This window comes from Schistocerca cancellata, chromosome 1 (assembly GCF_023864275.1).
Source record: "Schistocerca cancellata isolate TAMUIC-IGC-003103 chromosome 1, iqSchCanc2.1, whole genome shotgun sequence".
NCBI classification, from domain to species: Eukaryota; Metazoa; Arthropoda; class Insecta; order Orthoptera; family Acrididae; genus Schistocerca; species Schistocerca cancellata.
In genome coordinates, this window is record NC_064626.1 from 412,134,891 (window position 1) to 412,423,248 (window position 288,358).

General features: G+C 42.2%; 1 protein-coding gene across 1 annotated transcript; it reads right to left on the reverse strand.

Moving 5' to 3' along the window:
• Positions 1-20,167: 20,167 nt before the first annotated feature.
• Positions 20,168-182,320, reverse strand: LOC126175746 (uncharacterized). The gene is made up of 7 exons (XM_049922706.1): positions 182,230-182,320; positions 86,104-86,190; positions 57,762-57,828; positions 49,133-49,204; positions 37,273-37,449; positions 27,758-27,949; positions 20,168-25,050 (listed from the first exon to the last, which is right to left on the reverse strand). The coding sequence occupies exons 3-7, from the start codon at positions 57,817-57,819 to the stop codon at positions 21,893-21,895; spliced, it is 3,657 nt and encodes a 1,218-aa protein (XP_049778663.1). The 5' UTR covers positions 57,820-57,828; positions 86,104-86,190; positions 182,230-182,320; the 3' UTR covers positions 20,168-21,892.
• Positions 182,321-288,358: the final 106,038 nt, after the last annotated feature.

Sequence of the window (288,358 nt, forward strand, 5' to 3'; positions counted from 1 at the left end):
GACATCTAAAACTATAACAGAAGATGAAAACATGAAGAAAAACTGTAAAGTGCTTTGAGGAACGCAGTGATTAAAGTGTATAAAACTGCTGGTGCCCATTATATGCCCGAATGGATAAAATGGGACTATTTAACTATGAGAATGTTTTTTCTGAGATGGGTGCCACAGTTGTTAAGTCCTGGCAAAACCCAAATGGAATAATAAGTTTCTAAGTGATGTTTGGACCACCTTAAGAAGATTCCCAAGCCCAAGGAGACAGGGGGAGGAGGGAGGGGGTGTGGGGAGCTGTGGAGGCTGGACTGGTGCAATGTACTGAAGACAGCATGCAAAGGGTTCATTTGATAGATTTATAATTTTTTTAATGTTAATTTAAGAGACATTAGTTAAATTTTTAGAAGTTCCAAATTATGGTGGGAAGAATATCATCTTTTTTGTTTGAAAGTAGTGAAAGGTGGTACTACTATTGGCTCAGCTATGGAGGACAGGCCTCCATTGTTTGCGAGTAATTTTCCCTTCCATTTTATTGAGCTTACTAGTGTACCAAGGAACAAAAAAAGGGGGAGGAGCAGCCATTATTTTGAGTCTTGTTGATTTCCTTTGTGCATTTTTCAACATACTATTGTAAAGTTTATTATCAATTATATCTCCACTGTTGAGGTAATCAGATTCTCCAGGAATGCTCCACTACTGGGGTAATGAAACTCCCCGTTACAGTCATACTAGCTAAATGCAACACTTGCTGGAGCACTGTTTAGCTTTGCAGAATACCACATGTAGTGCTGTGTGCACTGCATTATGCTCCTGTGATCACTTTCACAGTGACTTTATTCTCTTCATTATGAGCTCGTTGACATTGTGCTGATGGTATCCAAGATTATGTTAAGCCATTTTATAGTGCAAGAGTGATGTGTTAACTGCATGATCAAGTTAGATGAGCTATAAACTAAAATTACATTTATTTACCATGGAAGGTAACACATCTTCCAGGAACAAATATTCAGGCTCAGTATGAGTCTCATCTCACAAATTTCAGACTTCATTCTGCTGAATCAGGAAACAACAATCATTTTTCATGGTTGGCAAATTGGCAGGAGTCAGGAACTAATGTGTTAAATAGTCAAACAAGCAATCAGAAGTAGCTAAAAATTGGAATTAATTACCAGTTTCAGTTTATTTTACTGGTACTTAATCATTACAACATGCCAAGATGGTTCAACTGGAAGTTATTGCTTCCATTCATGCATATGCATGACTGTATTTACTTTTACTTAAGACTCTCTTGATGTATCACTATATGTTGTTTTAAAAATTATAAGACTTTGTTTTTGTGTGTTCTGTATTACAGAATTGGTAATCAGTGACTTTCCTATTTTAAAAATGATTTTCCAGCATGAATGAGGTACTTAAAATCTGAAAAGGAATGGTGACATTGCTAAGAAAGGGCATTCTGCATTTGATATCATGATTTTTGTCTTTCAAATGCTGTTAAAAATAGCGCACATGATGAAGGTAGTGGCAGTAAAAAGATTCCAACTCAGCTTGAACCAGAAGTTCACACTTCACAGGAAAATTAAGAGGATGAAAATTTCATGCTGCCAGAATGGAAAAAGCAGCAAATGATTCTTGTTACAATCACAATATTATTTCATCTGATTAGTATGAAATAGACAACATCTCTTTAGAACATAAATTCTGTGGATGTACTATATGGAAGAAATAATGTGTTGGAAATTTCAGTTTTGATATTTGTTCATTAGAGAAATTGAATCCTAAAACTGCTGAAATTAAAGATACAGTTCAACATGATGCTGTTCCTCTCATTCTCCAGATTCCTGTTGATGCTTTGGCCACACTTTTCTCTATTTCATATCTGTACCACGAGACTAGCTTGTGTGTAGTGACAAAAATAAAACACTCTTCTATTTTCTTTGTTGGTTGTTAAGTAAACTGGAGAGCACTGTCTGGTCAAGTGTGCAGGGACTACAAGATGGCATGACAAATCCGCCAGGGGCAGTGATGGGTGGCTGTGGGGGAGGGGAAGGGGGGGAGTGAGAAAGGAGAGGAGCTGAGGGGATAAAAGACTGGTGGGTGTGTTGGTAAAGAGCAGTGCACAACCATAGTGAGACGATGTGATTTTGGAGGATATGATAGAACAAAGGGAATGGAAGCTGTTGGGTGGAGGGTGGGGGAATGGTATGTTGTGGTATGTTGAGGCTGGGATAATTTCAGGAGCAGAGAATGTGTTGTATGGATAACACCCATCTGCAAATTTCAGGAAAGGTGGTGTTGGGAGAGAGGATCCAGATGGCCTGGGTCATGGAGCAACTGTTGAAGGCAAGCATGCTATAGTTGCATATTGTGCCACAAGGTGGGAGATGGTAGTTAACCTTACTACACTTTCTCCTTTCCTGAAATTATCCCAGCCTCCACATATGAATATCTGCTGTCCCCACACCCTGCACTCAGCTGTCCTATCACCTCCTCCCAGTTCATATCACCTCATCCTCATTGTGCACAGCTCTCTGGCAACACCACATCATTTTTTTCCCTGCTCTGTTCCTCTTCTTTTCCACTCTCCATTCCCTACTCCCCTTTCCCCCACAGCCTCTAGAAGCTGCACCTCACAGATATTTCCTGCCACCTTGTAGTCCCTGCATACTCCGCTAGAGAGTGCTCTCTTCTCCCTCCACCCATACTCCACTATCCCTCCACCTTCCTTGCTCCATTCCAGATTGTTGCTTTCGTTCAGTGTAATAGTTGCAGTCTGTCCACAGCAGCCAGAGATAGCGGTCATATGCATGTGATGTGTGTCTCCTAGTGTGAATGTGTGCATGATGTGTATCTCCTTTAGTTTCTGAAGAAAGCTCCAGTCTTTTCATTGTGCGTGTCTGCAGCTCAGTGTGTCATATTTGCAGTGAGTGGCAATCTATCCTTTTCGTAATTATTGGTGTTCCAACTTGGACTTTCCATTCAGTGAAATAAGTTTATCACAGAGGTGTGACAACTATTTTAAAGATTGTACAAAAAATATTAACTTTATTGTGGACCAGCCACTGTGATCTCTTCTTATAAGATAACCCGGACAAAGAAAGAGCCTCAAAGACTGTATACAGTTGACTGTAAGTGCACTACTCATTTCCTTTTGTGCAGATCATGTAAGTCATACAATTTTGAAAGAATAGGAAACAGCCAAATACTACTCAGGTATTCTTTATGCAACTGCTGACTCACCATGTATTGACCAGGCTGTTTTTATTTTATTTTTCCTGAGTCTAGTGACTGAAGACAATTAGAAATAGCAGCATACAGTTTAAAAATGATTGGCTGCATTTGTTGATTGTCCAAATATATAAGTAAATAAAATGTGGTTTAACTAGTAGCAAATCCATTATTCTCAAAAAGAAAAAGTTCCACTTAGTGACTGTAGCGTCCAGGAGTATGATGGCAGCAGTGTCATGAGTGGGGAGTAGAAAGTACAAGATTAGATAATTCTTACAAATCCCTTAGCCGCATTCTCATCTTCATGTATGTTACAACCTGAATCTGTGCAGTGTTCAAATTACTGAATGTTGTTCTCGAGCTGCTTCTTTTTTGGAATGTTTGAAAATTAATTTAATTTGTTTAGTTTTGCAATGAAGTACTTCCAAAGCAGTTGGATGCTCTGTTCAAAGCACATTACAGATTTGTTGATCTGCAAAAGTTGAATGTGTCAAAGCTTTTGCAAATAACCTTCCTAGGGTTAAAGAAATTTGAAATAATGTACACCAGTACTTAACAGCTGAAATTTGGAATAGTATAAAGAGGATTGTAGACTATCTGAATACTTTTGAATGTATACCAATGTCATCAGTATGGTAAAAAGCTCTCACTGCCATAAATTAAAGAAGCCCCTCTCTACAGGCAGGAGAAGTTATGTTGGCTATTGCAGTGTTAAACATTAACACCCACTAAATTTAACAGCATTCTGAAGAAGGTGGGTAGATTTTTGCAGTAATGTAATTTGGACATAGTTTCAAGCTTCCCAGAAGGATGCTCCATTAAAAATCACTTTGTACACAAGGCAGTGAAGTGTGATAATCATTGTTTTACAGTGGTAGCTTGTTGGGCACAGGTAGAAAGTCAATAAACTTTCTAATGGCATTGTTCCGTATTGTTTGTCATATAACCTTTGTTTATATCATACTGCTTAGAAAATACTAGAAAATAGTACACATGGTAATTATAAATTTATAATTATAGGTCTAATCCAAGAAATTTAAATTAACAGGTATTTTCAGCAAATAGTCTACTTCACTCAATTGAAAATCACTGTAAGAACCACATAACTCCAGAAAGCAGAACACTAATGAGAGATGGCCCAGATTGCTGTTTGCAACAATTCTTATTAACAGATGGCAGTAGCAGGTGGGAAGGAATGCAGTAAGGCATATGACAGCAGGATTGTACTACTGATAGATGCATGAAATAATGGAAGTGGAAATTTGATCTACAGACAGGGTTGTACTGAGGCCATGGTGAGATAGGCCCACCCAAAGTACAAGACACAGAGGGGGTATGAAAACTGACAGACAATGTAAGCTTGAATAAGAAGCTTTCCCTCAGCACAAGACTGAAAATGTCTCAACAGGTGCACTTTGTTCATAGAGCTGCTGCCTGCACAGCTAGCCCATGTTAAACAATGGTGATTTTGCTGATACTTTGCTACAGTATTGTAGGATCTCAGACGTTGACTGCCAGATCTTGAAACAAGTGATATGCTGTTTGACTAAAGGCTTTCTATTTTTGCCAATTTATGTCAACTAAGGTGCGAAGTGAAACATTAGTCTAGACTGCTTCAAAATATTTGACAGAATATAAGTGACATGGGAAACATATTTTGCATATAACATACCATTCATCTCACTTTATTTTGGTGTCAGAAAAGTGTTAAATGAAAGCTCTCTGTATCATGCAAAGAGGAAAATAACAAGTATTCTCAAATACTACATAGCTGCCTGCAGTAACTGAATGGAAAAAATATGCAAGAAACAATCTATATTATAAAAGGAAAAATCATTAATGTAATGCACTTAGCAACAGTAAGATTGAATGATTTAAAGTACAAATTGTTGGTGTATCCAAACTGTTCACATAAATTTTGCATGCTTTAATTTTCATCTATTCACACCTCTAAAGAATTTTACGGCTGTAATATGCTTTGAGTCCAATGAAGAAATTGTGACAGCTAATAGGATATTTTGCAGATCTTCCCAGTCACACCTGAGGGATGGAATTTATGGGGAAAAGTTATCCAAACTGTACTGACATAAAAGTGAACTATGTAAAGAAAAAGTAAGTGGTCTTTTGCCTGGAAAAATACAGACTTTCACTGCAAAACGTAGAAAATTGTGTGTCTGTAACAAGTGAATTATTTAATTTTTAAAACTCAAGAAGTTACGTAACACATGTAACATCACTCCAGCTGACAATCCTTGAAACTTGTGTACTAACTGATTAAGTACAAAGGAAGAACTACTGGAAAATATTCCGTCATGTTAATTATAGTAGTAAAACTCTGGAAGAATGTAAATTATTTGGGAAGTGCCATCCTGGGAATCACTTTTTGCTTGTCTCGAATGTTAGTCAATTATCTTAACCATATGCCACCTTGTTCAGTACTGGACATTTAGGAAAGTGCATACTATATTGTTTATTTTTAAGTCTCTGCTGGTATATAAGAGCACCTCTTAAATAATTTGACAATTCAGAGGCTTCCTTTACCAGGATACTGATTAGCTGGCTATTTTTCAAGGAGCTCTGTGCAGATTGGGGGAGTGGTCTTGCAAGTAAAAAACGGTATTCCATTTGAGTCCATAGATGTATCACAGCACTGCACTGAACGGATTTGAATATTGTGCAGGGGCAGTTTAATTTCGTGAAACTTAACTTCTAAATGTTGTTGTTTATAGGTCCCATAGCTCTGACTTCAGAGTATTTCTGCTCAAGCTCGAGAGGATTCTTGATTCACTTTATAGGGAGTATCAGATATTAGTTATATCTGGTGACTTCAATATTAATTTTATATATGATTATGCAAGAAAAAGGATGTTGATAGATCTCCTAAATTCATATGATCTGATGCAGACTGTATTTTTTCCAACTAGGGTGCAGGATAACAGTAGCACAGCCATAGACAATATTTTTATTCATTCTTCATTACCAGATGGGCATTCTATTAGTGAAAAGGTGAATGGTCTTTCAGACCATGATGCGCAAATTTTAACACTAAAAGGCTTTCAAACTCAAACAAATGTCACATATAATTACAAACTATGTAGGACAGCTAATGCAACAGCAATAGAGAGTTTTTCAAACCTCACCAATGAACAATAGTGGCAGGATGTTTATAGTGCCGTTAACATAGATGACAAACATAATGCTTTCCTTAACACATTTCTCATGCTCTTTGAGAATTGCTTTCCATTAGAATGTTCTACAATGGTACTAGCAGTAAAAGGCAGCCTGGGTGGCATAAGAATATCATGTAGAACAAAATGGGAATTGGAATGTAACAATATTATGAGAAGGAAAGTTGCTACTCACCATATAGCGGAGATGCTGAGTTGCATATAGGCACAACAAAAAGATTTTCACGTGTAAAGATTTCGGCCAATGGTTTTTGTCAACAATAGATTCACATACACACAAACACACACACATGCAAACGCAACTCACACACATGACTGCAGTCTCAGGCAACTGAAACAACACTGCTCTGTGGTTTAGGTTGCCTGAGACTGAAGTCATGTTTGCGCGTATGTGTGTCTATTATTGACAAAGGCCATTGGCCGGAAGCTTTAAAAGTGAAAATCTTTTTGTTGTGCCTATCTGTGACTCAGCATCTCCACTATAAGGTTCTTAAAAATGTTATTAGTAAGGCAAAGAGTATGTGGAAGGCAAATAGAGTAACTAATTTACGGGATAAAATTAAAACCATATAGTCAGTTGTGAAGGAAGTGTTTGGTCAGCAGCACAAGGTCAATGATATAAAGTCAGTTCATAGTAAAAATATTTATGTTACTTATAAATCAGATACATGTACAGTATTTAACAATCATTTTCGGAACATTGCTGGTGAATTAAACAAAAATTTAGTTTCTACAGGGAGTCATATAACCCTCTTGGCAAATGCCTTTTGAGATTGATGCCTGAAATACTCTTTTTTGATACAGACAAGGAGGAGATTGAGTCAATAATTAAATCACTGAAGACTAAGGACTCTCATGGATATGGTGGAGTGCATAGCAGAATATTAAAGTACTGTGCTGCACATGTTAGCCCTGTGCTTGGCCATATCTGTAATTTTTCCTTTAGGAATGGTGAGTTTCCTGAATGATTAAAGTACTCAGTAGTAAAGCTGCTTTATAAAAAGGGAGAAAGGGATAATGTATACAATCTTAGACCTATTTCTATGCCATCAGTGTTTGCTAAAGTTATTGAAAAGGCTGTGTATGTAAGAGTAATTGATCATTTTAAATCACGTAGTTTGCTGTCAAATGCACAGTTCAGCTTTAGAAGTCATTTAACAACTGTTAATGTTATTATTCTCTTTTCTCTGTGAGGTACTGGTTGGGTTGAACAAAATATTTTGAATGCTATGCATATTTTTTTATTTAACTAAGTTGTTTGGTTGTGTTGATCACAAAATATTGCTCCAGAAGTAGGACCATTATGGAATATGGGGAGTAGCCCACAATTGGTTCACCTCTTACTTTAAGGATACAAGGTGTTTATAAGTGGTGGAAAAATCGAAATTTTTTATGTCTTTATTAAATTCTATAGTCTTTCCTGATTACATTGATACATGCATTATAGGGTTTCCAATGAAAAATGACCTATACATACCAAATTTTAAAGTTATGCTCATGTATGCCACCACACCCCTTTTATTTCTGTTACAGAAACCAGTATTATTCTGAAAAGAACTGTGAACTTTCTGTTTCCAGCGATATCCGTATGATACATTATATATGTTGGTAACAGTGAAGGTTTCTAGTGTCTGAATGATTATCTTTGCTAGTATTTACTTTTGTTTTGCTGAAGCAGTTTGTTCACGTGTTACTGAATGTTTGTTGCCCAAGTGCTACATATATTTGTGGAATTACATATCCTTTAGTGTGCAATAAATACAAACTATACCACACATCAAGAAATTCAATAAAAGGAAATTCTGTGGTAACCAGTTCACAAACAAAGCAAGCCACACTGTTGAAAGTAACCTACGTATCAGTTCAGGGAAGAAGCTCCCACATGGCACACCTCCTGGTGATTCAAATTTTTGTGTTAACAATGATGCTGTCTGTAGTGGATTTGTTGTTGTTGATGTGGGCATCTTATCTTCTTTGATAAAGAAAGTGGCAAAATGGAAGCAATCTGATGGTGTAGGCTGTCTGGAAATAACTGAACAACAAAGTAGTATGAAGGGTTTTGCGTCCAAATTAGTTGTTCTGTGTAGATCCTGCAATAAATCTACCTCGAAAATTACTTCGAACATTGTGCATAATTCATATGATGTGAATTTGAAGTTAGTGTATGCAATGCATGCAATAGGAAAAGGTAAAAAAGGCTGCTCAAATGTTTTGTGGTTTAATGAACCTTCCTCCTCCTCCCAGTAGGTTCAGCAAGTATATAAAAATACTTAACATTAGATATACAAAGTATCTAGGTGATGGGGACACTAAAGCTTTCAATAAAATTAATGAGTTCAATGTTTATGGTGATACCTTGGTAACAAAACTGGAGTGTTGTGGACATATGCAAAAGAGGATGGGTGCTAGATTGAGGAAGCTATGAAGAGAAATGAAAGGAAAGTTGCTGTCTGATGGAAAATCTCTGTCTGGCCAAGGCAGATTGACAGAAAGTGAAATAAACCTTCTTCAGAGTTATTATGGACTGGCCATTGGATGAACTGCTCCTCTGAATGATGTTACAGCAATGAGAAAAACTGTATGGGCCACCTACTTTCATAAGTTATCCCCAGACGACCACCCTGTGCACGGACTTTGCCTTAAAGGAGCAGGAAATAAAACCAAATTTTAGAGATCTGAGTGATCCTGTTTTGCTTAGTAAATGTCTTCATGGGGGCACTCAGAATACAAATGAAAGTTTCAACCATTGCATATGGGAAAGATTACCCAAGAATGTTTTTGTGGGACTAAATACATTAAAAGTTGGTGTACTAGATGCAGTGGTATGTTTTAATGATGGGGTGATAGGAAGGTTGGAAGTCCTGAGAAATTTAGGCATAAAATGTGGCTCTAATATGGAAGATCAATTGCTTGTGCCTGACAGACAATGGTTGCTTGAAGCCGAAAGATTCGCTCTTCAAGTTACCAAAGAAGCAAGAAGTGCAAAAAGGAATGCCAAGAGGAAGCTTGAAAATGAAGAAATGCTGCAGGATGAAGACTATGCTTCAGGAATGTTCTGGTACACAGTTTAATTGGACTCATGACTTCATTCTCAATTTCCTGCAATTGTATTTTTCAGAATTCAGGTACAAATAGTCCCTAAAGTTTATAAAGCATTGCTCTAATTGTCTTTTGTAACTTGAAATAGTCTATACTTAAGCAGTAGACCTAAGCTTTACTGCAGAATCAACTAAATTATAGAAAAAATAACATTTTTATTAGGAAAGAAATTATAAAAATTAAAATGTAATGTGTAATATTTTCTTATCCATGTAATATACATAATAGGTGGAATGAAATAGGTCTAGTACTTCTTCCATCATGACATGCATACCTGGTAAAAATTTGGTCTCCTTCAAACGTATAATATTGGATTAAATGGTACCTCAATTTGAGGAAGCTTTTTGGAAAAAAAATGCATCAATTTCTTTGTAATTTGTTAACAACCCTAAGCAGGTTCAAAAATCTTCAACATTTATAGTCCTGTCCTCCTCAGTTGCGCGCAATATTATGGTATATTAATAATTTTTACTTATGGACTGTCTGACAGCAACTGAATAAAACACAATTTTAGTGCCATACGCGTTTCGCCTTTATTTTCTGCAAGGCATCATCAGTGGCCTGGAATATGTACATATGTTAGCTATTTTATTTACATTTTTGTCATTGTGCATATAGGTTATAAACAGTTCTGGTGGTTGGTATTTCCTATTAAGTAGTAATGTTTTGAACTGTACTTACAGGTTGCATGGACAATTTCCTACATATTACGCTCCTGTTGCATTTTTGGTGTTGTTCTTCTTCTTATGAACGCCAAGTTGCGGTTTTTTTCACCATTCCACAACACTATGCACAGAACGCTTGTTTTAAAGCAATGTTTTGGTTTCTGTTGACGACTGTCAAATGTTTTTGCCAAAGATCGAATGTTATTGCCAAACTTATGAGTGTAACTATTGAAGTATCTGTGGTCTGTTCGTGTACGCATTTGTGCTGTGTGTGTGTGTGTGTGTGTGTGTGTGTGTGTGTGTATTTTTTTCCCTGTGTGTGTGTGTGTGTGTGTGTGTGTCCAGATGATGTGGGGAAGAGTTCTCTTTCTTGTTTTTTTTTATTTTTTGTTTTATGTTATCATTTCCTTTACTAAGTGTAGTAGGGAGCCTGTGCTGATGTGTGTTTGTTCATTTATCACATGTTTGTTTTCTGCTATGGCTTTCTGGATGTGGAAGTTTTCTTGCATTTGTATAAGATGTTTGTCATGGTTGCTTATTCTCATTATTTTCATTTCTTGTTCCATGTTTGTAGGATGATGGTTGTAGTGTTTTAAATGCTCTGCAAATGTGGAATGGTTTGTTTCATACTTCCAACATCTGATATGTTCTTTGTATCTTGTTTGAAAATTCCTGCATGTCATGCCTATGTATACTGCATCACAAATTTGACATTCAAGTTTATATATTCCTGATTGTTGGAATTTGTCTCTCTTGGTAGCTGGCTGGCTTAGGTGTGATTGAAGGGTTTTCCCAGGCTTATATGCTATTTTGAAGCCCTGTCTCTTTAGGATGTTTGCAACTCTGTGTGTTAGTTTATGTGTGTAGGTCATGGTGTACCATCTGGTTCTTTTCTGTGTGGTGTTGTCATTGTGTGTGTTTGTTAAGTGTGTTTGTAAGTTTTCAGCTTGTGAGTTCTTTTGTATTGTGGAACTGTTGTGTTTGTTTTTTATTTGTGTTTTTATTTTTTGATTGAGCTTGTGTACCACATGTGTGTCATACCCGTTGTTCCTAGCTATTTGTATGATTGTACTCATTTCTTGTTCATAGTTTCTCTTGCTGAGTGGGATTCTGTTTAATCTATGTAACATGTGTCTTAGTGATGCAAGTTTCTGGCTGTGGGGGTGGTTGGATGTGGAATGTATTATTGTGTCTGTGGCTGTTGGTTTTCTAAAAATGTTAAATGTATGTTTACCATTTTCTTTTTTAATTGTAATGTCAAGAAAATTTATTTGATTATGCTCATCAGAACATAAAATTCACACTTGAAAAAGAAAAAGAAAATGCATGACATGCAGGAATTTTCAAACAAGATACAAAGAACATATCAGATGTTGGAAGTATGAAACAAACCATTCCACATTTGCAGAGCATTTAAAACACTACAACCATCATCCTACAAACATGGAACAAGAAATGAAAATAATGAGAATAAGCAACCATGACAAACATCTTATACAAATGCAAGAAAACTTCCACATCCAGAAAGCCATAGCAGAAAACAAACATGTGATAAATGAACAAACACACATCAGCACAGGCTCCCTACTACACTTAGTAAAGGAAATGATAACATAAAACAAAAAATAAAAAAAAGCAAGAAAGAGAACTCTTCCCCACATCGTCTGGAGACACACACACACACACACACACACACACACACCACACACACACACACACACACACACACACACACACACAGCACAAAAAATATATATCACACCAAAACACACACACACACACACACAAATGCACACACGAACAGACCACAGATACTTCAATAGTTACACTCATAAGTTTGGCAATAACATTCGATCTTTGGCAAAAACATTTGACAGTCATCAACAGAAACCAAAACATTGCTTTAAAACAAGCGTTCTGTGCATAGTGTTGTGGGATGGCAAAAAAAACCGCAACTTGGCGTTCATAAGAAGAAGAACAACACCAAAAATGCAACAGGAGCGTAATATGTAGGAAATTGTCCACGCAACCTGTAAGTACAGTTCAAAACATTACTACTTAATAGGAAATACCAACCACCAGAACTGTTTATAACCTATAGGCACAATGACAAAAATGTAAATAAAATAGCTAACATATGTACATATTCCAGGCCACTGATGATGCCTTGCAGAAAATAAAGGCGAAACGCGTATGGCACTAAAATTGTGTTTTATTCAGTTGCTGTCAGACGGTCCATAAGTAAAAATTATTAATATACCGTAAGGTTCAAAAATATTCAAAATACTTCTGATTTGTTTCGAAAGTGTGCCACATTACCTGATATCAACAAAAAATCTGTAAAACACAAACATAAACAGTGCCTGAAAGAAATATGTGTTGATTTTTACATAATATTGAGCTGGAAAAGTACCCTGTATCCTTAACAATGATAGCAAAAGGTCATTATTCACAGTGTTGAGAATGGCTGCAATGGGGGGGGGGGGGGGGGGGTCTGAGTGGGGTATGGTCAACTGGGGGGAGGGGGGGTGTCCCAAGGATCAGTGTTGGGACCACTCCCGTCCCTTATTTATATAAATGATATGCGCTCTAGTATTACAGGTAACTCTAAAATGTTTCTGTTTGCTGATGACACTAGCTTGGTAGTAAAGGATGTTGTGTGCAACATTGTCTCAGTTTCAAATAGTGCAGTTCATGGTATAAGTTCATGGCTTGCAGAAAATAAACCAACACTAAACCACAGTAAGACTCAGTTTTTACAGTTTCTAACACACAATTCAACAAAACTCAACATTTTAATTTCACAGAATGGGCATATGATTAGTGAAACTAAACATTTCAGATTTCTAGCTGTTCAGATAGATAGTAAACTGCCATGGAAAGCCCACATTCAGGATCTTGTTCAAAGACTTAATGCTGCCATTTTTACTATCTGAAAGGTATCTGAAGTAAGTGATGGTTCAACACAAAAATTAGTCTACTTAGCTTATTTTTATTTGCTTATGTCATATGGTATTATATTTTAGGGTAACTCTTCCCATTCTAAAAGGATATTTTCTGCCCAGAAATGGGTGGTTTGGGCAATAAGTGGTGTAAGTTTGTGAATCTTTTGTCAACTGCTGTTCACTAGTCTGAGTATTTTGATATTGGCCTCTCAAAATATATATTCTTTACTGTCCTTCCTTGCTAACAATATCATCTTATTCCCACGAATAAGCACCTTTCACTCAATCAATACTCTGCAGAAATCCAACCTGCATTTGGATCAGACTTCCTTAACTCTTGTGCAGAAAAAAAAAAGGTTCAAATGGCTCTGCACACTATGGGACTATCAGTCCCCTAGAAATTAGAACTACTTAAACCTAACTAAACTAAGGACATCACACACATCCACGCCCGAGGCAGGATTCGAACCTGCGACTGTAGCAGTCACGTGGTTCCAGACTGAAGCACCTAGAACCGCTCAACCACACTGGCTGGATCTTGTGCAGAAAGGTGTGCAGTATACTGCTGTATCCATTTGCAGTAAGCTACCACATGAATTCAAAAATCTTAGCAGCAATCCACGCACTTTCAAAACAAAACTGAAGATTTTCTTCATGGGTCACTCCTTCTATTCTGTGGAGGAGTTCCTTGAAAACTTAAGCTGATACTTATATTATATTATTGATTGCTTTTACTTAAACTTATGGCTTGCCTTTTTTTGGGTTCATAAACATTTTATTTCTGTTATTAATTTTATATTTTAATTTCATGACTTTGGAGATTTGCTGCTCAATTTGGTCCTAATGAAACAGAATTTCATTTCCTGTGCTATTTAAGAGTGCAGTTCATAGGAATGGAGACTTTTTAGAGATGTGTTAAAACAAATCTCAAGCTGGTTTGCTAAACAGTGGACATATCCCCCCTGCCCTAATTGTGAATGCTGGCTTCACTATCAGGTTTTGGGAAATGTTTAAACTTGTGATAGTATGAAAAAAAACAAACGGAAAAGATATGAATATTCATAGTAATTGCTGTTTGATTCAGAGTACATCAAGATTCCAAGATTTTCTTTAAAAACACAATTGTTGTGATTAAAAATCACACTACCTACAAATGAAATGGTCTTAGGAAGGGTGGAAATGGGCCCAAAAATGTGCAGTGTGGAAGTCTGGTAGCTCACTGAGATGTACTACTTCTTCCATTTCACACCATGTTTGGCCTAATGCAACAGTTCATAAAGGTCATGGCCTCAACAGGCTGTGTTTTTGCATGTCTATATGACAAATTCTCGTGGCTTTCTGCTGCAGCAGTTGTTGTTGTTTATTCCAAAGCCTGGTTTGATGGAGCTCTTCATGTCACTCTATTCTGCACAAGGCTCTTCATTGTTGAGTAACTGTGCAGTCTACTTCCTTCTGAATGTGCTTACTGTATTCATCTCAACATCTATACTCTGCAAACCACTGTGAGGCAGATGGCAGAGGGTACATCCAAATGTGCCAGTTATTAGGGTTTCTTTCTGTTCTGTTCACCTATGGAGTGTGGGAAGAATGATTGTTTGAATGCCTCTGTGTGTGCAGTAATTATTGTAATCTTATCCTCATGATCTCCATGTGAGCAATACGTCGAGGGTTGTAGAATATCCTTCGAGTAATCATTTAAAGCTGGTTCTTGAAACTTTGTTAATAGACTTTCTTGGGATACTTTAGGTTTGTCTTCAAGAGTATGCCAGTTCAGTTCCTTCAGCATCTCTGCGACACCCTCCCATGGATTAAACAAACCTTGACTATTCATGCTGCCCTTCTCTGTATATTCAATATTCCTTGTTAGTTCAATCTGGTATAGATCCCACACACTTGAGCAGTATTCTAGAACCAGTCACACAAGTGATTTGTAAGCAATCTCTTTTGTAGTATGATTGCACTTTTCCAGTATTCTACCAATAAACCAAAATCTACTACCTGATTTACCCACAACTGAACCTATGTGATCATTCCATTTCTTATCCCTATAAAGTGTTACACCCAGGTATTTGTATGAGTTGGCCAATTCCAACAGTGACTCACTAATATTATAGTCATAGGATACTACAGTTTTTTCATTTTGTGAAGTGCAAAGTTTTACATTTCTGAATATTTAGATTAAATCACCAGTCTCTGCACCATCTTATCAAAATCTGACTGAATATTTATGCAGCTTCTCTCAGATAGTACTTCATCATCGATAATGGCATCATCTGCAAAAAACCTGATTTTACTATTAATATTATCTGCAAGGCCTTTGATTTACAACATGAACAGCAAGGGCTCCAACACACTTCCCTGGGACACAACCGAACTTAGTTAGTCATCTGATGATGACTCTTCATCCAAGATAACATGCTGTGTCCTCCCTACTATATAGACCTCCCATATTATCACACTTTTGACAATAAGCATAGGTGTGGTACTGAGTCAGATGACTTTCAGAAATCAAGAAACATTGTCTCTACCTGGTTGCCTTGATCCAAAGCTTTCAGTATGTCATGTGAGAAAAATGCAAGTTGGATTTGCGTAATTGGTGTTTTCGAAATCCATACTGGTTGGCCCTGAGGAGGTAATTCTCTTCAAGATACTTCATAATATCTTCTAAGATTCTACTACAAATCGATGTCAGGGATACTGGACAGTAGTTTTGTGGATCACTTCTACTACCCTTGTTGTAGACAGCTGTAACCTGTGCTTGCTGGACACTAACTCTGGTGTCACTAACAGCCTTTACAGATCATCAGAATTTCTTTGGGTTTTGTGAAGTGTCATTTGACAATATTCTGCTATGGCAGTTACTGGAGGCATCACGCATTGCTCTCTTGATAGCCAAACATGTTTCATTCAGCATATCTCTATCTGTAGCCCTATTGCCATTTCTTTAGAAGTTTCTTTTCAGTTATAGTATACCATTATGAATTCTTGTAGTGCATACGTATCTATCTAGTGTGTGGTCAACTATTCTTTTAAACTAGTGCCAGAATTCCTCTACATGCTCCTGACCTGTGCTGAAAGTTTCAAATTCCTTATTGAGATATGACACTACTGAGTTTTTTATTTAATTTACTGAACACATATATTTCTGCTTGTTTTAGTTGTCCTTTGTACTTTGGTTATCATTGTTGCCACAACCACGTTGTGGTTACTGATACCAGTTTCGATGAGGACATCCTCAAGGAGGTCAGACCTATTTGTTGCCATTAGAGTTAATATATTTCCATCATGAGTGGGGTTCTTAACTATCTGGTCTAGGGAGTTTTCAGAGAAGGCATTTAGTAACATTTCACAAGATGTCTTATCATGCCCACCACTAACAAAACTGTAAGTTACACAATTAACTGTTGGATGATTAAAGTCTTCACCAGGGATTACAGTATGACTGAGGAACTTACATACAAGTGAACTGAGGTATTCTCTAAAGTTTTCAATCACATCAAGAGGTGAGTCTGGTGGCGATAGAAAAATCGAATCATATAATTACCTCACATGCACCTTCAGTTTCTATCTCAGTGGATTTGAGTTTATGGTGGCAGTCTCCCTCTATGATTTTTAACTCCTGCATTTCCCACCAATACTAAGTTGGTGATCCCTTGATGTCTCAGAATGTGTCCTGTAAACCAATCCCTTCTTTTGTTCAAGTTGTGCCACAAACTTCATGTCTTCCCAAATCTATTCTCCCAGTTGTATTCAGCACCTCCTCATTCATCATGTGATCTACCTATCTAATCTTCAACATTCTTCTGTAGCACCACATTTTGCAAGCTTCTATTCCCTTTTTTTCTAAAATGTTTATTGCCCATGTTTCACTTCCACACATGGCTACGCTCTAGAGAAGCACTTTCAGAAAAGACTTCCTAACACTTAAATTTATATTCAATGTGAACAAATTTCTTTTCTTCAGAAATTCTTTTTTTTTACCATTGCAAGTCTGCATTTTATATCCTTTCTACTTTGGCCATCACATTTATTTTGCTGCCCAAATAGCAAAACTCATCTACTACTTTAAGTGCCTCATTTCCTAATCTGAGTTCATTAGCGTCACCTGATTTATTTTGACTACATTTCATTATCTTTGTTTTGCATTTGTTGATGTTCATCTTATATCCTCCAAAACACAGCCCATTCTGTTCAGCTGCTCTTCCAATCCCTTTGCTGTCTCTGACAGAATTGCAATGTCATTGGCAAACAATTTCGTTTCCCTCATCTTTAATTCCTACTCAAAATTTTTCTTTGGTTTCCTTTATTGCTTGTTCAATGTACAGATTGAATAACTTTGGGCACACACTACAACCCTGCCTCACTCCATTCTCAACCACTGCTTCCCTTTCGCACTGTTCATCTCCTATGACTGATGCCTGGTTTCTGTGCAACCTGTAAATAACCTTTTGCTCCCTGCATTTTACCCCTGCTACCTTCAGAACTTCAAAGAGAGTATTCCAGCCAGCATTGTCAAAAGCTTTCTCTAAGTCTGAAAATGCTATAAATGTAGATTTTCCTTTCCTTAACATGTCATCTTAGATAAGTCATAAGGTCAGTATTGCCTCGTGTGTTCCTACACTTCTCTGGAATCCAATCTGATCTTCCCCAAGGTTGGCTTCTATCAGTTTTTCCATTCTTTTATAAAAAATTCATGTTATTATTTTGTAACTATGACTTATTAAGCTGATAGGTCAGTAATTTTCATCCCTGTCAGCACCTAATTTCTTTGGAATTGGGATTATTCTAGAAGTCTGAGGGTGTTTCACCTATCTCATACATCTTGCACACCAGATGAAAGCGTTTTGTTATGGCTGACTTTCCCAAGGCTATCAGTAGTTCTGATGGAATATCGTCCACTCCTGGGTCCTTGTTTCGAGTTAAATCTTTCAGAGCTCTGTCAGATTCTTCTCACAGTATCATATCTCACATTTCATTTTCATCTACATCCACTTCCCTTTCTATAATATTGCCTTCAAGTTAATATCCATTGTACAGACTCTCTCGATACTCCTTCCACCTTTCAGCTTTCCCCTCATTGCGTAGGACTGGTTCTCCATCTGAGCTCTTGATATTTATACAGCTGCTCCTCTTTTCCCCAAAGACCTCCCTAATTTTCCTGTAGGTGCTATCTATCTTTCCATGAATGAAATGTGCTTCTAAATCCTTACATTTGTCCTCTAGCCATTCCTGCTTATCCATTTTGCACTGACTTTTTTAAATGTTTATATTCCTTAATGCGTGCTCCTTTTTCTGTATTTTTATATTTTTTCCTTTCATCAGTTAATTCAATATATCTTCTGTTATCCAAGGATTTCTACTAGGTCTAGTCTTTTTACCTATTTGATCCCCTGCTGCCTTCACTATTTCATCTCTTAAAGCCACCCATTCATTTTCTTCTGTATTCTTTTCCCCTCTTGTAATCAATCATTGCCAAATGCTCCCTCTAAAGCTCTCAGCAACCTCTTGTTCTTTCAATATACCTGGTCCTGTCTCATCAATTTCCTACCTCTTTCCAATTTCTTCAGTTTTAATCTACAGTTCATAACCAACTTATGATCAGAGTCCACATCTACTCCTCAAAATGTTTTATAATTTAAAACATGATTCATAAATCTCTGTCTTGCCATTATATAATCAATCTGAAACCATCCATTGTCTCCAGGTCTCTTCCACAGATACAGTCTTCTTTTATGATTCTTAAACCAAGTGTTAGTGATGAATAAATTGTGCTCTGCATATAACTCTTTCATTCCTTTCCCCCAATCCATATTCACCTACTATTTTTCCTTCCCTTCCTTTTCCTACTATTGAATCCCATTTCCCCATCACTATTAAATTTTCATATCCCTTAATTGTCTGAATAATTTCTTTTATCTTGTCATACATTTATTGAGTCCGTTCATCATCTCGGACCTAGTTGGCATATAAACTTTTACTACTGTAGTAGGCGTGGGCTTCGTGTCTATCTTGGCTATGATAATGTGTTCACTATGGTGTTTGTAGTAGCTTACCCACATTCCTATTTGCTTATTAATAATTAAAGCAGATTTATTCGTGATCCCATAAATCGAGTAATGCCAGAAAGATGTACATTTCGATACAAGCTTTACAACAAAGTAAGTGATAGCATAGATATGCCTCTAAAATATCAAGGAGCAATATTATGTGAGGGATCTGCCCCCTTCCCAAATCGCTCCTGCAGTAACCATGAAGATAAGATTACAGGTATTCAAGCTATGATTTTTCTCATGCTCGATATGAGAATGTTGGTGTAGTGACACATGCTCTCTGCCACGCACTTCGTTGCAGAATATCATTGCTGATGGAGATGACCTTCTCAGAAGAAGAAGAAGAAGTACTGATTACAAAATGACACATACAAAGTGTATGAAAGTATGTGCAGCACGTCACTAGAAGTGCATTTTACAGACTCGTATATTGACTAGTTCACACATAACTGTAGTGGTGTGTTAAATGAATGTGCTGAAAAAATCCAAAAATATGTTTCTTCTATAGAAATATTGTATGAAGGGAAGTGAGTATCTTCTACATGGCCAGATTATTGTTTATGTGTAATTCAAACAAGAAAGACATTCAGCATGAGAAAAAATATGTATTCATTTATTGTGGCCCTTTTTTTCACTTTTCTATAAATGTTTAGAACTGAATGAGATTTCTGTGTCATGCACTAGTTTCTGAGCTCCCTTGATGTGGCATACTTAGCAACATCATATAAACGTGGCCAGTTTCTTCAGTTCCAATCACTGTTCCATTAACTATCTCTGAACTGTGTAGACAAATGTTATTATGCGTAAATTATCCAGACTATTTAAGAAAATAAACTGATTTGAATTCAAAAGACAATTACAACCAAAATTACAATGTATCTATCTAGGAAAAAAACAATTTTTTGTTGATAATTGTTGTCTTCCTTGGAGTATGGTTCGCATGTCTGAGTAAATATTCCTTAATTGGTTTTTTAATCAGTTGTTTGATGAAAAAGCAAACATTTATAAGTACATAAAAAACACTTTATTTAAATAATTTTTACATGATATCTATTTCCATACAGCACAGAATAATAAGCTTTATGTCACATCAACAGACATCTGTATAGAAAAATGATTATTTCCATACATTTATTAGGAGTTCTAAGGTTAAATTTCAGTCTTTTGAGAAGTCTCAGTGTTTGACACATTTTCCCTGTATTTAACATTTAATGTATTACATAATAAAATATCAATATGCGAAGTTGCAGGTCTCTATGACACACAAAGATCTGAATCTGCACCAGATTTCAATGTAACTTTCAACTGTTGATAGCACTATAATAATTCATAAAGCAACTATCACAGCTTGAAAATGCAGTTCACCTTTCAGTTTCAGTTTGCATTTCTTAAAAGTATGTCTGTATTCATTGACTTGATAATAGCACCTACACTTCACATACTGTGAGCAATTTATTTTATATCTCCATTTTTACAACAAAATTTTGTAAGATGTGGTAAATTTCCATCTGTTGAATGGGAAACTAACAATTATGTGGTGGAATGGCATTGACAACAGATTTTTAAAATCTTAATTAAAAGATAAAATTATTTCAGTGATAATAATGTTTTATTTTGTCAATGTCAGTCACCTATTGAATGGTTCATCTTTCAGCCAGATTTTGGTAATTTTCTTCTCAGAATGATTTGTCATTGTAATATCATAAACTGACAAATTTCTTTACATACACTTTATTTGGAATTCCAAGCAGTTACCTTAACTCATATTACCCGGACGGATAATCTGCAGACCTGCGACATATTGTTTGGGCAATATCAAAATCTCCAGAACAAAATGCACACAGAATGTCTCATTCCAACATAACATAAACTATGAACATGTCAACTGTAGAATAAATATCTCTGCTGGTGAGAAGAACACCACATTTTAAATCATTCCATAGACTGCAGTCAAGAGAACGCATGGAGGTAATAAAATAAATAAATTTGTACAAGGGAAGAGCCAAAACAATTGTAGAAAAGTATTTTCAAAGCTATAAAACACTTGTGTAAACAACAACTCATGTTACTTACACATGTGATGGCTCTGAAACACATTTATTTATGTTTACATGAATATCAGTAAACAGCATAAATCTACATTTAAGTTCACTGCACTTCTATCAGCTTTGTTTGTAAAATTTAAGACTAGCAATATGACACCTTATAGGTGAACTTCATGCTAATTCTGCTTCCCATATTTGTTACTTTTAACAATATTCAGTGACAAAGCTGTAAAACCTAATTGAGCCATGCAAAAAGTGTTCTGTCTTACAATTGTTTCCAGAAGCATTTCGGTGATTGAGTTTCCCCTTAATGATATCTCATTAACCCACAATAAATATTACTTTTGCTTCATGCTTACACATATTTCTTTTATAACTGTAGTCATGATGGTACTTTTGGAATAAGTACTAATATTTTACCAAGTCATACTTCCTATAATACTACAAATAACTATTGCAAAAAGATATACTAAATTAAATGCCTGAGCAACTGATGTACAATTAACATAGACAAATCAAACTAACAATGAGCAATATAATACTGTTGAAGCTATACATGAAGATGCATGTACAAGATGAATCTTAATGAGAACTGTTCATTTAAATAAGTTGTGAAAGATGAAAATGTATGAATATGCAGGCAAACTAAATGATGTTCTGTAGTGAAAAGGCCATCACATTCTAATGGTGATACAGCTTCCTAAAGAATTCTTGCAGAACAAGAAGGTCATGTTTATCAAGATTTTCACTGTCTTCACTGCGGAAATTTCTCTTTTTTATTGTCTGTCCTGGACCTTCATCCTCACTGCCTGGCATATGCTCACTGTCTTCCCCATTATCACTCCTTTCTGTGTTGTGATTTATCAGTTTCTGTGAATTTTCAGTATGAACAGAGTATTCAGCAGCTGAATTAGAAAAATCATTTGGTGTAGTGTTATCAGTGAACTCTTCTGTTGCATCGGTAACATCTGTCATACTTAAGATTGTTGTATTTTCTTCCTCAGTTATTTTTTCTGCTTTTTTTAACCAGCTTTCTGGAAGTGTAACTGTTTCAGGAGTTGTTTTTTCCTGGCGTGATTCAGACACGTTTTGCTGCAGCTCAGTTCCACTTAATGACACATTGTGTCTGAATGATACAACTTCTGGCAGTATTTTTGGTGCTTCATCAATTGAGCTGCTGTTTCCTGTTATTGCTTTTATGTGTGAATCATGACTTGCAGACTGCTGATTTATTGATGTCCCATTATAATTACTCATCATTGTAGCAGGTACATCAGTTTTTGGTTGCTCTGTAACTTTCTCTGTCGTAACTGGTTGTTCAGAAGTGGGAAAATTTTCTGCTTCCTCAGTCGTAATTTCTGTGGTGGTTTCTACATGTTCTGCATCCAGAAAACTGTCTTCAGCCACTTTTATGGCAGAAATTCTTTCCTGGGGTATACTCTTACTTTCCATTGAAATTTCTGGACTGGTATTGTCTTCTGTTGTTGTTAAATCAATATTTTCTGTAAAAGAACTTTCCTCGTGGATAACTGATTCAGTTGTAAGAACGTCACCTCCCCCTTCAGCACTCATGTTATGTTTTTTCTGAGATATTCCACTCTGATCATTTAGAAATCCAGTCATGTAACCCTTTTCCAAGAGTTTCTTTGTTTCTGCATCATTTGTTTGAGCAGTAATAGTTGGCACAGAAGGCAGTGTATCATTTGTAACATTGTCCATTTTTAAAGGTGGAATCACATCCATTACCTTTTCAGTTTGCTCTTCTTTTGCACTACTTGCTTCTTCTTCATCTTCTGCAACTACTACATCCATCTGATGAAGTGCCATTTCATCTTTAAACAGTAACACTGGTGGTTCTTCTCTTATGAATGTATCTGATGCATCTGAATCAGAGAGATGTGTTCTGCTTTGGACATCAGTGGGCTTTTGAGGCTTGACTTCAAGATTTTCTGCAGTTTCACTAGATTTGTCATAATCTGCAACTGAGCTTCCATTTTGTGGGAGACTCTCAATATCATCTGACATTTTGTAAGTTTCTTGCGAGATAAGTTTGCTGCTTTCAGAACTGTTTCCATTTATTACAGAATTATTTGCATTTCCATCAAGTATTTTCAGGAGCACCTCATCATGCCTTGTTGCATTTGTCATTGAGGAAGGATTAACAGTTTCATTGTTAACTTGAGATAGTAGGTCAGTTTCTTCTGTAACTCCTTCTAATGTAGTTAGATCAACAGTCAAAGCTAATTCCTCAAATTCTGTTGTTGGAGTAGAGTGCTGATTGTTTGACTTAAAAGCTACATTATCTTTTTGATTGATTATTATTCCTGTTGAAGTTTCATATGGAATTTCTGTTGTAGTTTGACTAGACTCCTTATCATAAGCTGTTGTTGAGACTTTTTCGTCAAATGCTGAGCCACTGTCTGTTACTCCAAAAGCTTCAATTGTAGTTGGCTTGCTGCTGTCATGTTTATCATACTTGTAAATTATTCTGTCAGTAGTAATTGGCGGTCTGTTATCATCAGTTGATTCTTCATCATCATCAGTTATTATTCCACCATCAAACTCGTCATCATCTGTGACACGTATATTTGTAATAATGGGCGAAGTTCTCTGTGTTTCAGCTTTTTCATTTTCAGTTACGGAAAATTTTTCTTCGTTGTCACTGGTACTGTCATTTTCTTCATTTGCTTTTGGTGTAACAATATTAATGTCAAACTGGTCTTTGTTTACTGACTGATTTTCTCTTGCTTCAGTCTCAAGCTCATGAGACTTAGTAATGTGATGAACTAAGCTCTCTGTCGTATAACTGTCACTGCCGATACCTTGATTGGTGTAAGAATGTTCACTGGTTTGGTCTACTTCTTCTGTAACAAAGTCATTTTGTACATTATTTAAAGCCTCAGGGAACTCTTCATTTGCTCTTGGTTCATTATCAAAACTTACGGAAACATTATCATTGTGAGGTTGAACTGTAGAAGTGATAGCACTGTGTTCTTGAAATTCAAGATTCACTGCATCCCCTTCTGTCAAATACTCCACTGTACTAGCAGTAGAAATATCCTGACCATCACTGGGATCTTCTGTCAGGTTTTCATCTGCATGAAGGGAAGTAACCGTGGGTAGATGTCCTTCATTATTTGTTTGTTGGTTGGATTTCTTTACAAATGAATTTGTTTCAGCAAGTGTATTCCTTTCAGTAGCACCCAAAACATCTAAATCATTTTGAAATTCAGTTGTATGACCACCATTATTTTCAGACATCTCAGTTCTGAATTGTTGAGTGACTTTTTCTGAGTTTGCAGCAGCTTCACTTTCTAGAAGTTTCAAGGTAGTTTTGTCTGTTACATCTTCATTGGCACTATCAGTTATAGTCTCCAGGTTTGGCTGAATGGTTACAGTTGTTGAGCCTGGTATTTCTGCAACTGTCCTACTAGTAGTACTTGGTATCTCATCTGTTATAATGTCTTTCACTGCTTCTTTGGAATAATCAGGTGTCTGTAGCATTTCAAACGAATTTGATTCAGTTGCTGCTTCTGTTACTTCATATGAAATCACCTCTTTCTGAATTATAGGTTTAATTTTGGCTGTATCTTCAGTGATCATTGGCCCGTCTTGCTCCTCAGATTTTACTGCTTCATCACTCTGTGGGAGATCAATTTCATGTGTATTTGATTTTGCTGTAGCACCTGAAACTTCTCCTAATCTCAAAACTCTTTCATCTGTATTGGTTGAATCCAGTTGCTGGTCTTCATCCAGTAGCAATGTACGATGTATGTGATTATCAGTGTCTCCTGCCATAGTTGGAACAGGAAACTGTGGACGTTTCCTATTTATGGTCTCTGTAAACATAAAAAAATCTGTTGATTTATAACTTTAGATAGTTTTACTATACATTTAAAATAAAATTTAAAAAATATTGGCCAGTGAACTCAAATAGTATCTTCTGTAATAAAATTGATGTAATAAGACAAATATTCCTTTGAAACATAGATGCTTAGGCTATTTTAGATACTAACGTATTTGATGTTCTGCACTTTCTTTTCTGCAGTTTGGATGGGTTTCAAATGAAGTGACTTTAACTGGGTTGATAAATATTTTTAAAATGTTAATTTAGTGGCACAAATGTAAGATATTTCACAGAAACGGCTGCTACAGCTCACAGTGACCATTTATTATGTTCCTGAGGAGAAGCAGGTTTATATTATGTAACTTGTGTCTGTAATTATGAAGTATTTATTCTTTGTTAGTTAAGGTCATTGATTTGGGACAGGAAATTGTAATGTGTACATGGAAAAAAGATAAATGATTGTTTAAAATGATGAAATTTTATAATATGTGTAAGTTTATAAGATAAACAATGTGTACTGGAAGCTGGTTCTTGCTTAGGGCACTTGTATTGTAAAATGTAAAAGATGTAGTGAAGTCGCTCCACAGGGAAGTGGCATGGCGCAATGTAAAAGGTGGGTTTTGGCGGTCGAACTGGGCAGCTCCTTGGTGTGAATGGTATGCAGTCAGTGGCTATTCATTGCATGGTACACATCTTCAGATGTGGATTTGGCTGTTGCTTGGTACTCTTGTCAATAAGGAATGGCTCTAATAAGTTGAATAAATGTTGCCAAGAACAAATTTTACAGAGCATTCAAACATCAAGAGCCATGAGTACAGTTACCTGCCCTGTCCCTTGCCACCACAACTTCGCCACTGTTCCACCAACTTTATGCATACAGATATGTATCAGAGCATGGACCAGTTAATTTGTGTGAGTGATTTTAATATTAATCCAAATGCTATAAATCTGTGTTTGGTGCCATATCTTCTATCCTGATCATGAACCTATGCAAGGTCCCCTCCTAAGTGTTTATAAAACCAAGTATTCTGTTTCAAATGAACTAGTGATTTATTTATGTTTTTCAAATGTGCAAGGATAAAAAAATTGAAGTTAATTAGAATTTTGCTAAAGTACTCTCAGCTTATTGCAGAGTATCGTTTTGCAAAAGTACTGTGCCAGATTGTTTTAATGTTACTGTGTAGTATCGAAATCAAGAACTCAGATGGCAGGCCAGTGTTAAGCAAAGAGGGAAGGTCAAAAAGTGGAAAGAATATTTAGGCTAGTGGAGGGGGGTAAAAATTATAGATGGAGACCAAGCCTAGGCTGCTGTAAGTAGTGTCAACTGAGTGTAGATTCCAGTAGCTATGCAGAAGTGAAGCAACATCAAACCAGTGTTTAAATTGAAATCCAGAACAGCAATTTTATCTTTAAAGCATTGTTTACATCTTTCAGTGTTGTTTTATGACACGAGCGTACTAACTGAGCATCCAACCTAAACCCAAAAGAAGAAGAACAGGTGACACCTAAAATGTCTCATCACTGTTTCACAGTCTCACAACAATTAATACTGTACAATTTTAAATAATCAAAATTATCTGCTGGTACCAGGAATGAACATTAAGGGTGACACTTGAACTGAATTAGTTTGAGTAATATTCTCTACCTGGAGTTAACACAGAGAGAAATAACTCAAGAAGCTGGCACAAATTCACTTCATACTCTTAACCATTTCCATTGTGTTTGCTATAAGGTTATATTTTGCTGTCTTTAAGAATTTTCTCCTTGGTCAACACAGTTAAGACAAGAAAAGTGTTTACTGAACAGTAGTGATCAGTAAGTTTCTTTCTTGTTTTTTGATGTACTATACTAGTCAATGCCAGGTCAGGACTGGTGTGGCTCATTTCCCATTTTTCTGAGAACAAATCATACCTGTACAGAGGTTATTATTATGATGAGGTCACCACCAGTCCCAAAGGCATTTTAAAGCTACTGCCAGTGGCTACCCATACCCTCCTCCCTCTGGGTGGACTCACTGTACCCCTTCTGACTGAGACTAGTGTAAGTGCATGGTCACATATGACATTGTTTTCCAAGGTGTGTTGCACATCATGTATCAGAGGCAGGGCATGGGAGTCGGCACAGTATTTACCTCAATGGGTATGGAAAACTGCTTAAAAACCACATCCAAGCCAGCCAGCATACTGGCACACATAAAAAATCTGCTGGACAGATTCAACCCAGGGCCAGCGCACTTCAATCTCTCAGAAGCGAGTACTTTAACATGTTCAGCTATTGAGGTGTGTCACTAAGCTTCTGCCTGACTCAAAGTAAGAAATAAATTATTCTTACAATTCCATGAATGAAATATGGATTTTAGTAGCTAGTGCAACAGTTTGTCTGATCATCAAGACTGATTTTAAATTAGCAGTAGGAGATAAACAACAGTTATTTAATGTCATTAAAAAAGCAGCAGCAATCAAGTTAATTTTGAATGCTAAAATCAACTTGAGTGAGCATAAATAGCTTTTAGCAGTTCGATTATAGTTAATTTGAATATAGCATCTAAAAGCTCCTTCAGTCACATAATCTAAATATTGATGCATTCCAAATCACTGAAAGCTCTTTTACATGACAGAAACATGGGACAGGACAATTTAAAGAAAAAAAGAATGAATGATTTTTTAATGCTTCCTGTTACTCTTTGTGGCCATACTTACCCAGAGGAGGGCAGTGGTCATACTTGGGGCAGCAGGCACCTGGTTCATATCTTGGAGCACAGTCAAGTCTGCGATAGCATTCAAGTGCAGCACAGACTACATAACCACCTCTGCAGTAGCAAACATGGCACGGACGCTCAGCAGCTTGCACCTTTTCACCATTCTGATATATCTCTCCATTGAGCTCACATTCTGTAAGGAAAGGTCAAGTGTGACAGTGAGTACTTTACTTCATTGTCCTTCAACAAAATATTGTATGACTTGAATTTAGTAAGATAGTCAACAGAATCTGTGGCAAACATTTCCAGTTGCAGGGAATCACAGAATATTTACCTACAATAAGATCTTAGCATGTAGACATACTGATACACATTCTGACTGCACTGACAATGTGCAAATAATATGATTCCAATAGCAATGAAATTATTGTTTCAGAATAGTCTGTAAACAATTTTTCTGGCTGTTATGAACCATGCATGAAAAGTTCTCGGTTTACTTGCTGCGTCAAATTATGATAAAATCCCAAGCTTTCGATGACTACCTCCGTCATCCTCATCAGGGGTAAAACTGACTGTTGTGGACTGGTGAGGCTTCCACTTTTATAAGCAGTGGATGGCTTCTCATTGGCTGGATAACATCACGGTGAAAATGGTGTGTTCGCAGATGGCGGCCTCTGTGTCCATAGATTTTGATTGCACGCTCTATCCAGCGTTGCTTGCAGCGCCATATCGCAACAGGCGGAGAACTGTGAGGAATGTAAGAAGTCTCCCTCTGCACTCTTTCTTTATCAATTGCGTGCTTACATGCATTGATGAGTGCACAACCAGAGTCTCTGTTGAAGTTATTTTCACAGAGTCTAGTTTCAACTGCTTCCCTGATGACAGAGTCCCAAAAGTTTGAAGCATGAGCGAGTAGTCTTGTTTCATCGAATAAAATCTTATGTTTATTTAACAAACTGTGCTCAGCCACCGCTGATTTTTCTAGATACCTGTATTTCAGGTGACACTGATGTTCAACACAGCGATCGGCAACAATTCTTATAGACTGGCACACATAATTTTTGCCACATCGCAAGAAATGCTGTAAATTCCCGGTACTCTCATGCCGAGATTTTCTTTCACAGGTCACAACATTTCCTTAATCTTCCTGGATGGCTGGAAGACTGGTCTGATTCCCTGCCGGCTCAGGACTCTGCCGATCTTGCTGGTCATTGCTCCACAGAATGGTAGCCACGCGATGTGTTGGTGCTCTTGATCTGTTCGAACAGCGTCCTTCCAAGGTTTCTTTGCCATAGTAGATCTGATATCACGATCAGAATATCCATTTTTTCTGAATACCGTCATCAGATGGTTAATCTCGGAGCCGAGATGACCCTTGTCCAAAATAGTCTTTGCTCTGCGTACCAAGGTATTCAGTATAGCTCTCTTCTGAGCTGGGTTGAGAAAACTATGCGCATTTAGATATAAATCTGTATGCGTCGGTTTTCTGTAAACTGAATGTCCAAGACGTCCATCTGATGATCAACAAATGCTGGGTAGAGTGCACAATCAAAATCTATGGACACAGAGACCGCCATCTGTGCACGCGCTGTTTTCACCGTGATGTCATCCAGCCAATGAGAAGCCGTCCACCGCTTATAAAAGCGGAAGCCTCATCGGTCCACGAAAGTCAGTTTTGCCCCTGACGAAGATGATGGAGGTAGTCATTGAAAGCTTGGGATTTTATCCAAATTTGACGTAGCAAGTAAACCGAGAACTTTTTATGCAAGGACTCCATTGCGAAAGACTTCATAGTCATATCATGTTATGAACCAGACTGGTAATTTGCAGACTTTTTATTACAATTTGAAATTAATGTGCCAATGGCCTTGTCACAGTGGTAAAACCGGTTCCCGTCAGGTCACTGAAGTTAAGCATTGTCGGGCTGGGCTAGCACTTGGATGGGTGACCATCCGGTCTGCTGAGCGCTGTTGGCAAGAGGGGTGCACTCAGCCCTGGTGAGGCAAATTGAGGAGCTACTTGATTGAGAAGTAGCGGCTCCGGTTTCGGAAACTGACATACGGCCTGGAGAGTGGTGTGCTGAGTACATGCCCCTCCATTATCTGCATCCAGTGACATGTGGACTGAGGGTGACACGGCGGCCGGTCAGTACTGTTCGGGAGGAGTTTTGAAATTAATGTATTTAGAACAGAAAGGAGCAGGTATTTTGGAACCTCAATAAAAATCTCTCTACTTGAACACATAATATTATGCTTAACTGGATAGAGATATGCAAAATTTATCTGAAACTTTTTTGTAGCCACTGAAGTAACAAAACTAAATTTTAATTTCAAACATCATTATTGAGTTTATGTATGGTACCAGCTTATGGCAATACAACTGGATCATCATCTTGGACAGTTTCCAGCCTCTGGCTGGGTCTGTATGGAACATAGGCCGCTCCATTGTCTTCTGTCTTGCCACCATTCCGTCTTGACCTTGGTCCGTTCTTCTCCTTTCTTCTGGATGCATTCCTCTACTCCTTTCAGCCCTCTGTCTCTTGGTCTTCCTCTTGGTCTTTTTCCTTTCAGTTTCATCTCGTGTATCCTCCTAGGTATCCTCTTCGCCTCCACTCTTGTTATGTGTCTATACCATCTCAGCTTTGATTTCTCTATCTCCTCCTGTAATGGTTCCACATACATTAACTCTCTGATCCTCTCATTTCTTAACATGTCTATCCTTGTCGCTCCAATACTGTTTCTCAAGAATTTCATCTCACTAGCTTGTAATCTGCTTTTCTCTCTTCCCAGGTTTCTGATGCAGTGTCAGGATCAGGACATAGTATGACCTATTATAAAATAGGTACAACTGGATAACTGTGCAAAATGGAGTCAATACGTAGATAAATTTATCAAGGATTTTTTATCATCTTATTTCATACCTAAAATCATCTGTCATTGTTTTAGACTGAGAGATGAGGGCATTTGCTTTTATATATATATATATTTTCAGTCCCATTTGTTGTTGAAATGGTCTACTTGAACAGTGCAACTAAACTGAATGAAGTATTTTGTGCATAGTAGACAATCACATATTGTGCATTCCATCTTCAAAGATCTTGGAATTCCTATATTCCCTTCCCTATACATCTGTTTATTAAATTTGTTTGTTTCCAATTATAAAATCATTTTCAAATGATCTTGTGACTTCCTTAACCATAAAACAGTAAATCTGTCATCAATGCATAAGTTGGTTTGAACACCACAGTGTCTTTCTAGGCAAGGTCTCAGTGGAGGTGTTATGCCCTTGCTTTTGTCTGACCTTTCAGTTGACTTATACTTTAACTTGGCCTTCAAACCACAGTGCAACTTCGCATATTTCACTTTAACGAGCCATTGCCATAGGTGAAAGAAGTAATGAAGTGACCAAAAAAATCCTAGCTCCCTAAACTTTTGGGTTTGTAGTCTGCAACTTACACACTGAGCCACAACCACAATACAAAACCTAAAAATAATTTTTATGTCGACTTCAACTCTTTGTCTAAGGTAAAGAGCATCTGTATTCTGGTGCAGAAGTCTTCAACAAACTTCTGTGTGATGCAAAGCAAGAACTGGGAATTCCAAGAAGTTCAAAAATAAATTAAAAACTCTCTTCATTAGGCATCTATTAATCTGATTGTGTTGATCCAAGGGTCATTAATTCCTGTTAGCTGAATGCCATGTAGCTATGCTAGTTGTTAACATCTTTTTACAGCATGCCTGCAATAATTGTTGTTCTTTGACAATTATCAATATTATGTATAGCATATTCCATCAGTTCTTGGAGGAACATAGACATATTAATAACATGAATACAAATTGTTAATGTTCCATAATATTATTTCTTAATTCTTTATATGCAAATAATCTAATGGAAAATGAAATATTAGTTTTGAACATCAATACTTTGTATTCAACTTATTAAAATTATCAGTATGGTCATAAAGTAAAAGTCATATGGCATGACTGGTTGGAAGACCCTGAAGGGCAGATTCAGTTACCTAATGGTAAAGATTTTTCTTGTCCTCTGCACCCACAGGCACTTTCCTTCGCAAAGTGTGAGAGCTGTGAGTGTATCTGAACATAGCTGTAATGGTGTGCACATAGTGTTGTGTCATGTTGATGTTGGGGATCATGAGAGAAGGGAGAGGGGGAAACCCAGTGCCAGCACATAGTCTAGTCCTCTCAAAGAGCAACAAGGGGCCCTCTGAGCTTAACACCATCCGATGAATTAATCACCATCAACTATGTCATATGCCCTCACTTCATGAGCCACTGCAGAGGGATTTGGAATTTAATCCAGGACATTTGCACAAAGACTGGTGATTATGGACTTCACACCACCATTCCTCCTGTCTCCACTGTCATGAAGGCAAAGGAAAAATTGTCAACAGTAGGCGACATTCCCGGATGGGCACCCAGTCAAATACTGGCCATGATAGTTGATTAACTTTGGTGATCTGATGGGAAACAGTGTATCTACTGCAGCCTAGGATAATATGGTCATGTAAATATTAATTTAGTACTTATCTTACAACTTATTCTGGTTTGATCTTGTAAACATTAACGTAGTGGTAGGTGATAAACTGTAGCATTTTAATAGAACTGTGGAATCTGCAAGGTTCTTTTTTCCTTTTTTTCCAAAGAAGCTGCTTTACCCCTAATTGTAATGTCTGTAAGTTATCTTAAATGCAAATATGATAATACTTGATTATTGTCAATGGAGTATTTAGAATTAGTTTGTAACCACTGCTTCTCTATGTTACTGTATACCCTGATTTGTCTCATATTCGTGGAGGTCCTCCTTCATAATAGGATGAACAGATAACAGTGAATGAGAATGAAAATATCAAACACTGAACACATGCCTAATTGTCATTTGATTATGTCATCATCATCACCACCACCATAATCATCATCATCAAGTCATTGTCACTAAGGCTACTGAGGGTCTACTTTAGACTTCTGCACATACTAGTCTTCAGCTTTAATTATTATATTATATCCTAGCAGTTTCCTGATTTTAACTACCCATCTTCTGTCAGTTCATATCTAGCTTGTTTCTTTTCACAAAGAATTCGACAAAAAGATATAGCCTTAGTTCATATTTCATCAGATCATTGGCTGTATGCTGTACTTATTCTTTTGATTTTGTACTGTAGCATCCTCTATGTCTCTACATTTCCAACATGGTGCTTTCCATTATGGAGCAAACAAATTTCAATTTTTGACCATCTCAGTGCTATAGTACAAAATTGTTAAAGCTTTCATGGCTGCTTGTTGACAAATTGACTGTTGTCTTTTGTCTCAGGTTCTTCAGTCAACATTTGTGTTTTTCTAATGTTTCACCAGCACGTGTGGCTGGCATAGCCAAAGCTTCACCCTCCAGTCTGCCACCAGCAATGGAGGGTGAAGCTTTGACAATGTCTGTCACTTGTGCTGCAAAACATCAGAAAAATCATGAAACAAATGTTGGCTGAAGAACCCGAGACGGAAGCCAACAGGCAGTTTGTTAATGCAATAGACTTGAACAATCGGTACATAGTAATTGCAGATTTTACATTTCAAGTGCAATGGAAATTTACTTTTATATACAAGATTCAACTTCTCAGATGATTTCATCATTATTTTTGCTGTATTATTTTTCTCTTTTCATATCCATTTGCTCATTGTTTCCTTGCTCAAAGTATGTGAACTTCTCAACTGATCGTGTAACATTGCTGTTTTAAGCTTTTTTCTATATCTTTAAGTTCACAAAGTCTTTCTTGCAATTCTTCTGCAGCTGAAGCAAACAAAACAATATTATTTGCAAATCAAAGTTGGTTCTATAATATTCATTGCTGCATACCCCATCATCCACTGTATTCATTTAAAATCTGTTTTAAAGCAGAGTAACTTAACATTATGTTGCTGAAACGAATTTTGACTGTTCCAGCATCTTTATGCAACCTGATCGAAACTTCCTCAAATACTTGCAGTGCATTACAACAAAATGATGATGCGTTCTGCAATTTTGACGAGATTTTAACACCCAACCACGTCGTCTGGCCACAGAAGCTAGCAAACATTTCTGGCATGAAAATTTTTCAGTTACTGCGTATTCGCTAGATGGGAGCTGAGAGAAAGAAATTGTTATCCAAATATGACCTAACACTAAAAGAGCACTTGCAACATATTAACGAAAAGCAACTTTGTTAGAATAATCTGAACCACGACGTACAAAATGAATTACATTAATGTCCAAATTTTTTATCAACGAAATTATAAACAGGGTCAAACAAACAAAATATTATGTCTTCATGCTCGATTGTACCAGGGATTCGAGCCGTTTGCAACAAAACTCACTAATTAAGATTTTGTAATTCCTCAACTGGGGAGATAGAGGAACATTTCGTTGGGTTTATTTTCGCAGAAACAATGGGAGAGTATTTAACAAACGCCCTTTTTAAGAGACTAGAAAATAATGGCGTAGACATCCGAAACCGTCGAGGACGGGATATGATAATGGTGCCAATATGGTTGGCATTAATAAAGGTGCTAGAACAGGAATACCGACCATTGTTGGAATTTGCTTTTGCTAGATGCCGCTAAAACTTCTACGAGAGCTAAAACATTTTTTGGCTTCATCAATAAAGTTTATGTGGCATTTACAAAATCAAGCAAGCGTTGGGATCTTATAAGAACTAAACTGAAATTGACATTGAAACCTCTGTCTGAGCCGCATGCGTTGCAGTCATGACTGCGCGGCTCGTCCCGGCGGAGGTTCGAGTCCTCCCTCGGGCATGGGTGTTTAGGATAATTTAGGTTAAGTAGTGTGTAAGCTTAGGGACTGATGACCTTAGCAGTTAAGTCCCATAAGATTTCACACACATTTGAACCTCTGTCTGAAACACGGTGGGAAAGTAGAATCGGAGTCGTAAAAGCGATATTTTTGCAATTTGATGATGTCATCGAAAGTGTGAGTGACCTAAAAAATAGAACTAATGATTCCGAAGCTCTTAGCGACTGTCAAGCAGTCTTGAAGGAAATGTTAATTTTTGACTTTATTGTTGCAATACACGTGTGGTATGAGACCTTACTACGTGTCAACAATATAAGTAAACTATGGCAATTGATTCAAGTGAACTTGAGAGTCGCTGTTGATATATTACGTTCATTTCGTGACTGGATTCAAGAATTCCGTTTTGAAACAAGCGTTGCAGAAGCTCGATTGTTTGTAGAAAAAAAGTAGTTACGAAATTGAGTCTCGGTTTAAAAAAAGAGAGTAGCACAGAAAAAACGAATGTTCTGTTACAAACAAGTGGATGAACTTATACAATCTGCTGAAATGCAATACAGAGTTATCTTTTTTAACACAATGGTAGACGCTGAATGTCGAATCAAAGCGCTCGACGAATATTTTGAACGATTTGGTTTTATTTATGGCGTGAATTATTTGAAATCGTTATCTAAGGACGACCTTCACAAACATTGTAATAATTTAGGCTCAATACGCTGAGAAGGCGAAAATAGGAACATCCGTGCTTCATCGGTATTCTAATCCGGACCCATCTCAGAGAATGATCATAAACAAACGCTTACACCATTGCGCCACCGGGTGGGGGGCTAATAAAAGTTGTAGAACTCTCAATAAAAATACAAAGAAGGAGTCGCTTATTTATTTAATTGCAGGAAAGTGGGTGCTGAAAAAGATAAGGTTTATTCCTCATTCTAAAAATATTTCAATTAAAACAGAAACGAAATAACACCACGAGCGTTTCTTGGATCAGTATAGCATAATTTCTAAATTCATTCGCACCAGAAGATAGTTCTACACATATCAGTTCATCATGAGAATAAACCTGTTGTAAACATTGCACTACGAGGTGCATTCAAGTTCTAAGGCCTCCGATTTTTTTTTCTAATTAACTACTCACCCGAAATCGATGAAACTGGCGTTACTTCTCGACATAATCGCCCTGCAGACGTACATATTTTTCACAACGCTGACGCCATGATTCCATGGCAGCGGCGAAGGCTTCTTTAGGAGTCTGTTTTGACCACTGGAAAATCGCTGAGGCAATAGCAGCACGGCTGGTGAATGTGCGGCCACGGAGAGTGTCTTTCATTGTTGTAAAAAGCCAAAAGTCACTAGGAGCCAGGTCAGGTGAGTAGGGAGCATGAGGAATCACTTCAAAGTTGTTATCACGAAGAAACTGTTGCGTAACGTTAGCTCGATGCGCGGGTGCGTTGTCTTGGTGAAACAGCACGTAGGATGCACCTGTTACCGTAGTGCCCTTCGGAACGCAATGGGTAAGGATTACGCCCTCGCTGTCCCAGGACATGGACACCATCATTTTTTCAGCACTGGCAGTTACCCGAAATTTTTTGGTGGCGACGAATCTGTGTGCTTCCAATGAGCTGACTGGCACTTTGTTTCTGGATTGAAAAATGGCACCCACGTCTCATCCATTGTCACAGCCGACAAAAATAAAGTCCCATTCACGCTGTCGTTGCGCGTCAACATTGCTTGGCAACATGCCACACGGGCAGCCATGTGGTCGTCCGTCAGCATTCGTGGCACCCACCTGGATGACACTTTTCGCATTTTCAGGTCGTCATGCAGGATTGTGTGCACAGAACCCACAGAAATGCCAACTCTGGAGGCGATCTGTTCAACAGTCATTCGGCGATCCCCCAAAACAATTCTCTCCACTTTCTCGATCATGTCGTCAGACCGGCTTGTGCGAGCGAGCCTGAGGTTGTTTCGGTTTGTTGTCACACGATGTTCTGCCTTCATTAAACTGTCGCACCCACGAACGCACGTTCAACACATCCATAACTCCATCACCACATGTCTCCTTCAACTGTCGATGAATTTCAATTGGTTTCACACCACGCAAATTCAGAAAACGAATGATTGCACGCTGTTCAAGTAAGGAAAACGTCGCCATTTTAAGTATTTAAAACAGTTCTCATTCTCGCCGCTGGCGGTAAAATTCCATCTGCCGTACGGTGCTGCCATCTCTGGGATGTATTGACAATGAACGCGGCCTAATTTTAAAACAATGCGCATGTTTCTATGTCTTTACAGTCCGGAGAAAAAAAATCGGAGGCCTTATAACTTGAATGCACCTCGTATGTCTTCTTCCGCGTTTGCTGGAACCTCATTGGATTTCCTTTTCACCTGGGACTGCAGCCAATCTGTCTCGAGTACTGTCAAGTACGATAATAAGGGTACGTTTTGTGCTGTGCGTTACGCGCACATCGACTTTGCGATAAGACGGGACAACAGCTTTACCGGGCATGTAACTTGGACAGCTCTGGCCGGTCAGCTGGTACAGATAGCGTGCAGAGACGAGCAGAGGAGCAATACAGCTTTTAATGTCATTTAATTTTTAAGCAGAATGAAATAATACACTGCAAATCTCCCACAATACGCTCCTTTGACGACTAGACGAAACGCGCAACAAATTGTCGTGTTTAGCTAACGTATTGGGAAGAAAAACGTGGGACTCACCGCAGTGGTAGTCGGGGCAGCACTGTCCAGACCGCTGTACTGCACGACAGCCAGGGCTCATGGGACAGGCCATGGGCGAGCACACGAAGTCTGGCGGCATGCACACACACCGCTCGCACGCGTTCGCCGACGCCAGCGAGTCGCCCGCGCGGTACAGCACGTCGTCCACCACGCACACTGCAACATGTGGAAGGTGCTATGTTGCTTGTGATGCAAATAGAAAAACACCTAAGTAAGTAATCAGCGCTCAAGAGGCCTCAGATCAGACAGCTCAGGTTCACATGTGACACGTACGACTTTTTTTTTGTTTTTTTTTTTTTAACTACCGTCCTAGGGAGCTCTGTTGCTGAATTAATCTGGTAGTTCACTTGCAGAAGAAGGTGGATACGGTTTATCTCCTCGTTGACATCAAAATAATTAGGGATAGTGTTCTAGCTAAGCTGGAAGAGGATGGGAGAAAATAGGGTGGATACGAACTACTTAGTTGATAAAAAGATCTAAGAAGAGTCCATAAATGTCCGAATACTGTAACATACCGAACAGGTAGAAGAGCGCGTGCATATATTTGAGGTAGATGAGTCCTCTGCACTTTGGAGAATGACAAATGTATGCGAGAGTTTTCATTTCGTTGCACTCTTTTGTTTGACTCTGCTCACCCTACAGTTTTGTTACTAACACTCTTACATAATCTGGTCCGATACCATAAAATTACAAGATAACAGTAGAAAGATAATCACTCATCCAGAACAAATTATGCAGCAGTGAAATGGACAAATTGCACTCATTGAAATGTGTTTCATGCAAACTTAAATGGTATCGCTAGATTAAAAATCTCTTTTGAATAAAAATGTTTGGAACTAATGCTCATTATTATACACATTGGCTGAGAAAAAATAGTGAAGCACCCAGAAAACACAGTCGGATGTCAATGTAACTTCGTACACGTACACTCCATCGGCGGGTGAGTACGTAATTAGAATTTCAATTCTCTGTGACAGTTAGAATTGCAACCAGAGTACATTACTGTTGTTCTTGTTTAGTGTTGTTACCAGGCCTGGTAAGTTAGATAGGGGTGTGTGAATAGTGTCAGATCTCAGTGGTCATTGTGAAGGACAAGTAGATGCCGCGTACTCGAATGAGACAGTGTTATTAGCCTATCTGCGGCTCTCCGTATGGTCGGATGGTCGAACTGTGAAATATGCAGATTTGTGGGGCATTCGGATGCGACAGTTAGATTGCACGGGAAAGTGCAGGCAGGCGTACTCGTCGTCAAGGTTCCGGTCGTCCATGCCTGACCACCAGAGAGGAGGATCACCCTACTGCCAGCAGATGTGGCCGAGCGGTTCTAGGCGCTTCAGTCTGGAACCGCGTGACCGCTACGGTCGTAGGTTCGAATCCTGCCTCGGACATGGATGTGTGTGATGTCCTTAGGCTAGTTAGATTTAAGTAGTTCTAAGTTCTGGGGGACTGATAACCTCAGATGTTAAGTCTCATGGTGCTTAGAGCCATTTGAATCATTTCATCACCCTACTGTGTACGAAGCACATCGGAAACCATTCACATCTGCGCCTGCCTTCCTGGCACAAGTAATGGTCTCTTTGCAACATTCTGTGTCAACCTGCACCATCGGTCGGAAAAATTAACAGCAGCCGGTGTACATAATTATTGTCCCATGCATGTTGTTGTAGTGGTCTTCAGTCCTGAGACTGGTTTGATGCAGCTCTCCATGCTACTCTATCCTGTGCAAGCCTCTTCATCTCCCAGTACCGACTGCAGCCTACATCCTTCTGATGATGATGATGATGATGTTTGGTTTGTGGGGCGCTCAACTGCGTGGTTATCAGCGCCCGTACAATTACCCAATCTTTGCTCAGTCCAATCTCGCCACTTTCCTGGATGATGATGAAATGATGAGGACAACACAAACACCCAGTCATCTCGAGGCAGGTGAAAATCCCTGACCCCGCCGGGAATCGAACCCGGGACCCCGTGCTCGGGAAGCGAGAACGCTACCGCGAGACCACGAGCGGCGGACCATCCTTCTGAATCTGCTTAGTGTATTCATCTCTTGGTCTCCCTCTACGATTTTTACCCTCCATGCTGCCCTCCAGTACTAAATTGATGATCCCTTGATGCCTCAGAACATGTCCTACCAACCGATCCCTTCTTCCAGTCAAGTTGTGCCACAAACTTCTCTTCTCCCCAATCCTATTCAATACTTCCTCATTAGTTATGTGATCTACCCATCTAATCTTCAGCATTCTTCTGTAGCACCACATTTCGAAAGCTTCTATTCTCTTCTTGTCCAAACTATTTACCGTCTATGTTTCACTTCCATACATGGCTACACTCCATACAAATACTTTCAGAAATGACTTCCTGACGCTTGCATCTACACTCGACGTTAACAAATTTCTCTTCTTCAGAAACGCTTTCCTTGCCATTGCCAGTCTACATTTTATATTCTCTCTACTTCGACCATCATCAGTTATTTTGCTCCCCAAATAGCAAAACTCCTTTACTACTTTAAGTGTCTCGTTTCCTAATCTAATTCCCGCAGCATCACCCAACTTAATTCGACTACATTCCATTGTCCTCGTATTGCTTTTGTTGATGTTCATCTTATACCCTTCTTTCAAGACACTGTTCATTCCGTTCAACTGCTCTTCCAAATCCTTTGCTGTCTCTGACAGAATTACAATTTCATCGGCGAACCTCAAAGTTTTTATTTCTTCTCCATGGATTTTAATGCCTACTCCAAATTTTTCTTTTGTTTCCTTTACTGCTTGCTCAATATACAAATTGAATAACATCGGGGAGAGGCTACAACCCTGTCTTACTCCCTTCCGAACCACTGCTTCCCTTTCATGTCCCTCGACTCTTATAACTGCCATCTGGTTTCTGTACAAATTGTAAATAGCCTTTCGCTCCCCGTATTTTACCCCTGCCACCATTAGAATTTGAAAGAGAGTATTCCAGTCAACATTGTCAAAAGCTTTCTCTAAGTCTACAAATGCTAGAAATGTAGGTTTGCCTTTCCTTAATCTTCCTTCTAAGATAAGTCGTAGGGTCAGTATCGCCTCACGTGTTCCAACAGTTCTACGAAATCCAAACTGATCTTCCCCGAAGTCGGCTTCTACCAGTTTTTCCATTCGTCTGTAAAGAATTCGCGTTAGTATTTTGCAGCTGTGACTTATTAAACTGATAGTTCGGTAATTTTCACATCTGTCAACACCTGCTTTCTTTGGGATTGGAATTATTATATTCTTCTTGAAGTCTGAGGGTATTTCGCCTGTCTCATACATCTTGCGCACCAGATGGTGGAGTTTTGTCATGACTGGCTCTCCCAATGCCGTCAGTAGTTCTAATGGAATGTTGTCTACTCCGGGGGCCTTGTTTCGACTCAGGTCTTTCAGTGCTCTGTCAAACTCTTCACACAGTATCGTATCTCCCATTTCATTTTCATCTACATCCTCTTCCATTTCCATAATATTGTCCTCAAGTACATCACCCTTGTATAGACCCTCTATATACTCCTTCCACCTTTCTGCTTTCCCTTCTTTGCTTGGAACTGGGTTTCCATCTGAGCCCTTGATATTCATACAAGTGGTTCTCTTTTCTCCAAAGGTCTCTTTAATTTTCCTGTAGGCAGTATCTATCTTACCCCTAGTGAGATAAGCCTCTACATCCTTACATTTGTCCTCTAGCCATCCCTGCTTAGCCATTCTGCACTTCCTGTCGATCTCATTTTTGAGACGTTTGTATTCCTTTTTGCCTGCTTCACTTGCTGCATTTTTGTATTTTCTCCTTTCATCAATTAAATTCAGTATCTCTTCTGTTACCCAAGGATTTCTACTAGCCCTCGTCTTTTTACCTACTTGATCCTCTGCTGCCTTCACTATTTCATTCCTCAAAGCTACCCATTCTTCTTCTACTGTATTTCTTTTCCCCATTCCTGTCAATTGTTCCCTTATGGTCTCCCTGAAACACTGTACAACCTCTGGTTCTTTCAGTTTATCCAGGTCCCATCTCCTTAAATTCCCACCTTTTTGCAGTTTCTTCAGTTTTAATCTACAGTTCATAACCAATAGATTGTGGTCAGAGTCCACATCTGCTCCTGGAAATGTCTTACAATTTAAAACCTGGTTCCTAAATCTCTGTCTTACCATTATATAATCTATCTGATACCTTTTAGTATCTCCAGGGTTCTTCCATGTATACAACCTTCTTTCATGGTTCTTGAACCAAGTGTTAGCTATGATTAAGTTATGCTCTGTGCAAAATTCTACCAGGCGGCTTCCTCTTTCATTTCTTAGCGCCTAGAACCGCTCGGCCACACCGGCCGGCTGACAGTATCGTGGTGCAATTTTTCAACAAGACAATGCTCAGTCACATTAGGCGCGCGTCTCTGTATAGTGAATGCGTGATCGTGAGGTACCCTATGGCCACTAAGATCCCAAGATCTCTCTCCAATACAACATGTGTGGGACCAGCTCGGACGTCAGATCCTTTCCTGTCCCAGTGCCCAGGATATCAAGGAACAATTACAAAAGTTTTGGGCGAGTTTGCCAGGAAAGAGGATACAGTAGCTTCATGGCAACCTTCCAAACCGAATTAGTGAATGCATCCAGGTGTAGCGTGTAACTGATAAGTGAGCTCACTAGCAATTTCTTTCTAAATTTTACTCGATATTGCAATCATTGAAATTGCATCAGATACCTCCTCTGTTCGTGAAGTGTTGTTTCGTCCTCCCCTTCTGCGTGCTTCACTTTTTCGTCACGCAGTGTACTTTCTTTTCTTTAAACACATTTTAGTCATCCTTGTCGCAATGTTCAAAATAGTAGTATATATTTTGTAAAGTTTCGTAATGAAAACAAAATAGTGGTCTTTAGATCAACATTGCTACAAGCCTGTTGCAGGGAGTGGCCATAAGAAAATCGCAGGTTGCTGCTTGTTGCGCAATTCAGATATTGGCGGTGAGGGCAGTTTTTGGTATACTGCGGAGTTCGAGTGGGAAGTTCCTTTGAATACATTACAAAAATTTCCCAGCCCATCCATGTCCCGTTACAGCTTGTCTCTAATGCTGTCTTCATCGACGGGACGTTAAAGCCTGATCATCCTTCCGCTCGCTACAAAATCACATTGTGAGTGTGTATCTGTATTTTTCCCACATTGATTGATATCACAGTAGTCATATGAGGTGTTGACATCGGCAAACACGTAAGTCAAGACGTTAAATTTGTGCGCTCTCTAGGAAGCAGTTTCAGTTCTATTAATAGGTTGCGAAACGTACAAAACTCATGTAAACAAATTCTCATACCAGGAACAGGTGAAACTTTGCCCGTTTCATCAATATGTAGACAAAAATTTTAGTTGGACATTTGTTTGCTATAACGCTTATCAGAACGCGTCAACATAGGGTACATAGCCCTTTCTTTATGTCCATACAAGGTGTGGAGATGATGCTTAAAGGCATTTGACATTTAATGTTATACGTAAGGGTTATCGTGGCTCGTTGTAGACGCAGTAATTTTTTACCTCACCTTCTCGGGTTCGACACTTACTTTTCCTGTTGTCGCCGTTAGGTCTTACGCCGCGCGAGTATCTAGAGGGGCCAGTGAAATTAAAACTTCCTCGAGTGTTTTCCGGGTACCCGGTGATAGAACCCCGACCAATGCCAACCGTAGGATGAACGATCTTTATACACAGTACAACCTGTAGATGTTTATACGTGGGCTCTAGACATCGTAGGACTTCCCGGTTTGGAGTCTGAGTTTTAAGCGCCCTGTGGGTCCTCGCTGTAAACCACTTGCTGAAACATGGGACATAGCATCGTATAATTTTTCAGGTTTTATACTATCCTCGACATTTGGTATGGCAGTCGTAAGACACTGACATGAACAACGAGACTAACATACTCATTATGTTCCTCATCGTCCGAGTGACAGCTTCCGTCAGTGGCCAAGGAAAATATCGCAGCTGTTTTTGCTGACTTTGTTTGCCTCTGGTAATTCGGGGAAGTCTTATCGACCCTACATAACGCGAAGGCTCCAGGGTCGTTTTGAGTCAACGGCGGCACCTGCTCGATCGATGTGTCAAGCGGCCGCCGCTCACGTAAACAACACCGCCACCGGGGACAAGCCACTTCCTCTTTTTTTCCCCGAAACATTGCAGAAACTACAGCAAACTATGGCTTAAATTTTAGTGTCCTTGAATCCCCTTCCCCTCGCTTACTTCTGTCGAAACTAACGACAACGAGATTCAAGGCACATAAAAGATTAATTTTTATAAGTTGAAGTCGTCACTAAAATAACTTGACGGTCTGGAAAGTGGCTAAAATGTAGACGAAAATCTTTCACTCTCAGGTGTCTTCTATTTATTACGGCATTTGAAACTCAGCATTTAACACCACTGTATTCCTTTGTCTTTCAGTTTTTACTTTCTCGTAATTGAGACCAACTCAAACATATTTTGAGAAGGACGAAATTCTTTCCGCCCCAGACGGTGCTTGCTATATTCTGTATTTGCTGTTGACCAATTTCAGCTCTTATGCCACTGTCAAGCGGTTAATAATGCTTGGCTGGGGAATAATTTCGCTTTTTTAAAAAGGACATTACATTCGCCACTGACTTATTTATTTCGCTATTGCAATTTCTACAGTCAACGGCGAATATGACGTCCTTTAACAAATCTACATGACTGTGAACCCAGACCACGAGAAGCTGATCAATAATTCAGTTGCTTTTCTTCTTTCAGGTAACTCAACGATATAAAGCAGCATCGTTTCGTCCAGTCACAATACTACTGACGTGAGTAATCTGTTACTTTCTATCTATGAAGAAACCTTTCTACCTTAGTGCCGCAGTCATTCGTGCTTCATTTGAGGAATGTTCTTCTTGAACATTAGTTTTTGACGGTTTTTGTAGAAAACGAGCTACGGTAAAAACTACTGACTTCCGCTGCTCACAGAGAACAAATTCTTCAAAGGGATAACCACAAATCTACTTAATTACTGAGAAAACTTATATTTCCTAGCAAATTTCGGGAAGATATGCAAAAATTCCGTGAGGAGGCAGAGCAAAAACGGTGATTCGATTGAGAAATTCCTTATAATGTAAAACCGAAACAAGAGCTCTAAGAAATTTGCGTTGTCACTAAACAAAAAGCGACTTCATGGAGTTATGTTTTTGTAAGGTAGGATGCATTACGGAGCATGCCTTCCACCCCACTTTCATAAAGCGCATTAGAGAGAATGCCGCTCGTACTGCTTAAAGTTGATTTGGATATACTTCCCAAAAATAATAACGCAAACAAAAGTAGCTTCCAAACATGCAACTAAATCACAGAATCTAAGAAACCGAGAGAAGTTTGCAGTAAAATATTAGCATACAATACGTGGCTGTTCCCACCCATGAACCATGGACCTTGCCGTTGGTGGGGAGGCTTGCGTGTCTCAGCCATACAGATAGCCGTACCGTAGGTACAACCACAACGGAGGGGTATCTGTTGAGAGGCCAGACAAACGTGTGGTTCCTGAAGAGGGGCAGCAGCCTTTTCAGTAGTTTCAAGGGCAACAGTCTGGATGATTGACTGATCTGGTCTTGTAACAATAACCAAAACGGCCTTGCTGTGCTGGTACTGCGAACGGCTGAAAGCAAGGGGAAACTACGGCCGTAATTTCTCCCGAGGGCATGCAGCTTTACTGTATGATTAAATGATGATGGCGTCCTCTTGGGTAAAATATTCCGGAGGTAAAATAGTCCCCCATTCGGATCTCCGGGCGGGGACTACTCAAGAGGATGTCGTTATCAGGAGAAAAAAAAACTGGCGTTCTACGGATCGGAGCGTGGAATGTCAGATCGCTTAATCGGGCAGGTAGGTTAGAAAATTTAAAAAGGGAAATGGACAGGTTAAAATTAGATATAGTGGGAATTAGTGAAGTTCGGTGGCAGGAGGAACAAGACTTCTGGTCAGGTGACTACAGGGTTATAAACACAAAGTCAAATAGGGGTAATGCAGGAGTAGGTTTAATAATGAATAGGAAAATAGGAATGCGGGTAAGCTACTACAAACAGCGTAATGAACGCATTATTGTGGCCAAGATAGATACGAAGCCCACACCTACTACAGTAGTACAAGTTTATATCCCAACTAGCTCTGCAGACGACGAAGAAATTGAAGAAATGTATGATGAAATAAAAGAAATTATTCAGATAGTGAAGGGAGACGAAAATTTAATAGTCATGGGTGACTGGAATTCGAGTGTAGGAAAAGGGAGAGAAGGAAACGTAGTAGGTGAATATGGATTGGGGGTAAGAAATGAAAGAGGAAGCCGCCTGGTAGAATTTTGCACAGAGCACAACTTAATCATAGCTAACACTTGGTTTAGGAATCATGATAGAAGGTTGTATACATGGAAGAACCCTGGAGATACTAAAAGGTATCAGATAGATTATATAATGGTAAGACAGAGATTGAGGAACCAGATTTTAAATTTTAAGACATTTCCAGGGGCAGATGTGGACTCTGACCACAATCTATTGGTTATAACCTGTAGATTAAAACTTAAGAAACTGCAAAAAGGTGGGAATTTAAGGAGATGGGGCCTGGATAAACTAAAAGAACCAGAGGTTGTACAGAGTTTCAGGGAGAGCATAAGGGAAAAATTGACAGGAATGGGGGAAAGAAATACAGTAGAAGAAGAATGGGTAGCTTTGAGGGATGAAGCCGGCCGCAGTGGCCGTGCGGTTCTGGCGCTGCAGTCCGGAACCGCGGGACTGCTACGGTCGCAGGTTCAAATCCTGCCTCGGGCATGGGTGTGTGTGATGTCCTTAGGTTAGTTAGGTTTAAGTAGTTCTAAGTTCTAGGGGACTTATGACCTAAGATGTTGAGTCCTATAGTGCTCAGAGCCATTTGAGGGATGAAGTAGTGAAGGCAGCAGATGATCAAGTAGGTAAAAAGACGAGGGCTAGTAGAAATCCTTGGGTAACAGAAGAAATATTGAATTTAATTGATGAAAGGAGAAAATATAAAAATGCAGTAAATGAAGCAGGCAAAAAGGAATACAAACGTCTCAAAAATGAGATCGACAGGAAGTGCAAAATGGCTAAGCATGGATGGCTAGAGGACAAATGTAAGGATGTAGGGGCTTATCTCACTAGGGGTAAGATAGATACTGCCTACAGGAAAATTAAAGAGACCTTTGGACATAAGAGAACCACTTGTATGAACATCAAGAGCTCAGATGGAAACCTAGTTCTAAGCAAAGAAGGGAAAGCAGAAAGGTGGAAGGAGTATATAGAGGGTCTATACAAGGGCGATGTACTTGAGGACAATATTATGGAAATGGAAGAGGATGTAGATGAAGATGAAATGGGAGATACGATACTGCGGGAAGAGTTTGACAGAGCACTGAAAGACCTGAGGCGAAATAAGGCCCCCGGAGTAGACAACATTCCATTGGAACTACTGATGGCCTTGGGAGAGCCAGTCCTGACAAAACTCTACCATCTGGTGAGCAAAATGTATGAAACAGGCGAAATACCCTCAGACTTCAAGAAGAATATAATAATTCCAATCCTAAAGAAAGCAGGTGTTGACAGATGTGAAAATTACCGAACAATCAGTTTAATAAGCCACAGCTGCAAAATACTAACAAGTATTCTTTACAGACGAATGGAAAATCTAGTAGAAGCCGATCTCGGGGAAGATCAGTTTGGATTCCGTAGAAATACTGGAACACGTGAGGCAATATTGACCTTACGACTTATCTTAGAAGAAAGATTAAGGAAAGGCAAACCTACGTTTCTAGCATTTGTAGACTTAGAGAAAGCTTTTGACAATGTTGACTGGAATACTCTCTTTCAAATTCTAAAGGTGGCAGGGGTAAAATACAGGGAGCGAAAGGCTATTTATAATTTGTACACCGAGCGAGGTGGCGCAGTGGTTAGCACACTGGACTCGCATTCGTCTGAAAGGGCCCGGCCGACTTCCTTCCCTAATCCGATGAGCCTGATGACCTCGCTGTTTGGTCTCTTTCCCCGAAACCAACCAACCAATTTGTACAGAAACCGGATGGCAGTTATAAGAGTCGAGGGACATGAAAGGGAAGCAGTGGTTCGGAAGGGAGTAAGACAGGGTTGTAGCCTCTCCCCGATGTTATTCAATCTGTATATTGAGCAAGCAGTGAAGGAAACAAAAGAAAAATTCAGAGTAGGTATTAAAATCCACGGAGATGAAATAAAAACTTTGAGGTTCGTCGATGACATTGTAATTCTGTCAGAGACAGCAAAGGATTTGGAAGAGCAGTTGAACGGAATGGATGGTGTCTTGAAGGGAGGATATAAGATGAACATCAACAAAAGCAAAACGAGGATAATGGAATGTAGTAGAATTAAGTCGGGTGATGTTGAGGGTATTAGATTACGAAATGAGACACTTAAAGTAGTAAAGGAGTTTTGTTATTTGGGGAGCAAAATAACTGATGATGGTCGAAGTAGAGAGGATATAAAATGTAGACTGGCAATGGCAAGGAAAGCGTTTCTGAAGAAGAGAAATTTGTTAACATCGAGTATAGATTTAAGTGTCAGGAAGCCATTTCTGAAAGTATTTGTATGGAGTGTAGCCATGTATGGAAGTGAAACATGGACGGTAAATAGTTTGGACAAGAAGAGAATAGGAGCTTTCGAAATGTGGTGCTACAGAAGTATGCTGAAGATTAGATGGGTAGATCACATAACTAATGGGGAAGTATTGAATAGGATTGGGGAGAAGAGAAGTTTGTGGCACAACTTGACCAGAAGAAGGGATCGGCTGGTAGGACATGTTCTGAGGCATCAAGGGATCACCAATTTAGTATTGGAGGGCAGCGTGGAGGGTAAAAATCGTAGAGGGAGACCAAGAGATGGATACACAAAGCAGATTCAGAAGGATGTAGGTTGCAGTAGGTACTGGGAGATGAAGGAGCTTGCACAGGATAGAGTAGCATGGAGAGCTGCATCAAACCAGTCTCAGGACTGAAGACAACAACAACAACAACAACGTGGCTTTTATTAGTATCTTGTGTTCCAGTTACAATCCTACAAAAAATAACATAGAGAAAAGGTGTCTCAGAGTAATATCAGCAAAAATTTTGTTTTTCTGTAATTACAAATACTGTTTTGATGTTAAATTCTCAGTGAAGAAAATAAAAGTTAAGGTTTAATGTACTAAATATAAAGATATAGAAATCTTAATACAGAAAGATTAATACTGCAGCAAAATAAAACGCAGCTCTAAAATTAGATGAAAAAAGCTACGTGAAGGTATAGAGGAAAGCTATGGTAGCAGCACGAAAGATAGCGAATGACTCAGCTATCTGACAATGACCTAATGAAAAAAAAAAAATAAATGTGGGCAGAAGAAGGCACAATAAATTCGTCGTAAAAATCGAAAGAGGAACTACTGTTTTAAATCATATCTTGAAAATACCGCAATGTGTAATGCCTTTCTTCTAGTTCTCAAGTGGAATGGCGAATCAGTTATGATTGACCTCGTGTCTGACAAGAGTGAAATTTGAGTTACTGTTCGATAACCTCGTCAACAAATCGCTTCTAGCGGGTGCCGAGTTGTTTTCAGCAACGTTCCTGCTTCCTTACTCTGTGTTTAACAACGAAAACCTGTGGAAGAGACAACCGGGAGATACAGTCCTAATTTCGCTATTATTGTTTATTTTAGATATTGGGGCTTGATGCATCGGTTTATTACTAGACATACGTCAGATTGATTACATCACTTTCTCTGGTAGATTGTTTAGGAATGTACACGTGCAGGATGCTAAATAACGGCAGTCATATTCTGACAGTAAGTCGTATTTACTTACCGCTTTGTTCATTGTCGTACGTTGTATTCTGTACACCGTACCCAAACGTGTTCTCATCCTTGTTGATGGGAACTGAAACATAGAAAATATGAACTATTAAGTTTCAAAATGAACTGAAAACACATAGGCTAGACTGGGAGAAAAAAAAATAAACAGTTACTAACACTATTTTTGTTACAACAAAAACAAACTTGCTAGTCCTTTCTAACAATCACAGGTGCAGATTGTTGTTGTTGCTGTTGTGTTTGGTCCTCATTCCGAAGACGAGTTTGATGGAACATTCCCCCTCCACCCCACCTTACACCCAGTAGTCTATCCTATGCAAGCTTCTTCATCTCTGAATAATTACTGCAACCTACATCCATAAGAACCTGAACCTGCTTACTGTAGTCATGCCTAGATCTCCTCTACAATTTTTATCTCCCCCCCCCCCTCCGTCAGCATCTCGTGGTCGTGCGGTAGCGTTCTCGCTTCCCACGCCCGGGTTCCCGGGTTCGATTCCCGGCGGGGTCAGGGATTTTCTCTACCTCGTGATGACTGGGTGTTGTGTGCTGTCCTTAGGTTAGTTAGATTTAAGTAGTTCTAGGGGACTGATGACCATAGATGGTAAGTCCCATAGTGCTCAGAGCCATTTGAACCATTTTGAACCCCCCCTCCCTTTCATAGACACACGTCTCTCTTTTACCAAACTGACTATTCCTTGAAGCCCCAAGGTGTGTCCTATCAAACGATTCGTTTTTTTCGCCAAGCTGTGCCATGAATTTCTTTTCTCTCCAGCTCGATTCAGTACCTACTCATTAGTTATTCGATGTACCCATCTAACTCTTATAGCACCACCATTCAGAAGCTTCTATGCTCTTCTGGTCTGAACCACTTATTTTCCACGTTTCGCTTCAGTACAAAGCTACATTCCAGAAAAATAACTTCAGAACAGACTTAGTACGACTTAAATTTATATTCGAGATTAACAGATTCCTCTTTTTCAGTAATACGTCTATACTTAGTTCATCATCAGGTATTTTGCTGCCCAAATAGCAGCATCCATCTGCTAATTTTAGTGTCTTATTTCCTAACATAATTCCCTCGGTAGCGCCTAATTTAATTCACTATATACCATTACCCTTGTTTCACTTTTGTTGATTTTCATCTATAGCCTCTTTTCAAGATACTGTATATTTCGTTCAGTTGCTGTTCCAAGTCTTTTGCTGTCTCTGACAAAATTACAATGTCATCGGTAATTTCAAAGTTTTCATTTCTTATCCCTGACTTTTTATTTCTTCTCAGAATTTCACCTTGGTTTCCGTTACTTCTTGTTCACTGTACGTGAGTCCGCCCCTGGTAGCTGAGTGGTCAGCGCGACGGAATGTCATACCTAACGATCTGTCTGCTTTCGGCAGCGGTGGGGCGAGGACGTACGCTGCGTCCCGCCGTGCGCGACCGTGAGCGCTTGCTTGTGTTTACCTGCTCGCAGCGCGAGTTGTATTTGTTCCAAGTTCAGTGCGACTATGGCACACACATGGCGCCACGATACGATCAGATTACGTTACAACCAGATCACGCGCGTCCTCGAGCCTATGAAATAGAACAGTTCATACGCGACGATCTACGTTTAGATCCGTCGACTGTCGTCGGAATACATTTTTCTATAACGGCGAGCGTCGTTTATGTTAAAATGATCAGTGCAGAGGTCTGCGCGACAGTGGCGTCTAAATAGGCGAAGTCTCTCAGATTTCGCCGGCCGCGGTGGTCTAGCGGTTCTAGGCGCGCAGTCCGGAACCGTGCGACTGCTACGGTCGCAGGTTCGAATCCTGCCTCGGGCATGGATGTGTGTGATGTCCTTAGGTTAGTTAGGTTTAAGTACTTCTAAGTTCTAGGGGACTGATGACCACAGCAGTTGAGTCCCATAGTGCTCAGAGCCATTTGAACCATCTCTCAGATTTAAACATTCTGACGGGCATATCGGTGCAGTGGCGGTGGATCATGCAGGCATGGGCCTGAAGACTTTAAGGGTTTTTGAGCTCCCCTTCGAGGCCCCGGAGGAAGTTATCAAGGACGCCTTCCGACCATGTGGCAATGACATCAGCCACGTTGCAGAAAAATGGCAAACTTTTTCGTCATATAAGGTCTATAATGGTGTGCGCCAAATTAAACTTGAGCTCAAGAAACATGTGCTGTCCTATTTGAACATCGGTGGCTGTCGGGCAATCATAATGTACGACGGTCAGCCGAGTACCTGTTCCGGATGTGGGCAGGACGGCCATGTTCGATCGGGCTGCTTACAACGTAGACTTACGCAGACACCAGTGGGAGACTCGGTTTCGCCGAAGGGGACGACAATCCAGCCCCTCACCTACGCTCAGACGACGATGCGCACCATAGATGAGGAAGAAACGGGCGGGCGGGCACATCCATCGACGTCAGAAGGATCAAGGGACGAAGAGGGAGGATCCCCGATGCCAACGCAGATGTCGCCCCCTCCACACCAACAACAGCAATAACAGTCCCACAGAATCCAGACGCAACATAACATTCAGGACGCGATGGACGTGGACGCGAACATTGTCCCGATCGCGGCTTTCCTAGCGGAAGGTGATACGACGCTGGATTACATCCCACATTCGGATACGGATGTCCACATTCGAAAAACATTCGCTTCAACGACAAGCGACGTCGGCGGACCCCTTCTGACGATTGCCTCCTACGCACGGCTGGTCAAGAAGGCCACATTTCGTCAGATGGCATGGATGCTGCGCCTGCTGAGGATCTAAGTGGTGTAGACGGTTCGTTTGCCTATACCACGAGTGCCCAGTTACTTCTTGCACCACCGATGCAGCAGGTCGCATCGATGGATGGCGCTTAAGCACTAAAAGCATTTTTTGATTTTCCTACAGGCAGCATCTATCTTTCCCCTAGCCATGCCTGTTTCCACAGCTTAGGATTTGTCCTAGTCATTCCTGCGTAGCCATTTCTCATTTCCTGTGTTTCATTTTTTAGACGTATGTACTGTCTTTCGGTTAGTTGATTTGCAAAATTTCTACATTTCCTTTTTTCATGTACATTTCTGACGTCGTCAGCGTGGAGGCGATCTGTAGAATTATGAACACTGGATAAATTTTTAGCTGCCAAGATCGCTAAAATCATTTAGTCATATAGATTACCGGTTTCAGCAGATCTCTGTTGCCAACTTCGGATCTGCAAAATATGTGACCGATACAGTAGCTAACATAATAGCATACGTAATCATATCCAAGATTTGCATTATATGGAATAACAACATACCTACGTTGACATTATTACACAATGTCTCCTTCACTACAGTAAGTGGTGCTATACGATGTATGTCCATGGTCCGTCTTTCATTCCATTTCCCCAGTCCATGTTCTCTATTTTTTCCTTCTCTTCCTTTTCCTACTATCGAATTCCGGTCCCCACCCACAATTAAAGTTACTCCTCCCTTAACTATCTGAATAATTTCGTTTATCTCATCATACATTCTTTGAATTTCTTCATCATCTGTGGTTCTAATTGGCATATAAACTTGTTCGATTATGGTAGGTGTTGGCTTCGAACCTATATTGGCTGCGATACTGTGTTCACAGTGCTGTTCATGGTAGCTTGCCCTGATTCCTATTTCCTTATTCATTATTAAGCCTACTCCTTCAGTATCCCTATTTAACTTCATGTTGATAACCTGTAGTGTCCTTCCTAGCACCACACTTAACTAATTCGCACTGTATCTAATTACAACCAATCAAATTTTCCTTTTTAAATCCTCCAACTTCCCTGCCCGATTTAAGGGATCTAACATTCAACGCTCCGACCCTTAGAATCCCAGTTTTATTTTTCCTGATGACGACATCATCCTGAATAGACGCCATTCGGAAATCCGAATGGGAAACTATTTGACCTCCGGAATGCCATCATAATTTAACCGTACAATAGAGCTGCATACTCACGGCTTTTCGCAGTACCTATGTGGCAAGGGTACATTGGCTAATGTTGTCCCTGCAACTACTGAAATGGCTGCTGCACGTCTTCAGGAGCCACGACCTAGTCTGGCCTCCCTACAGGTACTCCTCCCGCTGTAGTTGCACCTACAGTTCGGCTATCTGTATCGCTGAGGCACGCAAGCCTCTCCACCAACGGTCGTACGGGACCAAACTGCTAAGGTCATCGGTCCCTAAGCCTACACACTACTTAATCTAACTTACGCTATGGACAAAACACACACACACACACACAAAATGGTTCAAATGGCTCTGAGCACTATGGGACTTAACATCTATGGTCATCAGTCCCCTAGAACTTAGAACTGCTTAAACCTAACTAACCTAAGGACATCACACAACACCCAGTCATCACGAGGCAGAGAAAATCCCTGACCCCGCCGGGAATCGAACCCGGGAACCCGGGCGCGGGAAACACACACACACATGGCCGAGGGAGGACTCGACCCTCCGATGGGGGGGAGAGCGGGGGGGAACGGAGCCGTGCCAACCGTGACAACGCGCCAAAGACCACGCGGCTACCCCGCGTGGCGGCAAGTCAGAATGCCACCTCCAACAGGACCAAGACTGGCACTGCGATTCAGACCAACCGCCGAGCTGATTAAAATACAAGTAAAGTATTCTTTCATTTGAAAACATTTCTTGTCATAACATCGACTGCTCGTCTAGTTAAAAATTTTCGACAGCAAGATACGACCATACATAAACAGAATCCCGCGCAGAGGTCGTGTCCGCATGTTGCAAATTAGCTCGTTAGTGACTTTCGTACAGAAACTTTAGGTAGCCGGAACACTTAGTGAAAACGGTCTAGCACACAATACTCATCTGCCATTAGACAGTAAGTTTCAAAAACAGCACACACTTCGATGCGGAGTGAAAACTTCGTTGCGGAAGCTCGTTAGCGGTTTACGAGAAGACTCTTCAGTAATAGGGCCACAAGTCTGAAAGGTAATCGCATTCGTGATAGGAGGGCAAAGAAGATCTACGTACCTCTTTAACAGCTGCGATCCAGTTCGGCTGGCCAAATTTCAAGGATTTGACTTGCCAGACCAAACGAATACCTGTCGTTGAAATTTTCTCATACCGAACAGTAACAGTTTTTAGCTCATAGGACGTAGGAATTGTGATCTTACACGGGAAGATTTATAATATTGCGTTCTTGTTAAGACGACAACAAACGGCAAACTGTAGTTGGCCAACAGCTCGTTGCAGACGTTCTGAATCAGCTTACTTCTTACCTCATTCAACGAACTCATTTCCGTATTGCACAAACATCATGTAGCTCCACCTCTACCCGGCTTCAGCCATGCATGCATGTACTTATCCCGGGAGGCTTTCTGATATTCACGATGAACACGCCACGGATTATTATTCACGGTCTGCCAGAATCGTGATTTGCCATTAGTGTCTCTTCGGCAACTGTAACGGGATAACTTTCTAAGCAGGAGCCAGCTCTTCTCCAGATGTACCTACAGTGCAGTTATTTAGTTTGAACAGAGAATTGCTTTACCAGAAATGACCCTGTTGCCTTCCCTGGACCTGTGAACTGACTTACCCAGTTTCAGGAGGGACTAGAGTTTAGCGTGGACTCCGAACCACGATGGAGATTGGCGTTTTTCGCACAACCAAATCATTGTTACACTTGAAGAAAGCTATAAGTGATAGAAGAAATCTGGCTCATGGCTGAACCCAGGACCTTTTGATTTGATGGCTAACACTTATCTATTAAACTACCAACCTTCTTTCCAGCATTGCTAAGAACCCTGGCCTTTTGGCGCTATGAGCGAGTGAAAAACGATTGTCCATGCGCCTTGGCTTGCGCCCAAGTTTGTTTAATTTTTTTCTCGTGATCGCTACACAAGATGTATGATGGAGGAAGCAGGATAGTCGTACAGCATCTGTCAAATACCATTTCTTTATCCAGGAAGGGTACGCGAGAAGGGCGTCACGTTTCTTACAGCGATCCCTGTTTATGTTCTCTGAGCATCTCAGTTGCATATTCGTATGGGCTATACGAGCTGCTATGGCCATAGCAACCCGTCCCGGAATTACTAGCAAGGGAACCTCCCCATCGCACCCCCCTCAGATTTACTTATAAGTTGGCACAGTGGATAGGCCTTGAAAAACTGAACACAGATCAATCGAGCCGGCCGGTGTGGCCGTGCGGTTAAAGGCGCTTCAGTCTGGAACCGCGTGACCACTACGGTCGCAGGTTCGAATCCTGCCTCGGGCGTGGATGTGTGTGATGTCCTTAGGTTAGTTAGGTTTAATTAGTTCTAAGTTCCAGGCGACTGATGACCTCAGAAGTTGAGTCGCATAGTGCTCAGAGCTATTTGAACAGATCAATCGAGAAAACAGGAAGAAGTTTTGTGGAAATATGAAAAAATTAGCAAAATATACAAACTGGGTAGTCCATGCGCAAGATAACCAACATCAAGGCCCATGTGAGTTAAGAAGCGCCGTGGTCCCGTGGTTGGCATGAGCAACTGCGGAAATAGAGGTCCTTGGTTCAATTCTTCCCTCAGGTGAACATTTTAACTTCCTTATTTTCGCAAAGTTATGATCTGTTCGTTCGTTCATTGACGTCTCTGTTCACTGTAATAAGTTTAGTGTCTGTGTTTTGTGACCGCACCGCAAAACCGTGCGATTAGTAGACGAAATGACGTGCCTCTCCAATGGGAACCGAAAACATTTGTTCGCAAGGTCATAGGTCAACCGATTCCTCCACAGAAAAACACGTCTGATACATTCCATACGACACCGGTGACGGCATGTGCGTCACATGACAGGAATATGTTGTCGACCAACCTGACTTGTACACTTGGCGAATGCTTAAAAAGATTGCCTCTCCAATGGGAACCGAAAACATTTGATCGCAGGGTCATAGGTCAACCGATTCCTCCACAGGAAAACACGTCTGATACATTCTATACGACACTGGTGACGGCATGTGCGTCACATTACAGGAATATGTTGTCGACCGACCTGACTTGTACACTTGGTGAATGGTTAAAAAGATTCTTCTACCTTGCCCAATTTAGGTTTTCTTGTGGATGTGATAATCACTCCCAAAACAGTGATGAAAACATAAGTGTTTGTCACGGACGGACGGACAGATAATAATTGTCTGAAAATAAAAAAAATCAAACATTTCACTCGAGGGAAGACTAGAACCAAGGACCTCTCGTGCCCCATCTGCTCACGCTAACCACGGGACCACGGCGTTCCTGAGCTCACATTCTCCTTGATGTTGCTATCTTGCGCATGGACTACTCAGTTTGTATATTTTGCTTATTTTTTTCATAGTTCCACACAACTTCTTCCTGTTTTCTCGATTGATCTGTGTTCAGTTTTTTAAGGCCTATCTACTGTGCCAACTTATAACTAAATCTGAGGGGGGTGCGATGGGGAGGTTCCCTTGTAAGATGCCTCCTGTCGGGCATACTTGATAATGACTGTCAGCGCTCGAATAGTACTCTAGAACTGGTAACAATAACATCCTGTATAATATTTCTTTTACAGATGCACTGCACTTATCCAAAGCCCTTTTTTCGAAGACTGCGATTCACCTTCCAGACTACTGATTTTGTGTTCGTCCCATTTCATATCGCTTTTTAGTATTAGCCCTACGATGTGATGGGCTCGGCGTTGCAGCTCGGACGTCGGACCTTTCAAAAAACACTGAGTCAGCTGTACCTTCAAAAAACACTCAGCCAGCTGTACCTTCAAAAAACACTCAGCCAGCTGTACCTTCAAAAAACACTCAGTCAGCTGTACCTTCATCAGTACAAAATTCAGATAATGACTGTGTTCTGCGCCTGTAAATTTGTAAGCAACTGTTGGCTGAAATCAGAGGAGATGCAAACTACATTAAATATCTTTGGATGTACTGTGAAGCCATCTTTCGCTTCAGTGGTTACGTGAGCAAACAGAACTTCGGTAATTGGACCAGCGTCCACTGAAGGGTACGAAAGTTACCGTATAGTGTGCAGCACTTGTCTGGGAGTTTGCGAGGTGCTGCTGTCACTGTTTTTCTGGACCTTAGGTTAACATGTCAGAGACGCTGGTGACTCCAAGACACGATACAAGTTCACATCTCGTCATCCAGCACACCTAGTTTCACAGGAAGGAGTCATCTCGAAACCTGCCGGACAGTGTATGGCAGTAGTGAAACGTTTGTTTAGGGGTTCTGTGATTTCAAGGAATGCTAACATCACTTACCCGTCAGACTAGTCTCCAGACCTTCCAGTCCGTGACTTTTTTTTATGTGGAACCTGAAGAGGATCGTGTACCGGACTAAGAATTCTGGCTCAGTTCAAGTTACAAACTGAAGCAGAAATGGCCTACGTCCTAGATGACACAGTGCCCATCTTGCAAAACCTGCAGGAACGACTTAGTTAATGCATGTGACAAAGTGGACGGCATTGGTCTCATGTAATTTTTGAAATCTGATGCCTAATGCAGTTTTCAGTTCTGCGTGACATATTTTGAACCTAGAATAAAGTTTTGTAACGTACCTTAAATTTTTAAAAATATCTTAAATATTTCGTTTCTCTGCGTCTTAATGCACGAGATACTGATATTTGATAGTGTCAGCGTGTTTATCACGAGAGGCTATTTACCTGATGCGGCGAGAGTGACAGCGGCGAGTACGGACGCCAGAAGCTTTAGTGGCGCCATTCCTGACACCTGCAACAAGAGAGGAAGGTGTAGCTTGAATCACTGCAATCTGTCTGCTCCTGCGCACGAACTCATGCCCTCTGGCTAGGAGGGCAGCGGCAAGGCGTGACCGGTGCCGAGTGCTACGCCTGCGTAAATTGGTGTACAGTATTATGAAATCGCTAATACTAAATTATTTAACACGCTAACACTACATTATTGCAGCTTGCTAAACAAAGAAGTTCTCCGAATTATATAGTCAAATTTCTAAATCAAACGAAACTTCATTGTTCCAGAGACTTTTCAAGTCTAAAACATCTAGGATGTATACACACATACTAAAGCGACGAATGAAAATTTGTGCCAAGGCCGGGATTCGAGCCGTGGTCTGCTGCTCACTAGGTAAAGCCACCCTGGTACAGTGATTACCTTAGCATGTCTCTCAGCTCAACGGCATTTTGAATTGAGGAGAGAGGGGCGTGCTAGGATAGTCTGTGCAGTTATGCAGAGCCACTGTGCCAGGGTGCCCGTAGTTCTTAGCACATCTGTTTGGTGAGCAGGAGACGTGGGTTCAAATCCCGACCTTGGAACAAATTTCCATTCGTCGCTTCGGTCTGCATATGTACGTCAAATCTCTACATGTTTACGAAACAAAGCGGCGAATAACATGTGCTCGGCAAAAAGGAGAGTGATGGGGATCTTATAAAGAGAATGGAAAAATTATCCGACAATTTTTGTAGCTTTTGCACAGTCTGAAAAGTTGACTGTAAAACGTAGAAAAGAAGAAGACGAAACTGTGGAAATATTGGCTCAAATGGCTCTGAGCACTATGCGACTTAACTTCTGAGGTCATCAGTCGTCTAGAACTTAGAACTAATTAAACCTAACTAACCTAAGGACATCACACACATCCATGCCCGAGGCAGGATTCGAACCTGCGACCGTAGCAGTCGCTCGGTTCCAGACTGTAGCGCCTAGAACCGCACGGCCGCTCCGGCCGGCTGTGGAAATATTAGTAAGTTGCGGACATATTCTTTAAATACATTTTTTACGGCGATGTCAAATGATGATTGCCTTGCTAGTTGACGGGTCCAATGCGATTTTGTGTGTTTTGTTCATGACGTTTCTTGCCACTGAAAACAGAATGAGTAGTTTTTACACGCTTTTATTGGACGTATAAATACATGAAAACCAGATGAGGTAACATTTCCCTGTATTTCACTTTAAGTAATTTGATAATGAACACATTGTCAATCCCGCGTCCGGCCATCCTGATTTAGGTTTTCCGTGATTTCTCTAAATCGCTCCAGGCAAATGCCGGGATGGTTCCTTTGAAAGGGCACGGCCGACTTCCTTCCCCGTCCTTCCCTAATCCGATGAGACCGATGACCTGATAGCGGGAAGAAAACTGTAAGAGGAGAATGGCTAGCATATATCAGCTATCACCTGGTGCTAAAGAAATATTATTTCCTCCGTCTTAGGGTACCAGTTGTTCTCATTCGCTTTAAACTAATTATCGAATCACTTTAAAATGCGCAACTCCCAAATGTGATACCCATTAGACGCGTGTCGCATGACGTACATGTGAAGAAGGAGCAAAGAAGACTCTCAAGCTGTCTAAACGCATTTCGTTCGCAGATATCTCGGTAAAGAAAGCGATGTGTTGTGGAAGATCGCATCTATAATGTCACTGGTGCCAGAGGTGATGGTTAAATGTGAAGGGCGTTGCAACAATGCTGCGTCAGTATCAGCCAGGGTGCTGCAGCGGAGAAACTCACCATCCAAATAACGAGGAGAGAATGGAAATGGCGTCTAGTGCAGCAGTTCACCGAACCCGCCGCATATTGGTGGAAACTCACGAGCGGGATTTTAAAATACGTCCCTGGACTTTAGTTCCCATTCGTATCCTAGTTGCGTACCAATGAGACACTTCGATCGTAGTGTCAGCGGCACCCATCTTTTAAATTTTCTTTTTATTGTCTGTTGTAAGAGAATTGTTGTGGCTGGACATCCTGGATGAAGAAGTAAATGGGTACTGTTCTCTTTATTTACTCGTAAGAACTTCGTGTTCAGGGTCCATGAGCCCTTCCATGATGGTGGTTTCTACACGTTTTTGTTGCTTCTGAGGAGTTTAGATGATGGCGTGTTGCACCCAGATTCGGAGACAATGTTGTGGGGCAACAGATCCAACGTAGTCCAGATGGCGGGTGGTCGGCCAGAGGTCTTCGATGGTGTCCAGGAGCGTACGCATTGTCTTCCTGATGATGTCCTTGATGGGTTCGATGTCCATTTCTTGATGAAGGTCCCTCGTTCGTGCTTATTGAGGGCCTTTGAGAATGATCCGAAGACAGAGATTTTGCAACACCTGTATCTTTTTAATTTTTGTGTTGCTTGTGGCACCAGAGGAACAGCAGCCATGTAACGTGGAGTGCAGGACCGTTGCTTGGTACCGCCTTTCTGCTAAAAGACATATGAGAGCTGGCGACGAATGGGTGCAAGTAGTATAGTCTTCTCCGCATCACGTTTTGTACGATCTACCGTTCCTCATTTTCTGCGATGTTCAGTCTCCTCTATAGGCGCCATATTGCAGCGGTAATTGTCGACTGCTCATTAACAACGCAGTGTCGTCCGCAAATTGCGCGATAACAGCCTGCCGGAGCACCAACATGTCGTTCACCACCCTTTAAATAATGAGACAAGCGCTGCACACAGCAGGGCTCAAGGTGCCCACGAAGACCTAACCCCATCTGACAGTCGCTTCCATCGCGTTTAGCTGCTGCGTGTTGCAAACGGCTGTTGTCGAGAAACTACATCTACATCTATATTTATGCTCCGCTAGCCACCCAACGGTGTGTGGCGGAAGGCACTTTACGTGCCACTGTCATTACCTCCCTTTCCTGTTCCACTCGCGTATGGTTCGCGGGAAGAACGACTGCCGGAAAGCCTCCGTGCGCGCTCGGATCTCTCTAAGTTTACATTCGTGGTCTCCGCGGGAGGTATAAGTAGGGGGAATCAATATATTCGATACCTCATCCAGAAACGCACCCTCTCGAAACCTGGACAGCAAGCTACACCCCGATGCAGAGCGCCTCTCTTGCAGAGTCTGCCACTGGAGTATGCTAAACATCTCCGTAACGCTATCACGCTTACCAAATAACCCTGTGACGAAACGCGCCGCTCTTCTTTGGATCTTCTCTGTCAACCCGACCTGGTACGGATCCCACATTGATGAGCAATACTCAAGTATAGATCGAACGAGTGTTTTGTAAACCACCTCCTTTGTTGATGGACTACATTTTCTAAGGACTTTCCCAATGAATCTCAACCTGGTACCCGCCTTACCAACAATTAATTATATGTGATCATTCCACTTCAAATCGTTCCGCACGCATACTCCCAGATATTTTACAGAAGTAACTGCTACCAGTGTTTGTTCCGCTATCATGTAATCATACAATAAAGGATCCTTCTTTCTATGTTTTCGCAATAAATTACATTTGTCTATGTTAAGGGTCAGTTGCCACTCCCTGCACCAAGTGCATATCCGCTGCAGATCTTCCTGCATTTCGCTGCAATTTTCTAATGCTGCAACTTCTCTGTATACTACAGCATCATCCGCGAAAAGCCGCATGGAACTTCCGACAGTATCAGATAGTCAAAATGATGCGATTGTTGTTGTTGTTGTTGTGGTCTTCAGTGCTGAGACTGGCTTGATGCAGCTCTCCATGCTACTCTATCCTGTGCAAGCTTCTTCATCTCCCAGTACCTACTGCACCCTACATCCTTCTGAATCTGCGTAGTGTATTCATCTCTTGGTCTCCCTCTACGATTTTTACCCTCCACGCTGCCCTCCAGTACTAAATTGGTGATCCCTTGATGCCTCAGAACATGTCTAGCAACCGATCCCTTCTTCTAGTCAAGTTGTGACACAAACTCCTCTTCTCCCCAATTCAATTCAATTCAGTTCAATACCTCCTCATTAGTTATGTGATCTTAACCATACAGTAAAGCTGCATGGTTCATGGAGGGGGGGGGGGGTGATGCGATTGTGAAAAGAAAAGGAAAGACATCCAAAGCTCGGACTCGTCGTATGCAGCGTTACGTGTGCGGCTGAAGGTGCACGGAGGTGAGCCGGATGAGCCTTCGTGCGGCGCCGGCGTCCTTCGGCGGCGGAGGACGCGCCGGTCGGCGCGGCGCGTGGCAGCCGATCCGCGGCGCGGAGTGACCACGGCGAGGCGAGGCGAGGCGAGGCGATGCGCACCGCGCCGCCGCCGGAATCGATGGCTGGCGGCCGCGGGCCGGCGCCGCGCGGGTCACCTGCCGCCGTATCGATCACGCTCCCAACCCTCTCCCTCCCTGTGCCCACGTCCTTATGACAGCTTCGCATCCTCACTATCTTCCATCTTCTGCGTCAATATTACCAACAGCTATCCCTGGTCACGGAATCGATCGCTAGGGGTGAACCTAGCTCCGAGCCATTTAGGATTCTGATGGGCTGTCGCAAATGGGTACCACCAACACCGGTGGAAAAATGATCCTACTGGAGCAAAAAAAGGGCGAATATTCTCCTGTTTTAAAGTCTCTGACTGAAAAGTGGTCTACCAGCTGCCTCGTTCTACATTCTTCAGCACCTTCAAAGTTTTCCCAAAAATTTTGGCATGCGAACATATTCGCGCCCTTTGTGACATTCAGCTCCCCTCTAACTCCTACAAGCGCTGCTAATTGTAACTCTCTCACATCTACTAGTCCAGCGCTGTAAGACTCTCATAACCATCTGCTTCCACTTGCCCATTGTCACTCACTCATTCACCCAACTTACCATTATTATCTCTTTGTGTTTGTGCGTCACTGTCTCCTTTCCTTTCTCTCCTGGCTCCTCTTCGCTCTGTCCGACTACTATTGTCTCACTGTCACTGTCTCCCCCTTGCTCTCTCTTACTGCAACTACGCCATCCATTACTTTCCCTCCCTGCTGTCTCTTTTTCACTGTCACTATCGCTTCCTCGTTGTCATTGTCACCAACTCTGTCTCTCATTATTCTGGCTCTCACCCACTTTCACTTCTTCCTTCCCTTTATTCGTCTCCCACTGGCACTGACCTCTTCACTCTTTTCCTAGCACTGTTCTGTCATTGTCAGCTATGTTCACCGCCACTGTGTTTCTCTCGTACTCTCATACTGCCATTGTCTCCCCTTTTTCTATACTACAAAAGTCGTGTTCAGTCTTCCAGTATTTACTACTTTTCCGTCTCTTTCCCACTACCAATGTCTCCTTCTTTCTCAACATAAAAAAGGACGAATATGTTCGCAAGCCAAAATTTTTCAAGCTGTTGAAAGGTAGGATGAGGCAGCTGGTACCCCACTTTTCGGTCAGGATCTTTTTGAGGAGCGTATTCGCCCTTTTCGTGCTCCGGTGGAGCATTTTTCCGCTGGTTCCCTGTGTGTGTGTATTTTAATGGAGAATTCTACGAACAAACGGAGGGAGTCGCCATGGGTAGCCCACTCTCGTCGGTGGTAGCGAATTTGTACATGGAGAACTTCGAGGAGGAAGCCCTGGCGTCATCCGAGTGGAAACCCACTTGCTTTTTCCGTTACGTGGACGACACGTTCGTCATCTGGCCACATGGTATGGATAAACTCCTTGTCTTCCTTACACATCTAAACTCCATACACCCCAACGTTAAATTCACCATGGAGACTGAAATGGAGGGTAAATTACCTTTCCTTGACGTCTTGGTCAAGAGAAGGGCTGACGGTACCCTAGGTCATGGGGTGTATCGGAAGACAACGCACACTGATCTGTATTTGCACGCAGACAGCTGCCACCACCCTTCGCAGAGGAATGGGGTACACATAGGACGCGCACTATCTCTGACGCAGAGTCTACCCCAGGAATTGGAACATCTGAGAAATGTATTTCGAAAAAATGGGTACTCAGAGTGGCAGATTCAACGTGCTCTCCGCCCAACCACTACAGCACAACCTGTGGAGGTGGATGAAATCACGAGGGAGGCGATAGGCACTGCATTTATTCCATATACAGGCGCACTCTCAGGGAAAATCGGCCGCATTTTGAAGAAACACCGGGTCGGAACTGTGTTTTGTCCTCCGAATAAAACTCGTGCGCTGGTGGGGAACGCCAAAGATGACCTCGGTTTGAGGAAGTCCGGCGTGTACCAGATTCCGTGTCAATGAGGCAAGTCGTATATTGGTCAGACGATGCGTACCGTCGAGGATCGATGCCGTGAACACCAGAGGCACACTCGACTGATGTATCCGAGCAAGTCGGCGGTCGCTGAACATTGTTTGTCGGAAAATCACGCTATGGAGTATGAACGCACGAGGATTCTGGTACAGACGTCGAGATACTGGGACAGCGTTGTTAGAGAGGCCATCGAAATTCGCACCAATAAACCGTGACTGTGGCTATAATCTTAGCAAAGCTTGGGAACCAGCGATTGGGTTAATCAAGAGTAAATCGAGCAAACATATAGTTGCGATGACCACAGCGGACAGAGCCATCACACCGACGTCATCTCAGACGCCGTCGCAATCTGTTCCACCGCGCGACCGTGGCGCGGGGCGCGGACGGCGGAGGGAGTGCGCCGCGGGCGGAGGGTATTTAAATCGGCCGCCGCCGCGAGCGAACCCAGTCCCCCTGAGCAGCCATAGCGTACGGATCTCCGTGCCGGCACGTTCACAGGAGCTCAGTCCGTCAGTTCACCTGATGATGGCGACACGTATGATCGCCGAAATATTGTGACCGTTGGACACTGTAGACCGGCAGTACACCCGTGGATATTTTGATTATGTTAAGAAGTATCTAAAAAATGCTGTAGGCAAGTAATAAGGTAAAATAAAATGGTGAGTGATAGCTTCCATCCCTACAAAGTGCAAGTGTCCAGTTCCACGTTGATTGCTTAATCTTGTATTCATTCGCTTCATTGTTTTACGTAGTGCAAAGATGATCGGAATTTAATGAAGTACACTGGGTCCAGCCTGTCGATAACGAACTATACCACACCGCTTCCCTTCGTCTTGCTACGTAAATTAAGATGACGACAGTTTCCTCCGGTGCAGGGAGGCAGGCGCGAGGTGATAACAACAGTAGCAGTAGAAAGGGAGAGGAGTGCCCTGCGCTGTTGCTATCGGAGCAACACAGTATAATTCTTAACGTAGGAACTCTAGAGAAGGGAAACCAAGTTGTCAGCAACTTAACGATAGTGAGGGCTGGTTAATATGCCTGTCTGCGCACTTCCATGGAAGAAGAGACATGCTGTAGCTAGGAAGAAGAAAAAAGTCGTTTTATTCTATAGTCAGTTTCGGTGCTTTTTTACCAATTTCATTGTTATTTCCTGACGGTTTATTTTTCAAGTACTGTGTGATCTTTATTTTTGTCTTATTCATTGTTTTCCAGTGTTACGTTAGATATGAAAATATGTAGTATCTATCAGCTCTTTTTCTTTAAGTGACTTATCGTGTTGTGTGATTAATTTAGCCGGCCGCGGTGGCCGTGCGGTTCTAGGCACTGCAGTCCGGAACCGCGGGACTGATAGGGTCGCAGGTTCGAATCCTGCCTCGGGCATGGATGTGTGTGATGTCCTTAGGTTAGTTAGGTTTAAGTAGGTCTAAGTTCTAGGGGACTGATGACCTAAGTTAAGTCCCATAGTGCTCAGAGCTATTTGAACCATTTTTTTGTGATTAATTGTTAGAAGCAAACCAAGGAGGCCCTATGGTATTGCATCTTCGTTCTAAGGAGATTTGTGCGGAATTACTTACGTGCTTGCAACGCTGAAGCGCCATATTTGGTGGTTTTCGCATTTGTATTTGAGAACTACGAAAATATGTAGTTTAATTCAGGATCCGTATTAAAGATATCTCAAGAACGCGTCATTTTTGCACGATTTGTTTTCCATTAGATTCCGAAAATGTGACTTCGGCGAATAAAACTGTTACCAGAATGGTGTTCCTTGGGAGAAGCAACTTTCGTTTGTCACATCTAGGGCGTAAGCTGATTACACGGGAAAGGGATTGCCATTTTATGGTTATAGGCGAACTCAATGTTGAAAAATAAATCTACATCACAATCATTTTGTAAACTGCTGCCCTCAAATTTACATTTTTTCACTTGAAGAAGGTGCCAAATTATGTGTCATTTCGTAAAAACCATAGAATTCGAGTTATGCCGTTAAAAATTGCCGATTTCACGTTATATTTTGCGTTATCGCGAAATTTTCCTGTCCCTAGTTATGTTGACTGTAAAGAGCAGGACACCGTGGGGAGAATAGCCACTGCGTTTGCAGTAACGAACGCATTTGCTGACGCTGCGGAAAGGCTTGTGGTCATGCCATGGAACTGTTTCGTAGAAGACTCACCGTATAATACGCGTCGGAAAAAAAATTGAAGGTTCTTCAGGAGAAAACCATTCCATCCGATGACCAGCAGAGATGGCACGAATACAGCTTATGATTTACGGTACTTCTGTAACAATAGCGTGTTCCCCTAGCGAGAGAACCAAATGTCTGATAACTATCACCGTGGGTCTGCTGCGGAACGGTGCAATGGACAGTCCGCAGCATTCAAGCGAGGTGCCGACCGTGGAAAATCTCCGACGAGCTGCTGTCGGCGGCAGCGGGTATCGAGATGCCTCTCTGTGCGCGGAGAATGCCGACGGCCTTTTATTATCGGCGCCACGGCGGCTGACCGCTCTGCGTGGGTGGTGCGCCTCATAATTCGCTATTGTTTCGCCGAGACCCCATTACCTCTCCTAATGACCTCGCGCCCTCATAATTTGTCCGCCCACGTCATTCTCGGTTACAGCTTTCGTGGACACGTCGGCCGTCTCAAGGATCGCGTTTTTTAACGTACTGCATCTCAGCACAAAGGAAGCGTTTGATTTGAATATTCTATCCGGGAAAGAGACGTAATGGACTTGAGATTCAATTTTAATAAAGCGTTATAATCAGCAATAATATCGCGTTTGTGCTACTTAGCGCTTGTAAATGAGACGCTCGCGTGTTTGCTGACTTTTCGGTCTTTTACTTTAGTTGCGTGTATAGATGCTCGCTTTGAGCAGAAATATTGTTTCTCCATGTCACAGTCACGTAATGTATCCTTAAAAGGGGCTCTCTGATGAAAAATAGCCTATTCCTTTCAAATACGCCTTGCCAGAGAAACGTTTCAAAGACCGAACGTATTTCCATTACGAGTTATAAGGAATAATGGGAGAAGTTATTGAGATTTATCTTTCAGACATGATACATAGTTCCTAATTTAACGTATGCGTAAGAAATATTGACTATTTCCGTCTCCTGGTGTGGCGCGCGGATTAACAAACGTATTCTGTAACATCTTCAGCATCTCTCTTCAAACAGCAATCCCCTCCTCTGTCGCCTTTAACCTCCTCCTCTTGTGGCTCCCATCTCATTACTTTTGCTAGCTGCTTTCGAATGTTTTTCGCTGTTATATTGCGAGGAAGAAATATTAGTGCGACCTGTGTATATCAAAGTTTTAATATTCGTCTGGTACAGTGGACAGCTTTGACCAAGAAATAAATTAAAATGGTTCCTGGCCCTCAGTTCCGACCAAAGTCTTCGGGAGGTTTGTCTTGGTCACCTGGCTAATGCCGGGATTGTACATCCCATCCCATCCCAAACATTCCCGATTGCGATTCCCTCGGCCCCGCTATCAACCTGCTTGGATATCTGGCTGAAAGGACCAAGTCCTACAACAGTCCGCTCTGCTCTCACGAACTGGGAATTAAAGATGAAAAACAGAAACTTTTTGAGAAAGGAGCGGCGTAGGAGTACTGCACTTGTCGAGTGGATAATAGACTATATATACACAGATAAATACATTTCCGCACACACCAAGATATGAATTTGTGTGTGCGATGTACTATCGCATGATTAATAGTTCCCATCACTCGCTTCTGACCAAGATTTTAGGGAAGTTTCCTTTGGTTGAAGGCAAATACTAGAACTGGAAATCCCCTTCCAAATATTCCCAATTTCGATTCCCTGTGCCCCACTACCGCCTCGCAGAAAACTCCCTGACTATATGGTGGGCGACTATCCGAGCAGCCTGTTCTACTCACAGAATAAAAATTATATTAAAAACACTGCCGTTGTTACCGTCATGGGCGGAATATTGAAGTTAAATGTACCTCTGTCCACCGTTCAACGTTTTGTATCTTCTCATAAGTGTATAAATCCAACTGTTGGCATAAGGTTCACACTACACGACTGAAATACTGTCGTATAATTGCTAAATGACTGTAGTTGCCTCACTATTCCACCACACATTTAGAATGACGAATTTATGCATACATCTGTTCAAATGAATACGTCTCATGAAGGGCCACCAGTATGAGCTACTGTGCTCCACATCTTAGTGGCATATATTTCTTTTTATTTACTTTTTTTTTCTTCGTGGATGCGCCAACTTAGGACCACGATCCAATCTGAATTCCTTATTCGCTGTTTTTTCTTTTCTTGTCTTTCATCTGTTCGCTATGTTTTTTCTTCTTGTCTCTGACCACATCAGACCTATTTTCTTTACTCTTCTACCTTGGAATCCTTCCATACTCAATACGTTTTTCCTAGTCAGCTCCTGCAGAAAGTGTCATCACTTCTGTCTCTATGCTGTTCATTTTTGGAACACAACCTACGAGCAGCTTAGAGACAGAAGTGATGACACTTTCTGCAGGACCTGACCATCATTTTGCAGGACAGTGCTCAAGCATGTACAGTGCAAGCTGTTACTGATTTGTTTGACGGATGGGGCTGCTAAGTGCTATACCACCTACTGCACTCCCCCTTACATAAGCCCTCGTGAGTTCAACTCGATTTCTAAACTGAAGGAAACACTTCACGGCATTCGCTTCAGAACTGCTACAAATTCGTCGGGCAATAGACGGCGCCGCTCGAACTGTCAACACAACTGGCACTGCTAAGAGTATCCTACGACTTCCACATTGCTGGCAACGTGTTATACACAATGCTGGTGACTACTCTGAAGGTCAGTAAAACTTTGAAACACGTATCTATTTTGTACGAGCTGTTAATAAATAGTTGCCACTATTGAAGTGCCGACCCTCGTATACCTTTCAAAAATTCAAAAATTGGTGCTAATCACTGTTTTTCTATAAATCGTTCTGAGAGCTTTCAGGGAAGATAAAGGTTTAAGCATGATATCCTAGGGATGAAAACAATATCTTAGTGAAATAATTACCTTCGCAGCGACGCGCACAGTATAACATTAGTCTTGTTTTCCAGGAAATGTAAGAACGCACAGAGGTAGCCCATATCTCACGTGGTAGTGCGGTACGCAGAAGTATCTAGTCTCACTACACACGGTCGCTCAGTTGGCTGGCACGTTGCCCACTACATGGCGCTGCAGAACTTGAACCCGACTCTCGCACGCTTCCCACTGTGCCTTTAACACTCCGCGAGCCAGGGCGGGGAAAAAAAGGTTTTGCGGACGAACACTGCGGACGTTCCCGCGACCCTTTTCTAGTCTCAGCGAGTGAAGGCAAAAAGTACACAGAATTAAGATGCGAAATTTGCATATTATAATTTATCCTTTCACTGTCGGTAAAATGACAAATAATTATCTAAGTACCATATAGCTACTCATTAAAATCACAGTTCCGGCGTCCGAATTCCAGAACAAAAATTGAACAAAGTTATTTATCAAAATAAAGGGTGGGGACTCCTGCCAAACCACTAGATCCTCTTCACTATATAATAATAGTATTAATAATAATAATAATGTAAGAAAGGCAATAAACAAGACGTTAAAAACTACAGAAGAATTCATTTACTACAAGTTACATATTAAATATTTTCGAAAATCTTAGTAACAGAGACGAAACAGCAAATAACGTTATTTAGGTGAATATTAAGAGGGTTTTAGGAAAGGCAGGTCATGCTTTGAACAAATGTTTGATCAGAAGTGAACCATTCGACACAGATTACTGAATTCAATAGAAACTGTAGTAATATTTGTTGATCTCAAAAAGGCCTTTGATTCCGTTGAAAGACAGACTGTAGATAAAATCATCCTAGAATTTGGTGTAAAGTTTACATTATCAAATCTAATTCGTGAAAGAGTTACAGACACAGTATCTGAAGTGAAATTTTTGGGAGAAATATCTTTGTCATTCGAAATAAACGTAGATGTACGGCAAGATGATGATCTGCCCAATTCTTTTTTAATTGTGTTCTATAAAAACAGTAAGAATTTGGAATGAAAAACTGAATGAATATAAGATTTTACTTATAAAGATGGGAAGAGGAAACAAAAATATTGAAATAAACTGCCCTGCATTTGCAGATGACTTTACGATAGCCAATAGGACCGGTTAAAGAATTTCTGCAGAGAAAACAAAATTTTTTACAATTATTAAAAATGCACCGTAATTTATGAAAACAGATATTGGACAAATTGAAAAGATTAAAACATTTAAATATCTTAGGAGGTATTCCAAGAAAATGTTTCGGTAAAAGCCGTTATAGAGGAAAGGATACAGAAAATGAGAAGGCCATGAGATAAAAGCAAAGACTTTTAGAACTATAAATACCAGTCTAGAAGTGCAAAAATAAGGCATTACAGTACAGTAGTGAAACTAGAATGTCTGTATGCAAGCGGATGTCTAGCATTAAACCATAATTTAGATAAATTACAAATACTAGACAGGTGAAGCATTAGGAAAATATTAACCCCATGAAAAAGTATGGAAGGTTAAAAATTACATGGTAACGATGAAATTTATCGAAATATGGAAAACATGTCAGCAGTAATGAGAAAAAGAAGACGTATTTTATGGACATATACAGGGTGTTACAAAAAGGTACGGCCAAACTTTCAGGAAACATTCCTCACACACAGAGAAAGAAAATATGTTATGTGGACATGTGTCCGGAAACGCTTAGTTCCATGTTAGAGCTCATTTTATTAACTCTCTTTAAATCACATTAATCATGGAATGGAAACACACAGCAACAGAACGTACCAGCGTGACTTCAAACACTTTGTTACAGGAAATGTTCAAAATGTCCTCCGTTAGCGAGGATACATGCATCCACCCTCCGTCGCATGGAATCCCTGATGCGCTGATGCAGCCCTGGAGAATGGCGTATTGTATCACAGCCGTCCACAATACGAGCACGAAAAGTCTCTACATTTGGTACCGGGGTTGCGTAGACAAGAGCTTTCAAATGCCACCATAAATGAAAGTCAAGAGGGTTGAGGTCAGGAGAGCGTGGAGGCCATGTAATTAATTGGTCCACCTTTACCAATCCATCGGTCACCGAATCTGTTGTTGATAAGCGTACGAACACTTCGACTGAAATGTGCAGGAGCTCTATCGTGCGTGAACCACATGTTGTGTCGTACTTGTAAAAGCACATGTGCTAGCAGCACAGGTAGAGTATCCCGTATGAAATCATGATAACGTGCTCCACTGAGCGTAGGTGGAAGAACATGGGGCCCAATCAAGACATCACCAAAAATGCCTGCCCAAACGTTCACAGAAAATCTGTGTTGATGACGTGATTGCACAATTGTGTGCGGATTCTCCCAGCCCACAGATGTTGATTGTGAAAATTTACAATTTGATCACGTTGGAATGAAGCCTCATCCGTAAAGAGAACATTTGCACTGAAATGAGGATTGACACATTGTTGGATGAACCATTCGCAGAAGTGTACCCGTGGAGGCCAATCAGCTGCTGATAGTGCCTGCACACGCTGTACATGGTACGGAAACAACTGGTTCTCCCGTAGCACTCTCCATACAGTGACGTGGTCAACGTTACCTTGTACCGCAGCAACTTCGCTGACGCTGACATTAGGGTTATCGTCAACTGCACGAAGAATTGCCTCGTCCATTGCAGGTGTCCTCGTCGTTGTAGGTCTTCCCCAGTCGCGAGTCATAGGCTGGAATGTTCCGTGCTCCCTAAGACGTCGATCAATTGCTTCGAACGTCTTCCTGTCGGGACACCTTCGTTCTGGAAATCTGTCTCGATACAAACGTACCACGCCACGGCTATTGCCCCGTGCTAATCCATACATCAAATAGGCATCTGCCAACTCCGCATTTGTAAACATTGCACTGACTGCAAAACCACGTTCGTGATGAACACTAACCTGTTGATGCTACGTACTGATGTGCTTGATGCTAATACTGTAGAGCAATGAGTCGCATGTCAACACAAGCACCGAAGTCAACATTACCTCCTTCAGTTGGGCCAACTGGTGGTGAATCGAGGAAGTACAGTACATACTGACGAAACTAAAATGAGCTCTAACATGGAAATTAAGCGTTTCCAGACACTTGTCCACATAACATCTTTTCTTTATTTGTGTGTGAGGAATGTTTCCTGAAAGTTTGGCCGTACCTTTTTGTAACACCCTGTATACCGAATGTAAGACAAAAATTTATGGGATAAGAGGTCAAAAATATGTTGGGTCCATGAAATAAAAAAAGAATTTAGAAAAAAATAATACGAAAGATGAAGAACAAATCCTCGTATACACACAACTTGATCTCAGACAGATTCCAGTGCCGTACTACTACTCCTTAAAATTACAATGGATCGCGTATAACAGCGGCAGTAACTTAGGATTGTACACTTAGCATTGATAATAAGAAAATGTAATTTTACTGACACGACATAATCTGTTATTTGTTTCCATCTCACTCTATTCACACGAGATCACGTGATTTATTTCTACTTCCAGATCCTTTGTTTTCTCTCTCTCTCTCTCTCTCTCTCTCTCCACGTGTTTTCTTTTTTTTCACTTGAATTCAGAACATTTTTGGTATTTCTCAGTGTATGGTCACTTAATTCATTATGCATAATGATATTTTAACAAAACAGGTAAACAGGTAATACAGGTGAATAACTTCCTGTTTAAACGAATTGTGCAGACATCTGCTTCCATTAATACATTTCTATCCTTATTGTAAACTAGTTTTAAATTGTCAAATTTTGAGAATGAATCTTTCACTCTACAAGTTAGATGATGCTGCAGTGAAATTTCCGGATAGATCAAAACTGCATGTCAGACCAGGACTCCAACCTATACCTTACACGGGCAATGTTACTCGTAACTATTCGGGCAGGAAACGCGACCAGAGTTCACAGCTTCAATTTTGCCAGTATGCATGTTCTATTTTAGCAACTCTACAGGATCTCCTCATATACCTTGCTGGACTACCATTCCTAAGAGAAAATATATGTCGGTGACGACACTTAGTGGTTGTGTTTGAAATGAAATTTCCTCTTTGTGGCAATATAGTACGCGCTATTATAAAAATTTGTTATACATTCACATTAAAAAATTGATTTACAGTAGAAAAAACGATGTTTGTCTTGACTGATATTGACTGAACATTTAATGAGTTGTGGGACTTTGAAATGATTTAAGAAGTTGGTGTAAAAGGGCGCTTTAGTCACATTAGTACCAAAGTACAATAACAAAGTGAGGCGAAATTCCGTAAATAAACTTAGCCGGCCGCGGTGGCCGTGCGGTTCTGGCGCTGCAGTCCGGAACCGCGAGGCTGCTACGGTCGCAGGTTCGAATCCTGCCTCGGGCATGGGTATGTGTGATGTCCTTAGGTTAGTTAGGTTTAAGTAGTTCTAAGTTCTAGGGGACTTATGACCTAAGATGTTGAGTCCCATAGTGCTCAGAGCCATTTGAACCATTTTTGAAACTGAAATTAGATTATACTAGTTAAAAGAAGTGTCGCTGAATTTTTATGAGAAAAGTCTGTAAGCCTTTTAAATAAGACAAACGTTATTAACATTCTGAATTTTTATTCTTCATGTCTACATATTTATTTCTCGGCATAGTCACTCCGGCGACGAACATTTCTCCCAGCGAGAGACCAGTCTGTTAATATCGTCACTGAAGAAAGTTGGACGTTGTTGACGGAACCACATCATCACCTTTGCTTGTATCGCTTCTTCAGTATTAAAGTGAAGTTCTCGAAGGTGTTCATTAAGTTTTGGAGACAGACGAAAATCGGGTGGAACGAAGTCGAGACTGTACTGGAGGATGATCGATGATAGTGAATCAAGGGCGGCGGATTGTTGAAAACGTCGCAGCGCTCGTGTGTGGTCTGGTACTGTCATGCTGAAAGAGAGAGTGCTTCATGTGCGGACAAACTCTTCGAATCCGTGCTTTCAATCTTTTGAGTGTCCCACAGTACCTTGCAGACTTTACGGTGGTGACTCTAGGTAAAGACCAAATTCACCACACCACCTTGAACAACCCAGCACACTGTGGACATGACTTCGCTTGGTGATGGCATGGTCTTGAACATTTTTGACGTTGGTGATTCTTTGTGGCGGAACTCCATTGATGCTCTCTTTTTTTCGGAGCCAAAATGATGAACCCAGCTTCCATCACCTGTCAGAATCATCGGCGTAGACATATTTCATCCTTACATGCATTTCAGTTGGAAGCACTTTCCTTGCTGTTAGAAACTTGTTTACGGTACGCTGTTTCTCAGCACTGCATAGTTACCTTACACGCCGCCGTGTTACACGTTGCAGTTCGTAGCCTCTAGCGGCAGAGGATTGCAATTTGCGTCGGCGAAACGGGGATTTCTTTTTCTTTCTTGTTATTTCATCCCCCTTGCTCCATAAGGGGGAGGGTGGGCTGCTAGCGGTACAATTCTCCACGCTTCAGCCAAGTGAATTAAAAATATTTACAGTGAGAAATGCTAATTAAATTTCGGGCTGCTTTTTTTTTTTAAATTAAAAATCAAAGATGGATAGTTAAACAACGGAAACATATGTATTTTAAAAACACATCGCAGGAAGGTGAAATTCTTCCGATGTAAAACGCCGAAGCACTGCTCCTTCACTTAAAATCTGAAGGACCTGCACTAGGGTGAGAAGTTTTCTGGAGGAGAGAGTATGTGCCGTAGAGTTCAGAGGTGTGGTAGAGAGACAGAGGTCTGTTAGATAGGAAAACTATGGAGATGAGAGGTAGAAGTTGAGGTGGATAGTGGGAAATACAGTCGGTGGGAAAGACAGACGGTGAGGAGTAGTGTGTCGTGTGGATAGGGTGAGGGTGATAAGAGGAAATCGATTGGGATGGATGGAGAGTGAAAGGAGATAAGGACCCTGATGTAGAATGGCATAGGTGGGGAAGAGTTGTGGTTGGTACGAGGAATAAATATCGAGGCGGATCTCGTTGTCTGAGAGAGGGTGTTGGTTGAAGTAGGATAGGCTATGGAGTATCTGTAGGTGTAGGGACGGAGGGATGTGTTTGTGAAGGCGCAGCAGCATACCAGGGTTGGTGATCTGAGGGTAGACAATGGGGTGATTGGAATCTAGTTTGCGACAGACAGTATAGTAGATGCGGAGGTTTTCGATGTGGGTGAGGAGGGGTTGAAATTTGATGAGATGATGGAGGATCCAGGTGGGGGAAGGCAAACGGACGTGGAAAGCGAGATGGAGTGCATGGCGTTCGAGTAGTTGGAGACTTACATAACTTTGGTCGGGCGGAGATACTTGCTGCATTTGCACAGCAGAGGACTGGTCGGATCACGGTTTTGTAGGTGTGGAGCATAGAGTAGCTTTAGTCTGCTGTGGACTTTTTGTTGGTTGGTTAGTAAGTGAGGTTTCCACGTTAGTTACTGGTCGATGGTTAGTCCAAAATATTTTAATGTGTTGATTAGCTGGATGGGACGGTTATAAACGGTAACGTGGAAGTCATGGACGCGGAACGTGCGTGTGGCTCGTCATATAATTATTGCATGGGTTTCAGTGGAGTTGATCTTGAGGAACCATTGGTTACACCGTGAGGTACCCTGATTAAGGCGAAATGGGGGAGTTGAAGAAGCAATATGCATGATATGTAATACCTCAACCAAATGACTGGAAAAGACCACAAGTAGTCCCAGTCTTCAAGAAGGGTCGTCGAGCAGATGCGCAAAACTATAGAACTATATCTCTGACGTCGATCTGTTGTAGAATTTTAGAACATGTTTTTTGCTCACGTATCATGTCGTTTCTGGAAACCCAGAATCTACTCTGTAGGAATCAACACGGATTCCGGAAACAGCGATCGTGTGAGACCCAACTCGCTCTATTTTTTCATGAGACCCAGAAAATTTTAGATACAGGCTCCCAGGCAGATGCCATTTTCCTTGACTTCCGGAAGACGTTCGATACAGTTCCGCACTGTCGCCTGATAAAGTAAGAGGCTACGGAATATCAGACCAGCTGTGTGGCTGGATTGAAGAGTTTTTAGCAAACAGAACACAGCATGCTGTTCTCAATGGAGAGACGTCTACAGTCGTTAAAGTAACCTCTGGCGTGCCACAAGGGAGTGTTATGGGACCATTGCTTTTCACAATATATATAAATGACCTAGTAGATAGTGTCGGAAGTTCCACGCGGCTTTTCGCGGATGATGCTGTAGTATACAGAGAAGTTGCAGCATTAGAAAATTGTAGCGAAATGCAGGAAGATCTGCAGTGGATTGGCACTTGGTGCAGGGAGTGGCAACTGACCCTTAACATAGACAAATGTAATGTATTGCGAATACATAGAAAGAAGGATATTTTATTGTATGATTATATGATAGCGGAACAAACACTGGTAGCAGTTACTTCTGTAAAATATCTGGGAGTATGCGTGCGGAACAATTTGAAGTGGAATGATCATATAAAATTAATTGTTGGTGAGGCAGGTACCAGGTTGAGATTCATTGGGAGAGTCCTTAGAAAATGAAGTCCATCAACAAAGGAGGTGGTTTACAAAACACTCGTTCGATCTATACTTGAGTATTGCTCATCAGTGTGGGATTCGTACCAGGTCGGGTTGACGGAGGAGATAGAGAAGATCCAAAGAAGAAAGGGTTCAAATGGCTCTGAGCACTATGGGACTTAACTTCTAAGGTCATCAGTCCCCTATAACTTAGAACTACTTAAACCTAACTAACCTAAGGACATCACGCACATCCTTGCCCGAGGCAGGATTCGAACCTGCGACCGTGGCGGTCGCGCGGTTACAGGCTGTAGCGCCTAGAACCGCTCGGCCACCCCGGCCGGCTCCAAAGAAGAGCGACGCGTTTTGTCACAGGGTTATTTGGTAAGCGCGATAGCGTTACGGAGATGTTTAGCAAACTCAAGTGGCAGACTCTGCAAGAGAGGCGCTCTGCATCGCGGTGTAGCTTGCTGTCCAGGTTTCGAGAGGGTGTGTTTCTGGATGAGGTATCAAATATATTGTTCCTCCTACTTATACCTCCCGAGGAGATCACGAATGTAAAATTAGAGAGATTCGAGCGCGCACGGAGGCTTTCCGGCAGTCGTTCTTTCCGCGAACCATACGCGACTGGAACAGGAAAGGGAGGTAATGACAGTGGCAGCACGTAAAGTGCCTTCCACCACACACCGTTGGGTGGATTGCGGAGTATAAATGTAGATGTAGTAGATGTAGATATTGAGAACAGAATAAAAAATTCAGAGGCATGCTTTTGAGGATGCCCTCGTATGTGATGAATTAGGACTGTGTCCTGGACGTGGATTCCGGTTTAATGCGTTCCTTAGGCGCCCACAGCGTATCCCATTTCGCTACAGAGATCGTTTCGAATCTTCCCCCTTCGCTCGAACTCAACCTACAGTGAGTTCAGATACGAGTCGGTCCATGAGTCACGTTCAGGTAGCTCACCGAGCGATGTGGCGCATTGCTGTGACACTGAACTCTTATTCGGCAGGATTACAGTTCAATTCCTCGACCGGCCATCCAGGTTTCGGTTTGCCGCGATTTTCCTGAATAACTTAAAGTGAATGGCGGGATTGGTTGGTTGGTTGATTTGGGGGGAGGGGACCAAACAGCGTGGTCATCAGTCCCATCGGATTAGGGAAGGATGGAAAGGAAGTCGGCTGCGCCCTTTCAGAGGAACCATCCCGGCATTTGGCTGAAGCGATTTAGGGAAATTACCGAAAACCTAAATCAGGACGACCGGACGCGAGTTTGAACCGTCCGCTTCATCGTCCTTTGTGATGGTACATTGTAATAACTTGTTAGCTTTACTATTTGAAAAGGACATGATGATAACATTTATGTTTCCAGCACACTAATGCATCGATGATTTCGCAGAATCACACTGTGCTAAGCTACGATCTGAAGCCCCGTATCGTTTGTGGATCGCTTACCAAATGCCGAAGCTATCCGAAGATATGGTTCAAGTCGGTGTAGAATTGAGGATGGTTCATTACCTCTCACCACGACAGCATTTAATTTACTTCAGGGTAATCACGATATGCCGTGCAGCAAGAAGACGCTGTTAAGGAAGCTATGGACCTTTTTCTGCGAAATATCCCCTGCCAAATCCCCATTTTGTCACAGTTGTTGGCGTCAGTCAGTACCGTTCCATTGCTAAGGAAAAGAAGAAGAAGAAGCATAGCTTTGACGCCACATATGACATTCACTGTGGTTATCTTCTGGGGTGGAATTGTTCTGGATTCTTTGATCGGACGTAAGAGTCATGTTGCCGTACCATGCATATTTGCCTGATCTTTGATGCCACATGATGCATCCATGTTTCATCTCCGTTAATGGCATGATTCAGGAAAAGTGTTCCATCAGGAACCCCATGAGATGCCTGCGAGATGTAATGCTGTCTTGGCGATTTTCTGAGCGGTGAGTTGCATCCAATATGACTACGTCTCTTGATAGCTGAGTTACTCGCAGACAGTGTTTTGCTCATCACGTAGTTCTGGTCTATCATCACCGAACTGTTCGCACCGAACTCACACACATCGAGCTGAGTATGGTTTCTGTTAGTGAGATGCCATACAGATGCCTACAAAAATCTGACACTTTGCGTAAGTCTTTTAGTTCAGTTTCGATCAGCATAGCCACCTTACAAGTGACACTGCAAGGGGCCTAAGCATCGCATTGTGCCATCTAACGCTAGCGTGCAGACGTCATGGCCGTCCGCCGCGGTTCCAACAGAAAATTCTTGAGCAGTTCATGGAAGATAAGGACATGGAAGAGTCTTGTACTCGATATCATTAACAGATGCTCTTCACTTTCCTTCAGACCTCCCAAGTAATGTTAAACTTCCACACGGTTTCCCTATTACTGGTTTCGTAACTGCATGCCATTTCATATTACTTAATATTGTTACCCTTGGATTTATAAACGATGTTCCAAGCTTCACAAATTTCTCGGAAATCTGATACCTCCGAGTTGTTTCTTATTTAGATTGACCACATCAGGGTCTTAAGGTCCTCTGCTACATCAGATCAGGAACAGCACGTACCAAAGATACTACAAAACATTCCCAATAATATAACAATAATTAACAGTAATAATAATGAAGGTCATTTAGAATGACATAGATTAGCTTAGCACATTTTAAGCCATGTTTAGTACCATCAGAGCGGAATGGGTAAAGGAAGAGGAAAAGGCTGAAATTACAGTGACAGTTGCTGTTAGGAAAGAATAGGACATACATAGAGAACTCTACCGATAAGGGATTGACGATAGCGAGCTGCATGAAATGTGGGAGAGATGGCTAGTGTGACAGAAGGCGGATCATTAGCTGTCTTTTGAAGTTTGTAAGGAATTTGATTTCTCTGATATTTTGAGGAAAATTGTTCCAATGTCGGGTCCCCGCTAAAGAAAATGGTTTAGAGAACATGGCAGTTTTATGTGATGGTGCAGAGAGGATTTTACTTTGTTCAAAACGTGTATTTCTGGTTTTCCGTTCAGATAGTAATGCAAGAGTCGAACACAAATGAGGAGTATTGCAGTGATTGAGAAGATGATAGAGCAGACATTGTGATAGTCTCTACGCGGCCCGTAGTTGGATAATTGTTCGTAGGCTGGTGTGATACGGTCGAAAAACCATACGTTACAAATATATCGTATACAAGCATTTATTTCCAGTTTCAGCCTGCCTGAGCTTTCGTTTGAAAGTCCATGGAGAACGATATCTCCATAGTAAGTACGGGGAGTATTAGTATCTCTACGAGTTTCTTTTGAAGCTCGAAAGGAAATACTTTTGTGTATATCTGTAGTGAGTGAAGTGACACTGACATCTTCTTACAGACTGCTGTTGTGTGTTCAGTCCATTCTAAGTGATGGTCCAGAATTATCCCCAATTTATAGTCACTGCTTTTCCTGTACACAACAGAATCTTCAGCGAATAATGTGAAAATGCTGCTGATCCTGCCTGAAAATTGTAGGTATGTAATGAGAATAGCCTGTCGCTGTGGCCGAGCAGTTCTAGGCGCTTCAGTCCGGAACCTCGCTGCTGCTACGGTCGCAGGTTCGAATCCTGCCTCGGGCATGGATGTGTGTGTGATGTCCTTAGGTTAGCTAGGTTTAAGTAGTTCTAAGTTCTAGGGGACTGCTGACCTCAGAAGTTAAGTCCCATAGTGCTCAGAGCCATTTGAACCATTTTTTTGTAATGAGAATTTTAGCGTTCCTATTACGCATTACTGGGCGCACACGAGGTTAATTTAGTTTCTGTTGGTCATCCAGTATCCGTTACACTGTAATGTACTGAGGTGTAGCAGTAGAAGGCTGTTCATATGCTCATGTCTCGGTTGTCAATCGATCGTGTGGTAGCGTTACTTATGATCAGTAATGTTTCGATATAAACTTACAAGCATTTTTTTCGGTTATGGTGTGAACTAAGAAATGTGTACCAGTCTTAATAGAGTATTGGACCCTACTGATTCCAGAAAGCAATGACATTGTGTTCGAGCATGAAATCCTACAGGAAATTGATGTTAGGGATATTGGTGTGTAGTTCTATACCTGCGTGGCTTAATGGTTAAACGGTGTTAAAGGCAGGAAGATCCTTATGCGTAAATGGGTTTTTAAAGGCGTAATTCATTGTTTCGCAGTTCTGTCTGTTGTCTTCAGTTTCGAAATCAGTCTGATTCAGGAGAGGCAATGGAAGGTTTTGACCCTTCGTATTCATGTGTCCTCTGACAGCAGCAACTTCATGATGTGAATGATGAGTTATCAGAGTCGACTCTCATGCACTGATCACACAATTTTCCATCTTTTGATTAAATAAAATCACGCAGACAAGGACGTTTCATCATTTACTGTGCATTGGATCAATCACATTTCAGTGAGCCCTCGATTTCCAAAGAAAGTGTTGCGGATCGTATGAACCGTGAAAAGAGTTATTTAAAGAAAGATGGAAATAGTAGAAGCTAAGGAAGGTCGGAATTTTTAATCTTCCACTGCAACTGATCAGGACGGCTTCAACCTCCGTTTGCGTGAAACGAAGGCTCGCGTCTGGCCATTGCAATGTCTCTCTATCTGTGTTGCTAGTGACGTCCTTCGGGAATACTCGTGGCTTTTGATTCTTAGAAAGTGACGTTACAACTTTTTATCGTATCTCTCTTAGAATCTGGCGGGTTTGTTGAGTAATATTTCTGTACTTGAAACTTCATAAAAGTTGATTGTTCAGGTCTCTAGAAAAACGTATTATTTGGATCAAAAATTTATTTCCTTTTTTTGCGTAACAAAAAATCTGTGAACTGGCGCAGAGGTAAGACACTCGAAACAGCAGCTCAAGTCCTCGACCAGCCACCCAGATTTAGGTTTCCCGCCATTTCTCCAAATCGCTGAAGGTGAACGTCGGTACGGTTCCTCTGAAAGAGCACAACCCATTTCCTTCCCCGTCCTTCCCTTACCCGAGCTTGTGTTACGTCTCGTCGACGACGGGACTCTAAATCCAAGCATTCCTTTATTTCTTCCTTGCTTTATTCGACTGCAGTGCCGCAAATGAAGGGCACCGCGTGCTAAAAATTACTTTTTATTTATTTTTAGGAGTGGAAACTCCTGTAAATCTAAAAACTTAATCAGCGCGTGCAACAACTTTTGTCCAAATTTAACGTAATCTGCTAAGGAAGCTCCGTAATAACTGACATTACAATTATTAAAATCTTTTATAAAGGACAGTAGGACTCGCATAAGATTTTCGCCACTTTTACCGTAAAGTTAATGCGTCATATATCAGACGCATAGTAGACTCTGTTACTATTATTTTGAAAAGATTTGACCCTTCTACGAAACTTAAGAAGATGACGAAACGAGCTCTTCCGCAACCGTCCAAGAGGACGTAGGTAACAAGAAATAGTCGTAAGTATTTTTTCGTTTGTTTGTAAAACGTATAGTAATGCATTTAACACCAAGCATGAAATTCTCGGAAATGAATTCTGTTCTCATGAGTAATATGACCAATTTTCTCTCGCTGCGACAACGAATGCTTAATTTCGCGTTCAAAAGTAATAAATTGTTGAACGAATTACTATTTATTCAAAAGTAATAAATTGTCGAACGAATTACTTATGATCAGTAATGTTTCGATGTAAACTTACAAGCATTTTTTTCGGTGATGGTGTGAACTAAGAAATACGTACCAGTCTTAATAGAGTATCGGACCCTACCGATTTTCCGCTCATACTTCTATAGGCTAGTGCAGGTCGGATTATGTATTACCCGTTTTCCATGTCTTTTTATATTATATATACTTATATATATACACACGTCAGTGTGTTGATTACTTTTTCTCTGTGTCGAACAGTGTTCCCCCAGATATGTCACATAATGTACTAACTGATATTTTCTGCTCGGTCGTAACTGCACAACTGAGTGGACTGTGCCTGTCTAGAATAACCCTTTTGTGTCTACGCATCCACAATTCAACAACTGACATGCTGCGAGGTTAAACTAAGCATTAATTGCTTACTCATGCCGCCTATACTTAGAGGTACCACCCAATTTAAAAACATACATGTAATAGCTATAATTAGCAGTGTCCAAATACCGTAAATACTGGTGTAATGTTGTTCAGTACACTGCCTTCAGTCACCAATAGAAGTGTCTGCATTTATACCCATCACATATTGCTCCTACTTGACTATTATTTAATCATTTATTGAGTTTAAAACTGTGAATACCGTAAAGAAAACAATGCGCCAGCACTCAGTCTCCATACACAAATTATGAATTATTTTCATTGTTCTAGTTTACCAGACATTTAAAAAAGACCGGTTCCTAGGACGTTTTTATGTCCATGAAAATTACGTTTCCAAGGAAGAATGATTACGAAGAATTTGAGGTTTGGAATGATTGCGTAGAATCTGAGGCATGCAGATTCAGTCAGATTTTTAGACATTCCTTCTTTTTGACTGTTCGTCCTGGAATCACGCAGTTCATGAGTCTTAGGAATCAATAGCCGTTTGTTATTTTATGTTTTTGACAACACAATCTGAATAATGCTCTCTTGTCACGCTACATGAAGTAGCAAGATTTTACATCGTTAAATGACTGACATCTGCCTTGGGAGCAATCAGGTAAGAGATGAAAGATACTACCCTTGCAAAAGCCATATAAAGGAAAACAGAGGCCGAAACAGCTGTTTCTGGCACTCACCTTAAAAATAGCCCGAAGATCGCGAAACTGTCTGTGTGTGTGTGTGTGTGTGTGTGTGTGTGTGTATGTCTGTGTGTGTGTGTGAGAGAGAGAGAGAGTGTGTTATAAGGAGGGGGGGGGGGTCAGAATATAGACAAAAGATATTTGAAGCTATGCGACTGAAATTCGTTGACTTTATATGCACCTTCCAAGGAGATTCGAATATTTCGCGATTTAGCTTCACTGTCTCTGTAGTTTAGCCGCTTAGATTTCTCTCAGTATTTTCCTACAGTAGTTCACGTAGTTTTATATTTTTCAATATCTTTTTTTCTAATTTTGATTCCATGTGTCCACTGAAGATTAATAAAACATATGTATATCTTTTCTACGACGTTGAACGGTGACGTGCGTTTAACTTTGGCACACAAGCATACTTCTTTGGTTCACCGTTGCTGCGGCTTTTTCTAATGGGGAGAGGAGAGGAGGGCGTCAAGGTGTGACTCATTATTGCACTTCTTTCAAAAAATAGTTAATAACAGCATCCATGGTGAAGAATGCTCAAGAAATAGTGAACTACGTAAAAATCTGTTGAGTTTCACAATGTGAAGCATTTTAAAATTAAAAACACCATCTACAAGGAACATGCAACTGAGTATTTTCAGTTTTATTAGCGGCTTTGCCATTTCCTGCGTGATTGCTGCGGTCACCTTTTATTGCCAGAGCTACCAGTCCTCAATGCTGTAGATCATCTGTTGCCTGGTTCACTAACGGTTGGGTACTGCTAGTACATCTCATGAATCAGTTTCTTGTTCTGCTTAGATTTACGAACTGTGTCTTTAGCTATTAAAGATATATATAAGAATTTTTAATACTTCATTTTCATTTTTTCTTTTCTTTGCCATTTATTTAGATTTTTCGCAGTTCGTAAACAGAACTGTTGTTACTGCGGTGGAGAAAACCAAAGTTTTCTCTTTGGTTTACAGACAACACTGAAGGTTTGAGTAAACTTTCAGCATTAGCTCACACGACTCTTCAATGTGGGGCCGTGTGCCATTAGCGTGACGCTTCATTATTTACGGAGGCAGGCGTGCCTACACCTATATATTGTGACGGGCAGGGCGTGGCAGAGTGTCGCCCTATTCGAGAACCTGTGGCCAGACACCAGCGAGTAAGCCACCGCTGGCAGTAAGCGTAAGCACGAACGGGAACGCGACCACAATCCACAGTGTTCGTTTATGTTCTGCGAGGGTATAAAACTAGTTGTCGGACTGAAACATTTACGAAACCAAGACACACGGGCCGTTGCCCGTATGACATTGCAAAGTGCTTGCCCACAATGCAGACTGTTTGGGAAGTTTGACTGTCATAGGGCGTTTTAGTACATGAAAGACTTTTTTGTGTTGAACGAGAGAAACAATGTCCAACCAGTCTCGTGAAAAAGAGAGAAGAAGTAGCGATTACCTTTCAAAAATCGGCAGTAACGGTCGAGAAAGGAATTTGTTGACCACATGCTCCCCAAGTACTTCCGTCCAGCGTTGCGGTTAGACAGGCCGACAAATGTAATAGAGAATCGCAGTGATACGGAGTTACTTTCATGTTTTGGAGAACAGGTCAAAATACCGTAAGGTTACTAAGAGTAAACATGAGTGGTACTTCGCATTAATGTTGCCAAGAGGTGACTGATTATTAGTTTACTGTTAAACTTCGTAAATCATTACTGGTTCTATACCGATGATAGTTAATTCCGTGTTCCGTAGATCATTTGCACATTCTGTATCGAAATGACGTGGAATTAATTAGTGATGGGATGGCAACAGGAAGATACGGAATAATGGCCAGTAAAAAAAGAAGAATGAGACGAAGGTAATATGATTACGTGCATACCTCTTTAGTTGCACTTTACGTTTATATATATTTTTCTGTAGTTAGGGTGACCCTAAGGGTATTACTCTAGCTTAGTATGATTAATTGCTGAGCAAAACTACTGCAATCTCGGTACTCACGTTTACCACAGATCAGGTTCAACATTAAGGCTAATTACTCCCACTCTTTTAGTACGTAGAGAATACAAAATAATAAACAACTATGATGAGGAGGCAAGCCTTATCGGTAAATAATCAGGGCTAGGGAGGCGTGCTTGAGTGAGAAAACCAGTGGGAAGTTATCCCCTGGGTTCAGTACGGGACGTTATAACGTTTTAAACCGTGCATCGAGTATCTGAATACTGAATGCAAAGTCTTACTTTGTTGTGCTGAGATCACCTCAGGCGTGACAACACATGCTAATTTTTGTCGAGATTCCTATTACTCTTTCAACGTGCTGCATAAATTATACTGTCCGCTAAAGTAAGAACAACACACATTACAGCGTGATGGTTTTTCTTCTCTTGGTGCTAAGGGAGAAATAGACGAACACTATATTAAAGTCACGAAATATTTGACATATAATTTTAGATGAATGATGCATTTATCAATATGCACAACAGGTAATAAAGATATTAAATGAGTTCACTGCAAGAAGGCACAAACTTGAAACTAATTCGAAAGTATCGCCAATGGTTTCAGTTTATTTGGAAAGTTATGGAGAAATAATTTGTCAAAATAAATAGATAATAGAGTACTGCCATACTTTAGTGACTGGTAGATTACTTGACTAATTTGTTAGGTAATTTGGAGGATACCATAAGGAAACATTATATTTAATATATATTTCTTGTTATAGTGTTGAGTCAGTATTTGAGATAAATGATTGACATTGATATACATATGCAGAATTAAATAATTGCTGAAAAAGCCTACTTCATCCGTAATAAGAATTATTAAATGAAGAAGAGGTGGATTAAAATAGAATGTTTGGTTGTTACAGTGACTTACAACGAGATCAGCTATGCTTACCTTATATGCTCAGTGTCAACCTTAGAGGGATGAGCAGGTTTCCTATCCTTAGAAAGACGGTTTCGTGACCATTAGCTGCTATTTTGTCTGCAAAGAAAAAAAACATAATAAATCATTGGTTCACTAGTCTCAAAACAAGCACCTAATGTGTAGCACGTTATGAATCTCATGGTACAGAAATGATAACTTTTTTGTATCCCTGGTAGCATTGCATCCGGAGCCACAGGAATTAATGGCTATGAGCTACTGCTGAGCGCGCTGCTGGACAACCACGAAGCGCTAATCCTGCTACCAATATAAGATGAGTAAACTGTAATGGGTTAGATGGTTGGAAGCCTCATCCCAGTCAGATGAAACTAATTCGTATGTACAAATTTTATTGTACTCTTTGGCTGCAAATTAATAATACATTTTTAAGTCATCAGTCTTATGACTGGTCTGATGCGGCCCGCTACAAATTCCTCTCGTAAATAATGCATATGACTTAGGAAATCAACCCAAGAAGTTTGCCTTCCCAAAGTTCTATCATTCCCTGCAAATCTTTGAAGACTATGGACTCGCTTCGTTTTCTACGTCTATTCACTCTTCTCAACAGAAATACTATCCCAGCTTATCAGATCCTCCTCCCTCCTCAAACACATTGAAAACCTGATAACAATAACTTCATCGCTTCGTCCAAAATTTCCAGTCCTGTTATGCTTTCGACAACTATAACAACCCAAACCCCGAACTTCGCACTCTTTAAATCTTACTCGTATCCACGTAATCCTGCTGACATCTGTCCTTCCTAGCAGATCTAACCAACCTCTCTTTATCTTTCCCTTCAACAGAACTTTTTTCTGTACCTTTCCTTTTTTTTCAGCCAGACCTCCACCGATTTACTCCATCTATAGTTACCGTATTTTCTTTATCATAAACTCTTCATACTGTCAATTAAGCCTCAACGGAAATTACCTATTCTTTTGCTGTCCCCACACTACAGACATGCACAACATCTCTTAACATTGTCCGTCACAAAGTTTTCTTCCCCAGTGCGAATCGTTTAAGTGTAGTACACTCCTGGAAATTGAAATAAGAACACCGTGAATTCATTGTCCCAGGAAGGGGAAACTTTATTGACACATTCCTGGGGTCAGATACATCACATGATCACACTGACAGAACCACAGGCACATAGACACAGGCAACAGAGCATGCACAATGTCGGCACTAGTACAGTGTATATCCACCTTTCGCAGCAATGCAGGCTGCTATTCTCCCATGGAGACGATCGTAGAGATGCTGGATGTAGTCCTGTGGAACGGCTTGCCATGCCATTTCCACCTGGCGCCTCAGTTGGACCAGCGTTCGTGCTGGACGTGCAGACCGCGTGAGACGACGCTTCATCCAGTCCCAAACATGCTCAATGGGGGACAGATCCGGAGATCTTGCTGGCCAGGGTAGTTGACTTACACCTTCTAGAGCACGTTGGGTGGCACGGGATACATGCGGACGTGCATTGTCCTGTTGGAACAGCAAGTTCCCTTGCCGGTCTAGGAATGGTAGAACGATGGGTTCGATGACGGTTTGGATGTACCGTGCACTATTCAGTGTCCCCTCGACGATCACCAGTGGTGTGCGGCCAGTGTAGGAGATCGCTCCCCACACCGTGATGCCGGGTGTTGGCCCTGTGTGCCTCGGTCGTATGCAGTCCTGATTGTGGCGCTCACCTGCACGGCGCCAAACACGCATACGACCATCATTGGCACCAAGGCAGAAGCGACTCTCATCGCTGAAGACGACACGTCTCCATTCGTCCCTCCATTCACGCCTGTCGCGACGCCACTGGAGGCGGGCTGCACGATGTTGGGTCGTGAGCGGAAGACGGCCTAACGGTGTGCGGGACCGTAGCCCAGCTTCATGGAGACGGTTGCGAATGATCCTCGCCGATACCCCAGGAGCAACAGTGTCCCTAATTTGCTGGGAAGTGGCGGTGCGGTCCCCTACGGCACTGCGTAGGATCCTACGGTCTTGGCGTGCATCCGTGCGTCGCTGCGGTCCGGTCCCAGGTCGACGGGCACGTGCACCTTCCGCCGACCACTGGCGACAACATCGATGTACTGTGGAGACCTCACGCCCCACGTGTTGAGCAATTCGGCGGTACGTCCACCCGGCCTCCCGCATGCCCACTATACGCCCTCGCTCAAAGTCCGTCAACTGCACATACGGTTCACGTCCACGCTGTCGCGGCATGCTACCAGTGTTAAAGACTGCGATGGAGCTCCGTATGCCACGGCAAACTGGCTGACACTGACGGCGGCGGTGCACAAATGCTGCGCAGCTAGCGCCATTCGACGGCCAACACCGCGGTTCCTGGTGTGTCCGCTGTGCCGTGCGTGTGATCATTGCTTGCACAGCCCTCTCGCAGTGTCCGGAGCAAGTATGGTGGGTCTGACACACCGGTGTCAATGTGTTCTTTTTTCCATTTCCTGGAGTGTACTTTGTCTACAAATATGATATTCACTGTCATGAACTTTTTCAGAAAAAAATGCAGTTAATAACAGTATGATCCATTAGCATCTTTTTAGTCCTTGTAAACGCTTTAGTCCGCAGCTCGTGGTCGTGCGGCAGCGTTCTCGCTTCACATGCCCGGGTTCCCGGGTTCGATTCCCGGCGGGGTCAGGGATTTTCTCTGCCTTGTGATGACTCTGTGTTGTGTGATGTCCTTAGGTTAGTTAGGTTTAAGTAGTTCTAAGTTCTAGGGGACTGATGACCATAGATGTTAAGTTCCATAGTGCTCAGAGCCATTTGAACCCATTTGTAAACGCTTTAGCACTTCCGCAAATTTCCAATCAAAATAACTGTTCGTGTACAGTAATAAGCTCTACCTCTGCTTGTCAAAAATGGTTCAAATGGCTGTGAGCACTATGGGACTTAACATCTGAGGTCATCATCCCGAGGCAGGATTCGAACCTGCGACCGTAGCGGTCGCGCGGTTCCAGACTGAAGCACCTAGAACCGCTCGGCCACAACGGCCGGCTCTGCTTGTCACAAGTAATGCTTTCTCGATCTGTTCGCTAAAGAAGTATTGTACAGTTACGGTAAGCCTTAATTTCGAGGGAACTCCTTTGAAGAACAGATTCAGAATAGAGAAATACATTGGAATGGGAGCTGTGAAGGTAAGATGTACTTGTTGATGCCAGCGTTTTGCGAGGGAATCAAAAACTCCGTTACTGCCATTACAGCTTGACGCCCCGACAGTATGACAGGTGGCTTACCTGTTTTGGCGCCACTGCCGCTTCAGACTAATGTGTCAGTGACATTTGCTTACGGAAGGCAATCTCAAACTAAATCCTGCAAAATATCGGTACTGCATCGACCGACGAATTCAGATACTGTTGCTGCCGTCAGTACTGCAACTGGCTATTGCAGTCTGTAGTTTATTGAGAGCCTGATCCTGAAATATTTATTTTTTGTGATGAAACATGGTTGCATTTTCCGCTGAATAAACGACTCGGGAGTTCCGGAAATCCTCATCAGTACATCAAGTGCCTCTGCCTGACGAGGGAACAGGAAAGAGATGTGTAATTTATGCAGCACGAGTTACTGATCGATCTTTCTCCGTTTGTGCGCGTGATGCTAAATAGTGTTACGATTTTCTTGGACTTCTTTCAGAGGCTGCTTCTATTGTTTCTCTCCTCTAAAACCGCGCTGTCACGGCAGCCCGGAATGCCACGCAAACTCTGGAAGTCCGGAAAACCTATTAGATGACAAATGTCATCAACACGGTGGAACTCCGTTTGATTGGCAGGACACGTGTTACGAAAGAAACTTCTGAGTACAGTGGGGTGCGCGCTGTGGATCCGGACAGACAGTCACGTCCAGGAGTGTAGTTCAGTCCCCGGCGCCGTGCAGCGGCGGTGGGCGGCAATTGCAGGAAGCTCTCCAGACTCCGAGTGGGAGCCGCGAAGCCGGGCCGCTGGGAAACACGTACAGCCGCTTCCGTGCCGCGGAGCGCCGCCCGCCGAGCCGCGCTGTTGCCGTCACGAACCCGGGAAACGGGGCCCCTGCCGCGCCAAGTGCCCAACCATGGAAACGTCAACATGTGCGCCGTGCACAGAGAACTGTTTTAAGACCACAACTGAGCTAACGTGATTCCCAAATCGCTGCTTTCTTCCATTCGTTATTGAACTGTTGTTATTATATGACTGGTATTTCTTCGTTTTCAGACATGCGCCATTTTCTTGGAAGGAATCTTTCCTTGCACCTTAATATGTTTACTGACTCCAGTTCATCTTCTAACAATGACGACACCTATTAAGACTGTGTAACGGATCGGGACTGGAACCAGGAGCCTTGTCTTTCGCGGCAATGTTGTAACCGATCTTGTTTTTACAACTTACTCTTAATTTTTATTGTCTTTGTACAAAGTCATCTCATTTTCATACAGCTTTGTAAAAAATTAATATCATTGTTTATTAACTGAATTTTTCAATAACTGCTTAACTATGATTACATTAAGTTTGTTGTTCTTGTTATGATCTTCAGTCCAGGGACTGGTTTGATGCAGCTCTCCAGGCTACCCTATCCTGTGCAAGGTTCTCCATCCCTGAGTAACTGCTACAACCTACATCCTTCTGAATCTGCTTAGTGTATTCAACCCTTGGTCTCCCTGTACGATTTTTACCCTCCAAGCTTCTCTCCAATACTATATAGGTGTTCCCTTGATGCCTCAGAACGTGTCCTGCCAACCGATCACTTCTTCTAGTCACGTTGTGCCTCATTCTATTCAGTACCTCCTCATTAGTTACTTGATCTACCCATCTAATCTGCACCATTCTTCTGTAGACCACATTTCGAAAACTTCTATTCTCTTCTTGTCTAAACGATTTATCGTTCATGTTTCACTTCCATACATGGCTACACTCCATACAAATACTTTCAGAAACGACTTCCTGACACTTAAATCTATACTCCATGTTAACAAATTTCTCTTCTTCAGAAACGCTTTCCTTGCCATTGCCAGTCTACATTTTATATCCTCTCTGCTTCGACCTTCATCAGTTATTTTGCTGCCCAAATAACAAAACTCATCTACTACTTTAAGTTTCTCATTTCCTAATCTAATTCCCTCTGCATCACCTGACTTAATGCGACTACATTCCATTATCCTCGTTTTGTTTTTGTTGATGTTCATCTTATATCCTCCTTTCAAGACACTGTCCATTCCGTTCAAACGCTCTTGCAGGTCCTTTGCTGTCTCTGACAGAATTACAATGTTTTTATTTCTTCTCCATGGATTTTAATTCATTCTCCAAATTTTTCTTTTGTTTCCTTCACTGCTTGCTCAGTATACAGATTGAATAACACCGGGACAGGCTACAACCCTGTCTCATTCCCTTCCCAACCACTGCTTCCTTTTCATGCCCCTCGAATCTTACGACTGTCATCTGGCTTCTGTACAAATTGTAAATAGCCTTTCGCTCCCTGTATTTGATCCCTGCACCTTCAGAATTTGAAAGAGAGTATTCCAGTCAACGTTGTCAAAAGCTTTCTCTAAGTCTACAAATGCTAGACACGTAGGTTAGCCTTTTCCCTAATATGTCTTTTAAGATAAGTCGTAGGGTCAGTATTGGCTCGCGTTTTGCAACATTTCTACGAAATCCAAACTGATGTTCCCCGAAGTCGGCTTCTATCAGTTTTTCCATTCCTTTGTACAGAATTCGTGTCAGTATTTTGCAGCCGTGACTTATTAAACTGATAGTTCGGTAATTTTCACACCTGTCAGCACCTGCTTTGTTTGGGATTGGAATTATTATATTCTTCTTGGCGTCTGAGGGACCGAGATTGTAAGTAAAATTTCTACATTACACATAAAACAACAAGAACAGCATCCGTACATTCAGATCTTTTATAAAGATCTTCAGTAATTACATATGGGAAGAAAGTTTTTCAACTTTCATTTGGGAAGAAACTTCCTGCACTCTCTTAAACTGGTGGCATTCCTGTGCAGCGTTTTTCTTTTTTCGGTACTGTCATTCCTCTTCCTGAGTGTCCCAGCCCCAATTAATCATTCTGAAATTGACGGCCGGCCGGTATGGCCGAGCGGTTCTAGGCGCTACAGTCTGGAACCGCGCGACCGCTACGGTCGCAGTTTCGAATCCTGCCACGGGCATGTATGTGTGTGATGTCCTTACGTTAGTTAGGTTCAAGTAGTTCTAAGTTCTAGGGGACTGATGACCTCAGAAGTTAAGTCCCATAGTGCTCAGAGCCATTTGAACCATTTGCAATTGACGCCCTCACTTGCCTATTTTTCCCTAATCTGACAGGACCGATGACCTCGCTGTTTGGTCCCCTTCCTCGAATCAACCGACCAACCAGCTAACCAAATTTGCAGACGTGTTCGAGTTCGAAAATTCCATTCAATGTAAAACATTTTTAGTTATATTTTTGTCATATTAGTTTAAAGATCCGACATAATACCGTCGATGTTATATGAAAAAGGAAAACACATACACGCTCTGGATCTTTTGTGTACGATACCTTGTATTTAGAGAGAGGAATTGCACATTTACATAGAAGTATACATACACTCTAAAAAAAGAAAATAGCCGACTTAGAATTCAGAAGGAATTATCCGAATGGGCCGGAAATCGGCAGAAGTAATGTATATGTACAGACAAACAAATAATAACAGTTCATGCAAGAGAAGGAGCTTCACAAATTGAGCAAACCAATAATGCGTTGGTCCACTTCTGGCCCTTATGCAAGCAGTTATGCGGCTTGGCATTGATTGATAGAGTTGTCGGATGTCCACGTGAGGGATATCGTGCCAAATTCTGTCCAGTTGGCGCGTTATATAGTCGAAGTCCCGAGATGATTGGAGGACCCTGCGCAACGTTCTCGATGGGGGGATATCCGGTGACCTTACTGGCCAATGTAGGGCTTGGCAAGCACGAAAACAAGCAATAGAAACTCTCACCGTGTGCGGGCAGGCATTATCTTGCTGAAATGGGAGCCCAGGATGGTTAGCCATGAATGGCAACAAATGTTCAAATGTGTGTGAATTCCTAAGGGACCAAACTGCTGGGGTCATCGGTCCCTAGACGTAGACACTACTCAAACTAACTTATGCTAAGAACAACGCACACACCCATGCCCGAGGGAGCACTCGAACCTCCGACGGGAGGGGTCGCGCAATCCGTGACCTGGCGCCTCAAACCGCACGGCCACTCCGCGCGGCGAAGGGCGACAAAACGGGGCGTAGAATATCGTCGACGTAGCGCTGTGCTGAAAGGCAGCTGCTATGAAATGAAATGACACCACAGACCACCACTACTGGTTAGCGGACCGTATGACGGGGGGCAGTCAGGTTAGTTTCCCACCGTAGTCCAGGTGTCTCGCCGGCCGGTGTGAGCGAGCGGTTCTAGGCGCTTCAGTCTGGAGCCGCGCAACGGCTACGGTCGCAGGTTCGAATCCGGCCTCGGGCATAGATGTGTGTGATGTCCTTAGGTTAGTTAGGTTTCAGTAATTCTAAGTTCTAGGGGACCGATGACCTCAGATGTTAAGCCCCATAGTGCTCAGAGCCATTTCAACCAGGTGTCTCCAGGAAAGTCTTCTGACTGGAATCCCGTTGACTGAAGTAGAACTGTCCTCAGTGATGAGTCCCGCTTCGAACTGATCCCCGGTGATACTTATCGAGCTAGATTAATATAAGAGGTAGAGAAGATCCAACGAAGAGCGGCACGTTTCTTCACAGGATCGTTAATACGCGCGAGAGCGTTAAGGTCATACTCAAAATCTCCAGAAGAGACACCACGGTCAGGTTTTGTGCTGAAATTCCGAGAGCTTAAGTCGGTGTGGAGGCAGTGGACGGAGTGCGAAGTCGGGAGACAGCAGCAGCTGTAGTGGTGCGCTGCGGCGCGTGGGCCGAGGACGCAGAAGGCAAGCAGCGGCCGGCAGCCGGCGGCAGCTGCTGGAGCCCGGCTTAGTCACGGCGCCCACGCGTGAAGCCGCCGGCCGTCTGGCTGCACGGCGCGTCCTCACCAGACGTCGGTCACGCCTAGCCCTGCCCCTCCATTCAAGGTCGTGCACGAAAGCTGCTCGTTTACTGCACGCAGTGGTATCTCTGGAGATACAGGGGTTCAACAAGAATACGGAATACCGCGAGATGTCAGGCCTCAACATAAATGCACATGTTACCCAAGTCTACAGGTTGCGCTGTTGTGTTCGATCACTAACAGCACCTGTGCAATATCCTGAATGCACGGCTGCAGGACAATTAATCAGAAGCCCTACTGTACGAATCGAGCGCTCGCCGGTTCTTCGGCGACGTGAAACACGGTACCTAGGAATCATCATTGATGAAAGGTGGAACTTCGGTAAACACATTGGCACCGTAACCCAGAAGGCCCTTCAAACACTAAACAATCTCATCTCCATCGGACACAAAAGATTTCATCTCCCCCGTCATCTCATAAAACTATACCATAATAGTATCTTAACATCAATAGTGGGTTACGGCTCGGAAGTCTGGGCACACAGGCTCACGAGAGTTGTGCCCGCCATGACAGTGAGAAGGGTTCAGAGGAACATGATACTCAGATCTGTGGGGGCCTATAGAACATCACCAGGGGGAGCCCAGTTATTCATAATGGGGCTCTGCTTCCTGGACATCAAAATTAGAGAGCAGGCTGCGTGGTTGTGGGTTAAGAAAGGGAACGTCACGAAGACAGATGAGATATTATGCACTGGGGCTAGGGATAAAGGTGAGATTCGCAAAGGGGCGAACAATTGTGGCAAGAGCCATGGGAGGCGGATGAAACAGGGCGTAGAACTTTTGAACTTCTTCCAAACATTAGGGAACGATTTAAAATGACATACTTTGAACCCACTAGAGGACTAATCCATTTTCTCACTGGACATGGGCCATACCCGACAGACTTATGTCGGTTCGTGAAAAGGGCCACACCCGCGTGTGAATGTGGTGAACCGGAGGGTACCCCCGATCTTGTGATCTACGAGTGCCCCCTTTTCAATGATGTTGCTTCCACATTACGTGACCAATTACCTGGCTGTGACACATATCAACTAATAAGACATCAAGAAACTTTTCAAACTCTCAATAAACTAGCAGATGAGGTATCACGAAAAGTGCTAAAGGAATACCTGAGGGACATAAATTAACATAAATCAACGTAAAAAATTGAGACATACTAAATACCGAATACCCGCCCTACTCCTATACCGCCTGCGCGTGGATAGGCCGACATTCTCGTAGTCTGGAATCCGCCACGTACAGGACTAGGGGGAGTGGGTAACAATATCACCAACTAGACAAAGCACCGGATTTGACTTAGGTTAGAACTAGTTAGTAGGACTTAGATTAGGAAATTAGTTATTAGGAACCTGTAGCGAATAACATCTTGGCCTACCCAGTGTCAGGGGCACGCCCATCGGGATTAGCTCGGTGGGCAAGGCAATAAAGTAGGTTTATATATCTCTGACACAACTATGACGCTGCAGGCAGTAGAGTTTAGTCAAGATATTATACACTAAATACTAATACTTGTAGGAATTTAGCTGCCCATTGTAATTAGTTATAGCTGTAGCTGTAGCTCACAATCAATTAAATTATAATTAGCTGCATTTGATGTTAAACAGATTAGGACCCACTAATCATATAAGGAAGTGGGTTATGTTGTGTAATTATTATTGTTGTTGAAATAAAGAATTTAAAAAAATCCTCAATGCGTTGCAACTTTCAGTCGTCGCCAGAACAGTGTTCTGTGTCATCAGTGCATGATGTCGGGGTTAAGTAAATTCGAATATGGGCAAATTTTTGGTGTTCGTAACCAAGGGAACCAAATTGTTCCATATTTCAAGAGGATTGCATCGAAGATTTATACCGCGTACAGTAAAAGGGGAAAATCAACCGCTAAATCACAACGCGGGCAAAAATGTGTGGTTGAGTGATCGTGACAGACGGTCATTGAAGAGGACTGTGATGGAAAATAAGTGGGCGACAGCTGAAAAAGTCACTGCAGAGCTGAAGGTCGCACACGCGAACCCTGTCAGCACCAAAACAACACGAAGGGAGCTGCAGAAGCTGGGAATTGCAGGGCGGGCTGAAATTCCAAAACTACCCATCAGTGATGCAAGTACCCGAAACAGCAAAAAGTGGTGCCGGAGCTATAAAACCTGCGCTATGGAGCGATGGGAGAAAGTCATTTTGTCGGATGAGTCTTGTTTCACATTGTTTCCATCTTCCAGTAGAGTTTACGTCCCAAGAGAGAAACACGGCGGGGGTTCGATGACGATCCGGGCAGCCATATCGCGGCATTCCTCGGGCCGCATCATTACTGTGCTAGGGAGCATTACATCCCATGGTACAATGTGTGTTCCTCAATGGTGATGCTGTGTTCCAAGACGACAGGGCCCCTGTTCAAGCTGCTCGCATCACACGGGACTGGTTTCGTGGGCACGAGGATCACTTTCACATCTCCCCTCGCCACCACAGTGACCAGATCACAATATTATTGCGGCTTTGTAGTTTACTTTGGAGAGATGGGTGGGACGATCGTTATCCATCTCCGTCATCGTTAGCTGAACTTGCGACGACTTTACTCCCTTGAAAACCATACAGGACCTGCATTTATCCATTTTGAGACGATCAGGTTTCAAATGTGAACGGGTTTCGTGCAGCATATTAGAAATGGTAAAGTGTTTTGTTTCCCGGTGTCTAACCCCTGTAGCTTACTCGCAATCGGTAGATACTCGGTTGTCATCCCTGGCTGTTTCCCCTTAGGATGTACGTTATAATGAACTCGTGAATGAGAACATTACTTTATTAAAATCCTGATGTTCTTGGACTACGAAAATTTCCTGTATAAAAATCAATACCAATTCTGCAAACAGAGATCTTGAGAAACTTCACTCGCTCTGTTCCTTCAAGAAATGTAGAGCGCCGTAGACAAATGGGCTCCGGTTGGTACCGTGTTCTTTGATTTCGGCAAGGCATTTGACACAGTTCAGCACTGCCGCTTAGTGAACAAAATACGAGCTTACCGAGTATCAGACGGATTGTGACTTGCTACAGAACTTCCTTCCAGATAGAACGCAACAGGCCGTGGAGTGTTATAGGGCCGCTGCCATTTACGATTTGCATTAATGACGTAGTACAGTGGTCGCCGAACTTATGATGCTTCTGAGCTACCGAAAAAAATAACAGCAGAAATAACAATTTTCTTCAAAAATTTTACATTTTTTATTTCCTATAAACTTACTTTTCTAACAAAATAAGACATGAAGTTTAATTAAATTTTATCTTTGAAGCAGTGAAATAATGAATCTGCAGACTCTAAAAAATGCAGTTTTGATTAATTCTTAGTCTGTGTAATAATTTTTGAAACTCAGAATGACATTGTCTCTTGCTGCTTTATTCTTATCTAATGGTTTTTTGAAAAAGCTGGTTGTTGAGCATTAAGTTTGGATTTCATCTGCCTTACCTGCTTTTTTCTTTTTACATTTGTCCTTCCTTGGATAAAGAAATAATCGGTTTCCCATTCCGAATGAAAGTGATAAGGTTTTTGCTTTTTTCTTGAACATACCATCATTAGAAAAAACCTAACTTAATCAATCAATCAATATCAACGCTAGCAAAAGTCTTGAACACGCGAAAAATGCAACGTGCACAACATCACGCGTATACAATCAACTATAAGGCTGATAATGTATTATTCTTGACTGATAATGGTAGTTACACGAGGGAAAGAAGTTGTTGCCGTGAGTGGTCTAGCTCAGTGGAGCAGTCCACGTTCGCCAACCTGAGCATTACCGCGATCTACTGAAAATGTCCCCGCGAGCTATTAGTAGCTCACAATCGATGGTTTGACATTCACTACACTAGCGCATAACATTGGAGGCTGCGTGAGGATATTTTCGGATGTTGTTGTTATCTATAGGAAGGTTGCAACGCCAGAAGACTGGCAAAATGCGGCAAGACCTTGCAGAGGATTGATGACTGATTTAGGAACTGTCAGGTGATCCTGTTCGTAAAATAATGTTGTGTATTGCGCAGAAACAGGCGAAGAGGTTCGACAGTTCGACTTCACTGTAGGTGACAAATCAGTGGAAACAATAACTACCATAAAATATCTAAGGGTAGTCACCTGAAGCGAACTGAAATGGAAATGACCACATAAAGAAGAAGTAGGAAAAGCAATTACCAGACGGAGATTTTTTGGGGGAATCTTAAGGAAATGTAATTCATACACTAAAAATGTGGCTTACAAAACACTTGCTTGTGAGTCTGGGACCGTTATCAGGGTGGAATAATAGAAGAGTTATAAGAGATCAAACGAAGAACGGTGTGTTTCGCCACGGGACCGTTCACTCTTCAGGAGTGCATTACGGGGAAGTTCAACAAATTCCAGTGGTAGACGCTACAAGAGTGGTGTTGCTCATCACGAAGAGGTTTATAGTCAGAATTTCTAGAGCTTCCGTTCCAAAAAGAGTCGGGCAATGTATGCTTTCGCCCACATGCCTCTCGCGGAATGATTACGATGAGAAAATTAGAGAAATTAGATGTACAGAGCTTTACCGACAATCATTTTCCGCACGCGCCATTCGTGAATGGAACAGTAAAAGGGAAAAAAGAGATAGTGGTACCAGATGGAACAGTAAAGGGCGAAGTGTAGATAATGGTACCAGAAGTACTCCCGCCATACATCGTCAAATGACTTGCGGTGTATAAATGTAGACGTAAATCAGTAAATGAGTGCTTTGTTTGTTTGAGCAAATACACTGTGTGACCAAAAGTCGTGGGAGAGGGACTGCGACACGAGTCTGTCGCCTTCTGCTGCAGCCTATGCGATGGATTTGTCTCCGTACATTCCTGGCAGCGATGGGCTCCTAACGTCCACATTCAAATCGGCCGTGATCTGAAGCAAAGTAGAACATCGATCGCCCCACATGGCTCTGTGTCGGCGCCGTGTCGTCCGTTCGTCAAACACTTGCGCTCGTCCTGCGCGGCGGTTTAGGCGTGCAGAAATTTCGTCTCTGCGATATTCGAGATTCACCATAGACACTGTTCACTTCACAAAACCGAATTCGTGTGTTATCTCCGAAATGCTGTGACCCATACGTCTTGCATCGATTTTCATCCCACGTTCAGTGTCGCTTAACTCATTTCGTGGTGCCATGTTCATTACTCACATTCGTGTAGCAGACTGCCCCGATACCCGCGTTATATGCAACATCGAACCACAACACCATACGTCTCATCTACATGTTGGGATCTATCTGGCGTATCGAAGAAATTAGTCTTATTACATACAGGTTTGAAGTTTTGTTCAATTATTCACGCCCATTCGATGATTCCAGCGTCGTGGTTGTGAAGATACGAATCTACACAATACTTTTGTATTGCTGATACTTCCTGGGATTCGTTTCTTGCCTTAGTTGAAACTAACGACCCACCCCAGCTTCTCACGAGTACCATTGAGTATCTAGGCCGGACAGTTTGTCTCCCGTAGCAGTAACGGACTATACGTGTTATTCTAGGAGGAAGGGTCAATATTCAGGGATATGGCAGGAACGATCATTCGAAGCAAAAAGTCTAGTAAACATCGACTCTAAAATGCGTATCTTGAGAGCTGTGAGCAGTTCTCCGTCTTCGATACTTTGAAAAAATATCTTTTCCAAAGCTACTTGCTTTCCAAACTTCGAAAGGTGGTAGCGTGGACCAAAACAAGAAAAAAATGTCCGATAAACGTGGGCTCGAAAGTGCATACCTTAAGAACTATGAACATTGGTTCACGTTCGCTATTGTGAAACACGTCTCTCTACTCAACCCGTCCTCAGAGCTTGTAAGGCAAGCATTTTAGAGCTCATGTTTATTAGATATTTTGTTTCGAGTGATCATTCCTGTCAAATCCCTGAATACTGACCATCCCTCCTGGCACACCCTGTATATACTGACCTTCCTCGTGAACTAGTCTACTTATTAGTGAAAACCGTATCAAAATCACTACAGTATTTCCTGAGATTAGCATTCATACACAGACAGAAAAACGCGACATGGGACTTTGATTTAGCAATATGTATAGATTTATCCCCGACTGTCTTCTAGATCACCATTTGATCCCGCAACCGTATGTACACGTGATGAAATAGTAATTCTGAGATTGGCTGCATTCGAGCATTGAAATGAGTTCAAAGGCGACAAGTGAAAGTAAGTCCCGGACCGGGATCAGAACAATGATTTCCCGTTTTACGCTGTCGGTCACCTTAACGGTTTTCGCTATTGAAACGCGCTTCCCGGCCAACTCAAATTCGCGGCCGTGCGGGATTAGCCGAGCGGTCTAAGGCGCTGCAGTCATGGACTGTGCGGCTGGTCCCGGCGGAGGTTCGAGTCCTCCCTCGGGCATGGGTGTGTGTGTTTGTACTTAGGATAATTTAGGTTAAGTAGTGTGTAAGCTTAGGGACTAATGACCTTAGCAGTTAAGTCCCATAAGATTTCACACACATTTGAACATTTTTTTCAAATTCGCGACTTGTCGCAAGCTACTGATGTAGCGCCCCCTGCAGTGTCTGTTCTTTTGAACATGTTCGAAAGACCAGACACCATACACATACATATACACGCCTCTACAGCCATTAAAGATAATTTCCTCTGTCTCTCCCGAAATATTGGGGGAATCAGCGTAAGGCTGCGGTTCAGTGAGGTTGGTGGACAGTGAGGCAATACGAAGGTAGTGAGCGACAAGTTGGGACCGCTCGCATAAAGCGGGAAATCCGGGTTCAAGTCCTGGTCCGGCACAAATTTTCACTTGTCGCCATTGAATTGGTTTCAATGCCCGAATGAGGCCAACTCCAGAATTTCTATTTCATCATCTCCTGTTATTGAAACTTCCTGGCAGATTAAAACTGTGTGCCCGACCGAGACTCGAACTCGGGACCTTTGCCTTTCGCGGGCAAGGTTCGCAGGAGAGCTTCTGTAAAGTTTGGAAGGTAGGAGATGAGATACTGGCAGAAGTAAAGCTGTGAGGACCGGGCGTGAGTCGTGCTTCGGTAGCTCAGATGGTAGAGCGCTTGCCCGCGAAAGGCAAAGGTCCCGAGTTCGAGTCTCGGTCGGGCACACAGTTTTAATCTGCCAGGAAGTTTCATATCAGCGCACACTCCGCTGCAGAGTGAAAATCTCATTCTGGATCTCCTGTTATTATATCACAAACATCAAAAATTAATTTGGGACCCAAAACTCAGTTCGGCAGCCGTTTTTATGGTTTTTACATTTCTAAACAGCTATTAACACTCGTCCACAGCTAGCAATCAACCATATCAAAGCTACAAAATGTTTTTGGTGCATGCGTCTGATGACATCTGCACTATAAAGTTACGTTTTTCCATAGGTGTAACTTCCTACGTGAAACAATCTTTCAGCAACTGGCAGTGGTGGCCTGTCTCTCTTCGATATTCGGTCTGCCAGCGTAAAATCAACAGTGGCGTTTGAAATGCTCCTGGAGGGCACCAGATTGCCGTGGAGAGGGGGCGCGGGCCTTTCCGGCACTCGGACAGACGCGCCTGGACCGGCGGGGCCATGAATATGAAGCAGGCGGCGGCAGGCGGCAGGTAGGTGGAGGGGCCACCCATAAATCCCGGCGCGCCGGTCCAGCTCTCTGGGTCAGCCGCCAGCCAGTTGGCCGACGAGAGTGGCGCGCTGGGAGCACCGGCTGCGACTGCTTCTCAGTTCGGAGCCTGCTGTTCAGTTCGTTAGTGCTACGTCACGAGATTGCAGCTTAAAGGCAGAAACGTCGATCACTTGTAGAATTTTGGAACACGTATTATGTTCGAGTATAATGACTTTTCTGGAGACTAGAAATCTACTCTGTAGGAATTAGCTTGGGTTTCGAAAAAGACGATCGTGTGAAACCCAGCTCGCGCTATTCGTCCCCGAGACTCAGAGGGCCATAGACACGGGTTCCCAGGTAGATGCCGTGTTTCTCGACTTCGGCAAGGCGTTCGATACAGTTCCCCACAGTCGTTTAATGAACGAAGTAAGAGCATATGGACTATGAGACCAATTGTGTGATTGGATTGAAGAGTTCCTAGATAAAGGAACGCAGCATGCCTTTCTCAATGGAGAGAAGTCTTCCGAAGTAAGAGTGATTTCAGGTGTACCGCAGGGGAGTGTCGTAGGACCGTTGCTATTCACAATATACATAAATCACCTTGTGGATAACATCGGAAGTTCACTGAGGCTTTTTGCGAATGATGCTGTGGTATATAGAGGTTGTAACAATGGAAAATTGTACTGAAATGCAGGAGGATCTGCAGCGAATTGACGCATGGTGCAGGGAATGGCAATTGAATCTCAATGTAGACAAGTGTAATGTGCTGCGAATACATAGAAAGAAAGATCCTTTATCATTTAGCTACAATATAGCAGGTCAGCAACTGGAAGCAGTTAATTCCACAAATTATCTGGGAGAACGCATTAGGAGTGATTTAAAATGGAATGATCATATAAAGTTGATCATCGGTAAAGCACATGCCAGATTGAGATTCATTGGAAGAATCAAAAGGAAATGCAATCCGAAAACAAAGGAAGTAAGTTACAGTACACTTGTTCGCCCGCTGCTTGAATACTGCTCAGCAGTGTGGGATCCGTACCAGATAGGGTTGATAGAAGAGATAGAGAAGATCCAACGGAGAGCAGCGCGCTTCGTTACAGGATCATTTAGTAATCGCGAAAGCGTTACGGAGATGATAGATAAACTCCAGTGGAAGACTGCAGCAGAGACGCTCAGTAGCTCGGTACGGGCTTTTGTTGAAGTTTCGAGAACATACCTTCACCGAGGACTCAAGCAGTATGTCGGCCACGGTGGCCGAGCGGTTCTAGGCGCTACAGTCTGGAACCGCGCGACCGCTGCGGTCGCAGGTTCGAATCCCGCCTCGGGCATGGATGTGTGTGATGTCCTTAGGTTAGTTAGGTTTAAGTAGTTCTAAGTTCTAGGGGACTAATGACCTTAGAAGTTAAGTCCCATAGTGCTCAGAGCCATTTGAACGATTTTCAAGCAGTATATTGCTCCCTCCTACGTATATCTCGCGAAGAGACCATGAGGATAAAATCAGAGAGATTAGAGCCCACACAGAGGCATACCGACAATCCTTCTTTCCACGAACAATACGAGACTGGAATAGAAGGCAGAACCGATAGAGGTACTCAGGGTACCCTCCGCCATACGCCATCAGGTGGCTTGCGGAATACGGATGTAGATGTACATGTAGATGTTTTGCCAATGTACTTATTTAAAAAGTTCTTTGCTCAAACTGTGACACTGCACTATACGATGAATGGGCCGCTGTGCATCACGGAGAGGTTTATTCGAAAATTTACCCATTATCGTTGTTCCCACGCGCCGTTTCGAGAATGAGACAGGGAAGGTGAGAGTTGTAGCAGGAGTACCTTCCACTACACAGCGCAAAATGGCTTGCGAAACATAGAAGCTGATGTAGAATATTTTATCCACATCGTACATGGCAACCAGTCACTGCTTTTAGTATTAATTTATTTGATCAGTAACATCTTAATGGTATCGAGCTTTGCTTGGATTTTCAACGTTGGCAATACATAAATTTAGTACTGCCGCGTTCTCATAGCTCTGATTTTGTTTTTCGGTGACAAATTTGTGTGTCAAACCGTCTATTTCATCTGTGATAGTGACTGGATGAATTAAAATCCATGGAGAAGAAATAAAAACTTTGAGGTTCGCCGATGACATTGTAATTCTGTCAGAGACAGCAAAGGACCTGGAAGAGCAGTTGAATGGAATGGACAGTGTCTTGAAAGGAGGATATAAGGTGAACATCAACAAAAGCAAAACGAGGATAATAGAATGTAGTCGAATTAAATCAGGTGATGCTGAGGGAATTAGATTAGGAAATGAGACAGTTAAAGTGGTTGATGAGTTTTGCTATTTGGGCAGCAAAATAACTGATGATGGTCGAAGTGAGAGGATATAAAATGTAGACTGGCAATGGCAAGGAAAGCTTTTCTGAAGAAGAGAAATTTGTTAATGTCGAGAATAGATTTAAGTGACAGGAAGTCGTTTCTGAAAGTATTTGTATGGTGTGTAGCCATGTATGGAAGTGAAACATGGACGATAAATAGTTTAGACAAGAAGAGAATAGAAGCTTTCGAAATGTGGTATACAGAAGAATGCTGAATATTAGATGGGTAGACCACATAACTAATGAAGGGGTATTGAATAGAATTGGGGAGAAAATAAATTTGTGGCACAACTTGACTAGAAGAAGGTCTCTGGACTGAAGACCACAACAACAACAACCACAATGACTGGAAGCGACTATGGTGGTTTTTTGACACAGTAAATAGCGAATAATATTACATCATAAATGTAGACACCGCGATAATGTTAACGCTTAACCGGGTTGTGGAGCCATGTGTAGCGACTTGTCAAAATATTATGAAGTCTCGTTTCCCACTCGATCTTTTTAAATCACAGAAAATATTTATCGGCGTTTGAATTTTATTCATTATTTGATACCTATTATTTCTAACACTGCACTTTAGAAGTTTTGGGTTTGTAAAAGTCGTCCTTCTGCAAAACCTAATGTTTTCTTCTTTCCTTTTCTTATTCTTTATCCATACATGTTTCGACACCTGTCTGTCATCTTTACTGAGCCTCGTTATATTTCTGAAACTGAAATAATTTCTTGGATGAGATTGTGCAGATTGGCATGCTCCTAAGCGTTTTATGGAGTGACAACAGTTCATGTTTTTTGTAATATTATACTTCCTTGGCGTCTTTATTTGTGGGATATAACATTTTAGACAGTGTTTTTTTGCACACTTTTTCATTCCACTCTCACCTAGTATCGCAATTTTTCATACGCAGTAAAGCATAACTCCACATAGATCGAGAGATGTTGTATTATTGAACAAAAATATTAAAAATTAAGTGTTTTTTCGAATTTTGAGTTTTGTAAAACCAAATTTAATCGACAAACACAGAAAAGCTGCAAAAAAGCCTCCAACAACAGCAATATGAATATTTAACAAGGATTTATGACTGATGATACTGGGGTGTTTACGTTAACGAGATAACATAAAAATAGTTATGGGAAAGTGCAATAGAGCTACATATAGAAGTCAGTGTTTAACAATTTACGTACAAATGGATTGTTGAACAGTTACGAAAATTGCTAATTCATGTGCATATTTTACTTCATTCACAAGAATGCAGTAAAATTTAGTTAATATTACGGACATTTCAACATGATTCAATCATAGAGAGCTACAATCAAGAGCGTTTAAAAAATCTTACAGATTTTGATTGTTTGATTTGGCCATTAAGACTACCTCATAGTCCTTTACTGTTGTGAATGAAAATTGTAGCTTTTTGCCTTGGCAGCGTTGATCGGTGAAACCGTGTAGCGTGAAAAGCGCTGTACCTTTAATGCGAATTTTGAACTCCGCGGTAGGTGCGGTTAAAACAGAAAGGCTTCACGGTAAAATGAAACTCGTGCGTAGTTAATATGGGACATAAAAAGCTGATGGCTTAAAACGAAAGGAGGCGGTCGCTGCGGTAGGTAGTGCTCTTAGAGGCCGCTTCTTTGCTGCGAAATCTCAGCATTAATACGCCCGTGGAAATAGCTTGGTTCATCTTCGTACGCATGCAGTAGTCTGGAACAGGCCTATTCGTATATCGAGCAGTGGATGTTGAATGGTATATTATGACGAGTATGACTATGTGCCTTGGTATGTAAATTTTGTTCATCTGACTTGACTCTTCTACCGGTCTCTTTATCTGAGAGCGGCTCTTCACAGCCTTCGTGCTCAGTTTGTTGCTGTATGTATTCCAATTTCTACCTTCCCCCTCAGTGGAAGCCGTTTACTCTTTCTAGTAACATGAAGATTAGTCCCTGATGTCTTAGTACATACCCCATCATTCTATCCCTTATTATAGTTAGAGCTTTCTGCGTGTTACTTTCCTCCCTTCTTTTTACGTAGAATTGTCTCATTTCTTATCTGACCATAACAGTAACAATGGCTTAATCATGTTTCGGACGCATGTGTTTTTCACCTGTTTAGGCAGTTCCTGGTTGGAATAGACAAGAATGGATTAAGGAAACCGCCGTGAAGGTTTTGAAGGAATCGTCGTGATATTCGCCTCAAGTGATTTCAAGTAACGAGGCAAGCGGATATCAGTATGGAGATGTTGTTGTTGATGATGATGATGGCGGTGGTGGTGATGAAGGTAGGACTTAGTGAGATTAACTGTGGGATCTTTAAGGCCCTATGACTGGAATATAAGCTCCACCACTCTCGATTACGATTCAGTACGTGAACCACTTTGCCACCTCGGTCCCTGGCATGTAGCAGATGGATAAATAAAACACAACGATACCTGGCAGTTACAAGAGAACAGGCGAAATGATAAAAGGCCAAATTAACTCGTATGTGATGAAAGTGAAATTTGCAGACTTGTTCGCCTAACGTCTGAGCAAGAAGATATTATCTAGTATTTATATAACATCGCCATTATTATTTCAATTCATAAGGAAAGAAACAGCGTAAAAGTCAACAATTTCGAGTTCAACACACTGTTCTTGTTGGTTAACAAACTTTTTTTGTTGGAATTCTCATTAACTGCCTAAATAATACGTGAATCTGTAACAAGCGTAAAGAACAAGGTTGAGGGAGATGTAAGCATGACACAATGGGCCACCTACTGTAAGGAAAATCCACACTTACATTATAAATGCGAAAGTGGTGTTTGCCTATAGCCGTTTCATGACTAAATCGTTGAACCGATTTCGATGAAAACTGGTATGATTGAACCACGAGGAAGAACATGGCCTACTGCAAAAAATTGTGTAGTACAATATATCTATTGATTTCAAGACTTTTACGGGAATGGGGGCAACTTATTGACTGTTTGAAAAAGCTGTTTAGTCTTTGACTATTGAATTTTGTCATGTTTGAGAAATTCTTTGCGTTGGTTGATATGTTCTTTGGAATACCATTCAACGTAATAAATAAACGTGTTTAATGCATGCCTCTATACTAAGAGTATTAATTCGGAAAATAACTAGGTCTGTTATTTTTCACAACTAAATCGTTAAATCGATGTCGATGATATGTATCATGCAGAGTGCTTGGTCCCTAAGTAAGAACATAGGTTACATTAAGTAAAAAAAGAAGAAAATCAGTTTCTAAGAGGGTGAAGCTGGGAATGTAACATTTTTTTTATATTTATGAATATAAACCATGTTAAAAAATTATTAAATTAGTCCTATAAGGTATATGTTGTACCATTTGTAGCTACTTCAGTAGTGCGATCGGTAGAGAGGTGCCTCTGCCTACGACCCTCTGCCGTTGCGTTATGCGTTGACGGGGGGGGGGGGATACTTCAGTAGTTATACTTAACCAAACAGGCAGACACACGAGGGCAGCTGACGTAACTGCAAGTACGATAGCGTACTCAATATCACTCATCATAACAAGACAATAGATACTCAGCTGTTGATAACAGTTGGTGGATTGTTACACGAAATAGTGAAAATGGCTCAAATGGCTCTGAGCACTATGGGACTTAACAGCTGTGGTCATCAGTCCGCTAGAACTTAGAACTACTTAAACCTAACTAACCTAAGGATATCACACACATCCATGCCCGAGGCAGGATTCGAACCGGCGACCGTAGCAGTCGCGCGGTTCCGGACTGAGCGCCTAGAACCGCGAGACCACCGCGGCCGGCGAAATAGTGAGTATAAACTTTTGACGAAGTGTTCCGAAAAGTTTGCACTGGGAGCTCTTCGAAACATTCAATGAAATCGACATATATAAATTAATCGTGAAACAATCACAAAGTAAGTACAGCTTCCATTAAATTTCCACAGAATGGAAAATACGCAATTGAAGTCATAATCTGCCAAGTTGACTTAATTTAGTGAATTCCATTTTCTGAGAACGTGAAACTGATTTATAATTCTCCTTACAAGTCAGTAAACTGCGATGACAGACGAATACGAATCGAAACTTAATTGCGGCGCGGAGTGGCCGCGCGATTTAAGGCGCCATGTCACGGATTGTGCGGCCCCTCTCGCCGGAGGTTCGAGTCCTCCCTCGGGCTTGGGTTTGTGTGTTGTTCTTAGCATAAGTTACTTTAAGTTATTTTAAGTAGCGTGTACGTGTAGGGACCGATGACCTCTGAAGTTTGAACCCTTGTGAATTGACACACATTTGAACATTTGAAACTTAATTGGACTCAATTTATTTTATTTGCTTAGACTGCAGAAGACTTCCAACAAAAAATGCCTGATATTAGTGGCATGAGACTGTGAGTGAAATTTAACTACGTTGAGATCAGACTCATGTGTGCTGAAAGGAAGACAGTTAAGATTAGTGATGATTTCCTTATGCTTATGCATACATTTGTGTGCTTACAGCAACGTAAAGCAACGACCTTTTGACACTTGATAAACAAAATGAATAAAATTGTTGAAGTTTATTTGGGAACTGAATGCAGTATTTCAAAGTAAATTCCTGAAATCAAGCGGCAAGACTACAACTAGCTTGTAAGTTCTACCTTACAGCAGTGAGGTATGAACTTTCAGCGAATAGGGATCATCCAACGTTTGGATCCTACTTAACTGACAAAGGAAGAAAGTATTTTGGGAATAATAAAACAGGCATATGGAGATAAATAAAGGGCTAGTTAGAGAAGTTTAACATTTCGTTATGATTGTTGTGAAAGAGAAATGAGCTAAGTTCCTAACTAGACGAAATGACGGAAGATTGACTAAAAAAGTTATCTGCTGTATTCCTAGCGACAAAACGAGGCCGAGATGATGACTTAATGAAATTCGTACGGATCATAACAATGAAACGTTATAAGCACGGAACATCTCAAGAATCCTACTAAATTCCTACTTTTAAAACAATTAGACAGAGTACTCGAAGTCATGAGGAAAGGAGCATCACTGGAATACCACCCTATCTAGGTTTCCTCCGGTTGAAGTGAAGCTACCCTCATAGTGGAATCCAACAAAGTCGCAAACCAAACACAAACACCGGCTGTACGCAAAATGGAGAACATTTATTTTTTTGTAAATCGATTACATATAAGTTTATAGTGGATGTGATCATAGGACTAGAATTTTAGTCGCAAAATTAACTATCATTAATACTGATTAATTATTTGAAGAGACAGTAAATAATTTTTACCCATTCTCGTTCATTTAACTAGCTTAAATATTGTTATGCTTGGTATAATATGAGTTAAGAATCTTCTTCTTTTTCTTGTGCCTTTGTTCGGCATCGTCGCAGAGTCAAAAATGGTTCAAATGGCTCTGAGCACTATGGGACTTAACTTCTGAGGTCATCAGTCCCCTAGAACTTAGAACTACTTAAACTTAACTAACCTAAGGACATGACACACATCCATGCCCGAGCCAGACTGTAGCGCCTAGAACCGCTCGGCCACTCCGGCCGGCCTCGCAGAGTCAGCATCGTTATTTACGTTTAGGGGGTCCCCTTCCAGCGAGTACCCCGTTACCTTCCGGAATGAAATATGCAATCAGTGTACCCCAACCGTCTGCAAGTGGTGTTGTTCATGTGAAACTGAGCGGAAATTTTCGCAGGAGAGCTTCTGTAAAGTTTGGAAGGTAGGAGACGAGATACTGGCAGAAGTAAAGCTGTGAGTACCAGGCGTGAGTCGTGATTCGGTGGCTCAGATGGTAGAGCACTTGCCCGCGAAAGGCAGAGGTCCCGAGTTCGAGTCTCGGTCGGGCACACAGTTTTAATCTACCAGGAAGTTTCATATCAGCGCACACTCCGCTGCAGAGTGAAAATCTCATTCTGGAAACATCCCCCAGGCTGTGGCTAAGCCATGTCTCCGCTATATCCTTTCTTTCAGGAGTGCTAGTTCTGCAAGGTTCGCAGGAGAGCTTCTGTAAAGTTTGGAAGGTAGGAGAGGAGATACTGGCAGAAGTAAAGCTGTGAGTACCGGACGTGAGTCGTGATTCGGTAGCTCAGATGGTAGAGCACTTGCCCGCGAAAGGCAAAGGTCCCGAGTTCGAGTCTCGGTCGGGCACACAGTTTTAATCTGCCAGGAAGTTTCAATTTTTTTAATGTTTGCGAATCAAGTAACTGAGGTGGGACTTGAGTACCAGCTCAGCAATCACCTAGTGGGATGTGGGAAACCGCCTAAAAACCACATCCAGGCTGGCCGGCACACCAGTCCTCATCGTTAATTCTCTGGGCGGATTCGATCTGTGGTCGGCTCACCTCACCGTTCAGGAAGTGGCTTTAAAACATGCACAGCTATCTGGGAAAGTACAGTATGAGTTGAGAATGTTACCAGAAAATACTTTTATAGATTAATTTCCGTAATGGTATCGGGAAATACTAATTGAAAAAAATAAGTGAAGCATTCGAGTATCATACCTGCAATAATTGGAATAACAAAAATTTTCTGACTGGAGAGACAAGAGGAACTGGAGACAGGGAGCAACTAACAGGAAAATGCAGGACAAGGACGGCACAAATCCGTACACATTATAAAAATGTATGTATGAGTGTATGTTGCCGGCGGCTGTGCCCGACAGGTTCTAGGCGCTTCAGTCCGGAAAGGAGCTTCACTGGAATATTAGTGGTATGAGACTGTGAGTGAAATTTAACTACGTTGAGATCAGACGCTGCTGCAGAGATCGCAGGCTCGAAATCCTGCCTCGGGCATGGGTGTGTGTGATGTACTTAAGTTAGTTGGGTGTAAGTAGTTCTAAGCTCTAGGAGACTGATGACCTCAGATGTTAAGTCCCATAGTGCTTAGAGCCATTTTTTGTGTGTATGTTCCACCACGTCTCCTCCTTATTAACACGAGCGATTTCAACCAAACTTGGTACACTTATGCTTTACTGTCAGGTAAAAATCGCTGTGGGGGTACGAACGACCTCCCTAACACACTTCGGGAGCTACAACGCCATAAACAATGACAACGTCAAAAACTGCGGCATTCCGAAACGGCCGCATTGTGCATGATGTTTAAATATATTTCTTCTCCTCAAGTAATTCAATTTGCAACAAATTTGGCAGAAGTATCGTCGTATGCCGCTGAATGTAACTGCAACATTGTATAACTGTATAACACAGGGATCAGGAGTTACGCCGCGCGGGGTAGTCGTGGCGTGTTGTCACGGTCCGCGCGGCTGCGCCTGTTGGGAGGTTCGAGTCCTCCCTCGGGCATGGGTGCGTGTGTTGTCCTCAGCGTACGTTAGTTTCAGTTAAGTAGTGTGTAAGCTTAGGGAGTGATGACCTCAGCAGTTTGGTCCCATAGTCCTTACCACAAGTTTCCAATTTTTCAGGAGATATCTCGGCATAAACACTGAGATGCGTGAAAAACTGCTCCAACGTGGATGGAGTTTTAATAAATTTATTCTTTATTAGTAAGGCACTCGTACAGTCAAGTCAAATGAAGGAAATCCCACACACTTGGCAGCGCTTTTGACGGCTTTCAACTGCGAAGCGCTATTGGCTGTAGGCGAAAACGATAGCAGTCTCTTGAGCTATGAAGAGGCGTTGCCATAGATACGTTTACAAAATCGGTATGTACGCACTTGAAACAGCTGCGTGCAGTGTAAGGAAGCCGTCCGGGATCATGTTTCTTAATTTTGATGCTGTAGTAACATATTTGTACATTATGCATATTTCTTTGTACGACTGTTTCATAATTTCAAAGGTGTTTTCACGAATGCAGGGGGGAGAAATTTTTTCGATACTTCAATACAAATACAGTTTACTTTTTGTTTCTAATAGAAAACTGGCAAAATGAATACTTGGGAAATTATGGGTTTGTCAGCTAGTTTCGTTGTAAATCTTGTAACGTCTTCTTTTATATAGATGCAGAATAGAAAATAGTGAGTTTCTTTTCGAACTGCGACTGGGAGAATTGTAGGTTTCGTAATGCTGATATATGGTCTGTTTCCTATATATATATATATATATATATATATATATATATATATATGTATCCATTCATACTCATACTTGTTTTAGTTTGATTTGCATTTTCACTGCTTATTGAGTAGTCTATTAAAGTTTGAGAAAGCAATTGTGCATATTGCACATCTTCTCACATCTTCTATTAATACTTCATCTGCCGCTGTGGCCGAACGGTTCTAGGCGCTTCAGTCCGGAACCGCGCTGCTGCTACGGTTGCAGGTTCGAATCCTGTCTCGGGCATGGATGTGTATGATGTCCTTAGGTTAGTTGGGTTTAAGTAGTTCTAAGTTCCAGGGGACTGATGACCTCAGATGTTAAGACCCATGGTGCTCAGAGCCTTTGAACCATTTAAAATCATAAATTTTCCATACTGCAACGACGCTCGAGAAACTGATGTCTCTCGCGCCACTGAAAGTGGTTTCTGACAGAGGTGTTTAGGTTGGGAATGAAACGAAAGGGAAGGTGTCGGGCCGCCTGACCACCTGCCGGACAGGCCAGCGGCCTGTGGCTTTATGTCGAGGTCTGGCTGCGTGTGTGGCCGCCGACGCTTCCCCGCCCGCGGCGCCCTTTTCCAATTACTGGAGCTCTGTTGTTTATTAAGCGAACCCTCGGCCCCTCGTTTCCCATTAGGGACTAAGGGAATACGCGCCCGAGCTTCAAATGCACCGGAAGGGATCCCATGTCTGCAGCCGTTAGTCTATCTGAACAGGTCAGCTGTATTTACCAATTTCTGATTCGTATTATTCGACAGATAATTGCATCTCAGTTGTACATAACAGATATGCCTGCATCGTAGTGTCTCTCACATTGATGTACTCAAGAGCAGTCAATTCCGATTGTAACCTGTCACGACCAATGTTCACTTCCATTAATTTTACAGTGCAGGTGGTATTGCACAAGTGAGCAATTATACTACTGATGTGTTATTCACATAGCACTATGTAGATTATTTCCGTTTACTTTTCGTTCGTCCTACATTTTAGTCTCGCGAGGAAAATAATCGGCTGGTTGGAAACGATGCACTATCACGGAGCGGACAGTTTGATAGAAGTTTTCGACCGTGTCCTAGTCAAAGGAACACCCCAACATTCCCTCCAAGTGATTTAGGCCGACCATCAGTTCAGTCGGCCAGGAGTATGAATCTCGCGTCTTCTGTATAGGACGCTATAAGCATAACATTCCTTGCATAAGCATAACCTTCCTTGCCGTTCCAGTACTTACTATGAAAGTAATGACTGATGTCTCAGTCAATGCAGCTACTGCCAGTAGCACCTAAAATTGAGAAATTATTCTTGGGAACTTCAATCAAGATGAGCGACACATCCTTCGAAGAAGATATGGCTCTGAGCACTATGGGACTTAACATCTATGGTCATCAGTCCCCTAGAACTTAGAACTACTTAAACCTAACTAACCTAAGGACAGCACACAACACCCAGCCATCACGAGGCAGAGAAAATCCCTGACCCCGCCGGGAATCGAACCCGGGAACCCGGGTCGAAGAAGATAGTATGAAGATTTACTTACGAGGTGCATTCAAGTTCTAAGGCCTCCGATTTTTTTTCTCCGGACTGGAAAGAGATAGAAACATGCGCATTGTTTTAAAATGAGGCCGCGTTCATTGTCAATACATCCCAGAGATGGTAGCACCGTACGGCAGATGGAATTTTACCGCCAGCGGCGAGAATGAGCACTGTTTTAAATACTTAAAATGGCGACGTTTTCCTTGCTTGAACAGCGTGCAATCATTCGTTTTCTGAATTTTCGTGGTGTGAAAACAATTGAAATTCATCGACAGCTGAAGGAGACATGTGGTGATGGAGTTATGGATGTGTCGAAAGTGCGTTCGTGGGTGCGACAGTTTAATGAAGGCAGAACATCGTGTGACAACAAACCGAAACAACCTCGGGCTCGCACAAGCCGGTCTGACTACATGATCGAGAAAGTGGAGCGAATTGTTTTGGGGGATCGCCGAATGACTGTTGAACAGATCGCCTCCAGAGTTGGCATTTCTGTGGGTTCTGTGCACACAATCCTGCATGACGACCTGAAAATGCGAAAAGTGTCATCCAGGTGGGTGCCACAAATGCTGACGGACGACCACATGGCTGCCCGTGTGGCATGTTGCCAAGCAATGTTGACGCGCAACGACAGCATGAATGGGACTTTCTTTTCGTCGGTTGTGACAATGGATGAGACGTGGATGCCATTTTTCAGTCCAGAAACAAAGCGCCAGTCAGCTCAATGGAAGCACACAGATTCACCGCCACCAAAAAAATTTCGGGTAACCGCCAGTGCTGAAAAAATGATGGTGTCCATGTTCTGGGACAGCGAGGGCGTAATCCTTACCCATTGCGTTCCAAAGGGCACTACGGTAACAGGTGCATCCTACGAAAATGTTTTGAAGAACAAATTCCTTCCTGCACTGCAACAAAAACGTCCGGAAAGGGCAGCGCGTGTGCTGTTTCACCAAGACAACGCACCCGCACATCGAGCTAACGTTACGCAACAGTTTCTTCGTGATAACAACTTTGAAGTGATTCCTCATGCTCCCTACTCACCTGACCTGGCTCCTAGTGACTTTTGGCTTTTTCCAACAATGAAAGACACTCTCCGTGGCCGCATATTCACCAGCCGTGCTGCTATTGCCTCAGCGATTTTCCAGTGGTCAAAACAGACTCCTAAAGAAGCCTTCGCCGCTGCCATGGAATCATAGCGTCAGCGTTGTGAAAAATATGTACGTCTGCAGGGCGATTACGTCGAGAAGTAACGCCAGTTTCATCGATTTCGGGTGAGTAGTTAATTAGAAAAAAAAAAATCGGAGGCCTTAGAACCTGAATGCACCTCGTAAATGAGAAAAATTCTATTTTGTGCACAGTATTTGCTTGATTACAAAGTCATTACTTCCGAGTGGAATGATCCAAAGCTAACATATTTGGAAATCGAGTAAATGATCAAACTGTGTTAAGAAGGACGAGTACCAAATGTCAGAGAAGCAAATACACAGACTCTCCGAAGTACATCCTCGTATATGCAAGTGTATTGTAAACTAACGTCCTTTCCGGCCGTCGGCAGGTACGATCTGTGTCGCTGCATGGAAAAAAAGAATTTTAGATTATTCGAAAATGCAATCGATGGATCTCAAGGAAAAAATGGAACAAACGGACGAACAATGTATAGTAAAGACAGTGTCTAATACAGGGGACTGAAACTTTTACAATTGTTAGTTGGCAGCCTTGCGAAGAATACTACTCATTTTTCCATTAATAGTTAGGTAAATATAACGTCTAAGGTCTTAACTACATGGCGTGTCAACTCGAAAAAAGCGGTTTTGAAGAACAGCGTTCTGCGATACGATTTTTACTTTCGATATGTGCTCAACCGTCAGAAATATTCCCTCGAATGAACAAACAATTCGGCAGTAGTTGCACGAACCACGTTAATTTTCAAACATGAGTAGAAAAGTTTAAAAGTGGCCGCAAAAGCGGTTCTCCGGGCGTCTGGTACCATTATCGACCTTGGCTTTACAGCGCCGTATTGATTCACTTATCCAAGACAACCGACCACTTGCAGCTGTAGAAATTACTGAAAAATGTCCAGTAAGTGTTGGCACAACTCATGCCATAATTCAAAACGTATTGAACTACCGTAAGATTTGTGCAAGGCTAGTGCATAGAGCTGTTCATCACCAAGAACAGAGATTTCGGTTTTGCTTCGAGCCCAAAAAACCTTTCATTAACGAATGTGATGGATTTTTGATCATGATTTTAACCTGTTATGAAACTTAATGTACTATTTTGAGCCGTACTCCAAGAGCCAAACCATACAATGGAAACACCCTGATCCTCCTGTTAAGTATGAATTCATAACGCAACAATCGGCTGGTAAGATTACGTTTTGGAATGCCCACTAAGATTTTTTGTAAATTTTCTGCAGGAGCAATGAACTATCAATAGCCTTTACTACTTAGGTATGCTTGAGAACAACATCAAGCCCATGCTGAAAGGAAATATCTGGGACGGCAGTGGAAAGTCAAGCTTCTTCCTCAAGACAACGCTCGATCTCATACGGCACAACGGACGCTGGAAACTATGGCACAATTAGTTAGGAGCGCCTACCTCGTCCTCCTTACAGCTCCTATTCATCCCCCTTCGGAGTTTTATGTCTTCTGGTGGCAGTAGGCCAACGACAACGAAGATGGTTTGGCTTTGAAATCTAGATGAAGAATTCTTTGCTGAGTCTTGTAAATAGTTGGAACAAAAGCGGAGAAGGTGGTGGTAATAAAGTGAAAAATTAGACTAAATTGTATTTATTTAATAAACCATTTTTGCTTTATGACGTCGGAGATAAGATATTCCAGCAGTCATGTAATGCTGTATATTAATTAATTTGTATTTACTTATGTAAATTGTTGATAGTTACCTAGTCACGCATTCCACTTAGCTCAAAGTAATTAAGAATAGTGATTTATTCATCATTGGTTAAGCAAGTGCCTAGTGGAAAACAAGAGCGACGAATCGGACTAATACATTGTCATAATGGGGTTGTTAGAGGTATAAGTACTGAAATGTGTGTGTGTACCGACATATCCATTTGTACAGTTCCCTTCATCTGTTTGCTGACGGTTTATTTATCATGGTACGCTCTCTTCAGACACTCATTTTTCTTCATTAATTCACACACGTGATTACGACTATGCACGTGCGTAGCAGCAGTGTTTTCGTCTTTATGCATGAATGCTTCGTTGTTTATTTTCCTTGTCCGTCACTTTGTTGAAAAACATTACCAGCCTCGAGGACGTACACTTTCTTTGCTTGGTGCTGCATGTGTAGAACAGTTGTTGTGTTCCTGTGTTTTCCCAAGGACGGCGTGATAGCCGCACATTCACGGCGGTCGCAGTAGCCTTCGTGTAAATCAGAAGGCACGAACGTGAGTAACCAAATGCAATATTTTAATACCCAAATTGAGTAATAAATCTGAAAGTATATTGTAAACAATATTAATGTAAAATTTTGATGCCAAAAGCTTATTCAAGCTAACAGGGACGTATGGAACTACTTTATTGCTTGTGAACTGAGACATTTTATTTAAACATATTTATATTTGATGAAAATCATTTTTGACACGTAAGTGTCGGCAAAAGTTCGTTGTAATAGATTTTTTTTTTATTTATTCAAAACCTTTCGTTAGACCAATTTCGACCATTACCGGCTAGTACGTGTATAGTCAGTCATTATTATCACATATGTAGTCTCTTTTCATAGCTTGTAAATACATGAAACTGCAGTCAGTCACTTTTTTGAATAGTTATTTATTGTTCCTTGAAATGGTTTTCGAACCTTTTCAGGTTCATCTTCAGACGGTTTTCCGGAAGTTACATATCTGTTTCTAGCATATTGCTGGGTACCGTCTTGCATTACTTCACACACTTTTACACAATATGTATGCATTTAACAGAAATATATGTATACACCATGCATAGGTATTGTGTAAAAGTGTGTGAAGTGATGTAGCAACTGGCCATCCCAACGCAAGCAGAGAGATGGACACTAACAGAAGAAAGCTGCCCTTATTGTCGCAAGCCATCACCCGTCATTATGTTAGAAACAGATATGTAGCTTCCGGAAAACCGTCTGAATATGAACCTGAAAAGGTTCGAAAACCGGTTTTAGAATAATAAATAACTATTCAAAAAAAGTGACAGATTGCAGTTTTATTATTTACATTAAATGAGGATCTCCGGACTGGGTTTAGACTCCGTAATATGTTTTTGTCTGCCGTACCTCACTTGCTCGAAAACGTTGGAAACAGCATCACAAGAAAAGTACAGCTTTGCGACAACGTTTCGCAACTTATTGTCCAATAGGAATTACATTCAGTTACCACTGTTAAAACACAACAGCCCTCTTTCTGCCTGCTCACGTTAACATATCACCGCACCAGTCCCATAACGCCCTTGATGCGTCCTACAGCGACAGGGAGAGGCAGAAATAAGCACTGGTGGAAAAAAACGCAACAGCAAAAAATAATTAATGTATCGGGTGATCAAAAAGACAGTATAAATTTGAAAACTTAATAAACCACGAAATAGTGTAGATAGAGAGTCAAAAATTGACACACATGCTTGGAATGACATGGAGCTTTATTAGAACCAAAAAAAGTTCACAAAATATCCGACAGATGGCGCTGGACAGCAAAACGTCAGTGACTGCGCGTGACAATCGTGTATAAAAGCAGCTGTAATGAGAGAGAGAATCAGATGTGTCAGCAGTCGCAGCATGTTGACGTTACCTGAAAAGGCGCTTTTAGTGAAGCTGTATTACCAGAATGGGGAATGTGCTAGTTCAGTGTTACGATCCTATCGCCATAGGAAGGGGATTCGAGCGGGTAAAGGTCCGTTGACAAATGCAGCTGTAGCGAGAATGATTTCGAAGTTCGAAGCCACGGGTTGTTTAGACGTTAGACACCGTAGTGGCCGACCGAGCACAAGGCGTAATGCTGCTGAGACAGTTCAGGAAGAAATGGAGGCTGTAGCGGGTTCGTCAATGCACGGGGAAGTCAGCGCTCGTGCAGTCGCACGTCGCACCGGCATTCCATACACTACTGTTTGGTTGGCACTGAGGCGTACCCTCCGGTACTATCCGTACAAAATCCATCGGCATTATGAACTGTTACCTGGCGATTTAGTGAAGCGGAGGGCATTTGCGGTGTGGGCGTTTCAAAAGATGGCGGAAGATGACGATTGGTTGAGTAATGTGTTGTGGACCGACGAAGCTCATTTCACGCTCCGAGGATCTGTCGACGCGCACAACTGCAGAATGTGGGCTACCGAAAATCCTAGAACTGTCGTGGAAACTCCATTGCACGACGAGAAAGTCACTTATGGGTTGGATTTAACACATCTACCGTTATCGGACCTTTTTTCTTCGAGGAATTGCGTGATTCTGGTTTTGTAACTGCTACCGTGACGGGTGATAGGTACGCCGATATGTTACAGAATCGCATCATCCCCAGCCTGGCTGATAAACACCTGCTGGAACGTACGATGTTTATGCAGGATGGCGCTCCACCCCATATTGCTAGACGCGTGAAAGATTTCTTGCGCGCGTCATTTGGTGATGATGGTGTGTTCAGCCGCCACTTTCGTCATGCTTGGCCTCCCAGGTCCCCAGACCCCAGTCCGTGCGATTACTGGCTTTGGGGTTACCTAAAGTCGCAAGTGTATCGTGATCGACCGACACATCTAGGGATGCTGAAAGACAACATCCGGCGTCAATGCCTCATCATAACTCCGGACATGCTTTACAGTGCTGTTCACAACATTATTCGTCGACTACAGCTATTGTTGAGGCATGATGGTGGACATATTGAGTATTTCCTGTAAAGAACATCATCTTTGCTTTGTCTTACTTTGTTATGCTAATTATTGCTATTCTGATCATATGAAGCGCCATCTGTCGGACATTTTGTGAACTTTTTGTATTTTTTTGGTTCTAATAAAACCCCATGTCATTCCTAGCATGTGTGTCAATTTTTACCTCTCTATCTACATTATTCAGTGATTTATTCAGTTTTCAGATTTATACTGACTTTTTGATCACCCGGTAGATTAATGAAATTTCGGGAATACGTATGTCTAGGTAACATATTTAAGTGAGAAATATTGCTAGGTCACGGGTTAATAGAAGCGCGAGATTAACCATAGCAAATGTGAAATGCTGGTACATTCGCAACTGGCGTTAAGCGCCAGAACGTTGAATGCAAGCATGCATTGTGTTGTGCAGGTGCTGGATGTCAGTTGGTGGGGTAGAGTCCAATGCTTGTTACACTTGGTCGGTCAATAGGGGGACAGTCAATGCTGCTTGCGGATGACGCTGGAGTTGTCGTCCGATTATGTTCTATATGTGCCCGACTGGACACAGATCTTGTGATAGAGCCGGACAAGGCAACATGTCGATGATCTCTAACGCATGCTAGGCTACAACAGCGTTATGTGGGCGAGCGTTATCCTAATGGGAAACAACCCCTGGAATGTTGCTAGCGAATGGCAGCACAACAGATCGAATCACCAGACTAACGAAGAAATTTGCAGTCAGAGTGCGTGGTATAACCACAAGAGTGCGCCTGCTGTCTTACGAAATTGTATCAGAGACCGTGAGTGCAGGTGTAGGTCCAGTGTGTCCAGCACGCAGACAGATTGGTTGCAGGCCCTCAACTGGCCTCCTTCTAACCAGCATAAGCCATCATTTGTTGATATTCATGTTATAGCCTTAATTCAAGATACTGTCCATTCCGTTCAGTTCCTCTCCATGTCCTTTGCTGTCTCTGGCAGAATTACGATGTTGTGGGCAAACCAAAACGTTTTACTTCTTCGCCGGGCGGTATTAGCCGAGCGGTCTTGGGCGCTGCAGTCATGGACTGTGCGGCTGATCCCGGCGGAGGTTCGACTGCTACATCGGGCATGGGTGTGTGTGTTTGTCTTTAGGATAATTTAGGTTAAGTAGTGTGTAAGCTTACGGACTGATGACCTTAGCAGTTAAGCCCCATTAAATTTGACACACATTTGAACATTTTTTTTTTTAGTTCTTCTCCCTGAACTCTCGTTTCTTTTCCAAATTTCTCCTTGCTTTTCTTTACTGCTTGCTTAATTTACAGATTGAATAACATCGGGTATAGGCTACAGCCACGGTTCAAATGGCTCTGAGCACTATGGGACTTAATACCTGAAGTCATCAGTCCCCTAGAACTTAGAACTACTTAAACCTGACTAACCTAAGGACGTCACACACATCCATGCCTGAGGCAGGATTCGAACCTGCGACCATAGCAGTCGTACGGTTCCGGACTGAAGCGCCTAAAACCGCTCGGCCACTACGGCCAGCCTACAACCAAGTTTCACACTCGTCTCAACCACTGCTTTCCTTTCATGACCTTCTACTCTTACTGCAGCCTGATCTCTGTAGAAGTTGTAAATAACTTTAAGCTTCTTGTATTTGTATTTCATTCCTGCTACCTTCAAAATTTCAACGGACAGTAATCATTGTCAAAAGCTTTACCTGAACGTACAAGGCCGGCCGGTGTGGCCGAGCCGTTCTAGGCGCTTCAGTCAGGAAGCGCGCGACTGCTACGGTCGCAGATTCGAATCCTGCCTCGGGCATGGCTGTGTGTGATGTCCTTAGGTTAGTTAGGTTTAAGTAGTTCTAAGTTCTAGGGGACTGATGACTTCAGGTATTAAGTCCCATAGTGCTCAGAGCCATTTGAACCATTTTTTTGAATGTATAAATGCTACAAATGTGGGTTTGTCATTCTTTGTCCTGTCTTGTAAGATAAGTCGTAGGGCCAATATACCCTTACGTTTTTCCTCATTGCTCCGGTAACCCGGCTGATCTCCCTACCAGTTTTTCGATTCTTCTGTAAATAATTCGTGTCAATATTTTGCAAGAATGACTTATTAATCTGCTAGGTTCCCAAATATCTACTCACTACACATATTATGGTGCCTGACTTAAGGGTACCCAATATATTAACTAAGCTGTAACTGCTACAGAAGTTCACATACCAGCGCATACCAGGCTGGTCATGGCCGTCTCTCTACTGAAACTTTTTGTTCGGACAAAGGGAAGTGTAGCAGTCGATGAAGCGGTAACCAAAGCGGATGTGTCTGAGAAGTACCCCCGTCCACATAGCGCCGCGTGCGTCCTTGGGCACAAGAATGTGCTGCCATTATAAACGATCAGTGGCAATGTTAATGGCGGCAAGGAGTGTGAAATACGCGGGCGCCGCGGTTGTCGGCCGGTCCAGCCGGACCGGACGCGCCACGCCGGCGCCTCGCACAACGCGCCGTGACGGCCCCACAGCGAGCGCTTTACATAAAACGGCGCCGGCGCCGGCGCCGGCGCTCGCACACGTCGCCTCCGCTCTACATTTGGAACACTAGCCAGGGTAAGTACGTCTGCAGCTCCTTAGGGATTTCGCATCAGATTCCGCCGTGAGCCACACAGGTGTTTGGCAACCGCACAAGAACAATTGATAACGATGCTGCCACGAAATGTCGGGAATGTTTGTGTTGTGAAACAAGAGGAACTGGGTGGCATAGAAGCTTCTACCAAAGCTCTAATGTACACAGAGGTGACAAAAGCCATGGGATAGTGATATGCACGTATATACCGGGTGATCAAAAAGTCAGTATAAATCTGGAAACTGAATAAATCACGGAATAATGTAGATAGAGAAGTAAAAATTGACACACATGCTAGGAATGACATGGGGTTTTATTAGAACCAAAAAAATACAAAAAGTTCACAAAATGTCCGACTGATGGCACTTCATCTGATCAGAATAGCAATAATTCGCATAACAAAGTAAGACAAAGCAAAGACGATGTTCTTTACAGGAAATACTCAATATGTCCACCATCATTCCTTAACAATAGCTGTAGTCGACGAATAATGTTGTGAACAGCACTGTAAAGCATGTCCGGAGCTACGGTGAGGCATTGGTGTCGGGTGTTGTCTTTCAGCATCCCTAGAGATGTCGGTCGATCATGATACACTTGCGGCTTCAGGTAACCCCAAAGCCAATAATCGCACGGACTGAGGTCTGGGGACGTGCGAGGCCAAGCATGACTAAAGTGGCGGCTGAACACACCATCATCACCAAACGACGCGTGCAAGAGATCTTTCACGCGTCTAGCCATCCTGCATAAACATCGTACGTTCTAGCAGGTGTTCATCAGCCAGGCTGGGGCTGATGCGATTCTGTAACATATCGGCGAACCTCTCACCCGTCACGGTAGCGGTTACAAAACCAGAATCACGCATTTCCTCGAAGAAAAAAGGCCCGATAGCGACAGATGTGGTAAATCCAACCCATACCGTGACTTTCTCGTCGTACAATGGAGTTTCCACGACAGTTCTAGGATTTTCGGTAGCCCACATTCTGCAGTTGTGGGCGTTGACAGACCCTCGGAGCGTTAAATGAGCTTCGTCGGTCCACAACACGTTACTCAACCAATCATCATCTTCCGCCATCTTTTGAAACGCCCACACCGCAAATGTCCTCCGCTTCACTAAATCGCCAGGTAACAGTTCATAATGCCGATGGATTTTGTACGGATAGCATCGGAGGGTACGCCTCAGTGCCAACCAAACAGTAGTGTATGGAATGCCGGTGCGACTTGCGACTGCACGAGCGCTGACTTCCCCGTGCACAGACGAACCCGCTACAGTCTCCATTTCTTCCTGAACTGTCTCAGCAGCATTACACCTTGTGCTCGATCGGCCACTACGGTGTCTATCGTCTAAACAACCCGTGGCTTCGAACTTCGAAATCATTCTCGCCACAGCTGCATTTGTCAACGGACCTTTACCCGTTCGAATCCCCTTCCTATACCGATAGGATCGTAACACTGAACTAGCACATTCCCCATTCTGGTAATACAGCTTCACTAAAAGCGCCTTTTCAGGTAACGTCAACATGCTGCGACTGCTGACACATCTGATTCTCTCTCTCATTACAGCTGCTTTTATACACGATTGTCATGCGTAGTCACTGACGTTTTGCTGTCCAGCGCCATCTGTCGGACATTTTGTGAACTTTGTTAATTTTTTTGTTCTATAAAATCCCATGTCGTTCCAAGCATGTGTGTCAATTTTTACCTCTCTATCTACATTATTCCGTGGTTTATTAAGTTTTCAAATTTATACTGACTTTTTGATCACCCGATAGATGACGAAGTATCGCGTACTGTATGAAAGGGAATTGCATTGGCGGAGCTGTCATTTGTAAAATAGGTGATTAATGTGAAAAGGTTTCCGACGTGATTATCGCCGCGCGATGGGAATTAACAGACTTTGAACGCGGAATGGTATTTGGAGCTTGGCGCATGGAACATTCCATTTCGGAAATCGTTAGGAAATTCAATATTCTGAGATCCACAGTGTAAAGAGTGTGCCGAGGATACCAGATTTCAGGCATTATTTCTTACCGTGGACAACGCAGTGGCCCTAGTCCTTCACTTAAGGACCGAGCTAAGAGTATCCTACGACTTCCACAACGCTGGAAACGGGTTACACACAATGCTGGTGACTACTTTGAAGGTCAGTAAAACTTTGAAACACGTATCTATCTTGTACGAGCTGTAAAAAAATTGTTGCCACTATAAAAGTTCCAACCCTCGTATCTTCAGTTTAATTACGATTATTACCCTTGCAAGTCAAAAGGCTGTGGGCCAACCCTTTGTAGCATATTTGTAAAATTTTGCTCTAGCTGCCATTGATTATACAGCTAGCAATTCTCTTTTAATATAGTTGCCCAACAAATAGCAGTGGTAACAGATTTGACCCGAGATTGGTTTAGATTACCGGCAATACTTTGTTTTCAGTGTTTTATTTTGAGTTATACGTAAAAGCACAGAAACACTTCCACAGTACTTTTGCAATGCATTTCCAAATGTGTCATTGTAGTTCAAATTTCAAAATAAATGAGAAGAAGATCAAAACTGTTTAGAGCTGTGCATGCAAGGTACGAACGTCAAATAAGATGTATCATTTGAAGACTGGCGCTATGTGGAATGGCCTTGTGTAAACGTAAGAGTGCGCTAGTTTCCCAGCGAACGTGCGTGGCGCGGCCGCAGCTTGTGACGACAGGTGCTCCAGTGACGAAAACCGGGCCAATTACGGACTCCGCGCAGCCGCTGGCGGACTGTCTCCTCCCGAGTGGTCCTCGGCGCGCACCTCTCTGTCGGCGAGGAACTCGCAAGAGCTCTAACTCGGCTACTCTAACGGCAAAGAAGACGTCCTCGGCCCAGCTTTCAGCTGGTGTGTGAGATGTGGAAGAAGTGACACGCATTCATCTGGTTTCCCCAGTAAGAAGCAAAAATCGTAGGCTGCTCTACACAGTATATCTTATGACGAAAGCAGTATATTTTACAATTTTTTAGGCACGTTGTTAAGTGTCTCATTCTTTTTATAACAAAGGCATTACTAGGTGGTCGTTCGAATGTAAGTAAAATGAGATTTGCATCACACACGCAGGTCACATCAAAGGTGGGTGCCAGTAAGCAGCGTTGCGTTCATGGGCAAGTGAGATTTCACGGAAGCGACTTCCTCCGTATCTGAATTAAATTCTTCTAAGGAATATTCGTCAGGCATCTGCTGTCCCCAAAACTCTATAAGCAAGGTGTCCCTGGTGGAATGGCCAGTATTCACGGATTTGACAGGAATGACATTCGAAGCAAAAAATTTCTAGTAAACATGCTCTCAAATGAATACATTAAGAGCTATGAACAGTTGTTCAGTAGAGGGATGTGTTTCACAGTAGCGAAAATGAATAAGTGCCCATAGCTCTTAACGTATGAACTTGAGAGCCCATATTTACTGAATATTTTGTTCTTGTTTGGTCCCTATAACCACCTCTCAAGTTATGAAAGGCAAAGAGCTTACACTAGAAGAGATTGTTTCACATTATCGAAGATGAAGACGTGCTTGCAGCTCTTAAGACATGCTATCAGAGGCAGTGTTTACTAGACTTTTTTGCTTCGTTCCTCCTGGGTCATCCTGTATACAGTCGTCTCGTTAGAAGCAGTCCCGTATATCTAGATATTTGAAGCTTACGAATGATTTCGAAGATGACCGTATGACACAGTATGGCGTCACAGACACTGGACTCGTCTTTAGGGAAACGACGTTATAAATTGCAGTACAGCCATTGTGGTTTTAATGTGCGATTGTTCTTACTATGCCACTTGAGGCGAATAACGTTATGGTAGCCTAACACGAAGACTGCCACGAGACCGCCGCCGCCACACAGGAGTTCACTGGGTATAGTACAGTTCAGTGCATGAATTCTTTTTCTGGCGCCACTGCACAGGAAATGAGCTACAATATCTAGTTAAAGGTTTTGAATTTTTTTTCACGCCGTTACAAGGTGTACTGCCGGCCGGGGTGGCCGAGCCGCTTTAGGCGCTACAGTCTGGAACCGCGCGACCGTAACGGTCGCAGGTTCGAATCCAGCCTCGGGCATGGATGTGTGTGATGTCCTTAGGTTAGTTAGGTTTAAGTAGTTCTTAGTTCTAGGGGACTGATGACCTCAGAAGTTAAGTCCCATAGTGCTCAGAGCCATTTGAACCATGGTGTACTGTACAAACTGAGTGGCGCGCATGGCCGCCGGAGGATATACGGGATCAGACGTGAAATGAACCTCTGCTGTGTCCATCGGCGGCCTCGCAGTAGTCAACGTTTAAGGAATCTTCATCCACTTTCGTAGTCTGCAACCACTGTGAAGTGCATGGCGTTGGGTACGTACCATTGTACCAGTTATTAGGGCTTCTTCCCGTTACATTCACTTACGGAGCAGGGGAAGAATGATTCCCTAAACACCTCTCTCCGCGCTGTAACTAGTTTAATCTTGTCCCCGCGATCTCTACGGGAGATATAGTTTGGGAGTTTACTACATTTCTCGCTTAAAGTTAGTACTTGAAACTGTAAGCAGATTTTCGCAAGATAGTTTGTGTCTGTCCTCACGATCTTGTGACCATTCGTGCTGTTTATATGTTGGCAGCGCTATAAACTGTGGTAATGTCTCTGACGGCGCTCTGCACACTCGGCAAGAGATTTTGTGGTTGGACGGAGTAGCAGTTAGTGAGTGGCTAGGGAAGTGTATGGACATGATTTTCTTAGTGGTGACTCGGTGTTGGTAGGACATGTGTTGTAAAGTAAGATGAAATGATGTGTTTATAAGAACATGTAGAGGATAGGTATATGGTGATAATGCTTGGGCAGTGGAATTACTGACGACTACATAATTTTTGGAACTGTATGCCACATGAATAGGGTAAAATTTTCTAAATACATTGTTTGCTCTTCAACAAAATCTTTCTTTTGCTACCCAATGCCTCATTGTAGTTAGTCTATAGTAGTTAGAATCTTTTTATTTAGCTGGCTGTTGTTGCTACTTGCTGTACTTGCTGTAGTTCGTGTTATGAAGATTTTCTGTGAGGTAAGTGACTTATGAAAAATAATGGTGTTTCCGTATCGGGATTCGTGAGTGAAATGAGTTTAGGCAATTAACAGAGTTGGAGGTCGTTTCATATTTCTTTAATTTCATAGTTTTTGGATTTGTATTATTGTTAGGATTTCTTACAAGTTAGGCCCATACTTTGTGTTAATTACTGGAAGCCATGCTGTCAATGCATAGCAGTCAGATTGCGTTGGGCTTGTATATTATGGGTAATAAATTAATAGATTAAGTTTAAGTTGTCTTTATCAGGGAAAATTTTGTAGGTCAGTGTATAGTAAAAAAAAATAATTAAAGAGAGAGTTTCAGCTTGAGCTTCAATAACACCTTGCAGTCCTATTTGGTACTGATCCCACATGCTTTGAGGAATATTCTAGGATGAGTCGCACATGTGTTTTGTAAGCAGTCTTCCCTGTAGACGAATTCATTCGGAAAGTAAACTATTGTAGTTACAGCTGGCTAAAAATGAAACGGATTAACGAGGCAAAGTCATATTACATTAACGACACGAAATAACTGTTTATGTAGTGACCTTACTATTGTACTGATCGTTTCTATAGCTCATGGAAAACGGAGCAAAGGTTCATCCGATATCTTATAGGAAGTACTGCGTGCCAAAAGACGTCTGTTACCAAATAATGAAATGCGAGATAAGCGGTTCCAAAATCCGCTCATAGCTCAACCTACCGTTTTATATTGCTATCGATCGTTTCAGTAGGTATGTTCAGGCCCCATTATACTCGAAGTCTTCTTTTTGTGATACGTGTGCCGTTACCTGTCGTAGTGTGTCACGATCCAATTTAGTTAGTTCGGGATGGCTAAGCACTCGTTCTACCAATTTCTTGCTTTTTTGCGATCGCGGGTATCCATCTATTTCTTTATTTGGTTGTTATTTCTACCACTTTTCCATTTCGTGCTAAATGTTTCCACCTAAATGTAAACACCAATTTGTTTTTTGATTGTCCAGTTCTATGTTTTCCTGGTATGCAACACCTGCTTATCACTTCCATGTAGCTGTGCTTCAAAGTACATCCAGTAGATTGTTCTCCATTTCTATGTCACTGTTTAACACCAATATAGTACCTTAGGGAGGAGCCATTTCTTCTCCTATACAAGCCTACCTCATACGTATTCCTTGCTTCGGCTCTGTGTTGTAAACTTGCTTCCTAAGGACCAACACTCTGAATTTTTCTACTGATTACTTTCTTTGGTAAATTGTTGATGGTGAACAGCAACCAGCCACAAATTGGTTTTACGTTACTTTATTCAAAAAGACCCGTTACCGGTTTCGAAATTTTTACAGTTCATCATCAGACAGTTTTTTCATCCTTTCATCAATACAGATTTGTTTACACATTTGTAATTTGTAAATTATTATTTATCCTAGGGCAACTCACAAGAAACCTGTGTATAATCTGTATTGATGAAAAGATGAAAAACCGTCTGATGATGAATTTTTAAAAATTCGAAACCGGTAACGGTACTTTTTGAATAAAGTAACGTGAAACCAGTTTTTCGCTGGTTGCTGTTCACCATCAACAACTAATATTATGTAACATCCATGGTCGCCAACCATGTCTGTCTATGACAAAATTACTTTATTTGGCGTTTTTTCTTATATAAATTTACATTGTTGACCACTTATTGTAGATCTGTAATCTACCTTAGCAATTGTAGGACTGAAATTGCCACATACATGTCAATACTGGACTCTAAGCATTTATGATCACCGTCCATTATGTAGCCACTCTTTCTTTACAATTTTTGTAAGTCATTTAGGTCAGTGATTTAGAAGTGTGGAGACTGTAGCTGACCTTGCTATAGCAGCTGCATTTATCTGCTTGTGCTTTTATGGATGATGGATGATGTTATGTGAGGGAGTATGATAACATGGCGGCTGTTGCAAACAAGCAAAATTAGAAAATAAATAAAAAGATGTCAGATTAAATATTTGGATGCATATTGTACTTCCGAGGATATTTCGTTAACAATTTTCTATTGACATAAGTTCAGCTTCAGACATTTTACTTTGGGATTTTGAAGTCAAACATTGTTGTTCTTAGAGTCGAGCAGATGAAGGATGCAAGGAAGCATAGAGACGGACCAATATTTCATTTGGACTAGGTTATGAAAGTAAATCAACAGTGATCTTGTCAAAAGAACAATCCTCGAATTCACGTCGTGTTATTTAGGAAACTGCCGAAATCTAAATAAAGGTGGCTGGACAGGAAATTGAACTCCATTTCTCCATAATAAGATTCGATTATATTAAGCATCGCACCAACTCAGTTGATCAGACAGATCAGGAGCAGGTACGTTTTTCAGTAACCCAACCCATTTTCCTTCAGGTTTTTAAATGATAGTCTTTTTAGTTTCACTATACTAAACAACCTTTTTTTCATGTTAGCCATAGCGCCTACTGCTTGAAAAACCGTGAAAGTGAATTGAATCCGTCTGGTATGTTTTCTGTAACAAATTTTATTCGCTAATATGGAATTCGAAGCACAGATTCATCTTCAGGGCTTCGTGTGGTTATCGATTGTCCTTCAGTGTTGCATGAACACCACGGAAACAGATATAACTTTCAAATAAAACCAGGAAGATTATTATGGCGTTATGTGCAATAAAAAACAGCGCAGTCCACAAATAGATGTTAACGTCACAATGGAGATTCTCCAATAGCCAACTGAAGATGAAGCTGCGTTTCGAAATGATCATTGGCGAATAAAATTCGTTTCTGGAAAGGCAGTAGACAGACTTCGTTATTCCCAGCCTTACTGCTCTTAAGTAATGAGTTGCAAGTACGCATACCATCTTCATTCGGCACCCTTCGGCTCGTTGTTTATAGAGGCCTTCACTGCAGCACTCCTCATCGTTAAGAGCTATTACAATTAAAGAACAATTCCACGGAGGATGCTCAGCGCTGTTAGTTTAACACGAGCAATTCGGAGACGGAAGTCCTACCTGCAGAAATTGATGGAAGACTGCTTCGCTCCGGAAATAGGTCTGGGCCGACAGAGAAAGCACCCACTTAGCAGATTGCCGGGGGACACAACTGCCCTGTGGGGCGACAGTGGAAGCAAGCGGGGGCGCAGCTGCGCCCGTATCTCGCTGGCCTCCCCAAGGACCGGACCTTTTCCAACTTCAGTCACAGCCTCGACTTTCATACGCTTTCCGCTACTGATACAGGTGCAATAGGATCAACACCACAAAATTTATCCTACATGTTCTGTGCTCGAAAACAGTTTTTCTTTGGTTTGGTTCATTTATTATGACTGTTTCCTTTGCTTTGATTCCCATATACCAAATTAATTGAATGAACAACATCCAGTAGATTCGACTGCTCCAAATTCTATCAATCCATATGGGCCCGTGGTTAAAAGGAACCGTGGAAGGAACGAGGTTAAAATCCCGGGCTGGCTATCCAGTTTTAGGTTCTACCTGATTTCCCTAAATCATAAGACGAATACCAGAATCATTCTCTTGTTAAGATTGCGCCTGATTAGCGCTCGCATCCTATTTCACTTTTCATTCAAATTAGTGCTCCGACACTTATGAACTGCCAAGAAGATCTTAAACTCTAACTTTCCTTTCTTTTGCTTTCAACGGTGCTTTTCCTTAATGTTGAGTGACATACTTTAACTCCTCGAAAATCTAATAGACCACTTTATTAGTGGGTCATAAAAGATCAAATATCGATAACTGAAAATGCCGATTTATTAACTGAGCGATAGGTGCTAATGTAAAGATGCAAAGAACTTTCAGGAAGTAACAAATCTCGAGCACTTGCAGCGTTCCCAAATAAAACAGAAGGGAGATATATTTTTATGCACAACGATAGTGTGTTTACGAAGGGACTTCAGGAAGAAATGGTCCGGCAAACGGAAACGAACTCAAAGGTTGAAGTACACGCGACTGTACGATTGTTGTGGGCAAAATGTCTAAACTGTACATAGATTCATCGTGACAATCGTAAACAAATGGTGCCAACAATTTTGCCAAGGCCTTACAGACGTGTCTGGATGATAATGGGGAAGGTCCAGATCTTTTACCATGCGATTTTCAACTTTTTGGCAAGCTGAAAGAACATCTGGGCAGAAAGAGATTTTCCAACGATGAAGACGTTAGCACAGCGGTTCTCATATGACTCCGATACCAAGGAGGGATTCCTATCGTCGAGGAATGGAATGATTGGTAGAACAACGTTCGACCGTTGTTGGTGATTACGTTGAAAAATAATGTTACACGTTTGTGTCACTTTGAAGTGTAGTGCAGCATTCAGTAACAGTTACTTCGCTTGCTATGATAATACGTATCTTACTTTTCGAAGCAAATTCGTAAATGATTTTGCTACGACCGTAGAATGGTCAGACTAGCTGCATGGATCAGTCTTGGCTTTTCCATGTTGCTTGCATTTTCGATGGAATGAATGTGACAATTGGAGCCACACAATGGTGACATATTATTGTTATATATATATATATATATATATATATATATATATATATATATATATATATTAGTTCCTTTTCCAACATATTGCAGGTAACAGCAGCATCGAAATTTGGTTTCACACAAACTGAAAAATTAAGTAACGCTTGGAGATCGCCAATGTTATAGCTTGTAGTACCTCCAGTTACGTCACACGTCTGTTGAAGGCACGGAGACAAGCGAAGGGTATGTCAACGACTTTCCACGACCTGTATATTGTCATTTCGTCGTTGCGTACCTAGTGCCATTCTGCAGCAACACAATGCTCGTGGAAATGGCTCGCTCCACCCTGTAGCCTCTAGTAGGACTTAATAGCATTCTTTGCCCCGTTAGCTGATCGATGTGACAGTTGTTTGGCACATATAGGACGTAGTGACAACGGAGCTTCCTTCGCAACTAATCATTTTCACAAATACTGGAAAGTATTCATATCCGATACTAATAACCGTGGGCAAGCCGTACATGTTTAATGTAGGGTAAAAAGTGTAGCAGGATCATTCACTGTGTAAATAACGAGTCTACAATAAATACTTACTCCGTGACGGTAAAATGAACATTTCCTTTACGTTGTAAGGAGAGGTAGACTCTAGAAACACTATTTCTATTGGCCCAAGTTATTTAATAAAGTTAAGTCACTAAGAAAAGTGAATAACGTTCATCTTCACTTCATGGAGTGGCCCAGTAACAGTAAATCCCTAAACAAAGCGATCTATCTAACGGAGGCTTCTGTTCCGTCTGTCAATAGGCGTTTAACTCCTAAACCTCATATTCCGTACAAATTCGCCATTTACTGATGGAATAGCTTATAAACATGGACATCATTAAGAAAGAACGTTAAGTGGTGTAGATGTTCCAACATTTGAAAAAAGAAGTCCAACTATCGTAAGTGCTGATAAAAAAAACAACGTTGAATACACTGCAGATTATGGCAGAACTTGCGATTTTGCTGCCAGGATGTACAGGTAAGGGTAGTCTTTGCGCTTTACACTCACAGTTTCTGTAAGAATAGCGAGTTGGCAGCAACGGAGAAAGCGGGTGAGGGGGCTCTGAAATGATTTAACAGACAACGTTTGTCCGCAAATACCTAGGGCCACAAAACTACCGATCGATAGTGAGTTGCAGGTGTACCCGTTTGTCGCGTCTCTCTAAGGATATAAAAAGCCATATTTGACTCTGCGCGAAGTGACTTAGGGTAATATCTTGAATGTTTGTGCCAGAGAATATACAAGCGAACTACGAGGAGGAATTCTTTCCCGATCGAATAACTGTCGTATATATAGAGAACGTATAAACGGCTAGCCAAAGTGCCAAAATATCTACAAAACGAAACCGTGAGCAAGACGCACGAAACGAAAATAAAGAAAAAAAGCGCCATGAAGTCAACAGAAGTTTCATATTGCACTATAAAGATAATAGAGGCAGATACCAAATGAGAATCCAGTGCCGATACCATTCTGATGTCTGTAGTGTTGTCCACGGTGATCTTATTTCTTATCAAGGTGATTGCATCTGTTCATTTCTCGTTTTGTAGTATCTACTTCGAGAGCAATGTTTCACAATAACAGTGTTAATTAAATTCACTGTATATTCTTCAATTTGTCTCCTTTTCTTATATTACGGGTTACGTGCAAGTAAACTTCCCTTTATATTTCGTGTGAGCACGTGTTCACCATTCATCTTTCTCAATAATACATACTATTTCGTTATTGCGAATCAGTGACAGAATTGTTAATTTTCCATCTTATAGAGACTGCAACAGAAAATAACCCTTTCTATCTCTTCTCAGGAAGACTAGTGCTCGCAAATCACCGTAAATACAGAAGGTAGTCTGTAGTCAGTTTATGTGAGCCCTGTCTGAGCAATTTAATTCGTCATTTACATTGACAGCAGAGGGCTTCCTAAAGTGAGTGACTCACCAAGAAGGATTTTCAAAAGGGCTCTTGCTGCAGGAACAAGAGGGTTGAGAGTGTGCTCTTGGAGGAAACGAAACATACCTCTGCACAATATAAAAGAGCGCTTCAACGTTTTTCTATCTTATCTTTTACTTCGAGTGCACATATTCAGTGCTGAAATAAAATCACTTTGAAGGAGCAGACTGAAGTTACAATCTTATGTAATCACTTTGGAATTACATAGGCTTGTGGATTGACGTAATATTTCTTGCAAGAGCACGGCTTGGCGAATTCAGATAGCAAATGGGTGTGTTTCCAGTGCGATCTGAAATTGCAACCATTACTGATCGAAGAAGCATCAGCTGCCGACGCAGCGGTATCGATTGTTGGTGTGCGTTCGGAGCTACAGTGTGCGTCTCTTGCTTCATCTCGTTGAGAGCGGCTGCCGACAACAGGAGCAACTTCACTACCGGCCGACCCTTGAAGTTCACAGGTGTAGTAACAGCCAACGAGCGTTATCTGTTTCCTGGTTCCCAAAGCAAAACCCTACACCATATATTTTCGACCAAGTGAATGTTTTCGACTCAGATGTTCAGGAAAGAGAAAGGAAAACTCCGTCGTTTTGCCTTTGTACGGTGTTACGTAAATGTGACAGTTATTTCAGCATATACTATCTGACATTCTGACATAAATACAGCGACTTGTCTACACACACCCAAACTAATTTGTGGTTGCAGAAATGTTAAACTGAATCCGCCGAAGTGTTTTCACGTGCAGTTTTTTCGAAATAATCGGTCTCTCCTTTCCACATTAACACTTTAAATGGCGCCCTCGTTAGTTTTGCTTTGACTGTTGACTCATTAATTCGGCGGCAACACCTCTCCGGTAGTTAACTTCGATTTATATTTCCTTTAAGACAGAAAATAGATGCTAGGAAGTTTGCATAATCATAACCTGATTAGTCTCCCTCAAAACAACGGTAGCGCTTCGACTCCAGTAATAACAATAGAAAGAAGACAAGTCAGCGGGCAGCATAGGTATTAGAAAACCTACTTAGTAATTAATAAGTGAAGTATGTGGATCGTCATTCGAAAAACTAGAAAAATAAGGAACGTATTGTAGGCATTCCTTATCTAAATGAAACAGCTATTAACTTGTTCTTAGAAATAACGTACAGGTTTCCTGGAATAATCTTTCTTACAAGATTTCATCTCACGTCAGAGACTGACGTGTTTGGTTATTCACACAGATGGTAAACTGAAGCAGCTTGAGTATATTTGCTCCTTTAGCATCTATGTTTTCTGTGTGCTTACAGATCTACACTAAGTGTGGTATATGTTACACTAAGTAGTTTACTTCGTAACGCAAATGCTTGCTTTTACTACGAACACAGATGTATGTGCCTCGATTTTTATCGCAACACACTTGTATAATATTAGCGTAAATGCAATTACGTCGCTTAAAATTCAGGAATTCCTGAGTAGTTTAGAATTTTAGTTGAACGGAATAATAACGGTTATGGCTGATCGAAAAACGTTTCCAAAGTAACTATCTGAATTAATAAAGTACATTTTCACTTTCCCGTCGGTATTTGTAACTGGTATCAAAACCCTACCCGCTGTTAGAATAGCTGAAATATTGATAATTCGTATGCAGTCTTCATCTACAGAAATCTAACGAAGGTTTCGTATAGGTGTTAGCGTAATGCTGCCCTACGATTTTCATTTAAAGAACGATTCAGTTGACTTTATTGATAGTATCATCTAAGAAGATCCATCACGTCTCTCACGATCATGTTATTCGCTTGAAACTAAAAGTTACGGCCTATCCTCAGTCGAATAAATAGATGTTTAGGAGACGGCTACGAAATTATAACGATCCACCGATTACGTCGTTATTACAGAGTACTAGCTCATCGGCAGAACGATACGAGATGTGCAGGCCTGTTGAACAAGATGACAGCGGACGAAAGAATTTGTTACCGCCAGGAGACGTCACACTGATACTGCTCTAGCCTTGGTAAGAACTTCACTTCGCGAGGAATACCCGCTGCAATTATATGTAAGTATCCCGTATCAACTTGAAGTCAGAAATTTTGTACACATCACTTAGAGCTCCCAGATTTCGCACAAGTTGACTGCCACGATTCAGCCTCTGTCCCAGACATTTTCTGTGTGATAGATGTCGGATGAGTGACATTGGTTAATCGATGAGCTGTAGGATGCCTTAGTGTCCGTCAAGCCAGGAGCAGATGCGTCCAACACTGTGAACATGAAGATGTAGAAGAAGCAATACTTGGTCACAAATAAATCCGAAGTAAAGTTTCTGATTCTTGTTTAGGGAAAGTGATGGTATCAAAACCAAGCAGAATATTTTTACCTTCGCAACATTCATTTTTAAATGGAATGTGAGGACGCCGAAATCACTGCAGGTTCGTTTGAAATTCAGTCTTGAAATGCAGCTGTGGAAGAAATTATTTCAATTCAGGATTTAGAAAAAAATGGTTCAAACGGCTCTGAGTACTACGGGACTTGACTTCTGAGGTCATCAGTCCCCTAGAACTGAGAACTACTTAAACCTAACTAACCTAAGGACATCACACACATCCATGCCCGAGGCAGGATTCAAACCTGCGGGATTTAGATGCCAATCGAGAAAACATTAATGGCAGCAGTGATTGTTACGAGTAGAACAGAATTCTACTGCTTTATCTTCGGAGACAGGGATTGAAGTGGCGCAGTAGTTAAAAGACATTGAACTCGTTTTCGGAAGAAGTGAGTTTCAAAATATCGTAGTGCCACCTTGATTTTGGTCTTCTTTGGATTCTCTAGGTCGACTAAGGTAAATACCGGGTTATCCTTTGAACGAAGAACTCCTCCTCTTCCCATCTTCATCCTCTTCTCACGCTCGTCTAGTCCAAAAGTCGTCGCCAATGATCTCGACATCGGTGGGCCTATGAACACTTTATTTTGCTTCCTTCGTGAGCACTTTCACTAGTTTTAGACTAACGAGCATAAATAGACTGCGCTCTAGACTACGCAGCTCAACCTTTACTCTGCAGTGTTTGATAAATAACAGTTTAGTCAGACACACTGGTACCTTGAAAGATATGGATACTCTTGGCTTTTCGGCCGTTGTTGTTAATCGTGTCTCGAAGATAAAATTTTCAAGGTGCCCATCAGGATATTTATAGTGTGTAACAGATGACAAAATGATCACTACTGCTTTCCATATCGCGCAGTCATGGGAAAACAGTTGTATTCTTGTAAGTGTGGAGAGTCTTGACAATCGCCGCGCGGGATTAGCCGAGCGGACTGAGGTGCTGCAGTCATGGACTGTGTGGCTGGTCCCGGCGAAGGTTCGAGTCCTTCCTGGGGCATGTGTGTGTGTGTGTGTGTGTGTGTGTGTGTGTGTGTGTGTGTGTGTGTTTCTCCTTAGGATGATTTAGGTTAAGTAGTGTGTAAGCATAGGGACTGATGACCTTAGCAGTTAAGTTCCATAAGATTTCACACACATTTGAACATTTTCTTGACAATCAAGTAAGTGAATATCGCAGTTAAGGAAGCTGATAGAACACGCACTTCAGGAGAAGGCAGTGTCCCTCCACAAACTACTGTGTGAACACTCTCAAGGGAAATGTCCCTTTGGAAATTAGAGAAAGAGTGCTTTGTGGCTGTGAACAGTAAACTGAGACCATGGTAACTGAAGAAAACTTCACAAACCAAGATCGCCAAATAAACATTTTGTCGGATGACCGGTTTCGAAGAGCCATGCTGTTATCATCGGATCTTATGCTTTCGAATTCTTACAACATGTAATCCATCAGTGTTGCAAGTCGCTTCACATTTCATATGTGCGCCCCACTATCACGATGATAGCCCAGCTCTGTTGAAAACGATCATCCAATAATTATCATTTTTTTTTTGCGATCTTGATTTGTGAAGTTTTCGTCAGTTATCATACATTCCATATCGCCTCCAGACTGGCAATATCAGAAATATATAAATAGAGAGCCCTAAAATTACGAGGGTTGAATGAAAAGTAATGCCTCCACCTTCATTATTTAGGTTTGGATGGGAATATTTTAATAAATCAAACGCAGAAATAATTCTTAGAATGTGATCTTCAATTATCAATATTCACTTTTCCACATAATCACCAGCCAATTGGATAATTTCTGCCAACGATGGACAAGTTTTCTGAAGCCGTCTCGGAAGAAGTCGACTGTTTCCGCCACCACAGTCTCACAGTTCTCTCAACGTCTTCATCAGAGGCTTAATTATGTCCCCGCAGATCGTCTTTCATTATCGGGAACAGATGGAAGTCAGACGATGCTAAATCTGGACTGTATGGAGGATGCCGTATGGTGGTGAGATTCAGTCTCTGAAGTTCTGCTGTGGTGGTATGTGAAGTGTGTGGTCTGGCATTGTCATGGTGCAGGAAAAAAAATGTCCTTTTTCCGTCCGGACCATTGATACCCGTCGTTTCAGAGTTCGCAGCGTTGTGATAATATGACGGTCGTCCTGAATAAATCTGTCAACATTTTTCTTGTGAAACTCGGTGGCTACTGTCACAGGACGTCCAACCCTTTGTTTGTCACTCAAATCATATGTTTCCGCCTCAACATCTTTAAACGTACTCGTACAACGACGTACAGTACTCACATCAACATAATCACTATAAACTGCTTTCATTCTCTGATTAACCTCCTTTGGAGTGACATCTTCTGCTGTCAAGAAAAATGTTCAAATGTGTGTAATTCTTAAGGGACCAAACTGCTGAGGTCATCGGTCCCTAGACTTACACACTACTTAAATTAACTTATAGTAAGGACAACACACGCACCCCTATGCCCGAGGGAGGTCTCGAACCTCCGGCGGGACGGGCCGCGCAGTCTGTGACATCATGTCACGGGACGGATGGTCACCTTACTGACATGGCGCCTCAAACCGCACGGCCACTCCGCGCGGCTACTGTCAAGAATTCAATGACTGACTGCACGTTGCTTAAATCGCATTGACCTACCGTCTGCGCAGGGTTCCATACTTTACGCTGTAACAACACAACCATTCAATGCTAAGTCCTCTCGCCAACTGAAGCTGTAGAGAAGAGGCTACGGAACAATCCAGTACCTGCCGCGTACCAATGCTGCCAACTGCTGAAAAGTTACGAAGGTGGAGGTATTACTTTTCAGTCAACCCTCGTAATTAATTAATTAAATGAACGTCACTGCAGATAGTCACTTTAAAGAAGTTGCTGTTAGAAGGCTAAGATCAGGTCACTGCACTCTGACGTGAAGGTCCACCAGTGGACGCTGCTAGTGGTGTATCTCTTTCTGAACGCGATTTTTTATTCATTACATTCTGATCACAAGGCAGCCCCAGGCTTAACGAGGACATGCCTGGAATAAGTATTAGGAGTTATCCGGCCCTTCTAACTCATCCCTTAATTTTGCCTGTGACACATTCGCTGGTTGAGATGAATCGCATTCACTAGCAACAGCAATTTTTCTGAGGTTTGTAACCGATTGTCGTTGATAAGGCGTGACACTCGTCTCTGTCGCTTAGAATTTATTAATGGCCAATATTCTTCCACCGTGGTAGATAGCTGCGTTTGGATACCATTCCTTGTAGATACATCGCAAATTGGGCAACTTCATTCACGGTGTGTTCATGGGCATGCCCAAATACGATGGCTAGTTTGTGCCATTATATCACGTCCCCACGTGGATCCGTCCTGCTGCGCTGGTACCATATAATCGATGTACACACCTCTTCACTGCCATTACTGAAGCCAGCGGTATATGGTCACATGACTACCTCTTGCCATTTAAACACCAAGTACAGCGCTCCAAAGCTCTTCTAAGGGGGTAATTAATATTTTGTGTGGTGAGCTTATGTTACATGTTCTGCGATGTTGCGGTTAATTATCTGGGACAGGCGGGATCGACGGGAGGCTGACAATCGCCTCGATTTGCGTCCGGTATTCGCGGCCGCTGACAATGCAGCCAGCCATCTGTTCCGGCCGGGCGCGCCGCACAGCGCTTTGCCGCCGTCCGGGGAGCGCCACACAAAGGGCGGCGTTTTTTCCATTTATCTGCAGAATTCCAGGTAAATGTGACGTTAGGTCACCACCTGTATGCATCATCACCGGACTGCATCCTAACCTCGGAATCGGACGTTCGACGTCGCATTAACTAAGTTTATTTCGGCGAACAGAGTAGTTTCCTCTACTACCTATGACTATATCATTGTACTTGACCGGTAGCAGAAACGCGCGGTGTGGTTATGCTAAACAAAAAACCTCGTCAGGTTTTTCGACCGTCGTATACACTGCGGAAGTCCGAAGAGCTTCAAAAACAAGTTGCCTGATCGTTAAAACAGCAGAGCGCATTTTGATCGGCTTCAAGCGCACAGGCAACACACGAGCCGATCGAAGGGCCTTACTCCCAGGTGCAATAATATTTTGGTCGACTAATACTCGTATCGGTAAATAGTCTTCCCTTTGCTTTCAAATGTCATCTTTCTCGCCCTGTGTAGCGCATTGCGACTTTCGTTGTCATTTCTTCACAACCGAAAAAATCCACAGAACTTTTAAATAATTTCAGACCTCTTACACTGATCCTTTCTGTAGCTGTATTATGTCTGAGATATGATAAACTGCTCATATGACTCTACATTACAGATTAATACACTTAACTATTGATAGTTAAGCAGTGAAATATGCCGAGTTTATATTAAAGTCTAACGTTTACTAGAGTTATTGTATTTGTAAAGTGGTGTGTAATCTCAATTTCTGATTTTCTACACTAATGGTTCAAATGGCTCTGAGCACTATGGGACTTAACATCTGAGATCATCAGTCCCCTAGAACTTACAACTACTAAAACCTAAGGACATCACACACATCCATGCCCGAGGCAGGATTCGAACCTGCGACCGTAGCGGTCGCGCGGTTCCAGACTGAAGCGCCTAGAACCGCTCGGCGACACCGGTCGGCCTACAATAATCTTGTTCATAATATTTCTTCGCTTTTTGGTGTATATAACGTGGTGTCGTATGTCAGAGAAGAGGAAACGAGTTGGAGTTTTGACAAATTTTTGAAGAGCAAGCTTGTACGCTGGATTATTATTCAGGAGGAGCAGTGTCCAAATCCCCCTCCGGCTATCCTGAACAATTTTCCGCACTTTTCCGCAGATGGCTTCGGCGAACGTCGATACGTTACTTTAACAGGTCACGCCCAGTTCATTACCAAACTCTTCTCCAAATAACCTTGTGCTCCGTTTGTGCTGCGCTCAACGTCGATGAAACAAATTCAGAATCTTGATATTTAATACAATTTTTTTTATCTGTTACTACAAGTTAAGTCACTTGTGACAATAAGGCCTGCTATGAAACAACAGTGTTTGGATTGTGTAATAAAAAGTGCAAAAAATCTTGAATGACACCTAGAGTTTAGACTAATAAAGGTAAGTGTACGGCGTTAGGTGTATTTTGAGGTTATTTCTCTAAGGTTTTAAACACTGAGGCACGACTAATTACGAAGACTTCCTGATGAGTAGATATTCCGTTACTGTTTCAGCAACTTTGTTCATCGAATCACTATGTATCATAAAACCTAACCTAACCTAACCTAACAAGTACACTGCAAACGTGAATCGGCGCTATTCAACACCCATGACGAAAGAAGCTGTTTCTTTCATGTCGGGATTTCCCGTTGGCTTATGTGCATAACGTTATCTGCTCTGGTGCTGTTCCCGGTAGAGTGACGTTAGCCTGTTGAACAGGGAATATCCAGCAGACTCGATCGTAGGCAAGGACTCTGGTCAATGGACATGCTATTTGTAATACAGCTTTCTACAAAATCAAAACAAAAAACTTTCGTTGCGTTTCTTATTTTTTTCAGACAGTTTCCAGCAACTTTAAAGGGAATGTCCTGTTTGCCACGACCATTTTCAGGTAGTTTTGGCCATAAATATGAATGAAGTCGCGAATTTGATAAATGTACTCAACCTCTGTAATATCATATAATTTGGTCAGTGTGTTATTCTTTTAAAGAGAGTAGCAGCGTGGATGGGTCTGTCCGTACTTTGTTTGAAAAACATGGAAGCTAATCTTCCGTGTAGCGAGGCAGCATTCTTTAAAATAGGATGTTTTGAGGATAGAAAATGAGATTATATAAATGAAAGAAAGTCCAAAGCCTAATTTTTAAGGTAATCCAGTTTTTTTATGTCTTTCTAACTGTATAGCTTCTCACTGTCAGAACGCCACACATGGTTACAGTTTCTTGTAGAAATCTTACAATGCAACATATGATTTTGTATTGTAGTTGAAACAAATATCAAGGAAAGTAATTGTACATAGAAAAGTTTTAAGAAATACATACATCAAAAAAAGTTTTGCATCACCCCGGTTCCCGTAACTCTTGAAGACAGACGTTGACTGTGGATATTGTATCACTGACACAGTCCCTTTGACTATTCAGAGATGTCACTAAACCCGCCCAAAGACGTAAACAACCGTGCATGATCAAGGCCTATTACATGGAGGGGGTCCGACAGCCGATCAGTTCCAGTCATTCCACCAGGAAGGAGGTACAAGGCTCGTGTTATCTGTAGTTCCACCATGCCTACACGGTCGATACCGCGGTTCGATCGCGTCCGCACTGTTACTTTGTGCCAGGAAGGGCTCTCAACAAGAGAAGTGTCCAGCCGTCTTGAAGTGAACCAAAGCGATGTTGTTCGGAGGTGGAGGAGATTCCGAGAGACAGGAAATGTCGATGACATGCCTCCTTCAGGCCGCCCAAGGGCTACTACTGCAGTGGATGACCTCAACCTACGGATTATGGTTCGGAGGAACTCCGACAGCAACGCCACCATGTTGAATAATCCTTTTCGTGCAGCCACAGGACGTCGTGTTGACTCAAACTGCGCAATAGGCTGCTTGATGCGCAACTTCAGTCCCGACGTCCATGGCGAGGTCCACCTCTGCGACCACGACACCATGCAGCGCGGTACAGATGGGCCCAACAACATGCGGAATGGACCGCTCAGGATTGGCATCACGTTCTCTTCAGACGGAGTCGTGTTCGGAGGCAACCCTGTCAGGCTGTCCAGCGAGTGCAGCAAGGTGGAGGTTCCCTGATGTTTAGGGGTGGCATTATGTGGGGCCGACGTACGCCGCTGGTCGCCATGAAGGCGCTGTAACGGCTGTGCTATACGTGAATGCCATCTTCCGACCGATAGTGCAACCATATCGGTAGCATATTGGTGATGCATTCGTCTTCATGGACGACATTCGCGCCCCCATCTTGCACATATTATGAATGACTTCCTTCAGGATAACGACATCGCTCGGCTAGAGTGGCCAGCATGTTCTCCAGACATGAACCCTATCGAACATATCTGAGATAGATTGAAAAGGGCAGTTTATGGACGATATGACCCAACAACTACTCTGAGGGATCTACGCCGAATCGCCGTTGAGGAGTGGGACAATCTGGACCAATAGTGCCTTGATGAACTTGTGGATAGTATGCCACAACGAATACAGGCATGCATCAATGCAAGAGGACGTGCTAGTGGGTATTAGAGGTGCCGATGTGTAGAGCAATCTGAACTACCACCTCTGAAGTTCTCGCTGTATGGTGGTACAACATGCAATGCGTGGTTTTCATGAGCAAAAAAAGGGCGGAAATGATGTTAATGTTGATCTCTATTCCAATTTTCTGTACAGGTTCCGGAACTCTCGGAACCGAGGTGATGCAAAACTATTTTTGATGTAATTAAATATGTATAATTAAAAAACAGTTTTGATCGCAAATTTCTTTTAATCGGAGTGACCGGTTTCAATCCTTAAGGATCATTTTCACTCTCCAGAACGGCAGGTGTACTTCCATGGAGCAAGCTACGCTGACCCACGACGCTGAACTGAGCAACCCTTAAGGACTGAAACCGGTCACTCCGATTTTATCAGTCGTTAAGATTCTTTCCCTATTTTTATTTATTATCATGAATTTGTTTGTACATTCGTATTGCACATCGCGAGTTGAGTACTGAGAAGCATTTTTATGAAAATGGATTAGATGTCGTCTTTCATTGCACATCGCAAATACGGCAAAGGAAATTTGATTTTTAACTGTTAGACGAGCGTTCCGTGCACACAGGTATGTCGATAAATTTAATTACCATCAAAGGTCATGTTCGTTGTAAGGCACAGTGGTTGTCAGAGTGTATTTGTGAAAAGAATATCACATCAGTTCAGGGGCTTAATACGGGTAGTGGATTTCAGTAAAGTATTATCCTGTGAATTTTCAAGCAGTTTTATCAGAAAGTCAGATACGTTAAATTTTATGTTCATTTGCTCTGTAATTACAATAACAGTTCTGGTGCAGCCATTGTCAGCAAGACTAAAGATAAAGATCACCAATATTCAGGACCAACATTGTAATCTGATCATTTTGTTTTGCAGTCAGAGAGCATATAAAAATTCCATCGGAAACGGACTGCCCTCTCGCAGACCGTGTGTTTGTTGTACCGGTTAGTCTGGATTTCGCTTCGTGTAGCATGTGCATCCCACATTTCTGTTCGAAATTAAATTTGCACGTGTTCTGTTGCCCTGCACGAAAATTTACACATGTCGATATCAAAACAAGCCTTACACGTTCCTTAGATGCCAACCAGACACTTACAAAAATACAGCCGGCCGGTGTGGCCGAACGGTTCTAGGCCGCTACGGTCGCAGGTTCGAATTATGCCTCGGGCATGGATGTGTGTGATGTCCTTAGATTAGTTAGGTTGAAGTTGTTCTAAGTTCTAGGGGACTGATGACCTCAGCTGTTAAGTTGCATAGAGCTCAGAGCCATTTGAACAAAAATACGCGCTACTTTCAAACGTTGTACAGAAGGTGGGGAGTGGGAATTATAAAAATCGTTATTTATTTCACATACAGAAGAGAATCGGCTGTGTAGAGTGGCTTTTACGTACATTGTACTGAACCACAACACATCGAGCGTTTTGTTTTTAATTATTGCAGCTATTGCAGCGTAATCCACACTCGTGACCAGTCTGTAGCACAGTTTTTGAATCCTTGATGTGAGAAGCATAAATGCAGCAGCTGAGGTACCTACTAATTACATATATCAGATAATATTCTGTTTTTCTATAAACTTCTGTTGACACTGTTATACAGTTGTTGCGGCAAAGCTCAATCTTACTGCACAAAGTTCCAAAAATACCATTTTAATTTTACATCTATGACCTCTCTTTAACAGTGTCAGATGCTGCAGTTATTGTGTACCGACATTTCTCCGTTGGTAGAAACGACGGAATGGGGAAGAACGAGGAAAGATAACTCATTCTTGCAGTGCACAATCTGCACTCGATATCACACGGTCTAGCAGTCTGTTCCAAAGGATGGCAAGGAGGAGATGACAGTCAGCGGCATGTCCTAATAGGTGCAGCGGTCTATTTAACGTAAGAGGGTAAAAAATCAAAAGTGAGTGACTGAGGCGTAATGAAAGGAAAAACAGAACTTGCGTGGTTCAGTGTAGCCAATGCTCCTGGGTCGGTGGTTGGACCCTGCGGCGGCGAACTACACGGAAGAAGTGGTGCGACGCTGCTATGTTCGATCCCGTTATTCTTGTCGAAGGCCGCGACGACAACCGGTACACGCGTTGCGTTAGCGATTCCTGCTGCTCGGTGCGTCAGGTGAGGAGCGCTCCTGCCCTCTCCTTGTCCACGAGTCGGACGGCGCCGGGCCAGCGACCTCCGGCGGAAGGCGACTCACCATTCCCCCAGTGACGCATGCGCCACTCCTGCTTCACAGTCTTATCTGCGCTACTTCGTGTATAACAAGTCCGATACCAGCACTGTTATTTGACTCAGAAAACAAAACTGTTTCTTATTTACTGAAATCCGGCGAATGGTGACGATGCCTCAGAAAATCACAGAGCGACGCTTATATTGTTAGAAATACTCAGTCAAGCACAGAAGGCAAGCATTGCAGTACAATGAAAGCTGTTTATTTGTACAAATCGCGAGACAGACACATCTGAATTGTTTTATAAATTTTATAAATTTCTCTACCATTCTTTACAGACGAATGGAAAAACTGGTAGAAGCCGACATCGGGGAGGATCAGTTTGGATTCCGTAGAAATGTTAGAACATGTGATGCAATACTGACCCTACGACTTATCTTAGACGAAAGATTAAGGAAAGGCAAACCTACGTTTCTAGCATTTGTAGACTGAGAGAAAGCTTTTAACAATGATGACTGGAATACTCTCTTTCAAATTCTGAAGGGTGGCAGGGGTAAAATACAGGGAGCGAAAGGCTATTTACAATTTGTACAGAAAGCAGATGGCAGTTATAAGAGGGCAGCAGTGGTTGGGAAGGGAGTGAGACAGGGTTGTAGCCTATCCCTGATGTTATTCAATCTGTATATTGAGCAAGCAGTAAAGGAAACAAAAGAAAAGTTCGGAGTAGGTATTAAAATCCATGGAGAAGAAATAAAAACTTTGAGGTTCGCCGATGACATTGTAATTCTGTCAGAGACAGCAAAGGACTTGGAAGAGCAGTTGAACGGAATGGACAGTGTCTTGAAAGGAGGGTATGAGATGAACATCAACAAAAGCAAAACGAGGATAATGGAATGTAGTCGAATTAAGTGGGGTGATGCTGAGGGAATTAGATTAGGAAATGAGATATTTAAAGTAGTAAAGGAGTTTTGCTATTTGGGGAGCAAAATAACTGATGATGGTCGAAGTAGAGAGGATATAAAATGTAGACTGGCAATGGCAAGGAAAGCGTTTCTGAAGAAGAGAAATTTGTTATCATCGAGTATAGATTTAAATGTCAGGAAGTCGTTTCTGAAAGTATTTGTATGGAGTGTAGCCATGTATGGAAGTGAAACGTGGACGATAAATAGTTTAGACAAGAAGAGAATAGAAGCTTTCGAAATGAGGTGCTACAGAAGAATGCTGAAGATTAGATGGGTAGATCACATAACTAATGAGGAGGCATTGAATAGAATTGGGGAGAAGAGGAGCTTGTGGCAGAACTTGACTAGAAGAAGGGATCGGTTTGTAGGACATGTTCTGAGACATCGAGGGATCACCAATTTAGTATTGGAGGGCAGCGTGGAGGGTAAAAATCGTAGAGGGAGACGAAGAGATGAATACACTAAGCAGATTCAGAAGGATGTAGGCTGCAGTAGGTACTGGGAGATGAAGAAGCTTGCACAGGATAGAGTAGCATGGAGCTGCATCAAACCAGTCTCAGGACTGAAGACCACAACACAACAGCATAAGAAAAATTACTATAAAGCGTAGTGAATTGGCTTGATATTCTAATGATACACCTGTAATAATGTATACCATAGACTTCTTATATGCTGAGAGACAATTACGAATTTGTTTTCATGCTTTACGGTTGAATGTAGAACACTAACGACTGCGTGGCACGGCAGACGATACATATACAAGTTACTACCAGTGGCGAATACGAAGGACTTGTTGGGTATCGAATTAGAAATTTTGAGATATTGACAAATAAACTGCAATGAAGCCGTGAGAAGGAACCATCGTGATGAACTAGTTAGCAAATCTAGACCATTTCAGCGCTGAAATAGCGCTACTTTTCTTACATACGGAACATTATAGTGTTTAGAACTTGAACCCGGTTTATTTAGAGACGTTCTAGGCTGTCGTAGGCTGGCCGGTCGGAGTGGCCGAGCGGTTCTAGGCGCTACAGTCTGGAATACGAAGGACTTGTTGGGTATCGAATTAGAAATTTTGAGATATTGACAAATAAACTGCAATCAAACCGTGAGAAGGAACCATCGTGATGAACTAGGTAGCAAATCTAGACCATTTCAGCGCGGAAATAGCGCTACTTTTCTTACATAGGAAGATTATAGTGTTTAGAACTTGTACCCCGTTTATGTAGAGACGTTCTAGGCTGTCGTAGGCTGACCGGTCGGAGTGGCCGAGCGCTACAGTCTGGAACCGCGCAACCGCTACGGTCGAAGGTTCGAATCCTGCCTCGGGCATGGATTTGTGTGATGTCCTTAGGTTAATTAGGTTTAAGTAGTTCTAAGTTCTAGGGGACTGATGACCTCAGATCGCCATCTGTATATGTATATATCGTTGTCCCATGACTTTTGTCACCTCAGTGTACATATAGTATAAATAGTTGTGTCAGTGAGAATTACACTTGCCATCGCGTCGTATCGCTGCGAAATTTCGGCAGTAACAATGCTAATAACAGGAGAGTTCCCAGAGTGAGGTTTTCACTCTGCAGCGGAGTGTGCGCTGATATGAAACTTCCTGGCAGATTAAAACTGTGTGCCGGACCGAGACTCGAACTCGGGACCTTTGCCTTTCGCGGGCAAGTGCTCTACCTTCCAATCTTTACAGAAGCTCTCCTGCAGGAGAGCTTCTGTAAAGATTGGAAGGTAGGAGACGAGATACTGGCAGAAGTGAATGTGTGAGTACCGGGCGTGAGTCGTGCTTGGGTAGCTCAGATGGTAGAGCACTTGCCCGCGAAAGGCAAAGGTCCCGTGTTCGGGTCTCGGTCGGGCACACAGTTTCAATGTGCCAGAAAGTTTCAACAGGAAAGTTATCTCAAATATGAAACTAAGTTGTTGATTTGCAATAGTGACGTAAATATGGTCCCGGGTTTCTAAACGCAGGCGTGAAAATCTCCACGGAGTTTACCGAGCTGAACTGCGGCGGTCGTGAGTAATGTGCCGCGGAATGTGAACGCGGCATGACGAGCGCACGTCGCCGACCCGAAAGGTCCGACCCGTCTGCCGCCTCGCTTTCTCTGCGTCAGGGGCGAGCGTATCGCAATGGGTCCCACCTGTGACGAAGGGAAACATGTTTGTGCTGAGCACGCATTTTCTGCTCTGTGAATTAAAATAAAGTTTGAGTGTTCCATTCGTATTCTGTGAATTAACGCGGTATAGGTGCAAGAACTGACAGATACTACTAGCAGAATTTAACAGCTTCGTACGTAAAATCGTGAAAGCCTAGGAAAGTAAGCAATAGCGCTATAATACCGCAGTCGTATAAAGTTTTTATGAAATATTTTTTTTTTGTGCATCTAATACTGTGATTTGATGTGCCTTTTTTGATACGACGCCTATCCAATTCACTTTTGGACATTATTTTTCAATGTAACTTACACAACAGAAACTTGCGACATAACGAAATCAAATACAATCCATACTCGCCGAAGGCAGCAAGGTGAAATGCACTTGTAATGTGCAGTTATTCGTACAGTACATTGCAAACAACCGTATCATTTTCTGTCAAGCGCACAAATACAATGTGCGTTCAGTAAGTAAGGCAACACATTTTTTCCTGGCCAGTTAGGTTGAAAAAATGCACAATTTGTTGCACGACACCGTGGAATATTCCCGCTTCAGTCCCTGTAGTTTCATGAAGTTGCGACGGATGGCGGCGCTCTACGCAGCTTTCAGAATAGCGTAGAGCTATCATTGAGTTTCTCTAAGCGGAAAACGAGAACATTGCAGATATTCATAGGTACTTGCAGAATGTCTACGGAGACCTTGCAGTAAACAAAAGCACTGTGAGTCGTTGTGCGAGACGTTTGTCATCGTCGCAACAAGGTCGCGCAAACCCGTCCGATTTCCCGCGTGCCGACCGTCCGCACGCAGCTGTGACTCGTGCAATGTTGGAACGTGCTGACACTCTCATTCGATATGATGGCCGGATCACAGTCAAGCACCTCGCTGCTGAACTGGACTTCTGTGATGTTAGTGCTGACATACTCGTCCACCTGTTGGGGTACTCAAAGGTGAGTACCCCCTGGGTTCCACGCCGCCTAGCAGAAGACCACAAAGGGAATCTGTCTGGCCAAGTGAAGGATGCACTCTGCCGGAAGCAGTAGGCGGATGATGGAGAGGTTATTGTTGCAGAAAGACGTTCTCTCCTATGTCGATAGTAAGTGGTACCATGCGGGCACACAGAAAGTAGTAGCATAAGGCCATCGTATTCAAGGGAGACTATGTTTGTAACCAAACGAGTGAGAAATAAAAGGGTGTATTGCAATCTAAAATAAAACCAACCTGCTTTAGAATAAATTTTTTTCCTTACTTTCTGAACGCCCCTCATATTATTATTATGAAAATATTCTTTGAAATGTTTCCCTTACTAGAACAAATGTCGACAGAAAGCTGCTATCGTTTGTAATAGCGCAGTGGTTAAGACGCGGTTCAGACATGTGCTCGAAACGATCGGTGTTCTGATCGCCCTCCGACGATTCAGCTGTAGGTTTTCGACGGTTCTCCAAATGATTAATTGTAGCAAATGACGCAACGGTTTCTGTGAAAGGTCCCGATGAATTCATTGCTGTCCTTATCACTTCCCAACTGGTGCTCCGTCTTTAATGAGTTTTTCGTCGACGCGGCGTTAAACTCCAATCTTCATTTCCTTCCTTATAGTGCGATGAATGCTCATAATCAGTTTCAAACTTAACCCAGGCATAAAATGACTTTCTGCTCCTGCAGGGGATTGAATACGGATAGCTGCGGCATGCAGAACTGCGCTTGGCATGGTATTAACTTTCCAAGCATTAGCTAGATTCTTTGCCAAAATGTATGAGTAAAACAACATTGTAGACTGCAGATAAACCGAACAATGTTGCTGTGTCGTTAACACACTAAGGTTTCCCATGGTTTTCTTGAACAGCTTCAGGCAGACGCCGTAATTGTTCCTACTACAAGGCAGCTCCCGACGTCTTTCCCCAGTCCACCATGAAGTGCGTATGATATGGTTGGGTAGGTATTTTCTGAAAGGTGTATTGGAACATCTTTCTCACTAAACAGTACTGTGATACGGATCGTAATATAATTACAAAACGCAATAACAGTACAATGTATGTTAGTTTTTATTTTTTTATTTACTTTTCCATGCTTTACATTTTGGCGGCCTAAATTTTTGGAGTGTTCTGTGGGACTTGAAATTGTAATGTGTAGAAAAAATTGTTAGCTAGAAATTTTAATTCGGCAGTAGAAAGTTGCAAAAATGGAACTTAACTAACGAGAAGAACAGTGTCATAACCCGATTAGCTAGAAACTTCCAGAACAGCCCAAATAAGTGAACCATGCCTCGAATCATCACAGTTTCTGAAAAAACGGCCTTCAAAGTTTCCAGATAATGAAAATGCGTTTCACACTCAACGCAGTGTAGCCGCCTTTCAGTTTTCTGACACATGTTGGAAACTTTATTTTTTTTTTTCATTTATCTACTCAAGTCCGAAGAAGAAGGTTACTACACAAATGCTCCTTATTACGTTTGAGGATACAACGGTGTTATATTAATTGTAAAATTACAACTGGGATTCACAATGAGTACCATTGATTTATTACATAACAAATGTGTGTATGGTATTTTCAGCAGTTACAACCTTTTTAAATCCTCAAATTGTTGTATCACTTCTTAATTCTGATACTTTATTCTTACGGTTATACTTCAGGAAGATGTGGTACTTTCTCTTGGATGATAACAATCGTAGAAAACATTCGAAACATAGAAATTCCGAGCTCCACGAAAACCGCGCCACAGCGAACGACACTCACTCGGGAAAGAAACGTCGTTAACATTGCCGAATATTCCACGTCTTGGCAGTAATTTCGCTGCAAACCACTCGTAACGGATCACCTTTCCGAAAACTGACGCTTGAAATTAATTGCGAACCAAGATACACTACAGGAATTTCACCGAAAACAATTTCAATAAATTTTCCCTTACTTTATTGCTTTTTCTTTTATTTATTCACAAAACATTTAATTAATATAAATTGAAAAACATTCGTGTTGTAATCTTCTACGGGCACGGGTAAATAAATGAGAAACAATAATAATAATAATAATAATTGGGATTCGAACACGGGGTGGAAAAGTGTGAAGCCACGACGCTAGCTGCTGTGGCACTGTTTCGATTGGACTGTTTTGTCGCTAAGGAGCACATAAATTACCTCAAAAACTTTGTCCGTCTTTTTTCTCAGAAACGGTCAAATATCTACGGATAAGCCAAGACACGTGTTCGCCTATTTTGACCCCTCTGCCAGTGAGCGAAGTTTCTGGGCCGGCCGAGGTGGCCAAGCGGTTCTAGGCGCTACAGTCCGGAACCGCGCGACCGCTACGGTCGCAGGTTCGAATCCTGCCTCGGGCATGGATGTGTGTGACGTCCTTAGGTTAGTTAGGTTTAAGTAGTTCTAAGTTCTAGGGGACTTATGACCTCAGCAGTTGAGTCCCATAGTACTCAGAGCCATTTGAACCATTTTTGAAGTTTCTGGGAAATCGGGCTGTGGCGCTTGCCATGTTCTTCTCGTCATTACAAGTTGTACATCTTTCAATTAGTACTAGGGTCACACGCCGTGAGAAAGTTGACTGAGGTAGCCAAAAATTCGTAGTAAAGTTATTAACTTAAAGTTTAGAAAATTTTAATTTCGTTAAAGGTTAAAAAGTCATCGCTCAGATAGTAAAGACAGTTCAGCTCTATTAGGGCACAATTTCCATGGGCCCAACCCCCAAAAGTGTGGCTCTGAATCCAGTCTTCTTCGAAGGTACAATATTTTTTTGTGTTCATCACTGAATGTTCTCGGAAAAAAATTGTTATCCACTAAAACAGGCTTTATGACCACCTCTTTGTTTTCCCGTAAAGCTTTGTTTATCTCCACTTTACTTCTTGAAACTGAATATTTCTCTCTCGCTTCCCTGATTGACATTTCAAAAAATCTAACTTTTCTACGGCTTCCTTCACGTTATTCTCATTACATTTATGTTGAGACTTCTCCTTTGTGGTGTCTGTTTTTTCCGGTACAGCCCGAAATGACTTGGTCCGGTACAGCCTGAACGTACCGCTGTGATACTTTAAAAGCCCCATTGTTATTATTTGCGCTAGCAACATCCACAGTCTACAGTATAGAGAATAATATGAGTTGTATTTTGAGAAACAACACAAATGTAATATTACCGACTTGCAAACAACACAGAATACTCCAAAGTAAACTTCGTGTACCGAAAAACTACTACAAACAGATACATGTTGCCATTCCGAAGCGCACTGTTGTTTTAATTCAGAAATGCGAGTGCGGTCCTGTTCTTCAATAACACACACTACAGTGGCGTGACATGTGCTCCCACTAGCGCAAGAACGGCTCTTGTCCAATACAGGCTGCTCTTCCATACTATCTAAACTTCCTATAAATGTATCAATCATATTTTTAAGTTTAATCTGTAATACGATGACATGGCCAATATCGTTGTAGAAGTGATCCACACTTGGACGAAGGGAGCAGCCGAGCTTAGCACCCCATCAGACAAACGGATCTACCATCGACAGTGTAACAGCGTTGTCACATGCTCTCTCCGTGGGAGACTGTGTGGAGGTTCCTAGGTTTAATCCAGGACACTGATGAGAAGCTTTGTATCATCTCACCTCCTCCACTGCCGACCAAACAATTTTTATGATAATTTCTTCCACTAGCGGCCAGCTTCCGCTAGGGTTCTAGAAATTACCATGCGATAGCTGGTAGTATAATATGGTTCGTAACGTCACGAAATGACGATTGTTCTCGTAGATGACAGTGCTGACAGTGTGTTACGAGCAACTTTTCTGGCGTAACTGCTACTTTATTCTGTGGTCTACACGAATGCGTGTCTTAGGCGACAGCCGTAGCATGTCCGTCGATACGCAGCAACGCACGCACGTACGCACGCACGCGCACGCAGGCCTTGCTCCACTGCGTAAGCGCGTTCTGTGTACACGCCGCCCCACAGCCCCAACTGGCCGAGCGCCGCTGCTTCAATACCCACGGCGCGCGCGCCTCTACAACAGGTTTATTGTTCGCTAGCGGTAGGCGTGCCTGCACTTTGAATAAACAGCCCAGACTAGTAGCAGTCGGTCTCCATAGTATTCGTGTAGCATCAGTGTCCCGTGTAGCATCAGTGTGCGTATTAAAAGCCAAAATCCCGCCTTTGTTACTTAATCGTGTTACTAGTCTCCTAATGAATATCAAATAATGAGCGTACTTTTTATTAGGTACCACACATTACACTGTAGATTCTAGTAAATAATAGATTTCAGCTACCAGTCGTCCTTTTTAAATTTTATTGGCAGATCTAGATTTCAGCTAGAAACTAGCCATTCTCAATGCTAAGAATACAAGAGGTACATAGTCAGATGATGTCATAAAAAAGTTGCAATTAATGGCATAACTCATATGGTTTGTATATTACTTACGACTATCATTTTTGATCAATGCAGTAATGCCTCTTGGTCGGGCTTCATCCACAGATACGACCCGCCTTCCGCAAATGAACTGTGGATGAAGCCCGACCAACAGGCATTACATGCATTGATCAACAATGATAGTCGTATGTAATATACAAACCATATGAGTTGAGCCATTAATTGCAACTTTTTTTGTGGCATCATCTAACTATGTACCTCTTGTATTCTTAGCATTGAGAATGACTAGTTTCTAGCTGAAATCTAGATCTGCCAATAAAATTTAAAAAGGATGACAGATTTGAGCTATTTTTTACAAGTCAATGACAGTCGCTGCGTGCAACAGCCTTGTGAATGGAAGGTAACCTTAGATTCTACTTAAAGACACTTCCCGATTATCCGAGTTTATGTAGACCCGACACCGCAAGGATAACCGAAAAACAAGAATAATACAGAATATACGTTTCTATCGGAAACTGCTACCGCATTTACAAAACATGTTACATATCACATCTGCAATTCGACTATACTGTCTAAACGTTACTGGCTGGAAGTGACATCTCATGTAAAACGTTCTTTTACGAGGGGCAGGTCTTTTTCTTCGGAAAGCATGTTGGTTTGATTCGTCATTCTTTTGGCTACAAAATCCTCTTTTTCAACATAATCTTCGTTCAATGTGACAGCCGTACGCCACCTTACTGGAAGGATCTGTATGCCTGCCTGTTACCAGTCTACTGTTCGACCTTGGAGCCAACGTCTTGCTACATCAATAACCTCACCATCAACCACGTACTGCTTCCCGTAGAGTATGTCCTTCATTAGGCCAAATATATGGAAGTCGGAAGGTACGAGATTCGGGCACACACCTTTCAGTACCCCGACTGGTGGACGAGTATATCATCACTACTAACAGAGACGCCCAGTTGTGCAGCAAGGCGTTTGATTGTGATACGTCGATCACCTCGAATGAGAGTGCCCGCACGTTCCGTCACTGCAAGGGGCCACAGTTGCTCTGCACGCGTGAGATAGGACAGCATTTGCGCGACCTTGCTGCGATGATGACAGACGCCTTGCCTAGCTACTGGCCGCATTATTTCACCACCAGGTCTCCGTAGACATTCTGCAAGCGCCTATGAATAGCTGTGATCCTCTGGTTTTCCGCCAAAAGAAACTCAATGACAGATCTCTGTTTAGAGTGCACCTCCATTATAGACGCGTATTTAAGGGCTACGTGTAGCGCCGCCACCTATTGCAACTTCACGAAACTGTAGGGGCTGATGACAGTACATTCGACGACGTCGGACAACAAATTCTGCATTTCTTCGAACGAAACTGGCCGAGAAAAAAAGGTGTTGTAATACTTATTGAACATCCTTGTAAAACACACTGTACTTCGCGCACATAAATCTTGTCCTGCGTAATCTAATAAGAGGTGAACGCATTTCAGAGCCTCGGTGTGCGTGAAATGGGTTGCGCTCCTTCGACCTCTAAATCTCTCAAACGCTTTTTGGAAATAAAATAAATTTTGACTGGTAACTAACGTTTTTCTTGAAACTTCCTGGCAGATTAAAACTGTGTGCCGGACAGAGACTCGAACTTGGGACCTTTGCCTTTGGCTGGTAAGCGCTCTACCATCTGAGCTACCCAAGCACGACTCACGCCCCCGTCCTCGCAGCTTTACTTCTGCCAGTATCTCGCCTCCTCCCTTCCAAACTTCACAGAAGTTTCATATCAGCGCACACTCCGCCGCAGAGTGAAAATCTCATTCTGGAAACATCCCTCAGGCTGTGGTTAAGACATGTCTCCGCAATATCCTTTCTTGCTAGCAATATCCTTTGCTAGTTCTGCAAGGTTCGCAGGAGAGCTTCTGTAAAGTTTGACGGGGTGTGAGTCGTGCTTGGGTAGCTCAGATGGCAGAGCACTTGCCCGCGAAAGGCAAAGGTCCCGAGTTCGAGTCTCGGTCCGCTACACAGTTTTAATCTGCCAGGAAGTTTCATATCAGCGCACACTCCGCTGCAGAGTGAAAATCTCATTCTGGAACCTTTTTCTTGAATCTAGAATACTTCAGCCTACGTTTTTTCATTTTTTTCATATACTGGACAATCCGCACCCTCATAACCGGAAGTGTCCTGTATATGAGACACGAGCAGTGGGTACAGAGACAGCGCAGTTGCCGTAGCGGGTTATGCATGAGTAAGCGGTATGGCATTTATTTCTGTATGCCGTTCCGAGGATTTATCTCGCCGAAGGCTTGACGTCCCCCCCCCCTCCCTCCCTCCACCTCTGCTTTGTCATCGGAAACAGCGTAAACGAACTTAAGCACTACATTTTACATTCCGTGCATTTTATGAGTCGGTGTTCGTTTTGCTGCACCCTCTTGGCCGGCGCGCAACCTCCCGAGCCACTTGCTTCTCATTTGTGCAGCGGCGGCGGCAACCAGTGTCTCTGTAATTGCCGCATACCGGCACGCGACGGCGCTGCCCACGCCGGCTGGGTCAAGGTTCCCATGTCAGCGATTGTTCCGAAAGGCATATGTCAATCACATTTGCTTAACCGCGCTGAGGCGGCGCACCTTTCCTAAAGACAATGGTACCTGCTTGTTAACTCTCTCTTATTGCTTGCGCTCGTATCTCTTGCGCTAAGAAGCGCAGATGTCTGTCACTATCTTGTTCCTTTCAGTAGTTTGCGAAATACAGTGAGTCATTTAAACAGTGTCCAGTTTGTCCGCTGCGCTGCCTGTGTGATGATATTACTACGCTATACCACATAATTAAATGAATTTCCATCACTTAAGTCTATTCTATTTTCTGCAACACATATTTGCTCAAATGGAGCAGTTAAGAAACTGATCACATGCGAAATAATTTCGTGCTACTACTGCTCCTCATTTCAGTCATTTAGCTTCCGCTCCTTGACAAATCCCAACCTTACATTCTACTCGCAGAATCTGGCAGAAAAAAAAAACATTTTTGATGATGTCAAGAATCAAAAAATCTGACAGAAAAAAACATATTTGATCTTGTCAAGAATCAAAAGTCTAAAATATATAAAGAAGGCAGAAAAGTAGAATTTAAGGATAAAATGTGCTTGGATAAGATCAAGGCACACGGGAGAACATAGAATGGGGATGTGTTGACATATTAAGCAATGATGAAATACCAACAGTTGCCAAAGGGACCAATAAAAGGATACTGGATCACTGTGTTCGAAACTGATGCTCGACGCGTCAGACGCACAGGGATAATTCAACAAAATAACATGCCTTCAAAGGAGGTAACGCAAAACAATCTCTTACGAAACACGAACACTCGTTGATCAGACTGACTAGAGCTCTTGTATCAAACATAAAGACGTTTCAAGAAATGATAGCGTAATGGCATATTTTTGTGTCATCATACAGTAATAGAGGCTCCGTGTTCTCTAGCGACGTATTGTTGCGATTGCGTTAAGTGTCTTATTTTCGTCATTCAGTTTGATACTGCCCTCTGCGACTGCATCTCCTGTGGCAATCTATCACAGAGTACTAGTTAAACCAACGTTCTGAATTATCTGTGCTATATATTTTGCTATATATTTATCCTATTGATCAAGTCGTCTGCGAAGCTCTTTTATCAACAGAGTTATTCCCAGATGTGTTAACTGTTAACAGCGTAAAGTCAGCGACGGCACGCCAGTCGGGAACGACAGAGAAGAGACGCCTGTGAGAATAGGTCAACCAATCGCATACTGACCGACCTCCCTACAGGACGACAACGCGACAACAGCGGCACCTAGGTGAATAGCACATAAGCGCCGCGCCAGACTGTTGGCAACACACTTCGATAGCAACCTCAACGTTAGCCACTTCGTTCGCCGCCGCATCGTAGCCTCTATCATTAGATATCTCTAAGTAGCACAGACTTGTGTTTGTCTATTCTGAATAGTGATTATTTTGTATTTCGCCCTTTGATTGCGACACATGCATCAAAGTATTGTATTTGTCTTCTTGTAATAAAACTCATTAATACGAGTTGTTTGATTGTTTGTCTAGGGAACCGAGAATGCAAGATTCCTAGACACAACATTAACAAGTGTACCAGATATAGAGTGGGACACTCAGATGTTTAGGACGGGTGATAGGGACAGAGCATCGAGTGACATTATACTGAGTGCACTATCCGAAAATTACCTCGAGCAATTAAACAGAGAACCGACTCGTGGAGATAACATCTTGGACCTACTGATAACAAACAGACCCGAACGTTTCGACTCTGTAAGTGCAGAACAGGGAATCAGTGATCATAAGGCCGTTGCAGCATCCCTGAATATGGAAGTTAATAGGAATATAAAAAAAGGGAGGAAGGTTTATCTGTTTAGCAAGAGTAATAGAAGGCAGATTTGAGACTACCTAACGGATCAAAACGAAAATTTCTGTTCCGACACTGACAATGTTGAGTGTTTATGGAAAAAGTTCAAAGCAATCGTAAAATGCGTTTTAGACAGGTACGTGCCCAGTAAAACTGTGAGGGACGGGAAAAACCCACCGTGGTACAACAACAAAGTTAGGAAACTACTGCGAAAGCAAAGAGAGCTTCACTCCAAGTTTAAACGCAGCCAAAACCTCTCAGACAAACAGAAGCTAAACGATGTCAAAGTTAGCGTAAGGAGGGCTATGCGTGAAGCGTTCAGTGAATTCGAAAGTAAAATTCTATGTACCGACTTGACAGAAAATCCTAGGAAGTTCTGGTCCTACGTTAAATCAGTAAGTGGCTCGAAACAGCATGTCCAGACACTCCGGGATGATGATGGCATTGAAACAGAGGATGACAAGCGCAAAGCTGAAATACTAAACACCTTTTTCCAAAGCTGTTTCACAGAGGAAGACCGCACTGCAGTTCCTTCTCTAAATCCTCGCACAAACGAAAAAATGGCTGACATCGAAATAAGTGTCCAAGGAATAGAAAAGCAACTGGAATCACTCAACAGAGGAAAGTCCACTGGACCTGACGGGATACCAATTCGATTCTACACAGAGTACGCGAAAGAACTTGCCCCCCTTCTAACAGCCGTGTACCGCAGGTCTGTAGAGGAACGAAAGGTTCCAAATGATTGGAAAAAAGCACAGGTAGTCCCAGTCTTCAAGAAGGGTCGTCGAGTAGATGCGCAAAACTATAGACCTATATATCCGACGTCGATCTGTTGTAGAATTTTAGAACATGTTTTTTGCTCGAGTATCATGTCGTTTTTGGAAACCCAGAATCTACTATGTAGGAATCAACATGGATTCCGGAAACAGCGATCGTGTGAGACCCAACTCGCTTTATTTGTTCATGAGGCGCAGAAAATATTAGATACAGGCTCCCAGGTAGATGCTATTTTTCTTGACTTCCGGAAGGCGTTCGATACAGTTCCGCACTGTCGCCTGATAAACAAAGTAAGAGCCTACGGAATATCAGACCGGCTGTGTGGCTGGATTGAAGAGTTTTTAGCAAACAGAACACGGCATGTTGTTATCAACGGAGAGACGTTTACAGACGTTAAAGTAACCTCTGGCGTGCCACAGGGGAATGTTATGGGACCATTGCTTTTCACAATACATATAAATGACCTAGTAGATAGTGTCGGAAGTTCCATGCGGCTTTTCGCGGATGATGCTGTAGTATACAGAGAAGTTGCAGCATTAGAAAATTGTAGCGAAATGCAGGAAGATCTGCAGCGGATAGGCACTTGGTGCAGGGAGTGGCAACTGACCCTTAACATAGGCAAATGTAATGTATTGCGAATACATAGAAAGAAGGATCCTTCATTGTATGATTATATGATAGCGGAACAAACACTGGTAGCAGTTACTTCTGTAAAATATCTGGGAGTATGCGTGCGGAATGATTTGAAGTGGAATGATCATATAAAATTAATTGTTGGTAAGGCGGGTACCAGGTTGAGATTCATTGGGAGAGTCCTTAGAAAATGTAGTCCATCAACAAAGGAGGTGGCTTGCAAAACACTCGCTCGACCTATACTTGAGAATTGCTCATCAATGTGGGATCCGTACCAGATCGGGTTGACGGAGGAGATAGAGAAGATCCAAAGAAGAGCGGCGCGTTTCGTCACAGGGTTATTTGGTAACCGTGATAGCGTTACGGAGATGTTTAACAAACTCAAGTGGTAGACTCTGCAAGAGAGGCGCTCTGCATTGCGGTGTAGCTTGCTCGCCAGGTTTCGAGAGGGTGCGTTTCTGGATGAGGTATCGAATATATTGCTTCCCCCTACTTATACCTCCCGAGGAGATCACGAATGTAAAATTAGAGAGGTTAGAGCGCGCACAGAGGCTTTCAGACAGTCGTTCTTCCCGCGAACCATACGCGACTGGAACAGGAAAGGGAGGTAATGACAGTGGCACGTAAAGTGCCCTCCGCCATACACCGTTGGGTGGCTTGCGGAGTATAACTGTAGATGTAGATGTAGATCATCCTGTTGTTTCTTCTAATTAGTGTTTTCCGTAAATTACTTTTTCGCCTATTCTGCGGAGTATTTCCTCATGTGCACTGCCCAGACACTTTAAAGTGACCACCTGTCAAAAGCCTCAGTAACCACCTTTTGCAGTGCTGACCGCTGCGAGATACTTAGGAAGACAGTCAGTGAGGCTCTGGAAGGTACCGACATAGATGTGGAGTCATGCCAGCTTCAGTGGCGCATGGACAGCTGCGCTAGGTGTCTCGGTTTGGGAACCATGGCGCGAACATCGCGACCGAGGTGGCCCCTCCGATTCACGATTTGGTTTAAATCAGGAGAGCTTGGTGGCCAGGGGAGTACGGTAAAATCATGTTGCTGCTCATCGAAACTCGCACATACACTGCGTGTCGTGTTCCAGGTTGCGTTCTCCTGCTGATAGATGCCATCGTGCAAGCCAAAAAACAAACTGCATGTAGGTGTGGTCATGGTCCCCAAGGATAGAGACAGACTTGTCATGATCCATTGTGAGTTCCATGATGACATCACCTAGGGAATACCACGAAAACATGCTCCACACCATAATGCTCTCTCCTCCGACCTGGACTCTTCCGACGATTTCAGACGTTTCAAATGGTTCAAATGGCTCTGAGCACTATGGGACTTAACATCTAAGGTCATCAGTCCCCTAGGACTTAGAACTACTTAAACCTAACTAACCTAAGGACATCACACACATTCATGCCCGAGGCAGGATTGGAACCTGCGACCGTAGCAGTCGCGCGGTTCCGGACTGAAGCGCCTAGAAACGCTTGGCTACCGTGTCCGGCAGACGTTTCATGCCGATGGAGCATATAACGTGATTAATCTGGAGAGGCCACCTGTTGCCTCTCAGTGGACGTCCAGTTGTGGAATTGGCTTCAAAGTTCCAGCCTTCATTGCTGAAGAACAGCAGTCAGCATGGGTGCTTCAAGCAGACGCCTGCTGCGGAGGCCCATATGCAGCAACGTTCGCTGGAGGCTCGTTGAGGAGACACTGTTGGCAGCCTCTTCGTTCATCTGGGTGGTCGGTTGCTCCAAAGCTGCACATCTGTTCGCCCTCACATATCTCCGCAGCCGTCGTTCTATGGTGCACCACACTTGTCGCGGTTTTGCATTGCGTCATTTTGCGAGGCACGGTATACTTTAACCATTGCAGAACGTGAAAAGTTGAGAGACTTAGCCATTTCGGAAGAGGTTTCACTCTTGGCCCTAAAGCAAATGATCATGCCATTTTGGAAGCGCGATAAATTGCTCTATCCCGGCATTGCGACAAAAACTACAGTTTTCCGCATCGCCCCGACAGGCTTAATATATCCTCCACTACTAGTGCTACCATTTGCCGTCTGTGAGTGGTTATTGCACGCTGACGTCGGACGCAGGCGCTGGTAACGTTAATTTGACTGGACCCTGTATAACTTCACCAACCCACTTTATCTTCTGCATCCTTCGATCCTCTTCTTTTTCCGTTTTCCCACAGTGCATGATTCAGTTCCAATAGTGCTGTACTGCAGGCGTACATTTTCAGAAATCTCTCTCAAGGTGAGGCCTCTGTTTTGTACTAGTAGACTTCTTTTGGGAAGGAACGCTCTCTTTGCCAGTGCTAGTCAGCTTCTTACATCCTTCTTTCTTCGTCCGTCATGCGTTACTTTGCTTCCAAAGTAGCTGAAGACAGTTTCCTTCACAGTTCCCAGTTTCTATGCTAAGTTTGCCACGAATCTCAGTCTGCTACTCCTTAACACTTTCATCATATTTTGGTTTACTCTCAACCTATATTCTGCGCTCAGTGGTTCCATTAAACAAGTCCTGTAATTCGCCAGTGAATTTTATCGTTAAAAGCCCGTTTACGCTGAATTTGAGTCTCAGTTGTGAACCTTTCTTTCATTTACTTCAGTGAACTCAGAAATAACGTTACATCCCTCTCTTGGGACTTCATAACGAAGCACTTTTCTTGTGGCCTGCCATTATTAATGTTCCCTCTTGGCCCTAGTACATATTATATAAGTTTCCGTTTGAGGACGTTGCTGCAGCGTATTTACAACCCAACGCGACCCGGATACTGGTACGTAAGCACCTACATCTACACAAGAGATAAGCGTGGCCTTCGAACGGAAATTTTTTAATTGCCATTTATTTATTACCCCTCTTTCCTTATCGCGTATACCTACTTTTCCTTGGATTTCAAACGCCGTATACTGCTTTACGTTAGCGATCGTTTTTCATACAAGGGCTGTTTGGAAAAAAAGGAACGACTGGTCTCCCGTCAAATATAAGTGACTGCCGAGAGATATCGCCTGATTTCATGTAGCCCCACGTAACGTAACTGTCATGCACTTTCTTCTTCATGACAGTTCTCGACCGCATACTGCAGGAGCAATGAGGACACCCCTGCAGTCTTTGCAGTGGGAAGTGTTTGATCACCCACCGTACAGCTCGGACCTGGCTCCCTCTGATTTTCATCTCTGCTCAAATGAACTGCTGGCTATGAAAACAACTTTTTGGCAGAGACAACGAGCTGCAGTCCAGGGTAGTAAATTGTCAGGAAGCACAGGATGCTGGCTTCTATGACGAGGATATTGAAAAGTTGATCCAACGCTAGGACAGATATCTACGTCGGAGCGGCGACTAGGCAGAGAAGTAGCTGGAAGGCGTAGTTAACTGTTGCAAATAAAATAGTTTTGATTTTCACTGTGGTTTCGATTTCGGCGACCGATCGTTCCTTACTTTCGTAAGAGCCCTCGTAGTCAAGGAAGTCGTATGAAACTGTCCTTATTTTTCTTTACACTTGGTCCAGTATCTCCTGCTGCCTTTACTTTCTTTAGAACCTAACTGATCTTCATTTAGAAGATTTTCAGTTTTCTTTTCGACTATTCTGTATATTATTGTTATGGCAAGAAAATTGGAAGCAAGAGCTTTCAAACTAGCTCTCCGATAGTTCTCGCATTTATCCGCTCTTGCTGCCTTCGGATTATGTAAATTATGTTGTTGTTGTTGTTGTTGTGGTCTTCAGTCCTGAGACTGGCTTGATGCAGCTCTCCATGTTACTCTATCCTGTGCAAGTTTCTTCATCTCCCAGTACCTACTGCAGCCTACATCCTTCTGAATGTGCTTAGTGTATTCATCTCTTGGCGTCCCTCTACGATTTTTACCCTCCACGCTGCCCTCCAGTACTAAATTGGTGATCCCTCGATGTCTCAGAACATGTCCTACCAACCGATCCCTTCTTATAGTCAAGTTCTGCCACAAGCTCCTCTTCTCCCCAATTCTATTCAATACCTCCTCATTAGTTATATGGTCTACCCATCTAATCTTCAGCATTCTTCTGTAGCACCACAAATTCGAAAGCAGGCCGGCCGAAGTGGCCGTGCGGTTAAAGGCGCTGCAGTCTGGAACCGCAAGACCGCTACGGTCGCAGGTTCGAATCCTGCCTCGGGCATGGATGTTTGTGATGTCCTTAGGTTAGTTAGGTTTAACTAGTTCTAAGTTCTAGGGGACTAATGACCTCAGCAGTTGAGTCCCATAGTGCTCAGAGCCATTTGAACCATTTCCATTTCGAAAGCTTCTATTCTCTTCTTGTCTAAACTATTTATCGTCCACGTTTCACATCCATACATAGCTAACTCCATACAAATACTTTCAGAAACGACTTCCTGACATTTAAATCTATACTCGATGTTAACAAAATTTTCTTCTTCAGAAACGCTTTCCTTGCCATTGCCAGTCTACATTTTATATCCTCTCTACTTCGACCATCATCAGTTATTTTGCTCCCCAAATAGCAAAACTCCTTTACTTCTTTAAGTATCTCATTTCCTAATCTAATTCCCTCAGCATCACCCGACTTAATTCGGCTACATTCCACTATCCTCGTTTTGCTTTTGTTGATGTTCGTCTTATACCCTCCTTTCAAGACACTGTCCATTCCGTTCAACTGCTCTTCCAAGTCCTTTGCTGTCTCTGACAGAATTACAATGTCATCGGCGAACCTCAAAGTTTTTATTTCTTCTCCATGTATTTTAATAGCTACTCCGAACTTTTCTTTTGTTTCCTTTACTGCTTACTCAATATACAGATTGCATAACATCGGGGACAGGCTACAACCCTGTCTCACTCCCTTCCCCACCGCTGCTTCCCTTTCATACCCCTCGACTCTTATAACTGCCATCTGCTTTCTGTACAAATTGCAAATAGCCTTTCGCTCCGTGTATTTTACCCCTGCCACCTTCAGAATTTGAAAGAGAGTATTCCAGTCATCATTGTTAAAAGCTTTCTCTAAGTCTACAAATGCTAGATACGTAGGTTTGCCTTTCCTTAACCTATCTTCTAAGATAAGTCGTATGGTTAGTATTGCCTCACGTGTTCCATCATTTCTACGGAATCCAAACTGATCCTCCCCGCGGTCGGCTTCTACCAGTTTTTCCATTCGTCTGTAAAGAATTCGCCTTAGTATTTTACAGTTGTGACTTATTAAACTGATAGTTCGGTAATTTTCACATCTGCTTTCTTTGGGATTGGAATTATTATATTCTTCTTGAAGTCTGAGGGTATTTCGCCCGTCTCATACATCTTGCTCACCAAATGGTAGAGTTTTGTCAGGACTGGCTCTCCCAAGGCTGTCAGTAGTTCTAATGGAATGTTGTCTTCTCCCGGGGCCTTGTTTCGACTTAGATATTTCAGTGCTCTGTCAAACTCTTCACGCAGCATCATTTCTCCCATTTCATCTTCATCTACATCCTCTTCCATTTCCATAATATTGTCCTCAAGTACATCGCCCTTGTATAGACCCCATATATACTCCTTCCATGTAAATTATACTCTTCCGCAAATCCGATACTGTGTTTCCAGTGTCATACATTTTGTACGCGAATCTGAATCATGGTTTAGGTGAAAGTTCCCTTTGATTTTAGGATTTCTTAAGGAGTGGTGTCTATCCCTTCCTCAACGGTTTTATCTTTTAAGACGTCAGCAGACAGTTCTTCCCCTCCGTAGACGTCTTCAGTGTATTCTTTCCATATATCCGCTCTCTTTCCTCTGTATGTCACAGTAGAAATGGTTAGACCTTTTGAGGTCTTTCCCTTCAAATTCATCGAAATTATTCTGATTTCTTTGTCGGCTGAAAATATCCTTCCCACCAGCATTTCGTTATCGATATATTTAAATTTTCCTGCGGGCGTTTTGTTCTAGGTTCCTAGTACCTCGTACTGATTTCATTCCTAAATGATTTATCGATCGATTGAAGTATTTCTTCTGTTGCCTATAGTTTCTTCGGAGCTACCTTGCTTATATCCGCTTTAGTCTGGCTAACTCCTATCACGACACTTTTTAGGAATGTCGATTTCTGCTCAACTGAACTACTTAATATGGTATTGAGTCTCGCAGTATCTACAGCCTCAGAGAACTTCCAACGCGGATCACCAGTTGTTCAGTATCCAGTTTCCTTGAACGTTGACTCTTCCTGGCGATTAAACTTTAGTCTATTCTTTATCGGTACTAAATTAAGATCTGTGTCTGTAGCTGTCCCTGGACACTTCTTACAATGCAATATCTGATTGCAGACTCCGTATCATCATGACATAATTCAACTGATACCATCCCATGTTTCCTGGTCTCTTTCGAGTATACTTTTGCTGTGATTTTCTAATAATTTTGTTATAAGTATCTGAAACTGAAGCAAAACTAAAGGACTCTTTCTCCTATGTCACTCGTATTCCATAGCTTTCATTCTTCTGTATCTGTCTTCTGTTTCTTCCCCTACTATTCACCCATCACCCATGATTATTGGATTTTCATCTTCCTTTAATAATCCTGCGATCGTGGACATTCGGTATTATATGTTCATGGAATATATTTAATATGGTATGCAATAAACTTCCCGATTCTGCATGCTATTCATCGAGAGACCTTTTAATGGTACTGTAACATTTCAGATACTTCAGGTTATGTGATGAAATTTAAGAAGCAATTTACGTAACCTTATTTGTGTGTTAGTGTAAAACAATGTTGCTGTTAAGAATTATAAGTTGCAGTTCCCACAAAGAGAATTTTCCTTGATAATGAAACATGTTCCGACCAATAATGATATTTTTTCAGCGTGCTTTCCAAAAATTATCTCCTAAACGCTATAGATTTCCTCAACACAGTTTTCAAAAGGACTGGCACAGAACTAAGTCTTACCATTATATTTCTATTCATCATAAAACGAAGTTGCGCTGCGCCTGAGATTTAAGGGGAACACCACGCCAGGTGGGTTAAAGAGTCGCTCCATGTTTGAAGGGGAAGTTCCAAGGCAGCGCGCTGCAAAGTATACGTAAGGTTATCAACCAACACCACGGTCGACTGTGGATGTCAAACACCTGGATAGACCTTTTGTGAAAGGAACAGATTTATTTCTTCACAGAAAAGAAATTTGTTAAGATTATTAATTTATTTGAATTTTCGTCAGTTATAACGTCCATCTGTATTCTTCTTACTTTGCTCGCTCTCCATACTGTAAATAACACCTAAAAATGCTGCGTTTGGAAATAAATAATTTTTTTATTAGTATCTCCACAAGAAGCTCTCAGCAAATAAAGAGAAAATCATAAGCTGATAAGAAACTTATAGTCAAGAAAACACCGAAATTCTCCTTTCCTCTGCGAAATACAGCTGCATCATGTCGTGAGTGAATTACAATTTTCCCCAAAGGTATAACTAACTTCCTTGGTCGTAACGCTACGATGTTTCATTGTTTCACTTTTCAGCATCGTCTGAGTCTCATCTAAATCAGTCGCTCTTTAACAATTAAAAATATATCACTGTTACGATCAAAAGTATGTCGTTACTGCCCCTCTTCTCTTCAGATTCAAACTATAGTCCATGTCGTTGTATTAGCAGAGAATTGTTTAAATATTAACTCGTAGTTTATTTTCTGACTACAAAATTTTAAAGGGTAAAATGGAAGTCTCTTGCGAAGACTGTATAGAAAACCATTTTTAAAATAAACATTTTCGTTTTTTGTCATGAATTTTCGCATGATGTACACGTAAAATTTATTATGAGTGTAGTTTTGTCAAGAACAGTTTAGGGAGCGGATAGTTTCAGACTCGGGTGTACTCTGAATTAAAACATCTACATAAGAATCAAGCTTGATGGGAACTACGCATTTGAGGTGCAAAAATAGGAAAAGAGAATGCACGTTTGGTTTGTTATACACAGAATGCGTTACCTCAGCGCAGCAGCTCTTCATAAAATTTCAAATGGAGGACTATCTAAATTATCTGATAGATAAGCAGACCGTGGAGCATTTTTTCCGGAAGCAACGACGTAAATCTCACGATCTACACATGTTCGGCACTTTTAAAGAAGTGAAGAACGTGAAACATTAGGCACGAGTACCTCAGGAGGAGGTGGCTGCACTCTCTATCAAGAAACTCTGTTTACTACAGATTTCCAGGATCGCTTTAACCATCCCGTATTGATTTCTAAATTAAGACGCTAAAAAATTGTTCTGTAATAATTAACTGATCCGAACATGTGCTCCGTATCTCGTGATCTTACTCACAACATTGTATTTATAACGCTATATTCACCTGACCCGAATTCTTGTTCCTCCTGTCACCGAACTTCACTAATTCCCACTATATCTAACTTCAGCCTATCCATTTTCCTACTTAAATTTTCTAACTTACCTGCCCGATTAAGGAATCTGACATACCGCACTCCGATCCATAGAATGCCAGTTTTGTTCTCCTGATCACGACATCCTCCTGAGTAGTCCTTGCCCGGAGACCCGAATGGGGGACAATTTTATCTCTGGAATATTTTATCCAAGAGGACGCTATCATTATTTAACCATACGGTAAAGCTGCATGCCTTCCGGAAAAATTACAGCTGTAATTTCCCCTAGTTTTAAGCCGTTCACAGTAACAGCAAAGCAAGGCCGTTTTGGTTGATGTTAGAAGGCCAGATGAGTCAATCATCCAGACTGCTGCCGCTGCAAGTACTGAAAAGCCTGCTGCTCCTCTTCAGGAACCATACTTTTGTGCAGCCTCTCAACAGATGCCCGTCCATTGTGGTTGGACCAACGGTACGGCTATCTGTATCGCTGAGGAACACAAGCCTCCACACCAACGGCATGGTTCATGGTTCATGGGGGAGGACTTGTACATATATTACATTTTTAATTATTTAAGAACTATATATAGAGGCCCATTAAGTCTTTCACAGCAGATGGATAAAAGCTGCGCCTCTTCGCTCACACCAAGAGAAGCGGCCCTGTGGCTACAACACTGTACACGCATTCTGTTTTGTGGTTCCTGTGCTTTTCGTAGACCGCATCAGTTGAATGCTGCCAGGATTCCTTCAAAATTGGAGCGATCACTTCCTTCCCTCGTCCTTGTGGAACTGAGCTGGAAATGACCCCGAGATGTAGTAGCCGTTAACGTACAATGTTTCTTTTAATTTCCTCTCTAATTTTCCGCGAGTCATTATCTTTGTAATGTATTATCAAATGCTGGTTTATTGTACGCTTCTATCTTTATCTTTCTCTACCTTCTAAGCAGTATTAATGTCTCCTGGCAGTTGTACTTGCATTTCTGCTTTGTTTCGTACCACATCATTCAACTCTTGTAAAAGTGTCAAAAGAAAGTAGAAAATTACTCATTTAATTACGGCCATATATGTATACATGAATATGCAGTAGACTATGCCTGCATATCTACCCGAACGCCGCGAGTGAGTTTTGTGATCCGCAGTCTGTGCATTAAGAACCGCATCATTAGAATGGCGACGAGTCGCACGTAATTATCGCGTGTTAATTCCGGTCGTCGCTTGCTCAGCTCTAATGAGGTAACTTTATAGCCCGGTGCCATTAATTCGCGCACCGGCTTTCGTGTTACAGGACGTGGCGATGGCGTATGCTCGCCCCAGGAATTAGTGCTCGCTCACCGCCGTCAGGCACTTCGCAGGTCACTGACTGCCTCGTGACTGGCTCCGCAGAGGGTGATTTCCGCGCCGAGCAGCCTGTCCCTGGGCAGCGCCGTGAATGGGCTTCCGGATTGCGACACCTCGGTCGCCTGTCACTCTCTCGTCCTTTCAGGCCGCATCCCAGCGTTGCTTCACCGCTTCCAACCTCGATTTTTCTCGGTTTTGAATGCAAAACAACACTACCTAGTGGTTTTCTTTCCAAAGGTGTTTCAGTGGTCGAACATTCAGATCTTCAGCATAGAAATTTGCACATGTGGCAGAACTGTTGTTCCTGAAACTTTTAACCGCATCTACACGTCAACAAAAGTTTTGCTTCACCCCTTAACTTCGAAATTCATGGCACAGAAAAGAAAAATGGCTCTCATGCATGCATATATTCACCTACAATGTGCGTAGAACACAAATTAAAGAAACATTTGTGTAACAACAAAATCGTTGGTTTTCCATGAGCGTTTTTTCACAGCACTTAGTAACTTCCATACGTGGTGGAGCGTACACTTGCTTGGATTCAGGCTTGAATCCGTCGTGGCATACCATCGTGGTCCAAACTGCCCCACTCTTCAGTGACGATTCTGCGTAAAACGTGTAGATTCAGTGGTTGTTGTTGACGTTCAGATAGAGCTCGTTTCAATCACTCCCACACAAGTTCGATGGGATTCACCCCCCAAGAACAAACAAGTCACTTCATTTTGGTGATCCTAGCATGCTGCAGGAATGTGTTCAAACAGGACGCTCAGCACGCACGTTACCATCCACCAAAGTGTTGGCAAAATGTTAGCGGTACGGTCCCGCTATTGGATGCAGAATGTCATCCCTGTGTATCAATGAGATTGCCCTCGACAAGCACGAGAGGTTTACGGTAACCCCATGCAAAATTTTAGCGGTACGGTCCCGCTATTGGATGCAGAATGTCATCCCAGTGTATCAATGAGATTGCCCTCGACAACCACGAGAGGTTTACGGTAACCCCATGCAATGTCACCCCAGAACAGCGTTCCACCACCACCTTTTTCTGTTACTGTCTCCAACGCGTGCCTGCGAGTATCAGTGTGCAAACAGATCCGCGTTTCATATCTAAACAACAGCCGACATGAATACTAGGGCGTGAATTCTATATAACTTCTTGTACATCTGTAACGGAGTCCACAGTGTTGTGGTGTACGACGTGGTGCTCGCCGTGGTCGTCAGGCGATTTCTAGCGTTCAGTCGTCTCCTAACAGATTATTGCTATTCATGGCGTCCTGTAGCCTCTTCGAACGATGAATTCAGTTGTCGAGTACTCAGCCAACAATTGCTTGGACTCAAGAGTCATAAACATCGATCATCCTGGGGACCTCTCGATTCTGGACGTCCTGTATGATGTAAGTCCTGAACAATACCTGTCAAGTGGACCACACTGCACCGCAACACTTTGACGCCACTGCACACGTCGACCAGTTTCCCTGACTGAAATGCCTTCTGTGCGTAACGTGACGATGCAGACCTGACCATTGGTTGCGACTGTCGTTCGTAGGGTGATGGATGTTCATTCACTTGTTCCACAGACGTCTCTAATGCCTCTCTACTGGTGTTTACATTTCTACTGAAATCCTGCAATCCACTCAATAGCAATACACTCGCACGACGTATCGGGATGATGCGACGCTTTTCGTGATGTGTGTATACTGGCAGTTGACAGATGTTTTGTTCTTCAGCCGATATATTATCGCCTGCTTCTTTATTCGTATGGTTTCCAGATGGCTCACGGTGCTCGATTTTATTTACCCAGAATGGGGGAGATTGGTTCAACTTAGAAATCGACCATTCTGATTCCATTTTCACGGGGTTCCCCAACTCGCACGAGGACATGTCCCTATTGTCTTTGTCTCAGGCCATTCATTCCGTGATTAACTCCAGTGCTTCGTTACTAATGATCTCAATGCCGATGAATTCTTACTAACAAAAAGTGTAGTAAAGCTACAGAAGTACACTTCAAGATAAAACAGGCGTAACTCGATATTCAATATCTGAAACAACAGGTATTGTTTAGGGTATATCGTACACTTGAAAATGGCCTGGGTGTCGAGCAGGTCGAGACAAACACGTTTTTATGTAATCGCATCTGCTATTTAATCAGATAGCGTACGTAATTTATATCTCCTTGAAAATCATCCGCATTTTGTGGCCGAATGTAATATCTTTCTTAAATGTTGCTGTTGTTTTCTGTTCCTGATGGTATCACCATCAGTAGCGAGGCACCGCAGCATTTTGTATACAGATACCGACATGTTACATGTAACGAAGCTCAGTCAAGGCGCTAGCTCTGAAGCGAGTTTATAACCTTAAGAAAAATGTTAAGAGAAAGACCGCTGTGGACCAGAAAGGAGGAAATTACTCTTTATTCGGACTTTAAGATCACCTTCAAATCTTATTAGCGAAAATCATTTCGTAGTATTCAACGGTTAGCCGTTCACATTGCTTCAGCTGTTTTCTTCTGCTTTAAAAGTTTATCATTACGCAGACTTCGTATCACTCACAGACCCTAAATCATAACTGAATGTTTGCTCATTAGCTATTAATGGACGTCAGAGACAAATCGCGCATTTCATTCAGCAGGCGCACCTAATTTCTACTCATTAGGCTTTGATTTTCTTCGAATGTGGGCAGTAGCAATAGACAAGAGAAAGAACTAGCTGTTAATTTACCCGTTACATGTAGAATGCGCAATTTCATTCCAAAATCAGGCTCATTTAATCTTGTTTCGCAGTTGAGTTGCAATAACGGAACATATGGCCTGCTCAAAGTTTTCTAGGAGGAGGAGGAGATTAGTGTTTAACGTCCCGTCGACAACGAGGTCATTAGAGACGGAGCGCAAGCTCGGGTGAGGGAAGGATGGGGAAGGAAATCGGCCGTGCTCTTTCAAAGGAACCATCCCGGCATTTGCCTGAAGCGATTTAGGGAAATCACGGAAAACCCAAATCAAGATGGCCGGAGACGGGATTGAACCGTCGTCCTCCCGAATGCGAGTCCAGTGTGCTAACCACTGCGCCACCTCGCTCGGTTCAAAGTTTTCTATCTGCAGCATTATATCTTGTGAGAAGTCAAACATTTTCCCTGGATTTCACATTATATTGTGGTCAGCAGCAGGAAATTGAAAAACATGTAATGAATGAATGAAACACACGGTGACTGGGGTGGTGTGGAAATAGAAAACTCGGTTTTTGTTCCAACGCGAATGGATTGTAGACCAGGAATCTGTGTTCTTTATTTACATTCATAGGGTTTTACCAAAATCATCAAGAACTTTATCGCCGTATTTTTCCTAGAAAGCTATGACAGCCATTCCCTTTAAAATCGACGGAAGGAAAGTCGGTGAATGTGTGACGCGTCGTCGACGGCGCGATCGTTACAGACGTGGTTCAAACATATGTTGGCCCCCCTGGATGGGTAGCCATACGTATCATTGCCTGTTGAACGATTTGCTCAAGCGCTTCGCAAAATGATTAAGAGAAATCACAGATAACCTTAACCACTGCGGACGGACGGGGATTTGAATCATACACATTGCTCAGTGTCTTTACTAGTTGGCACCTCATTCGTTCGTTGAGTAGGGGAACTGCAATGTCTATAACTGTGTTTCTATCGAGAATGATATATGCTAATAAAACATGAGGGGACTGTAATTCTCACCCACCCGTTAGTGTCTTATTTGCGTAGATCGACTTTAACACTTTGTTACCATAATTTTTTTCAGTGTCAGGTAACTATAACGCTGTTTTATATATACAGATTGTAGTTAATCAGCAGATATATTTAGTGAAACGTATATCGCGGCTTAGATCAAATTTCATCCACCAGCGAACTACATTGTCAACGAGACAATCGCTATAGTATTCTTGTCAGTAGTTGAGGACGCTGTGTCTCCGTGAGGCAGGCAACACAGCATTAGTAGCCAGTCCAGCTGACGAAGAAAAAACCTGGGTCGTCTGTTGCTGACTGCCTATTTCGTGCAATGGCAGTTCTCGTAAGCACCGCTTTCACAGTGAACTATGGAAAGTGGTGAGTCAGCCAGGGCCTGAGACTTACGTCAGCCACCTTGCTCCGGTACAAACATTCCGAGAGAGAATTTCCGTTTTGATGGCCACAGAGCTGCTGGTGACATCGTCTCCTACACAAGAAATGTGCGGTGCCCGATGTACGCGGAATGTGAAGTTGTTCTTATAGCTCTGAATCGTTATTGCATTTCTTTGTTCCGTCAGCTGTAATACTAAACAAAGAATCTAACACAGGATGCATGTTATGGAGCCTTTCAGGGTATAGTATTACAGACAGTTCCTGTTCGTTGTGAAAGAGGTAGTTATACGGTAGTAGTCGTGATGCATTTGTTGTGTCTGCCACGCATAAACCATTTTCATGTCTTGTGGTAGGATCTACGTTATGGCCAAATTATGTCATAATAAAGTTTTCATTGCAAACTGGGGGTAGCTTTCTTCAATAAGGGGGCTATCTGACTAGGAAACATCACCAGTACTACACAGTTACCTGATCTTCTTACAACAGCAAAGCGTACTAATTTCCTCCACTGTAATTGTCAGTTCACAATGATGGTCATCGCTTACCTCTCCTAAAAGACTGTTTATTCCGGAACATGAAAGCAGTTATCTAGTAGCCCTTCTGAAAGTGCAAATGGAAATAGCTTCCTTCCTTGATCTTATTTGCTACGCATGTAATTAAAAAGAATGTTTGTGTACTTTGTTATGTATGCCGTTTCCTTATATACATGGAGCGAAAGAAAGGTTAAAAATTTTTACGGAGGTTCATAGCCTATTCCTCTGGGAAAGCATCAGGTGGATGGTCCAGTCCTCTATTCGACAGATGGAAACCGTAAAGCTCCGATTACTCTACAAAAGAGAAACGGAAATAGTCACAAGCATCTACAGACTGATGTCATAATTGGCTTCTAAAGTATCCAACGTCCACGAAGACACTTTAAGAGTTTACGGTCAAAGGACAGTACCAAGCTGCGCGGTCTTGTTATCATTTCACTTGCTACTTTGTCTTATAGCCTATTCTGATTACTCCGCCAAATAACAATTAGCGAAGTTTTTTTACACCACCTGTCGTGGAATGAAGCTGGCCAGCTAGCGATCACTCCGACGGATTACATTACAGCTGGCCAACTTCGTAATCTATTCCTGTTGCGAATGTGCATTAAAATTTCTAATTCCTTTGTTGTTTGAGTAAATACTTAAGTGTCCGACTGAGGTGTTACTGAATAGACCCTGCTCGATTTCTTACGTTGCCGAACACTCACTGTCTTCTTTCCTTCCGGGGCAAAAATTTTTCGTCGGATTTTCGACGTGTCTGTGTTTCATTTACAACGCTACCGAAGACGATTTTTAGTGTCATTGGCGCAGACTTCCGTCGCCGTTCCTCGAATGATAGACTGGAAGTTGTCTATGGTTTGTGTAAGGAACCTTTCAGGAGTCAACACACCAGTTCATAGCGAACGAATCAGTCTGTGGGTAGAAACTGAGGTCAAGACTTCCTCGCATTTAAGCAGTGTTGTTCTATAAGGAAACTAAGTCTAGTTATTTAGTGACGCCCAGTAAATTTGGAAAAGATTGATTGAGTTTGTCTATACTCGTTTTGCTGGATCAATTGTGTTGATCTCCGATGGAATAAGATACCGCATAGCTTAAGACGAGGACTTGTATTCGGGGATACTACAGTTTTAATACTCGTCCAACGATGCTTATTTGGATTTTCCGATGTGCTTAAAAGTCCGCTTGAACTCTAGGTTCTCCCGTAACTAACGGCGTAAGTCATCTCAAAGTTCTTAGAAAAACAAAATCGTGCTACTTCGAATAGCAACGTGCCTGGAAAAGCACTGCGGTGTTCACACCAACCGTCGGGCTCAGGAAAGCTTTAGGATCGGACAGTTTTCCCTTAGTTCAGTAAAATTATGGATAGAATAGCTTCCACACGCCTAATTACTCACCAACGACACGGTACTGAACAGGTCTCAATGCCGCCTGTTTATCAGGGCGTTCTTCAGTTGTTCATTCTCATTCCACCCTCCGTTTTAGTCATTTCTTATTCAACATAGCTGGTTAGAAATGGCTAAAATTGCTCTAAGCACTATGGGACTTAACATCTGAGGTCATCAGCCCCTAGAACTTAGAACTACTTAAACCCAACTAACCTAAGGACATCACACACATCCATGGCTGAGGCAGGATTCGAACCTGCGACCGTAGCGGTCGCGCGGTTGCAGACTGAAGCGCCTAGAACCGATCGGCCACACCGGCCGGCATAGCTGGTTTAAAAGATATGACGTATGCCTTTTTTAGTTCTTATATGAGACGCCAATGGATTGGGAATAATAATACCCCTGAATATACAACTTCCGTAGCCGAAGGAGTTGTGTCATGTTGTGAAGACTGACTCCAGCAGTGAGGACATCGTTTTCACGTTTGTTTTATGCAGCAGTGGCTGCCGTTAGATATGCGTCGATACGCTGGATTCTGCCCAATTATTCCACTGTTCTCAGTATTCACAGAACTATTTTGTTTCTTCGGCTGCGACTTCTCTAAGAAGCACAATGGAGACTCCAAGAAAATATCTTAAATCATTCTACTCAAATAGTGTTTTCTATTGCTTCCAATCTAACCCCTCTTTGTTGCTGCTGCAGGGTAGGCATTGCAACAAGATATTTTTGTTGACTCGTTCTCACTTTGTGAAGCATTTTCCAGTGCATTCTCCACAGCAGTCCAACTCTTTACCAACAACTCAACCGCGACTGAAACAAACACTCGCTCGCTTGCTTATTGTTAGGAGAGATACATCATTCGTCACTAGAGTAAATTTCTGGACAACTGTTAACCAGCCGAAAGGAGCTTGACATCAGTGTGGACAAACACCAGCATTCCTTCCGTCCATCTTAATTTGCAGCAGGTTTTGTAATTTCTGCGACCATATGCTAGAGACTGGTCACAGGACGAACTACGGTAAGGATGACACACTCTTTTGTCGAACTTGTTTATTCTCGCTTGCAGGAGCGCCCTGTATCTCAGACGAGACTTAAAGGGATTGTGCCACACAGCTTCCTAGGTCAGGCCTGAAGATGCTCACGTGTCCTTACTGCTTCCATTGCACTACATATAGGATTAACACAGCAATATGATGCGAGTGCGTTGACGTGGTCGCTACGAATGGTGTGGCGAAAGCACGGCGCCGGAAGCGCCCTTGGACTCGCGCGAGTCATCAGCTGCGCCGGCAAACGTGGACGGCTGGCTTGGCCGCCGCAGCATTATGCAATGGAGCCTGCTTCACGGGCGGCGTGGGGACCGGCGTGCGGTCGCGTGTGTTCCTGCGGACCCACCGCCGGGCCGTTTTGTAACCGTGGCAGCCGAAGGCTGAGGCTGGGCTGCGTCTGGCCAGTGTCTTGGGCGAATCTCGCGCCCACGGCTTGTAAACTTTTGCCGTCGCGGAACTTCGCCTATGAGGAAGTATGGTAATTCCAACAAAATACCTAACAAATTGCTTTGGTAGAGTCTCAAACGCACAGTACAAACGCAAAAGTTTAAGAATGTACAGGACGTCGTTCACTTTGGCGCAAGGCGTGTCATAAAAGCAATACCATTTGAGCAAATATGTCTCAAGAACATTTTTGGCTTCAACATAGAGGAAATGGAAATAGTTCGAGCTTGTGTCCTCTTTATCTTTTTACAAACACTTTTCTTTTCTGTTGAATTCTAAGTACTTCAGGTGATGAAAACAGGTGCCAAATGCTGCTGTTCGAAATGCCGCTGCATCCTGTTTACTGTAGATGAAGTATAGTAAATGGAAGCAAATAGAAAATGATATAATACATGTAGCGTACGTGAAAGTCGTCGTTCCCATACTTGTTCAGTGACACTACGCTTAAATGATCACGCAGAGCTTGTGGAATACGTCATTTCTGTGCGGCAGATCCCGGCGGAGGTTCGAGTCCTCCCTCGGGCATGGGTGTGTGTGTTTGTCCTTAGGATAATTTAGGTTAAGTAGTGTGTAAGCTTAGGCACTGATGACCTTAGCAGTTAAGTCCCATAAGATTTCACACACATTTGAACATTTGAATACGTCATTTATCGCCAGCTGAAAATTTACAACAGCAGTAGTAGAACATTAACAGAATACTCTTACGAACAATGCAAAACACTGCAGCTCACGCGATACCCACTTATTAGTCTTTTACTTTCGAAATATGTAGAATGTCTGGTACGGTCAGGAGATAACAAGATTCTCTGGCCGCCAATACTTGCTGCTTCTTTTAGGATGGGCGTGTAGCCTTCTGCTACGGACGCGATCTAGCAAAAAAAGTGGTCAGTGCAATGCTAAATAGAATTAGTACCCAACACAGCAGATGGGCATATTTTTTATACAAATGGGGTAAGCAACCATCCCCACTTTCTGATAGCGGAGAACCACAGGCTATCAGACAGAGCACAGAAAAAAGCCCCACAAGATAATATCATGGTAGGCCAGAAGACTTCCTGCAGACCACTCGAAAATCGATATATTATATAAGTGCACTAGATATTTGCGTGTAAGATTGTATATTGTATATATTATGCTCTATATGTTATATATTTTTATGTGTCAGAAAGCCTTACGTTAAATAAATAAATTATTGTACTCTGCTTAATTTACTCTAGGCATCTTAACATGTGACCTTGGAGTACTGTGTGGAAACGACAGTTGTAAAGTGTTTAAACTGACTAACCTCTTTAGCGATCTACAACATTGTCACCAGCTTGATCGAGAACTTAAAAAAACAATCCTTTTTAACAAACAATAAATCACATAGAGACGCGAGGATACGGTGGTAATAGTTAACTATTCTTTTTTTTTACCGGCCGCTTTCGAAGGCAAAGTGTTTTGTGGATTCGACAAAGGAAACTGGTACCAACTGTTGTTTATAAAGGCCGAACTTCATTGTCTTAGGTCGCAGGACTGAGAAATTTGCAAGATGTTGTATTTCTAAATGTTTCTTTTGTCTTTCAATTAATTTATGGCAAAACGCGTGAACCATGGGCAATGTTTTTCCAACGGTCAGCGCCTCTGTGAAATGAATAAGAAGCCTGTTCTTTGTACGTCATTTTCGAGACGATCACGTTTCTTTTAAAACTGATGGCTTCATTGTATGTTAATGTGCAAGTTCTTCGAAGCAAAGATAAAGCCGAAATCAGTTTCTGAGTACAATGTGTTGAGGCCTCAGATATAAGAAGCTTCAAACACGGGGTCAATTTGCACCTGTCAGTCTAAAAGAATCCCACTATCACTTGAAAATCCTACTTTGGAAAATGACGTTCCCGTAAGGGTGTTATTTGCGTTGCTCGGAGAGAATACAGTCGTTCACAACAGAGTACAAAATTCTTATAAATTATTTTCACAGGTAGGTGACTCATCAAGATCTAAAATCTCTCACGTTAAATCAAATTTCTTCTTTAATGGTGCAAAGTTTCAACTTATATCATGCTTTGAGAACATTAAGGGACACTTACAGCTGTTCAGAAAGCGACTACGATATTTCTGATGCTGTTCTGTGCAGCATGTTTAAACTAGGCGTAGCTGAATTCAGAGTGAGTTGCTACTTGATTGTGTCCTCAAAAGAAATAGGCATAACAGGGGATTCTGAAACAGTTTTTACTTACCCTCGAAAGCAAAACTTGGCACCCTCTTAAGACTGTTTTCGACCATTAAACCCACGAAACTGCCCACCAACATTTAGTTTTAAAAGAGCTTCGCCTTCACTAACAGTTAGAGATACATTCTTTTTCGCTCTTTACAAGTCTTCAGAAATGAGGGTACCTGAACATGAGAGGCTACTTGTCCTTGCGTATGACGTAAGTTGTGGGACCGCAAATACGGACAGTCTAAAGCTAAGCACCCACGTATTCAGCGAAAATGTCATCCTCTCTAAGGGACTGTGTGACGCTGTCCCATGTATGACTTTCCAGTATGTTAAGTAACACAGAGACTGGCAATTCGTAGCAATGAAGTTTCTTAAGCGTGTAATGGCCTGATCGTGAAGACATTCATCGGACGGAGAAGTGCATTTAGGATTGCTAAAAACATGTGTCCAAGGCCAGGTGGGTTTCGCAGTCTTGAAATGCAACAACGCATCTGTTTAGAGATTTTAGAATCTGACAAGCGAAACACAAACGTGCACGCTGTTATTCTTATTCGAAAAATGCTACTATTTAATCCATTTCAACAGAGTTGAGAGGGAAATCGTAAAACGATGAGTGATGTCTACACAACGTTATAATGAAAAGCCATTTCTAATATCTTTTGTTGTAATTGACCTAAAATTGCTGAAGATTACTTTACCTCGTGGCACGTCAAATCGATCGTATATTAAGGTTTGTTTTCAGCATGAATATATTTAGTACCGTATTTGAGCTTTCTCAAAAATGAGAAAGTGTTGACAGCCACAAAAATAGATGAATATCGAAAGGCGTAGGTCATATGGTGTTATGTTTTATTTTGGACGAGTCCCTTCTTATAAATTTCTTGAAATGTTTGTAGCTCTCGTTCACTCTCAGGCACAACCAGAAGATTATTTCTGTTCTCAAAAGAATGGTTCAAATGGCTCTGAGCACTATGGGACTTAACTTCTGAGGTCATCAGGCCCCTAGAAGTTAGAAATACTTAAACCTAACTAACCTAAGGATATCACACACATCCATGCCCGAGGCAGGATTTGAACCTGCGACCGTAGCAGTCGCGCGGTTCCAGACTGTAGCGCCTAGAACCACCGGCCACACCGGCCGGCTTCTGTTGTTCCCTCATTGCTTCAGGTACAAGTGAATATAACTGTATATCTTAGATAGGCTGTGGTGTTGAGACCAATGTAAATGAAAGGTCAGTATCTCTGATAGATGGTTGATGCAACCACATGATGAATTTACTTTGGTAAAAACTAAAAAAAAAATAAGCGAAACCATCTTAATAATATCCGAGTTAAAGAGCACTCCGTCATCAGGCCGCAAGTGGCCCATCGGGACCATCCGACAGCCGTGTCATCCTCAGCTGAGGATGCGGATAGGAGGGGCGTGTGGTCAGCACACCGCTCTCCCGGTCGTTACGATGGTTTTCTTTGACCGGAGCTGCTACTATTCGGTCGAGTAGCCCCTCAATTGGCATCACGAGGCTGAGTGCACCCCGAAAAATTACAACAGCACATGGCGGCCCGGATGATCACCCATCCAAGTGCCGGCCACGCCCGACAGAGCTTAACTTCGGTGATCTGACGGGAACCGGTGTATCCACTGCTGCAAGTCCGTTGCCATCCGAGTTAAAGGATATTTCTGAATGTTGGTGTTGTGAGCTATACGATCGAAAGTGGAAAAGAGTTACAGAAAGATATTTCACATTGTGTTGGATTTTCGAAACGAAATTTCTTCATACACTGAAAAAATTCGTCGAATGACAATTGTCGCTACAGTTATTAATACAGCACCTTTTACACGTTGCTCATTTGACAGAAGACGTTCTTGGATACCATAAAACACCATCATAGAAGGTCACCCATTGGTCCTTTTCATTAGTACTCGTCAATATTCGGGTCATTTGCAGTATTCGGGTCATTTGAAAGTAAACCGTAAAATAGTATATCTCTTAATAAATGTGTAAGTTCGCAAAATTTAAAGACCTTACTAATCACAAAAGAGCCTCGTTTCAGTAGGAGGATATGCCTTATACGGTCAAAGTGTTACTTCAGCAACACCAAATGATAAGAAGTGACCATAAACAACAAACGACGAATACATCAAGGCATACTTTGTCAGCTTCTTTCATCAAGCGCTATGATGCTTCATAAAAGAGTGGCAATGCGTAATGAAAATCTGTATTACCGTCAGTCTTCGAGTCATTAATTTCCAGCAATAATGTAACAATATGATAAAAAATACGTCACAATTCGTAGTCACCTGTCGTTATCGACGCAATTTATCAAACTACGACGTCACTTACAAAGTAAAGTTCATAGACATGCCACGAGATCTTCTCAGTTTTCAGCAATGTAACAATGCAAAGATGTCAGTCATAACTATTCCTTTCCATAGGATTCTAATTTCGGCTACAAGAAACTGATGTACGTACAGCTCGGCACATGATGCAATTCTGAATGGCGAATTCTTTCACTGAAACTGAGGGACTAAGCAAACAGAGAGCCTGAAGTGACTTAGTCCTTATATTAAGTGATCTCTCAGAAGTCTTACAAAACCGCGACAGAAAGCAGGTTAGTCATGTTGCTGGCACCATCGGTTCATGGCTAAATTTATTGGTTATTCGAAGATGACCTGAAAACTAGTGCTTTGTACGTCGTTTTGATCGAAGTCTTTAAATTAGAGCAATAGCTTGGATGATTAATGACTGGGAAGGAACTCTGACATAGCCTTTCTAAAGAAATAGTTCTAATGTTGTGCTGAAATGATTTTGGTATTCAAGGTAGCCGGACGAGGCTTTAAACCACGCTTCTCCTGTATAATCGTCGACTGCGTTAAACGCTACGCGACTGCGCTCGGTTTGTCCGTCAGATGAGAACAGCTCGATGGCACCTGTTGGTTAAAAAATATCGAGGTGAACTCCTGTAGTACGAGCACTTTCATGCACGACGGTAACTATAATGCGGCTTTTTTAATTGTAACTCGCAGGAAAAGTACATTCCTCGTCTACCACGTATTTCGAAAGTTCTATGTGAAACTTGCAAGTTAATTCTTGGCAACAGACATATTTGAGTTGGAACTTGTCAAATAAGAAGACATAATGAAAGATCAGACTCGTGCCAGTCGGTAGGCTATGATTAGCTCCCACAGTATCATATGTATTACTTTGCGATAGCATAAACATTTCAGCTGAAGAGTGCAAACTCAAACGGAAGGTGCCGCTTGTTGCAGGCGAAAATTGTCTGACTGTAACCTGGAAAAGTAATCGGCTCTGCTTGTGAATCTCCAGAGTATCACGGGCCTAGTTATGCGTGCTGCGCGTATTGTACTCACCGTCTTCGGAAGGATGGCCGTGTTGTGGTCGTGCGCTGCGTGACTGCTCTCCTGTGAACAGCGTCGGCGTCGTCGAGCAACTGAGGCGGAGAGCGACGAGTAGCGCGCCTAGTAGGCGAGTCGCGGCGCGGCTCCGGCGGCGCGCATGCGCCCTGGGCGCAGTGCGTCCTCCGCCGCGATTGGGGTGTCGCGGGGTGGGGGTGCTGCGGCTCTCGAACTTGACACTGAGTGCAGGTGCTCACGCGGGCTCCGGCAGCCGCCGCCGCCGCCGCTGGGGTGACTCCCAGGCGCGGCCGCCAGAATTAATAGAGGCCGGCGCGAAGAATGGCCAACCTCCACGGCACCTCCTGGCCTTTCTCCGTGTCCTCACTGTTCAGCACGACATGCATTCTACACATCTTTGCCTTCCGTTATAGAACACGCGAAGAATCACTCACATCGTCCTTCAGCCTCCATGCAAACTCCAATCTTTCTGTATTTATCTTCGTGTACGAGCAAGCAATGTATTAGTTGACTCCTTTAGAAACGTACGGCTTTAACAGTAAACCACACAGCGACGGGCAATACCTCTCATGCAGCGTCTACTACCGGAGTTGGCTGAGCATCTCAGTGATACTTTCACGTTTATTAAACGAGCCTGTCTCGGAACGGGGTGCTCTTCTATGGTCTTTCGTTTTTCCTCCGTCACTCTTATCTGGTATGAATCCCAGACTGACATACGATATTCAAATATTGGTCGAACAGGAGTTCTGTGAACTACCTGCTTTGTGGGTAGACTTCACTTATTAGGGATTCTTCCCACGAATGTGTCTGCCATCTGCCTTTCCTGCGATTAGTTTTTTTTATCGTCGTTCTACTTTAAATAGCTCCGTACACGCCCTCTTACATATTTATTTGACGTGATTGCTTCCAGTGACTGCTCTGCAATCTTATACCAATACAATAATGTCCGCCCCGATAGCTGCGTGGTCAGCGTGACGGATTGCCGTCCTATGGGCCAGGGTTCGATTCTCGGTTGGGTCGGAGATTTTCTCCGCTCAGGGACTGGGTGTTATGTTGTCTTCATCATCATTACATTCCCATCCTGCGAGCAGGTCGCCCAACGTGGCGTCGAATGTAATAAGACCTGCACCAACGCGACCGGACCTGCTCCACAAGGGGCCTCCGGGCCAATGACGCCAAACGCTCATTTCCATTTCCAATACAATAATGGGTCTTTCTGGTTTTTATGCACAGTACGTTATTTGTTTGGTTCTGCGGCCTTCATTTTCCAGCCACTTTTATGTCGCACAATAGCATGAGAGATTTGGGTGACCTTATTTGAGATGTAACTTGTATCAGGTTATATTGCGATCCCCGATGTACCTAACACAATTGCTCGAGGGCATGATCTTGAGGGGCGATCGTTATTTAGGCTGTTACCCGCCCTGACCCTCGACTCAGGCGCAAAAGTCTTCGTTTATGTCTTCTGATAATAAACTGAGTGTCTGTCACAGCAACGTAACAAAGATCCAAGTTTTCCATTTCCAGGCAAATGTTTCGAATTGATTCGAAGTGACTCTCTCCTAAGCCCTTGAGACAAACAAACATCTGGCACACACGTCACAATTTTAAACAATTTGACTGACTAGTACCTCCTCTGTCTTGTACTTCACCCAATCCTCTCATTTCCCTCTTCTTCTCGAATTATCTATCATACCTCATCCACTGTACTCTATATTCATTTTATTTTAATTTTCCATTGTAACACCCTACCCGTCACTTATCTGGTTTTGGCGTGTTTTCACCCCAGCTAATTGATTGACAGATCAATAGAGAGTGCAAAACTGCCGCAATATCGGATAATGCAAAGAAAGTAATAAGGCCCTGTGACTCCTGATTGAACTGCAGTGGCAGTGTTGATATTAATTGATTCAGAATTGTTCACTTTTAATTAAAAAGGGGTGCACATTGATGATATATTCAGCTATTGAACACCAGATGCAAATGTTGAACATAAAATTAATTAAGAAAGTGACTTGGGATTTAAACTACTTGATTGAAAACAGATGCAGTCGATTAGCACAAATTTATTTTAACTCCCGACCTTCAATCATCACATTACATGACTCTGCTATCAGGCAGTGGTAATAAATTGCGTTTACGAGGAGTAAAGCGTGATAAATCAAAATTAATTCCTATCGACTGACCCAGGCGTAATGCGAAGTGCGAGAAGAATTCCCCAATACACGGCCCATCAAACCCTCGTGGAAACTTTGCCGACGTGATCCTACAAATTAATCAGTGGCCTAATTCAAGCTGGAGCGGGTGCAATATCACCGAATTCAGCGTGGCGGGGCGTCGTCGTCATGAGGACGTCGGCCGGCCTCGTGGTGCTACAAGGCTGCGCTCGTCTATTCACTCTTAGCTATCTTGCTCAGTACATAGCTGAACCAAAACTTTCTATCTCCAAGCTCAATCGTTCCATTTGCTAAGTCCTAAAATGCAGAGATGCTCACTCTTTCTCAGGCAAGCTGAGTAAATAACGCCACGTCTGGACTCTAGGTAAGCTGGGAACAGAAGACCACTACGGAGACTTCTCCCGGTCCGCTCTTCGCCTCGGTTTCCCCTCCAGCAAAATCACTTACGCCAATTGCAGTGCAAGTCGCGTTAATTATGCGTCGCTTCTCAGCGCCGACCAATGCCTGCTCTGGGAAGTGAACAATTTCCCACAAAATTTCCCTTCCTCTCAACTTCTGCTATTTAGCTCCTCCCAGGCCACCCAAGGTGAGCGTGTGCACAAAACACCAATTTTTCCGGAATTCTGACTCCCAGGAGAGTACATCAAATTCCTCGGTCCTACGTTCCCATCGAAGGCCGGCATATTTCGTTCTATCGCTCTTCACCTGATTTACTTCAGACTCTGCGGACCATGAATTCAGCGTCAAGTTGCTATAGTCACAAACACGCATATTTTGGCCTCTGTTAACCGCTCCACCGTAGCTTTGCGCGGCTTTCTTGCATGTTTCACTGAAAATGGGATGACGGACATTTATCAACAGGTGTACAAGCTCTCCATCTGCTTCCTGGTACACCAGTATGGGGTCAACCACCCACTCACTGTCACTCATCTTAAGGCAGCTGGAGGCCGCACACCGTTACCGCTTTCTCAGAGCTTGACCCGCCCTAAGCTGCCTATTGTCGCTTCCCTTCGCCACTCCCCAGCCGGCCACAGTCAACTCTGAATACTTCCCTGGGATAAACTAGCCTCCAGTAAATCGATGCGTTTCCACAAAGTTTTCAAGTCGTGTAAATTACTTTAAAACCATCACCCAACATTAATTATTCCAATACGTCCATACTATACCCTCTATAAGATGCATTGTGCCTTGTCAGTCATTTTTGTTCAGCCCTACTGTTCGCTCAACGTGAGTTAGGTGATCTTTAATGACTTCATGTAAGGGGGATAGTTCTTGCCATCTTACACCATATATTCTAATTGGTTTGTTATTCTGTTGTTTTATTGTATGTAACTCTTCCCTGTACGTAGGTTTAATGTTTTGTTGTATATCAACCTACAAATTCTTTGTATTTTTAACGTGTAGTACCATGTTCCAAATTTCGATTTCTATTGTGTTGTATGTTAATTGGGGGCCTAGAAAAGACTGAGAGGCTCCATCCCTGTCGCACCCGCAGTTGTCCACAACCCCACAATGACTGCCGCAGTCTACTTCACCTCTCCGCCGTCCCACACCAAACCACTCTTTCAGGGTTATTGTGCGGTTCGGCCCCCCGGGGGAACCCCCCCCCCCCCCAAGAAACATCTCACACCAGACGAGTGTAGCCCATATGTTTGCGTGGTAGAGTAATGGCGGTGTACTCGTACTTGTTTTATTGTATGTAACTCTTCCCTGTACGTAGGTTTAATGTTTTGTTGTATATCAACCTACAAATTCTTTGTATTTTTAATGTGTAGTACCATGTTCCAAATTTCGATTTGTATTGTGTTGTATGTTAATTGGGGGCCTAGAAAAGACTGAGAGGCTCCATCCCTGTCGCACCCGCAGTTGTCCACAACCCCACAATGACTGCCGCAGTCTACTTCACCTCTCCGCCGTCCCACACCAAACCACTCTTTCAGGGTTATTGTGCGGTTCGGCCCCCCGGGGGAACCCCCCCCCCCCCTCCCCAAGAAACATCTCACACCAGACGAGTGTAGCCCATATGTTTGCGTGGTATAGTAATGGCGGTGTACTCGTACGTGGAGAACTTGTTTACGCAGCAATTGCTGACATAGTGTAGCTTAGGCGGAATAAGGGGAACCAGCCCGCATTCGCCGAGGCAGATGGAAAACGCCTAAAGACCATCCACAGACTGACCGTCTCACTGGACCTCGACACAAGTCCGCCGGGCGGATTCTTTCCGAGGACCAGGTGCGTTAGACCGCACGGCTAACCGAGCAGGCAAATTTCGATTTAGTTGTAAAAGTATTTGTAATTCAGTTGATCGTGATGAGCCCCCATTCTTTTATTCTTTTACATGACCTCAGACAGAACGAATTGCATCCCAAATAAGGTGTCACGGCAAGTAATATCATACCATCATTTATTTCACTTTTATTAATACTTAGCTTCAAGGATATCCTCTGAGTCACTACTTCAAATTCTTTAAAATGTGGACTGTGTGTCAGACGTTTGTGTATCTCACTGAATTCTAACAAAGTCAGTTATCGTCATTTGTTTGCAAACGGAAAATTGGAACTGTAGAAACCCGGAAGTGCAGAGTGAACCTTCTGCAACCTCCAGCCACTTTCATCTACAACAAACCGAGTTCTCGTGCCTCTGCCTGATGCACCAATGTAAAACTTGTAGCAGTAAATGTAGATGGGCGTTATAACTCACATTTCACATATAATATCTTTGATTATGTAGTACAAAAGCTTGTCACTCTCTTTGACATTGGCCGTCAATTATAGTCTCTTGTTGGCCCCGTAATTCGAAAACCGGATCACAAGGTACACAACTATTGTAGAACATCAGCAGTTTGTATTTTCCTTCTTAATCACGCATTAACTAAATTTGTGAAGTATGAATGAATCCTTCAGAAGCTACATTTAGAGGTCTTCGATTGTTTACTGTCGATTTAGACACTGCAATGCACCATCTTCAGGCCCGTCTGCGATAAACGTGGTAATAATGAGGATAACCATGTTACCGCCATAAGACTCAATAAATGGCACTGAAATCGATGTCCGCTTGGATGATGATGATGATGATGATGATGGTGATGATGATGATGATTGGTTTGTGGGGCGCTCGACTGTGCGGTCATCAGCGCCCGTACAAAGACGCAGTTTTTTCACAGTCCAGTCTATCCACTGTCACGAATGACAATGATGATGATAACACAAACACCCAGTCCGTAGTTAGAGAAAATCCCCAACCCGGTCGGGAATAGAACCCGGGACCCCGTGATCCAGAGGCAGCAACGCTAGCCACGAGACCACGAGCTACGGACGTCCGCGTGGGTGAATCCGTTCCTTCCTGCTTGTTGTATTGACAGTAACAGCACATCAACTAGACTTGATAGGAAATAGGAGGTTCACTTATTTCCTACCAACAGTCTACTTGATGCGCTGTTGCTGTCAATACCACAAGGAGGAAGGAAGGAATACATCATACCGAACATTGATTTAATTGTGCGCTTTATTGAGTATTATGGCGGTAAACGGTAATTGACATCGTTACACGGTATGTCATTGGGGAAAGTAAATCAACCGCAAAACGGAACATGACCTTTAAATACAGCTGAAGGAATCATTTATACTCCAAAAAGTTTAGTAGCAGTTGGTGGTCCCCGGTCAAAGACGGATATACAAAGATAAACATTTTATGTTCCAAGTTACATATCAACATTTATTGTTCTGCCAGGAAGTTTCATATCAGCGCACACTCCGCTGCATAGTGAAAATCTCATTCTGGAAACATCCCCCAGGCTGTGGCTAAGCTATGTCTCCGCAATATCTTTTTTTTCAGGAGTGCTAGTTCTGCAAGGTTCGCAGGAGAGCTTCTGTTTAGTTTGGGGGGTAGGAGACGAGGTACTGGCAGAAGTACAGCTGTGAGGACGGGGCGTGAGTCGTGCTTGGGTAGCTCAGTTGGTAGAGCACTTGCCCGCGAAAGGCAAAGGTCCCGAGTTCGAGTCTCGGTCCGGCACACAGTTTTACTCTGCCAGGAAGTTTCATATCAGCGCACACTCCGCTGCAGAGTGAAAATCTCATTCTGGAAACATTTATTCTCTTACGAATAAGTTTCGATAGTTAACTCTCAATTTTAAGTGCTTCAAATTTGTATAGCGGAGTGTGCATTTCTCCAAGCCTGGTACATTAGAAATTGATTCGTTTTTGTCTGGCTGAAAAACGAAAAACAAATTAATTAATTATATTATTACAATTAAATAGTCCTTCTGTTAGAACCACTATAGCACTTGCTCATAACATATTGTGATTGGTAATGCATATAGTCTTCAGACAACTTAAGAATGCCATGAAGTTTCGGGATTGCAGCCGGGTTACCTCGACTTCTTGCCATGTTATTTCGGCTGACAACAATTCCTCGATCTTCAGGTGAGTGTTTTGCAACGGAGATTGCTAGTTCAGACCGCTAACATTATATCAAAAATCGGTAAGAAGACACATGCGGAAAGGCAGCCGCTACGTGATTGACCTCAGCGAGTTTTGCTTCCTCTACTAATATTGCTGCATCTTCCGCCTGCTTAGCTGTCTGGTAACATGCTTGCCTCCCATGCAAGCGGGCCCGGCTTCGATTCCCGGCCGGGTTGGAAATTTTCTCCGCTCGTGAGGTGGGTGTTGTGTTGTCCTCATCATCATTTCATCCTCATCACCGGCGCGGAAGTCGTCCAATGTGACGTAGACTGAAATAAGACTTGCATTTGGCGGCCGAACTTCCGCGAATAGGGGCCTCCCGGCCAACGATGCGATACTCTCATTTCCATTGCTGCATCTATAGCGCACAAGCACATGCAATGATCATACTACATGTGCGCTCTCTGTCGGATTGTACACTCGCAGAATTAAAATTCAGATGTCAAAATCAACTAAATTAACCGTCGTAGACGTGTCATTAGTTAGAAATTAAAGAAATTTCGGAATGCAGGGACTGCATTCTGTTATGTGTGTGGTTTTAGCAGAAATTGTACGTATATTGTCGATCCATACATTAGTTAAGTATATGTCGTTCAGAAAGTCCTACCAGTTGATCCTGTGGATGGACACATACACTGATGAGCCGAAACATGATCACGGCCCACCACGACGTTGGATGCCGCCTGGTGGTGTTGCGGGCACGTAACGCGGTAACAAAAGTACGTAAGCGGAGCAGACACGGACGGGGGATCACCCTAGCGAATATGTCGGCCGAGAATGGGGCAAGTCCATTGAGATAAGCGATTTTGACAAAGGGCACATTATAATTTACGCCCAGCCTATGAACGAGTATCTCGAAAACGACAAAGCTGGTCGAATGTTCACGTGCTACTGTTGTCAGCATTACGGAAAGAGCTAGAAGGACCGTGAAACTACCACTAGACGCTAAATGTTTGGACGTCCACCACTTTTCACAGAACGTGGGGTTCGGAGGCTTGTCTGTTCTGTAAAGTAGGATAGATGGTAATATGTGGCACCTCTGCACAATTCTGGTACAGGCACAAGTGTTCCGGAGCACACCGTTCATCGTACATTCTTGAACATGGAGCTCCGCAGCACACGACCCCTACATGTTCACATGTTGACCCAACGACATCGTCATGGGGCAGTAATTGAAGACACACTGACAGCTGCGAACCACCTGCATTCCTCTATGCTTGATGCCTTCCCCGACGGCGATGTCGTCTTCTAGCAGTATAATTGTTCATGTCTCGGAGTCTGAACCGTGCTACAGTGGTTTGAGGAGCATTATAGTGAACTCAAGTTGATGTCTCGGAGGCTAAATTCTACTGATGTAAAGCCTATGGGACTCACCAGGGTGGCTATTGGGCGCCGTCACTGCGTACCCATTATTCACGCGAATTAGATGTGTGCGAGACATCAAGCTCCACATACCTCTACAAACCTAGCGACTAACTGTCGGTTCTCTAATACGCAGAATCAATTATGTATTTCGTTCCAAAGACGGAGAAACAAGCTTTTAAGTAGGTGGTCATAATGTTTTGGCCCATCAGTGTTTACTGCTTGATATTATTTTATAAATATCTGCATTTTCATAGAACTCTTATTTCTATGTATTTTGTATGTCAGTGTGTTATTGCAGACATTCTCAGCTTGTTTTCTGATTTTGGGAAACAGTGAAACAGAGTGTAAAATTTTACACGTCAGTCGGGTGAAAGGCAAACATCGCACACCCGATTCGAAAGTAAAAGCACGAAGAACTTAGAAATGAAAAATTTTCGATATTTGTAGTGCTAGTTACAACATTTATATTTCATGAGCGACTGATTACAAAAATTATGTATTCTTTTTGGAAGTAGACATTATGGTATGTTCTCTACATGAAGAAGTGGAACTGCAAGGAAATAGCGAAAGAAAATATGTCGTTTAGCACGAAATCGATTTCAAGGGAGTTGAAAATGCAAGTTTAGATTTGTGACTAAATATTTTACTTTCTGTAATAGACAATTATTTCGAACCAGTTCTGCGTACTGAGCATTTAAATTAATGAAAAACACGTCGGCGATGGCAAATAAAATTTACAGACTCCTAAGCCGGAATATATAAGCACACTGTTTTGAAATTTTTAACTATCTATTACATTTCTCGAGAATTATAGTATTAATTGACGCTGGTTGGGATGGTTAAAAAACCACAATGGCCACAATGATTTTCAATGTCTTCCTTTGACTTTCATTCGGAAAGCGAGTGCGCATAATATATCGCTTGTGCGGAGAAATACAGGGTGTCTTATAACACTGTCGGCTACTATTAAATTAGTGCTATGCCAATAATGTTATTCCTGTGGAAGGAATTTTTGTGATCGTGACTGTGTGCAAGGTGTCGGACTATTTTTCGAGTCTGGAAAGATTGCTGTCGAGAGGAAACCATAACAAAACAAACAGGAATCGAACCAAGGTTCAATTACTTATCAAGTAAACTGTAATTACCTAAAAGGAAACGATCGCCAGACTAATTAGGTGAAGTTGTACCCAGTACTAGCATGGTTCAGAAAGAAAGTTAACTATTGAGATTGGCTTTACTTGATACTGAAATACTATTTTGTTGATAAGATACAAGACAGTAGCACAGCTTAGCAAGTAACGTACCAGTGATTTGACTTGAACTACACAGGAGGAGTGTTAATGCAACAACTGGCTCTCAATAAGCTTACTATCTTTACATTAAAGTAGGAAGATAATGATAATTATAGGAAAATGATTAATAATTGTGGAGCACTACTGACTGTACGAGAGGTTCTTTCGTCAGTTTAAATGTAGGAGGTTACCACTATTGAAATAGTAATGAAGTAATTGTTTTTTTTTGTACTGATTATTATTTGTATTCTCAAGGTACATTCACTTTCTTATAGTATTTAGCTCGAGTGGATCATGTGATACCTGAATCTAGTATAGTTTGAATATTTGAAGGGCTTATTTCAATAGTGGTACAAGCCCATTACCTTCACTTTTCTGCCTATAATGCTTCTGAAATTAATGATCCAAACAAAATGACCTTTCTAGGTTCATCTCTAGCAAGAAGTCATATGCTTGAATATCTCAACTGGAGATTTTTCAGCGCTCATTTAACTTTAGGACTCTGTATCTCAAAGTGAACAAAAATGGACTTGTGCCACTATTGAAATAAGCCATTCATTTGTAGCCAGTTGCTCATTTTTGATTGCTGTTATTGTAATATGGCATTTAAATCTATCGGTAGATTCAGATCGAGGGTGAGCACTTTAGTCACAACAAAATATGGAAATTGGAAGTTTGTGGTAAGTTCTATGGGACCAAACTCCTGAGGTCATTGATCCCTAGGCTTACATACTACTTAATTTAACTTAACTTACGCTAAGAACAACACACACATCCGTGCCCGAGGGAGGACTCGAACCTCCGATGGGGGCAGCTGAACATAATATGGGAAACACTGTTAACTACATAACACATGAAACTGTAAACAATATTATTTCAGTAAGACGAATCTTTGATCTGAATACTTTAAATCTTCTCTTAGTGCTTATACTATAGTGAAACTTCAACTGTCCATTTATGAAAACTAAGTGAAGTATTTCAAAACTTATGCTCACTAAATAATTATGTAATTTACAACTGCACAAAGTTTATTAACTTTTGTTAAGGAAAACAATTACTTTTCAGTTCATTATATTAGGATACTCCGGTGTATCGTAGTACTTGAGATAGGACCCTGTCTAGGTAAACGATTAAGGATAATATACGGTGGCTCAACACAAAGTTTACAGAACACAAAATTATTATGGAAAACGAAAACACATATCTGGTCCATGCAGTTATACAGTACTTAACTGATAATTTGAGATGAAGGTGGTGGCAGCGTCGATCTTCTGTGGTATTCAAAAAAGGCGGCCATAGTAGCCATGGCTCTTCCTGTTTAAAAAGCACTGAAATTCTGTCTTAGCGTCGGATTTTCATAGTCCAGAGCTAACCTAAGTATGCCATGAATAATAAGCCGATTTACTTTCACATCCGAGGCTATGTTATGTAATCTTGCAGTTCTTCTCGCATCTTTCAGTTGACAAGGTGCACGCTCTTTGCCTGCTAGCCACAGACTGACTCACGCGACAAATGAGCTTTCCATTTCGACCGCCAAATCCATCTTTTCTATTCGCGTATAGCTAGTTCTATTGCGGAAGGACTTCCCTCCAAATTTTACGTGATTACATTCTTTTACACCACATTACTTTTGAAGTTAGATTCAAAGATTAATTAAAATTACATAAATTATCATAAATAATCGATGAAACATTTACATGGACGTTACATCAGAGAGCATGGTTGCACAGAAACCACATTAAATAAAAACAGAAGTTAGATAAGACAATTATGTCATATCGATTGTAGGGTTACAATCTTCACCGAAATGACCTATTTTCAGTTTGGTTCCAACACAAAATTAAATGAAATAAATTTATTTCCTACTTAAAAATAAACTATATGTTAAATTTAAAAAAAATATTAGAACATCAAGGGAAAACACTTTCACGTGAGCCCTTGCGGAGACGCGAAGAATGTCTAGCCTGTATTCAATTTCCACCCAGATTCGCTGCACCATGTCCAGAGGGATGGTACCGATGACTTCCAGAATCCGAGTACGGAGGTCTTGAGGGTCCCCCACTGCAGAGACCAACACTCTGTCCTTCACGTAGCCACAAAATTCAATGGTGTGATGTCAGGAGAGTAGGGAGACCAATTCTAGGGCCCATCTCATCCAGTATCGTTGAAATGTTCGTTCCTGAGTTTTCCGGACATCCAGAGACCAGTGGGGTGGAGCACCACCTTGTTGAAATCAAAAGTTTCTTGCAGGTCTTCAACCTGAGGAAAAGCAAACATCTCCAAACTTCTGGGTACGTCCCTGTGACAGTCTCTTCAGCAAAAAAGAAGGGACCAGTTATCTTGTCGCACGTGAGGGCACACCAAACGTTCACTATCGGGCTATGTCGCACATTTTTCCTGATACTGTGTGGATTCAGTGACGCCCAAATGCGAACGTTATGCTTGTTCACAGTTCCAGAGACATGGAATGTGGCTGCATCAGAAAACTTGGCAGTTGACAAGAAAGCAGGATTCTGGTTAGCTCGATTAAGTATTTCACATACAAATCCGTTCCGCCGTTGCTTGTCATCGGCTGTATGGCCTGCAGAATCTGTACCTTGTATGAATACAGAGGCAACCGCTTTTTGAGGACTTATGAATAGTTACAAGTGTTATCTGAAGTTCCCATGAAGCCTGACGATTTGTGTGCCCTCCGTTGGAACAGTTGGCGGACATTCTCAACTTGGTTTTGGAAACTGGAAAGTTCTATGGGACCATACGGCTGAGGTCATCGGTCCCTAGGCTTACACACTACGTAGTCTAACTTAAACTAACTTGCGCTAAGGACAACACATACACCCATGCCCGAGGGAGGAGTCGAACTTCCGACGAGGAGAGTGTGGGGCGGGTAAAAGTTAATCTGCTTGTTTGTTCGCCGTTTTTCTCACGCGAAGGGAAACATACTGACCTTAGTTTCCATTCTGTACGGCCACATTCTGGTCCAGCCCACTGAAAGAGAAGTTTCTATCCTCCTATTTATTTGCGGGATCAGGACTATGATTTTAAATAAAAGTATAAAGTTCCAATCAAAATTGTTTTGCGTAAAGTTTCTAACATACAACACTTGGCAATCCACTATTGGCAATTGAATGCAAGTCTTTCTATTCTAACAGCACATTTAGCAGTTCAGAGGCTACCTCTACGGTACGTAGTCTTGTCTTTCGCCCTCACTAAAATTGAAAATTAAAAGTAAATGTTCAAAATAAATGCTCGCCATAAAAGTGGAAATAAAGTCACCACTTGCCACGCGGAATTGTAATTCGCACTGACGGCACACTATCAGTTACTTTGGCGAATTCTTAGTGATCCAGGATGGTATACAGTCCTCGCGAGTTCACTATCCGTTTATACCGCAAAATACGCGCTTTCTCGCAGCTCAGCTCACGTTATGCGAGGAAGAGCGCGATCCGACGTTTAACACACGTCGATCTTACAGTAGATGAATGCGAAGTGAACCTTAACAGCCTCCCGGGCTGTATTTATATAGGTGCCGGAGCGGACGGCCGATGGAACATCTGTTGTCTACGGCTATCTGCATACTGCAGCAGCCTCCGTACGACCGCTTTCTCGGGCACATAAACTTTAATAATATAGTTACAAATTACTTGAGAAACCTCTTAATTTTTATTTGTATTCAGTTAAGTTGTTTGAGTTCACCGAAAAAGTTTCAGCTCACTAGAATGAAAACTTTGCCTTCTAGAATTTTTATAGTGGAACTAACTGTAGATCGTTACCTCTGAATCACATCTTTACTAGAACTTGTCAGCAGTTATTAATACTGCAACTCTCAAATTTGGAATAGCTGTATCACTTGGTATGTTTTATCATCCACTTTAACGAAAATTCTCCATCATTAAAATTACAGGCACTTAATGTACAACAATTGGGTATATTTTATTTACAAAATTGATTTTTACTTAATTACTTAAAAGCTATAAGAGGTCGCTTAACGTAGTCTCTCAGTTATTATTTTTGGCGTGGACTGAAGCAGAAAACAAATTTTCATGTTTCTAAGCCCATTATTTAGCGCCTCTGATTTTTCCGAAAAACGTGGATTCCAGCGTTAATTTTTGTTATATGATTTTGGAAACCTGCACCACTTATTTATGGGCTCTACCTGCACCTTCTGACCAAATTCTGGGTTTCTAGCTTTACTATTTAGCACCACTTATTTTTCTCTTTTTGCGTAAACTGCTAAGTCTAGAATACAAAGACTTGTTATTTGGGACATTATAACACTAAACGACATTTTAACAAAGTTTTAAACAAAAATTTTGATTTTTAGTTTCATACTTAATTGTGGTGCAATACTTGCGCGCTACGCGCAGACGCGTTTAGGTGACGTGCGCTACTAGCAGTGAACTGGGGAAGTCCCGGCACACTCGCTCGCCTCTATATCTCACACACGATACAGCTCACGGTTTGCTTCAGGAGCCGTGCGAACCATGGCAAGGCGCCTGGGGACCACACGGTTACCCCGCGCGGCGAACTTGTTTCTCATAGTGTGTCCGAAACCCAGCATGCCGCTTCAGGATGTTGCCAGTGTTCAGAAACTTCGTGGTGCTACTTTCTCGTAAACAGAACAAAACTGCCTTTGCACCATAACAATGGATTTAAGCTCTGCATACCAAAGCTCAGTTTTTGCCTTCTCCTGAACTGACTCCATTTTCGTTTGGACGGGCAAGTCAGATCTGAAACAAAGATTTACTGTTGCTAAACAGCCTCAAAAAAATAGTGCATTTTAGTATAGACACCCGCTACAATGAGACGTTTTATTTGTCTTTCTTTGGTTTTAAGGTTTTAGTTGCTAAAAGGAAATGGAGTGATAAAATCCACAGTATCTTCACGATCCGAGGAAAGTACACTGCTGCACACAATATAAACTCTACGTACCATTTATCAGAAACAGGCGGCATTGAAAAGTCGTAATAAAGTTTCGTGCAGAAAAGAAACAGAGAAATTCGGCTCTATTAAAATTCGAGCTTGGCATTGTTTACTTTATCAGCAACTAAGCACATTTTGTGCCACAAATGTCATTGTCTCTCTTGCATATGAAAAGCCGTACGACGGTTAAAGAGTATTTCTGCTACTAAGACTTGTTCGATGCCGTTGTTAACGACTTAATTATGTTGAACCACTGTTAAGTCCCTCCTTCATATTCAATTTTATTACTGCCTATACGTGCTCGCGTTATTTTGAAATGTTGCTTACTCCTGTTACCCATTGTTCACCTTTCGTTAAAAGGAAATTGTTCGCTGACAACGATTATCGTGTATGCACTGATAGGATATTGTTCTGTTAAAGTTGTCAGAGTGGTAGAAACTGCAGGAACATAAAATGTCTCTGTGAAAATGAAACGTACTGCAACCGGAAACTCACTAGCCACAAAAAAATATTTCGACAGAAGTCGTTTCCCGAAATGGTCTCATAAACGGATATGGCTAAGATTATCGAACGCGCTGATAAGATATTCTTTTGTTAAAGTTGCCAGTTTGGTAGAAACTGCACAAACATAAAATGTCTTCGTGAAAGTGAAACGTACTGCAGCCGGAAATTGACTAGCCGCTAAAAAGATTTCGGCAGAGCTCGTTTCCCAGCATGGTCTCAAAACAGTTACGGCAAAGTGGACAATGTCCAAATCGTGAAAACGGTTATTGATGGGACCTGTGAATATAAATAGTCAGTTTCCGAGGGATCCGTATATTCTGAGAATGCTTTTGACTAGATTCAAGAGAATAGCCCTTGGTTAACAAGCTGATTCACTTTATGTTAGTGTACTGAAATATACGTATGTCAATACTACAACTTCCGCTACACTTCATCAAGATAGTGAAAAATTCACAGTTGAAGGAGGATATTTGCAATGATTTTCAATAATGTCAGAATTATTCTCAGGGACAGTATTCAGACCATTAAACTGAGAAAACTGGCACATTCATGATTTACCAACGATTGTTTCCCTACTTAACAGCAAATGCATTAACTTAATAGACCTAGTATGAAACAAAGGCCTGAAAATTAACTACATTTACTTAAGTAGCGTGCAACGAAAACATTCATGAGGAAATAGTAAAATTTAAACACCCGAATTATGAGGTGACCATATTTTTTGAAATTCGATTCATCTTTTTGTTAATCAACAAATAGCTAAAAATTTCGTATCGGTAAATGAATATCCAAATTCACCCTGACCTCAGACCCAGTATTTATATAGCAGTTGATAATAAAAAACACTTGTGTGATAAAGAAACAGTCTGGAATAATATTGCTCTCATCGGTAAATCATGTGGAACAATGTAGCGCAATCGGTGAAGATCATAGCGCTCAACGATGGTGACTACTGAATAAGAACATTTTCGAGCAAAGAAATAACGATGCCATAAAATAAAAGGGAATCATAAGTTACACATCAAAGGGAATAATTGTAGGTCTGTTGTACAATTCAATCATTGACGTACGAATCATCATCTGGAAAAAATGACGTACTCAAACGGAGCTGACCATCATTTTGCAAATAGCACAGAGCATATTATGACCATGTGTAATAGAACATTTATTCAAAATAGAAGGTACATCACAATCCTGTTTCAAGGCAAGGACTCGGAAATTTCAGTTTTCGGTATAAAAGTTTGCATGCCACAAATTCTCTCACTGACATTTCACTGCAGTCAGACTGCGTCATATGATCCCTCTACGGGCCCATCGGTACCGATTGACCGCCGTGTCATCCTCCACCAATGCCGACACGGGGTGCGCTACGGAGGGGACTGGGCTCCCCCGGCCGTTGTGTTTTCGTGGCTGGAGTCGCTACTACTCGGTCAAGCAGCTCCTCAATTGGCATCCAGAGGCTGAGTGCACCCTGTCCCAGCCCTACCACCAAGGAAAAATTCATGGCAGTGGTGGGGGTCGAACGTATGCAGTCAGCCGAGTTGATGACTGACCTACAGTGGCGGACTGACATCATATTAACAGATATAAACCCCGTTATGCAAATGAATATTTAAAAGGAACACTTAAAAGATCAAACAGAAAATTCTGTAGAGTGCACTTTATAAAATCATAGAAGCAGTTGCTGAGTTTTGTATTTAGAGCAGTTGAAGACTGGATGAAAAACAAAAGAAATAAACACAATAGTGCAGATGGGCTGGAATGCTTTTGGTAAGTTGAATAAGGTTTTCAAAACTAAGCTTCCGATCTGTTCGGAAAGCTTATAAACACTGTCTGTAACCGGTTTTGACTTGCAGTGATGAGACATAAAATTTGAACATGAAATCACCCAGGAAATGTAGAAACTCGGTTATCAAAGCAGAGATACATATTTGAAACGACAAGAATAGGGAACAAACCGAAGTGGAAAACGTGTTAGTTTCGCTAGCAAATTCACATGAATTTTGGAACTGTTGTTATGCATTTAGGCTATTCTATACAGGGTGTTACAAAAAGGTACGGCCAAACTTTCAGAAAACATTCCTCACACACGAAGAAAGAAAATATGTTATGTGGACATGTTTCCGGAAACGCTTACTTTCCATGTTAGAGCTCATTTTATTACTTTTCTTCAAATCACATTAATCATGGAATGGAAACACACAGCAACAGAACGTACCAGCGTGACTTCAAACACTTTGTTACAGGAAATGTTCAAAATGTCCTCCGTTAGCGAGGATACATGCATCCACCCTCCGCCGCATGGAATCCCTGATGCGCTGATGCAGCCCTGGAGAATTGCGTATTGTATCACAGCCGTCCACAATACGAGCACGAAGAGTCTCTACATTTGGTACCGGGGTTGCGTAGACAAGAGCTTTCAAATGCCTCCATAAATGAAAGTCAAGAGGGTTGAGGTCAGGAGAGCGTGGAGGCCATGGAATCTGTCATCCTCCACCAATCCGTCGGTCACCGAATCTGTTGTTGAGAAGCGTACGAACACTTCGACTGAAATGTGCAGGAGCTCCCTCGTGCATGAACCACATGTCGTATCGTACTTGTAAAGGCACATGTTCTAGCAGCACAGGTAGAGTATCCCGTATGTAATCATGATAACGTGCTCCATTGAGCGTAGGTGGAAGAACATGAGGCCAATCAAGACATTGTAAGTAGGCTGTTTATGTTTTCTTTATGTAAGTAGGCTGTTTATGTTTTCTTTATGTAAGTAGGCTGTTTATGTTTTCTTATTGGTAACGTTACGTAGCGCTCTATATGAAAATCACTGGCTGTGCTGTGTGCAGGCTGTGGCTAGTTTGGATTAATGCCTGCCCAAACGTTCACAGAAAATCTGTGTTGATGACGTGATTGCACAATTGCGTGCGGATTCTCGTCAGCTCACACATGTTGATTGTGAAAATTTACAATTTGATCATGTTGTCATGTTGGAATGAAGCCTCATCCGTAAAGAGAACATTTGCACTGAAATGAGGATTGACACATTGTTGGATGAAACATTCGCAGAAGTGTACCCGTGGAGGCCAATCAGCTGCTGATAGTGCCTGCACACGCTGTACAAGGTACGGAAACAACTGGTTCTCCCGTAGCACTCTCCATACAGTGACGTGGTCAACGTTACCTTGTACCGCAGCAACTTCTCTGACGCTGACATTAGGTTATCGTCAACTGGACGAAGAATTGTCTCGTCCATTGCAGGTGTCCTCGCCGTTGTAGGTCTTCCCCAGTCGCGAGTCATAGGCTGGAATGTTCCGTGCTCCCTAAGACGACGATCAATTGCTTCGAACGTCTTCCTGTCGGGACACCTTCGTTCTGGAAATCTGTCTCGATACAAACGTACCGCGCCATGGCTATTGCCCCGTGCTAATCCATACATCAAATGGGCATCTGCCAACTCCGCATTTGTAAACATTGCACTAACTGCAAAACCACGTTCGTGATGAACACTAACCTGTTGATGCTACGTACTGATGTGCTTGATGCTAGTACTGTAGAGCAATGAGTCGCATGTCAACACAAGCACCGAAGTCAACATTACCTTCCTTCAATTGGGCCAACTGGCGGTGAATCGGGTAAGTACAGTACATACTGACGAAACTAGAATGAGCTCTAACATGGAAATTAAGCGTTTCCGGACACATGTCCACATAACATCTTTTCTTTATTTGTGTGTGAGGAATGTTTCCTGAAAGTTTGGCCGTACCTTTTTGTAACACCCTGTATATTATGAGAATGATGTGGCGAGTGCCTAGCGTCGAATCAGTATTTGATTCTGAAAATCTATAATTTGGAACTACATTTAAAATAAACGTCGCATTGGTGGCCAAAAAATTCCGGCATAAAAAGTCACCCTCATTCTGCCAAAGGCCATGTCAAAGGGGGCAGAGGAGCGAAGAGAGGTTCAGGGAACTCTCTTGCCTTTGGGAAGAATCAGCAATGATCAACGGCATGTGGATGCAGAAGGCAATGGAAACCACTGCATGAAAGACATATAACGTGTATCCACAGGACATGTAGCCTGTAATTGAAAAGTGTCATGTTGATCTCTCCATTGGCAAAAGATTCCGGTATAGTCTCGCTTTCGGATCTCCGGGAGGGACCATGAGAAAAAGACTGAATAACCAACGAAAGGATAACGTTCTACGAGTCGGGGTGTGGAATGCAGAAGCTTGAACATGGAAGGGAAGCTAGAAAATCTAAAAATGGAAATGCAAAGGCTCAATCTAGGTACAGAAGGGATCAGTGAAGTGAAAGGGAAACAAGACAAAGATACCTGATCGGATGAGTGTAGGATAATATCAACAGCAGCAGAAAATAATAACGGGAGTAGTTTTCGTTATGAATAGGAAGGTAGGACAGAGAGTGTGTTACTGTGAATAGTTCAGTGATAGGGTTGTCGTCATCAGAATCGACCGCAAACCAACACCGGCAACCATAGTTCATATATACATGCAAACGTCGCGAGCTGAAGATGAAAAGAGAAAGAGAGAGAGAGAAAGAGAGAGAGTCTATGAGCAGCATTAGCCGGCCGAGACACAAGCAGCAAACGGGAAGTAACCGATTTTGTGACGTATTACATATACCTAATCAGGGCCGAATTATTTAGTTTTACCTGAGTGCTTCGTTAGTTAGGTTTTTGAATCTCTGTGTGTTAACCTAATTTAATATACACAGTTCCTGCGTTTTCGTCAGGGTCTACAGTAGAGTTACACAGCACGTGTAGATAGTCCGTTTATCTGCGTAGTTTAGTTTTCCACGGTATTTAGTATGGACAGGGACTGCGATTACTGTGTGCGGATGGGAGCCGAGTTGGTGATACTTTGCTCTCAGCTTCAGGAGGTGATGGCTTCGGTTACACAGCTTGAGGCTGCAGTGGATGGGCCCCACTGTTGTGGGCCGGCCGTGGGGATCCATCGGACGTCCAGCACGTCCGAATCCTCCGATCAGTCCTCAGCGTAGCCAGCCCAGTTACTGCTCGCACTGAGGTTGACCTCTCACCTGTGGTCGACAGGGAGGTCGTCGCCCCAGGGCGTAGCAGGCGGCGAAAGATTTCCCAGGCGGCCGCAATGTGCACTCCGTGTGCATACGGGGTGGAGTCATTCCAGATGTTGAACGGGTCGTCCCAGTTGCCATGAAGAGCAAAAGGTGCAGCCAACTGCAGGTAGTGGCTCACATTGGTACCAATGATGTGTGTCACTTTGGATCAGAAGAGAGTCTCTCTGGTTTCGAGCGGCTAACAGAAGTGGTAAAGGCTGCCAGTCTTGCTTGCAACATGAAAGCTGAGCTGACTAATTGCAGCATAGTCGAGAGGACCGATTGCCGACCTATGGTACACAGCCGAGTGGAGGGTCTTAATCAGAGGCTTAGACCATTCTGCAGATTCCTCGACTTGAGCTAAAGGGCAGTTGGGTTTCGGGTTCTGCTGAATAGGTCAGGTGTCCACTATACGCAGGAGGCGGCTACACGGGTAGCAGAGACTGTGTGACGTGCATTGGGCGGCTTTTTAGGTTAGAGGGTGTCGGAAATACACAAGAAGGACTTCAGTCACAAAGGGTGCAGGCCGAACACAGGAAGAACGCAGATAAAGGAACCATCGGTACAACAGTTGTCAATTGCCGTAACTGTGTTGGGAAAGTACCAGAGCTCCAAGCGCTAATATAAAACACTTATGCTCAAATCGTTATCGGCACTAAAGCCGGATATAAGCTCAGCCGAAATTTTTGCGAAGAAGCTAACGGTGTTCCAAAAGGATAGGTTAAATACGGTTGGCGATGGCGTGTTTGTTGCTGTTAGAAGTAGTTTATCTTGTCGCAGAATTGAAATACCTAGTTCCTGTGAGTTAGTATGGGTAGAGGTTATTGTTGGCAAGCGGAATAAAATAATAATTGGATCCTTTTACCGACCTCCCAATTCAGAAGATACAGTTGCTGAAAGATTCAAAGAAAACTTGAGTTTAATTTCAAACACGTACCCGACTCATACGATTATAGTTATCGAAAATACATGTTTAATTCCGGAGGTACGCATAAAACATCACCCGAAATTGTGCTAAACGTATTCTCCGGAAATTATCTGGAGCAGTTAGTTCATGAATCCACGCGAATAGTAAACGGTTGTGAAAACACACTGGACCTCTTAGCAACAAATAATTCTGAGTTAATAACGAGCATCAAAACGGATACAGGGATTAGTGAACACAGGGTTGTCGTAGCGAGATTGAACATTATACCCCCAAGTCCTCCAAAAATAAACGAAAAATATACCTATTCAAAAAAGCAGATAAAAATTTACTTGACTCCTTCCTGAGAGACAATCTCCACTTCTTCCAAATTAATAATAGAAGTGTGGCCCAGATGTGGCCTGAATTCAAAGAAGTAGTATTGTCAGGAATTGAGAGATTTATACCAAATAAATTAACAAACAACGGAGCTGATTCTCCCTGGTACAAAAACCGGGTCAGAACACTGATACATGAAACAACGAAGCAAACATGCCAAATTTAAACAGACGCAAAATCCCCAAGATTGGCGGTCTTTTACAGAAGCTCGAAATTTAGCGCGGATTTTAATGCGAGATGCTTATAATAGTTTCCAAACGAAACTTTATCTCGAAACCTGGCAGAAAATCCGAAGAGATTCTGGTCGTATGTGAAGTATGTTAGCGGCAAGAAACAGTCAATGCCTTTCTGCGCGATTGCAATGGAGATACTATCGAAGACATTGCTGCCAAAGCAGAGTTACTAAACACAGTGTTCCGAAATGCCTTCACAAAAGTAAATATTGCAGAATTCGTATCAAGAACAGCTGCCAACATGAGTAACGTAGAAGTAAATATCCTCGGAGTAGTGAAGCAACTTCAATCACTTGATAAAAGTAAGTCTTCTACTCAGACTGAATACCAATTAGCTTCCTTTCAGAGTACGCTGATGCATTAGCTCCATACTTAACAATCATATACAGCCATTCACTCGACGAAACATCCATACCCAAAGACTGGAAAGTTGCACAGAGCACACCAATAGTCAAGAAAGGTAGTAGGAGTAATCCACTTAATTACAGGCTCATATCATTAACGTCGATATGCAGCAGGATTTTGGAACATATACTGTGTTCGAACATTAACTCGATGAAAACGGACTATTGACACATATTAACATGGGTTTAGAAAACATCATTCTTGTGAAGCACAACTAGCTCTTTATTCACATGAAGTGTTGAGTGCTATTGACAACGGATTTCAGTCGATTCCGTAATTCTGGATTTCCGGAAGGCTTTTGGCACTGTACCACACAAGAGCGGCTTGTAGTGAAATTACGTGCTTAGGGAATATCGTCTCAGTTATGGGACTGGGTTTATGATTTCCTGTCAGAGAGGTCACAGTTCGTAGTAACTGACGGAAATTCATCGAGCAAAGCAGTGATTTCTGGCGTTCCCCAAGGTGATGTTAAAGGCCCTTTGCTGTTCCTTATCTATATAAATGATTTGGGAGACAATCTGAGCAGCCGTCTTAGGTTCTTTGCAGCTGACGCTGTCGTTTATCGACTAATAAAGTCATAAGAAGATCAAAACAAATTGCTAAACGATTTAGAAAAGATATCTGAATGGTGCGAAAATTGGCAGAAGACCAAAAATAACGAAAAGTGTGAGGTCATCTACATGAGTGCTAAAAGTAATTCGTTAAACTTCGGTTACACGACAAATCAGTCAAATCTAAAGGCCGTAAATTCAACTAAATAGCTAGGAATTGCAAATACGAACAGCTTAAATTGGAAGGAACGCATTGAAAATGTTGTGGGGAAGGCTAGCCAAAGACTGCTTTTCATTGGCAGGACACTTAGAGAATGTAACAGATCTACTAAGGCGACTGCCTGCACTACGCATGGCCGTCCTCTTTTAGAATACTGCTGCGTGGTGTGGGATCCTTTCCAGATGGACTGGCGGAGTACATCGAAAAAGTTCAAAGAAGGGCAGCACGTTTTGTATTATCGCGAAATGTGGGAGAGTGTGTCACTGAAATGATACAGGATTTGGGATGGACATCATTAAAAGAAAGGCGTTTTTCGTTGCGGCGGAATCTTCTCATGAAATTCCAATAATCAAATTTATGCTACGAATGCGAAAATATTTTGTTGACACCGACATACATAGAGAGAAGCGATCACCATGATAAAATAACTGAAATCAGAGCTCGTACGGAAGGATATAGGTGTTCGTTCTTTCCGGGAGAAAGATTGGAGTAATAGAGAATCGATATAGATGTAGATGTAATACAGCACGTAAAGGGAAATGAAAATCTAATAGTCATGGAGGATTGTAATGCAGTTATACGGGAAGCAGTAGAAGAAAAGGTTACAGGAGAATATAGGCTTGGGACAAGCAATGAGAGAGAAGAAAGACTAATGAACACTGTAAAAATTTCTGCTTGTAATAGGGAATAAACTGTTAAAGAATCACAAGTGGAGGAGGTAGACTTGGAAAAGGCCGGGTGAAACGAGAAGATTTCAGTTAGATTACATCATGGTCAGAGGGAGATTCCGCAATCGGATACTTGATTGTAAGGCGTGCGCAGGAGCAGATATAGACCCAGATTACAATATAGTAGGGATGAAGAGTAGGCTGAAGTTTAAGACATTAGTTAGGAAGAATCAATACGCAAAGAAGTGTGATACAGAAGTACTAAGGAATGACGCGATACGCCTGAAGTTCTCTAAGGCTATAGATACGGCAATAAGGAATATCTCAGCAGGCAGTACAGTGGAAGAGGAATGGACATCTCTGAAAAGGGCAATCACAGAAGTTGGAAATAAAAACATAGGTACTAAGAAGGTAACTGCGAGGAAACCGTGGGTAACAGAAGAAATACATCGGTCTGTCGATGAAAGAAGAAAGTACAGGGGAAATTCAGGAATTGCAGAAATACAAATCACTGAGGAATGAAATAAACAGGAAGTGCAGGGAAGCTAAGACAAAATGGCTGCATGAAAAATACGAAGAAATCGAAAAAGAAATGATTGTCGGAAGGACAGAGTCAGCATACCGGAAAGGCAAAACAACCTTCGGTAAAATTAAAACCAAGTGTGGTAACATTAAGAGTGCAAACGGGAATCCCACTGTAAAATGCAGGGGAGAGAGCGGATAGGTGGAAAGAGTACATTTAAGGCCTCTATGAGGAGGGGGAGGGAGGGGGGGAAGATTTGTCTGATATGATAGGAGAAGAAACAGGAGTTGATTTAGAAGAGATTGGGGATTCAGTACTACAATCAGAATTTGTAAGACTTAAGATCAAATAAGGCAGAAGGGATGGACAACATTCCACCAGAATTTATAAAATCATTGGGGGAAGTGACAACAAACCGACTATTCACGTTGGTTTGTAGAGTGTATGGCATACCATTCGACTTTCAGAAAAATATCATGCACACAATTCCGGAAACTGGAAGGGCTGACAAGCGCGAGTATTATCATACAATCAGCTTAACACCTCATGCATCAGAGTTACTGACAAGAATAATATATAGAAGAATGGGAAAGAAAATTGAGGATGTGTTAGATGACTATCAGCGTGGCTTTAGGAAAGGTAAAGGTGACGGAAAGGTAATTCTGACGTTGCGATTGATAATCGAAGGATGGTTAAAGAAAAATCGAGACACGCTCATAGTATTTGTCGATCTGGAAAAAGCGTTCGACATTGTAAAATGGTGCAACATGTTCAAAATTCTGAGAGGAATAGTGGTAAGATATAGGAAGAAAAAATTAATACACAATACGTACAAGAGCCAGGAGGGAATAATATGAGTGTTCGAACAAGAATGAAGTGCTCGGATTAAAAACGGTGTAAGGCAGGGATGTAGTCTTTCGCCCCCTACTGTTCAATCTGTACATCTAAGAAGCAATATGAAAATAAAAGAAAGTTTCAGGTGTGGGATTAAAATTCAGGGTGACAGGATATCAATGATATTATTCGGTGATGACATTGGTATTAGAGTGAAAGTGAAGAAGAATTACATGATCTGGTGAGCGGAATGAACATTCTGATGAGTACAAAATATGGACTGAGAGTAAATCGAAGATAGACGAAAGTAATAACATGTAGCAGAAATGAGAACAGCGAGAAACTTAACGTCAGGATGGTCATGAAGTAGGTGAGGTTAAGAAATTTGCTACCTAGGTAGCAAAATAACCAATGCCGAACGGAGCAAGGCGGACATCAGTAGCGGACTATCACTTGCAAAGAGTATATTCCTGCCCAAGAGAAGTGTACTAGTATCAAACATAGGATTTAACTGGAGGAAAAAATTTCTATGAACGTATGTCGGAGCACAGCATTGTGTGGTAGTGAAACATGGACTGTGGGAAAACCGAACCAGAAGAGAATCGAAGTATTTGACATGTGGTGCTACAGACGAATGCTGAAAATTAGGGGGATTGGTAAGGTAAGGAAGGAGGAGGTTCTGCGCATAATTTGAGAGTACAGGAATGTGCATAAAACACTGACAAGGAGAAGGGACAGGATGATAGAACGTCTACTAAGAGATCAGGGAATGACTTCCAAGGTACTAGAGATGGCTGTAGAGGGCAAAAAATGTAGAGGAAGACAGAAATTAGAATAAATACGAGGTGCGACAATAAAGTAATGAAACTGATGTGAAAAAAATGTTGCCTACTGTTTTAGTCAAGTTTAGTGTAGTCTCCTTCAAAGTAGTTCCCTTCTGATTGCACACACTTTTTCCAGCGCTTCTGCCATTGATGGTAAATTCCTGGAACTCATTCTCTGTAATATCCTCAGAGACCCTCGTCACAGCTTTTTGGACAACTTGTGTTGTTTGAAAATGGTGTCCCTTGACCGCCGTTTTGACTCTTGGAAATTGAAAAAAGTCGCACGGAGCAATATCTGGTGACTAAGTTGGCTGTGGTAGTACTGAAATTTGTTTTGAGGTTAAAAATTCCTGTACTGACAGGGCAGTATGGGGACCATTTTTGCACAAATCTTTCTCATACCAAGATCTTCGGTTATTATTAGACGAACCGTTTCTCAATTGGTCTTCAGTTCTTCTGCAATCATTTTCACGGATAATCTTCGATCAGATCGTACGAGTTCACGCACCCTGGCTAAGTTGACATCCGCCCGTGAGGTTGATACTCGTCCACAGCGTTCTTCATCTTCAGCATTCGTTCTGCCTTCACTTAACATTTTATGCCAACGAAAAACTTGAGTTCTTGACATAACCTCCTCTCCAAAAGCCTTCTGAAGCTTACCGTAATTTGTCGTCGCGTTTTCACCCAATTTAACTCAAAAAGAAATGGCATATCGTTGCTCAATATTATGCGGTTCCATTTCCGTGACGAGAGACAGAAACACGTGTTAACTTATTACAGCACAACTCACGACTGAGCAGTTGCATCGATGTGCCACTTGGACTAGAAGCAGCTTATAGACCAAGGTCAAAGATATTGTTCCTACGCAAGCCTGCAGGGTTGCCACATCTTGCAAAGAAAATCAGTCTCATTACTTTATTGTCGCACCTCGTACAGCAAATAATTGAGGACGTAGGTTGTAAGTGCTATTCTAAGACGAAAGACTCAGGAGAGGAATTCGTGGCGGGCCGCACGAAACCAGTAAGAGGACTGATGACTCAAGAGAAACGTCGAACAAGGCGCAGCCTCGCCAACCGTCAGTCCAGAGAGAGCACTGGTGTTGAGCCGAACCTGGCTGCGGCCGCATAGCCCGACATCCCCGCGCTCGAGTTGCAAGACACGTTCCGGCTCGTTGTACAGACCATCACTGAGGTTGTCACTGCAGATGTGACGGCCAAAATACAGGAGACTCTTGAGAAGAATGCGAACGAGATCCGCGCTCTGAACAAATCATTAAAAGAAACTGAGGTTAGGGCACGACAACTCAAACAGAAGCTCACCGAGAAGTCTGACGAACTTCAACAATATGAGAGATTCAATAATCTCAGACTGTTCGGGATTTTTGTGAACAACAGAGAGAATACAGACCAACTGTTGAACATTCTTGCCCGAGAGAAGCTAGGCCTGCAGGTGACACTGAAATGACGCAGAAGTCAGAGAATCGGGCGATGAAGTATATAAGTGGAATATACGTGTACACAGATCAAACCAATTAATAGAAAGTGCCTGATAGGTATCCTGTACAAGCCTCCCAAAGTAGGCGGATTTCCCTGCTTCTATAATGCTCTTTTAAGTCTCTAAACGACGTGCGACCGTATAATTATAGCTAGCGACATTAACATGAATTTTCTGTACAAAAGTCCTTCCACTGTGAGATTTAAGCGGGTGCTTTCTTTTTCAATCGTGTAGCTACTTCAGCTTGCTCCTACCAATCATATCAACAGTAGTCACAATGTCATAGATATATTTGCAACGAAATCCCCAAACAGTACTCCTCAAATATCTGTACCTGGCGTGTCCACCTAAGACATAACTTCGTGACATACTCGCTAGAATGCCCCAGAAGGAAACTGCAACTAACTACATACCGAGACTTTAAAGGCATTATTAACTGATCAGTAATTTTAACTCAGATGCAACACATACAGTCTTGAGACAAAAAAAAAGACGCCGCATGAAGGAATTATCTGAAAGGGATGGTAATCGGTGGACGTGATTTACATGTACAGATAAACAAATGATTACAATTTCAGAAAATCTGGATGATGTATTCAAGAGAAAGAGCTTCACAAATTGAGAAAATCAGTAACGTGTTTGTCCACTTCTGGCCCTTATGCAAGCAGTTATTCGACTTGGCATTGATTGACAGAGTTGTTGTATATCCGCCTGAGAGATATCTTGCCGAATTCTGTCTAATTGTCTTGTCAGATCGTCAAAATCGCGGGATGTCTGGAGGGTCCTACCCGTAATGCTCCAAACATTCCTAATTGGGGAAAGACCTGGCGATCGTGCTGGCCAAGGTAGTGTTTGGCAAGCACGAGGACAAGCAGTAGAAAAACTCGCCGTGTGCGGCGGGCATTATCTTGTTGAAATGTAAGCCAAGGATGGCTTACAATGAAGGGTAACAAAACGGCGCATAGAATATCGCCAACATACCGCTGTGGTGTAGGGGCGCCGCGGATGACAACCAAAGGAATGAAATGGCATTCCCATTTGTCAGGTCGTAAGGCAGGCGGCAGTCAGATCGGCATCTGGGGCGTCTCCAAACACGACTTGGCTGGTCATCGGGGCTGAGTTCGAAGTGGGACTCATCACTGGCGACAATTGTACTCCAGTCAATTAGATTCTAGGCCAACACCACTGCAAACCGTCTTGTTCGTGCACAGAGGTCAATGTTAATCAACACAAGGAGCGCCTTGAGCTCAGTGTCCTTTCGGTGAGCCGCCTATTAATGGTCCTTGTGGTTTCTAAAGCACCGGCTACACGTCGGATCGATGTAATGATGAATCCGAACCCCTTAGCGTCGCTGTGACGAATGTTCAACCCTCTCGTTCTATCGTCTGTACAGGTCGATCGCTTCCTTCTTGATGCCGTGTTCCTCTTAACGCTGTGTTCGGTCATGATTCACCCTTTCCTGCCAACATCGTCAAACACTGACATCGCTCCTACTGAAATACCGAGCGATTCGTCGATTATTCCATCTGGCTTCTCTGAGCCCAACTACATGTCCTCTCTCAAATGCTGACATCTGAGTACTCTGAACGAAATTCGCTGATATCGACATGTCCCATGTTTACAATCCTTGCCAGTTGTGCGGTGAAATTGCGCTGCAGCCACGCACATTCATCCATCGGCCGCCAAACGCTCATTTTTGGGGGACGTCTTTTATTCCCTTCTCTGATATAAGCGAAAAACTTCAATCGTTTACTAACAAATTTACTCAGCTATATGACAAATATGCTCCCCTAAAGATGGGAAAAGTATGATGAAAACCGGCACCTTGGTTAATCGATGAATTAAAAGAGCTCAGTGACGCTGCACATCAGGCATACATACTACACCCCGCGCCTGAAAAACACATTGCTTACAAGCAGAAGCGGTACAGAATCAGTCAAGCTTTGATAAACGCAAAAATCAACGTGCTCACACATTAACCGACAACAAAAATAGAGAAGCTGTGTTATGGGAAAACCTGCGTTGTCTTGGTAAATGCAAAGTACAAGCTGCAGCTGATCCCATTGCCCCGGCCGAACAACTGAACCGATACTTCAACTTACCTACAACCACAACTGAACCACCAAAGAAAGAGACTCATTGATTACTTAAAGGAGGTAAACGACTGCAGCCACGAAAAATTGTGTTTAAAGCATGTTACTTGCAATACCGTCAAAAAAGTCATTAAGCGTATCAGATCAGCCTCATCGGGTCATGATGGCATCACAGTCCAAATGATGCAGGTTATTATTGATCCACTACTGGCCACCATAACAAATATCTCCAATCACAGTCCCTGAGGCCTGGAAACGGGGACTAGTTAAGCCACTATCTAAAACATATTCCACGGCATCCTCAGATTACCGATCTATCTGCGTTCTTCCTGCACTGTCGAAGGCGTTAGGATATATAGTCCACGACCAGCTAACAAACTAGTTAACTGCAAACAACCTACACACAAATACCAGTCAGGCTTGTGTAAACATCGCGTCACAACATCTGCTTTAATAAAGGTAACAGATGACCTACCCAAGAAGCAACTATTATGTGTTTCCTAGACTTCAATAAGCCTGTAACACTGTCGATTTCGGCATTTTACTTGCAGAAATAACCAGCCTAAATTTCTCGCCAAGTGCAGTGAAATAGTTTTGCTCCCATGTGATGTCTCTCCATAAATCCATCATGCCCAGCACCATAAAGTCACAATGAAGGCAGGTAGTACGAGGCGTCCGCCTACGGTTTGGTAGTAGGTCCTGTACTCCTCGCAATGTACATGAATGATGTGTCGTCAGTTTTGCCCTACTGGAAATACCACATATACGCTGATGACCTCCAGTTGTGTATAAGTGCAAAACCAATGAACGTGAAGACACTTATCGAGAATCTAAATACCGACTTGTGTGCACTGTCAAAATGGGCGCAGAGAACAGAGTTAAAGCTCCATCCATTCAAAACACAAGCGATACTGGTTGGTCATTCTAAGCTACTTAGCCCGAAACATGGGGAATCCCTACCATCTTTAAGCCTCCATGGGACGAATATCAGATTCGCTCCTTCAGCATAGAGTCGGTGGTAGTAATAGATGGAAATCTGAATTGGACTGAACACGTACCTGCAATGTGCAAGAAGACATGAGCCTCTATGCCCAACAAAAATTTGAAAAGCTATGTCTCTTGACATGAAAAAGAAGCTTATAAGAAAACTTATACTTCCAGTTACGGATTGCAGCGATTTGTCTCCCGCAAGGCCTTTCTCAGGAAAGCTGACGGCGCCTGGAACTGATTATGAATGCCTGTATTCGTGATGTTCGACTCTTTGATCATATTTCACCATAACACGCACAGCTATCCTGGCTGAGACAAGCGCAGAGATTTCCATATCCTCTGCCTTCTCTGCTGTCTTATTAACGAACATTGTCCCTCGTATCTCTCCTCGACCTTAACGCTCTTATATGAACTACATGGCAGATACCCCCGTTCCCGTTAGAGCAAAATCCTTTCTGTCCCACTCCATCGTTCAGCCACTTCCTCAAAGTCCTTCTCAGTAGCAGAATCCCGCCTCTGAAGTAACTTCCTGCTTTATATTATCGAACTGAATAACATCGCCAGTTTCCAAAGACAGCTAATGTCGTATCTACTAGGGCAACAACAATATTTAGCATAGTCCCTGTACGCACTCGTTACCTTTGTACGTCGTTCTTTCCAATCAGATCCTCCTCTTTTACCAATATTCTTAGCTGGTGCAGTCTTCTTAAATTTCCTTTCCCCAGAACTCACTATATCATAAAATATCAATGTTGTATACCTGTAAATACTTTTTATTATGATTCTCGTTGTCAGTTGTTACGATGTCAGGTGGCCAATTCTAAATAGAAACATATATTGCAGTTTTGACAGTGAAGTCGGTAAGGAGCTGGCTGCATCGTCGGTATCCGCGACGACTGAAATAGTTAGTAGTCGTTGGTAAAACATAATATATATTGTACTTAACTTGTATTATTGGCTTCTTCATATGCTACGTACATATAATTACAAAATATCTAGAGAGGCATTGCTTATGCCATACTTGACTAAGCGCCTTGTTAGAGGTCGATATTTGCAACCCCTAACAAGTGTGGTACCGAAATTTGGTACCACACTTTTTATATTTACCACTATCATTGTTGCTATTATTGTCATTACCATTATTATTATTATTACTATTATTGTTATTTCTTTTCTTTCTCAGACGTTATGTCTGGTTAAAAATGGAAAGTGACGCGGATCTTGATCAAGCGTGACTTCCTTTTAACTGTATGGTATATGTTACATTGCATTTAGGAACTTTCGGGTAATTGAACAAGTATCAATAATTACAGATTTCTGTAGTTGTATATATAAGTTTGGATGTAGCTGTATTGCGTTGATGTACTGGTGGATATTGTGTAGTATGACTCCTGTAGTTGAAGGTATAATCGGGATAATGTCAACTTTATCCTGATGCCACATGTCCTTGACTTCCTCAGCCAGTTGGATGTATTTTTCAATTTTTTTCTCCTGTTTTCTTCTGTATATTTGTTGTATTGGGTATGGATATTTCGATTAGTTGTGTTAATTTCTTCTTTTTATTGGTGAGTATGATGTCAGGTTTGTTATTATGTAGGAATGTGTTGTTTTATTAGTTTATGTTGTATGGCAAGTTGTTGATGTATTATTTTTGCTACATTGTCATGTCTTCTGGTGTATTCTGTATTTGCTAGTATTGCACATCCGCTTGTGATGTGATCTACTGTTTCTATTTGTTGTTTGCAAAGTCTGCATTCATCTATTGTGGTATTGGGATCTTTAATAATATGCTTGCTGTAATATCTGGTGTTTATTGTTTGATCCTGTATTGCAATCGTGAATCCTTCTGTCTCACTGTATATATTGCCTTTTCTTAGCCATGTGTTGGATGCATCTTGATCTATGTGTGGCTGTGTTAGACGATACTGGTGCTTGCCATGTAGTGTTTTCTTTTTCCAATTTACTTTCTTCGTATCTGTTGATGTTATGTGATCTAAAGGGTTGTAGAAGTGGTTATGAAATTGTAGTGGTGTATCCGATGTATTTATATGAGTGATTGCTTTGTGTATTTTGCTAGTTTCTGCTCGTTCTATAAAGAATTTTCTAAAATTGTCTACCTGTCCATAATGTAGGATTTTTATGCCGATAAATCCCCTTCCTCCTTCCTTTCTGCTTAATGTGAATCTTTCTGTTGCTGAATGTATGTGATGTATTCTATATTTGTGACATTGTGATCGTGTAAGTGTATTGAGTGCTTCTAGGTCTGTGTTACTCCATTTCACTACTCCAAATGAGTAGGTCAATATTGGTATAGCATAAGTATTTATAGTTTTTGTCTTGTTTCTTGCTGTCAGTTCTGTTTTCAGTATTTTTGTTAGTCTTTGTCTACATTTTTCTTTTAGTTCTTCTTTAATATTTGTATTATCTATTCCTATTTTTTTGTCTGTATTCTATATATTTATAGGCATCTGTTTTTTCCATCGCTTCTATGCAGTCGCTGTGGTTATCCAATATGTAATCTTCTTGTTTAGTGTGTTATCCCTTCACTATGCTATTTTTCTTACATTTGTCTGTTCCAAAAGCCATATTTATATCATTGCTGAATACTTCTGTTATCTTTAGTAATTGGTTGAGTTGTTGATTTGTTGCTGCCAGTAGTTTTACATCATCCATGTATAGCAAATGTGTGATTTTATGTTGGTATGTTCCAGTAATATTATATCCATAATTTGTATTATTTAGCATGTTGGATAGTGGGTTCAGAGCAAGGCAGAACCAAAAAGGACTTAATGAGTCTCCTTGGTATATTCCACGCTTAATCTGTATTGGCTGTGATGTGATAGTATTTGAATTTGTTTGGATATTAAGTGTGGTTTTCCAATTTTTCATTACTATGTTTAGGAACTGTATCAATTTAGAATCTGCTTTGTATATTTCCAATATTTGCAGTAACCATAAGTGGGGTACACTATCAAAAGCTTTTCGGTAATCAATGTATGTGTAGTGTAGCGACCTTTGTTTAGATTTAGCTTGGTATGTCACCTCTGCATCTATTATCAGTTGCTCATTACATCCTCGTGCTCCATATGTTGCTCCAGAAGTGTTCCATGTCTGTTATGTTTGGTGGATTGTCTATTTTAGTGTGTGTGTTATCTATTGTCTGGTAAAATTTCTTTTGGTTTGTGTTGAATGTTTGGTTTTGTTTCCATCTATTTTCACTTTTTTTGTATCTTCTAAGTCGTTTCGCCAATGCTTGTAATTTCTGCTTCTTTTCATCTAATTGCTCTATCGCTTCTTGTTGTGAGATTTTACCTAACCTTTTTCGTTTTTTGTCTGATATTTCATTTCTTATAAATTGTGTTAGCTGTCCGATGTCTTTTCTCAGTTTTTCTATTCTGATTTGTAGCCTGTGTTGTCATGCTGGTTTTATGGGTTTCTTCCGTGTGTTGGTTGGTTCTGATCTCTGCCTAGTGTGTATATTTAGTGTAGTGAGTGCTCCTGTATAAATCAATAGTTGTAACTCTTCCATAGTTGTATTTTCATTTATTTTGTCGTGTATGATTGTGTTGATAGTTGTTATTGTTGTTTCGACTTGTGCGTTATTTGGTGGTCTATGCAATAACGGTCTAATGTCTGTATTTGTGTCTTTGTATTCTATATATGTCAGCTGAAATTTTTCTTCTATATCTAACATGTGTGTAACTTCGTGTTCTATTTGTGCTTGTTCTGGTGGCTGTCTTAAGATTTCGTCTTCCTCTGATTGTTTAATTGATGCGTGTTGTTCTTTGTTTGTTTACTCTGGGATGTTTGAGTCCATTACTGTATTTTCTCCTTCTTCTGACTGCACATTATTTTGTTCTAGTATTTGTTGTATTTGTTGTTTGATGTTTTCTAATTCTGACTGGGGTGTCCTGTTATTTTTGATTATTACACGGATCTGATCAGCTAGTCGTTGTTCTGTTATTATTATTATTATTATTATTATTATTATTATCACTATTAGTGGCAGGAGCTGCAGTAATACAAGTACTGATAGTACTAACTTTATTAGTTCGTAGTATTATTTACTCATATTGACAGTTCTGACACTCAAATCATTTCAGTACTATCTGTCATACTAAAATTGCTATTTCTTAGGAAAGCATGATATAAGAAAGGTACTGTGTGTGTAAAAACCTGGTTTGATGTGAAATAGGGCCTGGTGGCTCTAATCAGATCAGTGCAGTGAAGATGAGTTTGAAGTGGCCAGGACTTGTAGCCGGGTGTATGGATGATAGACTGACAATGGAAATTCCTTACTGGATTCCTAGCTATAAGAAATCAACGAGACGTCGGCTAAATGGGAAGTTTGTAAATGGCATCAGAAAACAGGCAGGAGCAACGTCAACGGGTACAGCTGAAGCCTGTATGGAAAAATGTCTAGAGGAGGTTCACATCCAGCAGAGGGCGGCAAGTAGCTAACTTTATTGACATATTTTCCAATGTTTCGCCCGTCATGCGCGACTGAGCAAAGTGTGTATACACTCCTGGAAATTGAAATAAGAACACCGTGAATTCATTGTCCCAGGAAGGGGAAACTTTATTGACACATTCCTGGGGTCAGATACATCACATGATCACACTGACAGAACCACAGGCACATAGACACAGGCAACAGAGCATGCACAATGTCGGCACTAGTACAGTGTATATCCACCTTTCGCAGCAATGCAGGCTGCTATTCTCCCATGGAGACGATCGTAGAGATGCTGGATGTAGTCCTGTGGAACGGCTTGCCATCCCGTTTCCACCTGGCGCCTCAGTTGGACCAGCGTTCGTGCTGCACGTGCAGACCGCGTGACACGACGCTTCATCCAGTCCCAAACATGCTCAATGGGGGACAGATCCGGTGATCTTGCTGGCCAGGGTAGTTGACTTACACCTTCTAGAGCACGTTGGGTGGCACGGGATACATGCGGACGTGCATTGTCCTGCTGGAACAGCAAGTTCCCTTGCCGGTCTAGGAATGGTAGAACGATGGGTTCGATGACGGTTTGGATGTACCGTGCACTATTCAGTGTCCCCTCGACGATCACCAGTGGTGTACGGCCAGTGTAGGAGATCGCTCCCCACACCATGATGCCGGGTGTTGGCCCTGTGTGCCTCGGTCGTATGCAGTCCTGATTGTGGCGCTCACCTGCACGCCGCCAAACACGCATACGACCATCATTGGCACCAAGGCAGAAGCGACTCTCATCGCTGAAGACGACACGTCTCCATTCGTCCCTCCATTCACGCCTGTCGCGACACCACTGGAGGCGGGCTGCACGATGTTGGGGCGTGAGCGGAAGACGGCCTAACGGTGTGCGGGACCGTAGCCCAGCTTCATGGAGACGGTTGCGAATGGTCCTCGCCGATACCCCAGGAGCAACAGTGTCCCTAATTTGCTGGGAAGTGGCGGTGCGGTCCCCTACGGCACTGCGTAGGATCCTACGGTCTTGGCGTGCATCCGTGCGTCGCTGCGGTCCGGTCCCAGGTCGACGGGCACGTGCACCTTCCGCCGACCACTGGCGACAACATCGATGTACTGTGGAGACCTCACGCCCCACGTGTTGAGCAATTCGGCGGTACGTCCACCCGGCCTCCCGCATGCCCACTATACGCCCTCGCTCAAAGTCCGTCAACTGCACATACGGTTCACGTCCACGTTGTCGCGGCATGCTACCAGTGTTAAAGACTGCGATGGAGCTCCGTATGCCACGGCAAACTGGCTGACACTGACGGCGGCGGTGCACAAATGCTGCGCAGCTAGCGCCATTCGACGGCCAACACCGCGGTTCCTGGTGTGTCCGCTGTGCCGTGCGTGTGATCATTGCTTGTACAGCCCTCTCGCAGTGTCCGGAGCAAGTATGGTGGGTCTGACACACCGGTGTCAATGTGTTCTTTTTTCCATTTCCAGGAGTGTAGTTCTTTGTTTTTGTGGTTTCATCTAAGCCGTCATGTAGCGCATGGCTTGGGAATACAGTCTCCAGTTTACGCTAATATAATACACTTCTCTTTTTTAACTGTTTTTCTACGGCTTTACTGCTTCATTTCAAATCTTCCCGCAGCTCTGCTCTCTATTTTAATATTAATCCAGATATAAGTGAGATCACTATATACCAGTGCTTCGCAAAGGGGTTGGTACAGACCACTGGTGAGATTGAAGATATCTAAGGGGGCGTTACTGGTCCATGGGAGTGGAGGTTCAGGCTGATGATGACAATTATGACACCACATAACGAGAAATTAGTGTCACTTCATCAAAATCAGGCTTCTCAGTAATAATATTATATTAATTTTAATAATATATATTTGTAACTCATTTTTGAGTCTACATCAATATTGTTAACATATTTTAATGAAAGAAATATTAAGAAATCTGATCTTTTTTCCAACGGATATAGTAACCTTCGCCAAAGAGGAACGCCGTCAGGTCGCTGTAGGAAAACATGTGTTGTGCTTGTTGTTGTTGTTGTTATCTTTAGTCCGAGGACTAGTGTGATGCAGCTCTCCATGGTACTATATCCTCTGCAAGTCCTTCCATCTCCGAATGACTGCTACTACTACATACATCCATTTGAACCAGTTACTTGTTTTCATCCTTTGGTCTCCCTCTACAATTCCCCCCCCCCCCCCGCGCACACACACACACACACACACACACACACACACACACAAACACACACACACACACACACTTCAGTCTATTACCAAATTGACAATTTCCTTGTGCCTTAGGATCTGTCCTATCAACCTATACCTTCTTTTAGACAAGTTGTACCACAAATTCCTTTTTCTCCCAATTCGATTTAGTAACTCCTCATTTGTTATTCGATCTACCCATGTGATCATCTGCATTCTTCTGTGGCAACATATTTCAAATGTTTTTATTCCTTTCTTGTCTGAACTGCTTACTGTCCACGTTCCACTTCTGTATTGGGCTACACTCCAGACAAATACGTTCAGGAAAGACATCCTAACATTCACATTCATACTGGATGTTCACAAATACCTCTTCTTCAGAAATGTTTTTCGTGCTATAGCCGGTCGGCAGTTTATCCCGTCTTTACTTCGGCCATCACGCGGAAATGATGAAAGGAAAAGAAAGTTTATCGCTTACTGCATTTTCGCTGTCCATGCAGTAAAACTGTCGCATGAAGCTTTAATTTATTACTTCTGTACTACGTACTCTGTTCACAACACAGTTCGCAGACACTGATGAATTCTTCTCGGGTTATCAACCGAGTGGTGGCGTAGTCTTGTCGCAGCGTTTCAGTGAGTTTCGTACCCATCATCTTCTGGCGAAGTGATGGCTACGAAACTCATTGAAACGCTGCGACAAGACTACGCCACCACTCGGATGATAACCCGAGAAGAATTCATCAGTGGAATACGCCGAGAAAGACTGAAATCGCATAGTTCGCAGACAATAGCCATATACACCACTGGATGTACCTGCAAAATTATGTCATCGTACAACACATAGTTCATGTGATACGACATTGTATACATTGAGCTGCGTGAAAACGAAACTGCAGGGCGAATTTGCTAGACATACTGGTGAAATACTCGTACAAATACGTGTGAAATATGATAAAAATTCGTGAGCTATATATGACATGTAAGTCAACACCATTGGTATAAAGCTCATCCTAAACCCTTGGAACTAAATTTGGTACACCCATTAGTTACTATATGGAGAGAAGTACTGTGGAGTTACCAAGCATGAGACTCCAACTGGGGGAACGGTGATAACGTGGAGAGGGAAAGGCAGAGGAGAAGATGGATAGGCAGCGATGGGGAAGGGGAGATGGGCACTGATAGGGGGAAGAGGAGAGGGACAGCGAGATGGGGAGTAGAAAAAGGACACAGAGAGGGGAGAGGACAAGAAGGACCGAGAAAGGAAAGAGGAGGAGGCGGACAGAGACAGGAGGAGAAACAGATAGGCAGAGAGAGAGGGAAGGAAGACATGAACAGACAGAATGGTGGAGGAAATGGACAGACAAAGGGAAGAGGAGGAGATAGACAGAGAGTACGCGATGGAGGATGTGGACACAGAAAGGGTGAAGGAGGAAACGGACAGATAGAGGGGGAAAAAAGACAAATGGAAGACTAGAATAAATACATACCCAGGCAAAGCCGGATACTTGTCTCGCACCTTCATAAAACAAGAATCTCAAACGAATCATATACACTACTGGCAATTAAAATTGCTACACCACGAAGATGACGTGCTACAGACGCGAAATTTAACCGACAGGAAGAAGATGCTGTGATATGCAAATGATTAGCTTTTCAGAGCATCCACACAACTTATGTGTGGTTAAGTTGGCGCCAGTGGCGACACCTACAACGTGCTGACATGAGGAAAGTTTCCAACCGATTTCTCATACACAAACAGCAGTTGACCGGCGTTGCCTGGTGAAACGTTGTTGTGATGCCTCGTGTAAGGAGGAGAAACGCGAACCATCACGTTTCCGACTTTGATAAAGGTCGGATTGTAGCCTATCGTGATTGCGGTTTATCCTATCGCGACATTGCTGCTCGCGTTGGTCGAGATCCAATGACTGTTAGCAGAATGTGGAATCGGTGGGTTCAGGAGGGTAATACGGAACGCCGTGCTGGATGCCAACAGCCTCGTATCACTAGCAGTCGAGATGACAGGCATCTTATCCGCATGGCTGTCACGGATCGTGCATCACGTCTCGATCCCTGAGTCAACAGATGGGACATTTACAAGACAACAACCATATGCACGAACGGTTCGACGATGTTTGCAGCAGCATGGACTATCAGCTCGGAGACTATGGCTGAGGTTACCCTCGACGCAGCATCACAGACAGGAGCGCCTGCGATGGTGTACTCAACGATGAACCTGGGTGCACGAATGGCAAAACGTCATTTTTGCGGATGAATCCAGGTTCTGTTTACAGCATCATGATGGTCGCATCCGTCTTTGGCGACATCGCGGTGAACGCACATTGGAAGCGTGTATTCGTCATCGCCATACTGGCGTATCACCCGGCGTGATGGTATGGGGTGCCATTGGTTACACGTCTCGGTCACCTCTTGTTCGCATTGACGGCACTTTGAATAGTGGACTTTACATTTCATACGTGTTCGATCCCTGCGAAACCCTACATTTCAGCAGGATAATGCACGACCGCATGTTGCAGGTCCTGTACGGGCCTTTCTGGATACAGAAAACGTTCGACTGCTGCCCTGGCCAGCACATTCTCCAGATCTCTCACCAATTGAAAACGTCTGGTCAATGGTGGCCGAGCAACTGGCTCGTCACAATATGCCAGTCACTATTCTTGATGTTTGTGGTATCGCGTTGAAGCTGCATGGGCAGCTGTACCTGTAAACGCCATGCATGCTCTGTTTGAGTCAATGCCTAGGCGTATCAAGGCCGTTATTACGGCCAGAGGTGGTTGTTCTGGGTACTGATTTCTCAGGATCTATGCACCCAAATTGCGTGAAAATGTAATCACATGTCAGTTCTAGGTATAATATATTTGTCCAATGAATACTCGTTTATCATCTGCATTTCTTCTTGGTGTCGCAATTTTAATGGCCAGTAGTGTAGTACTCATTCGAATGAGACGTGGTTCATCCATAATAAGAAGATGTTTTTCCCGAGTTCCCATCGCTGCTACAGAGAGACTTGCGCTGTGGCACTGTCCGACGTTTCCACAGCCCGGCAACTCGGCGCTGTGCGAAGTGTGTGCCTGCTGCCCAGCCGACGGCTCAAGTAGCGGGTGCAGTGGGCGGCAGCGCACGTGCGCCGCAGATGAGAGCCGCCTGTCGTCGCGCCTTTGTTCGCGGCGCTTGCAATACGGTCGGCTGCTGGCGCACACAATGACCAACGTGCCTGACGCTGCTACCTGCCGGCGACAGACGGGCCCGAGTGTCTGGGCCCGCGGCAGCCGTCGCCCTCAGGGTTCGTCCGCGTCGCCCGCGGCCGTGTCCTGATGACTCGCCCCGAGGCTGCTTTCCCAGCGGACACAGATCACTACACAACCTGTCGCCAGTGTACCCAGACGGAACAAAATCGTAACATCAAAAAATAATTCATGTGGAGTAATGAAATTTCGGGAATACATGTGTCTAGGTAACATATTGGAGTCATTAACATCACACGTTAATGTTAGCGGGGGATAAGCAATTGAAAATGTGAAATGGTGAAACATTAACAACAGGTGTAACCGCCAAAATGCTGAGTGCAAGCATGCGCACGTGCTTGCACCCCGTTGTGTAGGTGAGATGGAGTTCCAAGCTTGTTGCACCAACACCGACTCAAAGGAAGGCCTCGGCGCTTGTTCGTGACGTCACGTCAGCTAGGCACGGCGAACGCCAGGTCTGTTACAGGCATACTCATAATGGTGGTGTCTCCCTCTTTGACACAGGAAAATGTGAAACTATTGGCGGTAGTTGACCAACACACATTGTTCTGAAAGATTTCTGCAATCAATTAATTGTGCAATTCATTACACTTCTTAACAAATAGTGTACTCCTGAACTTAAATTTCCACCTGTTTTAAGGACTGACATACAAAAACAACTTCAAGGTCCAGCAGCAACAGAATTCGTGCTTCGTTTCCTTATTTGTAAATCTGAGGAAGTTACGTTTGTACTGGGTTGCTTTTACAAGAAACTGTGAACATGTTGGTGCTCTTCTTTAGGTATCTTGGTTGACTAAGGGGTGAGGAGCACTGAATGTTAATGAAATATCTTGCGATTGTACACGTTGGGGAAGGGGTTGGGGGACAGAAGAAGAGACAAAAGAGAGATACTTGTTTTATCAAATAAAATTTTTTTTATTCTATAAGTTTCTCCTTTCAGTTGCAAGAGGGAAATGTTTATCTTTTCTAATGTGCATGTTTAAAAAAGTTTAACCCCAGCAGTATTTTCGATGTATGAAGCTATTTTGTTTCCTGTTTAGAATTACTTTTGTTGAAAACGACTGTAATCTAATGACCGGCAACAGTTGGACATTTACACATGTAAATTAGCTCACATTTCCAGTAACGATGTCAAACGAAAATAAATAAATGAAAGAAACGAGTTCATTGTAAGGGGGTTGGAGTAAGTTTCGATAGCAGAATGGATCAACTAAATATAGTTTCTTGAATGTAAAATTTCCGAAGCTTGCAATGGGGCAAAGCATCTTCTTATATTGATCTACGTTTGCTTCGACAGGATTCAGTAATACAGAACTATGATCTTCATTTGTAGCTTTACGATAGTAAGAAAATCTTTCATCCAAATAAAACTGCAGAATCCAAAACAATACCAAACAGTTTGTCCAAAAATAAGAGATTTATAGTGATAAGCACGCCCAGGCGTTTCTGCCTGCAACAAACCTGGCGTTCGCCGTGCCTAGCTGACGTGACGTCACCAACAAGCGCCGAGGCCTTCCTTTGAGTCGGTGTTGGTTGCACTTGGTCGGTCAGTACAACGATGTCGTCCGATTATGTCCCATATGTGTTCGATTGGAGACAGATCGCGTGATCGAGCAGGCCAAAGCAACATTTCGACACTCTGTAGATCTTGGGTTACAACAGTGGTATGTGGGCGAGCATTATCCTTTTGGAAAACACCACTTGGTATGCTGTTCGTGAATGACAGCACAACAGGTCGGATCACCAAACTGATGCACAAATTTTTCGCCAGGGTGGGTGGAATAACCGAAAGAGTTCTCTTGCTGTCATATGAAATCGCACGTACACTAGGTGTAAGTCCAGTGTGTCTATCTCGCAGACAATTTGGTTGCAGGGCTTCAATTGGCTTCCTTCTAACCAACACATGACCATCACTTGCACCGAGGCAGAACCAGTTCTCATGAGAAAACACAACAAACCACACCCAGCCCTCCAATGAACTCCTGCGTGACGCCACTGAAATCGCAAATTGTGGTGGTTTGGGGTCAGTGGAATGCACGCTTTACAGAGCGTCTGTCTCGGGGCTGTCCTTGAAGTAACCGATTTGGAACAGTTTGTTTTGTTACTGTGGTACCAACTGCCGCTCAGATTGCTACTACAGATGCAGTACGATACGCCAAAGCCAAAAGCCTACATGATGGTCTTCCCTCCCGGTAGTGCTACGTGGCCGTCAGATGTAGGAAACTCGTATCAACTTTCGTTTATGTCGAACAACACTTTTACCGTCAGTGCATTTTCCCAGTTCCATACCGACAAGTGGACCTCCATGTAAACAGCCTTCCAACATGATTTTTAAACCAAATGTCAACTATGATTAAATTATGCACTGTGCAACATTCTACCAGAGGTATTCCTCATCCACTTCTTTTCCCCAGGTCATATTCTACTATTTCTCGTTCTCTTCTACAATCGAATTTCTGCACAATTTTCGCCTCTCTTGACTATCTAAATAATTTCTTTCATCTCATGATAGTTTCCTTCCAGTACCCACACAAACTTGTACATCTTCATCTACATGATTACACCGCATTTCACAAATGAGTACTTGGCAGAGGTTTCATTGAAGCGCCTTCAAGCTATTCCTCTACCTTTCAGTCTCGAACGACGCACGGGAAGAACGAGCACTAAAATCTTCCTGCGTGCCACCTCTGATTTATCTTATTTTATCATGATTATCATTTCTCCCTGTTTAGGTGGGCGAGAATATTTTCGCAATCGGAGGAGAATGTTGGTAATTCAAAGTTCACGAAAAGATCCTGCCGCAACGAAAACCGCCTTTATTTTAATGATTGCCATCCCAGTCCAAGTGTCATGTCCGTGGTAATCTCTTCCCCATTTCGCGATAATACAAAACGAGCTGCCTTTCTTTGAGCTTTTTCCTTGTTCTCCGCCAGTCTCATCTGATGCGGATACCACATCGCGCAGCAGTATTCCAGAACAGGGCGGACAAGCGGATTTATGAGGTTTTTCTGTGATGTATCCTCTCTTGAAACCTAAACATGTTCACAAATGGAGATGAAAACTGATTATGAATCAAAGATCGAATTTTCGGGATATCATTCCTCAGGTGCAAATTTACATCATAGCCGTATAGTAAGATTATATCACATAACTATTTTAGAAAATTCTTCCACAGTTCTTTTAACCAGTACTGGTGAAAAAGAGAGGTAGAGATAAATAGAGAGAGACACAGACCACACAGAGATACTGTATATATTGTAAATAAATACATTTCTATTTTCATCATTCTGTAGTGTTTGGTGCTTTCTGGAGTGTTCACCCACCTCGTTACTCCGATGGACACAACTGTCTTCCTTAACAGTTTTTACCTTCTGCAGCTCCCTGTAATTCCATGGAAGTTACTCCCTGATTCCTTAACACATGTCCTGCCATACTGTCCCGTCGTCTTGTGAGTGTTTTCCATATCTCCTTTCTTCGCCGATTCTGCTGAGAACCTCCTCATCCTTTATCTTCTCAGTCTACTTAATTTTCGATTCTCTGCTTTTCCGGTTTTCCCAAAATTTACGATTCACTACTATACGAGTACAATGCTGTGCTTCAAGCCTACATTCTCAGAAGATTGTTGTAGAGCTTAACTGTTACAGAAAATCGTAATCGCAGGGACAGCCACTTCAGTTCTCTTCGGTTTGTTGCATCCCACATAGAATGCTTCGGAACACCAGGAATACGTTCAAGGTGTATATTAGAAGTTCTGCATACATGTGACGGCAGTACGTGCAGCTAGAAGCGAGTGACGTGTACAAATTGTTGGACGTCAGGGTCGCTTCTAAGAGAAACGTGTTCGATTCTCCCGTGAAACATTTTAATATCCTTAAATAATGTTAATAAAGTTGTGTTCAGTTTTAGACGTCATACCGTTTCTGAAGACCATCCACTTTCAGACCCTGTCGTCATCTCTCGACATCAAAAGTAGGCAAAATTTCAGACTCAGTATTATCATAATATACAAATATATTTCTGCCCAATCTGATGTAAAATCGTTTAGAGAACGAGTTCTTAAAACTTAAAAATATACCCTACGTCACGCTTATTAATTGATTAATAAAATATAAACGTACAAAGAAAAATTTTTGGATACCTAATACGAAAAGGATAGTGAGCTAAAAAACAAAACACGTACAGGTCAAACATTTGTCGTTGTGGTTCATTCACCACGATCAGAATAAAAAGTCTGCTTCTTCGAAATTACTTCCCTGTACATGTTCGAAACGCGCCATTCTCAACGGTCTCCATCTCCATCTCAATGATTCGGCGCACTGCAGTTACTCCCAGCCACACGGTTGTACTGCTTGTCTGGAACAGGTCTTTACGATTGAGAAGATAAATGTATTTTAACTTCGACACGTCCATAAACTCCATCTACTTCGTCAAATATTCCTTCGAAACAGGTTTTCATTGGCATCTTGGCCATATCTGCCCTTTCTGTTTATGACAACCTCAAACGAACAGTTCCAGCTGATGATCAACAGGAATTCTACTGCACAGGAAGATAATGCTTCCTACTGTTCAAAGTAGAGTCTGAAGTATGATGCACGTTACACTGCCAAAGACGACTCATGTTAATTACTAGAAATTCATGTAATTAACAATGGGTCAAACGCCGATGTGAGGGAGCCCTCACCTACGCATAAACCCAACAAATTTGTTTCGTACGGTAAGGAAACAAGGTGACCTAACTCCAACATTGTGCTCGATGACATTATATTTCAGTAAATGTACTTGTGACTTATTCATTATGATGTTCTTACATAGACAAAATTTTCTTTGTGCAGTTAGTGAATTATTTTTATTTGTGTAATGGATGCGATGTTATGCACCCCAGAGAGTGATTAAACTCTCCTTTCATTTCTTGTGGGCATCCGCTCACCGAGCTGTATAAGATGCGTTGGCATCATGTATAATAACTCCATAGAGGTATCAATTACTAAACGGCTAACACGGGGCACAATCACCCAGTCCCGATTTCACGTAATCTATCTAAGAACTGCTAGGGGCAAAAAAGAAATTGATTAAAAAAAAAAAGAAATCTCTCTCCCTCTCTAATAAACACACACATTCACAAAACAGTTGAATGCAGAAAACTGAGAATGTTGGTAACAGAAAAACAAATGAAACTCTGTATTAAAAAGATGGCAGTTACAGTGATGTGTAACGTAAACAGTGAACTGAAAGTGAACTGCAAGATGTCCACCTGGTTGCCAGATGAGAAAAGGCAGTTTGCTTAGATGCAATGAATTAGAAGTTACTTACGTACCTTTCCATTTCATAAAAAAACGTTAAGGAACTGTTTTTAAATCTGTAACCTAGATGTGAAACCATAACCTATGTATAAAAATGGATAAATCATGTAATATTTCAGGACACCCACTGAAGATGCCTTGTAAAAAAAGGCGAAACGCGTCTGGGTGCATAAACAAAAATAAAAATTTCGATTTGCAGCATGCAAAAAGGCATTTTCTTTCAAACAACTGCAATTTATATACAGCTGCTGCGAAAATGGCCACTACAAGAAACGTGTTAGATATGATTAGTGACCGAATGTTTAAAATTTAAAATGCTGTAATGATCTGTTCATTAAGAGGCATAACCTTACGTTAAATGTTTAACACAGTGAAACAAGTATTAAGTTAGAAACTGTGTATATGCCTTGGGCCAGTGTAAACCATTGCGCGCAAATACCCAGACTATATTCATTCAGTATTTGGGAATGAGGACAATTAGAGGATTATAACAAACTTTACACATAATTTCAAAACTTTGCGAAACTTCTTCCCGCAGGCACCTGCCTACTCCTCCCCCTTCCCTCCACACAAAATCATGAAAGGAGAAAAGTTTTTCGCTTAGTACATTTTCGCTGCTCATGCTGTAAAACTTCAGAACTAGGCATGAAGTTTGAATTTATTACTTCTTTGCAACACATTTTGCAGACATTACCCTCATATACCATTGAATGTACTTACAGAATGATATCATTGTACGACACATGGTTCAAGAGATATGGCGTGACACAAATTCTTGAAAAACTAGCTTTTACTTAAAACAGAGCACAAATTACCCAGACTATGAGAGCCGTTAGTGACTTCCGACAGACTTTAATTTCAAGCTTTTTCTAAATTTGTTTCCGCTTACGATTTTAAGATCAGATATTTAACTTATTAACGCATCTGTAAGATAATCTGAAGTTCGAAGTTTTTTATGCGTGGGAGTTAGATTCTTTAAAGAATCGGAGGATTACTTGTAAAGCTGCTAAACTCTTCGCTGATGTACACTGATGGGCTCAGATCTCTACCTCCGTGTGGCTGTATTTTTCACTAGTTAGAGGTGGGAACTGCTGTGATGTGCTCAGGAAGACAGCGGTCTGTATAGGATTCTTTTTATATTTTGTTTTTGCTGGTGGACAGCAGCCATCAGCGACGAAACAATAACAGCACCTGAAACTGGCCTCTGAGCAGGTAGAATAAGTGTTGTCTGACCGTGGACTTGTTTGCCGGCACCACAGGCAAATACAATATTGCTATGCCCGTGTCTCGGGGCTCCTTTTGTTGCGGACAGCAGGTAGATGGGAACCTGTTTCGCCTGTAAAGCACGTGCACTACCGGGCAGCGACTGTGAAAGGCAGTGTTAAAACCGAACAATATACGAATTGTACGACGATTTATTTATTTATTTTTTAGCGAAAGAAGCTATGCTCCTCCGTCAGCATTTATTGTTTTTCACATTTGTTGAAGGTGCATTAGAATAAAGACCGAGGAAACAGGGCAACATCTATCTGTTCTAATCGGGCAAATGTCACTCAGTGCTGATCCTCACTATCCCAGTACGGAAGATCTTGGACGGTATTCGAGTACGGTTCCTCCCATGCTGTTAACAAATCTACCTTGGCCTTCGTTGACATCTTGATACCATGCCAGATATACATCTGTAGGGAAGGCTGTGTCGTATTTTTTTCGTGCTAATATATACTGTTGTCCACGTCCGTAGCTGAGGGGTCAGCTAACTCTCATGCAGGAGTCTGCGACTCGTGGTCAAGTGGTTAGCGTTCCAGCCTCTGGATCACGGAGTTCCGAGTTCGATTGCCGGCCGGGTCGGAGATTTTCTCCACCCAGGGGCTGAGTATTTGTGTTGTTCTCGTCATTTTACCATCATTCAGAAAAATGGCGAGACCTGGCAGTGCAAAAGATGGGGAATTTGTGCAGGGCCTGATAACTACGCTATTGAGCGCCCCACAAACCAAAATCATCATCAACCGTTATGCGGGGGACCCGGGTTTCATTCTCGGTTCTGCCAAGGATTTTCCCTTGGTGAGAGAAGTATGGGCTACACTCAGTCAGCCTCATGCTGCCAGTTGAGGAGCTACTTGACCGGGGAGTAGCGGCTCCACGATCTGGAAAGTCTGCAGAATAGCCGGGGGAGCAGCGACCTGATGTCACGCCCCTCCATATCGCATTCACATGACTCTGTAAGTCAGAGGACGACTCAGCGACCGGTAGATATCCCTAGGGCTTTCACGGACTGACCAGAAGCTCATTTTACTTAATTTTATCCATTTTGAAAAATCTACAATAGCTAACCACATGTATATTAATAAAGACAGACTTGACGACATCCACAACATCCTAACTGTTCTTCACACAGAACCCAACAGTAAAAAACTTAATCTACTAGAACAGTTAGAAATAATGCTACACAAAGAAAAATATTCCGAAAACTTGTTGAATGAACAAACAGAGTTTAACAGCCACAATTTTTTCTACACCTTTAAAAGTTTTTTTTCCTGAGGAATCAAATCTATAATAGTACAAACAGCTGACAACCTACAACATGGTGTCAAATAATTATTTTAATAATACCTGTGTACTAGTAATACTATATCATATTATCTTCTGTGAAACAAGAAAATCGATTATATTTAGAAGTAGAACATCTGTATGAACGAGAATCTTTGGCATGTTTACGTTCTGCTACTACAATGTGCGAAAAAGTGTGTGACTATGTATATATCCCAGTATATACTGCAAAATTAAAGATGTGTATTGTGTATACCAACTGCACAACAGAAGCAGACATCATACAATGTTAAACTGTAAGTTAGTTTCATATTATTAACGCTGTTAAACTCATATCTACAGTATACCATGTTGTAACACAAAAATGTAATATCAACAGGCAAAGAACTAAAAAACCTGATGTAAATCACTAAAAAGCACCTGAAGATGAGCCTCCAGGGTTCTAAATGCATAGTGCAGTAAATAAACGCAACTTGTGACTGAAGGCGGTTTGTTCTTCATTTTACAGCTCATTTGTTTATATACAGGGTGAGTTACGTAAGACGTAACAAAAATGGTTCAAATGGCTCTGAGCACTATGGGACTCAACTGCTGTGGTCATAAGTCCCCTAGAACTTAGAACTACTTAAACCTAACTAACCTAAGGACATCACACACATCCATGCCCGGGGCAGGATTCGAACCTGCGACCGTAGTGATCGTCGTGCGGTTGCAGACTGTAGCGCCTTTAACCGCTCGGCCACTCCGGCCGGCGTAAGACGTAACACTCCTTTTATTTCGTGAACGGTTACACATATCGAAACATGGTTATCCGTAAATGTTAGAGTGTCGAGGGTCACGTATGTTTTTGTTTGGTTAATGTTTTTAGCGCTGGTGCCAACGAAGATATGAAAGCAAGTATGTTTTTTAACCATATACTTTTTATAACTGCATGCGATAGCTCTCGAGAAGACAATTGCAGTAATATAGTGTTTGTTAATGTTCACGTTGAAAACTGTCCTAAAAAATTCGAGAAATGTCTTAGAATGTGAGAACGCAGTGGCTGCAAACGGTATTATCGGTGCAAACACTGCCAGGCAGGCGTCTCTGACCAGGGTGTTCAGTTCTATACCGCAGACCTAGATGTAGGTTCACCTAAGAATGTTATATACGAAAATATGACATAGGCTAGAATGTAGCGTATCACAAAGGGCGTAGGAAAACTATTTCATATGTGTATATCCTCCCAGATTTACGTAAGCTGAAACAGAGAAATCAGCTGTTCATTCTTCCACAAAAAAGAGGTCTTATAATCTGCAAAAAGCAGTTACTGTGTTACATATCTAAGTGTTATAGGGAAGATTTGACCTACCTTTCTTTTCCTGTACGTGTCTGTGTGCATCGTAGAGGCAAAATACATGCAGCTGGACAACGGTCTCTACCTACATTGCTCTAAGTTATATCTTATGGGATGCATTCGTTGAACTAAATATTTTATTAAAAATACTTTGGTGACCACCACACCGCGGAATAAATATTCTTCTTAACGAAACGTTGTTTCATACTGAACGTACACGCGTAACGACAGTGTTGCCAGTAATGTGCAGTAAACGCTGTCGACTTATTTGACATCGCTGTGCAATTTCGTACACACGTAAATGAAATAAACAATTTACTATCAATTATTACTATCACATAACATAAATTTTGTATTCCAAAAGAATAACTTAATCCTTTATTGAAGCATGTGTTCAAACTGTTGGAATGAAAGTCACATTCGCTATCGGCGATCGAAAGAACGCTGAAGAAATGTAATTACAGTGGGCTACCTAAAGAAGGAAATCAGGAGGAGTCAAATCGGGGGATCTCAAACGCCATTTGACAGCAGAATTTCGTCCTATCCAAAGTCCAGGAGAGTTTCAAGCAGTATTTGAGTTGCAATACGGGACGAGTAAGCTGGACAACCGTCGTGTTGCAGCCACATGCACTGTCGAATATCTTCTAGAAGAACCGGCAGAATTTTCGTCAGAGGGCGCCTGAGATGAAATAAGGTTCCACGATTTAATTTCTTATAATGCCGCACCTTACCTTTACGCTCCACGGCTTTTGATGCAGCACCTGAAGAAACCAGCGTGGATTTTCGGCTGCCCAGTAGTGCACGTTATGCAAATTTACATTAGCGTCGTTAGTAAACGTTGCTTCATCGGTAGAGAGCACACGTTGGAGAAACGTAGGATCGCCTATGAGTTGCTGAAGGGCAAACCGACAAACTTCCGTACGGCCTTAGAATTCACGGTCGTCGAGTGCGTGATATAGTGACAGATGAGAGGAATGGGAATTCTGTCGATGCAGGATGCGAGTGACACTCGTCTGCCTGAGTCCGCATTCCTTGGCAACATGTCTCGTATCACTGTGCGGATTCATTAGCGTCGTAGACAGAACAGCTTCTTCGTTTTCTCTGTCAGTTGCAATTTTCTTTCTTGTCCTTTTCTTCACGTTCAAGCAGCCTATCCACATTAGCTTCTTAATAATTGTGCAATTGCCTGGCGCGTCGGACATTGGCGAACCGGATACATAGCCCTAACACCGTTGTACTGTTTTTACGGCATTTTTTTACATTCACCATATGAAATTAATATATCCAGCTTCTCCTCATTGGTGTAAGCGTCTGCACGTGACGAAAGTTGAAGCAGAAATTAGCAGCCTACAGAGCAAACAAGTAAGCAGGCAAGTGTGTTAACATTCTGTCACAGCGTAGCACGAGGGCTCTGCTTGGCGGTGTTTGCATCGCTAATGCCGATTCCGGCCACCGTGCTCTCAAATTCTAGGACATTTTTCCATTTTTTTTTTTTTTACGACGGGTTTCAGAGTCAACATTAACAAAAGCTATATCACTGTAATTGTCCTTCTCTACATCTACATTCATCTACATTTATACTCCGCAAGCCACCCAATGGTGTGTGGCGGAGAGCACTTAACGTGCCACTGTCATTACCTCCCTTTCCTGTTCCAGTCGCGTATGGTTCGCGGGAAGAACGACTGCCGGAAAGCCTCCTTGCGTGCTCGAATCTCTCTAATTTTACATTCGTGATCTCCTCGGGAAGTATAAGTAAGGGGAAGCAATATATTCGATACCTCATCCAGAAACGCACCCTCTCGAAACCTGACGAGCAAGCTACACCGCGATGCAGAGCGCCTCTCTTGCAGAGTCTCCCACTTAAGTTTGCTAAACATCTCCGTAACGCTATCACGCTTACCAAATAACCCTGTGACGAAACGCGCCGTTCTTCTTTGGATCTTCTCTATCTCCTCTGTCATCCCACACTGATGAGCAATACTCAAGTATAGGTCGAACGAGTGTTTTGTAAGCCACCTCCTTCGTAGATGGACTACATTTTCTAAGGACTCTCCCAATGATTCTCAACCTGGCACCCACCTTACCAACAATTAATTTTATATGATCATTCCACTTCAAATCGTCCCGCAAGCATACTCCCAGATATTTTACAGAAGTAACTGCTATCAGTGTTCGTTCCGCTATCATATAATCATACAATAAAGGATCCTTCTTTCTATAAATACGCAATACATTACATTTGTCTATGTTAACGGTCAGTTGCCACTCCCTGCACCAAGTGCCTATCCACTGCAGATCTTCCTGCATTTCGCTGCAATTTTCTAATGCTGCAACTTCTCTGTTTACTACAGCATCATCCGCGGAAAGCCGCATGGAACTTCCGACACTATCTACCAGGTCATTTATATATATTGTGAAAAGCAATGGTCCCATAACACTCCTCTGTGGCACGCCAGAAGTTACTTTAACGTCTGTAGACGACTCTCCATTGAGAACAGCCGGCCGGGGTGGCCGAGCGGTTCTAGGCGCTACAGTCTGGAACCGCGCGACCGCTACGGTCGCAGGTTCGAATCCTGCCTCGGACATGGATGTTTGTGATGTCTTTAGGTTAGTTAGGTTTAAGTAGTTCTAAGTTCTAGGGGGCTGATGACCTCAGAAGTTAAGTCCCATAGTGCTCAGAGCCATTTGAACCATTTTTGAACCATTGAGAACAACATGCTGTGTTCTGTTTGCTAAAAACTCTTCAATCCAGCCACACAGCTAGTTTGATATTCCGTAGGCTCTTACTTTGTTTATCAGGCGACAGTGCGGAACTGTATCGAACGCCTTCTACATCTACATCTACATTTATACTCCGCAAGCCACCCAACGGTGTGTGGCGGAGGGCACTTTACGTGCCACTGTCATTACCTCCCTTTCCTGTTCCAGTCGCGTATGGTTCGCGGGAAGAACAACTGTCTGAAAGCCTCCGTGTGCGCTCTAATCTCTCTAATTTTACATTCGTGATCTCCTCGGGAGGTATAAGTAGGGGGAAGCAATATATTCGATACCTCAACCAGAAACGCACCCTCTCGAAACCTGACGAGCAAGCTACACCGCGATGCAGAGCGCCTCTCTTGCAGAGTCTGCCACTTGAGTTTGTTAAACATCTCCGTAACGCTATCACGGTTACCAAATAACCCTGTGACGAAACGGGCCGCTCTTCTTTGGATCTTCTCTATCTCCTCCGTCAACCCGATCTGGTACGGATCCCACACTGATGAGCAATACTCAAGTATAGGTTCGAACGAGTGTTTTGTAAGCCACCTCTTTGTTGTTGGACTACATTTTCTAAGGACTCTCCCAATGAATCTCAACCTGGTACCCGCCTTACCAACAATTAATTTTATATGATCATTCCACTTCAAATCGTTCCGCACGCATACTCCCAGATATTTTACAGAAGTAACTGCTACCAGTGTTTGTTCCGCTATCATATAATCATACAATAAAGGATCCTTCTTTCTATGTATTCGCAATACATTACATTTGTCTGTGTTAAGGGTTAGTTGCCACTCCCTGCACCAAGTGCCTATCCGCTGCAGATCTTCCTGCATTTCGCTACAATTTTCTAATGCTGCAACTTCTCTGTATACTACAGCATCATCCGCGAAAAGCCGCATCGAACTTCCGACACTATCTACTAGGTCATTTATATATATTGTGAAAAGCAATGGTCCCATAACACTCCCCCGTGGCATGCCAGAGGTTACTTTAACGTCTGTAGACGTCTCTCCATTGATAACAACATGCTGTGTTCTGTTTGCTAAAAACTCTTCAATCCAGCCACACAGCTGGTCTGATATTCCGTAGGCTCTTATTTTGTTTATCAGGCGACAGTGCGGAACTATATCGAATGCCTTCCGGAAGTCAGGAAAAATAGCATCTACCTGGGAGCCTGTATCTAATATTTTCTGGGTCTCATGGACAAATAAAGCGAGTTGGGTCTCACACGATCGCTGTTTCCGGAATCCATGTTGATTCCTACATAGTAGATTCTGGGTTTCCAAAAACGACATGATACTCGAGCAAAAAACATGTTCTAAAATTCTACAACAGATCGACGTCAGAGCTGTAGGTCTATAGTTTTGCGCATCTGCTCGACGACCCTTCTTGAAGACTGGGACTACCTGTGCTCTTTTCCAATCATTTGGAACCTTCCGTTCCTCTAGAGACTTGCGGTACACGGCTGTTAGAAGGGGGGCAAGTTCTTTCGCGTACTCTGTGTAGAATCGAATTGGTATCCAGTCAGGTACAGTGGACTTTCCTCTGTTGAGTGATTCCAGTTGCTTTTCTATTCCTTGGACACTTATTTCGATGCCAGCCATTTTTTCGTTTGTGCGAGGATTTAGAGAAGGAGCTGCAGTGCGGTCCTCCTCTGTGAAACAGCTTTGGAAAAAAGTGTTTAGTATTTCAGCTTTATGCGTGTCATCCTCTCTTTCAATGCCTTCATCATCCCGGAGTGTCTGGATATGCTGTTTCGAGCCACTTACTGATTTAACGTAAGACCAGAACTTCCTAGGATTTTCTGTCAAGTCGGTACATAGAATTTTACTTTGAATTCACTGAACGCTTCACGCATAGCCCTCCGTACGCTAACTTTGACATCGTTTAGCTTCTGTTTGTCTGAGAGGTTTTGGCTGCATTTAAACTTGGAGTGAAGCTCTCTTTGCTTTCGCAGTAGTTTCCTAACTTTGTTGTTGTACCACGGTGGGTTTTTCCCGTCCCTCACAGTTTTACTCGGCACGTACCTGTCTAAAACGCATTTTACGATTGCCTTGAACTTTTTCCATAAACACTCAACATTGTCAGTGTCGGAACAGAAATTTTTGTTTTGATCTGTTAGGTAGTCTGAAATCTGCCTTCTATTACTCTTGCTAAATCGATGTCAGAGATATAGGCCTACAGTTTTGCGCATCTGTCGACGACACCTCTTGAAAACTGGAACTACCAGTGCTCTTTTCGAATCATTTGGAACCTTCCTTTCCTCTAGAGACTTGCGGTACACGGCTGTTAGAAGGGGGTCAAGGTCTTTCTCAAGATCTGTCGAATGCAATTATGAAAAGTATACGGTTCCATTTGAAAATAAACGTACTTGCTTTCATATCTCCGTTGACACCAGCTCTAGAAACATCAACATCTCTCGACACTCTAACATTTGGCGAAAACCGCGTTTCTATATGTGTGACCGTTCACCAAATGAATGGGTGTTACGTCTTACGTGACTCATCCTGTATTTCATTCTACGTTCGATCCGCGCACAGATGCAATAAATTACAGATAAAGTAATAAGTGAGAACGGAATAGTAAAATATCCCGGACCGCTCAGTAACGAAAAGGCCATAGGACCTAATGGGATGTCCGTGAAATTCTCTATTAAATATGCGGAGGAATTGGCCACTCTTCCAGCATCAGTTTGTCGTAGGTTATCACAATAGCGAAAAAAACGACGCATGTCGTTCCAGGTTGCAAAAAGGATCGCAAGCCTGATGTCCAGAGCTATATTTCTATCTCACTGATTTCAGTTTCTTGTACACTTGTGGAACATAACAGTGAATGCCTTGAGAAAAAACAAGTCAAATGTAGGATTAAATATGGTTTCTGCAAGCACCAATCGTCTGAAATCCTATTTATTGGTTCGTCCCATACAGATTGCCCACATGAAACCGAGGCGTTCCAAAGCCTGTTAAGAGTCCTTTTTACTGGTTATTGTGTTAGAGAATTTAGACCAAGGCATCAGCCTCTCTTTCGTTAGCATTGATAAGAGCAGCACGGCACATTCTATCGTCGCAGTCGCTGCATTAAAAAACTACGTCTGTAACAACATTCACACATCGCACGGAAAATGATATACAGTTGAAGGGGAAAGGAAATTTCTCCGAGAAGGCGGCTTAACCTACGCCTTGCAGTTACCTAGCTGATAATGCTGTATGAGTTCACTTTTTAACAACAGGGTGAAATTTTCTGTGTACCGCTACTGAACCACTCTCGTGCAAATCTGCAGTTTTTTTGAAGAACTATTTGTTGGAAATTGTCTGAAGAAACTGAACTGTTCTTAGGCCTACTAACTAAATGAAATCAATGTAACTAATCTGCGATAGAATTATCATTTTATATTATGACCATTTGATTTTGATAGTATAAGAGGAGAGATTTCGGCTTCCGTCGCCATATAAAACTGGCATTATTTCGTCAGATCATTCTCGTTGTTGTTGCGGCATGCTTGATGTGTGCAGAGGAGGCGAGAACCGAGAGACCTGGGGTTAGTGACCTACCGGCTGCAGCACGATGCTGCGCAAGCGCATGCGCGCCGTTTGCTATATGGGTCAAGGCTCGCGCGGCTGCCGGAATCGACGGAAATTAAACTGTTGAAACAAGCACTGGAGAAGCGGCGCTGCAACCGGCGCCGGGCATCCCGGCTGCTTCTGTGGCGCAAGGAAGTCGCTTGCGCTTGGAGCAACACTATGCACAGGTAACTCGGAAGTGTCGCCGCCTCAACACCGCCGCGCTTTGCCCATTTTCCTATTTCACATGGCGGACCTCCGTCGTTGCCTCTTGCATACTTGTCCATTAGCTGACGACGATACAATTTAAAGGTCGATGCTTCTACCTATACAATTTCATTCCTGTAGTGCTTCCCATTATGAAACTACGGTGGATTTGACTATAGTATGCATACTTATAACTAAGCTTCCACTGTTTCACTTTATCGCCCTTGCCGCCTGTGTAACACTGCAGATGTATTATTTATGAACAAACATTGTTCTTGAAGAGTATCGTACACTCTTTTTTCCCTTTTTTTATTCGAAGGAAAGGAGTTTGCTGATGTCTCTGGTATAAGATGTTACAAAAGTTGTATACAACATTTCACATATATTACAGGGGTGAAAATATACTTCATCGGAGCACTATTTTCTGCCAGAGGTCAGTAAAAGATGTGTTGCTGCATGTTCTGTGGGTCGTTATCTGCTTTCACGTGTTTTGTGCTGGGGCGTAAATGTTACCAGTAATGTTCGAGAATCTCGCGAACAGTCCGAGAACGAATGTATTTCTGGAAAGGAGTTTGGGGAAGGCCGGAGGGGCAATATCAAGTGACTAACTCAGAAGCACACTGCACGATAACTGCCTGCGTGCGTTTTTGAGGAATCGCAGCTGACTGTGGGCACTTGCAAATTCCTGAAGGCAATCCTAACAGAGTGGTCTGAACGTCGATATTGAAGAAACAGTTTGAAGAGGGACATGGCGCTACCTAACAACCCAGAAGATTTTACCTTCGATTGTATATTTACGTTATTCATCTTTACAGTCAAGAACCAACTACTGTTCCAGGAAAAACATGGTTAACATATTCAATAAATCACAAAAAGAAACACAGAAAATTCCCGTCTACTTAAAGTAAAATACATTCTCGTAATGAAATGTACCTCCCAAACAATCTCATGTAGGCAAAATATTCCGTTCATTTTCATTATTTATGCTGCCTTAGACGATTTTTTTCCTTCGTATATGTTCCACACCATGTAGCAGGCTAGTCGGACAGATTTCTAACTTGAAGCACACAGTTGACGGTTCTTACGAAGACCATCGACTATTTTATCTGATCTTTTGTTTAAGAATTGCCTTTCTTGTGTGATTGTGAGAGACGGTTAACTAGTTCAAGGGCGAAACAAGGAGGAAAAATCCACTTTTTCCTATTGTCGACGATACTGAAAATCGCCTGAATTTTTACGGAAAGTAATTTGAAACTGTCTGCTCCCTAATACGAGAGAACGACGTTCATCCCCAGGCCACTTCAGTTGCTGTTCCTTTCCTTGATCTATGGATTAATCGTTTTTCCTTTTTTATTTTTTACTATACCAAGTTGAGAAGAAAGACGAACTTAATTCACTGGTATTGCTCTTCTCTTCTCCCAAAATTTCTTTTATATTCGCAACTAAATTTTTCTGCGGTCTACTTTGTAGTTTTTGTCATAGATAGTCTTTGTTTTCTTCATAAACTGACATTTGTTATTTATAATTTTGATGTAGCTCCTGTCATTATAATGTCTTCTGTGATCCCTACTTCCCGAAAGTCTCTTCCAGTTTCGTGCAACAAGTTGTTCCTAACATTCGTTGAAAAAGAGACTTATAGAGTTAGTGTCGGCCAGTCTAAAATTTTATATTTCACGGTCAGTCTAAAATTTTGTATTTCAATAATGTGTCCCTAAAATTCGTTATCTCTTCATCGGACTATTTTACATTTTCTGAGGATGTTGGTATACCTCGTAGCAGTTTCCTATCATTCATATCTCGTCAATGCAGACTTCCTAGTTTTTTATTTTCCTTTCTTATTTTTCTGTGTACTTATACAGCGATTTAATGATGAAAGCTTCAATGGATAATATACTTCAGATTCGTTTAAAGTGATATAATGTTTTTATTTTATCTCTTCCTGGTAGTCCTATAGTCTGTTAGTGATTTAGATGTTATCGCATTATTAGCTTCATGACTTGACTCTGAGGTTCGGTGATATCTCGCAGGTACTTTAGTTTACGTAGTTGGCCTTGCTGAGCTGTCTTGTGAAAAGTTGGTAATCGAGTGGCACACTCATCTATTATTGTATTTTTATGTACGATATTCAATTTTGGCTGAAATTTTTTGAAAGCTATAGAGGAAGTTTCATTTACTGTTCGTTACTGTAAACTAGATCTCTATTTATGCCTACCAAAGCAAAAGAATATTTATTTTAGCCTGCTAATAGTGATTCCTTTTGCCTCCAGATCCTGATTATTCTTCTATCGTATATTAAACGCATGCAATGCAGCGTAAATAGCTCAATTTCTGCAAAGATACGTCTCAGAGATTTCAAAGGGCGCAAATTAACTATTCGCATGACAACACTTAATATCAATGAGACATAGGTGTTTAGTAGACAGTCAAAGAAACAACACCTTAGTGTGTTTTTCCAATAATTCTTCATGATTTCAGAACTACTTTGAAAGTTTTTGTGTAAATTCTGTTGGTCTCTCGCTCTTATGTTGTACTATTTTCGTCTCGTCGCAATTATAGGTTGTGTCCATACTGTGTTGATAATGGTTATGTGGTAATATTAATAGCGGCGATAAACAATGAAGTTTGTGACGCTGAAACGACAGTAATGACCGTCGCAGTCTTAATATCCATCAGCATATTAAAGTAGAACTCTGTATCAGCCGTGAGTCGAAGACGAGCACATAAGTGACCTGTCTCAGACTTCATTCAGGGCATTTTACGGAATAATGACACGCTGTACTAATCTAATTAAATTGCAGTATTTTGTGGAAGTAGTGACTCAAGTAATAAGGTACCTATTCTCGCAGAACAATCTGGGATACATTCATTTCCAGATTCATGCGACGTAATATCTCTATAGGCTATGAAAAAGATATCTGTTGCAGAAATTAAAATAGGCCGATTACTAGCTGCAGGGGTTGGACCAAAATATGGAAACACTGCGAGAAGAGCATGCACGAACATAAATGCAGAAGCCAACCAAACTTACATGTTGCGCTATTGTATTCGACCAAGCACAGCATCTGTGCAATGTCCTCAGTCCGTTACCAGTGTCAGCCATGGGGTCACAAAAGTGTTCTGTGTGGTTGTGAGTGCATTATGTCGGAACTATATGAATTCGAATGTGGGCGGTTGTTGTATATCTTGTGGTAGCCGTTTCTATAACTAAGGTAGCCGAAGTGTTTGATATTTCAACAGTCATTTATCGGAGATTTATACCGCATGAGGGAAAGCGGAAAAACGTCATCCGCTAAGTCACAACGCGGACAACATTATGACAGACGGTCATTGAAGAGGATCGTGATGGAAAATAAGAGAGCGACAGCTGCAAAAGTCACTGCAGAACTGAGCGCCGCACTCATGAACCCCGTCAGTAAGCAAACAACACGAAGGGGGCTCCATGAAATGGGAATGGCAGGGCGACTTGGAATTCCAAAACCACTGCCCATAACAGGAAAACATGGTGCGGAAGACTTAAAACCTGGGCTGCGGAACCGTGGAAGAAAGTCATTTTGTCGGATGAGTCTTGTTTCACGCTGTTTCCAGTTTCTGGCCGAGTTTACGGCTCAAGAGTGAAACAAGGCTGGGGTTTGGTGATGGTTTGGGCAGCGATATAGTGATATTCCATGGGACCCATGGCTGTTCTGCAAGACAGCGTTGATCAGATCCATTACATGTACAATGTTGTTCCCCAGTGGCGGTGCTGTGTCGCAAGACGATAGGGTTTGTTCACCCAGCTCGCACAGTATAGGACTACATCTACATCTACATCTACATGGATACTCTGCAAATCATATTTAAGTGCCTGTCAGAGGGTTCATCGAACCACCTTCACCTCGGAAAGAACGTGAAACGCCTGGTTAAATCCGCAGGACAGAACAGGTAGTTGGAATTGTGGAAAGGGGCCAAAAATGAGCGGCTGTCAGTTACACTCGAACACAGCTTTATTTAGTTGCCCAAACATTACAGCGCAAATTTCCGAGCTCAAATATCGACTGAATATGTCACACAATCTTAAGGCTTAAGGGCACAACCTCTTTAATTTTTAAAACTGCTGAAGGCTCATGATTTGAACACAACTACAATAAATTTTCAAAAGCAGGAAGCGCAAGGTTTTATCCTTAAATAATATTTCAAATGAGGCTGAAGGCCCAAACAATCTATGACTTGACAAGTAAGGAATTTTAATTTTAAAACGGCTGAAGGCTCATGATTCAAAACACAACTACAATAAACAAGGCAGAAAGCCCAAGGCTTTACCCTTAAATATTTTTTTTTATGAGGCTGAAGGCCCAAACAATCTAAGACTTAGCAATTAAGGAATTTTAATTTTAAAATGGCTGAAGGCCCATGATTGAGAAACAACTAAAAGCAAAAAAATACAAACCATCGGCTATGAGCCATTAAAATACACAATTAAACGCCATTAAGAAAAGGCAGTACAGCCAGCGGCGCTCAGAAGTTTCCAGGGGTCGGTCTGCACGAGAAATAGTAATGTTCGCTTAGGGGAGACAGGTAGTCGGCCCAACTATACCCGATCCGGCGGCAGCCCAACCAAGAGACAATCAACGGACCCACCGACAAGACGACTTGCTTTCCACCCGACCAGTACACAAGGAAATCCAAAGCCAAAACGTAAAAGGCGTAGCCGCCCACAACCAAGTATTAATAAGCTGCCAAATCTACACACACGTGTTGGACAGGGACAACATGGTGAGGAAAGGACACTGCCTGAATTTTACGTCAGCGGCCAGGGCAGGTAACCGGAAGGCTAACGGCCACAAGGCAGAAAATTCCGCTGGTGCACTTGGACTTCAAATAAACAAAATACAGTTAAACTCCACCGGATGGTGGCCAAACTTTTGCCAACTCGAACACTCGCTGTTGCTCACGGGAATACCCCCAACAGCCAACCATGAAAACCAACGGCACAATGTGAACAGACTGGCTTCGGTAATGAAATCACCACTCAACTTAGGTGTCCTGGGTCGGTGAGCCACGAACCTTTTAGCAATCGGAACAGCTCCCACATACTCCGACACTGCGCAGAGACCGCCAGCGGGCCCGGCCGACTGCGCAGTGAGAAAATTTCCTGGCTGATCCATACCAACCGACCGACTGCAGAAACTAGCTGGAAACTATAAGCACCAGACCAAAGATAGTACAAGGTGCGAATATAGATGCACACCGCTGCTGCCACACGTAGAAAGAGGAAGACCCACGGCATAACCGCAATAACTGCGGGAAACCAAACGCAAGTATCAGTCAAGGTTTAAACCAACGCATAAGCACGGCTCAAAACGAACACCTGTATCTTTCCTTATGAGCTCTGATTTCCCTTATTTTATCGTGGTGATCGTTTCTCCCTATGTAGGTCGGTGTCAACAAAATATTTTCACATTCGGATGACAAAGTTGGTATTGGAATTTCGTGAGAAGATTCCGTCGCAACGAAAAACGCCTTTCTTTTAATGATACCCAGCCCGAATCCTGTATCACTTGAGTGACACTCTCTCCCGTATTTTGCGATTAAACAAAACGTGCTGCCCTTCCTTGAACTTTAACGATGTACTTCGTCAGTCCTATCTGGTAAGATTCCCACGCCGAACTGCAATATTCTAAAAGAGCACGGACAAGCGCTGTGTAGGCAGTCTCTCTAGTAGATCTGTTACATTCTCTAAGTGTCCTGCGACTAAAACGCAGTCTTTGGCTAGCCTTCCTCACAACATTTTTTATGTGTTCCTTCCAATTAGAGTTGTTCATTATTGTAATACGTAGGTATTTAGTTGAATTTGCGGCTGTTAGATTAGACTGATTTATCGTGTAACCGAAACTTAACGAATTCCTTTTGGTACTCATATGGATGATTGCACACTTTTCGTTATTTAGGGCCTACTGCCAATTTTCGCATCATTCAGATATCTTTTCTAAATCGTTTTGCAGTTTGTTCTGATCTTCCGGTTACTTTATTGGTCGATAAACGACAGAGTCATCTGCACACAACCTAAGACGGCTGCTCAGATTGTCTCCTAAATCGTTTATACAGATAAGGAACAGCAAAGTCCCTATAACGCTACTTTGGGGAACGCCAGAAATTACTTGTGTTTTACTCGATGCCTTTCCGTCAATTACTACGAACCTCTCTGACATGAAATCACAAATACAGTCACATAACTGAGACGGTATTCCATTTTCATTACAAGCCGCTTGTGCGGTACAGTGTCAAAACCCTTCGGGAAATCCAGAAATACGGAATCAATCTGAAATCCCTTGTCAGTAGCACTCAACACTTCATGCGAGTAAAGAGGTAGTTGTGTTTCACAAGAACGGTGTTTTCTAAATCCATGTTGACTGTGTGTCAATAGGTCGTTTTCTTCTAGGTAATTCATAATGTTTGAACACAATATATGTTCCAAAATCCTGCTGCATATCGACGTTAATGATATGGCCAATAATTTAGTGGATTTCTTCTACTACCTTTTTTGAATATTGGTGTGACCTGTGCAACTTTCCAGTCTTTGGGTATGGATGTTTCGTCGAGTGAATGGCTGTATATGATTGTTAAGTATGGAGCTAATGCATCAGCATACTCTGAAAGGAACCTAATTGGTATACAGTCTGGACCAGAAGACTTGCTTTTAGTAAGTGATTTAAGTTGCTTCACTACTCCGAGGATATTTACTTCTACGTTACTCATGTTGACAGCTGTTCTCGATTCGAATTCTGGAATATTTACTTCGTCTTCTTTCGTGAAGGCATTTCGGAAGGCTGTGTTTAGTAACTCTGCTTTGGCAGCATTGTCTCCAATAGTATCTCCATTGCTATCGCGGAGAGGAGGCATTGATTGTTTCTTGCCGCTAACATACTTCACGTACGAGCGGAATCTCTTTGAATTTTTTGCCAGGTTAGAGACAAAGTTTCATTGTAGAAACTATTTTAAGCATCTCACATTGAAGTCCGCACTAAATTTCGAGCTTCTGTAAAAGATCGCCGATCTCGGGGATTTTGCGTCTGTCTAAATTTGACATGTTTGCTTCGTTGTTACTGCAACAGTGTTCTGGTCCGTTTTGTGTACCAAGGAGGATCAGCTCCGCCATTTGCTAATTTATTTGGTATAAATCTCTCAAGTGCTACCGATACTATTTTTTTGAATTCAAGCCACATCTGGTGTACAAGTATATTATTTGTTTGGAAGGAATGGAGATTGTCTCTTAGGAAGGCGTCAAGTGAATTTTTATCTGCTTTTTTGAATAGGTATATTTTTCGTTTATTTTTGGAGGATTTATGGTTACAATATTCAATCTCGCTACGTTAACCCTGTGTTCACTAATCCCTGTATCCGTTTTGATGCTCGTTATCAACTCATAATTATTTGTTGCTAAGAGGTCTAGTGTGTTTTCACAACCGTTTACTATTCGTGTGGGCTCATGAACTAACTGCTCGAGATAATTTTCAAAGAATGCGTTTAGTACAATATCGGATGATGTTTTATACGTACCTCCGGAATTAAACATGTATGTCGCCTGGTTTTGTGAGCACGAGGATGAATTGTAGCATGTCCCTTGGGCTCCACAATCACAAGATAACTTTACTGAACCTTTGTGGTCTACTTTGAAGAGACGTGTGGGTAATCGCTATCAACCTCCATCATCGTTACGTGAACGCGCTACTTTTGTACCCAGAGAGAGTGGAAGCGTCCGCAGCTCGTGGTCGTGTGGTGGCGTTCTCGCTTCTCGCGCCCGGGTTCCCGGGTTCGATTCCCGGCGGGGTCAGGGATTTTCTCTGCCTCGTGATGACTGGGTGTTGTGTGCTGTCCTTATGTTAGTTAGGTTTAAGTAGTTCTAAGTTCTAGGGGATTGATGACCTTAGATGTTAAGTCCTATAGTGCTCAGAGCCATTTGAACCATTTTTGAAGAGTGGAAGCTGTTCTGAATGAATCGTTTTCCTACAACGTATTAGGCATGCTAATGCGTTATGTTTGTGGTGTTTCTGTACCTTTGTCCACCCAGTGTATTTCATATATGCTCTCTGATCAGGAGCGTCCGTACATTCCTATGTAATGCGGAATTGACCACCAGGTATCAAGAGAGGCGGACTCGCCAGTATAAGTGTGTTACTGTTACACGTGTGAAGAGCACACATCTCTCATGAAGTCTTCTACCGAAACTAGGCGGAAATATTGTTTCCCTGTAACATACATCTAAGGCTAGATGCTTTTTGTCATTCACGCTGCATGGCCTGCAGATGACTCTATTGAGGAGTCGAAACTGGTAACCTAAATAAAAAGCTATAAAAATAACGGCTATTGGAATATTATTTTTACAGCTTAGTCCAAAAAAGGGGGAGGGATGTGTTGCACTGCCAGCAGAGAAGCAGAACAGCAGAATGGGTCGGTCAGCAGACAACAGTGATTTAGAACGTAGACTAGTCATTGAGTGTAACGTGATTAACGTATCCATAAGAGCGTTTCAAAACTTCTAAAGCTGCCCGAGTCGACTGTTAATCATGTCATCGTGAAGTGGAAACGCAAACGAACATTCACAGCTAAAACAAGACCAGGTATATCTCTTGTAGTGATGGATCCTGACCCTGGAGCAATACGGAGGATGGTTGTAGCAATCGTGTGAAATCAGCGGAATAACACACTCGACAGTTCAAAAATGGTACCGTCTGTCCAGCTAGCACAATGAAGGATTTAAAAGGAATAGGGCACAATGGTCGAGCATCACCTCATAAACCACACATTCTTGTAATCACTGCTAAGCGACGCGTGAGTTTGTGTGAAGAGCAACACCAATGGCCAGTGGATGACTGGAAAGGAGTAATTTTTAGTGCTGTATCCGGTGGTAAACGACTGGAGAATGCGAATGCCGGCCAGTGTGGCCGAGCGGTTCTAGGCGCTTCAGTCTGGAACCGCGCGACCGCAACGGTCGCAGGTTCGAATCCTGCCTCGGGCATGGATGTGTGTGATGTCCTTAGGTTAGTTACGTTTAAGTATTTCTAAGTTCTAGGGGACTGATGACCTCAGATGTTAAGTCCCATAGTGCTCAGAGCCATTTGAACCATTTTGAGAAAGCGAACAATGAAGTACGTCAGAGGTGGTGTTATAGTATAGCGGTGTTTTTCATGGTAAGGATATGGCCCCATTACAGCGCTTTAGGTCTAAGGAGCCGGCACGGTATTTCAGCGTATTCGGTCAGATAGCTGGTTGGCCTCTGTAATAAAAAAAAAACTGGGTGGAAGGATCAACAAACGAACTTAAACGTCTTGTGACGTCTGCAGCGACCAAACACAACGATCAACAACGAACAAAAAATGAAAACAAGGGGGTAGCATCTTTGATTAGTAATCAAAACGTCCTCGGTCCCGGGCTCGAATCCCGCCACTGCTTAAATTTTGATTAACAATCAGAATTGGCAGCCGAAGACTTCCAGCACAAGAAGTCCTCTTCGCTTTTGTCAAAAAGGGCGCAGGAGCGGACAGAGGTTCAGGGCACTCTCTTGTCCTAAGGGCGGTAAACTGCCACTAAAGGCGGAATAATCAGCAGTGATCAACAGCATGAGGATGCAGAAGGCAATGGAAACCTCTGCATTAAAGACACGTAACGTGTATCCACAGGACATGTGGCCTATAATTGAAAAGTGTCATGATGATCTCTCCATTGGCAAAAGATTCCAGAATAGTCCCCCATTCAGATCTCCGGGAGGAGAGGTTACCATAAGAAAAAGACTGAATAATCGGCGAAAGGATAACGTTCTTCGAATTGGGGCGTGGACTGTCAGAAGCTTGAACGTAATAAGGAAACTAGAAAATCTGAAAAGGGAAATGCAAAGGCTAGATATAGCAGGGGTCAGTGAAGTGAAATCGACATAGGTTAATGTTAACAGCAGCAGAAAACGGTATAACGGGAGTAGGATTTGTTATGAATAGGAAGGTAGGGCAGAGAGTGTGTTACTGTGAGCAGTTCAGTGATAGGATTGTTCTCATCAGAGTCGACAGCAAACCAACACCGACAACGATAGTTGAGGTGTATATGCCGACGTCGCGAGCTGAAGATGAAGAGATAGAGAAAGTATATGAGGATACTGAATGCGTAATACAATATGTAAAGGATATGAAAATCTAACAGTCATGGGAGATTGGAATGCAATTATACGGGAAGGAGTAGAAGAAAAGGTTACGGGAGAATATTGGTTTGGGACAAGGAATGAGAGAGGAGAAAGACTAATTGAGTTCTGTAACAAGTTTCAAGTAGTAATAGCGATACTTTGTACAAGAATCACAAGACGCGGAGGTATATTTGGAAAAGGCCGGGTGATACGGGAAGATTTCAGTTAAATTACATCATGGTCAGCGTGAGATTCCGAAATCGGATACTTGATTGTAAGGCGTACCCAAGAGCAGATATAGACTCAGATCACAATATAGTAGTGATGAAGAGTAGGCTGAAGTTTAATACATTAGTCAGGAAGAATCAATTTGCAAAGAAGTGGGATTCGGAAGTACTAAGGAATGACGCGATACGTTTGAAGTTCTCTACGGCTATAGATACAACAATAAGGAATAGCTCAGTAGGCAGTACAGTTGAAGAGGAGTGGACATCTCTAAAAAGGGCAATCACAGAAGTTGGAAAGAAAAACATAGGTACAAAGAAGGTAACTGCGAAGAAACCGTGGGTAACAAAAGAAATACCTCATTTGATCGATGAAAGGAGGAAGCACAAAAATGTTCCGAGAAACTCAGGAATACAGTAATACAAGCCGCTGACGAATGAAATAAATAGGAAATGCAGGGAAGCTAAGATGAAATGGCTGCATGAAGAATGTGAAGAAATCGAAAAAGAAATGATTGTCGGAAGGACAGACTCAGCATACGGGAAGTCAAAACAACCTTCGGTGACATTGAAAGCAAGTGTGGTTACATTGAGAGTGCAACAGGAATTCCACTGCTAAATGCAGAGGAGAGAGCGGATAGGTGAAAGCCTCTATGAGGGAGAAGATTTGTATGATGTGATAGAAGAGGAAACAGGAGACGATTTAGAAGAGATAGGAGACCCAGTATTAGAATCAGAATTTAAAAGAGCTTTGGAGGACTTACGATTAAATAAGGCAGAAGGGATAGATAACAGTCCATCAGAATTTCTAAAGTCGTTGGGGGAAGTGGCAACAAACCGACTATTCACGTTGGTGTGTAGAATGTATGAGTCTGGCGACATACCATGTGACCTTCGGAAAAACATCATCCACACAATTTCGAAGACGGCAAGAGTTGACAAGTGCAAGAATTATCGCACAATCAACTTAACAGCTCATGCAGAATAATGGAAAAGAAGATTGGAAAAGAAAATTGAGGATGTGCTAGATGACGATCAGTTTGGATTTAGAAAAGGTAAAGGCACGAGAGAGGCAATTCTGACGTTGCGGTTGATAATGGAAGCAAGACTAAAGAAAAATCAAGACACGTTCATAGGATTTGTCGACCTGGAAAAAATGTTCGATAATGAAATGGTGCAACATGTTCGAAACGATGAGAAAAATTGGGATAAGCTATAAGGAGAGACGGGTAACGTAAAATATGTACAAGAGCCAAGAGGGGATAATAAGAGTGGGCCATCAAGAACGAAGCGCTCGGATGAAATAGAGTGTAAGATAGGGATGTAATCTTTCCCACCTACTGTTCAATCTATACATGGAAGAATTAATGCTGGAAATAAAAAAAAAGATTCAGGAGTGGAATTAAAATTCAAGGTGAAGGGATATTAATGATACGATTCGCCGATGACATTGCTATTCTGAGTGAAAGTGAAGAAGAATTACATGATCTGGTGAGCGGAATGAACAATCTAATGAGTACAGAATATGGACTCAGATTAAATCGAAGAAAGACGAAAGTAATGAGATGTAGTGAAACTTAACATCAGGATTGATGGTCACGAAGTAGATGAAGTTAAGGAATTCTGCTACCTGAGCAGTAAAATGACCAATTTCGGACGGAGCAAGGAGGACATCAAAAGCACACTAGCAATGGCAAAAAGGGGATTCCTGGCCAAGAGAAGTCTACTAGTATCAAACATAGGCCTTAATTTGAGGAAGAAATTTCTGAGAACGTATGTCTGGAGTACAGCATTGTATGGTAGTGAAACATGGACCTTGGGAAAACCGGAACAGAAGAAAATAGAAGCATTTGAGATGTGGTGTTACAGACGAATGTTGAAAATTAGGGCACCGATAAAGTAAGGAATGAGGAGGTTCTGCGGTGAATCGAAGAGGAAAGGAATATTTGGAAAACACTGATGAGGAGAAGGGACAGAATGATGGGATATCTGTTAAGACATGAGGGAATGACTTCCATTGCACTAGAGGGAACTGTAGAGGGCAAAAACTGTAAACAGAGATTGGAATACATCCAGCAAATAATTGAGGACTTGAGCTGCAAGTACTACTCTGAGATGAAGAGGCTGGCACAGGAGAGAAATTTGTGGTGGGCTACATTAAACCAGTCAGAAGACTGATGACCCCGCCCCCCCCCACCCCCTCCCCCCAAAAAATAAAGAAAGAAACGCTAATTGCGGAAGGATATGAAGACATTTTATAGCATTGTGTATTGTGTACAGTAGAGGAACAGTTCGGAGACGACGATTGTACCAGCATGATAATACGCCTTGTCACATTACAGCGGCTGTGAGGCAATGGTTTGTGGACATTGACATTCCTGGAATGGAGTGGCCTGCCCGGAGTCCCGATCTGAATTCCGTACAACACCTTTGGGATGAGTTAGAGCGTCGACTTCGTTCTAGACCCAACGTCCAATACCAGTACCTTCTATGGTTTTGGCTCTTGAGGAAGAACGCGTTGCTATTTCTCCACAGACATTCAGACACCTCACTGGAAAGGTCCCCAGCAGAGTTCAAGACGTCACAAAAGCGAAGGGTGGACACAACCCATATTAATGTCCACTAACAGATGTCCGGATATTTTTGATCAGATAGTGTAAATCCAAAAACACCCGCGCTCCACTAAACGATTCAGACATGAGTGTCTTCTTAGGTGGCATCGCAGTTCTCTTCGTTAATGTCATTAGCTTTTGGGTAATTATGTTTCTGTTCCATGTTTGTACAAAATAATACAAATATGATTTCCAAAATGAATTGTAATTCTCCAGTGGAGTGTGCGCCGCTTTAAAACCTCATAACACATTAAAAGCTGTGAGGGAGGTCTCGAGGCTGCTTAGATGGCGTATTCGATAGAGGACTTGCCCGGGAAAGGCGAAGGTCTCTGGTTAGAGTCCCCAGTGTGGCGCATAGCATGGAGCAAGCAGGAAATTTCAGTATAAATACGATTTGTAGCTGAAACTTCCTGGCATATTAAAACTGTGTGCCCGACCGAGACTCGAACTCGGGACCTTTACCTTTCACGGGCAAGTGCTCTACCAACTGAGCTACCGAAGCGCGACTCACGCCCGGTACTCACAGCTTTACTTCTGCCAGTACCTCGTCTCCTACCTTCCAAACTTTACAGAAGCTCTCCTGCGAAAGAGCACTTGCCCGCGAAAGGCAAAGGTCCCGAGTTCGAGTCTCGGTCGGGCACACAGTTTTAATCTTCCAGGAAGTTTCATATCAGCGTACACTCCGCTGCAGAGTGAAAATCTCATTCTGGAAACGATTTGTAGCTGTTTAATTGATATAGGAGCCGGAAAATTTTGGTAGAAACGTAGTCTGTCTTAACATATTATGCGTTACTGAAAGAGTTATTAGATTACTCTTTGATCGACGCTGTGCGAAACGAGAACAAAAAGAATATTAAGCTGAGGCAGGCGTCTCAAGTAGTCATGGGGATTTGTCTAAAACAGATGCAACACCTCCACTGCTGCCTCGGTTGTACGGATTTTTTTGGATGGGTATGAGCAGTCACGGAACCCAAGCGGGCGGCGACGTTATGTTATGCTACGTTACCCGGGGGCCGACAAACGACGGAGAGGCTCCGTCCCCGCCGCAGCCGCAGTGGTCCGCAAACCCACGACGACTACCGCAGTCCACTTCACCCCTCCGCCGCCCCACACTGAAACCAGGGTTATTGTGCGGTTCGACCCCCGGTGGACCCCCCAGGGAACGTCTCAAACCCTATGTTTGCGTGGTAGAGTAATGATGGTGTACGCGTACGTGGAGAACTTGTTTGCTCAGCAATCGCCGACATAATGTAGCTCACGCGGAATAAGGGGAACCAGCCCGCATTTGCCGAGGCAAATAGAAAACCGCCTAAAAACCATACATAGACTGGCCGGCTCACCGGACCTCGACACAAATCCGCCGGCTGGATCCGTGCCGGGGACCGGCGCACCTTCTCGCCCACCGAGCGAGGTGGCGCAGTGGTTAGCACACTGGACTCGCATTCGGGAGGACGACGGTTCAATCCCGCGTCCGGCCATCCTGATTTAGGTTTTCCGTGATTTCCATAGATCACTTCAGGCAAATGCTGGGATGGTTCCTTTGAAAGGGCACGGCCGATTTCCTTCCCCATCCTTCCCTAACCCGAGCTTGTGCTCCGTCTCTAATGACCTCGTTGTCGACGGGACGTTAAACGCTAATCTCCTCCTCCTCCTCTACCTTCTCGCCCGGAAAGCCGTGCGGTCGGGCGGGCGGGGACGTTAGTCATGTTCAAATCGTCGTGCAGGATGTTCAAAACTGACCCATGACTTACTTTCACATGCGATACCCCGATTACCGGTTCTTCCCACAGAGATGGTCTCCCTCTTTGTTCCCCGTCATTCAAAGTTGTTTAAACACAATTTAAATTCTGCGCCACATAACCGCCGTGTCAGACGATGGCGCAATGTTACCGAACACTTCCACGAACTCAGTATAGATGATACACGCTGTTGGCCAGACACGGTAGGACACCACTGCTGTCTATTCAGTATCGCTGCCTCGTTGTTGCTGAGGATGGGTTTGATTTGGGAGAATAAATATTGATGATTATTGATCAACAATACTGAAGTCCATTTCTGTTGAAAGTGAACCATTTGTGACATCAGTGACCGTGTTCTGTTGAATATACCAACTATGGCGAACGTCCACCTCTGTAGCTGCGGAGTCAGCGCGGCAGACTGCTAGCCGAAGGGTCCGGGTTTGATACCCGGCCGTGTCGGAGATTTTGTTCTGGCGGGGACTGGGTGCTGTGTGTTCGTTATCTTCGTATTGCCTTAGCTGACACGAAAAAATCGCATGCATGACAAAAAGGAAGAAGGTAAGCTGGGTTTGCCGGCCGGTGTGGCCGACGGTTCTAGGCGCTTCAGTCTGGAACCGCGCGACCGCTACAGTCGCAGGTTCGAATCCTGCCTCGAGCACGGATGTGTGTGATGTCCTTAGGTTAGTTAGGTTTAAGTAGTTCTAAGTTCTAGGCGACTGATGACCTCAGATGTTAAGTCCCATAGTGCTCAGAGCCATTTGACCTTAGCTGGGTTTAACGTCCCGTCGACATCGTGCTCATTAAAGATGGAGCACAAGCTCGGATTGTTTCAAGGAAGAAGAAGGAAATCGACCGTGCCCTTCCAAAAGAAGCATCCTAGCCTTTGCCTGGAGGGATTTAGGGAAATTACGGAAAACCTAAATCTGGATGACCGGACGCAGGTTTGAACCGTCATCCTCCCGCATCCTGCATGGCAGGTCTAAGCCTATGCAACTTCATACCAGGGTGCGGCTAATGAATATTATAAATTGTCGAAGCACGCTGTATCGTTTCCCACTGTTGAGTTGACTGTATGCGGATGTTCCGAATGCGAATAATTAAAAAGAAAAAGCTCTTGCGGACGTAATCAGAGTCTACTGGAATTTTACGTACGGTTCTCTTCAGCAACACGTGGAAATCTATGACCGTTATTCATGACTAAAATATTGTATGCTGAAATTTTCTTGATTTTGACCGAAGGGAGGTATCCAAAGTGGAGGAAGCAAGCTCTAGTATGTGGATTTCTGTGGCGAGAAGAGAGCTGTTTGGGAGTGCAATGTCCTCACGCAGTTGTGGTCCTGCACATGAACTTTGTGCTTCACACGAAAATAGAACTCATATGGAAGTAACAATTGACTAAGAGTTTCGTTAACGTGAGAAATGGAGATATGGTCGCAATTCTTCATTATCAGCTTACTGTGAAACTAAACGAGAGGCCAACACGAGATTCAATGCGTAACTACTTCTATAAACCTGCCCACGGTACTATCATTGCTAGATTAGTAACATCGGTACTGGCTCTACAAACATCACTAGTTGCCCGAAGTCTACCGACTTTTACTGATTTGAAATTAAGAGATCGAATAATTAAAATAAAACGGACATATTTCTTGCTCGATGGTCGCAGTGATTGGCAGCGTGTGCCATGCTGTAAGCACTTGCGTCTGTGTTTTGTTTCACGCTATTCCCCCACCTCTCCTATAAAAAAAATTACGTAATTTTTTTGTTTTTCGAGGTTTTTCTTCATAGCTAAAAATAAACTAATAGTTGCTCGTGATTGCTGTAGCATTAATTGGTCATAGTGGCGGTTTTTAATGCAAATGTAGAACAAGAACTAAAGAACTATCTCTCTATGGGAAAATTTTGGTGATAGTATCAGAAATGAGAGAAATCATATTTATACATTTTGTAAAGTGTTTATATTTAACCCATTCTTCCAGAAAAACACAAATATCAAATGTACTTCTTATCAAATGTACTTGTTTAGAAAAAAAGAAAACCAAACGTTGAACTTATAGCGTTTTATCAAACAATAAAAAATTGAGAAGGTAGAAGATAAGAAAATCCCAACTGGAACAAGGCAACTATTAAACATAAAACAAGACTTTGGAGCAAACGGTAATAGGAACTTGACAGGATATGCTGACGTAAACAAAACTATTCACATACTCTTCAAAGCATCTGAGAAGGTACAAGGAAAAATGACAGAAGAAACGACTGAAAGGAGTAACAATATGAACGAAACCAAACAGAAACTTATGTTCGGTACACAAGCACATTTCAATAGTTAAAATGACGTACGGCACAGTAATAAACAACAGAAAAAACTGTAAAACATTCGAAGATTTCTTTCAACTAGATTTAATAAACTACATTGAAGAAAAGATCGTGGGGGTGACAGTGCTCCAGTAATTACGATTGAAGTTTGGGAAAGCAGCTTGCCAAAATCATTTACAGGAAGGCTTATTTACAGGTCTTCGAAGGAAAAAAATCCCGAATCCGGAACGCTGCAGTTATACTGTTCTGTTTCACAAAAAAAGAAACAAATAAGACATAAAATAGTCTTGACCGATCTATGTGTTCTCCGTAATGTATTAGATAGTCACTAAAACTTTCACCAACTGCGTAGAAAAGAATTATGAATTTTAATGAAATGAAAGAACAAATTAGCTTTAGAAGTACACATTGCCTTTTCGAATAGTCGACGAAATTAAAGAACGGAACAGTAAGTATGAATTGTCGCTTTACCTGAGATTCAAAGATTTTGGGAACGCTTTTGATTAAGTTTCGACAAAATCTATACAAACAAATAATGCACTGATGCAACATATGTCATTATACTGAAGACCATATACATAAATGCTACCGTTGAAAGGTGGCTACACTGAGCCACAGCGCCAGAGATCGCGCCAGAGAGTATTGTTCCACCGCCTCCACTGGCAGTGATTATTGAGAAGTAGCGGCAGGCAGTTCTTGCCGAGAAGTTGTGGTGGACACTGCCTGTCGTGAAGTCGGAGTGGAGATGTGGTAGTAGGGAGTGTTTGTTCCATGTTTTATGCAGTATTTGATGGGAGAGATAGCAGATGTTATTCTAATGGAGATATTGTAATGATCAGAGTGCTTTTCGTCAATATATATGAAGGTAACAAATTCCCTGTTTTTTCTTTTTATTACTTCTGTATCTCAAATAATGCATCATTACAGGTTCAGTCAACAAAGCATCTGGCTTGTGTTCTTGTATTAGAGTGTAATTCTGGTTTTCTTGCGCAATTATAGTATTTCTAATTTTCTTTTATCACGCCAGTATAATTGGTATTTAAAAATTCTTGTCTTGTTGAAGAAGAACCGTGCCAGATGTGCGTTGAGTCATACTACGACATACAGAACAGCTACACTTGTGTTTGTTGTTTCGTAGGTTTTATAGTTGCTGGGGACTTGATTAATTAATTGTGTTAACAGAAAATTTTCATTTCATTCTTTGTTGTTGTTCTAAGCAGTCAGATTGCGTACTAAAACTAGTCAGGGCCAGCCGTTTACGAGACTTGCGTAATCGGACTTACAGCTACCAAAAATATTTGCATTCTATTTTTAAAAAAAGCCCCCATGCACGTGGTGACCGCTGCTTCGGATCGTCCCTTGGAATTCTTCTGATTGCAAAAATAGCAGACCGTAGTATTGTTGTAGTAATTTGTAGTTTAGTAATTGTAGTCTATATTGCATGTGTAGATTTGGTGATTGTCATTCTTCTATTGTTCGTTAATCGTGTTTGAGGGAAGCATTTCGTGTGAATGATATTGTTGACGATAAAGTGTCATTGTGTGTAATTTTCATATAGTGACGAGTTTTGTATATTTTGTAAATGATTACGCGATCAATGAAAAAGGCAAAAATGATTAATAGTGAGAATGACGAAATTGTTAATATGGCGAACTCGCCAACACAGGAGAACAGTGTGATGAATAATGAAGTTGAAAACTATTTAATAAGTCGGGAAAATAGTCCGGAACCATTTCAAAATTTTTCTCAATCAGAAAATTCACAGAATACGAGATTAACGATAGAAGATTCTGAAATAGTATCGAACACAGATAGCTTTATGGCTATGCAGAAGGAAGTTAGTTTTGCGGGAAATGTTAGGGGCGAAAAGAATTTCGAACCGGCTAATATGGAGCAGTTGATGGGTGCAATATTAAATCTGGGATCACAGTTGGAATCTAAATTTAAAACAGAGATAGGAACAATTAAAACAGAGATAGGAACAGTTAAAACAGAGATAGGAACAATTACAACTGGTATGGGAACAATGGAAACACGGTTAGACTCAGTGGGATCACAAATAGGAACAATTAGAACTGAGATGGGAACAATGGAAACACGGTTAGGATCTGAATTAAAAACACAGATGGGAACACTGGAAACACGGTTAGATTCACGAATAGGGAATGTTTGAAAAACATGAAAGATGAATTAAAGAAAGAAATCAGAGAAGAAGTACAACCGATTTTGAATTCTCACAATAATAGATTAATTGCAGTAGAGATTAGACAAAGGGAACAGGATAGAGAACAGGAAGAAAGAGATCGCGTGATAGTACAAAAATTTTCAGAGTTAAATTTACAATGTGCACACGATAAGGAAGAAATATTTGAGAGAATCGAGGAATCCGTACCAAATGACAGAATAAATAACCTAACACAACAATGTGAACGGTTAACTACTAAATGTGACAATACCGAAACCCGAGTCGCGACACTTAGGGAAGACGTAAATAAACAGAAAGAACAAATAAGTGACTTATCGGAAAGAGTTGAGGAGATCTCAGATAAATTGACAAGTCTTAGTTTAAATGGGGACAGAGATTCAGATGATACAGCACCATTGCCTTTTGCAGAAACCGAAGAGTATCAGAACATAAATAAACATGTTGAAAATCAGGGAAAATTTAATGAACGCGCTAAAAGGGAAGTGGAGGCATTACGAAAGCAAGTCAAACAAATTGAAGGCGAAATCGTAGGAAAAGACAGCAGAAGAAATTTAGAATCACAGATAGCAGAGGGCTTTGAAGAAAATAATTTGTTTCATTTACGGGATGCAACAAGAGAGCGCCAGGCGCGCGAACTTGACAATAATCGACATTCGGACTGGAACAGTCGCGGTAGGTCTTTGTCGCCACGAGGCGAAAACTTTGACTATAAACATTTTTTGACTGTTCGGAAATTTAAGATCTTCCGCAATTCTAAGAATGACATACATCCATGTGCATGGTTAGATCAATTTATGTACGCACTCCCACCAAATTGGCCACTAAGTCACAAACTGGAATTTATGTGTGGATATTTAGAAAACGAACCGGCGACGCGGATGCGCGCACTCATTAGAGATTGTAATAGCCTAAATGATTTTTATCATGCATTTCTATCGGCATATTGGTTCGAAAACACGCAAGACAGAGTCAAACACAGTCTTATTATGCAGCGTAATTTCAAACAGTCTGAGTTCCGCACGCCAGCGGAATATTTTGAAGACATGATTCGAAAGAATCAGTTCCTTTCCAACCCTTATAGCCCGACTGAATTAATTCGCATTTGTTTAACTAAGCTGCCACAATCCATAAGACAAATTGCTTTAGCCGGAAGATGTAAAGACGACATTGAGACTTTTAAGACTTTGTTGCAAGAACTTGAGTATGACAACGACGACGGGACTTCTTGTAACTTTTTCAGTAACAGTAATTACAATAGATTTTCAGAGAAAAGGGATAGTGATCGGAACGGGCGTTATATGGGTAACTTTGAGAATGACAGACGTAACAGACAGGACAATAGATACCAGCCTTATGACAATAACAGACGTTCTAACAGAAATTACACAGACAATTATAATAACGGTAATTCGTACCGGAATGATCAATCATACGGAAACAGTAATCGGTATTATCAAGACAGAAATTATTCAAACACTAATAGAAATTCTTACTACAGAAATAATCAGGGTAGTAGATACAACAATAATTTCAGAAGTGACAGTCGAAATTACACAAGAAGTAGTTATGCAGACAGACAGGAAAACAGAAATTTTAATAACAGACACAACCAAGAATTTGTATCTAACAGACAGGAGGGACCTAATTGGCATCCTCCACGTGACAGAACTTCAGAGAGACAAGTGCAAATCGTAGAAATGGATCCGCGAAATGACGCGAATAATCAAAGACGTGACGCAAACAATCGACAATGACTAGCAGCGTCGGCTTCTGGCAGCAATATAGACGGTTCAGAAAGTAATGACACTACGGCTTTACACTACGTACGCCTGGAAGACATGAGAGACATTTTGTTAGACGAAAAGGAAAATAATGTAGACGCATTTTTACATCCTGTTATTGAAGTATGTGTGGGTAAGAATAAGTTCACTGCAGTTTTAGATTCTGGGAGCCCATTGAATGTCATTAGTGAATCAGTTTTTCGTATATGTGAAAGAACTATTGCCTGTCCTGTGTTACCTATTTCTAAAACTACAATTCGAGGAGCGATTTCTGGAAAAAGTGTAGAAGTTAAACAACAGTCCAACCTAAATTTCAATTGTCAAGGATACGAATTTTCTGCTAATTTTATTATTGTTCCATTAGTCAGTACACAAATTATATTAGGTATGGAGTTTCTTAACGCACATAAGGCAATTTTGAACTTTAAAGAAGGAAGTGTGAATTTGACTGTTGCCGGAATGCCGAAATGTTTGAAATTTTTCGAGTGTTTAACAAGATCTGAGTCAGATACAAAATGTTTAAGGTTTCTTACTTCTGATGTTTTCGTTGAGCATTATGACGACAATGTGTTTATTTATGACAATGACAATAGATACAGAGACGCGATGGATGATATAATTAATAGCGAAGAACTAATTAATGAAAAGGTTAAGAAAGCTGAAGTGCCAGATGACGTTGCAAGAGAAGAGCTGCACCAAATTTTGACTTCACATGCTACAGTGTTTAGTCATCACACGGGAACTATGCAAGGCTTACAATATTTATTTAAAGTAAAAGAACACACACCATTTCGCGGGAAAACGTACGCTATTCCTTTGGCTTACAGAGACAAGGTTAAGAATGAACTTCAGTACATGTTAGATCAGGGCATTATTGAGCCTGCAGTCAGTCCTTATACCAGCCCATTACACGTTGTTCTTAAAAAGGATGGGTCAATTCGTTTGGTTCTGGATTCCAGAAAGATAAATAATATCATCATTCCTGAAACTGACCGCCCACAAAATTTAGATGAACTTCTTCAACATTTCCATGGAATTAAAGTTTTATCCACGATTGATATGCGCGCGAGTTTTTGGCAAATAGAACTCCACCCTGATTGTAGAAAATACACTGCCTTTTTAGCCTTTGGTAACTGTTACCAGTTTCGGAAATTACCGTTTGGACTTACTGTATCTTCTGCAGCATTCATTCGTAGCTTAAATGAAATTTTACCTGTTTATCTTCGTGACAATATTACTTCATATGTCGACGACATTCTTATTGCTAAACATTCTTGGAGTGAGCATAACAAAATTTTGGATTCATTATTACGTTTTTTTGCAAAAGTTGGCATTACAGTGAACTTAGAAAAATCTGAATTTGGTCGTTCTCAGGTGAAATTTCTCGGTCACATTATTTCTACAGAAGGTATTCTTCCTGATCCAGAGAAATTAGACGCTATTCGTAATTATGCTGTTCCTACCACAAAACGTGATGTTCGTAGTTTTCTTGGTGTCTGTAATTTTCTTAGACGCTTTGTTAGATTGGACGATTTGGCCACACCTCGTTTATGTGAACTATCTGGAAAGAAATCTAATTGGTGTTGGGATGAGGAAGCTCAGTCAGAATTTGAACAACTTCGTGATGCTTTAGTTGCTGCTCCACTTCTTTCACATCCGGATTTATCTAAAGATTTTTGTTTGGCGACGGACTCATCATACAAAGGCCTAGGGGCACATTTATTTCAAGAGATAGAAGAAGACGGCGTTGTAGTGCAGAAGACTATTGCATTTGGAACTCGTGTTCTCTCTAAATCAGAAAAGAATTATTCGATTACGGAACTTGAAGCTTTGGCTGTTGTTTGGGCTTTCACAAAATTTCGCACATTTTTGTTTGGCAGACATACTAAGGTTTACACCGATCATCGAGCTCTGGAATTTCTTATGTCAACAAAATTAACTCACGGCAGATTGTCACGATGGGCGTTGTACCTACAGGAATTTGACTTTGTATTGTTTACATACAGGGTTCTTCAAATATTGTTGTGGATGCTTTATCACGTGCACCTATGGGTTTGAAACAAAGTGCTGAAGAGGACTGCAAGGAAAACAATTATTGTTTGATGTATATTCAAGGTGTTGCGTTCGAAAATTTTATTTCGTCTTCGCTCCAGGACATTGCTAAGGAGCAAAATAAGGATCCAATCTGGAAGGACATTAAGGAGAAGTGGAGGAGAAAGGAAAGCTAGCGATTAGACAGCATTATTTAGTCCGCAATGACATTCTTTTCAAACGAAAATCGGTCGACAACTCTGTTTGGTTAGTTTGTATTCCTGATGAGTGGGTTAATAAGCTGATTTGGTATACGCATTTCAGTTATGCACACTTTGGTCCCAGAAAATGCTTTCATAAATTACGGGAAAATTGCTACTTCAATAATATGGAAAAACGTATTCGATCTGTTCTGGCCAAATGCAAATTATGTCAAAAGGCTAAGCCGCCAACAATTTCTCACAGAGCACCGTTGTTTCCTATCATTCCAGCGAAATTAAAGGACATGGCTGCAGTCGATTTGTTCGGTCCAGTGGTTCGATCTACTAATGGTTTTGCGTACATTTTCGTAGCAGTGGAACTGACATCAAAATATGTGTGTTTTACACCTTTACACAAAGCAACAGCTCGTTCAGTATCTAACGCTTTCATCAAACATTTTCTTAAAGAAGTGGGTCATGTTGATAAGGTTATATCAGATAATGGATCACAGTTTCGTTCTAAAATTTGGCTTCGTACTCTACGGCGTCGTAAAATTAAACCAATCTTTATTTCACTTTTTCACCCCCAATCTAACGCTTCAGAGAGATGGATGAAGGAAATCAATAAATTCTGTCGTCTTTATTGTCATCAGAATCACAGAACATGGGATCAGTATCTTCATATTTTTCAAAACATTCTGAATGTACTTCCTAATGACTCAACTTCTTTACCGCCTATACTGATATTAAAAAACAAAGCACCGACAAATCGCATATCTGAAATTGTTCCTTTTCCGCCTTCACGAAAACTGCGGCATTCTGAAGTTGTCAACCTGGCTCTACAAAATATTGCAGTGCGGCTGCTAGAAGAGAGAAATCAGCTAAGCGTCCTGGTCGTTTAAAAATCTTGTCAGTTGGTCAGAAGGTGTTAATTAAGGCCGGCCGCGGTGGTCTAGCGGTTCTGGCGCTGCAGTCCGGAACCGCGGGACTGCTACGGTCGCAGGTTCGAATCCTGCCTTGGGCATGGGTGTGTGTGCTGTCGTTAGGTTTAGGTAGTTCTAAGTTCTAGGGGACTTATGACCTAAGATGTTGAGTCCCATAGTGCTCAGAGCCATTTGTTAATTAAGTCTCACCGTCTGTCTCACAAAGGAAAAGGCTTGTGTCGCAAATTTTTTCTGCTTTATAACGGCCCATATAGAATTCGCAAAATTATTCATGATAACACTGTTGAAGTAGAAACTCTTAAATCACGACGCTCTAAGAGAATACATCATATATCTAACGTTAAAATTTTTGTGGAATGATATACTTTTGAAAAATTTTTTTGTAGAATGACATACTTGTGAAAAACTAACAGCTAGATGTAAACATGCGGAGAGTACAAGGATACCGCGCTGTGTTTTGGCGGCGGCACATACTCAAAGCAACAGTCAAGTCTGCGCGCCGCACAAGGCAGTCGTTGACCGCAAACAATCACTTCCTACGTCACGCGCCTACAGCTGATCGAGCGCTCAGTGCGAATGCACTGACAGCCGTAAACAAATACACAGTCTTTCTCCGAATAAAATCAGTATAAAGCTATAGTGACTTGATGAATTATATTATTAACATTCAGTATTTTTCAGGATATGGTTCTATAAAATATTTAGGAACTTCAGGTAAATTCTGTGCGTGTCCGACGTTAAGACGACTTGCTATCGAGAAAATTTCAGAAAGAATGTAATTCCCAAGAAGAAACTAATAAACTGAAAAAGGTAACGATTAATTGAGTTTATTTTTCAGGTAACATATTTCCACTTAGGTACGTACTTTAGACGTAATTTGCTGCTCGCGATTACGTGATTCATACTTTGTGCTAATTTCATGTTCTATGAATCTACTTGTGAAGCGACGTGCTTGCGTACGTTAACTGATTTTGACAAATGAAATGGGTTGTAACTTGTGTATATTATGCATCGCTTGGCTGCAATGCTTTTTCACTGATGTCATATTTTTTTTATTATGTGCCAGCTGTGCTTATTTATTTAAATTATAATTGTCACCTGATTAGTTGTGCTGATATGTATGTAAGTTATACTTTGTGATTATCTGCTTGCGCCTTCATGTTTACTTATTAAGATGACATATGAACATTTATTTGCTTATGCTGATATGATGCTAATGACCTGTTTATTACGTAAGATATATGTTTGCTGTTTAGCGTATGGATTGCATATTTACACATTTCTGTTTGTCGTCACAACTACTCTTTAATTTGGTATATAGCAATGCTGATGTACAGTGTACGAACATAGAGTTTAGGTTACACTATGGTATTAGTTACAGATTGTTCGCTTGGCAGAGCCTCGTTGTACGAATTGTGCTGCATCCACTTGTTGACATTCTGTTCTCTACTGGTATATTTACTCGCTATTGCTTGTTTTGCTTACGCTCAGTGCCTTATATTTTTAAGATAAGAAAATGAACTGCTATAATTCGACGAACGACATTAGTACAAGAAACTTCATAGAAGTCACATGAGATGGAGGTTTTATGAAAGCTGTATAAATGTATGCCAATAGGAAGGAAGCTAACGACATGACATACCAACACAGTTATTACACTGCATTTTTCGTGAGCAATTGAAATAGGAAGTGACACTTTACACAAGAAATACTCCACATGTTTGCTTCTGTTTGCCATAATTCTTGAAGTGGTGTCCACACTGTGAAAAATTAGGATCATTCACACTCCGTAATCGTACTTAATTACTGAGAGTTATTCGAACTAAGTCTGTTAGAGGTCATATATGCATTTCTTTTGTTTATAATTCATAATGAGTAGAAGAATTTTGGTCAGATGGATTACACAGATGTTGTGTGTTGACATTGTGTCTTCGGATTGTATGGGATGATGAGGTTTGCATTAGGATTTTATCTGTGCTTGTTCGAGGAGACTGACTAGAGGAAAGAGTTGTTATGGAAGTGAAATGATATTGGCGATAAGGTTTATATGTGTCGACGTATTGAAGAGATGTTATTGAGGTATTGAGATTGTGTGAAGTTGATGATTATTGAAGTTTTGGTAGACAAGAGGTAAGGTAAATGATATTGATGACAAGTTTTATATGTATCGACGTAAGAGGTATTATTGAAGTATTGAGATTAAGTGATGCTAATGATTATTGGAGTTTTGGTGGATAAGAGGTAAAGTAAGTGAGGTGCATATTTTTTTTGTTGGTCTATATGGAACAAGGAGGATGAAGATAGCAGACTAGAACACTAAAGTGGAAGGAAGATTGTCTACACACACCTTGTTAAATCACTAAGCAGTATGTACTTTTTTTTTTGGAGAGAGGAAGCATTTGCATATCTTGGCACACTGACAGTTGTTCAGCAACCGTACATTTTGATCTGGCTTGGCAAACATTGGTCTTGACATGATGACTATGACGTTGACTTAACTATTATTGACTGTTATACATTGCTGCCACTACCACTTGATACACATGATGAACATCAAACCTTTGACAGAATTGCATTTACACAGTTAACACTATTCAATCACACAGTAGTACTTAATGTGGATGAAAGATGAGTGAGTGTGTTTTGTGTGTTTTCCTTTCCTAATTCGACCCACCTTTCTCCTAAATATTATTTTATTTGTTTGTAGTGGCTTGCACTGACACTCATAAATGTTATAGGTTTACTGGTATTTGTGTATTTGTATTAGTTAATATGACAATTATCTGACATCATTTGTGTGTTTGTTATGATTTGTATGTTTAGTGTAAAAGCATTTGTATGTGGATTCAAACTATTGTTCATGCCTGAACTGTCTGAGTAGTGATAGTGAATATTATGAACTGTTACCTACACTTTTCAACATGATGTGTGACACTAGGAAATGATTAATTTCTGCTGATGAACTGTATGATTAGTGATAGTGAATATTATGGACTGTTACTTGTACTTTTTCTACATGGTTGGTGCCACTAGGACATGTTTAATTTCTGCTAATAAACGCTGATGAACAGTGTGATCAGTGATAGTGAATATTATGGACTGTTACTTGTACTTTTTCTACATGATTGGTGCCACTAGGACATGTTTCATTTCTGCTGATAAACTCTGATCAACAGTGTGATTAGTGATAGTGAATATTATGGACTGCTGTCTGCACCTACTCAACATTGCTGGGTGCCACTGATGGACTGCTTCTACTGAAATGATGTCACCTGATGGTGTCTGCACCTACTCAACATTGCTGGGTGCCACTGATGAACTGCTTCTACTGAAATGATGTCACCTGTTGGTGTTTGCACCTACTCAACATTGCTGGGTGCCACTGATGGACTGCTTCTACTGAAATTATGTCACCTGTTGGAGTCTGCACGTACTCCACAATGCTGGGTGCCACTGATGAACTGCTTCTACTGAAATGATGTCACCTGTTGGTGTTTGCACCTACTCAACATTGCTGGGTGCCACTGATGGACTGCTTCTACTGAAATGATGTCATCTGTTGCAGTCTGCACCTACTCCACAATGCTGGGTGCTACTGCTGGAACTGTCAACTACTTGTTTCTTGAACTATGGAAAGGATTTATGTGAATATTTGTATAAACTGATTTTTTGTGTATTACTGTTTGTGAAAAGTTATGAGACTCTTACCTGCACATATTCGTCATTGCTGACGCTATCGATTGAATTGTTTAACCACATGATATTTGTGTAAACTATTATGTAAAGTCATATGTATGAAAGAATTTGTATTCCTTACTGTATTTTATATATTAGGCTATTGAAAGGTCAGTGCAAAGCCAAAATTTTATCTAGTTATATGATATTTACGTATTAATATTATCTTTTATTTGTGTCTGTATTTTTTTTTGACGAATTTGGTGGTATTTTCACCACCAATGCTGGCAAAAATACCATCAAATTCTATCCCGTGGAGGAGGGGCATATGAAAGGTGGCTACACTGAGCCACAGCGCCAGAGATCATTGTTCCGCCGCCTCCACTGGCAGTGATTATTGAGAAGTAGCGGCAGGCAGTTCTTGCTGAGAAGTTGTGGTGGACACTGCCTGTCGTGAAGTCGGAGTGGAGATGTGGTAGTAGGGAGTGTTTGTTCCATGTTTTATGCAGTATTTGATGGGAGAGATAGCAGATGTTATTCTAATGGAGATATTGTAATGATCAGAGTGCTTTTCGTCAATATATATGAAGGTAACAAATTCCCTGTTTTTTCTTTTTATTACTTCTGTATCTCAAATAATGCATCATTACAGGTTCAGTCAACAAAGCATCTGGCTTGTGTTCTTGTATTAGAGTGTAATTCTGGTTTTCTTGCGCAATTATAGTATTTCTAATTTTCTTTTATCACGTCAGTATAATTGGTATTTAAAAATTCTTGTCTTGTTGAAGAAGAACCGTGCCAGATGTGCGTTGAGTCATACTACGACATACAGAACAGCTACACTTGTGTTTGTTGTTTCGTAGATTTTATAGTTGCTGGGGACTTAATTAATTAATTGTGTTAACAGAAAATTTTCATTTCATTCTTTGTTGTTGTTCTAAGCAGTCAGATTGCGTACTAAAACTAGTCAGGGCCAGCCGTTTACGAGACTTGCGTAATCGGACTTACAGCTACCAAAAATATTTGCATTCTATTTAAAAAAAAAGCCCCCATGCACCGTTTTCATTAGTCTTCTTCAGTATATTCGGACACTCGGCGTCGGAAGATGCGCCAGGCAAGGAAATTCCATATCATCAAAATTATTTTCGGCAGTTCTAGAGGAAGCTTTCAGAGGCCTAAATTGCTAAAAAGAAGAGGGAATACATCCGAACCATTTTAGTTTTACTGACGGAGACAGTACTGTTTTGTCTCTAGTCGCAGATAAATTTCATCACCTAACAGCAGAAGTTACAGAGGAACTTTGAAAGGGAACGTTAAAATCAATTACAGTAAGACTAGTATAATGTACAGTCAATACAAAAAATTGTTCAAACTGACAGGTAAATCATAGAATAATTTGAGGTATTTAAGTGTTTGTAGGAGTTTAAGTTAACGTTGAATGGTCAGACAGGAAATTAACAGAAGAGTAAATTTGGCGTGCAGTGCATTTGGTAGGCTAGCACAGTTATTAAAACTATTCTTATGGAAAGCTTATAGTCAATGTTTATTACCAGTTTTGAATCGTTGCAAAGGGACCTGAACTTATAGCATTCGAAGACTGAGGGTTTCTCAGTGACCAGCGGAGAGGAGTAAAAATGTGCAGGGGGTGACATGGGTGAGTGTAATGAAAAGGGCAATACGCGGAGAAACGTGAAGGATTTTATTCAACAGTGGGTACCCTGATGGGACTGATAATCGTGTTTTATATACCACGGTAACTAGATAGTTACGATGGCCTTGAATTACGGGAACGCTAAAGGCACGAACTCCATTACTTGTAACCTCCTAAAATAGGTACCATTCACCTTCATCTGAGAGACTAAATCAATATATTATGTGTTGGAAAAGAAAAGAGTACTAATACGAAGAGCATGGCAACAGACAAAAGTTATGCTGTGTTGTCCGAACAAGACCAAGCCTGGGCAAAAGCACCACAGACACAAAGATGTGAGTTGGTGCCAGTCCCATAGAGACTCGCCACTTGGGCGAGTTCCACCAGCGGCACGGGCGACGCTGAAGATGAAGATGAAGATATCGACTTCGCTTCGCCCAATTTCCGGCCGAGTACAATTCGCCAATGACTGAACGACAACGGATAAAAGCCTACTCGGAAGATAGAAGAGCAGTTCTCGCCGACTTGGTTACTATAACCAAGTCGGCGAGAACTGCTCTTCTATCTTCCGAGTAGGCATGGTCGAAGGCTGCCTTAGAAAGGCAACGTCATTTAATGAACTCTTAGAAGTGAACAGATTGTTCTTGTAAATTGCATTTGTTATGTACTGTGAAGTTTACCTACGATTATTTGCGCTTAGCCATTGAGGGCCTTTTTTGTGTTATATTGCATGCAGTGTTGCAGACCTCAATATCCGACAAGTCACAAAGATAAGTAAACCTTTTTCACTCATTTGGTGACTTTGTTACTAATTTGTTGGAGTTCTCCTATCCTGTCACGTGACCCAGGTACACAGCTGCGTAACAGTGGCAGGGAGAAATTGTCTTAGCGGTGTACTGCACCGGAAGCCATTTCACGAAATCACAAACTCGGCCTACCGTAACAGTGGCAACTTGGCCTTCTCAGCAGTAGCGAACTAGGTTTGCGCTAGGATCCTGAATAGCAGATTAAAGGTAACAGAAAGTTTTTTTGTTAACAAATGGTTTCCCGTAAATGTAAATCGACAACGGACTTAGTGTATGTGATGTAACATGCCACTGAAACACATGCAGAGAGACCTACTTAGCATTTTCTGATTTCAAAAAAGCCTATTAATAGAGAACTGTGGAGCTGGTTGAAGAACAGAGAGTATCCGCTCCATTTAATGTACTTCTCAAGCAGCCTCTGCCAAACGAATCAAGTGGAATATAAATGGTGATCTGGCGGCACCTTTCGTTCCTAACAGAAGGGGGGGAGGAGGAGGGGAGGGGAGGTGTTGACTTGTAAGACAGGAGTGTAACAATCGTCCTCGCTTTGTATATCTTTGTCTGTTAGACGATTTACTACGTGAGTGGGAATTATTGCACAGTTTAAATGTAATTTGTCGAAGCGTCGATCCGTACTGTCGATAACATCTGCGTGCGCTGGTAACTCGCCGTAAAGATGTGGAACATAAAGAAAATCTAAATGCCTAGTCTTTTATTTTTGTGGATTTCAAACAAGCGTGTGACTAGAGACTAATCTGAATTGTGTTTTATGAGCAGACCAAGTCACAATTTTGACAAAGAGAGAGAGGGAGAGAGAGAGAGAGAGAGAGATAGGTCTCCAGAAAGGAATTTATCTACATCTACGTCCATACTCCGCAAGCCACCTGACGGTGTGTGGCGGAGGGTACCTTCAGTACCTCTATCGGTTCTCCCTTCTATTCCAGTCTCGTATTGTTCGTGGAAAGAAGGATTGTCGGTATGCCTCTGTGTGGGCTCTAATCTCTCTGATTTTATCCTCATGGTCTCTTTGCGAGATATACCTAGGAGGGAGCAATATACTGCTTGACTCTTCGGTGAAGGTATGTTCTCGAAACTTCAATAAAAGCCCGTACCGAGCTACTGAGCGTCTCTCCTGCAGAGTCTTCCACTGGAGTTTATCTATCATCTCCGTAACGCTTTCGCGATTACTAAATGATCCTGTAACGAAGCGCGCTGCTCTCCGTTGGATCTTCTCTATCTCTTCTATCAACCCTATCTGGTACGGATCCCACACTGCTGAGCAGTATTCAAGCAGTGGGCGAACAAGCGTACTGTAACCTACTTCCTTTGTTTTCGGATTGCATTTCCTTAGGATTCTTCCAATGAATCTCAGTCTGGCATCTGCTTTACCGACGATCAACATTATATGATCATTCCATTTTAAATCACTCCTAATGCGTACTCCCAGATAATTTATGGTATTAACTGCTTCCAGTTGCTGACCTGCTATTTTATAGCTAAATGATAAAGGATCTATCTTTCTGTATATTCGCAGCACATTACACTTGTCTACATTGAGATTCAATTGCCATTCCCTGCACCATGCGTCAATTCGCTGCAGATCCTCCTGCATTTCAATACAATTTTCCATTGTTACAACCTCTCGGTACACCACAGCATCATCTGCAAAAAGCCTCAGTGAACTTCCGATGTCATCCACCAGGTCATTTATGTATATTGTGAATAGCAACGGTCCTATGACACTCCCCTGCGGCACACCTGAAATCACTCTTACTTCGGAAGACTTCTCTCCATTGAAAATAACATGCTGCGTCCTGTTATCTAGGAACTCCTCAATCCAATCACACAATTGGTCTGATAGTCCATATGCTCTTACTTTGTTCATTAAACGACTGTTGGGAACTGTATCGAACGCCTTGCGGAAGTCAAGAAACACGGCATCTACCTGTGAACCCGTGTCTATGGCCCTCTGAGTCTCGTGGACGAATAGCGCGAGCTGGGTTTCACATGACCGTCTTTTTCGAAACCCATGCTGATTCCTACAGAGTAGATTTCTAGTCTCCAGGAAAGTCATTATACTCGAACACAATACGTGTTCCAAAATTCTGCAACTGATCGACGTTAGAGATATAGGTCTATAGTTCTGCACATCTATTCGACGTCCCTTCTTGAAAACGGGGATGACCTGTGCCCTTTTCCAATCCTTTGGAACGCTACGCTCTTCTAGAGACCTACGGTACACCGCTGCAAGAAGGGGGGCAAGTTCCTTCGCGTACTCTGTGTAAAATTGAACTGGTATCCCATCAGGTCCAGAGGCCTTTCCTCTTTTGAGCGATTTTAATTGTTTCTCTATCCCTCTGTCGTCTATTTCGATATCTACCATTTTGTCATCTGTGCGACAATCTAGAGAAGGAACTACAGTGCAATCTTCCTCTGTGAAACAACTTTGGAAAAAGACATTTAGTATTTCGGCCTTTAGTCTGTCATCCTCTGTTTCAGTACCATTTTGGTCACAGAGTGTCTGGACATTTTGTTTTGATCCACCTACCGCTTTGACATAAGACCAAAATTTCTTAGGATTTTCTGCCAAGTCAGTACATAGAACTTTACTTTCGAATTCATTGAACGCCTCTCGCATAGCCCTCCTCACACTACATTTCGCTTTGCGTAATTTTTGTTTGTCTGCAAGGCTTTGGCTATGTTTATGTTTGCTGTGAAGTTCCCTTTGCTTCCGCAGCAGTTTTCTAACTCGGTTGTTGTACCACGGTGGCTCTTTTCCATCTCTTACGATCTTGCTTGGCACATACTCATCTAACGCATAATGTACGACGGTTTTGAACTTTGTCCACTGATCCTCAACACTATCTGTACTTGAGACAAAACTTTTGTGTTGAGCCAACAGGTACTCTGAAATCTGCTTTTTGTCACTTTTTCTAAACAGAAAAATCTTCCTACCCTTTTTAATATTCCTATTCACGGCTGAAATCATCGATGCCGTAACCGCTTTATGATCGCTGATTCCCTGTTCTGCGTTAACTTTTTCAAATAGTTCGGGTCTGTTTGTCACCAGAAGGTCTAATATGTTATCCCCACGAGTCGGTTCTCTGTTTAACTGCTCAAGGTAGTTTTCAGATAAAGCACTTAAAAAAAGTGCTTATAAGGAAAATGACCGTTGATTACAGTGTGCCTGTATCCCAAAGAAAACTAAAACAATGACTACATAGGCGAGTTCTCATAGCAACAAAAATAGTGCTGAATAATACGCTAGTGGAGGAGGTCAGTTAGGCGGCCGCTGTGGCCGAGCGGTTCTAGATGATTCCGTCAGGAACCGCGCTGCTGCTACGGTCGCAGGGTCGAATCCTGCCTCGGGCATGGATGTGTGTGATGTCCTTAGGTTAGTCAGGTTTAAGTTCTAGGGGACTGATGACCTCAGATGTTAAGTCCCATAGTGCTCAGAGCCATTTTAACCATTTGATTTTTGAGGAGGTCAGTTATTTTATTTATCTGAGATGTGATATTACATGCGAGGATGACAAAGAGGTAAAGAAGAAAGTAGTAAAATTTGTAAACTTATGTGGAATAATAAATAGTTTCTTTTTAAGTAAGATACAGAAAATTACACTACCCGAGTGTTATAATATAATGACCGTCCCTACTTCAAGGAAGTGAGTCATGTGTCATTTACAAACTACAGGGATGTATGATACAGACAGCTGAAATTAGTTTTCTGAGGGCTGTGAAAATCTCTACCTGAGTAGGCAGATTAAGAAACAGTGGCGTTTGGAAGGAATGAAACATATTTAAGATCAGAAACAAAACTAAAGTCAACAGAAAAAAACTGAGAAAACATATCGATAGAACAAACTTCTGCAGAAATCATAATCCGGCAGGCCCAAGGAGTCTGGGAACGCCAAGAAACAGATGGACACCGTAACAAACAAAGGCCTAATATCTTAAATGCACAGGTAATTTGGAGCAGTATGTAATATATTCTCCTGCAAAATTAATGCTGCGAGCCGTGGAAACCTACATTCAGTTAATTTCGTGAGAAGTGTGTTAAGTTTGCCGCGCACACTTCGCACAGGGGCTTCATCCAGCGGTCCGCATTTCGGCGCACTCATTTTTAAGGCTCAGCTACAGGAATGCAGCAATTACGTGGCTGGCGCCGCTTTCGTCGCCGGTGTCACAAGCACGTTCCTCCGCGGTTGCACGCTTGTGGTCGCCGCGTCCTTGCCCATCCTGGAAACAGGTGAGAACTCTAATAAGTAGCCTTACGTCATCTAATGGCTGAAAATTTTCGTAATCTTATGTAGGCGCATGCCCGTTTAGCATGTTGAACCAAACCTAATCGACTGTCTGTCGATGTTTAAAATGTCGAACCGTGTTGATATGTTTGTCGATGATCGATGAAATTACGAGTCCTGTAGTACGCTCCATCATGCTGCCAGGCTTTCAATGACTCGTTTGCTAGTCGTCACGAGACCTAGGGGACCACATGTGCAAGATTCGTACAGCTACCGACACTGGGCTCTATTCCTTGCAGTCTGCTGCCGTCGTCCTGAACGCCGGTCACGAGATTATTTATGCTTCTTTTCCAATCAACTGCCCTCTGTCTTCCATCTAATGAGAGAAAAATTGAAAAAACCATCAATAGTGAGCCTCCGTTCGAACATCACCTATATATACATAGGTTTCTTTTTATCAGACCTACAATATTTGGGCTGTAGTTATGATACATTTCAAACAAATCACATCAAAGAATACAGTCCGATGCCTTTCTTTAGAATCCACAAGAATAAAATCTTCGTTATGTTGCGCACCTTCGCGGTGGCTAACCAGGCCACAGATGTTATCGACTGTAGTGATCCACGCTCCAATAAATTACCTTGATACTGTCCAACAATTTCTTCAACTAAGGCCTGGAATTTATAGCAGATTCACTTTGAAATTACCTAATTATTCATTGCCATATCTTCTGGATGAAAGTATAGAGTCGCTTTTATAGTTACTTGCCGAGCGGTCTATGGCGCTGCAGTCTTGGACTGTGCGGCTGGTCCGCCGGAGGTTCGAGTCCTCCTTCGGGCATGGGTGTGTGTGTGTTTGTCCTTAGGATAACTTAGGTTAAGTAGTGTGTAAGCTTAGGGACTGATGACCTTAGCAGTTAAGTCCCATAAGATTTCACACACATTTGAACATTTTTTTATAGTTACTTTCCTTCCTATTGAATTATTTCAGCCTGTGTCCCATCCATTGTTTGGACTTTCATTCTTAAAATGCCTCACTTGAGTCTTAATTTCGCCCAGAGATCAGGAGGATGGTTGCGACATGCAGAGGAAGTTTATTCGAAATATGAATATTATTCAAAAGAGTACTGAAGTACTGTTTTCATCTAACAAGTACGTTATCTTCGTTGGTCGAAATTCTTGGGTATTATCCTTGATGAAATTAAAAATTTACTTTTTCGCATATCTCTCTAAGCCTTTTGCTCTGAGAACTTCTTCAACCTTTCCATTAGACAATAATAAACATACGTCTCTTTGTGTTCTCAAGCGAATATTCGAGTGTTTCTAAGTAACGAATCCGGCAATGCCTCACAATTGCTAAAGACGTATGGTAATTGGATGTACGTCCTAATCTCCGTCTCCCTCCTTTCTCTGTCATTTCCTCCTCCTCATCCTCTCCTCTTTCTCTAACATCTGCTCCTCCCTCTCTCTGTCGTTCTCCTCCTACTCCCTGTATATGTCCATCTCCTCCTCCACCTCTCTCTGCCTGTCCTCTTCTTCACCAGCTCTTCGTTCATTTCCTCGCCCCTTTCTGTCCACCTCCCCCCCCCCCCCCTCTCTCTCTCTCTCCTCATACTCTGAGTCTCGTTTATTGGTATGCAAAGGAAACCTCAACAGAGAACTGAAGGCGTTTAAAATGAATGGTAAAGATGGCTAGAATCTTTGGTACACGGGGTATGAGAGAAACCTTTCCAGCTGCTGCATCTCTGATGACAATAGCTTCAATGACAATACTTCGCGTTGTTTTAATCTGTAAACGGATAGGATTACAAAGTTTCGGACGATTCAGATCCCATAACAGTATTCGAATCATAAGCCAATAAGCCATAAATACAGCTTTCATGTTTTCTGTTAAAAATGACAGCGAAGAAAAAATCAACAGCACATGATTGTGTATGTATAGTTTTGTTTAAAATTATGTATAAGGAGAACGAATACGTGTAGGAAGAACAATTTGTTCAATGGTTTGAGTGCCCCGACATCGTAGTTAACACTCACTGCGAGAAAGAAAACTGAACCGCATATTTTCACAGCACAGCACCGCACACTATTTTTCCTCTCAAAGTCTGTTTTCACAGGAAACTTGTACACTGTTGTTTAAAAAATATATAGCCAATGACTGTGTGAATGATTATTAGAGTATTGTGCATCAAATATAATAATATATTGTGAAAATCGATCAAGAATTTTTTCAGATTTTTCAAAAAGCGTAGCCTTTGTCCGACCGAAAGTATAGTAGAGTATTGTGTAGAAATTTGAAGTAAATCGGTCAAGAACTTCCAAGATTTTGTTAAAAATATTCCTATTAATATATTACGCATATATCTATGTACACTCCTGGAAATGGAAAAAAGAACACATTGACACCGGTGTGTCAGACCCACCATACTTGCTCCGGACACTGCGAGAGGGCTGTACAAGCAATGATCACACGCACGGCACAGCGGACACACCAGGAACCGCGGTGTTGGCCGTCGAATGGCGCTAGCTGCGCAGCATTTGTGCACCGCCGCCGTCAGTGTCAGCCAGTTTGCTGTGGCATACGGAGCTCCATCGCAGTCTTTAACACTGGTAGCATGCCGCGACAGCGTGGACGTGAACCGTATGTGCAGTTGACGGACTTTGAGCGAGGGCGTATAGTGGGCATGCGGGAGGCCGGGTGGACGTACCGCCGAATTGCTCAACACGTGGGGCGTGAGGTCTCCACAGTACATCGATGTTGTCGCCAGTGGTCGGCGGAAGGTGCACGTGCCCGTCGGCCTGGGACCGGACCGCAGCGACGCACGGATGCACGCCAAGACCGTAGGATCCTACGCAGTGCCGTAGGGGACCGCACCGCCACTTCCCAGCAAATTAGGGACACTGTTGCTCCTGGGGTATCGGCGAGGACCATTCGCAACCGTCTCCATGAAGCTGGGCTACGGTCCCGCACACCGTTAGGCCGTCTTCCGCTCACGCCACAACATCGTGCAGCCCGCCTCCAGTGGTGTCGCGACAGGCGTGAATGGAGGGACGAATGGAGACGTGTCATCTTCAGCGATGAGAGTCGCTTCTGTCTTGGTGCCAATGATGGTCGTATGCGTGTTTGGCGCCGTGCAGGTGAGCGCCACAATCAGGACTGCGTACGACCGAGGCACACAGGGCCAACACCCGGCATCATGGTGTGGGGAGCGATCTCCTACACTGACCGTACACCACTGGTGATCGTCGAGGGGACACTGAATAGTGCACGGTACATCCAAACCGTCATCGAACCCATCGTTCTACCATTCCTAGACCGGCAAGGGAACTTGCTGTTCCAACAGGACAATGCACGTCCGCATGTATCCCGTGCCACCCAACGTGCTCTAGAAGGTGTAAGTCAACTACCCTGGCCAGCAAGATCTCCGGATCTGTCCCCCATTGAGCATGTTTGGGACTGGATGAAGCGTCGTCTCACGCGCTCTGCACGTCCAGCACGAACGCTGGTCCAACTGAGGCGCCAGGTGGAAATGGCATGGCAAGCCGTTCCACAGGACTACATCCAGCATCTCTACGATCGTCTCCATGGGAGAATAGCAGCCTACATTGCTGCGAAAGGTGGATATACACTGTACTAGTGCCGACATTGTGCATGCTCTGTTGCCTGTGTCTATGTGCCTGTGGTTCTGTCAGTGTGATCATGTGATGTATCTGACCCCAGGAATGTGTCAATAAAGTTTCCCCTTCCTGGGACAATGAATTCACGGTGTTCTTATTTCAATTTCCAGGAGTGTATAATATGTAGTAGAAACATTAAGCCTGTGTCCGTTCGAACATTTAGGAGAATAATGCGTAACAATCTGAAGTAAATCGGTCAAAAACCTTTAGAGATTTTTGCTAACAAGTTTTTCGCTTTATGTAGCATGTATATTTATGACGCAGCGTACTGTTAACAGCAGAATGATCCAGTATTCATGTTGGGGAACAAGCCGTGATGGTGTTTGTGTACGGTCAAGCCGAGAGGCACCACAGCCGTACCAAAACGAGTACTCCCACAGACACTAACCACATCACACGACATTTCAAACCATTTTTGTGTGTTTTTGTGGTCATGGATCATTTCAGACAGATCAACGTGTGGGAAGCAGCGGACTGTGCGCACACCAGATTTGGAGGACCGAGTTCTACAAGACACTGAGACGAACCCTAGTACATGCTCCAGGCAAATGGTCCGCCCACATGGTGGAGGAGGAGGAGAAGATTAGGGTTTAATGTCTCGACGACAACAGGGTCATTAGAGACAGAGCACAACCTCGGATTAGGGAAGGACGGGGAAGAAAACCGGCTGCACCCTTTGAAAGGAACAATTTAAGGAAATCACGGGAAACCTAAATCAGGATGACTTGATGCGAGTTTGAACCGTTGACCTCCCGAATGCGAGTCCAGTGTGCTAACCACTGCGCCACATGGCTGGGTGCCAACATGGTGTAAGCCAAAATACGATGACGTGTATCCTGTATTACAACCGCTACTGTCGTTATCACCTGCAACAAGTGCAAGGATTATCAGCAGCGGATTTATTGCATCAGGCCATCAATGGTATTTCTATCATCAAGCGTCTTTACCAGAAAGCGCATGATCATTCCGTATAAGCGTCATCTGTGGCTACGGACAATCCTCGGGGAATGATTGAGGCGCCTCATCAGCATCGGTTCTGCTTCAGTGTGTAGGCAGAAATTCTTGGCGACCACATACTTGGACCGATCATTATGCCACAACGTCTCGACGGAGGAACGTACTGGACTTCCGGCGGAATACTCTGCCTGGACTACTTGAGAATGTGCCTTTGGCAGTATGACAGGTTCTGTGGTTTCTGCCTGGCGCCCACCTCCCCACTTCCACGTTACAGTTCGCCGACACCTCAGCATCTTCCCCGGACATTGGCTAGGACGCAGAGGCCCCGTAGCGTGGCCTGCTAGGCCACCGGACCTAAAACCCATGTATTTTTATCCGAGGGGGCATCTGAAAAGCTTAGTGTTTGCTGAACTAGATCCTGATGTGGAAACCCTTCCACAACGTGTTCACGACGCCTGTGACGCCATTCGGAGAGAGGCCGGAACGTGCGAAAGGGTGCGACGTGTGAACGTGTGCATAGCATCTCATGGAGGCCACTTCGAACATTTGTTGTGACGTGTTCTGTACTGTGTTCCGGGTCGATTTGTTGTCTTCCACGCACACCGTCCATTTCCGGACACAAGATCATGGGACCTTTTTCTCCTCGATTTCAAGTCAGGAATGTATCCCTGCAGTTTGTCGGTTTTATTAATGTTCACCCAGAATATATGAAGAAAATTTACCAAATGTTCGTCTGTACGTTTATTAGAGTATTATGCAAAGATCTGAAGTAAATCAGCTAAGAACTTCTCGAGTTTTTTGCCAACAAAATGAAGATATTGCTAATTATGAGAGAGAATTTCTTTTCTTCTTTTTTGTCTTCGCTTCGTTCTACTCTGTACGTATATCTTTGATGGTCTAGAATATTATTTTTGTTTTGTTCTGTAATATCAGATGTGACTTCTATTTTGGTTTCTTTGCATTGCTACATGAATTTCCTTTTAAGTGAATATGTAAAAGTATCAGTATATGCTTCATTTTCTTTTTAATGCTTATGTGTAATGCAGTGTGTAAAACCATAGATTATATATCTCTATGGAGGTGCATATCCCACTGCACTTGTCGTAAATATCAAACCGGGCTAGTCACGTGATTTTGGGACGACCGTTTCCTGTCTACAATTTGCGGCAATAGCGAAACTTGAAAATTATACGTATTCGCCAAGTTTTATATACTTTACTGCACGTTTGGGATTTAGTAAAAGCCATGGTCCAATATTATCGTTGCTACAGATGGGAAGAAAGGACCAGTTACTTTTGATATGTATGTACAACAAATGTATAACTGTGAATGTCATATTCATAAGACGCATTTTACACGTTGAAAAATATCGAGGAACGGTATTATAAAGTCTTCCGTTGTAGAGATAATTTCTACACTTTTATGACCCTGTGTTTATGAGACAAGTACTAGGTAAATTTGCTAGTGTGTGTGAGTACACTGCCAGTCGGTGTGTACGTATCGCTGCTATTTTCGCCAGTTAGTGTATACATATCGGTGCTATACTCATATGGAGATAAAATCTATGCTTGACAGTCTGGTTGATTTTCTCCAGCTATTGCAGGTTCTCAGACTGTTGTGTGTATCTAAGTACTCAAGCATGAGGCAGTTTCCCATACAGTCATTGTAACGTAAGTAATTAGAACAGATTCGGCAATATGAATCAGTGCAACAGAAAACGCAAAAAAATATTGTTGACTGTAAGTTCTTACCCGAGAAAAATGGAAATAAAGTAGAATCTGAGCTATGATACTGTGGCGTAAAAGCACAGTACCATTGCTCTTCTCATCTTTAAGCGAACTTCGATTCCTGGTATCAAGTTTTTAAGATATCTGCAGAACGCGAATACGAAGTGTCCGTGTAAAACCAAATGTAATATGCAGCACTGTTGTATGAAGTGTGATGCGAGAGCGATATCGACAGTGGAAGTGACAGCGACAATGAGAGGTGCATAGTGTCGTGACATACGTGCACTTATATGTTGTGCAATCGTGCTAGACAGAAACCCACGAAAATTCATGGCCACGTTCTCATTTTCCTGTCACAGCTTAAACTACACTTCATCATGGACGTTATGGAGCAAAATGCTAGACTGTGTGAGTGCTCTGAGTTTCGTGGAGTACTGCCTATGAACACCAGTGAGAGTGCTTGCGCGAATGGGCTGTGATTGTCGTTGTGAGAACTGAACTATTCTACAGCAAACCGAATTGTTCAGGATTTATTATGTCGTGTGCAACTTCATGAGCTGCCGCGCAACCTGAAAGGTTAACTCTTGCCGTGGAGACTCGCAAACTGATTGTGACGTGTGGCACTGTTTCTGTAAGAATTGTAAATTCGCAATCGTGGCCCCCATGCAAAAACTGGACGGACTCTGAATTCGCGATGGACGTGTCAAAGAGAGTTTCATACTGGTTTTGAACCTATGTATGGGATGCTGATAATGAGGTCGTGAAGTATGAGGCGTCATTAACGAGCACACAAGTACGTTGGGATGTGCACGTGGACAACTACGTCTAACCGGCCTATAACATAAGGAATGCAACGAAGAATAGAATAACAGCGCTGAGAAACACATTCTAAGAGGACATATTTGCCGCCATTTTACAACCGATGGAGTTGCAGTAATTACGCCACAGGCATCAACAAACACCGCTGACTTCACGACGCATTGCCTCGGGGCCAACGAGATATACGGGTCCTGCAACGAGCTTGTGACATCACACGGGTCGGCTTACCCGCTACACTTCGCGAACGCTCGGCTCCGTGCAGGCACACGGGAAGTCAATATGGTATTGAAAAGGAAATCACTAAGGGTCTTTATTTTCTCGTGTGCTGTTGAGAGTTTACATACATTTAAACGATCTTAAAGAGTCACTCGTTCCCCGCCGGAGACGGCTGCTGGCACTCGCAAGACCAGCAGTGTCACTTGCTGTGACGTACGCGCCACGGCCTGTCCTTCACGTAGACGCATTTATCGCGCTCTTTTCCTTGGCTCGCCTGTCATCGGTGGAAGACGGTTGTCTTCGTGCTGCTCAGGAACGTTTACAGTCGCCGACAACATTAGTTACGTAACAGTATTGTGCACCGTAGTATCAAGTAACTGTTGTGCGTAGCGACTGTTAATATTATTTGCAAAAGTGAGCGAAGATCTCCAGTTAGTGACTCGCCGTCAACTTTTGAGTCACTTCTGCGACGTACTAGCTTAAAAAATTTTCATTCCTTTAGTATGCTACAAACAGGCTGCCTGGGGAGAAGGAGGGGTGTCTTGTCTCAGCAGCCAGTGTGCTAAGAACCGATCGCAAGCTTCCATTCCCGGCATCCTCCGCTCAAGGGTCAAATAAAAGCGTGCGAACAGTACAAACAGATAAGAGGACTTAAGAGTCCATCCTTTCCATCACCACCTTAACCAAAACCACCTCCTTCCCCTGACCCAGTGTATCTTCTGGCCCTCCTACTCAGTTGACGACCAGTTCCTTAACCTTACCAATTTTCTTTCCCTCCTACTTAACTCCTGTCGCTCCACTATCTTCGTTTCCCTCGACCTCCAGAACACCTATGACTGTGTCTGGTATCCCGACCTCCTCTCCCCATCAATTTCGTCCGTCTCGTTACTTCCTTTCCCTCCCATCGTCCTTCCTATGTCACTATCCACAATTTCAACTCCTGTACTTCCTATCCCACTGCCAGCATGCCTCAAGGCTCTGTCCTTTCCTCTATCTCCTATCACCTGTATACTGTCAATATGCTCCAAACTCCCCCAACTGCTCACCTCCTCCAATTTGCTGATGCCACCGCCTTCCTGGCCCTTTAACCTACCCTTCAACGGTCCCAACATACCCTTCAAACCCACCTTGACCAGTTCACCACTTGGTGCAACCAGTGGCTCCTTCGCATCAACCATTCAAAGACCCAGGCAATCATCACAGGTTGCACCACCAGCTCCTTCCGGCTCCACGAATTTTATCTCACCATTTATGGTCGTCTGATCCACCTCACTCCTACCCTGAAATACCTTGGCCTCACCCTCAACCGTCACCTCACATGGACTCCCCATCTCCTTAAGATCCAATGCAAAGCCCACAATAGACTCTGCCACCTGAAACTGCTGTCTGGCCAGACATGGGGACTGCATCCTTCCATCATCCTTCACACCTACAAATCCTTGATCTGCCCCATCCTTTGTTATGCCAGCATTGCTTGGATTCCCGCCCCTCCCAGATTCTATAAAGCCCTCCAAATCCTAGAACACTACGGACTCTGCCTCATCTTCTGTATCCGCCTTCCGTCCTCTATGACCTCATCCCCTTCCCCCATCTCCTTCTTTTCCTCGAACACATCCGCACCCTGTACGCCATCTGCAGACTCGATCCCCCACACCCCCTGGTGTCTTACCTCCTCTCCACTCGCAGCCCAATGACGCACCTTTACCGTTGTGTCTCGCCCTCTCTCTATCTCCCCACCCTCCATCTCCCTTCCCAACACAAGTTCCAGCACCTACCCCTCCCAGATGATGAGCTTCACCCTGATATCTATCCCTCATATCCCTCTAACCTCACTTTCCCTCTACTCCTCAGAGCTCCCTCTCCCATTCCCCCTTCTCCTGAGCGGTTTTCCTCCCTCCTACACCGCCGCCCTTTCCTGAACCCCCCTTCTGTGTCTCTGCACTCCTTCCTGCCTTGTCTTCTCCCATCATCTCCTGTCCTGCCTGTCTCCTGCCTCTTGGTGCACCCCCTGCCTCCCTCTTTCCTCTTCCACCAACCCCATCCAGCCCCCAAACTGCTCCTTCCTCCTCTCTTTTTCCCTCATCTCATGCCTCCCATCCCTCAGCAGGACCCTACCAGCGGTTCCTTTATTCTTGATTTGTGCTCTGTCGTTTATAGTGGGTTTTTAAGTGTCTCCCACTCTGTGTGTTTTTATAATGTGGCTGATTTTTAACTTGTGTGTGCTCCAGTGTATTTTAAGTGCCCCACAAATTGCCAGCTGTGTTCTTTTAATTTTATATCGACCTTTTTTAGCTGTCCTCCCAGTGAATGTCCCCATGGTAGTGTATGTCTTAACTTCCATTATCTCCATTTACTGTGTTTTTATATCCCCCCTTTCCCCCCTTTTTATGTATGAGTTCCTCCTTTTTATATTCTCTGTAAAGCAACTCAGCTGAAGAGTGACGGACTGTGCCACTGCCAGCCCATATGGGTAGGCACATGAAATTACAATAAAGGGGGAAAAATACATAAGTTTTAAGTCCAAGCTCACTTCCCCTTGAAAGACTGCAAGTATTTAAAACTGTTTTAGTTGTGATAGTTTTCTTCACAACTAACTTTTGTCAGTATTTATCTCCCTTAAAAATAAATGTAGTTTCTGTAAAATGTGTTCATAAATTATGGTAGACATTAACAGTGGTTATTACTATTTGTATTCTCTCTTATTCATTTATTTTAGTGTAGCTGTTATAACATGTGGTTTTACATGTTCTTTTGGAGGGTGTGTTTTCATATATGTGTGTAGTTTTTACAGGGTGCATTTATGTGTTAATTGTGTGTGTTATCCCATGTAACTTGTGGAATTCGCCATTAGATTCTGGGCGCCGACTAATCAATGGCAAAGCTGCTTGCTCGCTATTGGTGCAAGGCACTCTACCAGTGGACTGTTTAGGTTGGGTTGATTTGGGGAAGGAGACCAAACAAGCGAAATCATCGATCTCATCCGTTTAGGAAGAAGTCGGCCCTGTCCTTTCAAAGGACCCATCCTGGCATTTGCCTGAAGCGATTTAGGGAAATCACGGAAAACACAAATCAGGATGGCCGGACGCGGGATTGAACCGTCGTCGTCCCGACTGTGAGTCTAGTGTGCTAACCACTGCGCCACCTCGCTTGGTGGGAAGTTTGTTTTGACCACTGTGTGTATTATTTAAACTGTGTTTACACTCAATAACAGAATTCTCTTTACCAAATGCGAATTTATTTATCTCTTTCAATTATAACTGAACAAAATTATAGTCCCTTCATTAATTATTTACGAATTTATTCATGGGAGTTTTTGTGTTATATGTTCTTTTGGTGTTTGTTCCCAAACTCCGATGTAGTTACTTTCGTTAGGCTTGGAAGTAAAATTTACTTGTCGGATTTAAATAATCTAAATTCACTGTCGTAATTACACAAAGTAGATCTATGATCGGGGTTGGGTTGTTTGGGGGAGGATACCAGACAGCGAGGTAATCAGTCTCATAGGATTAGGGAAGGAAGGGGAAGGAAATCGGCCGTGCCCTTTCGAAGGAACCATCCCGGCATTTGCCTGGAGCGATTTAGGGAAATCACGGGAAACCTAATCAGGATGGCCAGACGCGGGATTGAACCGTCGTCCTCCCGAATACGAGTCCAGTGTGCTAACCACTGATCTATGAACGGTTTTCTTCACATTATGTAATATGTATGTTAAAATAATGTATAGCCTATGTCCGTCTGAACGTTTGTTAGTGTATCTTGTAAAGATTTGAAGTAAATCGGCCAAGAACTTCCCAAGATTTTTGGTAACAGCGTCAACTTACGACTTGTCTTTATACAGTACAATAGGTTATTTGCTTTACAAAAATCCAATTGTGATTTGTTAGGATGTGTAACAATGAGAGAATCTGTCTGAAGATTGTTGTCGTGTGCCAGCAGAGAGTAACAACCAGGTAATTAATTAATGAGGTCAGGTGGTAGTGAGGTCGGTGGAAAGTTGTGATTTATTTTCTTACAAGTGTGGCATCTGCTTTGTATTTTCAGACCTCGTTACTCGTAGTCTGAGAGAGGTCAGCTACACTCTGTGGAATTAAATTAGGCCAAATGGAGGGCGTGTGCAGCAGAAGTGAGGGCGTGTCTCTTGCCACGTTTGGCCAGCACACAAACTGCGCTGGTGTGATGCGGTCTTCTCAGACCCGTGTTGTTTTTCGTGTCGCCACAGTGGCGCGCTAGCTGGGGGAGACGTGGAGTCAGTGATGGGCCGGTCACCTCCTTCGTACAAAACGATGGGAAATAAACCAACCATATTCACGCAATTTATTCTTGCAAGTGAGAGCGAAGCCCATTGTGAAAAGAAAGTTCTTCCCTCTCTCTCCCTACCTTTTGAACTCAAATCTAGCCTTTAGTTCCCTAGCTCTATCACGCTTCCGCCTCAAAGCTCTCGCCCGTCGCTTGTCTCTGCTATATCTATTAGAGATTTATCTCGTTCGTTTATAGGGTTTTGCACCTAAATCGGTAAAAACGAAACCCATATAGGATCACTTTGTTGTACGCCCGTCTGTCTGTCTGACTGCTAAAAAGAGTCCTTTTAGTTGGGAACATGTAGGCGTAAGTCAATGCAGTCGAAAGATTACAGCCATTTATGTCGTTTATTTTGACACTCGCAAACTCATTCATCGAAATCTATAGCGTACTTCTCATTGACCTAGAATCACGAAATTTGACAAGAAGTAATGTTTCATAGTACAAGTAAAGGAAAAGAAAACAGAAAGTTGTTGATTTGAGTTATATTACACCAAAAATTATTTCGTTTGTCATTTGTTATTCGACTTCAAACTCAGAACTAAACTCAAAAGTCTTGGAATTCCCAGGACAGATATGTTGTCTGTATCAGTATCAATAACAGGCAAAACCCGCACACATTCTCGCTTCCCAGAACTATGAACTGTCTTTATCGATAACTAAGCGAGTCCAACTCGCTCCAGGCCAATCTTTTTTCACTGTCTGCCGCCTTTTCACTCGAGTATATTTTGGTCTACTTTTTTCCCTCTTGTTGACTCCATTCTCACTTTCTGACTTAGTGTTCAGCCATCTGTTTCGTTTCCTCTCTCTCTCTCTCCCTCCCTCTCCCTCCCTCCCCTTCCCCCCTTTCTCTCACTAAGCGATATGCTTCAGTGGTTAATTTCTTTTTATTTCGCATCTAACGAAGAAAACTAACGAGCAGTCGGATTTTTGTAATTTTTTATATTTACGGTACGTGAAGTTCAGGACTCAAATATCAATAGCCCACATCAGTTCGATGCAACTCTAAAAAATTATCTGAAAAATCGAATTTGAAGATTTCTGAGGAAGTTTAATTCACCAAACTTAAGGCCTGGATCGCTGGTTGAAACCTTGGTACGGTATTTTGTTTTTCCTTGTACTTTGTTTCGTTCACTTTGAATACCTACATCATTTCATTATAAAATTTATCCAATAAGTATTAAATAACTTATACATAATCATAATTTTTAATGAAAAAACACATTTTGTGGTTTATCAATATTTTATAAAAGATGATTAATAAACATCATTTGAAGTTAAAAAAAAGGTTTACGAATTTATTAACAATCTTCCATACTCTGAAATTTGCATGGGATTCATAACAAGAAATAAGACGTGCATTTTTCATTAATATGGTGATGAGATACATATTAATTACCATACATTTATGCATGTTTGAAACATGGTACTTAGGGAAAGGCAGGATTCGGTGTGGACAGGGCCTTATTCAGTTACCGTTGGTTGCTCAGTTAAAAAAAAATCACGTACACTTTATTTGAGAACAATTGCAGATCAGGTTGACAATATGGAACAATTATCAAATTTGACTGTTAAGACACGTTGTCTAATGAAAATTTTTTAAGCAAGTTGCACTCACAACTGAAGGCCTTATTGAAAGAAATTCAAATTATTTGTCAGCTGAATGCCCCAATAGTAATAACTCAAAAACAATATGATGGCTGAAGGCCTATATAGCAAATTCTTACTAAAGTATTATAAATAGGAAAACCATATTAAGAGACAATATCTAGTTAAAAATTCTTAATACAAATTGCATTCATGCCTGAAGGCCTTATTGACAATCATCACAATGTGACCAAATCAAGAGAGAAGTGGGCCTCAGACAGTGCTCCGAGGATCCACCTGGGAAAGTCGCTAAACTTCGTAAGCAATGAGAGAGGCAGCCAAGAGTTGTATTCACTTATCTGGATGGCAACTCAAACTAGTGACAGTTTAACTGCAAGCTAACACTCTTGCAACATCTACCTAGCATCTGATAACGAACAAACGATGGAATAACGTAGGCAAGGCGGAACAGTGGACAGCACTGCGTCTTCAGAATCCGGTGTTCAGTACATCCAGAAGCAGAAGGACCCACTACAACCAAAGTAATAAAAAAAAACAAATATCCAAACCAAAATCAAGAAGGCTGTCGAACTAAACCCCTTACCGGGCAGCAGCGGCAAGGTGAGGAAAGGTACACTGCCATGAAAATATGCTAATCTCCAGGTCAAGTAACTGGGGCGTTATCTGCCACTAGGCAGAAAAATATTGTGGAACTTCATCAGTGAGCACAAGGAATTCAATGATTAATAATAAAAGGTGGAGGATTAATTTCGCCAACTCCAAACACTCCACTCATTGCTCATTGTCTCAGTGACCCTGCAAGCAGCAACGCCCGAACAAATGGCGTGATCTCAAAATAGTGGAGGTTTCACTACTGGGTTAATGTTCACTCAACTCAAGAACGAGGTTGCGCCCTCGCAACTACAGCCCCTCGATCCGGCAGTGCCTGCGTGCTGCCAGCGGTCCTGGCATGTCCTCGTGGTGCTGAACCTCACTGCTGCTCCATCCCAACCAAACTGGCTGACACACTCCGATCCAGAAAATACTTGATGTCAGTCCAAAGATAGTACCAGCGTACTAGGTATCGATAACCGCTGCTGCTGCCACTTGCGGACAGACAGCACTAGCAAACGTAGTGGCGCCAGTACGCACAAGAAGAAAACGAGACGCCACTATCACTGTTACACAACGCCGACGGCACCAACGTGAGCCGCAACACGGCTCAATGTTACTTTTAAATTATGTAGATATTCGAATGGAACGAAAAAAACAAAACAAAAGAAGGACTATAGCGAGGTCTGAACCACCGATCCACTGACTACCCAATTACCATTCCCCAATGCTATGGAGCGAGTGACGCATTCTATTGTAAAAACCAGCTTCACGTTAGAGAATTTAAGTTACTCGGAAAATTACGATGTCGATTTTCTAGAGAATCCTTGAGAGCTCAGTCGCATTGGTTGGGATGCGTGATAACTGAGTTCTGAATATCACATACTGTAAATATAAAAACAAAATTACCAAAAAAGAAAGATTGAGGAGTAGCCTCCTTGTAAGGACGACTCATAAAGCCATTATACGTATGTCTGATAAATTTCATATACACAGGAGTTAGTACATTGTACGTTAACTTATACATAAAATTACTCTTGTTGTTGTGGCCTTCAGTCTGAAGATTGGTTTGATGCAGCTCTCCACGCTATTGTCTCCTGTGCAATCCTCGTCATCTCCGAGTAACTGCTGCAACCCACATCCTTTTGAACCTGCTTACTATATTCATTTCTTGGTCTCCCTCTGCAATTTTTACCTCCCCCTCCCTCCCCCCCTCCCCTCTTCCCCCCCCCCTACACACACACTTCGCTCCAGTACTAAACTCATGATCCCATGATCCCTTGATGTCTCACAATGTGTACTATCAACTGAACCCTTCTTTTAGTGCCCCAATTTTATACAGTACCTCCTCATTAGTCACATGACCCATATAATCTTCAGCATTCTTCTGCAGCACCACATTTCGAAAGCTACTTTTCCCTTCTTGTCTGAAATGTTCGCGTAAGTATTTCTTATTTAAAACAACCGGTACCGACAGACTTCGCTGTCACTTTAAGGTCTCAAGAAATCTTTTTGCTGTCAAACGTGTTCATTTTAAATTTGACCTCACGCAAAGTTGTCATGTGGATAGAAAGCAGCACGTTACAAAAAATTTGTCACAATTATAAAAGACAAAAATGTAAAGCACGCTGTGCAAATGGACACACACACACACACACACACACACACACACACACACACACACATATATATATATATATATATATATATATATATATATATATATATATCCTTCTGAATCTGCTTAGCGTGTTCATCTCTTGGTCTCCCTCTACGATTTTTACCCTCCACGCTGCCCTCCAATACTAAATTGGTGATCCCTTGATGCCTCAGAACATGTCCTACCAACCGATCCCTTCTTCTAGTCAAGTTGTGCCACAAACTTCTCTTCTCCCCAATTCTATTCAATACCTCCTCATTAGTTATGTGATCTACCCATCTAATCTTCAGCATTCTTCTGTAGCACCACATTTCAAAAGCTTCTATTCTCTTCTTGTCTAAACTATTTATCGTCCATGTTTCACTTCCATACATGACTACACTCCGTACAAATACTTTCAGAAACGACT

Bases quoted from the DNA above. Each gene is read 5' to 3' on its own strand.
- LOC126175746 (XM_049922706.1), bottom strand. From the start codon at position 57,819: ATGGCGCCACTAAAGCTTCTGGCGTCCGTACTCGCCGCTGTCACTCTC. The intron at 27,950-37,272 runs GTGAGTCCCACG...CTTTCCTTACAG, and splicing joins CTGCCCCGACTACCACTGCG to AATGTGAGCTCAATGGAGAG. The intron at 25,051-27,757 runs GTAAGTATGGCC...TTATGTTTACAG, and splicing joins TGACCACTGCCCTCCTCTGG to AGACCATAAATAGGAAACGT.